The sequence below is a fragment of the Magallana gigas genome, chromosome 8 (assembly GCF_963853765.1).
Source record: "Magallana gigas chromosome 8, xbMagGiga1.1, whole genome shotgun sequence".
In the NCBI taxonomy this organism is placed as follows: Eukaryota; Metazoa; Mollusca; class Bivalvia; order Ostreida; family Ostreidae; genus Magallana; species Magallana gigas.
This window is the reverse complement of record NC_088860.1, coordinates 33,930,760-34,219,117: the sequence shown is the minus strand read 5'-3', so window position 1 is coordinate 34,219,117 and position 288,358 is coordinate 33,930,760. Positions and strand designations below refer to the sequence as shown.

Below are 288,358 nucleotides of genomic sequence, written 5' to 3'. Positions count from 1 at the left end.
CTCTCTCTCTCTCTCTCTCTCTCTCTCTCTCTCTCTCTCTCTCTCTCTCTCTCTCTCATATCGACAATGGCATTGCCATACCCTACAATACACTATTCGTATCTGGATTTTTGTCTTTGAGGTTGTAAATCATTATATCTTCTATGGTTTAAAACTTTATCATAACCTATATTTTGATATGTCGATTATTTTTTTGAGTTTCGTTTCATAGCTAAAACATTTAGATTAAACAGATCTTTCTTCGCGAGCCGATTTTTACACAGTTGGGGCGAATACACTTCGGGTTAAAATTGTTCGGGGGGAATACATACAGGGCAAACAAAACCACTTAGATTCGCAAAGCCAACAGTGTTATTTCTAATTTAATTGGTTATACTGTGTGGGGTTAATTCATCAATGTTAATTTAACCATTTTATAACCACTATATAAGAGCTATTAAGACATTTATTTGTAGGAAAGAGCATGTACGAATGATCTTTATTTAGAACAGTTTGATGTTGCTAGGATACAGGTTTCAGATCCATGATTTGATTGGTTAATTTAGATATTGAATCTCGAATTTCGAATCTCGAATCTCGTATTTTGAATCTCGTATTTCGAATTTCGAATCTCGAATGATCCTTCTCGGCTTTCGTAGAAACGTCCTCTTGATACAATGGAAACAGGTGAAAACTCCGGTGAGTCAAAAGGGGAACACGAGAAAGTACACGATTTTCAGATCAGGGACATTATGAATAGCACGCTAACATTCAAAATACCTTAGCTAATTTTATGTTACGATTAGATAGCCAGGGACGACACATAGATGAAATAACGAAAGAAATAAGATCAAAAGATGGAATAAATGACAGATTAGAGTGTGTACAAGAACAAGCAAATGACACTTTATACACAATTACAGAGGTTGAACAAAAAAAAAAAAAAAAAGGAAACGAGAGATGGCAATGTTAAGAGACTATGTCGTTCGACTAGAATCCCAAGTAAATACCCAAAATTCTCAGATTCTAGAACTGCAATTTCGATCGATGGAAAACAATGTTATAGTTAACGGTGTAGAAGAAAAGGCTCCCGAAAAAACAAATCCTGAGAAATTACCATTGATTTTGAAAAATGTGTTTATACAAGATAAGGGAATGGACGAAACGGTGGTAAATAATCTGCGCATCGATAAACTGCACAGAATGGGAAGCTTTGATTCCCGCAGAAAATTCCCCAGACCTATACTTCTCCAGTTTGCCGACAAACAAAGTAAAGATACAGTTATGAAAAACATAAAAGTTCTGAAGGAAAACAAATCAAGTGTCCGCGTTGCATAGCAACTTCCTTAAGAAATGGGCGAAAAAAGGAAACAGCTTTATAATATACAGCAAAAGTATGCAGAGCGCAACATAGACACCAGAATAAAAGGAGACAAATTAGTATTCACCAAGAGTAACTCGGTATATAGGGACAAACTTGGACCCAGACCCACCGCCGATGAAGTTATTTCAGGGGAAGAGGTAAAAACCGTGTTCAGTGCTGGCAACTCTGTTAAATTAAGATAACGGGAACCGCTTACCCGGTCACGCCACCTACGCCTCATCGTATAAACAGGTCAGACGATCATTAGTCGAAGTCATGACACTGGAAGGAGTTCCGAGTGCTACCCAAAGCGTGTACGCCTACCGATTCGAAGGACAAGACGGCGATGAGCAGGTAGAAAACTAATACGAACACTTGTCGATAACGAAATAAAAAACGCGCTAGTGGTCGTATCGAGATTGTACAGTGGAAACAAACTGGGACTCCGTCGTTTCACCCACATATGCGATGTTGGACTCAGTGCTGTGAAAAACTTGCTCAACAAAGGCTGAATATAAACCCGAACGTGACATGCTCACTGTTTTTGTGTTAAACCATTCACCAGTTAAACGGTTAATTTATCTTATAAACGCTATAATGTTGTATCTGTTTATAGGAAGATGTAGGTAATTACTAAGTGCACGGAAACTGAAGCTTTTTTCTACATATGAAATATGAAGAACCTTATATGTGTTCCTTTTTTCTCATCTTTTTTTTTTTTTTTTTAATAAATTTATTTATGTATTTATTCTATATATCACCCCAATTTTTCGTCTTTACCTACTTACTCTCCAGGAGATTTACAATTCCAGGGTTCATCAGTATATGTACTTCGTTTTTACTATGTGCCCGAAAAGTTCGGCTTTTTTCCAATATACGATGCACGAATATTTCAATCATAATATTGTTTTATTTTTTTTGTTTTTTTTCCTATTTTGTTATTAATGATCTTTTTGTAAACCATTTCATTTTTTTTCCTTCATTTATTTTGAATAAGATATACAATATTCCGGAATTTATTTATCCACTACGCTGGAGCATTAAGTTTTGATGTTACGTAGCATGTGTTTATATCCGGTTACGAATATTCATGGAAATGGTTTCTGTAGAAGGTAGTAATGTTTCCTTATTCCTTGTCTTTTTTCCCAAACAAAACACAGTAGGGGGCTAAACGTACTCTCTTTAATGTCAAAATTTTCTCGTTGTCCTGTATCTTATCCAAGAAAATTCAATTTACTGTTGTAAATATCCATACATGTTAACCTACAGTGATGAAAAATAGGTAGATTTTAAACCGAAAAGCGGTAGCATCGCCCCCGGCCTTTTTCGCGTATATTTTAAAGCCCAGATTTTTATGTACTACATATGTAATAAGGGTTTCTGATTAGTAATTAACGATATCAACTAAAATATAAAAGACTTTTGAAATTAAGTAATATTAACACTAGCAATAAAAATGTTCGTATGCATTTACCATTATAATGATTACCGGTAAGCTATTTTTTAGGAAAAATATTTGAGTGCAGAGCCCTTAACAATTACCTTTGTTCAGAAAAATAGGTTAAGTTGCCAAAATTGATCATATAAGAGAAGTAAGAACTAGTAAGAATTCATATGTTCTTTTTCAAAATCAAAACGATGTTTACATGCTTATTTATTACAAATGCAGCATTCAATAAATTGCAAGTCAAGTTTACTGTTATGGCCAAGTTAAAAGATATATTCAATCCTCGTTAAAGCCACGTGTGGAATTGCAAAGCTTCTTTTTTCATTGCGAGGATAATATCAACATGTCTTGTAACTAATTTAATCACGGGAAGTGGCTTCTTTCATCGTTCAATGTAAAACACATGCTTGAAAACTTGTCATCCAAGCGTCTGAATAAAGCCTGTGTGTGCCTCCGATTCAAAGTCACGCGCTAATTTCAAACCCGACGAGAATTTTTGACCACAATGGCTTCCAAAATGGCTATCTATCAAAACAAGGAACGTATTTTGAAGAGAAGCGGTAAAATAAAAGCGGTAGGCGGGAGACAGAGCATAAAAGCGGTAGACTTCCGCGTAAATCGGTAGAGTTAACATGTTTGAAATATCCCGAGTTAAGCTATACACGAAAGAAGCACTTTTAAAAAGGGGTCATACAGCAAATTAAATAATAAATCTTTTTTATTTTAAACATATGAGCGTGCATATGGCATCATCTACACCCGAACTGAATCTAGTTGTTATGTAACGATATTTTATTTCAAATTGATTACTATGATCAATACAGTGGTTTTTAGCTCACCTGAGCTGAAAGCTCAAGTGAGCTATTCTGATCACATTTTGTCCGTCGTCCGTCTGTCCGTCCGTCTGTCTGTCCGTCTGTCCGTCTGTCCGTCTGTAAACTTTTTACATTTTGAACTTCTTCTCTAAAACCGCTTATCCAATTTCAACCAAATTTGGCACAAAGCATCCTTATGGGAGAGCGAATATAAATTGCAGAAATAAAAGTCCGATCTGTATTCAAAGCGGAGAAAACCTTGAAACTGTAAAAAAAAGGGGGGTGCATTTTTAAAAATCTTCTTCTCAAGAACTAATTAGTTCAATTCAACGTAGTTTTGCATAAATTATCCTTATGGGAAGGAAAATATAAATTGCAAAAATTAAGTGCTAATTCTGATTCAAATCTGAGTTATTACGAAATTAATAATAAAGGAAATGCGTGTTTCAATCAGTTTAATAGCTTCGGGCTCGGCATACGGTAAGAATTACCTACGGTAAAATGGGTAGGCAAGTCTTGGTCTGAGCAAAACAAAAGATTGGCAGGTATTAATCTGCCAATCTCATTAAAATTTCGGGATATTTGATGGACCAGTATATTTGTATTCGCTGTAAATATTGCTGCAAAATAATGCGTATTTGGAATTGACGATTGCCGATCTGCCCCGGCTTTTATTTTGCCACGGCCCGGGTTTGCATACCCATTTTACCAAGACTAGTATTCCATTCTTCTAAAACGAGATTCTTTGTTTAAAGCAGCCATGACATTATACGAAAAAGGGTCGATCTGACTATGATGAATTTACTTGCTATGCAACCGTTCGCGTATGAAAGGAAATTTTTGAAACATGCAAAATATATTGGTGCCGATTTTGTGAAGTGAATTAAGGCTAAATATTTCAATGCGTTGACAGTTTTCACACATGACGGTGGTGTTAGCTTGTTCTGATTTTCGTTTCGTTTTCATTATTTATGCTTTGTAACCTGGGAACTATCGTCTGTATTTCGTGATTTTTACGTATCAAATAAAACAGAGACTACGGTAAATCAAACAGTTTACCTGCGCAAATTAAGCAAAATCTGATGTAGGGGTACTGAAGTACAATTCATTCTATCGGTAATTCGGCATTATCTTTGGCGTAATGGTAGATTAATGCAATAGGTTTTATTGAGATGCTCGGCATTTTCTCGAGTTTATTCAGTTTAAATAGAGTTTGATATCGCTGACGGAAATATGTAGGTATATACATGTATATATATGATTCATTTCGAAAAAATAAATTGTGTTCTTTATTTGTTATACATGTAGTGCATGTTTCTTGTGTTTAATTGTTACCCTACAATTTCTATTTACTAACCATATTTGAGTGTTAAGCATCGAATTATAAGCAAGATACAGAGATTTGCTCACAATTCTATGTTTGTACACAGATCTTAAAAGCTAAAGATTATAAAAGTAAAAAAATTGTCAATATTTATTACGAAAATTTTCAAAGTCTGTTCTTCCAGAAACCAACTTATTGAATTGTAAACTTAACCTTTTTAGCTCACCTGAGGGTGGGGCCACAACGGGGGGGGGGGGGGGGTCGAAGTTTAACAAATGAATATATAGAGTAAATCTTTAAAAATCTTCTTCTCAGAAACTAATCGGCCAGGAAAGCTGAGACGTGTGTGGAAGCATCCTCAGGTAGTGTAGATTCAAAGATGTGAAAATCATGACCCCTGGGGGTAGGGTGGGGCCACAATGGGGGATCGAAGTTTAAAATAGGAATATATACAGTAAATCTTTAAAAATCTTCTTCTCAGAAACTAATCCGCCGGCAAAGCTCGAACTTGTGTGGAAGCATCCTCAGGTAGTGTAGATTCAAAGTTGTGAAAATAATAACCCCTGGGGGTAGGTTGGGGCCACAATGGGGGGTCGAAGTTTAACATATGATTATATAGAGTAAATCTTTAAAAATCTTCTTCTCAGAAACCAGCCAGGAAAACTGAAACTTGTGTGGAAGCATCCTCAGGTAGTGTAGATTCAAATTTGTGAAAATCATGACCCCTGGGGGTAGGTTTGGGCCACAATGGGAGGTCGATGTTTTACATAGGAATAAACAGAGAAAATCTTTAAAAATCTTCTTCTCAGAAACTAATCAGCCAGGAAAGCTGAAACTTGTGTGAAAGCATCCTCAGGTAGTGTAGATTCAGAGTTGTGAAAATAATGATCCCCAGGGGTAGGGTGGGGCCACAATGGGGGGGGGTCAAAGTTTAACAAAGGAATATATAGGGTAAATCTTTAAAAATCTTCTCAGAAACTAATCAGCCAGATGATTCTTTATAATTGTGAAGACTTTGGCCCCAGGACAATTTTTTGGCCTCACGAGAAGGTTCAGAGTTTGATGTACGTTTATGTCCCATATATAAACTATTGTTAGAGATCTTTTTGAGAACTGCAATACTCAACATATGATATGACTATAAAATCATCCTGTTAGAAAAGGGACTAATGATTATAAACATAAGAATATCCAGGGGAAAATGGATTTTATTTATACAGGATCTATATGTATTATTGTACATTGTCCAGATAGTTTGTATTATGACTCCATTGAGCTGATTTTATCATAACTATTGTTCCTCAGGTGAGCGATGTGGCCCATGGGCCTCTTGTTTGGGGGTTAATCTCGACGCCAATTTCACCAAGACATGCCTGTACATTTCTTTCCATATTACTTTTCATTAGTTGATATCTTTCTCTTCCTCTTCCACACTGAGGCAATGATTATAGTTAAATCCAATGGACAGCAAGGTACTTGAGGAAAATAAGTTAAAGGTGTTAACTTTAAACTGCCAAGGGCTCAATGATTTTAATAAGAGAAAAACCTTAAGATGTGTTCAAAAATCTTAGAATGAAAAACTACAATATTTTTTTTTTTTTTACAAGATACACATTTTAATGAAAAAGAGGAAATATTAATACAATCACAATGGGGATCTAAAGCTTTTTTTTTTAATAGTAAATGAGTTATAAAACAAATTCAAGAGGGGTAGCAATTCTTTTAAATAATGATTTTGAATATAAGGTACACAATGTACATAAAGACAACAGTGGTAATTATCTGATACTAGATACCACTTTTGAAAATATGAACCTTTTATTAGTAAATATATAGGGTCCAAATTTAGATACACCCAATTTGTATTCGGAAATAATAGGTAAAATTGACTCGTGTCTAAATACCCAGCATATTATAATGCGGGGGGGGGGGGGGTGATTTTAATCTAGTAATGAATAAAGATTCAGATTCTATGAACTATTTGCACTTGAACAACCCAAAAGCTAGAATGGAAGTATTGAAATTAATAGCGACATTTAATCTGGTAGACATATTTAGGGAAACTAACCCAAATGTAACGAGATATACATGGAGGAGAAAAAACCCATAAAACAAGCTAGACTAGATTTTTTTTCTAATATCTGAAACACTTACAAACCGAGTAACACAAATTAAATATGAAAAAAAGTTATCCATCAGACCATTCAAAATAAAATAAATGAATTCATAAACGGGAAAGGTTTCTGGAAATTTAATTATTCCCTTTTAGTTGATATGACATATATTAAAGCTATACACGCTATAATTTGCGTCAAATTTGAATAAAGGGGAAAATGTATGTGTTTGATTACTAATACAAGTTACCTTTATGCTGTTAATTATAATGCTCAATTCGGTCACGTAACAAATAAATCAAATATTAAACAATAAAAAATATTTATTTTCCTGCCAGGAAAGTAATGCCTCCTCGTGAATATCAATCTATCACGTGATATCGACAGCTAAATTTAGTCTACCATACCAAAAACTGGTGAAGGGTCAACATCTTCATAATTGTGATAGTTTCACAAAGGAAAGGATATTTTCAGTAAATCATAGATTTGTCCGATATACGAGTATAAACAAAAGAAAAAACACAAGCCTGTGAGTAGATATGAATACTTCCTTTAAAAAAGAATGACGTAGACCTGTGTGTTTTCCCTATGTGCTATTTATAGATTCTATAAGTAAGGGTATCGTGAATGACAAACGTATTTTACTCATTATACATGTATGTATATCAAATTAACAACTGTTAAGCATATTAAAAATCAAGTTGGATATTTAATTAGGCAAACAATAACGACGACCTAGTTCTCCGCGGACATGCGCAATGAGGTCGGTTTCGCTCTTTCTTCATCAATATTCATGAAAAGGTATATTTTCCTGGCAGGAAAATAAACAATTAAAAATCTATATCTTTGTAACGAGATGGAATTCACCATTGTAATTAACAGATTAAGGATAAATTTTATAAGTAGACAAACACACGCGTTTTCACTGTCATTCAAAATTGATGTAAATATAGCGTGCATAGCTTTAATTCTATAAAAAATAATTAGGGAAGTCAAAAGTCAATATGTTTGCCCCATATACAACTTAGAAAACTTAGATAATATTAAAAATGACGAGATACAATTCATTATTGATGATCAACTTTTTTGGACATTCTGCTATCTGAAATAAGAGGCAAATCCATCTCATATTCTGCCTATAAGAAAAAAAATTAAATGAAAGAGAAAAAAACTAGAAAAAGATATTGTTTCTTTAGAGCAGAATCTAACAGAAAACTCTTTAAATTCACTTTCAGACAAACAAGATGAGTTACTCAACATAAGAAAAAATAGATTAAAAGGTCATTGTATAAGGTCAAAGTCTAAATGGATTGATGAGGGGGAAAAGCCTACTAGATATTTTATTAATCTTGAGACTCGGAACTTTATTGACAAACAAATTCCAAATATAGAAAAAGAAGACGGGTCATTCATTCTTGATCAAACAGAAATATTAAAAGAAACAAAGGCCTTTTATGAAAAGTTGTATAAGAAAAGAAAAATCATAGATGAATAAAGTCTTTATGATAAGTTGAAAACAATAAATAGCCCTAAACTTAATAATGAAGAATTAAACACCCTTGAAGGTCCTTTAACGAATACAGAGGTATTGAATTTCCTTAAAAAAACAAAAAATGACAAAAGTCCTGGCCCAGATGGTTTCACAAGTGAGTTTTTTAAAAATTTTTTTGGAAAGACTAAGGTTCATTCATTACAAGAGCAATAAATCAATCCTTTGAAATAGGAAGTTTTTCAGAAATTATTAAACTTGGTGTAATAATGTGCATTCCAAAAGCAGGAAAACCCAAAAAGTTTTTGAAAAATTGGCGCCCTTTAACCTTATTAAGTGTAATTTACAAGTTAGCATCAGGAAGTATAGCTGAACGTATGAAACAGTTCTAGATAAATTGATAAATAAGGACCAGACTAGATTTCTAAAAGGAAGATTTATTGGGGAAAATATAAGACTTATTTATGACCTCATGTACTATACAGAACAAAATGATATACATGTACCAGGCCTATTAATGTTAATTGACTTTGAAAAAGGTTTTGATACTATCTGGAAAGCACTGGATCTTTTTAATTTTGGACCCTCCTTTAAAAATTGGATTAAAACCTTTTATAATGGAATAAAAGCCTGTGTAATTCAAAACGGTGTAATTTCAGAATATTTTTACCCAGAGAGAGGCTGTAGACAAGGCGACCCAATATCGCCATACCTATTTTTACTTTGTGCTGAAATTTTAGGAATACTAATAAGAAACGATAAAGATATTAAAGGCATAATCATAGACGGGGAAGAATACAAAATATCTCAATACGCAGACGACACCTCAATAATAATGGATGGTACACCTCAATTATATGATGGCATCCTCAGGGTTTTAGACTCTTTCGCACAGGTTTCAGGCTTAAAAATAAAATTCAAAAATCAAAAATGGTTTGGATCGGTAGTAAAAAAATTTCAAGAGATGTATTTCATCACTCACGATGGAAACTGAGTTGGAACAATTTAACTTTTGAGCTCCTAGGTATTAAATTCTCAGTAACACTTGATGAAAAGGAAGACTTAAACTATTTACCAAAACTCTCAGAAATAAGAAAATTAATAAATCAATGGAAATCAAGAAAATTAACCCCTATTGGGCGAATCACAGTCATTAAGACATTAATAAAATAAATACCAAAATTAAATCACTTAATACTAACATTACCCAACCCAAGTACTGATTACTTGAAAAACTTCGAAAATGATATTTTTTCAATTTTTATGGGGTAATAAAGTGAATATAGTAAAGAAGAGTATAATTATACAAGATTACTGCCATGGGGGTCTCAAAATGATTGATTATGGGGATTTTATTACTGCACTCAAATCTACTTGGATAAAAAGACTTATTAGGGCTGATACAAAATGGGTAAAGCTTCTAGAATCCATTCTGAAAATTAAAATCCTAGAAATATGGAGGAATGGCACAGATTATTCATATAGTTTATGTAAAACTTTGGGAAATTCATTCTGGAAAGAGGTGTTCATTAGCTGGTTAAGATACAGGAGCAAAATGTATTAATAAGTAAACCTCAGGTTATAAATGATAATATATGGTACAATCCGAAAATCACAGTAGATAATAAATCAGTATTTTTTAAAAGCTTTGCTAATACAAGATTTATTTTTGTTGGTGATTTACTTAATATTAATGAAACATTTATAAGCTTTGAAAAATTGAAACAAATAAATCCAATGACAAACTTTATTGAATATGCAAGTTTAAGAACAGCTGTAAAGACCAGACTGCATACACAAGATTTAAACATACCAAACTTACAAATATTAAAAGAATATGGACCTGTTATCCCTAATCATATCCTAATGTTTAATAATAATCATAAAGGCTGCAAACTTATGTACAACTTATTATTAGATAAAAAGAGAGAAACATGTACATCTATACCAAAATGGAGAGAAAAGGGTCATAACTATGCACAAGAAACCTGGCACAAAATTTTTGAACTCCCCTTTAAATCTGCACAAGAACCAAAACTACATTGGTTACAGTTCCAAATTCTTCATAGGATTGTTCCGACAAATAAATATCTTTTCAAAATAAAAAAGCAGAGTCTCCTGTATGTACTTTCTGTAAAAGAGATGAAGAGAGTATTTGTCATTTATTCTATGAATGTACTATTGTAAAAGAATTATGGTCTGCTGTTGAAGACTGGATTTTGCGACAGTTTGATCTGTTAAATACCATTTGATAAACAATCAGTTCTCTTTGGAAAATATAAAAATAGAGATATCTATAGATTCTTTAACTTGTTGGTTCTTATTGTGAAGCAATATATTTTTTCTTGTAAATACAAAAGTAATACAAATCCAAATATACATGGATTAAAAAATGTTGTAATAGAAAGGCTCTTGACTGAAAAATATATGCTAATGAAAAATTGTAGATATAAGGAGTATGAAAGCCATTGGCAAAAAATATGTGATAAGCTATAGCACTGTATATATAGTTAAATTGTCTCTTTATTGTCTCTTTATTGTGTCTCATCCTAGTCTTGTTTTGAACTGTGATGTCCTTTTTTGTGTTTTATCCTTTTTTCCTCCCTTAAGTATCCCTGTAAAACAGGGATCTATCACATGATCATGGTTTAAGTTTTATATCCATACGTGAACAATGCCCCAAACCTTTCCTTGCGCCCCTCCCTTTATTTACTCTCTATCTCTCTCTCTCTATCTCTCTCTCTCTGAAAATTTACCTTCACTACATAAGAACTGTATAATATAGAATAATCATATACTTAGAAGCTTTTCAAGATGATTTTATAAATACATGTACAAGATAAGTCATTTATGTATGTATATATGTTGTGAAAGTGAAAAACTCAATAGAAAAAAAAAAATGAAAAAAACTTTTAATAAGTGACTACGGGTAAGACCTTTTCTTATAGGGGAAAGTCGGACCCTAAATGTTAACATTAAAGGTCCGGCCGGACCATTTTACAGGGCGGACCTTATATTATACGACACCGACCAGCACTGTCGATATTTCAGAGTCAGCGTGATTTTACAAGCGGATAAGAGTTTTGCGCTAGAAAAAAGTGTAAACACATTAGACAGAATTTTTTAAAGTGAACTACGGGGGTTTTCAGGTGAAAATATTTATATATAATGCAAACAATAACCATCATATCATTAAAACTTGTATGATTAATATATAGTTGACTAAGCTGCAAATTCAAAATAAATATAAAAATTCCTGGTTACATTAAGTCAGCAGTGTTGGTCCAGATGTTTTTATTTTTAATGTGAAAAGCCTCATTTGCCAATAAAGAAAAATCAAGCATAAAATAATACTAATATTTGTCCTCTGGACACAACGTTGTTTTAACAACACAAGCTGTGTAAATTTCAAACAAGCTAGCAGTCATTTAAACACGAATTTAATTAAATTAAATTAAAACTGAATGCAATAAGTTTTATTATTTTATTATAAGTTTTTCTCCTAATTCTTGAGTAATTCCTTTTTAAAACACAGTTTGATAAAAGAATAGAAAACGTGCATGTACATGTATTGAAAAATTGCATCATTTCATCGCAATAATTAGCTCGCAGTTGCCTGTTAGAGTTTTTCATCCGGAATTCAGTTTATATCGTAAGTTTTAAAATTTAATTTTCACCTTGTTGTTTTGAATGACAGCAATTGTCAGTGGAATAAGAGGTATATACTGGTTTACATTGACCAATTTTATAAAAATCAACAAGCAGTAAACACAATGTTAATGACGTCCTACACTTGGTATGACCTCAAAACGTTATGTAAAATGACGCACTTGAAAAAAGAAAACGCTCGGCGTATCTATATCTCGATGTTAAAAATAATCCTGGAACAAAGTGATAATTTTCTCCGAAATGGTGCCCTCGTCTACCAGTACTTTCAATACTTTGATTTGTTATGATTTTATTTTTTAGTTTGGACATGAACTCGCTTACCAGCGTCCGGCCACTGAAAAAACTGTCACCAGACTTGGTACACCGATGGTCAATTATTTATTTATTTTTAAACTGAAGGGCAAACCATACGTCCTACACAGAGAGTGTAAATGCACTTATCAATCACATCTTAATTTCATTCTGTCAGTGCATTTAGGACGTGAAGTAGATATTGAAGCCGGATCGTATCTAGATTGAAGTGTTGTGGTAAACTATAATACGATCTCCAAAGGTTAACAAAATAATAATTATATATACAAACAAACAGAGTTTTAACTTTCTTCGTAGTTGAGAAATTGTAATTTTATGAATTAAATAGTCTAAAAAGCAAAATGGCGCCTACGCGTCGTCGTTTTTCTGTATTTTAAACTATGCATAAAGAAAAAGAAAAAAGTGTAATTAGCTCATTTACAGAAACATATTAGTATTTTAGATTGATAGTGATTCTTTAAAAAATAATTCTTTAAGCCAAAATATACCGTAATATCTTTGGACCAAAAAAACCCAGGTAAACATTTTTTTTACTTCTTTATTTTGTGATTTTCTACAATACAGAAGTTTTCATATATTTGAAAGAAAAATAAACTCCTTGTGTAAGAAACCAAAACTAGATTACATTATTTTATGAAATAAGACGAAATATGAAATGGGTCAATTACGTCATTTAATTATCTACCCTCTACAACTTCGGCAGAGTATATCAATTTGCATTACAAGATAGCAGCATCGCAGTTATCGTTTAAGGGTCAATTAAAAAAAATGGATGTCTTTTTTTTCTTACAGTGTCATCGAACTTGCACAAAAGACAAAACTTAAGGTCAGTACATATCTACCCGACAGGCCACATAAAATTAATATTCTGATTTTACTCCTGATTTCCAAATAATTTGGGGCGGGTAGGTGGATTTTTTTTATTCTAAAAATATCAATTTCACGGTCATGTTCTTTAAATAAAAACTTTTTAAATAGATTTTGTAATGCGATTATGAGTACACAAAGCAATTTGTGTACAAACCAAATAAATTCCATTTGATTTCAACTTACTGTTGATGGATGAAGACATGTGTATCCATATGATAACAAACATGACTGAAATCAAACGACTATCCACATGTCAAGCAGCCATTAAATATTGTGAAATTTCGGTATACCGAGCCTCATTTTTTTTTCCAGAAAATAAAAACTAAAATATTTCGGAGCGGGAGAGGTTGAGAATCTTTAAATTAATTTTATGTGGCCTCATAGGCAATTTTTCTGTCAAAATGTAAATTCTAATCATTTCCATTTATACAAGATATGACACAGACAGGAATTAAGCATTATTAAACAATGACCTTGAACTTACACAACTGTCTCTGGGTAAAGTTCATTACATATCCACGGGTCATAAGTAATCTTTATATAAAATAGAAACTTCCAATACAAACTTTTGATCTTATCAAAATGATCCTGGGTAAAGGTAATGGCACACACCCTCAGTCTTTGTGGGAAGAAATAGCTTATGTTTCTTAATAAAAAGTCATGGACCTAACACAAAATTTGCATTTCCCTGTCAGTGACTTTTACCTTGCCCAAAACGAATTTTGCACAGACGACGGACAGCGTGATTAACTTTTATGACGACCCCCTAGGAAATTGGGATGGTAAGTTAATAATTTTTTATCTAAAAATAATTTTAACTATAGTTAAATTATTTGCAACAAATGTCATCAAAATATCTAGCGTAGAAATAATTAGACTCGGCCTCGTTAAGGTGGCTTTATACACCCACAGTTAATTCCAATTTTCAATAGAAGACCACAAAACATATATTTATCAAATATTAAAATAATGATAGGGATACTATAGGTATTTCTAAAGAATTTTAAAATGTTTTTTCGTGTTTTTGTGAGATAACTTCTAAAATGTTAACTATCAACAAAATAAAACTATTTTTTTTTTGCCATGCCATATGATGGAAATGTCCTTCAGATATATTAAAAATATATGACTTCATTACGTTCAAAAGTTTTTTTTTTCCCCAAAACATAATTTTTTTATATATTTTGTCTCTGTTAACAAAGTATCTGAAAAAGCTGCTTGATGTTATGAAAAAATGTATTTTAATAAAAGTGACATGAAGAATGAAACTCAATGCAAATAAACACAAAACAATTTTTTATTTGGTATGAAAGTTCCTCAGGTAAGAGTTATTGTTTCTAATTTCCAAGGCCCAAACACCTTGGGGCTTTTTCAATTATTGAGTTGAAAAAAACTCCTAAATATTTTGTTGGAATGATAAATACATACATATTTTTTTATAGGCCTATATAAGTAAATAAATTTGCTTTAATGCAAAACTAAGTCAAATAAATACAGGGGGAAATCAACTTATAGGATTTATGTATCCCTACCTGAGATAAATTTAAAGACACCCTCGCATTCCCTTAAGGTGGTATAGAACATCTTTCGATATCAATGTGGAATAAAGTACGTCATAAATGAAATACTCTCACCGATTAAGAATTTTCTTACACAATATTTGACCCCAAAATACGTTTTAGAAAATTTTGAAAAGGTAAAAATTCAGAATCCCCAGTGGGATTCGAACTCATGACTTACAGGTCCATAATGATAGTGAATCCTCTAACCCACTGCGCTACGCTGTACGTAAATATTAACATGCTTTTTAAAACTCATTTCAGGGGACTAATAGTACCTCAATGGTACCTTTTATCCCTTCTGAAAACATTTTGTTTCCAGATTTTCCTTTTTAATTAACACAATAACATAACACTTATCTTTTGGAATATGAATTGTAGCGTACTGTAATTGGGCAATAAGGTTTATGAAATTTAAATTTCATTCAAGGTCAATCAGTTTGGATCGATTTTTTGAAAAATAATTGATTAAATGAGTGATTTCTGATTACTCACCACTACTTAAAAACCTATAATCAATTTGTTTACATAATTCCTTTTAGAATTTACACAGCAGTCAAGCAACTTTTGAAATATGTTAGGAGTAGATACACGATAAGGTCCAAGATTTTTTATTACCATTTATTTTTTTTTAATTAGGACCAATATGCCAGTAAAAAAGGCTCAGAAAAGATTTCCGGAGTTTATTTGTTTACGTTAATTAATTTATACCTTATTGAGAATAAATAGGAGTTTATTTTTTAAAAAAAGGGGACTCGTACCAATCCTTTGGGTATAACCTACGTATCAGTTGATGCGCCATGACACAAGAAAAAAAATATGACTGGTTTAAAGCTAGTATTTCAAAGGTGTTCAATATATTTGAATATTTCTTGTGCCAGAGGATCGGGACCACTCCTATGGGTGGAGATGCGCCATAACACAAGTAACAATATGGTAATGGGGTTGCATCTCAAGATTATTTCCTATCTGAAAGTATTTAGACCTTCCCGTTTCAAGGGGGAATGGGTGGGTCAGAAATACCCTCATTCAAGACCTGTATACCATTTGATAGCAGAAGGAACAAGGACTTATCAGGGGCGGATACGGGATTTGTAGTTAGGGGGGGGGGGGCGTGGATAAAATTATTGAGGCAGGGGGTCTGGGCTCCTGTGTTTTCGTGTATTTTGAAGGTAAAACCAGGCTCAAAATAGTGGTATTTTTTTAGTTATGTACACTTTACACAAAAGCCTATAACATATATATACATGTAACAATTTCACACATATTTTTACTTATAACTTATACATGTATTGGATTAAAACCAAAATATTTTAGGTATTTATGAACTCCCAAAATTAACCAGGTTATCAAAGTTACAACATTCTAATGACGTTACGGTATCCGACCCCCTATTAGCTGTTAGAAATATCTGATGCATCAAATCTTCAAAATTCTTATAATAAAATAGTCTATTTACCTAGAAAAAATTTCAACAAAATAAACAGTTATTCAGACATTTCTGCTTGCATCGCAATAGGGAAATGACAGCACAGTCTACACTCTGCTGGGGTTTCCAGTCGATTCTTGGTCGAAGCCCCTGGTCCAGGGCCCTGAGGAATTTGATGCAGCCACCATAATGAAATGACCAACACTGCTTGTTTTAAACACAGTTTAATTGGTTTGTTATCAGAACCTGTCAACATGCATTAGGTTCAGATGTTTATAGATGTTTATAGAGCAGCAGAATTACAGTCAGCATAGCTCAGCTATGAGGTGTAACATTGAGTCAGGCATATTTATAAATTAAGTGAAACACAAAATGCTAACTTTTCTATGTAAAATTTATCAAATCATCTACAGTAATGCATACTTTGAAAATTTTAGGGGGGGGGGGGCGTGCGCCCTCCACGCCCCCCCCCTTAAATCCGCCAGAGCTTATATGGTTTAATGGTAAAAATATCAATGGTTTTCAAAAAAGTTTGTCATCTTTAGGTCCAAGGGGTTAGGATGACCCCAGGGGTCATGTTTAATGTATCTTGCCATATACATGAAGTATATCTATGGTTAAGGGGTAGGGATTTTAACTAGATAGTTCACAACTTACAACGTGTTAGAAAATTAGGTCAATGGGAATGATTCCAGAGCATTTGCCCAATTAACATTGTTAAACTATATGTAAATGTAGTGAAGGTAAATCCGGTCAACAAGATATCGGAAACTGCAAATGTCAATCGTTTAAGAAAACAAAGAGTTTTTTTTAAAGATAGATACAAACTTATTTTATTGTCGAAAATTTTAAAAGAAAAAATATTAATTAACTTGGCTCATTCTGTCATATACAATTAGTCATATAGACCAGTAAGTTCAACATTGGAATAATCGATCTCCAAAACGAGACAGTAAGAACATCAGCTATGTTGATATGATTGATATTAAAGCTTTTAGAAAAAAAAATGTGAATGTCAATCTGTACGTGTGGTTTTTAACCCATTTTCTAATATATATTTTTAAAATTTTTGATTCCATCACTTTTTGGCGATTTTTAATAAATAAAAATACACATACATGTACCTGGAAAAAATACAATTGAAGTCGATCAAAGGGAAAAATCTTAGATATCTTTATTGACACATTATCATTGTTTCTCGGAAAACTTCATCTGGTTAAAAACGAATTTCTGACGTGGATTTATGATGGTAAATGTTACATATTAATTTGTGGTTTATGTGAATCGTGTTTATGTTAGTACCATGGATGAATTGATTATCAGGGTTTTTATTTTTGTTCATCGCCACCTATTTGAAAATAGGATACGACAACCGAGTAGACCAAGCAAGCCTAGGTATTATTAAACACTTTCCATTTTGTTTGAATTGTGTGAGAATTTTTTTGCCTGTGGTGATTAATGTTATTATTCTAATCTAGTAAAAAAAAATAACTTTTGAGTTGTGTTTTGCTTTCATAACTTGGTTTGTCTTACCCTTTTCTATTCCACTAGATGGAATACATTCATCCAATTTATGGCAACCATTATTAGAATGATTTTGATCACCGAGTAATGGTTCAATCTCATCCTCTTCATGCATTTGCAAATTATTTTTTCTTCGACGGACTGTAATTAAACAAAATAAATTAATGTTTTATTTTTCATAGAACGGTATGGGCGGTATTGTCATTTGATGTAAACTCAAAAAATTGTTTGGTTTTGTGTAGTTTTATAGTTTTAAAAATGATACCAACACTTAAAAAATATTGTTTAAATTTTTTCCGTCCGTCCGTCTGACGGTCAGTTACGGTTTTCATTCCAATATTACGATTTAGATTGTTATGTTGATTCGTAACTAGGTTTTGAAATCTCGTTTTCATAGGGGGTATATAGCTGCAAAATTAAGTTTTCAATGTCACAGCAAACCGGGTTTCATTTTGTATGAACAGAACCCATAATCTCCTTTATGATATGTAAAAATGTATTGAGGTAAGATGCTTATCTCTATGGTTTATACATTTACAAATGAAATGCAAATACCCTTTTTGGAAGTTGTAGGAGTTATATTGACAAATGAAGCACTAACTATGCAATATAATGGAAAGCAGTTTATGATACTAATATATAGAAAAAAAAATTAAAATTCATTCGCATATTTATGTTTATCTCAGTTTAAAAATTAGGATGGATCTATATATTTAAAGAAATACTTATAGGAAACTTGTATTTTAACTAATCATTAAATCATTTGATAAATGCATTAAAAAAAGTTTTAAAAGTGTATTTAACATGTAAATTACAATGTCAGCCACCACATTTACAAAAAGTGTCTATTTATGATGGTGTATAACAACATATGGTCATGTCTTCATATTTTTGAGGAAATCAAAATGTTTGACATAAACGGGCGAAAACAGTTTGGAATAGTTGTTTCTTAGTCTGTTTCTTTTCCGACACAGGTAAAACTGAATGTTTTTATTTGAATTTTTTTTTTGGGGGGGGGGGTTGGTTAAATGATAGTAAAATTAGTCCAATGTATCACAAGACGAAAAAAATAAACTTACTTCTTATCATATAGTAGGCAGACAGCAGTGAGAGAATACAGAGAAGTATGAATATTCCAAATAATATTGCAGCAAACAGAGCGCCATCATTATCGTTGTTTGTACTCCTATTCCATTCGTTGATTGAGCCATTTTTAAATTGCTGTGTTGTACTCTGAATATGAGGTGGCGTTATACTGTTTGATGAAAATGTTTTGAAGCAACATTTAAAATACTTTTATTTTCAGTCTTTGTACAACAATTTTACAGAACAGGTGGGGTCAAGACTTTAAAGTAAGTATTTGCTCACGTTATATAATTTCAAAACTGAATCCGCATCTGTTAATATTAACAAACCTTTGCCAAATATATCTGGTAGCGTAAAAAAAATTCAAAACATATTTGACAATACTTAATTAAGAATTGAAAATACGTTTTTCTATATCTTTTTTGTTTTCTCTATGCTTAACATAAAAAACCTAAGTGCAGTTGTCTTGGCTTTAAATAACATAACATAAAAAAATCAAAACATATTTGATAATATTTAAAAAAAATGAAAAATACGTTACCTTTTACAAGATGGTTCGGCAAGAAAACAACCATTTCCAAGTGAAATGCAAGCCGGGTCTGTAAGGCATTAAAATAATCTTGTTTGTTTCCAGAATGTCTATATAATATTTCTGATTTTAAAAGTTTATCGTTACAAATATATTTACTTATACTACAAAAAACTCACAACTTACGTAAACTGTAAACTAGTAACATTTTATAGTACTTGTTGCTGTCTTGGAATTGGTAACCAAATTATCATTATCTCACTATTCAATAAGTAAGCGGATAGGTGTAATATTAATCACACAAACTCAATTCTTTAGAGTGTCTGTACTTACAGTTATAGATTTCATTGCTGAAGAAAGAGTGATTATGACATCCTTGTGTAAAGTTTCTGCAGCTGTATGAATAAGTTCGTGAAGCGCGTTTTACTAAATATAAACAAAAACCTGAAAAAAAATCAAAGCGTAAAACGGTTACTCAGTTCTCGATAAATAATACCGTATATTGACAAAACGTTTCAATTTATTTAAAAATTAATGCACTCAATTTAAATGTGACAAAAAGTTTGACAGAAAATCAATAAAAACTGGTCTGAGAGAAATCGGTTTTGTTTACAGGTCATATGGGAAAATGCCAATTACAAAATGTGCACTTAGTTTAAAATTACTTTTTTTACCTTTCTGAATCCTTTCAACAGGTACTATGTAACAGTACTCTAAGAGCTGGTCAAAGTTTTCGTTCGGTAAACACGTGTAACCGTTACTTTTGTTACAGTTGAGAGCTGACGACCTCTCAATCCATTCTGTTTCATTTCTTGGACAAAACGTTGTAGCGTACACTGGAAACTTGTATCCGTTAAGCTTTCTCTGAAAGTTTTGAGGATTATTTTTATCAACTATATATTCTTACAAAAGCGTAGTGTGTATTTTTATCATTAAATTGATATAAGAAATGAAAGAATATTTTATTTTTATTCATATTAAAGAAAACACTAGTCCTTATAAGTCGTAAAATGTTTAGAAAAGAGAAACTGTCATTATAAAAAAAAGTGAGATAGTTATAGTCCATTATTGTACGAGATTTGCATTTGTTTGCTTTCTATCATGAAAGCCTATCAAGTCTGAAAATATATATATTTTTTAAATATTTTATTAAGAAAGTTCTCAGTTTTTGATAATTTTTGATTCAAATTAAACTCAATCTAAAACATCTAACTAATATAATGAAGTAAAAACCAATAAATAATTCAGAACACATAAATACAGCAATTACCTACATTTATACAAGCACGCAAGGTCAGCCTCACACTTGCTAACTAATTGAGCCTACTCGTTGCCTTTTTCTTGTCTTCATGAATAAATCTATCTCTTGAATTTATTTAGCCCATCACATGTAAGTGCTAGTCATTTGATTACGTGTAACTAATAGGGTGTTGGGAATGCTTAAAAAATATCGCTGGTTACGATGTGCAATATTAAGCTTTTATACCTGTTAAAGAAGGCGTAATTTAAGACTTTTTTTGTTGGTGAACATTGTGCCTAAATTGTGCAATGCTTTGTAAAAATAGTATATTTTAACCAATTTATTTTAAACCTCGTTCTAGACCGTGAATATTGTACCATCGGTGGAATTTACCCCCCCCCCCCCTACCCATTGGTAATAATGAATTATTCTATTACTGTGTTTCCTATAGCATTATTTATTTCGTTTTACTTTCTAATAAAATGTAAATGTTTCTTGGTTCTTAGTTCTGCGCTCTAAATGTCGTAAACTACAAAATGCATAAAAAGATTCTTCATTGTTTGACATTTGAAACAATTCTACAATTTAAATTTCTATCCATAAACTTAGCAATAGTGGACGATGATTTTGTTAAATATATGTGTTTTAATTCATTTTGTACATTTTTGTTGAGTTTCATACAAGATTGTATATGTTTGTAGTATTGTGACTTAATTTTATTTTAGTCTTATATAGGTATTATTATTATATTGGTATTTTTAGTTTTACATAGGTATTAGATATAGGTACATGTATTTTTATTCAAATATCATTCATTCATTCATATAATCAATCTCTCACTCTTTGAGCTGCACTGCAATACTAACTGTATGCATTGTGTGTAAGTGAACCTCAACACCCCTATTAACAATAATGGTTCAGTCTGTAAATAAATAAATAGATAAGTTGTTTTGGAATGTTCCATTTCTATTAAGTTAAGGGTGTTCGTATTATTCTATGTTTTGATTGGTTAGTATTGGTCACTGCTGACAGTGCAAAAGAGTTTTTCTTTTGTGATCTGGTTTTGTAATTAAATTTGCAAAACTTGATGAAGAGTGAAGACGGGTGTGACATGTCAACTTCATGACTTTCGATAATTTCCACTCTTAGATCTGCAAATAATTTTCTTTAAAAGTAATATGTTTTACGGTGCTACCGTTTTGGCGAGCGCAGCAAGAATTACGCATACCTTGCATCATTGTCAACCTAGTGTTGTTTAGGTATCAACGAACGTCAAAGAATTTTTTAGAGAGTATTGCTCTCAATAAGTATGCCAAATGTACTAATTTTAATGGTTATGATACATACAGAGCAACTTTCTACCCCAATAGAGAGAGAGAGAGAGAGGGAGAGAGAGAGAGAGAGAGAAGAGAGAGAGAGAGAGAGAGAGAGAGAGAGAGAGAGCCCGGTCCCTGTTCGTGGGTGTGTAATTTCCCACTTTTAAATTTAATGGTTTGACTATATGCAATATCTACATAAATTTGTTGGCTGTTTATTTTTTCATTTTAATCCTTTTTATTTAGTTCAAAATGTCCTATTGTTTATTTCCTCCCTACTCATATACTTAATTGCCTACTGTACATGCATGCACAGTTAGCTAAAAATGAATCAATATGACACTAAAGTATGGCTCTTGCTAGTATATATTCAAATAATCTCTATGTAAAAAAATTTAAAAACAAATCATATGTCAATGAGGCAGGTATCGCAGTTTATAATGAAATAGCCAGTACACTCATAATACACAGATATTTGATCCACCTCTAAATTTATCGCGGGAAATATAGCGCGATGGCACTGTGACGTCATCCATGACTTTGTTCGTCTTTGTTTACGTATCTCGACTCAAAACGAAGGTATGGAAGCATGTCACGAATCGTTTGAATCGCTCTAAAGCATATACGGTACATAAAACGTGTCTTTAAACTTAAGACACCGTAAATTACGAGTTAAAAGTCGGCCATGTTTGGCATAGCACCACGGGTGAAAACATTAGAGAGCATTATGGGACGTATACAAAAAAATTGTTTAATGAACTGTAGGTTTAGCTCGTTCTATTCCCCGCGCACTGGTTCTTAGAGCTCGCTTCCCTCGCCGGCGCTGCGCTATAATTAGTAATTGAAAAAGTATAGGTTAGGATATAAATAAATGATCAATAAATCTGTTTAACTAGTACAAGTGTTGACAGTGACAAAGTATATATGTGTAACTGTGAAATGATTGCAACAAGTAAATGTGATGTTCATTAAATTGCCCAGACTGTAAATTTAAATATAAAAAATACAATATTGATTGCATAAAGGTCATATTTGGTGATTAATTCATGATATGTAATACAGAAAACTGGTAAATAAGGACCAACACTCAGTTCCATAAATTGGTTACTTTATGTTTCTGTCATTGCTGTTAATAGTATTAATGATATTTATTACGTAACGGTAAATATTTGTGATTCTTTAAATGTTATTTGCTTATAATAGTATAAATAGGTGACCTAAGTAAATACATGTACAATGTACATGTTATATGTACATGCCAGTGCAATGTTTGTGTTTGTATTGTCTCTCATGTGCTTATATGTTCTATGTATGTGTTGTTCTAGAGAGTTTCCTGACATTTTCATTGTCCTATAATTTCCAAACGAATGTAATATTAAGGAATCGAACCCTTACAGTAATATTTACACTTTTTTCTGTAAAATTCACACTTCTATCTGCAAAATTTACACTCTGGAGAGTAAAATTAACACTTTTAAGTATAAAATTCACAATTTAATCTGTAATTTTTACACTTTAATCTGTAAAATGCACATTTTAATCTGCCAAATGTACACTCTAAAGTGTAAAAGTTACACCTTAATCTGTAAATTTTACACTTTATCTGTAAATTTCACACTTAAAAGTATACAATTCACACTCTTTTCTGTAAAATTCAAACTTTAGTCAGTAGATTTTACACTTTAATCTGTAAAACTCAGACTTTAAACTGTAAATTTTACAATTAAAAGAGTAAAATTCACACTTCATTCTGTAAAATTCACACTTTAATTTGTAAATTTTACACTTTAATCTGTAAATTTGCAGACCCCCTGTAAAATTCAATTTTTTAAAATAACATCATCATATTACCAAACTGTGCGTGGGACCCCAGTGGAAAACTCAAATAACCGTCGGACCCACCTTCCCCGGAAAAAATGTCTGGATTTGTGCATGCTTCTACAGTCTAAAATTATACTCTTCCTACGTCTCCTGAGTCAATTAGATTACATGTAACTATTGCAATCGGTCTTCCTTTTTCGTCGTGCGACGTTCGTTAACAATTTAACATTTTGTGTCTTTTTGAAAACCACAAGGTCAATTGTTACCTTTTTAGTGTAAAGCATCTCTAGGATAAGAGGAATTTTAAATGAGTAGTTGATGACCCTACCATCCTTGGGCCTCATTGGCGGCCCTAAAAAAACCTTCTTTTCTACTTCCACTCCTATGGGGAAAAAAAACTAAATGCAGGATAATAAAACTCTATAACGCTCTCCACCAAAATTATGAAATGCATGGCCCTGGGTCAGGATTTAGGTTCTCCTAGGCTGCGGCCAATATGGCCATATAGGGAAAAATGTATTAAAATGTACCAAATCTTCTTCTCAATATATAAATATATATTTGAGAGAAACTAATTGCCTGGGTTTGATGTCCATGAAGCCCTCTGTGAAATTTGTGCCCCGTGTGTCAGGGGTTCTTATGAAATCCTTTTTACGATCACAAACTCACAATCGTGGGAGATAAACGAAATGCATGGTTATGAAGCCTTCTACATCAATAGTGGCCCTCCGGTCCTAGGGCGGGAACAATATGCCCACATAGTGAAAATGAATTGATTTAATATTTTTTCTGTGCTATAACAGTCGTTGGAGATAAATTAATTGCACTGTTATTCCTAAATTGTGGAATTCACTCCCCGTGATGGGTCAGAAGTTAAGACTTCTTATGTTGTAATTAGGGATGACAATTATATATCATTGCGGTCTAGTTTCTTCTTTAATCTACTATACCTTTTACAATTTTATGCTATGGTATGGTATGGGATTTTAATGATATGCAATGAAATTTCAATGCAATGCTATGAGAACTGTATGCTATGCTATAAGAAATCGAAATGAAGGGCTTAATGATATGGTATGCTATGCGATGGTATGCCACGGTTTTGAACGAAATCGCCTTCGTTCACAAAAGAGTTCTAAACGTATCGCAGTAAAATTTTGAAAAGCCAAGGTTTACCACTAACTTGCAATGTGAACATTTATTCTTTTAAATAAAGCATTTAAAACCGACTTAAAATGATGTTGTATGCTATGCTATAGTATGCTATGGTATGATATGACGAAAATGAGGATCTATGAGATTGTATGCTACGGTAAGCTATTCTAATGCTATGGTACATTTATGATATTCCAATTATATGGAATTATATATTCCAATACTATGGAACAAGATTTCAATGCTATGCTATGAGATTTCGACGCTATGCTATGCTATGCTATGGTGTATGCTGTAAAATATATGCTTAAAACAACTGAATGTAGCTCTTTTGTTCACTCAATTCCTGTGCAGTAGTCTATAGAAGTTTTTGTGCCTGCAGAACTTTCAGGTGGCGAGTTGCACTCGCTATTATATGTTCATGGACGTAAAAATACCTAAAGCTACTTGTATATTTGCCTTTCAGAATTTTCTTTAAATTGTAATTAACATCTTAAAAATATCTTTTAAAACAATTTAGGTCATAAAAAATATCAAACCAGGGATAACTTTTCTTCATTTGTCGTTGTAATGATTTCTGATTTTAAAAATAGTATGTTCTTGACCAAACTGACTTAGTAAATACTTACACAATTATTTCGTAGGAAAAACGAGATAACAAATGTTCCTAATATCACAAGATGAACTGTTGTGCTAAACTTCATGTCTCTTTTTATAAAATCCTCAGTTGTGTTTATCGATATAAATAAAATGCAGATCCGTAGTATGACTAGATACGATAAAACTGCAAAATAACTGAGATAAGAGCCCGTGTAACACCTCTTTTAAGCAAAATTGGTATCCGAGGAGAGGCACATTTAAAAATGTATCCGATCAACGTTGGTATAATTTGGTACATTGATATGCTTTTATTACATGTTCTTTTTGGGTACATTTCGATGGAAAAATAATACAATAATATACAATATAAATTGATTTTTTATTAAGTTACCAATACACATTAAAATCACCCTATGAACCCCTACGCATTGCAACGGCCTTGGTATAGGCAATCGATCGTGGTTTATCAAGAAAATCACGCTTTCGATCGATGTTTTAAAAAAAGAAGTAAATTAGATAACATGTACTGGACCGTCTACAATAACAAGTTGGCATTAACAAAAATTTAAATGAATGTATTTTCAAAACTACATTAACAAAATACATTATACTCTGCAAGTCATTAATATGAATCAAAGGCTTGTCAGGACTTGTAACGACGATCGTCCAGATAAGACTTTTTAAGTGTTGAAAGAAGGTAGATATCATATGGCGCTAGATCTGAAGAGTATGAAATTGTCTATGATTGCATTTGAGAGGTAATTAGCAATTGCTTCGCGCTTTATACCTGTTCCCGTTCTTTGGTCATCTGCCAATATTTGCGGTATCCATCTGGCAAAAATCTTTCACACTTTCAAAGCACGCTTTTAAATAAAATACACCGCAATAGTAATTCGACAATATGGCGATATCTGACAACATCATTTTATGATTTCACTGACTTTAGAAATATTTGTCCTGTCTGTTGCAGTTATGGACTGGCCATTTTTTGCTGCATCTATAGCTAAGACGGACTGTCTGCAATTCAGAAATGTCTTTCTTTACCTTTGAGCTGTCTCAAACATGTGCACATGTACCTTATCAGACGCAAAAACTTCACCAAATTAAGTAAATATCTGTACTACCGAATGACTGGGATTATAATCGCAAACTCTGACATTAGCTCTAATTTCTTCATTATTCTTATCACGTTTCCCGCGCACTCATACAATAGTGTTCAACGATTGACTTTTTTGAAATGACTTTATGATTAAAACTATATGAAGCCGAAGGCTCGTTGTGATAACGTTTGAATTGTATTTGAAAGAGCTATTCTAGAGGAGATATTATACTCGGAAAACCTTCGTAACCCTTTGGAAGCAAATAAGTTCTTATCAAACGTTCCTTTTTTATCGACCGCCTCCTGGCAACAGACAAACAGGAACATTCATTGCTGGTATAAACAGATGACCGGCTATTCTTAGCATTGTTTAGTGTCCTGGCATATACTGGCAAATTCTGCACATGTTATTTATCGTTTCATAAATCGTTATAAAGCACATTACTAGACATCACTTGTGTGTATACATAAAAGTTGCTGTTATCGATTTAACATAGTTTGTTGTCGTTTTAAACATTGAAATATACACAGAATAGATAATAAAATTCATTTTTAAGATTTAGTGATAAGTTTCAATTCAAAAACATTGTTTCTGTATTTGCAATGACGACTCATTAATAGCCTTTTTTAGATAGATGTACATGTAACCAATTTGGATCGTTATTCTTGTTAGATGCAACTCTTAAGAGACATTTAAATTTAAAGTGACAATGCTCTTTCTCTTTTATATGATTTGATGAAAGATTTAATTAACACGAAACAATAAGAATCGAAGTTTCATTTAGCTACACAACTTTTTTACATTTATACAACTAGCTTTTTAAGACCAAATGTTTTAACTTTTTTACATTTATACAACTAGCTTTTTAAGACCAAATGTTTTAAATTAAACAGAATATTAAAAGAATTCTTTTCCTGTAGAAAATAGAGCATCTAATTGATGCATTTTGTTTCCAAACAAATAAAGCTTGTGCATGGATTTGACTATTAGGTTAATACAGTAAAGATTATCACAGCATACTGCCTGTGATATTAAGATGCTATAAACACTTAAACACGTTATTTGAAGTAAATGCGTTTTAGAATATTTAATACGACTCTGTTGTCATGAATCCTCTTTTAGAATACTTTTATTGTCGCATTCGAAAACGAAAACAAAATTGATTGTCTGATCTTTGTTTGCATTACCTACTATCATACTCATCATTGCCATGGAAAAACGTTTATAATGAATTTTGTTTCTTTTATAAAGATGTAAACGCTTAACATTTAGATTCCTTATAAAGTACATATGATTATTTAAACTATGCAGGCACATTATGTCTTATCACAATAAATAAAAGCGACCATTTGTATGACCTCATGCTGTTTTCTAAGAACTGTCAACTTTCAGTGAAATCACTGATCAGGTAAAAGGAAACAGCCTACTTACGTGCAATATTAAATGCGCCGTACAGTTTTAAGATAACAGCCAAGGTCAATGATGATTTCGAACGTGTCTTTTACGAAGATAAATTCGACTTATGTGGTAACAATCAATGGAATTCACACTAAATGATAACAATATTTTAACAATATAGTCAAATTCTTAACTTTTTTTCAGGCAAATAATGAGTAATTCATGGTGGTATGTAACGTTATATATTATAAAAACCTCTTTTGTCACTACAAAAAAAAAACCATGAACATGAAACATGGATTATAGAGGGAGGAGCTTTACGAACCATTTTAATTAGACCTTGGACTTTCAGTAAGACTTAGATATCTATTTCTTGCGTCAAAACAAGTAAAAAATGACGAGGTTTCAAGCAAAAATTGTACCGAATGCGTAGTCTTAGCTCAAAAGCCAAACAAATTTTGTGATTTCAAATAGCCATGGCTGAGTGGCTTGTAATGAAATAAACAGGCTTACGTCACATTGCTGTTTGACACAACTACCCAAAGTCCAAGCTCTTTTTAATCGGTTCTATTATTAAAATTGGAGTAAATAACATGAGTTTTACGCTATGTTATGATTGATTATATGTAGCTAAATACATGTATTATATTTCAATATTTACATTCAGTGTATATTATCTCTTATGTGCGCATTGAATATCTCTGACTTTTATTTTTCTATAACGCACCAAACCTGATCGAATACTAGTCAACCGGGCACCGGGAAACTCGGCACCTGTTGAAATATTAATACGGAAACATATAATGTCATTGTTTTTTATTTTAACATATGTATTTTTTCATGGTTTCATTCGTTTGTGTATTTCTAATTAAAGTTTATTGTTTGTTCAACTTTTTGAATTATTATATGTAGATTGTTACGGCGCTGTAGGAGACTCTATGGCGCTTACCTAGGCGTTTTACATTATTTAAGGACGCAGCGGGATCGCCGTGAGGACGCTGCTCCGGTGTAACAGGGTTTTAAGTCGAGAAAAAAAAAGGACGAACGATGTTCCGATTGTAAACTGATGTAAGATATAAATGAATATTTTATGTTTATTTACCTCATACTTCTATTTACACAAGTCTTAATTGTCCCAAAATGTTAAGAAAAGAGAAAATTTAATGATAGAATATATACATGTATAAATAATAATTATGTTTAAGATTAACATTGAGTTTGCTTTTTTTTTATCAAAACTTCTCATGTAGATGGGTAGGGGGTCAATTGGGAGGGGAAGGGGGTGAAGACCCCCTGTTGAATTCAAATTTCTTAAAATAACATCATAATATTACAAAAACTGTGCGTGGGACCCCACTGGAATATCAAATAACTGTCAGACCACCTCTCCCGGAAAAATTTCCTGGATATGCGGATGCTTCTCCAGTCTAAAATAATACTGTTTCTATACGTCTCCTGAGCCAATTAGATTACATGTACCTATTGCAATCGGTCTTCCTTGTCGTGCGACGTTCGTTAACAATTTAACATTTTTTGTCTTCTTGAAAACCACAAGACCAATTGTTGCCATTTTAGTGTAAAGCATCTCTAGGATAAGAGGAATTTTTAATGAGAAGTTGATGACCCTACCACCCTTGGGCCTCATGGGCGGCCAAAAAAACCTTCTCTAGGTCCAAACCTGTGAGAGAAAAACTGCTGGATAGTAATAATCTGTCTACTAGACCTCTTCACTAAAATTATGAAATGCATGGCCCCTGGGTCAGGATTTAGGTCCTCCTCGGCTGCGGCCAATATGGCCAAATAGGGAAAATGTATTAAAATGTAGCAAATCTTCTTCTCTACTCAGATATATATTTGAGAGGAACTAATTGCCTGGGTTTGATGTCAGTGAAGCCCTCTACAAAAATATTGAAATTCGTGCCCCATGTGTCAGGGGTTCATAGGAAATCTTTTCTACTATCACAAATTGACAATCGCGGGAGGAAAACGAAATGCATGGTTATGATGTTCCTGAGGCATTCTACATCAATTGTGAAATTTCTGACCCTCGGGACAAGGGTTCAGGTCCTAGGGCGGGGACAATATGACCAGATAGTGAAAATGAATTGATTTCATTTTTTTTTCAGTACTATCACAGTCGTTGGAGATAAACTAATTGCATTGTTGTTCCTAAATTGTGGAATTCACTTCCCGCGATGGGACAGAATTTTGTAATGGGGGATGGCAATTATATATCATGGCGGTCTAGTTTCTACTTTAATCTACTATATCTTTTACAATTTGCTATTGTATGCGATTTTAATGAGATGCTATGAAATTCCAATGCAACTCTATGAGAATTGCTTGTTATGCTATTAGAAATTGAATTGAAGGGCTAAAAGCTGCATGGTCCGATTTTTTTTTGTAATTACAGTATCAAAATTTTTTTCATACAAATTATTTATCTTAGAAAGTTATGGACTTTCTCCTATTTACACCAGCAGAATCAGTCTCCTTTCAAAGTTAAAAATATTCAAAGTAAATAAAAATATTTTCTTTTTGGGCAAACGAAAAAACAAACCATAATGCATCCCGGGAATGTTTAGAAAAGGAAACCGCTTGGTTTCCTCCCTCGAATGATTTGGAATATTCAACCCGCATGATATGCATCGATTGTAAAGAAAGCCGCCTTTAAAAATAAAAAATAAAAAGTTTATTTGTAATTTGTCTGATCATTTCGACCTTTATTTAAAGCGATGTCAAATTCGTAATACAACCATACCCGTCTCGTCGTCAGGGGTGAAGTTTAACATGAGGCGAAATAACGTGGTACCTTTCAATGTCGTTTGTTTTGTTAGCAAATTTTGTACGTATTTTTCTTCATTGAAATTTAGCACAATTGACGGGTAAAATTACTGCATTGTCTATTATTATACATATACTAAGCATAGCCATCGTTTAAAAGCGTGCATAAAATTTGATATAAAATCGGACCAAGTAGCTTTAATGATATGGTATGCTATGCTAAGGTATGCTATGAGATTTAAACGAAATTGCATTCGTTCACAAAAGAGTTCTAAACGTTTCAAAGTAAAAGTATGAAAAGCCAAAGTTTACCACTAACTTGCAATGTCAACATTTATTATTTCCAAAAAAAAAAACATTTAAAAACGACTAAAAATAATGTTGTATGCTATGGAATGATATGACGAATGAGGATCTTTGCTACGGTATGATATTCTAATGCTGTGGCATGCATGTATGAGATTCCAATTATATGGAATTAGATTCTAATACTATGGAACAAGATTTCAATGCTTTGCTATGAGATGCCGATGCTATGCTATGCTAGTGTGTATGTTGTAAAAGATATTCTTAAACGGACTGTATGTACCTCTCTTGCTCACTCGATTCCTGTGCAGTAGTCTATAGAACTTTTTGTGCCTGCAGAGCTTTCAGGTAGCGAGTTGCACTCGCTATTATATGTACATGGACGTAAAAATACCTAAACCTACTTGTGTATTTGCTTTTTAGAATTTTTTAAAGATTTTAATTAACATCTTTAAAATATCTTGAAAAACAATTTAGGTCATGAAATAATATCAAACGAGAGATAACTTTTTTCTTCATTTGTCGTTGTAATGATTTCAGGTTTTGAAAAAAGTATGTTCTTGACCAAACTGACTTAGTAAATAATATACTTACACAATCATTTCGTAGGAAAAACGAGATCACAAATGTTCCTAATATCCCAAGATGAACTGCTGTGCTAAACATCATGTCCCTTTTTATAAAATTCTCAGTAACTGTTGTGTTTAACGATATAAATTAAATGCAGATCCGTAGAATGACTAGATACGATAAAACTGCAAAATAACTGAGATAAGAGCCCGTGTTACACCTCTTTTAAGCAAATCTGGTATCCGAGGAGAGGCACATTTAAAATTGTATCTGATCAACTTTGATATAATTTAGTTCATTGATATGCTTTTATTGCATGTTCTTTTCGGGTACATTTCGATGGAAAAATAATACAATAATGTACAATATAAACTGAACTTTAAGTTACCAATTCACATTAAAATCCCCCTATGAACCCCTATACATTGCAAAGGCCTCTGTATATGCAATCGATCGTGGTTTACCAAGAAAATCACGCCTTCTGATCGTTGTTTCAAAAAGAAGTAAATTAAATAACATTTTTTGGACCGTCTTCAATAACGAGTTGGCATAAATAAACTTCTAATGAAATAAGAAACCGTTTTTTTTGTTTGTTTTTTTGTTGTTGTTTTTTTTTTTGGGGGGGGGGGGGTATTTTCACAACTGCATTTACAATATATTCTGCAAGTCATTAATATGAACCAAAGGCTTGTCAGGACTTGTAACGACGATCGACCAGATAAGACTTTTTTAGTGTTGAAAGAAGGTAGATATCATATGGCGCTAGATCTTGAGAGTATGGTATAAAATTGTCTATGATTGCATTTGAGAGGCATTTTTAGCAATTGCTTCGCGCTTTATATCTGTTCCCGTTCTTTGGTCATCTGCCAATATTTGCGGTAGCCATCTGGCAAAAATCTTTCATAATTTCAAAGTATGCTTTTAAATAAAATACACCGCAATAGTGATACGACAATATGGCGATATCTGGCAATATCATTTTATGATTCCCCTGACTTTTGAAATATTTGCTTTGTCTGTTGCAGTCATGGACTGCCCATTTTTTGCTGCATCTATAGGTAAGACGGACTCTCTGCAATTCAGAAATGTCTTTGTTTACCTTTGAGCTGTCTCAAACATGTGTACATGTATCTTATCAGACACAACAACTTCACTCAATTAAGTAAATATCTGTACTACCGAATGACTGGGAATATAATCGCAAACTCTAACATTAGCTCTAATTTCTTCATTATTCTTATCGCGTTTGCCGCGCACTCATTCAATAGTGTTCAACGATTGACTTTTTTGAAATGACTTTATGATTAAAACTATATGAAGCCGAAGGCTCGTTGTGATAACGTTTGTATGGTATTTGAAAGTGCTATTTTAGAGGAAACGTTATACTCGGAAAACCTTCGTAACCCTTCAGAAGCAAATAATTTCTTATCAAACGTTCCTTGTTTAACGACCGCCTCCTGGCAACAGACAAACAGGAACATTCATTGCTGGTATAAACAGATGACCGGCTATTCTTAGCATTGTTTTGTGTCCTGGCATATGCTGGCAAATTCTGCGAACGTTATTTATCGTTTCATAAATCGTCATAAAGCACATTACTAGACATCACTTGTGTGTATACATTAAAGTCGCTATTATCGATTCAACATATTTTGTTGTCGTTTTAAACAATGAAATATACACAGAATAGATAATAAAATTCATTTTTAAGATTTAGTGATAAGTTCCAATTCAAAAACATTGTTTCTGTATTTGCAATTACGACTCATTAATAGCCTTTTTAAGATAGATGTACATGTATCCAATTTGGATCATTATTCTTGTTAGATGCCATTCTTAAAAGACATTTAAATTTAAAGTGACAATGCTCTTTCTCTTTTATATGTTTTGATTAAAGATTTAACACGAAACAACATGAATCACAGTTCCACGAAGGTACACAACTTTTTCACATTTATACAACTAGCTTTTTAAGACCATACGTTTTAAATTAAACAGAATATTAAAAGAATAATTTTCCTGTAGGAAAATAGAGCATCTAGTGGATGCATTTTGTTTCCAAGCAAATAAAGCTTGTGCATGGATTTGACTATAAGGTTAATACGATAAAGATTATCACAGCATACTGCCTGTGATATTAAGATGCTGTAAACACTTTAAAACGTTATTTGAAGTAAATACGTTTTAAAATACTTAATACGACTCTGTTGTCATGAAGCCTCTTTTAAATACTTTTATTGTCTCATTCGCAAATGAAAGCATCGGATTAAAATTCAAAATTGTCCGATCTTTGTTTGCATTACCTGCTATCATACTCTTCATTGCCATGGAAAAACGTTTATAATGATTTTTGTTTCTTTTTAAAAAGATGTAAACGTTTAATATTTAGATTCCTTATAAAGTACAAATGCTTATTTACACTATATTTACACTATGCAGTCATATTATAGCTTATCACAATAAATAAAATGCGACCATTTGTCTGACCTCATGTTTTCTAAGAACTGTCAACTTTCAGTGAAATCACCGTTCAGGTAAAAGGAAACAGCCTATTTACGTGCATTATTTAATGCGCCGTATAGTTTTAAGATAACAGCCAAGGTCAATGATGTTTTGGAACGTGTATTTTACGAAGATAAATTTGACATTTGTGGTAACAATCAATGGAATTCACACTAAATGATAACAATATTTTAACAATATGGCCAAATACTTTTTTTTTTCAAGCAAATAAGGAATAATTCATTGTGGTATGTAACGTTTTAAATTATAGAAACCTCTTTTGTTACTATAAAAAAAACCATGAACATGAAACATAAATTATAGAGGTAGAAGCTTTTAGAACCATTTTAACCAGACCTTGGACCTTCAGTAGGACTTAGCTATCTATTTCGTGCGTCCAAACAAGTAAAAATGACGCGGTTTCAAGCAAAGTATGCACCGATTGCGTAGTCTTACTGAAACAAGATGATCGGATACATTTTAAATGTGCCTCTCCTCGGATACCAGATTTGCTTAAAAGAGGTGTAACACGGGCTCTTATCTCAGTTATTTTGCAGTTTTATCGTATCTAGTCATACTACGGATCTGCATTTAATTTATATCGATAAACACAACAGTTACTGAGAATTTTATAAAAAGGGACATGAGGTTTAGCACAACAGGTGCATCAGTATCATAGGACGCACCATCCATGTAAGTTTGGATTAGTTAGGACCAGTTATAACTAAGATATAATCATCAGAGTGTGCTTCAAATACGTCAACCAGCTCTTAAAATCTTAACCTACTCAGCATCCGGATCTTTTGGCTCAGATTCAGCATTCAAGCCTGTCAGGTGCATCAGTATCATAAAACGCAACATCCATGCAAGTTTAGTGAAGTTAAAACCAGTAGTAACTTAGTAATGGCTATCAAAGAGAACCTGCACCAAAAACTTGAACCTGCTCCAAAAACCTTAACCACCTCCAGCATCTGAAAAACATGGCCCAGATTCAGCATCCAAGTCTTTCAAGTCCATAAGTTGGTCCAGATGCATCATCCATGTACGTTTGGTGAAGATAGGACAAATAGTAACTTAGATACAGAACCTGCAACAAAAACCGTAACCAGTCCCAGACGCCGACATCGGGGTATAACATATGCTCCCCAGACTTCGTCTTGGTGACCTATAAAGTAGGTGGTATGATAATACTTCGTGAAAACCCTAAACATACATGTACCATAAGCGTAACCATGATGAGATATGAGATAAATTCCATTATTTATTTCATAGTTCAGAAATGCAATGAAAGATAAGTAAAGATAAAGGAGTTTTAGACATACCTTTATATTAATACACACAACCAACTTTTTAATACTAATTTGAAAAAAATGTTGATTTATCTGTGTAATTAATGAATAAGAATTATAATTTAGAAAGAAAGCTCTCTATGTTAGTTGACAATTTTACTTTTTCTTTTCTTTCTTTTTAAATATTTGTTTAATCAGCCTTTAACGCTATAATGTAAAATACTTATTACCCCGTATATGATTTATGAATTCCTAACTCTCTGATTGGCTCATAACAAACTATCTAAAAACAATATAACGTTTTATGCATGTGACCTAAATGGAAGTAAATATAACATTTGATTTTCTCTACATTGGAGTAAACAATGCCAGATCAATGAAATATCGCCTCGTTCAATTTGTTTGGTTATTGAGCCACAACCTCTGACTCGGTGAATATTATACTTCTCTGGTTGCTAAATCGTATTGACCTGAACAATAGCAATGATTGTATACTATTTTATTCTTAACGCTGTAAATTATTAAGAAATTAAAAGAATTAAGAAATTGTCAATTGTACTTGAGACATTGTCACGAATCCTGAAACAACTACCACAGAATATACAAGATAATACAGATATACACAAGTAATAGGTGTGTTAGTTGTGCCCATGTGCACATCAGGTTTAATTATTGTTCCAAAATAAGAATAAATCTTCACGATGCCGGTTACTTACTTAAAAACAAATGAAAGTTTAATTGCCTAATTACACGTAAACGTAAAGCAATTTTAAAAGTAGTATATTATTTTTAATTGGCACTTAATTTCAGGTGTAGAAATTTAAATAATAATATGCTTTTGAATGAACATCGTTTGATCCTTAAGGTATTTATGTTTATCGAATATTCTAGCAAAATGTGAATCGGGGATAACTTGGGACCGAGTATATTTTATACATTCTAACATCAATGGCGCTGACTATTGAATGAAGTTTTTGTACTTACGCTTTTAGTATCCTTCGAAACATTAAAAAAAACTGCCTGGGTAATTCAAGAAGTATGACATGTCTTTTAATCAAATGGTTAACCTCATTTATACTTAGATAACACATGGCCAGTCAGGATTTCTCGGAAAAAAATCACTTTTGAAAATTAAAACTTTTTGGTTATTTTCTATCGTACATATTTCTATTTTTTTTCGAATTGCATTTTAAACCTATCATATTTGCTCTTGCAATTTTATCATCAATCTTTTAAGTTGGGAAAACAGCATATTCTCAGTAAAATAGTATATTTCTGCATGGGTTTTGGTCTAAATATCATTCAGGACCGGCCTCCCCGTAAAAGAATCTAAGATATTTTAATAGGTTTTGACACAAAATAGGCAAATTCCTTTACGAAGGATGCAGCTGTTAATACGGAAAAGAGTTCAGTTGAATGTACAGTGAATGATGATATGTTTGAACGCCTCGTAAAATGTTTCTACATCTACAAACACCATTCTTCCTGTTACTTCTGTTGAAATAACTAAGGCGACGTGCATTATTTTTAGCAAAGAGTCAAAGGGTTTGCGACCTTTGATATCGAGTCACGCGAGACTTTTGATAGTTGCTAACTTGTCCCTGGATGTAAATAAACGCATATAAAGAACATGTATCGTATTATAAAAAGTAAACTAAAAATCAAATTGAAAGATAATCAAGTAAAAAAGCGACCATAACTTTTAACGCTCGGACAACGACTTTGAATTTTTTTTCAATCACATAATGAGTACTAGAACCAAAGAGTTTACTTTGTATGTGGAATGGAAATCGATATGTTTTTTTTTTTTTTGAAAAGACAGAAACCAATACCGGTGTTATATAGTGCCTTTTCCCCCTAGCCATCTTTCCCCCCGGAAAAAATGGCTATATAGCAGTTCTTCCCCCCGGAAAAATGGCTATATAGCAGTTTTTCCCCCACGGAAAGCTGACTATATAGTGGGCTTTCCCCCTTTTTATAGCCAGATTACCCCAACGGAAAACCTACTATATAGTGGATTTCCCCCCATTTTTACTTTCCGGCCATGTTTATTGCGGACCATTCGTGACAATTATTTGCAATAACTGATATGATATTAATTTCTCACAACAAAAAATAATCATGGGATTTATTAGTACAAAGAATAAAATACATGGTTTTTCAACCCCAAATATGAACTAAGGCATGCGCCTTTATAACATGCATGTGTCATCATCGTTTATTTCACCTGTTCTCACATCGTTTTGGAACGCCTTTTACACGGATTTCGGAATACCTCGAATCTTTTTCATCTAATCGATGCTTATCTACAGTTTTGACTTCGTCGTTATGAACACGTGAGAACACATTTGAGTGAAAATACGCCGGTTTGGAAATTTAATTTTCCAATGTATTACCATCAATGTATAAGCTTCTCCCAGGGAACTAACTGACCAATCTTGACTTAATTTTGTAGAGGAAGGGAATAAAAAGTGGAAATGTATTAGCCTACTCCCTTCGTCCAAAAGGCTATCAATTTTAAATTAATACCGTTAGAATTGACGATCTTAAAAACAATTATATATTTCTTCTTCTAAATATCAAACGGGAGACAAGATGCAATAATATGACGAGAAACTGAAATGTTTTAGTTTTACTTTGATTGATGGGGTTCTAAATCATGGTTAAGGGGTATTTTAATTATGTATTGAAAGCATGTGTAAAGTTAGTGTTTACCATTTCGTTTTAAAGTTACGCATATTCATATTTTAACGAGGCCGGGTCTAATTTTTTCTACCCTAGATTTTTGAATAAATTTTTTTACAAGAATTTCTACTGATATAATTATTATTTTAAGATTAAAAAATAAGACATTTACCACACCGTTTGTTTAAGGGGTCATCTCAAAGTTTGTTAATTTTTAACATAGGTCCCTATGGGATTTTGCTTGAAATGTACCAAAATTGCACATTTTTTAAACTTCTGCCCTAGGGATTTCTTTTTTTGTTCTACATATTAAAGTTATTGCTAAAAGGCATCAAATTGTCAAATAAAAAAAACCTTTTACCTCCTGGTTTGTTCCAGGGGTCTTATCAAAGTTATTTTTTGTACGCCCAATTTCAAAGTTTGTCAGATAATGGCTATTTTTTATTTGACAAAGACGGAAATTGTGATCTTTATTGTGTTATTAAAACATTACGACATATTTAAGTAATAAATAAATATATAACATCACATATTAATTGGGTAATTAATATAAAATACATTGTTAATGTCTTGAAATAAATGAATTAAGCGATATTTAGGCGGGTTAAGAAAACGTGACAGAGGGTTAGGCTTGCTGAACCCCCTTCACGTTTCGACCCGAGCCCAAATATATAGCTTATACTTCGAGACATTTATGTTTATTCCACAATATAATATCAATTTTACACATCAAACGAGCTATTTTCAACAAATTTCGCTGAATATCTGCAGTTGAAACTATCACGCCATGGCGTCAACAAAGCAAAAAGATGACGTCACAATACAAATGAAACGCTGCGCGAAAGCGTGCGTACTCGTTCTGTACTCGGCCTCGTTAAGCACATTTCTACGAAACACGAGATATTATGATGTAAACATTTAAAGAAACAATGAAATATCTTCACAACCAGAACAATGTCGGTATCTTTGCTGGTTACTTCGGAAAATGTGAAATGGAGCCTTAACTAACTTTATGTTATATTGTCACTCACTATTTGCTAATTTTTCCACTTTTAAGTTTGCAACGTGATTTATAAATATACAATTTTGAAAACGATGCTATATAAATCAAGATATACGATTCAATTACCTAAAAAAATTATACTATTTGTTTCATATTTTTGCAATAAAGATTTACTTGTGTACCATATTATTTCTTCGAACAATTAAACAAGTCTTTAGGGTAATTAAAAAAACAAAACAAAAACAACAAACACATGTACATATATTGTGATGAGCTGACTTTGTTTTAAATATAAGCTTCTTCTTCTAATCAACTAACAAGTAAAAAAGTCGTATATGCACTGAGGTTGGTTATTTATTTTTGATTTTCGGTTTCTCCTTTTATGGACAAAAGTTCATTGATTTAGTTATCTAATTATTTATTATATCATTAGTCATCTTATGAATTGATTAAATGTTTTGAGGAATAATGAATTTTACCCGCGTATCTTTTTAAAAAGTTTTGTTCGTAAATTAAAAAAAAAAGCAGCAGAATTAAACGTTTTGATAAAGAAATATATGAGTGATTGTGTATTTTTAAATGATGTTTTTACTTTTAAATGTCCGTAAAAATATGTTCATGTGGTCATCTATAGTTTTTGAGATATGGGGCCCTAAAAATACATATTCTTTATAATTGGATTTCAAACATCGGGCTCGAAAACAACAAGGGTTCCTACCCTGCATGGGGGCTTAAATTTTCGGTGTCATCTACTAGTGGTATACCACTATCACTGTAAAAATATGGTTCATTGGTCATCTCTTGAATTTGATATCCGGGTCCCCACTTATAGAACACTATTCAATCATTATAATGGTGTTTTAATCATCGGGCCCTGAAACATCAAGGGCCCCTACCCTGACGGCTGAAATTTGCAGAGTCATCTTCACGTGGTAAACCACTGCCACTATAAAAATATGGTGATATGGTCATCTTTAGTTTATTAGACATTGGACCCTAAAGAATATAATTATTATAATAGGATTTTATAAATCGGGCTCTGAAACATCGGAAACAAAATTTCTCTAAAACAGAGGTTTAGCCTGGATGAAATTTTCACAAAAAGACAAACAGTCTGATAAATTTATCAAGAAATTCTTAAAACATTCTCGTTTAATACAATTTCAAAACACTTGTATAACTCTTTTCATAAATTACCTAAATTAAGTTCTATGTGTAATTCCACAATTACACACATGTTCAACTTTTAGCATTGTCTATAAAAAAATAAATCGGCAAAAATGAAACTTAACCTGTACAGATGAATGCAGATATACATGTATGTAACCTGGGAGTGTAGAAACATTGATTTTAATCCTTACTGGATTTCCATAAATATTTTTTATAAAATCTGAACCAAAAACGTGAGGGAGAAACCCTACTATGGGGGAAAAGCTACTATATAGTAGCTTTTCCCCTGGGGGGGAAAGGCTACTATATAGTAGGTTTTCCGGGGGGAAAAGCTACTATGGGGGAAAACTGCTATACAACACCGGTCCTGTATGTCAATAATTCAGTTGTTTAGATCACAGGGGCCAATCCCGTTTTAACATTAATTTCAATGTAATCATAAAAAAAGAAAGGGGTCGAACTCTGACCCAGATAAAAAACTACCAGCTCGCTTCAAATGCCTAATAAATCAATTAATTTTCACTCGCAATATGCATGTATTTTTGAAAAAGTAATGTTCGAGATACACTCATGCCAAATTTCAAGTTGATGGGTCTTAAAATAGCGGAGATATACGTCATTATTCTCTCGAAGTCGCCAGTTTATTTTAACTCGGACTTTCAGAGTTCGACCCCTTTCTTTATTTATGGTTACATTGAAATTAATGTTAAAACGGGCTTGGCCCCTGTGGTTTAGATCCTTTCAATGAAACCGAGAAAAAATTGAGTGCATAGGATGACGGTCAGATAGCCTAAAACACATGACGTTATATATTTTTCTTATATTAATAAAACAAGAGACCAACAGACCTTAACGGTCACTTGAATACCATAGCCCATACACAAACCTGTCGAGGATTCTCATGTATGCATTTAATTAAGTTTCATTCTGGAGTAAAAGAACAAATCTAAAAAATGGTAATGATCACCATCTTCCTACCTGAAACTATGAAACCTACAATCCTGGTGCATAGCTTTAAACTCATATAATAGAGTGCACGACCGAATACTGAAAAGTTGCAAGACTCTGATGAGAAATATTCAAATAATTTTCCGATATTCATTTAATTTTCCTATTTTTTTTTTAACTTTCAAGATAGCTTTTACGTGTACATGTCTTCATACAGTGGATAAACTAAAGATGGCTAGTAACATGTTTTATTTTTAACAATTTAACCCCAAACCCCTATGCCCAGGGCCAGACACCGCCAGCACCACCACCACCGGGTATTTAAACGAAGAAAACATATTTACTTTCTTTGGTCACTTCTCATGCTTCCTTGTTCACTTTATGCAAAGACATAATCTGGCATTTATCCAAAATATTCATTACTGTACACATACCACACACCAGTATTTTTGGCTATCCAGTTTTTACTTTAATATTTACAAGTCTACATTGTTTAATTTTATAGACACTTCATGAAAGCTATTTTAGTTCATATAACATCATTATTCACGAATATCCATAGAATTTGACAAAATGGTAATGAAGTGGGGACAGGGATATGTCCCTGAAGGGGATCTTTTACGTTCGTTAAAAAGGGGGTGATTAATTGCATGACTTCCCTATATAGATGTCCATGAAAATATTTAGATAATAGACATGGTTCAGGCTTTCCAAATAGATTATATTCACAAAGTATGTCTTGATGTTATGAAAAAGCTGCTTATAACATTGATGCGGGGTCCGAGAGCACATTACCAACTTTCCAGTAGCCAGATAAAACAGATAACAGAGAAACCTGTAAGTCTGACACCCTACGTACCCAGAGAATTTGCTGGAAAACCAATAAGTCTTGAAGAAGTTGACCGATGGAAGGCCACATAGTTCCGTCACTGTTTACTTTATACAGGATCATTAGTTTATTAGGTGGTGTTTTACTGAATAATTTATACAAATATTTTCTATGCCTTAGCGTTGCAATAACAATTCTTGTCAATGAACAATTTGTTGTACACTGTTCGAAGTATGCCAGTCAATTGTTGTAGAGGAGCTTTTGGTGTATTATCTACACAGTCTTTTACACTTAAAAGTAATATTGATGCATCCAGTTCACTAAATAACTGTGCTGCCTGGCCTTTCGAAAATTATAAACAGAAGCTAAAAAGAAAGGTAAAAGGAAGACATAATTCTGTGGCACGGAATATGCCATCTCTAGAAAATATAAAAGATTATATGTAAAAAAAAAAAACTAATAATGTTCACCAAACAAACAGGGTAAGTTTTGTGAGGTGATCCAGCCTTTTAATAGGGGAATAAAACATTTCTTTGTAGAATGAATCATTTTTCAGAATACTTATTCATTTATTCCTGTAATTCTTCAATTATTGACCATGCACACTTTACAAAGCAAGATTACACAATTAGGAATATTGGGATTAAAGAACTTATAACAAGGTGATGAAATTTCTTTCTTACCATGCCAACAGAATTGTGTGTATTCCTCTGCAACACAACTATCATATGTAGCAATATTTCCTCGTCCCCAGGTACGTGTCCCATGCATTGATTTATATCTAATATCTTTTATGTATTTAGCCTTTTAATAAAGCCGTAAAATAATGAAACTCTTCATTTGTTGGTAGAAAAGGAATGCATGTATTTGTATTTATCTTTCATTTTTTGAAGGTAAAAAGATCACATCTCCCCCGAAATCAAGAGATATGGACAAACAGTCCCATGGATGTTCAAGTCTTGTTTAAAAAACCTGAAACAGCAACATCATTAGACACGTCTGAACCATTCTTGCCATCCCCCCGACTACTCTCAAACCAGTTCGGTTAAAGACAGTGACTAGCTATTACAGTACGCAATATGTCAACTATAAATGAGGACAAAACGCCTAGAAGTCATAGCGGTACTGTATCAAAATGTCTTCGGATCCAAGGAATATGGTGTATCCTCTAAACCATGCACATGATAAAACTATGTCATTTAGTTACCTGAAATGTGACTGAATTGTAACTGAAACGTGACCGAATGGCATAGTTGTGCCATTCAGTCATCTTTCCAGATCTTTCCGTCAACATTCAATTGACTGAATGGCAGAGTTTTATCCTGTGATGATACTCTGCTTTTTAACACATATAACATTGTTAATATGTTGTAATGTTAAATATACCAGTTTACACTAACAAACATATATAAATGCACGATACTTACGTTATATGATATATAAAAAAGTCCGCCAGAATTCTAGGAAACAGACAGAAACATTCCATTTTTATTATGCCCGCCTTCAAAGAAGGGACGGCACATTGCTTTGCTGCTGTCCGTCTGTCTCTCTGTCTGTCGGTCGGTTGGTCCACCAATATTATCCGTTTATTTTCTTGGCAAAGGTAGCATGTTCTGAATTAAAATTATGTATACAGGTTTATCATAATAACATCTATGTCAAATGCAAATTTGAGTATAATGGAGCAATTTGCAACAGAATTATGCCCCTTGGACTAAGAAAAATTCGAATATTTTGCGGTTTCCGTTAATTTTCTTTGCAAAGTTTGCACATGCTGAATTAAAATTTGGTAAACAGTTTTATCATCATAATATCTTGGTCAAGTTCAATTTTGGGTATGATTAAGTAATTTTCAAAAGAATTATGTCCTTTGACTTAAAAAACTTCCATTAGTTGCAGTTATCGTTTATTTTCTTCGCTGAGGTCTGCAAGGGACGGGGGCATAACATCACATCTCCTCCAAACTCAAGTGACAATCGATTCTGTTATCAATGTTCATTCAACACCGGAAAAGGAAAGTGAAACAGCATCAATAGTCACTGAAACCCTCTAACCACCCCCCCCCCCCCACTCGAGTACTCACAAAAGCAACGTTCAAATATATCTATGGAAAGACCACCAGATCGGTGAACAAACAATTACTTGCTATTCTAGTACGCAGATCAACTTCGTCTAAAACTCCTTGGATGTCAACTACATGTATAAACAAGGACAATATACCTCGCAGTCATAGCATAGTACTTTCATTACATTAACTCTTTGTCAAAGCAACTCCTTTAGACCATTTGACAGAATTTTAAGAAAGTTTGTAATCTATAAGGACACAATCTGTGCATATCACTTTAAAATTTAAATTCCATGATTTGGTTCTTAGAAAGGAAGTTTAAGGTTAGCCAGTTTTAAATAAACATATAGCATAATGAAACAATTTATCAGAGCAAATCCTCTTAATCCCCTGAAATTAAAAAAAGAAACAAAATTCTGTGTAGTTATTTAGGACATAATTTGTAGGGGCCCATTAATTACAAGGATATTGCAATTCCATGTCTTTTTGCTAATGTTGACCTCTTTGTGTTAAAATGTGAATATTTGCATAAGTGTGATAATTATGCATGAGTTTTCCCCCTTAATTCTATTATTTTTATCCTTTGGCTTTCCATAGAAATTGCTCCTGGTATAACAATTACATTGCTAAAACCCCTGTCACACCGGAGCTGCGTCCTCACGGCGATCCCGCTGCGTTCTTAAATAGTGTAAAACTCCGAGGTAAACGCAGTAGAGTCTTCTACAGCGCCGTAAGAACGCAACGGCATCTTCGTTCGTCGCGTATGGATCGCCTTGAATATTGAAGAACGCCATGCGACGGCGCGCACCTTGAACATGCACAAAGTACGCGCCGTGGCTCGGCGTTCTGATAAACACGCCGTAGAAGCGTAGTGAGGTCGTCGTGACAGCGCCGTAAGATCTCCAACAGCGCTACGAAAGCTCCGTCGGCGCGCTCAAGGACCGCAGCTAATCGCAGTGTAGATGCAGTGATAAGTCAATTGCGCTTGCACGGAGACCTCACGGAGTCCTTTGGGATCTCACTGCGTCTCTATCGCGCTCTCACTGCGCTTCCACAGCGTTTGAGCAAGTTGTTTTCCATTAGGCAGCGTTCATTCAGCGACTCCAAAGAGCTGTTGCTGCTCATCGCGCTATCGTGACGTTTCTTCTGCGTTTATGCCGCGCTCCCACGGCGTTGCTACTGTGTTGTCATCAAGACCACGAAAACTCGAAAAAATGGCTGTTGTACAATAGCAAGCGATGTAATAATTATCAAACTGGATGTAGATGACTATGTAAAAAGAAGAATTTGCTAAGACCTATCAATGGACGCAGATGGAATTCATACCATTTAGTTCTGATGTTTTCAAATCTGTGCTATGTTTTCTAACAACTAATAACGGATCTTTTTTGTAGACCTGACTACTAAGAGTTTAATCCTAGTCCTTCACAAATTGTTTAGAAGTATATATGTGACAATTACGATGTCCCTTTTCATAAAATCACAACAACTTTTTAATCATTTGTTTACTAGTTCTAAATTCTTGTTTGTTTCCCATACAATTGTACAAATTTAAATTAACCTACCAGGTAGTAAAGAACGTCTTGTGGACGCAGTTAGCGCGCAGAGCACGCCGTGAAAGCGCGGTAAAATCTCCTAGCACCTATGAGCGCGCGGCGGAGACTCAGCGAGAGCACAGTTAATCGCCAAGTAGAACTCGTTACACGCCGTATGAGCTCCGTGAGAACGCCTCGGTCGCCGTCAGGACGCCGTGACGACTCCACTTCTAAAGAATTTCAAATAAAAAATGTACATTTTTTCTTAATTTTCTTTGCGATCCTACGGCGATTCCATGAATTTTACAACGGCGTGAACACGCCGTGGGGACGCAGCTTGGTGTGACAGGGCCTTAAACGCCATGCATAAATTTATATTTATAAGAATAGGGGCATCCAGAAATACGCTAATTCAAACCACGCTAAATTGTTTAACAAACACTTTTCGGCAAATATCGTACATGTACACGCAAAATGTAATGCGTTTCAAGTACAGGTTCACGTAAGAATCAGGCAATATCGAATGTTTGCGATAAGAGCTCAAACATAATGTAACGTGACGGACTTGTCAATGAAATTAAAACAATAGTTCTATTTACAGTTTATTTACATATTTACACATAAACACTACAAGAGCAAAACACATCACTTATATCTGTCCTCTTCAAATCTTACTCTCCGACTCCCCCTCTCTCGTTATAATTTTTACTCCCCCCTCCTAGGGTTTCCCAGCAATAAATCACCCATCATAGCACTCCCTTGCTAGAGAGAAAATAAACAATTAAACCAATGATCCCACAGGTCTGATAATACATCAGAGACCCACCAGCTGCACAGACGGATGACATATTAATTAAGTGCCAGCCGGACATTTAACGGTTCACTCAAATTAAACTAACAAGATCTCTAATAAACATTAATATAAATTTGCCAATTTATCACAATAAAATCAAATGAAATGTTACCCTGTAAACAACTGGAATTTACAGGAATGTGTGTACAGATTCCGTCTCGGTGTCGAATACGGACCCAATATATAGACACGGCGCACCAGTTTGACGACATGCAAAGCTTACAAAAACTGCAGAAAATTATTAATCAATTAAAAAAACCCAGCAAGCCTTATTTGTAAATTTGATTATAACTAGTTACTTAACTCACTCAGCACAATAGTTACCAATTTTAAAAAGTATTCATTCACTCATACTTTATTTCCCTCATATGAGGATTATTTCAGAACATACAATTATACATACATGCAACACATATAATTATAAGACAAAGCATAAGCATTTACATATATACAAAACGGGGGGGGGGGGGGGGGGGGTCCTACACGGGGGAGGGGGCACACACATACACAGGTAATGCTGCTAACATTCGGTTAGGTTGAGCTTTGAGAGTCTGATTGTAGCGTGCAGCAGTGTCTCGGATGTAACGAAAGTTAAATTACGAACTGCACGTAGGTCTTTTTCTGACAACCATGTGAAATATTTCCCACCTAGAAGGAAGAAAAATGTATCATACTCAGTCATGGCACACAGGTCCGCTGAGAGGTGAATATCAAAGGAGTTCTGATCCCACCAGTATGTACGTAAGTTTTTAGTAGAGGGGTAGGAAAAAGCGATATGTTGAAAAATGTCTACAAACATAATGTTGCATAGTCCGCAGATAAAGGGAGTCTGTTCTTGAGGGCAAGCTATAAGCTTGCAGATAAATTTACAAAGAGAGATTTCGTACGAGTTGGATGGAATAGACTAGATTAAACTTGGGTTTTGGTTTTGGATATTGGATTTGAAACGGTAAAAATCATTGTCATTTATCATTCTAATGTTACGGTTTGTTTGGTGTAGCTTAGATACAGCAGATCTCATTATCCTTTTGCAAGTCTGTTGCGGTGGAAATGAGCAATCAAGGAGCCACGTTTGTAGGTATTCAGTAACTTAAAGACTGTAAGTGGACAAAATATTGATGACATCCGGGATAAATCCTCGCTCTTTATTGGAAATGTTCTCCAGGAATGAAAATAGGCGTGTTGAAAATATCTTCTTTGAAAGAGACTGGTGATCCATGAGATCCATGAGACAGAGTCGGCGTAGAAATAAGAGTTTGCGGATATCTATTTCCGATTTGATAGGTAGAACGTTGAAAACAGTTTCACAGATATTGGATCTTGTTTTGGTCAGAAGATTTTGTGCATTTTTGCAAACAAAATGTTGAAAAACATTTAGGCGTTGAAGATCGTTGGTAGATAGATTGCTCCATAATTCACAACCGTAGAGGGCATTGGGAAGAACGATCGTCTTATAGATGTTTGACAAAGTAAGCGGGTTAAGATAGTTGGAGCCTATATCGTTGAAAGCATATTATTTTTGTCCTTTTCAACAAGCTGTTATAATCCTTTCTGAAAGAGTAAGTTTGTTGTTGATAATAATGCCTGGGTGATAATAGTTGTAATCACAATATAATCGCTAGATGGGCCTCGTTGCTACGTACGCTAGTGCGCGAAAATGGAAGTTCGAGAAGAAGACACGGTTTTGGGACATTACGCAAACAGTTTCTCCAGTCTGTATTAAGCCTATCAAGAATAAACAGCTCCAGTGACCCTTTGTAATTGTGGCAGAGATATAACAAGACATCTGCAAGGTTTAAAACTTAGTGATGGCCGACAAACAACCAGTCAACCAGCAACCGGTGTACCAGGGAATACTGTCGCTAGTGAATATGGTCGCTCTAAAAATAGATTTAGAAAACGGTAGCCATGCAATTCGACCCTTCCATAATTCGACACCAATACATTTGATGTACTTCTGTACTAGATATAGCCATACAGTGAGGTTGCCTTTAACGAATCGTATCCGTTAACGAATCACTTTCAGATAAACAATTCTGTATTTTTCTATTAAAGGTTCAATACTTAACTTAACATATCCTGTCATGTAGAGTTATTCTTGTTTTAATTATTAATCATGAAATTATCAAATTTTATCTCGTTTTATGTCGTAATTTCTAAACAAACATGAACAAGCTTTTTGAAGACGCAGACAAAAAGCATGCGTGCAGCTGACTACTTTCACTTTTCGGTTGAGCTCTGATGTGAACGGCTCATTGTATGTAAGCATATTTGGTACAGATGTTTGATAAAATTATCTGTCTACAAGCACTGAAAGCGTCAAACATTTTCTTAATCAGAGAATAATTATATTAGCTATAATGTTGTGGGTAGTCAGGGTTCCAATAACGAATCACCGAGATGCGGGGATCATGGAGGGATTATGTCAAAATTAATTGATACCGCTACGATTATTTGCAAATCTGCTTCAATTAAAAAAACCCAGAAACAACAATAAAAGATTTTAAAAACACACCTCATTCCCATTTTCTAGAACATTTTTCCATTCGATTACGATTTCAACCATATTTTGGTTTCCCCGAATATTTATTGATTTAAAAACCCATGCCTTACAAATTAAAGTTATTCGTATTCGATGACATTAAGTAGTTTATTTCCTACAAATATTATTTTCCTTGAACATGGATCCAGTTTGCAGATTCACTATACTTTTTTATTTTTGTTTTAAAAATATTTCATAAGTACAGACGATCGCTGATTCCATACATGTACAGGTCATGGAAAATATTTATTTTCCTTGAACACCTATCCAGTTTGCACATTCAGTCATTCACTATACATATCTAGATTTGTTTTACAATATTTCATACTACAAATGATCGCCGATTCAAAACGTCTGTCTTCCCGGTATTTGTTCTTCCATTTCTATCGGTAGAGGTTTCTATTTTTTTTTTTTTTTGCTGGATGTCAATACTGGGTCCTGTTTTTGTGTTTTGGTTGCTTAACTATACAAATCACTAACCACATTTCTAGCCAATTTTGTGTATTTTATTTTGTTTACTTTAAAATCGCCCTAGGATATGCTTCTAGATCTTTTAAAACCTTTTTTATAACTAGTTACCATGTGTATTCAAACTTTAACTTTTCTAACGTACTTGCTAAAAAATCTTTAAAAAATTCGGAATGGCTAAATTTTTTTAATAAAAAAAAAATGCAGAAATTCAAATTCATTTTTTTTTCTTTCTTTTTTTCTTTTTTATTCCATGAGTTATTTTCCTCGCGATATTATTCAAGTTTCTTTGTTTGTAAATAAATGTTTTTTTTTTTTTTAAGTATCGTTGCGCCGCATGAAAAATTTATGATGTAGTACACATATGTTATAAAAACCCAATCTGATACAGTATTTAATCAATATCGACACATAATTTCAATGCAAATAACTTGAACCCGTTGCGACACAAACTTCACCATTCTGTGAGTTCTATGAACTGAATAACGGCACTTGTCTATGCAATTATGGGAAAACCCTCGTATGTCGTATGTCGGTTTTTTCTCGATCCATTTACATGCCATTTTTTATTTCTTTGTAATTTCATGAAAAGATGTTCATATACACGTATCTCATAAAATTAACAATATTGATGACTAAAAACTGAATGATTTTTAATAAATTGGTGGATCTAAGTTTACAAAGCATGCAGTCATTTTTTTTTACCATTGCATTCATTGTTATTTTTTCAAGAATTGTCGGTTTCAATAGAATGAACACTTCACTCAAAATGAAAAAAAATATTAGCCTTTCCAATGTTCTTAGTCATGCTTTAAAGCATATTAAAACTTAAAAAAAAAATATTTCGACACTGTCCCTAACAAAAAATAAGCAGCTGTATATCACGTGATTCGGTAATGGAGAAAATGATCCGCTAAAGGAGAAAACATCGTTTATCAAAGTACAGCGATAATTTTTGTTTAATCATTGGTTGTTGGGAAAGAAATGTATGATGTTATGAGTCAAGTATGGTACAATAAAACAATATTGTATTATGAATTTAACTCGGGCTTGGTTACGTAATATCAACGCGAATTTACTTAGTGATTCGTTAAATGCGACCTCACTGTATCAGATTGTAAAAAATAAATATTTTTATGAATGAGTGAAGAATCTTTAAAAAGGAAACGCAAAAAAAACCAAAACAATAGAATTTCTAAAACGTTGGCTTAATTTAACATCGAGATCGGTATACACTCGGATGTCGTGATCGTAGAAAGAGTTAGGCCTATAGTCTGTCCCAAGATATTTATGCTGCATATTTGAACGATTTTTAATAAAAATACACAAACCTGTGACTTAAGTGCAATTAAAATCGATGAAAGGGAAAATTCCCAAGATAACTTCATTCACACATTATCATTTTTCCCTCGTAAAAATTCACAGGAACGAAAACAGATTTCCTACGGAGATTTATAATGGGGAATGTTGACATCTTTTCTCCATTCGGAAATACTCGGGACCCCTCGCGCCATTTTCAACGTTATCATCCGGGCGTCTTTATCTCCTTGGCAATGGAAAAACCTCGTAGACTTTTTATTTTTAGCCGTGTACTGATACCCGACAAGCTAGAGGGGGCGTTTCAAAGGGGTAATCTTGGGATTTTTTTCATACTATTGAATGAATCCTAATCCTACTCCAGTTCAAACTGCATTCACTGGGCACACCCGACTGGCGGGGGAGGAATGAGCCTGAAAATTAACCTTACTCTAAATCCTAATCCTACTCCGGTTCAAACTGCATTCACTGGGCACACCCGACTGGCGGAGGAGGAATGAGCCTGAAAATTAACCTTACTCTACATCCTAATCCTACTCCGGTTCAAACTGCATTCACTGGGCACACCCGACTGGCGGAGGAGGAATGAGCCTGAAAATTAACCTTACTCTAAATCCTAATCCTACTCCGGTTCAAACTGCATTCACTGGGCACACCCGACTGGCGGGGGAGGAATGCATCTGACTAATTGTGTCAGCATGTTAGCAGTCAACATTATTTTAATCTTAGTTGCTCAGTGGATTTTGAAAATGTTGGTAATCACGGAAATGCACATAGGACTCCAGCCACCTGTTGTAGGCCTGCACCTGTTCTTTTGTTAGAATAACAATGTTTCCAATGCGCTTCATCGGGGTCCTGGTTTTGATGTGCCACGTGTATAGATAATCTGAAATCAAATGATTTTGTGACCTGTTGGAAATTCTTCAATTGCTGAAAAGTTGGAAAAATGATTCTGCCATCAGTAAAAATGATCTGGACTGAACACACTGCACATGTATGCCAACCTTAGATAAAATGAATGCAAACGTTTTTGTTAAATCGTCTAGAAAAACTGGTGTTGTGTTAGGTAAAGGATCTACTGGGTAAGAGGAGTGGTCATCAAAAACACATGTGGCTTTACATAACATTGTTAGTGTATGGCCAAATATCCTACCAGATGCAACTCTTCTGGACAGAGTTTTTAACTTTATTGCATATATTATGATGAAATTTCTTTTTCCAAATAAGGACATAGAGGGTGTTGCAGTTCCTATGCTTTTTTTACCTAAAGGAGTTGCAGATAAAATGGATAAAACAAAGATACAGAATTCGATGCTAATTATTTTTGGCATGTAAGGTTGTAATAAAGCAGAGTAGAATTTTATATGGAAAGTTTGTACTTACTTTTATAAGACCATAAAAATTTTGAAAATGGTTATAAGACAAATGTGGCAGAGAACACGCTTTATAAAAGGGGATCCTCATTGTTGTGACAAACTGCTTCCTTCAAAGAAAATTAATTTAATCTTAACGTTTAGAGTCCGACAATTCCTTGAAATCTGCCATTTCCGATTTCTGTTTCAAAGAGTCATACTTTCAAAAAATCCAATTTTTGGAAAAAAAATCATTAATACCTTTAAACTCTATTACTTTTAGTTATTATGTACAATTAAACACGTCTACAATAGGCCCCGTCAGGAACTCTTTAATAGGGAGCGACCGAAAACACTGATCGTTATACTTCAAATACCCCCGTTCGTATTTGATTTTATGAATTAAACTCTATTACTATCAGTTATTATGTACATTTGACAAGGAAAACCGGCTTGAATTTGGCACTCCCTAAGCGACACAGCCTCCTTGAACAAGTCTACAATAGGCCCCGTCAGGAACTCTTAAATAGGGAGCTACCGAAAACACTGATCGTTATACTTCAAATACCCACGTTCGTATTTGATTTCATGAATTAAACTCTATTACTATCAGTTATTATGTACAATTGACAAAGAAAACCGGCTTGAATTTGGCACTCCCTAAGCGACACAGCCCCCTTAAACAAGTCTACAATAGGCCCCGTCAGGAACTCTTAAATAGGGAGCGACCGAAATCCCTGATCGTTAAAATTCGAATACTCTCGTTCGTATTTGATTTTATGAATATCATAAGTAGCAAAGTAAAACACGTTTTTTTGTTTGTTTTTTTTAGTTTTTTTGGGGGGTGCAGACCTAGAGCCTTTAAGATATTCCTTTCACGAAATGTCTTTTTTATCATTTTATACATACATGTAAAATGACAGCTATTACAATGTATATGTTTCTCAAAAACTACAATGTAAATGGTTTAAAAAATAACTTTTTTTCAATAATGTTTAAAAAAAATCCGTTTAAGACATTTGGCCCGTTTTAAGTACACAAGATTCATGTACTTTTAATTTTTGAAAAGGGCTTTACTTTACCCCCAAAATTGCCGTGTATCGACTTGTAGTACAATAAAGTCTAAGCGCAATTAACTATAATAGACTTATGATAGACTTTACCTTCATTTTAATTGTTTTATTTCAGCAAAAGTATAAACAAAAAACAAATTACATCAAAAGAATAGTTTTTTAATGATACTTTAAGAGTTCACACACTTCAATGTTGACACCCAATATATTTTCAGGGGTTTCTCAGGGGTTTCACACCTGCCATTTCCTGTGTATAGGTACCGAATTTTAATTGTTGTAAAAACAAGGTGGTAACACATTGAAGCCTTGAACTTAAACACAGGGGTTCTTCTAGATCGTTTCAAAATGTCACCATTCTGGACTACACGTGCACCGTGTTCTAGGACAATTAAGACGCAATCTGCAGATTATCTTAGGGTGTGAATCTCCGGCTTGTAATTGATAGTAAACAATTAAATGATGAAACAGTAATTGTATCTAAAATGTTGAGAAATCTAACCGATGCACAAACACAAGGAATTCTTATAAAATCTTTGATTTCATTTGTAGATACTATCTTAATAAATCTCAATCTGATACCTTTACTAAATTAATAAAATGACCTAAAATAAAATGCCATAATAAATCTTCGGAAACAAAAATATGCACCCATTGATCTCTTGGTGAATGTACATTATATATGCCCGTTTGATTTATTACATACACCTGGGAAGCGAATGTTCGTTGGATACTGGATTTGAATAAAGAACATATAGAGGTGTTACACCTGTGGACCTCTGATCTGGTACCTAAGTTACTGCTTTACAAGTCTACACCTACACAGTTGTTATGGTAAATTGTTATTTTTTAACATTACGGGTTTAGATTTTAAATTTCGTGTGTGTAATATATATATATATATAATTTAAAAATAATAAATATCCAGAATAAAATCACAAATTGATCCTATTAACCGCAAACGTTTTCGCCATTCCTGGCTCTTCAGGCAGTTATGTACAGGTACATAACTGCCTGAAGAGCCAGGAATGGCGAAAACGTTTGCGGTTAATAGGATCAATTTGTGATTTTATTCTGGATATTTATTATTTTTAAATTATTTAAAACTGTGCCGATTTATTTTTTGTTGTATTGGGAAATTATATATATATATATATATATATATATATATATATATATATATATATATATATATATATATATATATATATATATATATATATATATCCCCGAGTACCCAAACTCCGTCACCATGAGCAGAAAACCTCCTGCGTTTCTCTGTAAATTATTTTTTGTGGTTTTTATCATTTGCAATCACTAAATATAATCTGAAACAATATAATTTATAAAATTATTAACAAAAATATTTTTATTTTTATTCAAATAAGCCCTCTGAATACGACGTTTATCACACGTGCTATCATAACTTATGAACCTAACTCCGTCACCCACATGCTCTATGATTTGGCAGGGAATGAAGACACATTAACAATTTAGTTAAAACTCAATTTGTATCTAGGCCAAGTTATAATAAGTAAAAATGGGGCATACAATTTAAATTGTATTTAATTTCATCGAAATGAAATGATCGCCAGCATAAAAAATGGGTCCATGTAACAACAACCACAATGGCCTTTTCAGAATTTATGGATGCCGTTTGATTTATGTCCTTATATATTTCAAATATTTATATCATTAATTAATATATTACTTATTAAGTTATTTATTCATTAAATTTTTAGAAATGTATCATATTCTAAATAGCGATATACCGGATATGTCTATACCCTGTATAAGGCAAAAGTATCGGCATGAGCGATTTGACGTTATCATCAAGAGTAGTGCATAAAGGCTATTGCAGTCTGAAAAAATGTATTAATTACCTTAATCAAAAATGTATTACATATGAAATGTTTCATCTTGACCTCTCTAAAAATGGCTGACCACCGTAAATGATCGAATGGGCCCGCATGTCAGAAATATCGATATTTTAGTGCACCCGTGAAAAAGTTTTAGCTGATTTCACACAATTAATGGTGCATAAAATGAATAAGGTTTAATTCTGATATTTTTTGACATATTCTTAAATTTAACCGTTGCAAATTGTTGACATTTGATTAAAGATTTTCGACATGTAAAAAATGACGTCATAATCGTACTTAATTTCAAACGGCGAGGAGTTTCCCGAAAGTGACGGAGTTAGAGTAGTGACGGAGTTAGGGGGCTATGCGATATATATATATATATATATATATATATATATATATATATATATATATATATATATATATATATATATATATATATATATATATATATATATATATATATATATATTATGCCCCAAAAATTATAATACCGACATTTATCAGATTATAACATAATTCATAATTCATAATCATAATTCAAATAAATCCATTTTGACTCTACACTTTGCCTACTTAATGTTTTTGCCGGACAGGACTCAAATATATTGGGTTTAAAATCAACTGGAGCCCGTCACATATTCACGCGACAATATTCCCTACGCATGCGCATAAGCCAGGGAATACAGTCGCTCTTTTCACTATATGTTTTATTGTAGAGCGACCGATTTCACTGAGCGACAGTTTTCACGGTTACACCGGACAGCGAAGGAAGTCATACCCTAAAGAACCACATTATTTAGGTATATTATTGCATATCCACGCTATACATGTTGAATACAATAAGTTTATTAAACAGTGATGTAATTTAACTGCAGTGAATTTATCGTTTTATTGGTAAATTTTTCACTCATATGTCGGTGATCATACTGGTTTTCCCCGAATCTATTTTTAGAACATCGAAGCGATTGATGCAATTATCCAGACACTTAGATATAATTGCATACGTTACGAAAGTGTATGCGAGACTGGCCGTGGGTTTCCGACGATGACTTTACGAATGTATAGTTTCATTTACAGTTCTAATTATAAAAGGTGCGTTGTTATAACTTATATTCAAAATTATCACATCTTGATTTGAATAAATGTACTGCAGTTGCCTTTCACTGTCCTTTGTTTTCAGATTCATTAAAGCTGCTTGGTCCGATTTTTTGTTATTACAGTATCAAAATTGTTTCCATACAAACCATTTATCTTAGAAAGTTATTGACTTTCTCCTATTTACACGAGCAGAATCAGTCCCCTTCAAAGTTAGAAATATTTAAAATAAACAGTCTGGGCGGACTCCGAAAAAGGAGTTAACTCCGAAAACGGAGTCTTTGGCACCGTCATGCATTGCGATTTTCTCAACTTCCGTTTTGTAGCTAATGTAAATAATGGAGAGTTGCCTCCCTTTCCCGTAAAAACGTGATTGAAAAATAGATTAAAATCCTTCAGAAGCGTGGAAAAAAAATGGAAACGACTCAGAAATGATTAATCTTAAAATTATACCTTAAAAGAAATATGGAAATGTTTGGGTAAACAACAGGAAAAATACATACAAATATCAAAACCCACACGTGGGCGACCAGGACTTATAAGATAAGAAAATTAGACTTCAAATTAAAACTTGGAAGTATGGAGATTGGAATTTAAATGTTGCACTCATGTAAGTATTCAAGCCTTTAATATAGGGCCTAGGTGATGTTTTATTTTAAAAAATACGACTAATTACGATGTATACAAGGTTTTAAGAAGTGCCGACTGGGCGAGTCAACGCGTGATCAAAAGAACGGTGTAATGACCACAAACGGGGTAAAAAAACTCACAGTAATAGTTTATTTCACACGCTAGCACATAAATAATCTTTAATCATAGTGAAATTATGGAAAAAAACATTAATTTATTCACTTTTATTGACTTCATCATCGGAAACAGAATTGACCAACTTTGACAGCAAATGAAATTTGATTTGCCCAACGAACATACATTTTTGTCAAATACATTCTGTTGAAACATGTCTTATAAAGCATTTAAACGTATTTTCAGACCTGCATATGAATAATCCGCTTTGCACGATCAATTTTCCTGAGTGCCCTGTTTTCACGTAAAAATGTGATATTTTGATTAAATGCGCATGCGCCGAACTCCTTTTTCGGAGTATTTTTGCTTTTGAGAAATCACTTCCGTTCACTCCGTTTTCGGAGTCCGCCCAGACTGATAAATAAAAATAATTTTTTTTGGGCAAACGAAAAAACAAACCAAAGTGCATCACGGGAATTTTTAGAAAAGGAAACCGTTTAATTTCGTCCCCCAAATAATTGGGGTAACTAGTATTCAATCCGCATGCTATGCATTGATTGTAAAGAAAGAATTTCAGAAATATTAGCGAATAAAACGCACACATGTTTATTTGTAATTTGTCTGATTATTTTGACCTTTATTTAATACGATGTCAAAGTCGTAATACAACCATGATACCCGTCTCGTCGTCAGGGGTGAAATTTAACAGCAGCTTTAAAAAATGATTTTTCTCTACAAGTATATTAGAAACTGTAATTCATGTTAATGCTACAATCAACAATTTAATCAGTCAATACTGAATGAAAAGTTCCACGGTGCATTTTTTTTCACGGCTGCTTTTAATTGTGAGATAGGTGGGTTTTTTTTTCCTTCACTAAACTTACACATTATTCCATTATCTATGGTAAAAAAAAATACTTCTAGGAGTAACTTAAGGGGGTATAGAATACCTGTCGATATTGATGTAGATTAAATCATATTATAATCAAAACACTTTCACTATTTTAGAAATTTCTACTTTTACAATATTTGACCAATATTATAATTAAGGTCTTCCGTTTCCAACGGAAGACCTTATTGTTATTGCTCTATTATTAAGGTCTTCCGTTTCCAACGGAAGACCTTATTGTTTTCGTTCGGTTTCTTTTTCCCTATTATTAAGGTCTTCCGTTTCCAACGGAAGACCTTATTGTTTTCGTTCGGTTTCTTTTTCCCTATTATTATTATTTTTCTTTTTTTTTCTTACAAATTTTGTGCACGCGATTTCTCAAAAACGGCTAGACCGAATTTCATGAAACTTTCAGATCTGATAGATAATGATCTAAACCTTATAGGTATTTTATTATATTGATGACGTCACTTCCGTTTTTGAGAAATTGACGTTTTAGCGATTTTTAAAGGGGTCGTTTGTTCCTCTACGTTCTCCTAAACTATAAAAGATATTGAGTTCAAACTTTCAGGGATAGTAGACAAAAGATTGTAGATTTGCAATTTTATTTTCATTTTGATCTGTCTTGAAAGGCGCCGAAGCTCGCCTGGACCCGAAAATTGAGATGGAAAAAACGTCGTATTTTTTTCTGGTTTTCTTTGATTATCTCTTTTCTGAAAAATATTTTGTTAAGACATATAATGTAAAAAAAGTTTCTATTTACAGGACCTTTTCTTTAAAATCAAGAAAAAAGGGCTGGCCCCTCAATTTAGGGGTCCAAAGGGCTCCAAAGTCTCTAATCTGCAGCCCTTTACTGAGAGATATTTTTTAAAAAGTTATAGAAGCAAATATGTTTATCTGACAGTTATGTATCCAAGCAATGTAATGATTTTATTATGTGTTACGTAATTAAGGGTTTTTAGGGGCCAACAGTCCAAAATTTGATCACCCATATCTCAGAAAGTAAAAATAATTTTTAATGCAATACAGAAGAAAAGTTGTTCAAAATGATGTTTTTAACAAAATGCAACTTTCAAAATTTCGTCAAACGGCCCCTATAAGGAGATAAGGGATCGGCCCCTAAAACCTTCTTTCTCATATATCTCCAGAACGGTAACGAATTTCTAAACACTTGTAGAACAAAACATGTTTAGAATTAAAAAACCGTTCATTTGATATCAAGGAAAAGGGGCTGGCCCCATAAATTAGGGGACCAAAGGGCTCTAAATCCTTTTATCTGTAGCCCTTTACTGAGAGATATTTTGTGAAATGTTATAGAAGCAAATATGTTTATCTTACAGTTATGTATCCAAGCAATGTAATGATTTTATCATATGTTTTGTAATTAAGGGTTTTTAGGGGCCAAAAGTCTAAAATTTTGATCACCCATATCTCAGAAAGGAAAAATATTTTGTAATGCAGTTCAGAAAGAAAGTTGTTCAAAATGATGTACTGAACAAAATGCAACCTTCAAAATTTCGTCAAACGGCCCCTATAAGGAGATAAGGGATCGGCCCCTAAAACCTTCTTTCTCAGATATCTCCAGAACGGTAACGAATTTTTAAACACTTGTTTAACAAAATTTGTTTAGAATAAAATGACCGTTTATTTGATACCAAGAAAAAGGGGCTGACCCCTCAAATTAGGAGACCAAAGGGCTCTAAAGTCTTTAATCTGTAGCCCTTTACTGAGAGATATTTTGTGAAATGTTATAGAAGCAAACATGTTTATCTTAGAGTTATGTATCCAAGCAATGTAATTATTTCATCATGTGTTATGTAATTAGGGGTTTTTAGGGGCCAAAAATCCAAAAATTCTATCACCCATATTTCAGAAAGGAGAAATGTTTTGAAATGCAGCATAGAACAAAAGATGTTCAGAATGATGTACTTACATGTAACAATGTGCAATCTATAAAATTTCGTTTAACAGAGATAAGGGATCGGCCCCGAAAACGTTCTTTCCCGTATATCTCAAGAAGGGTAACGAATTTTTAAACAGTTAACCCCTAATAAGGGTTTTGGGGGGTCAGAAGTCCAAAAGTCTGATCACCCATAGCTCAGCAAGGAAAATTATTTTGAAATGCAATATAGAAGAGAAGATGCTCAAAATGATGTAATAAACCATGTGCAACTTTCATAATTCTGTTAAAATGGTCCCGATAAGTAGATAAGGGATCGGTCCCTAAAATGTTCTTTCAAAGATAAGTCAAATACGGTAAAATAATTTAAACACTTCTTGAGAACAAAATGCACTTGAAATATATAATGACCTTTCATATGATATGAAGAAAAAGGGGCTGATCCCTCAAAATACGGTCCCAGATGTGTCTAGAGTCAATATCTATAGCTCGTTACTTGGCCGGAAATATTTTGTGGCAGGTTATATAAGCCAATATTTTCATCTAACAGTTGTATACCCAAGCAATACAATGATCTTCTCGTGTGTTACGTATTTAAGGGTTTTAAGGGGTCAAAAGTATATAAGGGGTCTCCTCGAAAACCCCCGCTTCGCCTCTGTTGACAATGGCTTTCTCAGGGTGTCAGTTTTAAATACTGCCTCTGAAACGGGCAGTAGTTATATAATTTACTCTAATTTTGACATTTAAAATTGGTAGCCAGGGTTTCTTTGTTTTGTTTATTTAGTGAAAGGTTTATTATCAACACAAGTTGATGCTATACACACATCCACTGGATTTCAATTAGCAAACCGACGATCAAACACGGATCCAGAAGAATGGGGGTAGTCCCTTTGAATATTTGCGGTTTCCCGGGGGTTGGGGGTATTTTCGGTAATTTTACAATGCGAATTTAATAGATTTGAATTCTCTTGAAAGTATTATTTACTTAAATTATTTATTAAAGACCCAGGAAATAAGTAGCGCCTTACAATTTACCTGGTCTGAACAAGGAATACGTTGCTACAGACTTGCATATTATTTTAATAGACCTAGGCTCAATTTAAGCCTTTGAACGCAGGTATTACATCAGTAACAGCCGATCTGTAAAATTATGCGTTCCCATTTTGATGTTTGCGTTGTGCAAATATTGGAGGGATATGAAGATTTTTTTTAATTTACACATATATCTAAATAATTAATCAAATTTAAGGTGAGTATCCCTCTGATAAGAGAGATAACTTCTGTAGAAAATAATCTCACTTCGTTTCTATTGACTCACAATTATTAAGGCATGTAGCAACAAGGGAGGCGGTGCTGAGCCCCAATTCATTTTAGAAGGCTTCATTTATTTATATTCAAATTTAGAAAAGGAATATTTGAACGGAGTGAACTGAACATCGACTTTTAGCAGGGGGACAAAAAGTAAAGAAAACGTTTGCAAAAAATTGATGAGGCAATATCTGCATGAATATCCCCCCTCCCCCATATGGAATAATTTTAAAAAATAAAATAAAAATAAATTTTATGTACTAGTAAACTTATAACATTTCAAATGTTTAAAATTGAATAAGGGTTTTCTATTCTGAGAGAACAGATATGGGACAACAAAAATTGAAGATAAAAAAATATAACATTTTATTCAAGACAATGTATCCCTATATTATAGAGAACATATCAATTACTGGAAGATCATTTATTTGATCCCCTTTTTGTGTTTTAATAAAATATTCTGGTTTACATTTAAAGCATTTCTTATACCTACATGTATGGATCCTTTTACTATTATCTTATCCAAATTAAAAAACAGAAAACCTTATCTGAAAAATTAGAAACTGTGGCAACTTACCATGCACTGTATGTAAAACATGCATATAAAACCTTCAATAGTCTATAATAAAGAAAGATAACTCTTGCTGAATGAAGCAATTTTTGTTACAAAGCGCTATTCTGAACTAAAAAGCAGCGGTTAATTATCTTTTAATATGAATTGGCAATGTATATAACTATATATTATTTTCATGTACAGTTAATATTTTAAATTTTATAATGCGATGGTAAAAGTTAGCTTTTTCCAATCACTATGTCTAGTTTTCTAATATTATGATTAGACACATTATCAATTTTTGAAAAATCTAGCAGCGTTTCATCACTTCAACTTTGTTTCATTTAAATCTATTAATCTTGACTTTGATGAAGATCAATATGAATATTTTTGAAAAATATATGGTAATATTAATAGCAGAAGGATAAATACATTGTAGCTACCTAATGTAAAACATACATCGAAAATTTATCGTGCGAGTTAATATGTTATATCAGTACATTCGGCAAACATCGGCCGATTCCCTTACAGAAGATGATTTACGAATCAGTCGAGGTGTGCCGAGTGAAAAATGATGTCATTGTCTTTAATTTAGAAAAGATAGAACTACGCAGCTACTTTACACTTTTGGGCATCGTAGAATTGAGAAGTCAAGAAGAAGCGTATCCGAATCAATATTAAGCAGAAGAGATAGAGGCAAGATTGAGCAACATTAATCAGCAGAAATACACGTCTCGATTCCAGTGTATATTTAGGTCGTGACCTTTTTGATCAGTAAAATTAAAAACATGAAAGTTCCATGGGTCTGATTTCATAGGCTAATGACACTGACATGATAACAAAATAGCCTTCTTGGTCTTTTAAGAGGCAAATGGATACGTATATGCTAGAAGTGATTGTTGATGTCTCGAATATTGGTTTATGCGTGTAAATATAGAATGCATTGCATAAAGTTGGCCTATTTGTTGATCAAATGGTGTGTAGGATGCCAGTTCCGATTTTTATGCTGAAGTTTGAATCATGCTTAATGATAAGGTCAAGCATAATCTCTTGATTAAGATATAAAACTTTAAAATGCTTTATAGGCAATAATAATGCCATTTAGAATAGTTAATTTCACTTATTTTTTCATAGATGATTTATTTCAGCATGCAAATAAAAATCAACATTAAGCAGTTTAGTGCACTTAAATTTGTATAGATTTTGGGTTATTGATTCATGATCACACAATTACTTCAGGCATGTAGCATCGGGGGGAGGGGGGGGGGGGGGGTTCTGGCCTCCCCACTTTTTCTCACAGCAACAATTTTTTAAAAATTTACATATAAAAAATTGAATTATCATTGAGTTGCCCCCCCCCCCTCCCACTTTTTTGGGAGTATGTAAAAAATGATATAAAATAAGGAAATGAGGTGTGAAATTGTATACTACACCAAAGCCCTACCTGTGAAGAGACAATGGATATAGAGTACTCAAATTGATAGGTAATTTTTATTTGATAAGATTGTACATTTAAAGTTGATTTCCAACAGCAAAATTAGATTATTGAAATGATGTAAATGGCGGGCAGGCGACTATCAAAAGGGTACCCCTATGGTACAGATAACTTAAATTATTGGTAATTTATGAAAAAAGCACTAGCTTTTGAACTTGGCCATTTATAATTCATATACATGTTGGGTACCCCTTTTTACAGATAATTCCCCCAAAATTTTAAAGATAAGAAGTTGATGCTTTGCAGATCAATTGTACATCTATTGGAAATGTGCATATTACTTGGATTTTGATTTTTAATAATAAATGAAAAAAATGTTACCTGCTGAACTCAGTTAGGCTAAAGGAAATTAATAGTGCGTTTCCTTTTCCAGCTTTTAAAAAAACAGGGTATGTAGGTAGGAAAAATATTTTATTTCAACATTTTACTGTTTTATTTTCAACTTTGACAAAAACGGTATTGAGAAAAACCAGGGTTTACAGGGCTCGACATTAACGCTTCTGTGGTACCAGTTAAAAAAATATACGGACAAGTGAATTTTGCTGGCCACTTGTCCGACTGGACAAGTGCAATTTTATGTAAAGAAATCTCCAACATTTTAAAAAGAAAAATAAGTTTTGTGATAAGTTTATTGTTATAAGTTTATCGTTTAGTTATTTTGAATTTGGATCCTGACATCAAATTGCAATGCAATTGAGTTACTCTTGATCGGGATTGTACAAATTAAAACTCTAGGGTATGATAAGCCGGCATATGTAGTTGTACACCCTGGTTTAATTTTTCTCATTTAAGGTTGGCCAACCACTTTCAAGGGGGGGGGGGGGGGTCAAAAGGGTGTTGGGTCTGATATAGAACCTTATGGGAAAAATTGTAGACTTTATTGTAAATGATTATAACTTGAAAACGGACAGAGATAATTACTTAGGGTTTTCAGAATCAAATATTGACTGTTATAGGCAATATATGGAGTTTATTAGATCTTGCTCCTGGGGTCATCCCAACCCCCAGGAATTAGAAATGCCAAAATATCTTGAAAACGGTTGGGATCCCCACCCCTTTACCATATATATTCTTGTTCTTTGTGATAAGGGGCATCAAATGGTATGTAGGTCATGGGCTCCAGGGGTAGTCCTGACCCCCTCAAACAGGAAGTGCCCAAATATTTTGAAAACGGTTGAGATCCCCACCCCTAAACCATATATATTATTGTTCTTTGTGTTAAGGGGCATCAAATGGTATGTTGGTCATAGGCCTCGGGGGTAGTCCTGACCCCCCTTAAACAGGAAGTGCCCAAATATTTTGAAAAAGGTTGAGATCCCCACCCCTAAACCATATATATTCTTAGTCCTAGTGTTAAGAGGCATCAAATGGTATCTAGGTCGTGGGCCCGGGGGTAGTCCTGACACCTGTTGAACAGACAATTTCCAAATATCTTGAAAACATTTGAGATCCGCACCCTTAAACCATGTTTATTCTTGTTCCTTTGGTCATGTCAGTTCACGTGATATACAGTGACAGACTCCTTTGGAACCTCATAAAGTTTCTCAAATGAAAATATTTAAGTATTACTCTTTTTGAGGCGCATCGCTATCAGCGATATAACCTCATTGCTGTCAGCTCACTTCTCTCGGCTTATATACAAGCGGCATCATAGAACTCAAGTATCAATGTGCCAATAAATATATAGTGTTGTTCTCATTGTTACGTATTTTCAACCAGGAACATATTTTCGGTATTCGTTTTAAAAATATCAACAAATCATTACAACAGATATCTCCTTTACACATTGAAAAACATCAACATCAATGAAAGAACAAACAAAGATTAATACACAGATGAGATAGACAGGCAATCCCTGCAATGCGATATACGTACGATGGGGACAGATGACCAGTCTACCGATGTGATAATTTGCATAAGAACAGTTGTACGAACTGTTCTTATGCAAATTATCTCATGGGTTGACTGGTCCTCTGTCCCTATCGTATGTATATCGCATTTAAAATTTAAAAGCGGCGACGTTAATTGTTCGAATATCGGAGGTTAAAAAAGTAATAATTTCGTATATAAAATATTTATATTAAAATGAGAGTAAGTGGCTGTCTTCCTATAGCTAGGAACAGATTTCATATTTTATCACTTAATAAAACGAATAAGACGATGTCAGACTGAATGAGGAAAAGCACCCCACCTTCCCCATGTAGAATGGCGATATTTAACAACTTGTACTGATGTTTTAGCTATCTTCAATGCGATGCGCCCTTCAGGCCTTTGATTTTCTGTAAAGTTTGACCCATGTTGGTGCTCCCTACCCCCAATGATGGCTTGTTTGTTTGGGAGACTTTACAATTGCCTTGATTATAATTACACCTTGTTCATTAAATGAATTTTTAACATGTATCCAAGTCATGCTTATCTAGATTTTGGGACTAGCAAAGATATTGAAATGAAATTTAGAGGCAAGTAAATTGACATAAACTTCTATACCAATAAGTTCCTTACAAAATTATTATGAAATGAGGAGATTGGCAATCACCACACCATTTTCTCCATGGAAAATCACAGTTCAGAAATTATTCCATATTTGGCCGTATTAAATACACTAGTCTATAAAATGCACACATGCATAAATAACATTTCAACTTATTTTAAGAGTACTTTGATTATGATAAGTAATTTGTGATGTTGACTTGGAGGTCTTAATCATGCTACATCTATTAATAGCGTCTGTAATGGTGGATTAAATGGAGACGATAAATACAAATGCAGCTGATTTGGGAAAAACTAAACAGTTAAAATTGATGTTACATTGCCATTTTATAATTGTTTTTAAATGACTCGACACCCCAACTTCTACTTTTCATGACAATACATCAACATACCAATTTTAGCACATTGTGAAAAAGTTTATATCGCTAATTTTTAGCACACCTGAGCTGAAAGCTCAAGTGAGCTATTCTGATCACATTTTGTCTGTCGTCCGTCTGTCTGTCTGTCCGTCTGTAAACTTTTCACATTTTGAAATTCTTCTCTAAAACCAGTTAACCAAATTCAACCAAATTAGGCTCAAAGCATTCTTATGGAAAGATGAATATTAATTGCAGAAATAAAAGAAAAATTTTCATTGAAAGCGGAGAAAACCTCAAAACTGTAGTAAAAAAAAGGGGGGGGGTGCATTTTAAAAAATCTTCTTCTCAAGAACTACTGAGGCAAATTCAACGTGATTTAGCATGAATAATCCTTATGGGAAGGAAAATATAAATTGCAAAAATTATGGGTTAATTCTGTTTCAAAACTGAGTTATTACGAAAATAATAAGAAAGAAAAGGCATGTTTCAAGCAATTTATAGCATCCATGAGTCTTGGTAAAATTGGTAGGCATGACCAGGCCAGGGAAAAACAAAAGATTGATAGTTATTAATCTGCCAATCTCATTAAAATTTCAAAATATTTACTGACCAGTATATTTGTACTCACTGTAAATATTGCTGCAAAATAATGCATAATTGGAATTGACGATTGCCAATCTGCCCCGGCTTTTATTTTGCCCCGGCCCGGGTTTGCTTACCCATTTTACCAAGACTCGTATTCCATAATTAAAAAAAAACAAAAAAAAACCTGAACTTTATTTATTTTACAACGATTGATAAACAAGTTCTACAACTTATATTAATATCTCTCGTTGGCACGGATGTTAGCGCGAGGTGGTCATTGGTGTGGGAAGAAGCCGGAGTACCCGGAGAGAACCCACGTGTCCAAGCGGGCGACCGCCATACCCTATCACATACTACCTCTGTCGATCACGGGGATCGAACTCAGGTCGCAGCAGTGAAAAGCGAGTGCATTGTCCACTACGCTACCTGGACACCTTGCATTCCATAATTCTAAAACGAGGTTCTTTGTTTAAAGCAGCCATGACACTATCTGATAAACGGGTCGATCTGACAATGATGAATTTGTTTGTTGTGCAACAGTTCGTGTATGAAGGGAATCTTTGAAACATGCAAAATACATTGGTGCCGATTTTATGAAGTAAATTGAGGCTAAATATTTCAATGCGTTGACAGTTTTCACATATGACCGTGGTGTTAGCTTGTTGTGATTTTCGTTTCGTTTTCATTTATGCTTTGCGTTAACCTGGGAACTGTCGCTTGTATTTCCTGATTTTTACGTATCAAATCAAACAGAGACTTCGGTAAATCAAACAGTTTACTGTTTACCTGCGCAAATTAAGCAATATCTGATGTTTTAAGAAAGAACTAAAATGCAATTTAATCAGGCTATCGGTAATTCGGTATCATCTTTTGCGTAATGGTAGAATAATGCAATATGTTTTGTTGAGATGCTCAGCGTTTTCTCGAGTTTATTCAGTTTAAATAGAGTTTAATATCGCTGACGGAAATATGTAGGTATATACATGTATATGATTCATTTTGAAAAATAAATTGTGTTTTTTATTTGTTATAGTGCATGTTTCTTGTGTTTAATTGTTTACAATTTCTATTTACTTACCATATTTGAGTGTTAAGCTTCGAATTATAAGCAAGATACAGAGATTTGCTCACAATTCCAGTCTTCATGACAATTTTTTTTCAGCACATGCCCTTCGGGCATGTAAACTCATCATTTTATCTCAGCCCATTCAAATTTTTACATGCCCAACTCAAAATTCTTATATTGACCGGTACATGTTTGGTGCAACCAAAATAAATAAATAGCTAAAGATGTACGTCTGTATATACATGTAACTACTCTCTGGAGCCCCCTCTTTATACAGGGAATAATGTGAAGTGTGAGTAAATAAAAACGACATCGTTAAAACAGTTTCCATAGTTTTTGAATAAAAATGAAAATAATGGGTGGGCCAAAGTAAATTTGAGTGATGTGCCTGTCAATACGGTAACATTGATTTTTATAGCTCTTTAACATGTCACATGACAACATTTTTCATTCCAGTGTATTCATCAATCAAGTGTGAGTAAAGTTATAAAAGTCACGAGTTTACACGAGGTAAACAACATTCATTTAATTATAATGGAGTAGACAAATTAATAGTTGAATATTTTTAATTTGACAAATTGAGTGCATTGAGGTGCAATTTTCTTCTTCATATGTAGGATTTTTTTAATAAAATACAAAAGCTATTATATTTTTAAAAAAATACAATAACTAGTAAGTAGTTGAGGAAAAAAATGTACCTTTATGCTCTCATATATTTTGATCGCTTTATTAAGTGGAGGAGGGGGGCAGAACGAAAATACAGGGAATTAGAAGTTATATATAACAGTGTACCCCTACCAAATATTTAGTTCTATATCTTGCATAGGATTTTCTTATTCTGTGTAAAAACTGTATTTCATGAAGGTACAATGTCAAAGATTGCGTGTATGCAAAAATAAGTGTAAAATTCGAATACTTTACAATATTTATTTTTCTGTTATTTTACCGAGGGCCATATGGCACAGTATTTTTGAACACCCATTGTTGCTCAGGTGAGCTGTTTTATATATCTGTGGCGCAGTGGGTATTGCATCGGTCTACCAACCTGCAGGTCCCGAGTTCAAATACTGCAGGGACTTTTATTTTCATGAACAGGGGTAAAATGTTAAAAAGTAGATTTTTTCCCCAAAATTTGAATTGTTTCAGTCATTTTCAAGTCGATCGCATGCTAGAAATCCATATCTTTAAGTAATGTAGAAGAACAAAATATTATTTTAGTTTATCGCTTACATTTTAATTGCAGACTATGATTGATGGAGAAAAAAAATTGATATGTTAATTTATTTGTTATCAGGTACAGTTTCCAAAATAAATGTAAGTGATAAAGGTACCTAGTGACTTTTTTGCCATAAATAAACATGATAATGCAGTTGGTTTGGTCGAGCATTTTAGTTCGCACATGGATTGAATTTATTTGTAAACAACTATACCATAAGTAATCTTGTTTCAAACAGGAATTGAAATGAATAAAAGTATTATTTATTATTATAATCAAGGACACCAGGGGAAGGGGGGGGGCACAATGGGGAATGAATTATTACTTAGGAATATAAAGAGAAAGTGTTTAAAAATCTTCTTTTCAAAAACCAGGGATAAAGGTGGGGGGGGGGGGGTTATATAGGAATAGAGAAAAATCTTCTTACGGGTACAACAACAAAAGGGGCTTGGTATATACCATAAAAATCCATGGATTTTTAATTTTTTTAGCAAGATCTACTGTACTTGATTGTCAAGATAATTTGATTTTGATTTTATAATGCTAATTTGATTACTGATAAGGCTATTGTTGCTCAGGTGAGTGATGTGGCTCTGAGCCTCTTGTTGTACCAATAGAACCTCTTAATTTTTTTAATGACTTGACTGGATGAATTTAATTCTAAAATTCCAACAAATCTGCTTAAAAATTTATATTTCATTAATTTGTAGTATTTATCATATTAAAACCACAAATTACATTATCTCCATTTATAAAGCTTACATATTTGTGCCATAAAGAATTGCTATAATACTTAAGCAGTATTGTTTCAATATCTCTTTCGCTGTAAGATACTGCCTTTGAAACTTTGCCAATAAAATACAAAAAACAACATAACAATCTTTAAGACAAGAATTAAAAAAAACTTAAATAATGCCAAAAAGTTTGTAAAAAGTTGAAATCCAAAGCCCAAGTTAATCCCATTAAACAGAAATAGGCATGATAACTTAAAAATGTTATCGATGAATTTTAAAGGTGAATTTAGGGTATATAAATCAATTATTTTTACCTGGAATTGTTAACTTTATCATATGCAATGAAATAATAATCGACTATTTAAATTTCTTATTAAAATGTTAATGATACCTATCAGACAGGGTGATCATTTTAACACTAAAATGTTTTCTTTGATGATTCATGCAGAATATGAATCTGGCGACATTGCAATACTGGATTATGTAATTTTTTTCTGCAAATGATCACTAACTTAATAACCAGCATGAATCATCAAAGAAAGCAATTTATTGTTTATATTTACATATTTGTTTTAAGAAATTAATAAATCGATTGTGAAAAGTAAGTAAAATTTACTACATTACTGATAATATACATCAGGACGTTAGCAAAAATAAACATATTTTGTGATGCATATATTGTATGAGAATCACTCAATGGAAGCCTGAGTATTGCCAGCTACCACATAATACAATAGATACCACAATATATTAATGTGATACCTCGTGTATTACAACATAGTAGTAAACTATAAATAAACTGGTATCTATATAGATTCAAGTTTCCTCAAATCATGACCACTAGGGGGTAGGGTGGGGACACATGGGGGGGGGGGTCAAACTCTTACATAGAGATATATATAGAGTAAATCTCTAGAAGTCTTTTTCTCTGAGAGCAGTATCCATAGGTAATGCTCATTCAAGATTTCTCAAATCATAATCCCCAATAGATTGGAAGGGTGAAACAATGTCGGGGGGGGGGGGGTGTCAAATGTTTAGGGAAAAATCTTTATCTAAAACTCAATTTGCCTACAAAATTTGTAACTTTTAAATAAAGAAATTGAATTTGTTCAAATCAAAATCTTGAAGAGTAGAATGGGGCCATATTGGGGATCCAATTTTACAATCAAAGTACTGAAGTACTGATTGTCGGGCTCTTTTGGTGTGTGTTTATGCATATTTTGTAGTAAAGACTGAAAATATCTCTCTCTCTCTCTCTCTCTCTCTCTCTCTCTCTCTCTCTCTCTGTCTTTCTCTCTCTCTCTCGCTTTTTAATGTCGACAAAGCATCAGAGAGCGACCACATTTTGTAAGCGGCTAAAAACAAAAAATATGCCCGTCAAGTTCAAGAGTTGCTGCCTTGAATTTTGCAACAAGCATTATATATTCAGTCCCCGTTTCTTTATCGCGCAGCAAAGTAGTTCATGGAAATTCATGCGCATTGTATGTGTCCAAAATGCATAGTAATGTTTTAAAAACAAGTTATTAATAAGAAAACTAAAAAAGATAGACAATTTATTCGAAATTCAAAAAAAAAGAAACAAAATGCCAACACTTTTGACAAAACGTGGCTCTTTGTGTAACTATTTGGTATAGCGGAAGCTTTACCTTGACGCTGTTTGGTTTTTTGTTTACTTGTGCTATTTATAGTAACATTGCTGATTTGCCTGCCTATAGCCAGGACTCTGCTTTCAGCAGAGCCCGGCTAAAAAAGCATTTTAAATATTCACAAAAGCTGAAATGTTAAGATATGTATTTTTACTTTCATCCTAGCATTATGACTTATTGCTGATTCTTTAAGATATATAGAGTTTGCTGCCTGGACTATTATTTGGCCTTTGAACGGGTTCACATTTTGATGTAGGAAAAGGTAGTAATGATAATTAACCTAATATCCAAGAGGAAATTATACAAGATATGCATGTATTATACTACATTGTCCAGATGGTCTGTATTATGACTTTATTAAGTTAATTTAATGATACCTATTGTTACTTAGGTGAGCAATATGGCCCATGGGCCTCTTGTTTATGACATTCCATTTTCACTTAAAATGTTTATATTGCTTCACATGAACATATAATCTGTTAATCAGTTAGAGCTCTGCGCTTCCTTGCAGATTTTAACACTTGTTTCAAGCTACCTACTGATTGACCATAAGAGAGAGGGAGAGGGTTTATATTTTCTGTCTGTCTGAAAGAGACCGAAGTGTGTTTAAGTGTCACTAATAGTGTTTGCCTTTTCAGTTCATAAATCCACAATGCAGTTAATGATGTTTGACCACCCTTATGTTTGGATAGTAATTGAAATAGTTTTAATAAGGACCAATTAAATTGGAAAATTTACAAGCTCCAAACACATTTCATTCAAATACTGAAGCAATGTTCCATCAAAGTTTGTTTATTGCGGATAATATTTTAATTAAAGTATTTGATAAAATTAATTCAAATTTCATTTTTCAAAAAATCAGTAAAAACAAAATAATTATAATGGTTAAAGGCGCAAAGTCAAGATTTTACTCTTAAATCCTCCACACCCCCCCCCCCAAAAAAAAACCCCTCTTTACATAGATTTTTAAAAATTGAGCTTTCTATGTTGGTTTAGATTTGTATAATGAATAAGCACTAAAAATTCTAAAATGTTATTTTATTAAGATTGAAATATGAAGTCTAAATTTTTTATATCATTCATAATGAAAATAGCCCATTAATTCTAAAAGCAAATCGATTTGAAGAATTCATACAATATGTTCAAAAGAGGTTTACATTCACATTTTAATGAAAAAATAATTTAATAAACAAAGAAAATACTATTATAAACCGGGTTTTCCAACGGAAAAATCCGGTTATTAAAATGGTGAAAATGGCGGGCGGGCGGCTGCCAAATGGGTATCCTCATTGTACGGATAACTCCTCCTACAGTTCTCAAGATAGGAAGTTGTTCTTTTGCAGATCAATTGTACATATATCAGAGGTGTGCATATTGCTAGGAATTTGATTTCCGATAATTTATCGAAAAAATACCTGCTTTTGAACTTAGTCATTTTTTGGCAAAATATTGCATATAGGGTACCCTCATTGTACGGATAACTCCTCCTACAGTTTTCAAGATAGGAAGTTGTTCTTTTGTAGATCAATTGTACATACATGTATATCAGAGGTGTGCATATTGCTAGGATTTTGATATCCTATAATTTAACGAAAAAATACCAGCTTTTGAACTTAGTCATTTTTTGGCAAAATATTGCATATAGGGAACCCTCATTGTACGGATAACTCCTCCTACAGTTCTCAAGATAGGAAGTTGTTCTTTTGCAGATCAATTGTACATATATCAGAGGTGTGCGTATTGCTAGGATTTTGATTTCCGATAAATTATCAAAAAAATACCTGCTTTTGAACTTAGTTATTTTTTGGCAAAATATTGCATAAAGGGTACCCTCATTGTACGGATAACTCCTCCTACAGTTCTCAAGATAGGAAGTTGTTCTTTTGCAGATCAATTGTACATATATCAGAGGTGTGCATATTGCTAGGATTTTGATTTTCGATAATTTATGAAAAAAATACCAGCTTTTGAACTTAGTCATTTTTGGCAAAATATTGCATATAGGGTATCCTCATTGTACGGATAACTCCTCCTACAGTTCTCAAGATAGGAAGTTGAACTTAGTCATTTTTTGGCAAAATGTTGCATATACATGTAGGGTACTCCATTTCACTGGATAAGGGTTGACATGGATTATGGATACAGTTTACATAAAAGAAAACCCGGTTTGCTGTCACATTGACAGCTTTTCACTTGTTATTGATTTTCATGAAAAGAAAATTGATTAAAATTTTGCCATTAAATTACTATCAACAATATATAAAGAAGTTCATGGTAATCTCCCTTCATGATTTTTATGAATTGTTTAAAATGTAGAGCTTGCTATTGTTTTAATTTTGTAGATCCTTATTTGGACTATTTTTAATCGTTATCGAAACATAAGGCTTGTCATACCCCAGTAGCTGCTTTTATGGATTATTTTTAAAAACGACAATGATAAACTCAGTGACACATACACATCCTTTTGTGTTTTCCTCTTGAAAGATAAACATAAAATGCGGGTATATGTCTTTCAATTTCTCTCATTTGTGGTCAACCATAAGTTAGCTCTACTGATTTATAAAAACATGTTAGGTTAGATAATTAAAAAGTCTGCACAGAAGTATGAAACACAGAATAAATATCTAATCATATTCACAGTTGAATAATTATTTACATTTTAAGAAGGCTCAATGGTCAACATGAGCAATCAGATCTAAAAAAAAAAAATGAAAGACGTGAATTTTTTATTTATGAATTATTATAAAATAAAAAACACCATAAACTTTGACGATAAGATATGAGTATTTCTATATGAATATTTCATAATAAAGATGTTTTAAAAGAGACCAATACCGTATAAAAATGGTCACGACCATCCAGTCCTCTAAAGTGTAAGTGGCAAATCGTAAAAAATGGAGATATCAATTTTGTTTTATGAATTATATTATTAACAACACTAAAAGATTCAAAACTAAAAAAAGTAATTAGATTGATATTGTCGGCTGTAATCGATGACATTACAATTTCTAGTACTGTCGAAGCATTTATATTCGTGGGGTTCAATGTTCGTGGGTAGCTCAAAATTTTCCTGCTTCATGTGGACGCAATTTTGTTGGTAGTGGATCATTTTAATAAATATTAAACAAATGATTGTATACATGTTCATTGGGATGTAAATTCGTGGGGCAAGGGTTACAAATGTACCATTGGTCCCCACAAACAATGATGATTCCACAGTATTCGACTCGACTACAGATTATTGTCAATTCCACAGTATATTAAAATTGCTTTGACTACAGATTTTTGTCAACTAATTATAGTCAACTTACCGTTACAGTACATTATGATTAGTTAATACAATTATCTCATGCCTAAATTTTAATTAGAAAGAAAGTCAATAATGTAGAAGTTGTTTTGAAAACTTTAAATTTTAGGATATTTTTTCAGATGCCAAAGAGAAAAGCTGTTAACACTCGACAAAAGCGAGAAAGAAAAAGGGAGAGAATGAGACAGAAGAGACGCAAATCTGTTTATGAAGATGCCCAAGACGATCAGACCTTGACAAAGTCCTCTGTTCCTTGCGGGACAGAGGAGGAAGCTGAGGCAGCTTCTCCCGGTAATTTTCCGGGGCACGGTTCTATGGGGTTTCCGCCTAAAGAGGAAAAACCCCTGGCCAGGGTGCAGGCCTCGCCTCGAGTGAAAATGCATTCACCTGCCCCGAGGTTGCCATCTCCTCGGGGAAGTCGTCTGTTTGTCCACGAACAGGACAAGGCACCGTCCCCTGACTCCCTAGAAAGGGTTTGTGCTCCACCGAGGGCACCTGGACCGGACACCGTGCACGTGTCTGGACCAGCAGGTCAGGCGCAGCTGGAAACCTCTATGTATGGAGGGACCAGCAGGAAATCAAAAGATGAGGGCAACTTGAGGGTAAACAAAAAGGAAACTAAAAGGAAAACAAATAGAAATCAGAATGAGAACTATCAGAAAAATGTTATTTCAGATAAAGATATTGACGAAAACAAGAGAGAAAGAAAAACTGGTCAGTTATTGCAGAAATCATGTAAAACAGGTAACTATGAATCAACTTATTCAGTACAGGGGTCATTTCATCAAGCTAATCCATTGTTTGAAGACAATGCTGGAACTCAATGCGTTGCAAATTGTTTAGCAGGATTGGCCTTTCACAAATTTAAAAATGCAAAGAATTGGACTACACAAGATATGGATAGAGTGTTAATGACAGGGAATGAGTTGTATTCGTATTTGCAAAAGAGCTCATTAATTACTGAAAGATATTTGCTTGTGGAAGAATTACCAGAACTGTTTGAGTGTTTTAATCGATCGTACCAATTTCATGCAAAAGAATCACTCGCAAGTGTTGTTATGGCTGATGATGAATTGAACTATGCAGAATTTAATGCATTACCTCTAGATGAAGCTTTGCAGGTTGCTCTTGCGGATACTGATGGTTGCTTTGTTTGCTTTGGTGGTAACACCTTTTTAATAGGTAAAACAGAAAGTGGATTTTTTGCTTTTGATTCTCATTCAAGGTCATCTAATGGGATGTTAAGTATGTTTGGAAAAAGTACAAGGGTTTTACTTCAAAATGTAGGTGAAGTATATTCACACATACAAAATCTTGCTCTTTCAATGAGATATTCAAACAGCGTTGAATGTAATTTGACTGGTGTGTCCTGCAAAATGAACTCTATTGAACATGACAATATCAAGCTAGAGAACGGACACTATTCTGGTGAACAATTTGAAAGCCCTATGTTATTAGAAACAACGAGTGTTGAAACATATGATCAAAATGATGATGTTGTGTTCATTAGTCAAGAACAGTTTCAGTTCAGTTTTTCCCCATTGAATTTAGGCAGCAAACAACATCTTTGTCAAAAATTGAATGTCCCTTACATATCAAGCAGAGATTTAATTGATATCCAATGCTCCAGAACAAACATTACTACACCAAGGCTAGAAAAAGAAATCTTAGGAGATGGAAACTGCTTTTTTAGAGCTGTTTCATTCAGTCTAACAAACTCTGAGGGTTTTCACAATGTAATGCGCAGCGCTGTCTGTAAGCATATGATGGAAAACAAACAGTTATTTCAACCATTTGTAGATGATGAAGAATCTGTTGAAAGTCACATTTCTTCTTCACAAATGACACAGGAAAGTACATGGGCTACTGAGGTTGAAATATTTGCTACAGCTCACTTACTGAACAGCGATATATACACATTCTCTGGAGGGAGATGGATAAGATTTGCAGTGAATGATGTAGAACCCGGTGACCAAAATAGAACAGGGGCACTTTACTTTAATCATCACCAACAAAACCATTATAATGTTGTGCTCTCGGTTAATGAAGAAGAGTTGAACTTGACCCAAATGCCAATACTTAAAAGTTCACTTGAGTATGAAAAGCGATATCGAAACCGGACACGAATGCAAAAAGTTAGACAACAATCGTCAGAAGTACAAAAAAATCATAGTTATGCAGAGGTACGGAAAATCTCTTTGAGAAAAAAGTACCAGAATGACATGAATTTTAGAGAAAAAAAACTCAAAATAGCTGCTCAAAGATATTTGGATGATGAAGAATTTCAAGAAAATATTAGAAAGGTTAGCAAACAAAAGTATCATTCTGAAATTGACTGCAATATCAAAACAAAAGAAAGAAGCAGGGAAAAAAGCAAAATCAAATATCAAAAAGATCCTAACCATAGACAAAGAGTGAAAACGAGAATGGTTAAGGCATATGCAACAGATCAAGAATATAAGAATGCTTCCAAAAAGAGAAGCACTGACAAATATAGAAATGATGAAGAACATAAACAAAAATTAAAAAACAGAAGCATTGAAAGGTATTTAACTGACAAACAGCACAGAGATGACGTCAAAAGGAAAAGTATTCAGAAATACGAATCAAACGCTGAACACAGAGAACGAGTCAAAACAAACAGTAAACTGAAGTACAAGTTAGATGAAGTGCACAGGATTCACGTCAATACTGCAAGTACATTGAAGTACAGGGAAAATGAAAACTTCCGGGAAACAAAACTTCATGCAGCAGCTATGAAGTATGAAGAAGATGATTTATTCAGGTCAAAAAGGAAGGCTTCAAGTAAAAATCGATACGATTCCAGTCCAACGACAAAAGCACAAATTAAAGAGAGAATAAAGAAACAGAGAAATGTTCAACGAGCTAGATTGGAAAATCAGGAAGAAACTGTTAAAGTCTTTAAAGAAAAAGCTAAACAAGGGATAGATTATTCCTGCTGTTGCTGTGATCGGCTCTTATTTAAAAATCAAGTTCAAAAGTGTGAACGACACACATATACAAAAAACGAACAGACAGCAAATGTTGCAGAGGTTTGCATTCAAGAAAAGTATTGCCACCAATGTACAGAGACGTGTGAAGAAAATTGTATAAAATCCAATTTATGGATTTGTTTTACATGTCACAGGAAAATTTTGAGTGGAAATATTCCAGCAGAATCCGCAGCTAATAAAATGGCCATTGAAGATATTCCGAAGGAATTTGAAGAACTTAACAGTCTTGAAAAACACTTAATTGCGATACACATTCCGTTTATGAAAATTATGGCTCTTCCACACGGAGGTCAACAAAATATTCATGGACCAGTTGTATGTGTTCCATCAGATCTGAAGAAAGTAACAAGTTTACCAATGAAACCTGAGGAAGACCTGTTACTAAGAGTGAAGTTAAAGAGAAAACTAAATTATAAAGGATACATCGAATACCAGTTCGTTAATCCAAAACACGTATTCGAGGCATTGCAGTATTTGAAAAGAAACAATCAATGGTATGAAGATGTAGCAATAGATACAAGCTGGAATGGAACTGTCGAGAGTTGTCTTACAACTGCTGAAACTGAGGAACAGTTATTAAACGATGAACACCAGCAACTTGCGACAGATTCTTGTTTACAACCAGTTGATATTGGTCAGGTGGTTCTGGATCATTACTTTGATGATATTTATGATATTGCTCCAGGTGAAGGAAATAATCCGATTAGAATGTTGCAGGAACCAGGTAATGAGGCAAAAACATTTCCGTACCTCTTTCCTACTGGAAAATTTTCATGGAATGACAAAAGAGAAATACGAATTACACTGTCAAGATACTTCAACAATCGTCTTATGAATACTGATGATAGATTCGCAAAAGACAGCAGCTACATCTTTTTCTGCCAGTTTATGTCCGACTTAAATCAAGTTATAGAAAAAACACAAATATCAATCAGAAAATCTGTTAGGAGACTTGAATGTGACCAAAATATGACAGCTAATATGGTACAAAACCCCGAAATTCTATCAAAGCTAATGAGAAATGACGAGGCTTTAAGGTTTATGCAACCCATACGTGGAACGCCAGCATATTGGTCAGCCTCACAAAAAGATCTGTTTGCTATGCTTCGTCAGCTAGGAATCCCAACGTGGTTTTGCTCATTTTCTGCTGCAGAACATAGATGGAATGATGCAATTTCAACGATATTGAGACAGCAAAATGATCCAAGAGATCCAAGAATGTTGGACTGGAGTAAAAAAAATGAAGTTCTGAGAAGTAATCCTGTAACAGTTGCTAGAATGTTCGAGCATAGATTTCATGTTTTTCAAACAGAAGTGATATTTTCACCATCACAACCAATTGGAAATGTTAGTGATTATTTCCAGAGAGTTGAATTCCAGCAAAGAGGGTCACCCCACATGCATTGCTTATATTGGGTAGAAAATGCTCCAAACCTTGATGAAAACGGAGAGGAAGAAGTATGCACTTTCATCGACAAATATGTGAGTTGTGCAATACCATCTGACAATGAAGATGTAGAGCTCAAGGATATTGTTTTGTCTGTACAACAACACAGCAAAAAACATTCCAAGTCGTGTAGAAAAAAGGGCACAGAATGTAGGTTTAATTTTCCTAGACCTCCATCTGAATATACATTCATCAATTCTCCTTATGAGGAAGACAACATCGAAAATGATACGGATACAATTCATTTAAAAGAGGAAGAGTCAAAGGCTAAACAAATCCTTTTACAAGTTTGGAATGAAATCCAAGATGATGCAAACGGATTGGAAAACACAGAACAGGTTTTCGAAAAGTTGGGATTGACACAAGCACAGTACATGGAAGCACACAAACGATTAGCAAAGAAGACGTTTTGAAAAGAAACCCATCTGAATTATGGACCAATCAGTATAATCCGTGCCTTTTGAAATGCTGGGATGCTAATATGGATATTCAGTTTGTTTTGGATCCATTCAGTTGTATCGTCTACATTATTTCTTACATTTCAAAGTCTGAAAGAGAAATGGGAATGGTGTTAAGACAAACCAAAATAGAGGCAGAAGAAGGAAATGAAAGTGCCCGATCAACCTTAAAGAAAATTGGCTCTGCGTATTTAACTCACAGAGAAGTTAGTGCACAGGAAGCTGTTTATCGGGTATGTAACTTGAAAATGAAGGAATGTTCGAGAAAGGTTGTTTTTATACCAGTTGGGGAGAATCCAACGAGACTGACAAAACCATTGTCTCAAATCAAAAGAATACAAAAATCAAGAAAAACCGATGAAATTGAGGAAGACGACGATGAAGACATATGGATGACAAACATTGTAGACAGATATGAAAGTCGGCCAAATGAACCGTTGTTTCAAAACATGTGCCTGGCAGAATTTTGCTCAGAATTCAGAGTCCTTGCCAAATCACAGGTTCCAAAGACTAAAAATGAAAATGTGTTTGAACTGCAAAATTCAAAAGGATTTATTCAGAAGCGAACACGTGCTAAGCCGGCAATAGTACGATACCCAAGATTCGATGCTAAAAAAATGCCGGAAAAGTATTACCAGTGCCAATTACAACTGTTCTTGCCTTACTGGGGAATTAATCAACTAAAACCACCAGGCTATGATCAATATGAGGCATTTTACGAAAACGGGCACGTGCGAATATTAGGAAAACAGAAATTGCAATCTGTCAAATCCATTGTTGACACAAACAGAGCAAGGTATGCCCAAAATGAAGATGTAATCACAGAAGCACAAGAACACTTCGAACAGATAGGGGAGCCAGAAGATGCTTGGGCAAATCTTTGTCCAGAGACAGAAGTAATGAGACATGAATGCTCCAGAAATAGAAATGTTGATCTAGACTTAAATGCTACAGAAGAATTGCCAGACATGCAACCACAACATAATTCTGATGTTCTTTACAAGGTAAAGCAAAATACACAGTCAAGAGAACAGATAACGCATGTTCTACAAAATTTGAATGAGACTCAAATGAAAGTATTTTACTTGGTGAGAGATTGGTGTTTAAAGAATACCTTCGGCGAAAAAGTTGAATCGCTGCACATTTTCATAACTGGCGGAGCAGGAACAGGCAAGAGTCACCTAATTAAAGCCATACATTATGAAGCATCACGCTTACTGGAAAAAAACTTGACAACTCCAGATAGTGTTTCAGTTCTTCTTACAGCTTTCACAGGAACAGCTGCATTTAACATCGGAGGAAATACTATTCACCATTTGTTTTCACTGCCAAAACATATGCCATTGCCTTATGAACCATTGAGAGAACAGAGTCTCAGTGAAATGCGAGTTCAACTTTCAGATCTTCAAATTCTGGTCATTGATGAAATTTCAATTGTGTATAAAAGATTATTATACTATATTCATGAAAGACTAGTTCAAATTAAGAAATGCAAGGAACCATTTGGGGGAGTGTCAGTAATTGCCGTTGGAGATTTCTATCAGCTTCCGCCTGTGAAACAGCGCAAAGATGAACGTCTCTATAAGGATAGTGCTCTTTATCCTTTCGATTTTTGGCTAGACCTTTTCAAAGTAGTAGAATTGACAGATATTATGAGGCAACGACAAGACATTCCATTTGCAGAGGCACTGAATACACTTCGAACAAGAGAAATAAATCAACCATTAGAAGAGCAAACTAACGCTATCTTAAACGAATGTGTACGAGAGGGCCCAGACGATGTCCTTCATGTCTATGCAACAAATAATGAGGTTAATGCTTATAACTTGACAATGCTTAGAAAAAAATGTGACGACTTTGTTGAGATTGACGCTCAAGACTCCACAAAAGATAGAACTACAGGAAAACTGATCGTAAGAGATAAGCCATTGACAAGCTCTAAAACAGACAGTCTTCCAAGCACATTGTTATTAGGACTCGGTGCAAGAGTGATGCTCACAAGAAACTGCAACGTAGATGATGGCCTTGTAAATGGAGTTATGGGAATTGTATCAACATTTGTCTACGGTCAGAGACATGCACAAAACACAGTTGCTGCAATAGGAGTAACCTTTGATAATGTAAATGTCGGGAAGAAACATGGAAAAGGAAATAAAAATGGAAATATCGTTTTAATTGAAAGGATTCATGAGGATATTATGTCCCAGAAAACAAAAAATGTTGTTCGGCATCAGTTTCCGTTACGATTGTCATGGGCCTGTACAGCGCACAAAGTGCAAGGATTGACAGTTGATAAAGTAGTAGTTAATTTAGACCGGACATTTTCACCCGGACAAGGTTATGTTGCGTTGAGCAGGGTTACGTCTAAACAAGGATTATTCATTGAATCAAATAAACCTGAAATGGTACAGAAAAGAATTTATGCTGATCCAGAAGTCAATGCAGCTCTCGAGAAAATGCCGACATTAACACTCCCAAAAGCTGAAACATCAGATAATGACTTAAAGATTTATCTTCACAATATTCAAAGCCTTAGCAAACATTTCAGTGATCTTCAGATGGATTTTCGATGTAAAAATGCAGACATAATCTGCCTAACGGAGACTTGGCTGAGATCTGGACAAAACATGAATGATTTTGAAATAAATGGTTTCAGATTTCACCAAACGAATAGAGCGGATTCATATGATTGCACAAATGCACAAGTTTCTCAATTGCATGCCTCAAAAGGTGGTGGTGTGGGTGTTTACATAAAAGAAGCCACTTGTAATAAAATAGTTAGTTCACTTCCTGTGAAAAATATTGAAGGAATCTGTGTAAAATGTATGCCAGAAGATATTGTCGTTGTCACTGTATATCGCCCCAACTCCTTGGATGTTACAAAGTTTTTGATGCAACTCGAAAAGGTGATTACATATTACAAATCTCAGAGTAAATTCTTTGCATGTCTTGGAGACTTCAATGAAGACGCATCTTCTGCAGGCCCTATTCAGACTTTTATGATTAAACATGGTTGTAGGCAAATCGTACATTTCAAAACAACAGAAGGAGCTACTATTTTAGACCATGTTTATTTGTCAAATTCTTTAATGGCAAAAGTCGAAAGAGTATCAACTTACTACAGTTACCACGATGCGTTAATTTTGACCATCACACCAAGCAAATAGATATTTGCGGAAATTTAATTCTTGCTCCCTGCTAAAACTGGTTACAATTTTTTTTTCAGATTTCAATTTCAACTTTTGCAGATTTTATCAAAAATTTCAAAATCAATTTTATTCTTCATTTTTTGCACTTTAAATTTATATCCTATTCTGGCTATTATGTCTCAAACGGGTTAGTATATCCAATTTAGGCGATTGGTCCCAACCTGTATAATGTCTTAAAATTTTCTGACAAAATGATTAAAGTTTTCTGACAAAAGTATTAAAGTTACAAAAGAATTCATTTCATATTGATTATATAACGACAGACACTTCAAATTAGTGACCAAGATTTCGTTGAACGGCCCTTTAAGGAGATATGGGATCAAACCATAAATGTTCTTTCCCATATATCTCATCAACGGTAAAAAAATTTCTAAACATCGTTAATTAAATGTGTTTAAAATCAAATGACATTGCATTAGATATCAAGAAAAAGAGACTGACCCCTCAAATAAGTGGTCCAGATTGGTCTGAAGTCTTTTGTCTATGACTGTTTACTGAGAGATATTCTTTGAAATATCTTAGAAGCAAATAAATTTACCTTACAGTTATGTATCAGAGCAATGTAATGGTTTCCCCATTTGTTGCGTAGTAAGGGGTTCTTTGGGTCAAAAGTCCAAAATTTTCATCACCCATATCTCAAAATAAAAATATATATTGACATGCAGTAGAGAAGAAAACATGCTCAAAATAATGTACTAAACAAAATACAACCTTCAATGTTCGGTAAACGGCCCTCATACGGAGATAAAGGATCATTCTCTCAAACGTTCTTTCTGGGATAACTCAAGAAAGGTAATGTCTTGGAAACACTTGTTGAACAAAATGTGTTTGTAATTAAATGACCTTTCATTTGATGTTAACAAAAAGGGGCTAACCTCTCAAATTTGGGATCCAAATAAATAAAACGTGTTTATAATCAAATGACATTGCATTCGATATCAAGAAAAAGAGACTGACCCCTCAAATAAGTGGCCAAGATGGGTCTGAAGTCTTTTGTCTATGACTGATTACTCAGAGATATTCTTTGAAATGTCTTAGAAGCAAATAAAATTTATCTAACAGTTATGTATCAGAGCAATGTAATGGTTTTCCCATTTGTACGTAATAAGGGGCTCTTTGGGTCAAAAGTCCAAAATTTTCATCACCCATATCTCAGAAAATAAAAATATATATTCACATGCAGTAGAGAAGAAAACATGCTTAAAAAATATACTTCCTGGGATAAATCAAAAACGGTAATGCCTTGGAAACACTTGTTGAACAAAATGCGTTTGAAATTAAATGAACTTTCATTTGATGTTAACAAAAAGTGCCTAACCTCTCAAATTTGGGATCCAAATAAGTCTTTTAACTATAGCCGTTTACTGACAGATATTGTGTAAAAGGTTAAAGAATCAAAAATGATTTTAATACAGTTATTGTAACGATTTTTCATGTGTTACAAAAAAACATTTTTTAGGGGTCAAAAGTCCAAAATTTAAATCACCCATATCTCAGAAAGGAAAACTATATTGAATGCTGTATAAACGAAAATGTACCCAATTATTATGTAACAATAAATTATCTTCAAAATTTCTTTAAAAGGCCCCCATAAGGAGATTACGGATCAACCTCTTTAACCCTCTTTCCGATATATCTTAAGAACGGTGACGAATTTCTTAATACTTGTTGAACACAATTTGTTTAAAACTAAATGACCTTTCATTTGATATCAAAAATGGACTAGCCCTTAAAATAAGGGCCCTATATGGGCCTTAACTCTTTGATCTATAGCCCTTTACTGAAAAATATTTTGTAAAAGGTTATGAAAGAAAAATTAATTATAATACGTTTACATATCCAAACATTATAATAATGATATTCACATGCGTTACGTAATTAGATGTTTTAGGGACCAGATTTAAAAATCTTTAAAGGATGTGAACATGAACAAATTAATTGTTGCTTAATAAATTTTAAAAGCCTTTTGAAACTTAAAAATGAGGTATGTAACCTTTTTGTTTATTTCTATCAAGAGATTTTATCAATTTAACACTCTCATTGAAAGGTTTATGGAGGTAATCCATTTTTCCCTAGCATGCATCTATTCTCTGACATCGATCACCCACATCGCTGCTAGTGACTGGGTCAATGTTGGAACTAGGCCAGTGTTTATGCACAGAGTTGATAAAAGTTACGAAAAAAAATGCCTGGATGTGAAGAAAATTTTTTTACTGTCATATGAGGACAAAATTTTAGTACATTTCTACAGATGAACCTCCGATAACTATACATGATTTGTGCAAAAAATGAATAGATAAATTAATTTGTGAAATATGAGACCATGTTTGTATGGAGATCTGGCAGTCAGTGTTTAAATAAATAAAATGCTGTTTGTAGATATCAATTTAAATTAATATAAAAATGTAATTTCATGTTCTTTGTGGGGTTTCTTACCGTTACTTTTTATTTAAATGCCCTGGAAATTTTTCTGATTTGTTTTTATCTTTTTTGATAGATAAGATCTTGATGATACGTACGCAGGTTCTGTTTATGCTGTCAGAAGAATAACAAAACTTAGACACTTTTTAAAAATCAGGATGCTGAGCAATGCACATTGTGTGCTCATTTATGAAGCACAAATAATGTTCAAACTCATAAACAAGAAATTCCCGAGTGCAAGAAAAAATAGGTCACAATACCACTGATCCACGGACATTCCATTCTAGTTACATGTCCTATTAACTGCTGGGGGGAATGCATCATTCTGAGATCCAAAATCTTCCTCCATAAACACTGTTTCAAAATAACAACTCTTTACATCCATTTCAAGTTCCAATCCACATTTCGATGATGGCATTTTATCTCTATTCGGCCTACTAAACGTGTGTAAAAATGCAATGTGTTGCCCTCTCTTAGATGCTTAGAGATAACCCAACAGTGAGGTAATGATTTTAACAATATGGCAGCTCTCATGGATTGCAAGAATTAGTTACTCTAAGTGGTATATATTCTTACTGATGAAAGCTGCTCTGTCCAAACGTTTTTCAGATATCATTATACACACCTAACAGACAAATTTGAGCCCTTGATAATTTTTTCATGTTCACTTCCTTTAATCTCTTCTTTCTCAATAGAAAGAAATACAAGTATTTGAAAAAACAACGTTAGTACTTCACTCATATTTATCATGATTCGTTGTCGAAAATCAAAGTCGAGATAACATATTACCATCTAAAAGTCGGACGGAAGACCTACTCGTTGCTCGCAACGAGATCGTGTCTAGTTAAGGTCTTCCGTTGGAAACGGAAGACCTTATTGTTTTTGCTTTGTTTCTTTTCCTCTATTATTAAGGTCTTCCGTTTCCAACGGAAGACCTTCTTGTTATTGCTTTGTTTCTTTTTCACTATTATTTTTATTGTTTTTTTTTTTCTGTCACGTTTTCTCAAAAATGCTTCAGCCAATTTTCATGAAATTTTCAGATCTTATTCATGACAAAATTTGTAAGAAAAGTACACGGGCTTTTTTTGGTCGTGACTTCCGGTACCGAGATATTAAAGATTTTACGTTTTTGCTTGTTCACGATTTTTCTCAAAAAGTATTTACGATAGAACCTTCAAATTTTCAGAGAAGGTAGAGAGTGAACGGCCGCAGTGCCCTTCGCATATCCGAATGTCCGCCGTCACTTCCGGTCGTCACCGGAAGGAAATGAAAAACCTAAATTTTTCAAATTTTTAGATTTGAATTTTATTTATGTTTTTATTCGATAGAGACGCTTAAAACACTTCAGAATATGAAATTCGTGTTAAAATCGATCCAGGCATTCCCGAGATTTTGAGTTCAAAAGTTTTGAAGCGAGAGTCCGCGTAGCTCAGTCGTTAGAGTGTTGGAATTGTGCCCAGGCGACCCGGGTTCCATCCCCGAGTGCCGATTATTTTTTCTTCCCTAATTTTGTTTTCTTTAACGATTTTACCTTTAAAATGATGGTTTTTATTGTTTTCCATTTAATTTTTATCATAAATGAAAATAATAACAGCTTTTTTAGTACAAATATAGAGCTCGTTTTTGTCAGCAGTTCGCATCGCCGCCATCAAAGACATGCCGCCGAAGCGCCCCTGCAGTACGACCGCATTAGAGTTCACTGGGTCGCTTTGCCGGCATCAAAGAAATGCCGCAATCTCCATGATTGTAAGCACACAACATTTAGCAATACACCAACGATATTCTACATGGCTTTAAAAGGAGGACTGATTAGTATTTATTCACATAACTATATAGATACACGCATGCATGTATACATGCGTTTTTTGACATATGTTGCTTATATATTGATTTCCTGAACACTATAAAACACTATTAAATCTCTCTCTCTCTCTCTCTCTCTCTCTCTCTCTCTCTCTCTCTCTCTCTCTCTCTCTCTCTCTCTCTCGCCCTGACAACCGGGTGACTGCGATACGGTGTGAAAACTGACCACCCTTGTATCTGTGTTTGGGGCTATGTATTAACAGATGTAAACACTGATCGTTGATATACACTGTTGAAACAAAGAGTCTGATTATTCACTTTTGATTTATGAAAATCATTACGGCAGGGTGGATTGGGATTATAATCATTTACAATCAGTCTTATAAAGTTTAGATTTATTTACAAAAGTCTATAAACATGTACATGTTCGCCCAAAAGCGGGATTAGTGAGTAAGCAGCGGGGTCATTAATTCTCTCTCTCTCTCTCTCTCTCTCTCTCTCTCTCTCTCTCTCTCTCTCTCTCTCTCTCTCTCTCTCTCATTATAGCTAAATAAACAATGAATGTGCATATCCGTATAATTTAGCCTAGCGAACATTTTTATATGGGTATAATATATGTATTAATTTATTAAATCTGAATTTGAATTAATTATTCTCCCCTGGGAATAAACCCCGTTTCAAAATCGCCCTCACTTGGTTTCAGACTTTTGACGAGTCATCGGACAATATGCTTTGCCCTGCGTATAATCTCTCTCGGATGGGGATCCGATTACTATTGATGAAATAAAATCACTATTATTGATGAAATAAAATGTTTTTCTATTAACTTATATAGCAAATTAAAAATGCTGAGGTGGATTGAAAATACGCTTCATATATCAGACGTCCGCGTCAATTTGTTCCCGCCCATTTCAAACGTTTTGACCTGTTGCATTCATCTCCATGTACCTAATGTTAATGCTATTCATATATTAGAATAAAAGTAAATATCAAAGAAAAAATCATAATTAAGATTTTGAGATTTTTAAATTTCAAATCAATGGTACAGTGGCTTATACAGTTCTAACATATGTATTTTGTTTAGAAATTGTGTAATATGTGTAATATATGATATTTAGAATTTAATATTCTACGTTTAATATAGAAGTCACCGGCCAACCCCCCCCCCCCCCCCAATTCATAAAATCATTTAGTTTTTCTGGTCCGATTTTACTTGATCTTTGATCTTGGGCCTTTAATTTCAACTAAGTACCATTCTAGATTACTGTACTAAGTATAATTAATTATAGTACAAATTATACTAATTATAGTACAAGTTGAAAAACACTCTTCAATTAAGATTTAGACAAAAACAGTCTTTTATTATTAGGGTCTTCCGTCTTCAGCGGATTACCCTTCTATTCCTATTGTTATTAGGGTCTTCCGTTGACAAAGGAAGACCCTCATTTTTTCTTCGGTTTCTTTTTATTACAGGTTATTAGACCTGTTATTAAGTCAAAAGACCTCTTATTTAATATGAAATAAAATGGGACTGGTCCTTAAAATTAAGGATCCTACAGGGTGGATAAACCTTCATCCATCGCTCTTTTAGATCACATCTGCATTTCCTGATATGTTTCGTTGATGAAAATAAAAGGCAAGGTCATTTCCTCTTCTTCATAATTAAAAATAATAGCGGCTTTTTTCAGTACAAATATGGAGCTCTTTTCTGTCAGCAGCTCTCTAAATAGACGCTCGTCGCATTGCCGGTATCAAAGACATTTTCTTAATTTTGTTTTGTTTAACGATTTTATCTTTAAAATGATGGATTTTAATGTTTTCCGTTTTATATTTATTATATATAGAAATATTAGCGGCTTTTTTTAATTACAAAAAGATAGCTTGTTTCTGTCAGCAGTTCGCTAAATTCAAACGCTCGTCGCATCGCAGGCATCAAAGACGTGCCGCCAAAGTACCCCTGCAGTACGCTGGGTCGCTTTGCCAGCATCAAAGAAATGCCGCCATCTCAATGACACACACAATATTTAGCAATGCACCTACGTTTAAGTAAGTATTCTACATGACCTTAAAAGGAGGACTGATTAGTATTTATTCACATATATAGATACCCGCATGCATGTATATAAATGTGTTTATTGACATACGTTGCTAATATACTGATTCCCTAAACACTATATAAAAAAATAGAAAATCTCTCTCTCTCTCTCTCTCTCTCTCTCTCTCTCTCTCTCTCTCTCTCTCTCTCTCTCTCTAAAGTACAATGTTTTAGCATTTAAATAAGAACTAGTACAGGTAACATGCAGTAAATTGGATAGAGGCTAAATGTACATTAGCGTCCAAAAATTATACATATATTTATTTCAAGTTACGGAATAATGTCTATGGATTCAAATGATTTGAAATTCGTTGTTTAATGATTGTCTTCATACTGATTGGAAGTCAACGCTAAAAAGTCATTTTTATTAAAGATGGTGGTCTTTTCCCTTTTTTTGCATGTCTTTATACTGATACAAATCTGTTACCTGTCTGGGATTAAGAAAAACCTCCAAAGTTTATACGCGTAACTATACAAACGAACGGGTGACTGCGACAAGGTTTGAAAACTGACCAGCCGTTTATGAATGTTTGAGCCTAAGATAAACAGATGTTAAAAAATCAATAGTTACATCTTTCAAACAACGCTTATATATTGTTCTAACATATGTATTTTATTTAGAAATTGTGTAATATGTGATATTCAGAATTTAATATTCTAGGTATAATATAGCAGTCAACGACCGACCCCCCCCCTCCCAATTCATAAATCATTTAGTTTTTCTGGCCCGATTTTACTTGATCTTTGATCTTGGGCCTTTAATTTTAACTAATTACCATTCTAGATTATTGTACTAATTACCAGACCAATTTGTTCATTAATAACAGAGTTATGAAGTTTTTGGCATTTGAGTTTCAATTGTCGTGTTTGACATGTACTATAAAAAAAATTCTAACTCCCAAGCCCTTCACTCAATCCTAATGAAAATTTGTGAAAATGAACCTCGGACCCCATTCTTATTGTCTGTGAAATATGCAGCGGGTTAAACAATTAAGACATAATTCCTAAAATTAAACGGCGCTTATTGCCTATACCTGGAAATTAAATTTACACAGTACATGCACCGACACCCCCCCCCCCCCCGCGTCTTCCTATTCACAAAATCATTTAGTTTTCCTGGCCTGATTTTACGAGATATGTCATCTTGAACCTTTATTTTCAACCTAGTTCAAGTCTAGATTACTATACTAATGACCAGACCTGTTCGTTGATTTTTTAGAGAGATATGAATTTTTGGGCATTCGAGTTTCGATTGGCGTGCTTGACATGTACTGTAGAAAAAAAATTCTAACTCCCGAGCCCTTCACTCAATCCAAATGAAATTTTGTGTAAATGTACCTCGGACCCCATTCTTATTGTCTGTGAAATATGCAGCGGATTGAACAATTAGGAAGAAATTCCTGAGATCAAACGGCGAGTATAGCCTGTACGGGGACTTAAACTTTACACAGTACAAGGGATGTAAGCAGCCGCGTAATATTTCTGTTGCATGTATATGTCTTGTTTTCCGTTTAGTCTGTATGTACGATAGCGTGTGAACTACTTATGAATGTTAGAACTGTGGAAATTACTGTCATCAAATGTTTACCGAATAAATTTACGTGTTACTGATTTCGTTATTTCTACATTTATAAAGATTTTATCAATCCTGCTGAAATAAAACAGTCAAACATATTAGTAAACGACACGAAAAAACATTCTCAACACTGAAATACATGGGTAAAATGCATCAGTCATTGTTTTAGGACTTCCCCTAATTGTTGTTAACCGAATCCGAGATCCACACCTCAAAATTCTATTTTCGATTTATTTACGACGAAAATCTTTTCACCCCCCCCCCCTCCAGACACAAACACGCATCAATATTTCAAATGACCTCGCACTGTTACCTAACCTGAATTGTCAGACATCTTACACGTTGTTTTTCATCTCATACAAAAACTCAGCTCTTCTCCCGGGCGGAAACTCCCAAAATTCAAAGACAAATTCGGGAATTATTTCGCGTCAGCCATGTTTTAAGACACCTGCAAAGACTGTGTGTTCTAATCTCGCCGGAGCCAAGATTTGTTCTTTCTCTCTATTTCTTTCTCTCCTTTTTATTTAATTTTCTAACTAAAATATTCAACATAAAAGGGTTGTTGGACTAAAGTTCAAGTTGAAAAACACTCTTCAATTAAGATTTAGATAAAAACAGTCTTTTATTATTAGGGTCTTCCGTCTTCAGCGGAAGACCCTTAAATTTTTATTGTTATTAGGGTCTTCCGTTTACAAAGGAAGACCCTCTTTTTTTTCTTCGGTTTCTTTTTATAACAGGTTATTAGACGTGTTATTAAGTCAAAAGATCTCTTATTTAATATGAAATAAAATGGGGCTGGCCCTTCAAATTAGGGATCCCACGGGGTGTATAATTCTTCATCCATCGCTCTTTAAGATCACATCTGCATTTCCTGATATGTTTCGTTGATGAAGATAAAAGGCAAGGTCATTTCCTCTTCTAAAAATAGGACGGAAGACCTCTTCGTTGCTCGCAACGAGATCGTGTCTAGTTATTATTTTTTTTTTTTCTCCCACGTTTTCTCGAAAACGCTTCAGCCGATTTTGATAAAACTTTCAGATCTTGTTAATGACAACATTTGTAAGAAAAGTACGTGGGATTTTTTTGGTCGTCACTTCCGGTCCCGAGATATTAAAGATTTTAAGTTTTTGCTTGTTCACGAGTTTTCTCCAAAAGTATTTAAGATAGAACTTTTAAATGTTCAGAGATCGTAGAGAGTGAACGGCCGCAGTGTACTACGCATATCCAAACGTCCGCCGTCACTTCCGGTCGTCAGCGGAAGGAAATGAAAAACCTTAATTTTTCAATTTTTTGAACTTGAATTTTTTTTATGTTACTATTCGATAGAGACACTCTAAAAACCTCTGAATATGAAATTTGTTTTAAAATCGATCCATGCATTCTCGAGATTTTGGGCTCCAAAGTTCTGAAGCGAGAGTCCGCGTAGCTCAGTCGTTAGAGTGGTGGACTTGTGTCCAGGCGACCCGGGTTCAGTCCCCGAGTGCCGATTATTTTTTCTTGCTTAACTGTGTTTTGTTTAACGATTTTATCTTTATAATGATGGATTTGAATGTTTACGTTTTCTTTTTGTCATAAATAAAAATAATAGCGGCTTTTTTCAGTACAAATATAGAGCTCTTTTCTGTCAACTGCTCGCTAAATTCGGACGATTGTCGCATTGCCGGCATCAAAGACATGCCGCCGAAGCACCCCTGCAGTTCGACCGCATTAGAGTTCACTGGATCGCTTTGCCGGCATCAAAGAAATGCCACCATGTCAATGATTGTATACACACAACATTTAGCAATGCACCAACGTTTTAGTATTTCACATGGCTTAAAAAGAAAGGTTGTTTTGTATTTATTCAAACATTTAGATATGTACATGTATGCATGTATACATGCGTTTATTGACAAATGTTGCGTTTATATTGAATTCCTGAACACTAAAATCAATTTCTCTCTCTCTCTCTCTCTCTCTCTCTCTCTCTCTCTCTCCCTCTCTCTCTCTCTCTCTCTCTCTCTCTCTCTCTCTCTCTCTCTCTCTCTAAAAGATCTACTACAGGTAACATGGAGTAATGAGGCTAGAGGCTAATGTACATTTGACGTCAAAAAAGTAAATACGTATTTTTTTCTAGTTACGGGATATTGTCTACGGATGTTATTTTTTGAAATTCACTGTTCAATGATTTAATAACAAATCTATTGACTGTCTGGGATTAAAAAAACGATTTTTATTATCAACTGAATGCTTAACATTGGTCATTTAGACATAACACTTGGGTATCGTTTGGATTCGGGAAAATGGGGAATAAATAATCATACTATATTTCTAATGATGTAGGTTATTTTATTTGCTGACTTACCAGAATTTTTTATTATGCAGTTATTGTCGGCAAAGAAAAACTTGAGACAAAAAGAAATATAATAGATATGAAAAAGCAGATAAACCAATTATAAATTTCTTTGTCAAATCAGAGACATAAATGTTATTTATGTCTCTGATCAAATCGATTTCTGATTAATCTCTCTCTCTCTCTCTCTCTCTCTCTCTCTCTCTCTCTCTCTCTCTCTCTCTCTCATCATACATATGTAGTGTTTAGCATGTAAATGTTATGGCATTTTATATATCTTATTTCTGAAAACTTTAAAAGTAAAAAGTAAATCCATAAATTGTGTATGATGTAAGATTTTAAAAGATTATTGCAAATGTTTCTCGACTTGTTGCAATACTGCTGTTGTCATAGGCAAAATCCCATCGTGAGCTCTGGACCGGTAAATGTCAGAGTAAAAATAAACTGGCGACTTCGAGAGAATAATTGCGTATATCTCCGCTATTGTAAGACCCATCAACTTAAAATTCGGCAGGAGTGTATCTCAGACATTACTTTTATGAAAAATACATGCACGTTGCGAGTGTTTTAAAGATTAATTGATTTTTTAGGATTTTGAAGCGAGCTGGTAGTTTTCTATCTGGGTCAGAGTTCGACCTCTTTCTTTATTTATGGTTTCATTGAAATTAATGTTGAAATGGGCTTGGCCCCTGTGCAGCCGCATAATATTTCTGTTGCATGTATATTTCTTTTTTTCCGTTTAGTCTGAATCTACGATAGCGTGTGAACTACTTATGAATGTAAGAACTGTGGAAATTACTGCATCAAATTTTTACCGAATAAATTTACGTGTTACTGATTTCGTTATTTCTACATTTATAAAGATTTTATCAATCCTGCTGAAATAAAACAGTCAAACATAATAGTAAACGACACGAACAAAAATTCTCAACACTGAAATACATGGGTAAACTGCATCAGTCATTGTTTTAGGACTTCCCCTAATTGTTGTTACCCGAATCCGAGATCCACACCTCAAAATTCTATTTTCGATTTATTTACGACGAAAATCAAGCTCGGGTCTTTTCACCCCCCTCCAGACAAAAACACGCGTCAATATTTCAAATGACCTCGCACTGTTACCAAACCTAAATAGTCAGACATCTTACACTTTGTTTTTCATCTCATACAAAAACTCAGCTCTTCTCCCGGGCGGAAACGCCCCAAATTCAAACACAAATTCGGGAATTATTTCGCGTCAGCCATGTTTTGAGACACCTGTAAAGGCTGTGTGTTCTAATCTCGCCGGAGCCAAGATTTGTTCTTTCTCTCTATTTCTTTTTCTCCTTTTTATTTAATTTTCTAACTTAAATAATCAACATAAAAGGGTTGTTGGACTGTAGTACAAGTTGAAAAACTCTCTTCAATTAAGATTTAGACAAAAACAGTCTTTTATTATTAGGGTCTTCCGTCTTCAGCGGAAGACCCTTCTATTCTTATTGTTATTAGGGTCTTCCGTTTACAAAGGAAGGCTCTCTTTTTTTCTTCGGTTTCTTTTTATTACAGGTTATTAGACCTGTTATTAAGTCAAAAGACCTCTTATTTAATATGAAATAAAATGGGACTGGTCCTTAAAATTAAGGATCCTACAGGGTGGATAATCCTTCATCCATCGCTCTTTTAGATCACATCTGCATTTCCTGATATGTTTCGTTGATGAAGATAAAAGGCAAGGTCATTTCCTGTTCTAAAAATCGGACGGAAGACCTCCTCGTTGCTCGCAACGAGATCGTGTCTAGTTAAGGTCTTCCGTTGGAAACGGAAGACCTTATTGTTTTTGCTTTGTTTCTTTTCCTCTATTATTATTATTATTATTATTTTTTTTTTCTGTCACGTTTTCTCAAAAACGCTTCAGCCGATTTTCGTGAAACTTTCAGATCTTATTTATGACAAAATTTGTAAGAAAATTACACGAGATTTTTTTGGTCGTCACTTCCGGTACCGAGATATTAAAGATTTTATGTTTTTGCTTGTTCACAATTTTTCTCAAAAAGTATTCAAGATAGGACTTTTAAATTTTCAGAGAAGGTAGAGAGTGAACGGCCGCAGTGCCCTTCGCATATCCGAACGTCCGCCGTCACTTCCGGTCGTCACTGGAAGGAAATGAAAAACCTTAATTTTTTAATTTTTTGGATTTGAATTTTTTTTAGTTTTTCATTCGATAGAGACGCTCTCAAAACTTCAGAATATGAAATTCGTTTTAAAATCAATCCATGCATTCTTGAGATTTTGGACTCCAAAGTTCTGAAGCGAGGGTCCGCGTAGCTCAGTCGTTAGAGTGGTGGACTTGTGTCCAGGCGACCCGGGTTCAGTCCCCGAGTGCCGATTATTTTTTCTTGCTTAACTGTGTTTTGTTTAACGATTTTATCTTTATAATGATGGATTTGAATGTTTACGTTTTCTTTTTGTCATAAATAAAAATAATAGCGGCTTTTTTCAGTACAAATATAGAGCTCTTTTCTGTCAACTGCTCGCTAAATTCGGACGATTGTCGCATTGCCGGCATCAAAGACATGCCGCCGAAGCACCCCTGCAGTTCGACCGCATTAGAGTTCACTGGATCGCTTTGCCGGCATCAAAGAAATGCCACCATGTCAATGATTGTATACACACAACATTTAGCAATGCACCAACGTTTTAGTATTTCACATGGCTTAAAAAGAAAGGTTGTTTTGTATTTATTCAAACATTTAGATATGTACATGTATGCATGTATACATGCGTTTATTGACAAATGTTGCGTTTATATTGAATTCCTGAACACTAAAATCAATTTCTCTCTCTCTCTCTCTCTCTCTCTCTCTCTCTCTCTCTCTCTCTCTCTCTCTCTCTCTCTCTCTCTCTCTAAAAGATCTACTACAGGTAACATGGAGTAATGAGGCTAGAGGCTAATGTACATTTGACGTCAAAAAAGTAAATACGTATTTTTTTCTAGTTACGGGATATTGTCTACGGATGTTATTTTTTGAAATTCACTGTTCAATGATTTAATAACAAATCTATTGACTGTCTGGGATTAAAAAAACGATTTTTATTATCAACTGAATGCTTAACATTGGTCATTTAGACATAACACTTGGGTATCGTTTGGATTCGGGAAAATGGGGAATAAATAATCATACTATATTTCTAATGATGTAGGTTATTTTATTTGCTGACTTACCAGAATTTTTTATTATGCAGTTATTGTCGGCAAAGAAAAACTTGAGACAAAAAGAAATATAATAGATATATGAAAAAGCAGATAAACCAATTATAAATTTCTTTGTCAAATCAGAGACATAAATGTTATTTATGTCTCTGATCAAATCGATTTCTGATTAATCTCTCTCTCTCTCTCTCTCTCTCTCTCTCTCTCTCTCTCTCTCTCTCTCTCTCTCTCTCATCATACATATGTAGTGTTTAGCATGTAAATGTTATGGCATTTTATATATCTTATTTCTGAAAACTTTAAAAGTAAAAAGTAAATCCATAAATTGTGTATGATGTAAGATTTTAAAAGATTATTGCAAATGTTTCTCGACTTGTTGCAATACTGCTGTTGTCATAGGCAAAATCCCATCGTGAGCTCTGGACCGGTAAATGTCAGAGTAAAAATAAACTGGCGACTTCGAGAGAATAATTGCGTATATCTCCGCTATTGTAAGACCCATCAACTTAAAATTCGGCAGGAGTGTATCTCAGACATTACTTTTATGAAAAATACATGCACGTTGCGAGTGTTTTAAAGATTAATTGATTTTTTAGGATTTTGAAGCGAGCTGGTAGTTTTCTATCTGGGTCAGAGTTCGACCTCTTTCTTTATTTATGGTTTCATTGAAATTAATGTTGAAATGGGCTTGGCCCCTGTGCAGCCGCATAATATTTCTGTTGCATGTATATTTCTTTTTTTCCGTTTAGTCTGAATCTACGATAGCGTGTGAACTACTTATGAATGTAAGAACTGTGGAAATTACTGCATCAAATTTTTACCGAATAAATTTACGTGTTACTGATTTCGTTATTTCTACATTTATAAAGATTTTATCAATCCTGCTGAAATAAAACAGTCAAACATAATAGTAAACGACACGAACAAAAATTCTCAACACTGAAATACATGGGTAAACTGCATCAGTCATTGTTTTAGGACTTCCCCTAATTGTTGTTACCCGAATCCGAGATCCACACCTCAAAATTCTATTTTCGATTTATTTACGACGAAAATCAAGCTCGGGTCTTTTCACCCCCCTCCAGACAAAAACACGCGTCAATATTTCAAATGACCTCGCACTGTTACCAAACCTAAATAGTCAGACATCTTACACTTTGTTTTTCATCTCATACAAAAACTCAGCTCTTCTCCCGGGCGGAAACGCCCCAAATTCAAACACAAATTCGGGAATTATTTCGCGTCAGCCATGTTTTGAGACACCTGTAAAGGCTGTGTGTTCTAATCTCGCCGGAGCCAAGATTTGTTCTTTCTCTCTATTTCTTTTTCTCCTTTTTATTTAATTTTCTAACTTAAATAATCAACATAAAAGGGTTGTTGGACTGTAGTACAAGTTGAAAAACTCTCTTCAATTAAGATTTAGACAAAAACAGTCTTTTATTATTAGGGTCTTCCGTCTTCAGCGGAAGACCCTTCTATTCTTATTGTTATTAGGGTCTTCCGTTTACAAAGGAAGGCTCTCTTTTTTTCTTCGGTTTCTTTTTATTACAGGTTATTAGACCTGTTATTAAGTCAAAAGACCTCTTATTTAATATGAAATAAAATGGGACTGGTCCTTAAAATTAAGGATCCTACAGGGTGGATAATCCTTCATCCATCGCTCTTTTAGATCACATCTGCATTTCCTGATATGTTTCGTTGATGAAGATAAAAGGCAAGGTCATTTCCTGTTCTAAAAATCGGACGGAAGACCTCCTCGTTGCTCGCAACGAGATCGTGTCTAGTTAAGGTCTTCCGTTGGAAACGGAAGACCTTATTGTTTTTGCTTTGTTTCTTTTCCTCTATTATTATTAAGGTCTTCCGTTTCCAACGGAAGACCTTATTGTTATTGCTTTGATTCTTTTCCTCTATTATTATTATTATTCTTTTTTTTTTCTCCCACGTTTTCTCAAAAATGCTTCAGCCGATTTTCATGAAATTTTCAGATCTTATTCATGACAAAATTTGTAAGAAAATTACACGAGCTTTTTTTGTCGTCACTTCCGGTACCGAGATATTAAAGATTTTAAGTTTTTGCTTGTTCACGATTTTTCTCAAAAAGTATTTAAGATAGAACCTTCAAATTTTCAGAGATGGTAGAGAGTGAACGGCCGCAGTGCCCTTCGCATATCCGAACGTCCGCCGTCACTTCCGGTCGTCACCGGAAGGAAATGAAAAACCTTAATTTTTCAGATTTTTAAACTTGAATTTTTTTTTTTTTTTTATTCGATAGAGACACTTAAAACACTTCAGAATATGAAATTCGTTTTTAAATCGATCCATGCATTCCCGAGATTTTGAGCTCAAAAGTTCTGAAGCGAGGGTCTGCGTAGCTCAGTCGTTAGAGTGGTGGACTTGTGCCCAGGCGACCCGGGTTCCGTCCCCAAGTGCCGATTATATTTCTTCCCTAATTTTGTTTTGTTTAATGATTTTATCTTTAAGATGATGGTTTTTATTGTTTTCCGTTTTATTTTTATAATAAATAAAGATAATAACAGCTTTTTTAGTACAAATATAGAGCTCGTTTCTGTCAGCAGTTGGCTTAATTCAGACGCTCGTCGCATCGCCAGCATCAAAGACATGCCGCCGAAGCTCCCTTGCAGTACGACTGCATTAGAGTTCACTGGGTCGCTTTGCCGGCATCAAAGAAATGCCGCCATCTCCTTGACTGTATGCACACAACATTTACTTAGCAATGCACAAACGTTATTCTACATGGCGTTAAAATGAGGACTGATTAGTATTTAATTACATAATTATATAGATAAACGCATGCATGAATACATGCGTTTATTGACATAGGTTGCTTATATATTGATTTCCTGAACACTATAAAACACTATGAAATAGCTCTCTCTCTCTCTCTCTCTCTCTCTCTCTCAAGTACAACTGTTTTAGCATTTGAATAAGAACTAATACAAGTAACATGCAGTAAATTGTATAGAGGCTAAATGTACATTGCGTACAAAAATTATACGTGTATTTATTTTAAGTTACGGGATAATGTCTATGGATTTAAATAATTTGAAATTCATTGTTTAATGATTGTCTTCTTACTAATTGGAAGTCAACGCTAAAAAGTCATTTTTATTACAGATGGTGTACTTTTTTCTTTTCTTTTTGTGCATGTCTATATACTGAAACAAATCTGTTGCCTGTCTGGGATTAAGAAAAACCTCCGAAGTTTATACACGTAACTATACAAACGAACGGGTGACTGCGACAAGGTTTGAAAATTGACCACCCGTTTATGAGTGTTTGAGCCTAAGAATAAACAGATGTAAAAAAAAATCAATAGTTACATCTTTCAAACCTCGGACCACATTCTTATCGTCTGTTAAATATGCAGCGGATTGAAGAATTAAGACGAAATTCCTGATTAAACGACGCTTATTGCCTATACGTGGAAATTAAATTTACACAGTACACGCACCGACCCCCCCCCCTCCTTCCTATTCACAAATTCATTTAGTTTTACTGGCCTGATTTTACAGGATCTTTCATCTTGAACCTTTATTTTCAACCTAGTTCAATTCTAGATTACTGTTCTAATGACCAGACCAATTCGTTCATTTTTAGCTCACCTGAGCTGAAAGCTCAAGTGAGCTATTCTGATCACATTTTGTCCGTCGTCCGTCCGTCCGTCCGTCTGTCCGTCCGTCTGTCCGTCTGTCCGTCTGTAAACTTTTACATTTTGAACTTCTTCTCTAAAACCGCTTATCCAATTTCAACCAAATTTGGCACAAAGCATCCTTATGGAAGGGCGAATATAAATTGCAGAAATAAAAGTCCGATCTGTATTCAAAGCGGAGAAAACCGTGAAACTGTAGAAAAAGGGGGGTACATTTTAAAAAATCTTCTTCTCAAGAACTACCGAGTTAATCTTAACGTAATTTAGCATATATCATCCTTAGGGAAAGGAAAATATAAATTGCAAAAATTATAGGCGATTTCTGTTCCAAATTTGAGATAATTGCGAAAATACTAATAAAGAATGGCTCGTTATTCCATGTATCGTAGACTGGCAATTCATTGCGATAGACTGGTCTTATGACAGGCATCGCCAGTCTACCGCATCTCGAAAACGAGGTTCTTTGTTTGAAGCTGGCAGTTTGTTGTGCAACAGTTCACGTGCGAATATAATCTATGAAACATGGAAATAACATTGGTGCCGATTATTGTGAAGTAAATTGAGGTTAAATATTTCAACGCATTGTCATTTTCACTTGTGAGGGTGGTTTTAGCTTGTTTTGATTTTTTCGTTTCATTTTGCTTTTAACATGGGAAAACAATCGCCTTGTATTTGGAACATAGACTTCGGTAAATGTTTACCTGCGAAAATGATAAAATCTGATGCATTAACAACGTACTAAAGTGCATTTCCCTCTGTTTTTATTGTTTATTAATTAATTTTCTAATTGTGCCAACAAGGATCAAACAAGGGTGTTGGTGTAAGCTTGTTCGGATTTTCGTTTCGTTTTCATTATTTACGCTTTGTAACCTGGAAACTATCGTCTGTATTTCGTGATTTTTACGTATCAAATCAAACAGATACTTCGGTAAATCAAACAGTTAACTGTTTACCTGCGCAAATTAAGCAAAATCTGATGTAGGGGTACTGAAATACAATTCATTCTATCGGTAATTCGGCATTATCTTTTGCGTAATGGTAGATTAATGCAATAGGTTTTGTTGAGATGCTCGACATTTTCTCGAGTTTATTCAGTTTAAATAGAGTTTGATATCGCTGACGGAAATATGTAGGTATATACATGTATATATATGATTCATTTCGAAAAAATAAATTGTGTTCTTTATTTATTATACATGTAGTGCATGTTTCTTGTGTTTAATTGTTTACAATTTCTATTTACTAACCACATTTGAGTGTTAAGCTTCGAATTATAAGCAAGATACAAAGATTTGCTCACAATTCTATGTTTGTACACAGATCTTAAAAACTAAAGATTAAAAAAGTAAGAAATTTGTCAATATTTATTAAGAAAATTTTCAAAGTCTGTTCTTCCAGAAACCAACTTTAACAACTTATTGTATTGTAAACTTAATCTTTTTAGCTCACCTGAGGGTGGGGCCACAATGGGGGGTCGCAGTTTAACAAATGAATATATAGAGTAAATCTTTAAAAATCTTCTTCTCAGAAACTAATTAGCCAGGAAAGCTGAAACTTTTGTGAAAGCATCATCAGGTAATGTTCATTCAAATTTGTGAAAATCATGAACCCCGGGGGTAGGGTGGGGCCACAATGGGAGATTGAAGTTTTACATAGGAGTATATAGAGTAAATCTTTAAAAATGTTCTTCTCAGAAACTAATCGGCCAGGAAAGCTGACACTTGTGTGGAAGCATCCTCAGGTAGTGTAGATTCAAAGTTGTGAAAATCATGACCCCCGGGGGTAGGGTGGGGCCCCAATGGGGGTCGAAGTTTAACATATGAATATATAAAGCAAATCTTTAGAAATCTTCTTCTCAGAAACTAATCGGCCAGGAAAGCTGACACTTGTGTGGATTACTCAGGTAGTGTAAATTCAAAGTTGTGAAAATCATGACCCCCGGGGGTAGGGTGGGGCCACAATGGGGGGTCGAAGTTTAACAAATGATTATATAGAGTAAATCTTTAAAAATCTTCTTCTCAGAAACTAATTAGCCAGGAAAGCTGAAAATGTGTGGAAGCATCCTCAGATAGTGTAGATTCAAAGTTGTGAAAATCATGACCCCTGGGGGTAAGTTTTGGCCACAATGGGAGGTCGATGTTTTACATAGGAATAAATAGAGTAAATATTTAAAAATCTTCTTCTCAGAAACTAATCAGCCAGGAAAGCTGAAACTTGTGTGAAAGCATCCTCAGGTAGTGTAGATTCAAGGTTGTGAAAATCATGATCTTCAGGGGTAGGGTGGGGCCACAATGGGGGGGGGGGTCAAAGTTTAACAAAGGAATATATAGGGTAAATCTTTAAAAATCTTCTCAGAAACTAATCAGCCAGATAATTCTTTATAATTGTTAAGACTTAAGCCCGAGGACATTTCGTTGGCCTCACGAGAAGGTTCAGAGTTTGATGTACGTTTATATCCCATATATAAACTATTGTTAAGGATCTTTTTGAGAACTGCAATACTCAACATATGATATGACTATAAAATCATCCTGTTAGAAAAGGGACTAATGATTATAAACTTAAGAATATTCAGGGGAAAATGGATTTTATTTATACAGGATCTACATGTATTATTGTACATTGTCCAGATAGTTTGTATTATGACTCCATTAAACTGATTTTATTATACCTATTGTTCCTCAGGTGAGCGATGTGGCCCATGGGCCTCTTGTTAAGAGAGTTATGGTTTTTTGGCATTTGAGTTTCGATTGGCGTGCTTGACATGTACTGTAGAAAAAAATTCTAACTCCCGAGCCCCTTACTCAATCCTAATGAAATTTTGCGTAAATGTATCTCGGACCCCATTCCTATTGTCTGCCAAATGTGCAGTGGATTGAACAATTAAGAAGAAATTCCTGAGACCAAACGGCGAGTATAGCCTGTACGGGGACTTAAAATTTACATAGTACATGGGATGTAAGCAGCCGCGTAATATTTCTGTTGCATGTATATTTCTTGTTTTCCATTTTGTCTGTATCTACGATAGCGTGTGAACTACCTATGAATGTTAGAACTGTGGAAATTACTGTCATCAAATTTTTACCGAATAAATTTACGTGTTACTGATTTCGTTATTTCTACATTTATAAAGATTTTATCAATCCTGTTGAAATAAAACAGTCAAATATAATAGTAAACGACACAAAAAAAAAATTCTCAATACTGAAATACATGGGTAAAATGCATCAGTCATTGGTTTAGGATTTGCCCTAATTATTGATAACCAAATCCGAGATTCACACCCTAAATTCTATTTCCGATTTATTTACGACGAAAATCAAGCTCGGGTCTTTTCACTCCCCTCCAGACACAAACAAGCATCACTATTTCAAATGACCTCGCACTGTTACCAAACCTGAATAGTCAGACATCTTACACGTTTTTATTCATCTCATACAAAAACTCAGCTCCTCTCCCGGGCGGAAACGCCCCAAATTCAAAGACAAATTCGGGAATTATTTCGCGTCAGCCATGTTTAAATTGAGACGTGTTCTAATCGCGCCGGAGCCAAGATTTGTTCTTTCTCTCTATTTCTTTCTCTCCTTTTTATTTAATTTTCTAACTAAAATATTCAACATAAAAGGGTTGTTGGACTGTAGTACAAGTTGAAAAACACTCTTCAATTAAGATCTAGAAAACAGTTTTTTATCATTAGGGTCTTCCGTCTTCAGCGGAAGACCCTTCTGTTCTTATTGTTATTAGGGTCTTCCGCTCACAAAGGCAGACCCTATTTTTTTTCTTCGATATCTTTTTATCACAGGTCATTAGACCTGTTATTAGGTCAAAAGACCTCTTATTTAATATGAAATATGGGGCTGGTCCTTTAAATTAGGGATCCAACGGGGTGTATAATCCTTCATCCATCCCTCTTTTAAATCACATCTGCATTTCCTGATATGTTTCGTTGAGTAAGATAAAAGGCAAGGTCATTTCCTCTTCTAAAAATCGGACGGAAGACCTCCTCGTTGCTCGCAACGAGATCGTGTCTAGTTATTATTATTATTTTTTTTTTTTTCTGTCACGTTTTCTCAAAAACACTTCAGCCGATTTTCGTGAAACTTTCAGATCTTATTTATGACAAAATTTGTAAGAAAATTACACGAGATTTTTTTGGTCGTCACTTCCGGTACCGAGATATTAAAGATTTTATGTTTTTGCTTGTTCACAATTTTTCTCAAAAAGTATTCAAGATAGGACTTTTAAATTTTCAGAGAAGGTAGAGAGTGAACGGCCGCAGTGCCCTTCGCATATCCGAACGTCCGCCGTCACTTCCGGTCGTCACTGGAAGGAAATGAAAAACCTTAATTTTTTAATTTTTTGGATTTGAATTTTTTTTAGTTTTTCATTCGATAGAGACGCTCTCAAAACTTCAGAATATGAAATTCGTTTTAAAATCAATCCATGCATTCTTGAGATTTTGGACTCCAAAGTTCTGAAGCGAGGGTCCGCGTAGCTCAGTCGTTAGAGTGGTGGACTTGTGCCCAGGCGACCCGGGTTCAGTCCCTGAGTGCCGAATCTTTTTTCTCTCTCATTTGTGTTTTGATTAATGGGTTTATCTTTAAAATGATGGATTTGAATGTTTGCCGTTATATTTTTGTCATAAATAAAAAAAGATAGCGGCTTTTTTTAGTACAAATATAGAGCTCTTTTCTGTCAGCAGCTCTCTAAATTACGACGCTCGTCGCATCGCCGACATAAAAGACATGCCGCCGAAGTGCCCCTGCAGTTCGACAGCATTAGAGTTCGCTGGATCGCTTTGCCGGCATCAAAGAAATGCCGCCATCTCAATGACTGTATGCACACAACATTTAGCAATGCGCCCACGTTATTCTACTCGGCTTAAAAAGGAGGACTGTTTAGTATTTAATCCCATATATAGATACACACATGCATGTATACATGCGTTTATTGACAAAGGTTGCTTATATATTGATTTCCTGAACATTATAAAACGCTATGTAAATAATCTCTCTCTCTCTCTCTCTCTCTCTCTCTCTCTCTCTCTCTCTCTCTCAAGTACAAATGTTTTAGCATTTGAATAAGAACTAGTACAGGTAACGTGGAGTAAATTGGATAGAAGCTAAATGTACATTGGCGTCCAAAAATTATACATATTTTGTATCAAGTTAGGGGATAATGTCTATGGATTCAAATAATTTGAAATTCATTGTTAAATAATTGTCTTCTTACTGATTGGAAGTCAACGCTTAAAAGTCATTTTTATTAAAGATGGTGTACTTTTTCCTTTTTTGTGCATGTCTATATACTGATACAAATCTGTTGCTTGTCGGGATTAAGAAAAGCCTTCGAAGTTTATACAACCAACTATACAAACGAACGGGTGACTGCGACAACCCGTTTATGAGTGTTTGAGCCTAAGAATAAATAGATGTAAAAAAATCAATAGTTACATCTTTCAAACAACGCTTATATATTGTTCTAACATATGTATTTTATTTAGAAATTGTGTAATATGTGATATTTAGAATTTAATATTCTACGTTTAATAAAGCAGTCAACGAACGACCCCCCCCTCCCAATTCATAAAATTATTTAGTTTTTCTGGCCCGATTTTACTTGATCTTTGATCTTGGTCCTTTAATTTTAACTATTTACCATTCTAGATAACTGTACTAATTACCAGACCAATTCGTTCATTAATAACAGAGTTATGAAGTTTTTGGCATTCGAGTTTCAATTGTCGTGTTTGACATGTACTATAAAAAAATTCTAACTTCCAAGCCCTTCACTCAATCCTAATGAAAATTTGTGAAAATGAACCTCGGACCCTATTCTTATTGTCTGTGAAATATGCAGCGGATTGAACAATTAAGACAAAATTCCTTAAATTAAACGGTGCTTATTGCCTATACCTGGAAATTAAATTTACACAGTACACGCATCGACCCCCCCCCCCGCCCCTTCCTATTCACAAAATCGTTTAGTTTTCATGGCCTGATTTTACTGGATCTGTCATTTTGAACCTTTATTTTCAACCTAGTTCAAGTCTAGATTACTGTACTAATGACCTGACCTATTCGTTCATTTTTAAGAGAGATATGAATTTTTGGGCATTCGAGTTTCGATTGGCGCGCTTGACATGTACTGTAGAAAAAAATTCTAACTCCCGAGCCCCTTACTCAATCCTAATGAAATTTTGTGTAAATGTACCTCGGACCCCATTCTTATTGTCTGTGAAATATGCAGCGGATTGAACAATTAAGAAGAAATTCCTGAGATCAAACGTCGAGTATAGCCTGTACGGGGACTTAAAATTTACACAGTACAAGGGATGTAAGCAGCCGCGTAATATTTCTGTTGCATGTATATTTCTTGTTTTCCGTTTAGTCTGTATCTACGATAGCGTGTGAACTACTTATGAATGTTAGAACTGTGGAAATTACTGTCATCAAATTTTTATCGAATAAATTTACGTGTTACTGATTTCGTTATTTCTACATTTATAAAGATTTTATCAATCCTGCTGAAATAAAACAGTCAAACATAATAGTAAGCGACACGAAAAAACATTCTCAACACTGAAATACATGGGTAAAATGCATCAGTCATTGTTTTAGGACTTCCCCTAATTGTTGTTAACCGAATCCGAGATCCACACCTCAAAATTTTATTTTCGATTTATTTAAGACGAAAATCAAGCTCGGGTCTTTTCACCCTTCCCCCCCTTCCAGACACAAACACCAATCAATATTTCAAATGACATCGCACTGTTACAAAACCTGAATAGTCAGACATCATACACGTTGTTTTTCATCTCATACAAAAACTAAGCTCCTCTCCCGGGCGGAAACTCCCAAAATTCAAAGACAAATTCGGAAATTATTTCGCGTCAGCCATGTTTTGAGACACCTACAAAGGCTATGTGTTCTAATCTCGCCGGAGCCAAGATTTGTTCTTTCTCTCTATTTCTTTCTCTCCTTTTTGTCTAATTTTCTAACTAAAATATTCAACATAAAAGGGTGTTTGACTGTAGTACAAGTTGAAAAACACTCTTTAATTAAGATTTAGACAAAAACAGTGTTATATTATTAGGGTCTTCCGTCTTCAGCGGACGGAAGACCTCCTCGTTGCTCGCAACGAGATCGTGTCTAGTTATTATTATTATTTTTTTTTTCTTACAAATTTTGTGCACGCGATTTCTCAGAAACGGCTCGACCGATTTTCATGAAACTTTTAGATATGATAGATAATGATCGAAACCTTATAGGTTTTTAATTATATTGATGACGTCACTTCCGTTTTTGAGATATTGACGTTTTAGCGATTTTTAGAGGGGTGGCTTGTTACTCTAACTTCTCCTAAACTATAACAGATATTGAGTTCAAACTTTCATGGAATGGTAGACGAAAGATTGTAGATTTGCAATTTTATTTTCATTTTGAACTGGATTGAAAGGCGCCGAAGCTCGCCTGGACCCGAAAATTAAGTTTTAAAAAATGTCGTATTTTTTTCTTGTTTTCTTTGTTTATCTCTTTTCTGAAAAATATTTTGTTAAGACATGTAATTTAAGAAAGGTTAATATTTACAGGGCCTTTCATTTGATATCAAGAAAAAGGGGCTGGCCCCTCAAATTAGGGGACCAAAGGGCTTTAAAGTCTTTTATCTGTAGCCCTTTACTTAGAAATTTTTTGTGAAATGTTATAGAAGCAAATATGTTTATCTTACAGTAATGTATCCAAGTAATGTAATGATTTTATCATATGTTACGTAATTAAGGGTTTTGAAGGGCCAAAAGTCCAAAATTTTGATCACCCATATCTCAGAAAGAAAAAATATTTTGTAATGCAGACCAGAAGAAAAGTTGTTCAAAATGATGTTCTCAGCAAAATGCAGCCGTCAAAATTTCGTTAAACGGCCCCTAAAAGGAGTTAAGGGACCGGCCCCAAAAACATTCTTTCTCATATATCTCCAAAACGGTAACGATAATTTAAACACTTGTTGAACAACATTTGGGTAGAATTAAAAGACCTTTTATTTGATACCAAGAAAAAGGGGCTGACCCCTTAAATTAGGGGACCAAAGGCCTCTAAAGTCTTTAATCTGTAGCCCTTTACTGAGGGATATTTTGTGAACGGTTATAGAAGCAAATATGTTTATCTTACAGTTATGTATCCAAGCAATGTAATGATTTTATCATGTGTTACATAATAAGAGTTTTTAGGGGCCAAAAGTCAAATATTTTGATCACCTATATCTCAGAAAGGAAATATATTTTGAAATGCAGTACAGAAGAAAAGTTGTTCAAAATGATGTTCTCAACAAAATGCAACCGTCAAAATTTCGTTAAACGGCCCCTAAAAGGAGTTAAGGGACCGGCCCCTAAAACCTTCTTTCTCATATATCTCCAAAACGGTAACGATATTTTAAACACTTGTTGAACAAAATATGTGTAGAATTAAATGACCTTTTATTTGATACTAAGAAAAAGGGGCTGGCCCCTTAAATTAGGGGACCAAAGGCCTCTAAAGTCTTTAATCTGTAGCCCTTTACTGAGGGATATTTTGTGAACGGTTATAGAAGCAAATATGTTTATCTTACAGTTATGTATCCATGCAATGTAATGATTTTATCATGTGTTACATAATAAGAGTTTTTAGGGGCTAAAAGTCAAATATTTTGATCACCTATATCTCAGAAAGGAAATATATTTTGAGATGCAGTACAGAAGAAAAGTTGTTCAAAATGATGTTCTCAACAAAATGCAACCGTCAAAATTTCGTTAAACGGCCCCTAAAAGCAGTTAAGGGACCGGCCCCTAAAACCTTCTTTCTCATATATCTCCAAAACGGTAACGATATTTTAAACACTTGTTGAACAAAATATGTGTAGAATTAAATGACCTTTTATTTGAACCCAGAAAAAGGGGCTGGCCCCTTAAATTAGGGCACCAAAGACCTCTAAAGTCTTTCATCTGTAGCCCTTAACTGAGTGATATTTTGTGAACGGTTATAGAAGCAAATATGTTTATCTTACAGTTATGTATCCAAGCAATGTAATGATTTTATCATGTGTTACATAATAAGGGTTTTTTAGGGGCCAAAATTATAGAATTTTGATCACCAATATCTCAGAATGGAAAAATATTTTGAAATGCAGTAAAGAAGAAAAGATACTCAGAAAGATGTACTTAATAAGATGCAATTTTCAAAATTTCGTTAAATGGCCCCTATAAGGAGTTAAGGGATCAGCCCCTTAAACGTTCTTTCCCATATATTTCAAGAACGGTAACGAATTTCTAAACAGTTGTTGAACAAAATGTGTTCAGATTCAATTGACCTTTTATTTGATATCAAAAAAAGGGCTGGCCCCTAAAATTAGGAAACTAAAGGGCTCTTAAATGTTTCATCTCTAGCTCTTTACTGAGGGAAATTTAATGAAAGGCTATAGAAGCAAATATGTTTATCTTACAGTTCTGTATCCAAGTAATGTGATGATTTTTTCATGTGTTATGGAATAAGGATTTTTTAGGGGTCAAGGTTCCATAAACTGTGACCAGCTATATCTCAAAAAGGAAAATGTTTTGAAATGCAGTGTAGAAGAAAAGATACTCAAAATGATGTACTTTACAAAATGCAACCTTCAAAATTTGGTTCAGCGGCTCCAAGAAGGATGTAAGGGACTGGCCCCTAAAATTTCTTTTGCTCAGATATCTCAAGAACGGTGACGAATGTCTAAACACTTGTTGAATAAAGCTCTTATCCCTTAAACAAAATAGTATCTGGCCCTTAGAATGTAGACCCCGTTTTTCTATTCTAAATCATGTTTAGCAAAATCAAGATCTAACATATATCTCAAATTCTAAAATCAGACGGAAGACCTCCTCGTTGCTCGCAACGAGATCGTATCTAGTTATTATTATTTTTTTTTTCTCCCACGTTTTCTCAAAAACGCTTCTGCCGATTTTGATAAAACTTTCAGATCTTGTTTTTGACAAAATTTGTAAGAAAAGTACGAGGGATTTTTTTGGTCGTCACTTCCGGTCCCGAGATATTAAAGATTTTATGTTTTTGCTTGTTCACGAGTTTTCTCCAAAAGTATTTAAGATAGAACTTTCAAATTTTCAGGGATGGTAGAAAGTGTCCAGCCGCAGTGTACTACGCATATTTGAACGTCCGCCGTCACTTCCGGTCGTCACCGGAAGGAAACAAAAAAAGTCATTTTTTAACTTTTTTGTTTTGAAAATTTTTTTCTGTTACTTTTCGATAGAGGCACATAAATCACTTCAGAATATGAAATCCGTTTTAAAATCGATTAACGCATTCTCGAGATTTTAGGCTTCAAAGTTTTGAAGCGAGAGTCCGCGTAGCTCAGTCGCTTAAGTGGTGGACTTGTGCCCAGGCGACCCGGGTTCAGTTCCCGAGTGTCGAACGTTTTTTCTTTCTTAATTGTGGTTTGTTTTACGATTTTATCTTGAAAATGATGGTTTAAAATGTTTTCCGTTTAAATTTTATCATAAATTTAAATAATATCGGGGTTTTTTTTCACTACAAATATAGAGCCCGGTTAGAAATACCGTTAATTTCCTGCTTTGTGACAGTCTTTTTTTTATCAGCAGGTATCTAAATTCAGGCGCTCGTAGCATAGCCGGTGTAATGAAGAATAATGACCCCCGTAGAATAATGACCGGGGGTCATTTTTCGACGTAGAATAATGACCCCCCGGTCATTATTCTACGCAGAAAAATGACCCCCCCGGTCATTATTCTACGTAGAAAAATGACCCCTTTGCCTGAAGAATAAGTGTCATTTTCATAAAAATGAGCACACTCCACATGAAGAAAAGTGACCCCTGTAGAATAATGACCCCCCTGTAGATTAAAGTTTTTCAGTATATTTTTAGTATTTGTGAAATAGTCTTTACACTATTGTAATTTTCACTGCTGCAGTTTACAGAAAGAAACAGAAATTATAATTCATATTCAAATAAACTTAAAGTGAAAGAAGGGGTATTGCTTAGAAAATAAAAATCCTTCCATTATAACAAGACATTGACGTATTGCATCAGGGTATGGTTGTCATCTTAAAGGGGCATGGTCACGATTTTAGTCCAAAAAAAATTTCCGATCTTAATGCTTTAGTAAGGCATCTTTAATAGGCAACCACAATTTGAGTGTTATTCGTTGAGTTATTAGCAAGTAAAAGAGCTTGCAATTCTTTGCTATGTAAACAAAGCCTTTGTTTACATTTTGAATGCTGAAGTGAACATTCTAATTTTAGACATAATGAATGTGTTAAACGTAAGGAACTGTTTATTTATGCTTAAATGAATAAGAAGACCGACAAATCAGCTTGAAAAAGAACTGGTATATTGAACCTATGTAAACAACAACAGGGCACGAGCCTTGTTTACATGACAAAGAATTGTGAGCCCTGTATCTTGCTCATAACTTTACAACTAATCCTCAAATTTTATTTGATCAGTAGAAATGCTTTCCTTAAGCATTGAAAATAATGAAAACAGAAAAATAGAATTTGACCAAAATCGTGGCCATTCCCCTTTAACAATTACATTTACATATATCTATGGTGTTCCGATAGGGCCACTCCGACCATAGGGCGAAGATGCGAAGTTGCAAAGGCGATAGTGCGAAGGCAAAGGAGCAAAAGTGCGAAGATGCGACGACGAAGCGCGAAGATGTGATGCCTAAAGTGCGAAGGCTTAGGAGCGATACTACTATCGCTCCTTCCCAACTTCGCACTCTTGCCTTCGCATCTTCGCACTTTCGCCTTCGCCTTTTTTGATTGCATTCAGCAAGTCTCGGTCGATTACATAGAATTTAATGCAGGCACCGTACTCGCCAAGGTTTTTCGATTAATCCAGGCTATTATTGGTACGCATGTGCTAGGCCATCGAGCTTACTATGAATGTTTAAAAATATTTTAATGTGTACATGTGACATATATGTTTACCAGTGCTGGCTATGCCTAATCATTATATACTCCACATAAAATTTAATGTCCACCATAATGTGTACATATGCATTTCCAGACTCCTGTCACTTACCAGCCGTCTGTTAACCGTTGACCGAGCACAGTAACATTCTAATTTCATTATGTGACACTTCTTGCTCATGCATGGATCTAGAGGGGGGAGAGGGGGTCCGTCCCCTGGGAAAATTCAATATTGATAATTTCAAGCAGTAAAAGGGGAGAGGGGGGTCCGGACCCCATCCCCCTGGATAATTTTATTTTATTAATTTTATAAAAATAAAATTTCCAAAATATGCCTCGGAACACTTAAACGATAGAGAGCTCCGTAATTATAAAACATAGGTAATCACAGATTACAAAGCTCACCGAGACGAGGGATCACCTTTATAAGGCATCACCTTTATGAGACCACCTTTATCATATTATATGAAAACCATCCTTTATGATCTTGGATATTCATGGATTCTGTTTTGACACATTATCGTATATCATCTGTTAAAAATTGTATGATAATCATATGATCATATGTAAATCAATACAATAATATAAAATTAAAAATTGCATCCTATCATACTTACAATATATATCATATAATTCCATAAAATACCGTACAAAAATTGTGAGATATCATATTGTAACGTATAATACAATATCATTAAACATAATACAATATAGTATTATATGAAACAATATCATATTGCAATAATACATCATAACATTGACACATGTGTTATTATATTGTATAATATAGTATGATATTGTATTGTATGATACTCTATCATATTTGATAAATAATATGATATTGTAATATATGATACAATATAATTTGATACAACATTGTATTATATCAAATGATACAATATTATTGGATAAAATAAAATATTATACAATACAGTTATATTATACATATTGTATCATATGATACAATAATATATATAACAACATCATAAAATACAATTTCATGTGATATGATAATATATCCTATAAACCAATATTATATTATACAATATCGTATGATACGATATGTCATAATATTACAATATCATATATACAATTTCATTTTATATAACTCTATATTACAAAAACCAATATCATATCATACAATACTGTATAATACAATATCATAGAATATACAATATTATATCATAGGTAGCAATATTATAAATTGCAATATCATATGTAATAGCACATGTGATTAAATAATTGATTAGTAAAACAATACAATATTATACAATATTGTATCATAATATACAATACTATACAGAACAATATCATGATATATCATATCATAAAATAAAATAAAATGATACAATATTATATCGAATCATATAATGTTTTACAATATAACATATAGTATTATATTGTATCCTATTAAACAATAGTGTTTCATAGCATACAATACTATATCACAGGAATCATGTTATATCATTTAACAACAACCACATCTATCTATCAAGCAGGTTTGAGTAAGGATGGAGATTTCTTTAGCATCCTTGATAATGGAGATCAGGCTCTGCAGCTGAAGCAACATCTGCGTTTCATTCATAATATAGTTAAATCAACTATGCAAGCTTTCATCTATAAAACATGTGACCTGTTCCGAAAAACTAAACCTCATCAAGCATCAAAAACCTATGGCTCTGATTCAGCATCCATGCCTATCAGGTGCATCTGTATCATAAGACTCATCACACATTCAGGTTAGGTGAAGTTAGCAAGTTTGGTGAAGATAGGACAAGTAAATGCTTAGATACAGGACCTGCACCAAAAACTTTAACCAGCTCCGGACGCCGACGCCGGGAGTATAGCATAAGCTCCCCTTGACTTCGTCTCGGTGAGCTAAAAAGGCGAAAGCGCGAGGATTAAGAGTGTTAAGTTGCAAAGGCGAAGAAGCGATAGTAGATAATAAGAAATAATTTAATGAATATTTCAAAGTACTGAGAGTACTCGTACAGAAAATATATTTTACTTTATCGTCGGCATACTTTAGTAAGTTTAGTTAATATCAAGATGAATAATGCATCAATAGTTTGTATGAGCATTAATAACTTTGGATACAATAAAGATCGTGTGATCAAAATCAAGGGGGGTATAAACCCCTAACATGGGCCCTAACCTCTTATCAACGCTTTTAGAAACAATCTTTTCTTATTATAATCGATCAGTGTTTATTACCTATTAAGATTTGCTATAGTCAGGTACTCTTCACACATTTGATATAATAAAGTCTATTCATGATCACAAATACAACATTACAACAAATGTTTAGAATATTGATGTTCATGTATAACGTAGAAGAAAAATAAACTAACGCAAAATGATTTTTTTTAAATCACTTTCCTCAAGAAATGTAAATTTGAAGAATTCATATTCCTACGTTACCTGTCCCCTTAGTCTTTTTCCATAAAGATATATACATGTATCATGACAATTCATTCACCAATGAATATTGCTAATATTATTACAACAATTATTTTTTCATGATTATTGTTTGTTAATTATAACACAATATCCTCATTCTGTATGAATCTTTCTTTATTTGCGTCATTTCCCGCCGTATGTTAATGAGAGAAGTGACGTAACTATTAAGAGACAATGTCAGTAAGCATCGAGCTTCGCATGGAAAGTGAAAATTTTAAAAATCATTTAAAACCATACTAAGTTATCAAAGGAGAAGCAAATAACAAATTTTTAGCAAACTTTGAGTGATATTTTTTTTTGCTTGGTTTCCATGACAACAAAACAAATGTTTTGTTCCATATTGTCTATTAGTGAACAAAATCCTTGAAAAATAGGGATCTAAATATACAAAATGGGCCACTTCAGAGTTAAAAATATACCTTTTTAATAGTTTACCTAAAAAGACAGTCATTTGTATAATATAATTTGGATGGAATTATTATTCAATGAAATGACATCATAGTTGCTATGACAACCAGAAGAAGATATGTTTTACTAGATACAGTATTGTCATAAAACAAAGCCATTTTAAACCCTTTTTTTTTTAAAAAGCAACGACCTCTGCAAAAATAAATTATATCAGCATAATGACAGTGGTCAATATTATGTACATAATCAATAAATTTGGGTAGTTGGTTTTCCTAATTTTTTTGGCAGAATGATGAATATTTGCAATTTTCCACCATTTTTATTTCAGTTGGCCCGATCTACATAGCCTATAAAAATTATGTATTAGTAAAAGTAAATATGAACTAAACATTCAATATGACTTGATTGTTAAGTTTTTACTTTTTAATGCTTTTTCTTTGTGCTTTAGGTCCATAGCAACGCAATTTTGTCCATAGCAACATCTTTTTGACACATCAAGTCATTAATTTATTTACGTTTATTTAACTGCATGTATGTAGATTATTTATATATATATATATATATTTTAAATATTATGAGAAGAACATTTTATTATCATATTTTTCTTTTTATTCAATTAAATAATTCCCATAGCAACATAATTTTAACCATAGCAACACATTTTTTGACACAGAAATCAGACCTAGAATATGTTTTTAATGACTGTATGTAGCTATATTTGATATTTTAAAAACATCATTATTTCTTTCCAATCACTTCCATTTTCTTTAGTTTTTCTAAATCATGTCCATAGCAACATTATGTTCTCCCTAGCAACACATTTTTGCCATACAAATCAGACTCGAGATAGGTTTTATAAGCCTTCACACACTTTATAAGTTACAATTATGAAATGTTTAAATTTTAAAACTCATAAAAACTTTACCAAAATAATAAAAAAAACATTATGAAAAGGATTTGTATGGCAACACTTATCTTTGTGTGTGTATATATATATAGAGAGAGAGAGAGAGAGAGAGAGAGAGAAGGACACACCTTGACGGAGATACAAACTTTATAATTTGATAAATTTAATCAGTGTTTTTAACAGAAAAAACCCATTATACATAGCGGTAATTTTTCAATTGTTTGAATTTGTTTTCTTGTTAAGCAAAATTAACAGCAGAATATACTCTACCTTACTAATTTAATTGAAATGCAATTTTAACCATACAAATTTGTTTAAGGTAAAGTTTTGACTTGGTTACATAAAAAGTTATTTAAATATTTCTTGCTTCTAACAGAAGGACATCATACATGTATATAAAAATTGTTCATTGCCTAAATTTGTTTTTCCTAATTTTTTTTAACAAAATTATCACCCCCGTTTATGACATCTACAATGACTAACCTCAACAGTTCAAAGTGAAGAGTTTCAGTTGCAAATATACATGATGCGTTCACATAGCACACAAACAATACTACATTTTACAAGTGGCCCATGGTTCTTATCAGTCACCTGAGTACCTGCAGTGTGGCTCTTTCAATGTATATTCATGTGCATTATAATTATAGGGCTATTATGAAATCATTTTTATTATTCCGGGATAGTTTAATCCAATAAACTTTCAAAATTCTAAAAAAAATTATTAAAACGTCATAACATAACATACAGTGACATAATTGAACAAATCTTAAGAACAAAAAAATAAATGGGCAAAAATTACACCACCCTACCCAATACATAATTATTAGAGACCTGTCCTTACAAGAAAACTCCTGATCCAGGGGCCATGAAATTCATAACTTCGAAAGAGGCATTCTTCCTTATCATAACTATATACTTATTTCATCGGATTAATACCCAGGAGCATAGGAGAACTACTGCATTTAGAGCCCCACCCTAACACCAGAACACCTCACCCAGGGCCATGAACTTCCCAATTTTGGAAGAGGCACTCTTCCTCATCATAAATATATACCTGGTATGTACTTCAGTACATATATTAACTTTGGTTTAAATTGGTTCAGTGGTTTCAAAAAAGAAGCTAAAAATGTTCAAAAGTTTACAACCAATGTACAACGAATGATGACGGACAAATACAGATAGCTGCAGCAATAGGTCACCTGAGTGACTCGGGTGGTCTAAAAATAGTGAATCAGAAGTTCTAATAAAATGCTAAAGTGGCCAAGCTTCTAAAATTGTCCAAATCATTTTCAGCTTCTAGGTCCTTTTCTTCAACCATCTGATCACAACAGAAATCCTCCTCCTTTTTAAGTCCAATCTGCAGAAATAGCTGGAAACTTGATTTCCTGAAAGGAACTCATCAATTCTGAAAATGCGCTTTCCTTCTGCATTTCTCACTCTTCTCATCTCGGAGGCTACATCTTCTGGGTCAAGTTTATGACCACTGCTTTCTACAACCTCAAACTTTCAAGAAAGATTTTTGAGATTCAGTGAATCACTTAAACTCGCATTAATATTTTGACTTCAAAGCCCATCCTTTGTGAAGAACTTCAGCAGAACCAACTGGATATGTGTCTACTTCATTTTCCCCTTGTGTATTCTCCTTATCTGATTCCATCCTTTTTATAAGATGTTTTCTACAATTGGAACACACTCCTGTAAAAGTTGAAAAACTATTACAGTAAATGATGGAGATATCATCTAACAAATTCAAACAAGAGGCCCAGAAGCCACATCACTAATCTGAGCAACAATAGCTCATCAAATTAACTTCATGGTATCAGAACAAAATATCTAAAATAACAATTAAGAGTATACCTTGTTTAAAAAAATCTTTAAAATTTACTGCACATATTCCTATGTTAAACATCAAATCCCTTTTTAAAAGACTTTTCAAAAGATTTTTTCTACTTATATTCCTTGGTTAAAACTGACCCAGTGGTTCTGGAGAGAAGTCAAAAATGCAAAAAGTTTACAGATGGATGGAAAGACAGACAGACATGTGGATGTAATCAGAAAGTAATCAGAAATGCTCACTTGAGCTTTCAGCTCAGGTGAGATAATAAAAAGCAAATCAATTATTTGATTACCTACGTTTAATTTTGTGTAACTGTTTGAAGAGCCAACATGGCTGAAAGCGCTCGCAGTAAAGAATTTATTTAATTTGGACTGTAACATCAGTCATTACAAAAACTCAGTGGTCCGAAGACTGCGGCCAGAAATTTTTTTTATTCCTGCCAGTGAAATTAAAAAATTGACAAGTATGATGGACTTGTAAATATTTTAAAAGCCAAATGTCTTAAACAATTTGTAATCAATTTTGAATGTTACACATATGGATATATGGGGGCAAGTAAAATTTTTTGCAGGCCAATATATTTTGACAGACTACTGGTCCTAGGCTTTATTTATCAACACACAGAGAGAGAGAGAGAGAGAGAGAGAGAGAGAGAGATAATATAGAAATAAAGATTCTGTGTTTTTAATCTCAATGCCATAATAATCAAAATAATTGACAAACCTGAACCAATTCTAATAAGACAATCATAATACTTCTTCAGGAAGAATGACTGCTCTTTTGTTATGGTTCCTTTTGAATTGCTCTTGCTTTGATGATTACATGTCCATCCAAGGGAACACATCATACTTGACCTCCATCCAACACCAAGAACATATCTAAATAAGATGTTAAAATTCATTTGTAAATGTGTTTTCATTACTTAACTAATTTTTTTCACAAATGCCCACTGCATGGTCAAGTAATGATGCAATCAAAAGTTTTTACACATACTTTTGATATAATCAATCTGGCAGGCATATTTTTTTTTAATTCTACATTCCCAGTTATGTCTACTAATGCTTAATTTTTGTTCCACTGACAGTTTTACAATTGTCACTCAATGTAAAAAAAATATGGTCAAAATCTTAAAATTTACTTTGCAATTTCTTATTTCACATTTTTTGACTTAGTATGCATCTGTAGACTTAATGCTGGTAGATTTAGTTTCTTGTGTATGCCAAACTTTTTGATGATCTGAAAGAATCTACCTCTATCTGCATTGTAATAATTGATTGATTCACAGTAATGCACAGAATATATCTTGCAATTAACATCAATATTAAAGAAGAGAAAGATAAGTGAGGAAAGACAGAGAGATGGTTACATAAGGAAATGCTCTTAGTTAAATTAACAAGTACAAGTATTTATGTACACTTCAGTCCATTTATACCTGTACTTATTTTTCCTGATTCAAAACATTAAAAACAAAACAAAGCAAACAACATATGAATTTGTCATTTGCAAGCTAGTGTCTGTCATTGTCAAACTGAAGGCACAGTTACTACAATTAAATTAGATGCTTTGAGATAGAGAGAAAATGATAGAGAGAAAATTCTAATTCACTATTAAGCAAAGGAAATTTCTATGGGTCATTTTTTCTGTTAATTCAGAGATTTACAAGCAACTCTTTCAAAACTAATCACATGTTCTTATTGATAAAGGTGTTTAATTTAAATTCTGCAAGTCTTTGAATTTAATTGTCTGATATTCATAACCATACTATGAAACATGATACATTCATAAGACATGTCACATACCTGTGTTTTGGACAGATGGTAAGTATTTCATCATCTTCACTGAAGAAACCTCCCCTTATTTTCAATAATTCTGATTCTGATTTTATACTTCTTCAAATTGAAAACTGTCGGAGGTGTGCATCTATGGAAAGATTACAACATGTCATAGGAATAATATGTCTTGGCCAGGTCTTTTTGTATATCCACAGGTATCCCAGCGGGCATTTCAACGTTGAAACAACGTTGTTTCAACGTCAGGCATCAACGTTGAATCAACGTTGAAATAAGGTTGCATATGAAAGTTGAGGCAACGTTGAAAATGTAACGTTGTTTCAACGTCAAAATTCAACGTTGATTCAACGTAGAAATTATGTTGAAATCTGGTTTAAAATATATACATCTGTAGATATGACAATGAAAAAAAGTTAAAATTAAGTTATTTTTGTAAAATGTTGTTTATAAACATATCGTCTTTTATTACGATGTGCTGTTTTATATGTTTTGACACTTTATTAAAAAAATCCAAATGTATAAAGTCGGCCTTTATTTAAATCCTAGTAGTATTTGAGTACATCCTTTGCTAAACAACTTGTGTATTAGGTCCTCGTTAAAAGGTTGAACTTGGCATTTCAAAATGTTTTAAATAAGGCTGTAGTAATACGATCATAAAGAAACCACGTACATTCCGCCAAAAGGTAGCCATGCTTGTTTTCCATGACATGAAACAAAGAATGTCAACACAAAAACGTAGAATCCACAGTAGTCAGTTCATCATTTGCATTCTGCAGACTGTTTTAAAAAATATCTCCCAATATACTCCAGTGTAAAATGTAAAATAGTCACAAATTAATCCTCCAAAAGCTAAAATCCCGGCATTTTACTGTACATAAAATCTATGTAGTGACTGCACGAGGTGTACCTAAGAACTGACTTTCTTTGTTCACCAATAGCGTCTTTAGCGGTCAAGCTGACATAGAGCAGCCTGGTAAATTGCATAACTCCCTTGATCAGCAGTGCTTGCAGTAGTGATGGGTCCGCGCATCCCCTTCTCTCTGACCCAGTTAAAATGCAATTAGCCACTTGCTGTACGCACATCTCAATCTCAAATTTCTTGTATGGAAACAATCTATTTTAAAAAATGCAATGTGAAAAATTAATTTAAATTTTCATTTAAAAGAAAATTGATATTTTAATTGGATAAGACAATAATATATTAATTTTATTGGAACATATGTATATATGATAAAATTGTATTCAAATTAACATTTAATATTTGTAAAAACACGTCATTAAATCTTCCATTTTACAAAATATAAGTAAAACCTAAATTAAACAAATGATAAGGAAGTTTAAATTTGAAAATATGTGTTCAGTTTCATAAATATATTAAAATGTTGTTTCAACGTTGAAAAGTTGTTTATTTTTTTCAACGTTAAAAATAAGTTGGGTCTTCAACGTGGAATCAACGTTGAGTTATGGTTTGGGTTTCAACGTTTAAACCTCAACGTTGATTCAACGTTGAATTATGTTTGATCAACGTTGCAACTTGATTTCAACCATTTCTAAACGTTGAAACAACGTTGCGTGCCCACTGGGTATCATTCGGTGTGAAAAAGCTAAGCTACAGACAAACTGATTTCCATCTAAAAGAGAACAAGATATCTTATTAATATAAAAGCTTGTTAATGAGCTGATATTGAGCATTCATGTATTTCCAAAACAAACATACATGTACTACATCTGAGAATCTAACTATGATAGTGTAATCTTATCATCATGGAGGCTTGATTTGGAATTAAAAATTGAAAATTAAAATTGCCCATTAAAAGAGAATGTATAATAAACATTAAGTCTTTTCATATGTTTAGTGGGGGGGGGGGGGGGGGGAGAGAGAGAGAGATAGGGGTGGGGGTATTTTTCATATAAATTTGCATTAATTTATGAATGCTTTACATCATTACTGGTAACTTATTTGAAATCCATCCAACATACTGACAAAAATACACATATTTTCAAAAGATGCTGTCATATCTCCGCAACTTCAAGCGGATGACAATTAAAACAATTAAGACAAAGTTCATGAGTCATTACAATTCTTTCTAAAAATCTATGTAAAATTGGCAAAGAGTGTATTTTTATTTTAGAAATTAACAATTTAATTGAAATTATTCTAAACTCATCACATATGTTGACGGAACAACACTTACATTTACAAGTTGAATCGGATGTCATTCCTCTGCAATTTTAAACAAACATCAAGCAACCACAACTCCCTGTAAAATCAATCAAAAAGTCACAAATTTTTTATCCGTTTATGAAGCAATATAGATGTTTTACATTAAATATTTTTGGCATAGATCAGACATATTTATAAAATATCACCTACCATTACAAGTTGCTGTAAGTCCTCTGCAAATTCAAGCAGACTACAACCAACTGAGCAGACAGCATGTTTGGTTTCCACTTCCTGTTAGTTTAATTAAACCTCCGCCGCAGAAGAGTTCCATAAAGGGGGGTAATATTACATATTCAAAATCAAAGTTTGGCTACTTTGCTTTTAATGTTATTTCTTTTATACACATTGACTACCGTTTTTCACTGATAAATCTTATAAACCAATGTAAGAATTTTTTATCTAATATAGAATCAAAACAAATTCAGGTTGCTTTTTAGAGAAATTAATTTTTAAAAATACTTTAAATTTTACAATGAAAAATGTTAAAAAAGCAATTTGGGAAATAATACTTTGACATTCTGATTTCCAAATAAATGCAAAATTTAGTGTTATCAATTTTTTTCAAATTTAACAAAATTTTATGTTGATATGCATTGTTATTTTTACAAATTTGATGATTTGTTGGTATTTTAGTGTTTTTGTCTATTTTTGGTTGTTGCCATGGAAACAATGACCATGTGGCCAAAAATACCACATTTCTAAAATACCGCTTACCTGTATTAATCAACATAACAATATCAAGGAAAAATAATTTTTTACACTTTCCACTTATAATATGGACAAAGCTCAATGATTACTGACATTGTCTCTTAACAATCAATTTGTGGCAATGTAAGAGTGTTTTGTGTGTGCCTGCTACGGATATGAAAAACTATATACAGCGATGTATTTACAAATTTGGTGTTATAACTTCAAAATCAGTTGAACAGAGTGAAAAATTAAGTAATTCAAAGTCATATCTCGGATACGGTGTAACCAATTTCTATTTATGGGAGGGGGGGGGGTCATTTTTCTATGGGGGTCATTTTTCTTCATGTTTAACATGAAGAAAAATAACCCCTGGGTCTTTTTTCTTCAGAAAAATCCAATTATTCTTCAGCTAGGGGGGTCATTATTCTACGTCGAAAAATGACCCCCGGTCATTATTCTACGGGGGTCATTATTCTTCATTACACCGGCATCAAAGTCATGCCGTCGAAGCACCCCTGTAATACGACCGCATTAGAGCTCGCCGGGTCGCTTTGCCGGCATCAAAGAAATGCCGCCATCTCAGTGACAATATGCTTATGTTTCAATTATTATACATGACTTAAAACTGAGGGTTGTTAAATGTTTCTCCACATACGTGGATACATATATTATTTGATTTGGAATTCATTTAAACGTACTTAGTCTATAGTCCTACTGTCCTACCTAATTGAAAATATATCACAAATTAATAATTATTATAATAAAATAGTCTACATACAATTGTGTATGGAATACAGATACATATTAGGGGCCTTAATATAACGTGTCTGTATCAATACTAACGTATTGCTTTGAGCAAGGGATTGTGTATTTATAATTTATTTCTGTACCTTCAAATAAATGTATACCCTTGCATGCGTATGACAACTTTGTATGTGTAATATCAGATGTTCCTTCCATTGTAACTTACTATGCTTACTTAACAGTACAATACCTTTATATTTCATCCATTATTTGTTATATTCATGTTGTTTTATTGTTTTAATGCATAGCCCCCCTCCCCCTCCCCGAAGGCCTTTGATTGGTGAATAAACACACACTGCAGAGACTTTAATGAATTCACACGGAAGATTTCGACACTTGCATAATATGTAGACGACAACATGCGCGGATCAAGAGGGGTTGGGAGGGGCAGTCCCCCCCCCCTAAAAAATGAAAATTTATAAATTTACATATAGTAAAATTATCGCAAATATGCCTCGGACACCCACCCACCCGGCAAACTCAATTATCCTGCGAACACCCCCCCCCCCCCTTCCTGGAAAAATTTTCTGGATCCGCGCGTGGACATTCACACCTTACCTGATCAAACTGTCTTATAAGTTGCCACCTTGTTAGTTTTCATGCAAGAGGCAAAAAAAAAAAATCTCCTGTATTTTAAAATTCTATAAGGTAGTTAATATGAAAACAATTATTCTTCATCATTTAAGTTTGTTCTTTTAAAAGATTTTAATGTGTAATTTTTTTCGTAACATTTGTCTGATAATTGGATGTACGTGTGCCAAGTTACATATCAAACGATTTATTTTTTTGTTCCAAAGCTGGTTGCGGAGGGGGTGAGGCAGAAACGTCCACATTTGTCATAGGAACTATGATGCACGTCGTCGGCGGTGAATCCGCTTTTAAAGCATGTAAACATATGTACACCCCCCTCTTAACTTTACCGATCTATGATATGCAGTGTTTCTAAATTTATTCAATTTGTCGTCTTTTTTTACGAAGGAAATTATTCTTTTAATTTGAAACACAGGCGATGAAATTCATATGCGTCATCCGAAACACTTTTAGTACGCGTTACTAAAAATGATGTGTGACGTCAGCTTGTTTACATAAGATCGAGTCTACGCAGTTTCAGAGTTCTGCAAAACGTTCATAACTGTTTGCTGTTGTAAGAATTACCAAACTTTTAGGACGTGTTCCCAGCTCAAGAAATCACTGTAAGTATGTGTTGCACATCGAAGTCGATGTTTTAATGTTATACCTATGAGCTTTGCGAGCGAGTGTACTGTGACCTACCTTTAAATAATGGCAATAAATTGTTGAAACTGTTGAGTACAGTTTGTGTTTATTTTCAAAATAACTTTTTCATAAATTTAAACAATATTGTTTCGATTGTAACAGGGACATATAAACTTTATGGATTATGCATCTCCGATTGAAAGGAAGCTGGTGCTGATTGTCTAATCAAATGCTGGAAAACTAGTCTAATTAAATTGTTTGCCATGTTAGTTATAGCAGGTCCAGTACAATCTCTTGATTTAGCTATATAGCTTGAATAAGCTATATAGCTTTATATTGCTATTCAGAGTAGCTTTATTTAGCTATATTGTCATACATTTTTCATAAATTCATATTTTTTTCAGCATGTATAAAAAATCGCACTCTAGTGCAGTGATAGTTTTTAACTTTGAACTGTTCTGTAAACAATGCATGTAAAGATTACTCATCAAATTGTGTCTCCTTAGGAGACTTTACACTCTAAGTTCTAAAAGTTTTAGGGCAATTGTGGTGGACAGTTATTAAAACAATGGAAATGGGTTTTTTTTTGCTTGATATTGTTTAAAAGCTGCAACTTTAAAACTATCTTTAAATAGAATTACTTTACTAATGGTCAATAATGTAAATATGAGTAGATAGTTTATTGCGATTTTTTGTTTATTTCTTATAATTAACATTTTGGTGAATAACTGCATTTTCAAGCTATTCTGAATAGCTAAAAAAAGCTATATAGCTTTTTCATGCTATATAGCTAAATATAGAGATTGTACTGGACCTGTATAGTTTGTCTCACATTATTGCTTCCATCACTTTTTGATGATTTTTAATAAAAATACACAAACCTGTGAAAGAAATACGGTTGAAAACGATAAAAAGGAAAATATCCAAGATATCTTTATTTGACACATTTTGATTTTTCACTCATTACTGTTCTAAAGTAAAACAAATTTCTTACGGATTTTTGTAATGGGAAATGTTTACTTCTTTTTGCCATTCGGAACTCACTCAGAAAACCTCACAGTTTTTCAACGTTATTATCTGGGCTATTTCATAGCTTATGCAATGCAAAATCCCTGGACTTTCTATTTTGGTTTGAGTATTAAAGCCTCAAGCGATAGAGGGGTCATTTCAAAACAGATAAACTGGACATTTTTCATATTAGTGGATGAACTCAGTTTGAGCTAAAAGGTATTTGTGATTATCGAAATATTAAGCAAAAAGTGGTAGAAGCAAAAACTCAAGACACAGTTTAGTTGAGTAATAACAGCATTATGTGCATTTTGGTTTCCAATAACATTGATTTCTGTTGTATATATAGTTCTTAGATATGAAATCAAAGAGGGGGAGGTGGGGATAATTAGTTATTGAAGCTGCTTTTGTCAAAATGGAGTTATGGAGCATAGTGTAAATACTTTTATTATATACCCATCAATTTTCCCTTCTTGATACAAAGTGTGTGATGGGAATGGGTTTCTGATTCCGTATTACAACTCTCTGAAACTGGTGACGTAGTACACATTAAATACTCATTATTGTCTTTATTTTAGCGCATTTTAAAAGAGTTTTTAGTATTAAAATAGCTTTGTTGTATAATTAAACGTCTTATAGATAGTTTTTGTAATAAAAACATTGAAATTGACATATATTTATCATCGTAACAGTAACTTATCCAAATAGCCGAATCACGTCTCAGCTATGTGTGGATCATCAGATCAAACTCGATGCTTTGTGTCTCGTTTGATCTGATAATATGCACTTGGCAACTCAACGTGATCCAACCCTTTGGATCAAGTTACTGTTATAATAATATTTATGATTTAATTCTGAAATAAAGATTCCTAATTGTTACATGTATACAGTGGCAGCAACTTTATTGTTGACAAAAGACACGCAAGATTCTGATACACGAACGATCACGCACGATACACGAACGATCACGCACGATACACGGACGATCACTAACTTACTGAATTTTTACGATAAACGAACCAAAACGATAAAACACGCAACCGAACGATTCTACACCAATAAACACGCAAAATCAAAATTAATTTTTAAGATTAGAATTAAGGAAACATATTGCTTTAATTTGTATTGTTTTTTGTTTGCGTTTTATTGAAAAGCGGCATGTACTTAAGTCAAGCACTCAGTCTGTTTTATATTTTATGAGTAAACAATTTTACACATTCATACACAAATATATAGGTTTCACACACAAATTAATTTTTTTGTCTCCATAACAAATATTAACTTCTGTCATAAGTAAAAGAAAATTAAGTGTAAAAGAAATGAAGATAATACATAAACTATACTAAATGTTTTCCAAACAAGTTGACTGTTTATGTAATCCAATTTCCTTGCGTACAATTTAATTATTCGGAATACTGGTAAATTTGTTACCTTGTTTCATAGAATTTCGATTTTTCGCGTCCAATATTTTCATAATTTACTAACAGTATATAATTGATTTATTTCTATATATTCTAAATTTTAAAGCATCTAAATAGATCTTATTTCAAATGTTTATACAATGTGTCAGATAGGAATGGGCATTTAAAAGAAAAATGTTGAGAATATTTGTTTAGTTTAAAACGGGGAATGTGTAAGCTTGAGCGCTTTCATTCAACGAGTCGCTCTTGCTAATATGTTTAAAATTATGTGTCAAGACACATGGATGCTTGATAAAGGCTGATTATAAAATTATGCAAAAGTAACTCGACCGAACGAAGGATCGAATGAGCTATGGAAATACTTACTAAATGTATTTAAAGACGAAAGAGAGAATGACTGTTAACAACTGTCAATGTTCTTCTATAAAAAAAAAGTTAAGAATTCACATTGTTTTACAAAAATTACTTGTCGTTGTTTTAAGAATAAATCCTGGCATTCCGTAAAAAAGTAACAAAACAAAAAAAACGCAAAATCACGCACGGTAAATAACGCAAACCAATTTTCCTGATACACACACGATCCCACACATTACAGGAACGATCACCAACGTTACACGAACTATTTAACACGATTGGCTTGTCAACAATAATGTTGTTACCACTGTATGCCTGTCTATAACACATCATATAGATTGATGATCATCTCTTCCCAAGTCAAAGCTTTCTGATCTAGATCTGCTCCGGTTCTCACAGTTCTTGAAAATATGCAATCATATCCATCTTATCTTTTTTGTGTCCGACTGATATTTTCATAGCGGTAATAAGGTCGAGAGTCTCCAAACTGTGTCAGTTTTTGCTTCTTACAGGGAAGGTGTATCTGGTTTATATCTTTAATGACCAAATTCCTTACACAAACCATTTTTAGGTGAAGGAGATTCAAGTTTGTTAAAATAAAGAAACACACCCTCATTCAAGGGGAGATAATTAATATTCATTCAAAAATTATGGGCATTTTTAGGTCACCTGGTCTCTCGGATGACCTATTGCAAATGGTCTTTCTGCATCACCGTGCGTAATGTGTCGTCCGTTAACAATTTAACATTTTTAACTTTTTTAAACTACAAGGTCAATTGTTACCATTTATAGAAGCATCTCTATGGTAACTGGAGTCTAAATTCATGGCTTTGACCACCCTCAGGGCCTTATGGGGGGAATTATACAAAAAAGCCAAATTTTAAAAAAAAATTCCTCTCTACTCCCACAATGTGGGAAACAAAATAATTGCATTGTTATAATACTTGAAACCTTCTACGAAGTTGTGAAATTCATGGCCCCTGGGTCAGTGGTTCAGACCCTAGGTTGGGGCCAATATGGCCGTATAGTAAAAATGTATTAAATTTTAGAAAATCTTCTTCTCTACTCCCATACATATCATTCTGAGAAAAACTAAAATGCATGGATATGATGTCCACAAAGTCATCTATCTAAATTTTAAAATTATTCACCCCTGGGTTAGGGGGTAAGACCCTAGTGTAAGGTTAATATGGCCACATAGTGAAAATGTATTGATTTAATAAAATTTATAGTTCACTTCAACAGAATGTTCAAAATGAGCTTTTCTGATCACCTGTTGACTGTCGTCTATCTGTCTGTCTCTCCATCTATGTCTGTAAACTTTTAACATTTTTGACTTCTTCTCTAGAACCACTGGATCGAATTGAACCAAACTTGGTACAAAGGATTCTTATGGAAATGGAATTCTAAATTGTTAAAATATAGGGCGTGATCCTTTTTTAAAGGGAAATAAAAATGAAATAGTGAAAAAAGGGTTTGTGTCTTAAAAAATCTTCTCAAGAACCACTGCACCAGAAATGCCATTATTTACAACAAAGTTTAAGTATATAATTGAAGATTCTAAATCGTTAAAATCATAACCCCAAGACCAATATTGGTTCAAATTTTAACATAGAAATATATTAGGAAAAATGGTTAAAAATTTTCTTATTAAGAACTACAATGCAACAATTTATAATATTACTATACAAGCATTTTCAGATAGTGTAGATTCTAAATTGTTAAAATTGTGACCCTGGGACCAATACCGAGACCCCTAGAGGGGTTCAAACTTTAACATAGAAATATAAAGGGAAAGTGTTTTAAAATCATCTTCTCTAGAACTTCAATGCTACAATCTTTGAGATTACTATACAAGCATCCTCAGATAGTGTAAATTCTAAGTAATCAAAATCTGGACCCCTGGACCAATACTGGGGCCCCAAAAGGGGTTGAAATTTACATAGAAATATACAGTACAGGACTGGCAGACCCAACCTAGCACCACAGCAGACCCAACTAAACCTTGGGTTTACTGTCAGGTTTTACTTGGGGTTTAGTTGGAGTCTGCTTTAAATTAAAACTTTGCATTCACTCAGGGTTTACTTTGGGTCTACTCGGGGTTTACTTTGGGTTTATTTGGGATTTGCTTTTGTGGTCCACTTTATGCACTGAAGTGTGAAGCAGACCCGTCTTTTATCTTGCCACTTTACCGTTTGCATATTCCAAATACATATGTAGCATCTGCTTTCAGGAGTTTACTTCTGTTCACTCTGGGTCTACTCTGTGTCAGAGATGGGGTCAATTACATTGGAAAGTAATTAATAAAATTACAATTACTTGCTTAAAACCTTCAATTAAACTACCATTACCATTACAAGGATTTTCAAATATAATTAATTAAATTACAATTACTTTGCAAATGTAATTAGTTAAATTACACATTACATTTGAGAAAAATACATTTATTGAATTTAAGCAGATATTATTGACCTGTACAAATTTTGTCATGAAAATTTACTAATGATTTAGCTACAACACCTACACGTTTACAGTTTCATTTAATGATTATTTATTGTTCAGTATCCATGTCCCTTATTCACACCGATTTCTTTTTATTTCACATATACTGCAGACATACAATGCATAATTATGATGTTTCAAATATAAAAATTCGGAAGTGTTTATTTTATTTTAGAGATTTTGGGAAGAGAGAGAGAGAGAGAGAGAGAGAGAGAGAGAGAGAGAGAGAGAGAGAGGAGAGAGAGAGAGAATGTCAAGTAAAATGTCAAGTAAAAATTGGATTCCAAATGTTCCAGTGAGTATTAAAAATATCAAACCTACACCTATTATGTTTAAAAGTCTTTTCTGGGATACAAAAAGTAAACATTTATCTCCCCTAATTTTTTTTTATAATTTGGAAATACAGGCTAGATAAATCTTAGGTACATGTAATTGTTATCAAAACGCATTTCACACCTATTGGTCATTAAGGGAACCCAAGATTTGGCAACAAAAACTTTAAAAACTCTTCTGAAGCCATAGCTCTATATAGGCAAAGTGGCATTTAAAAAGCATGATTTAAAAGTTTATACAATTCAAATAACATTAATTTTATTTGTAAAATAAACAGATTTTTTTTTTATTCAAACTTAATACATGTACTTGGAAAAATTAATTATTCCAATAAGATAAAAAAAATTTAAGGTAAAAGAGATTGAGCATAACATCAAAATTATTTGGTCCCAAAGAAACTCCCAAAGATAAATTATATTAGAAATATTGATATTTGGCATAAATTTAGGAACCTCATGGTATGTTAAAAAGTTTATATAAGAAAAAGTACAAGTATATTAAGTCAAATGCATTTAAGTACTCTTCCTAATTTGATCTTCTATTTGTATTGTTTTATACTTTTGTACTATTGGAAGTATGGGGAACAAAGGATAGTGGACAGCTTTCTTATTTATATACACAATCATCAGAGTGTAATTGAAAAGTAATTTGAATTACAAGCCTTTTTTTAAGTAATTAATTAAATTACCATTACATGTAATTGAAAAATAGATCAATTACACATTAAATTCAATTACTTCAAAATTTGTAATCAATTACACTCAATTATTGTACAAATTACCATTACCCCATCCCTGCTCTGTGTTTACTTTGGGTTTACTCTGGGTCTGCTCGTGTAAACATGGAGTAAACCTTGAGCAGACCCTGAAAGAGGTCTACTATCTGATAGGTGGCTGAGTCTGGTCAGTACTGTATAGGGAAAATGTTTAAAAATCTTATTCTCAAGAACTACAATGCTACAATCTGTTAGTTATTATTGATTCAATTTTTAATGAATTTGAATAGATGATGCAACTTGTGTTCTGATGCACTCCACAAGCATGGATGCTGAATCAGAGCCATGGTTCAAAAACCATTTGGCTAGAAAAGCTTAATTGAACTTTGTGTTGAAGCATCCTCAGATACACTACGCAGCTAAGGTCAATGCGGTTTGCCAATTTACAGTGAGTCCTTGTGGTGTGAAATTGATTGTGGTTTATCATAGATAACTCCAGTAAAACTGTGCATCGTTCAGATGCCTACTCATGCATCCACGCCGTCGTGGTTTTCTGAATTCAAATTCAAGTGAATACTGTTTGTCTTTAAGGTACCTCACTCTTTCAAGACTTATACTTGTTAAGTCACTATATCATGCAATTTAAATGAATATATTAATAAATTACAAACATATTTCTGAATTATGAAGTTAAATTAAAGTCAACAACAAGATTTTCAAATGTATGAACAAACAATGGAACCCGAAAGTGAAAGTATATATAGCAATGCACATGCACATATAATGCACACTTGATTTAAATAGCTTAACTGGGCCATGTGCACGGGTGTCAACATTTTGTATTGTATATGAAGAACACTTAAATGTGATGTGTACAGGGTGTAGGTAAAATAAGAATAAATATGATAAAAGATTTGCAATTTTTAACAGAAAATCTGATGTTCAGCGACAATCGGAGGTTTTTACAGAAATAATACAGTATAAAATAAACCCATTTGACATTGCAATTTAATGGATTAAAACCAAACAAAAGACAACTTATAAGTGACTTCTTTTATATTACTTAAAATTATATGTTAAGTTTCCAATCATAACATTTATAATTGTCCACCATATTTGTTTTGTGCTACACCCAACAACACATGCACCTGACTCGGTGTAGAAAATTGTACACTAGGCGTACACCAAAATACTACACCACTGCCCTTGATTTACAAAAGTGTACACTGTGTACACCATTTTGAAAAATCAAGTGCATCCATATTTATTGCATTCATTTTAGTTTGACTCACTTTAATTATTTTATTTGTGGACTTAAGGGAAGGAAAATTTTAATCAAGTTGCTTCTTTATAGCTACACAATTTCAGGCAATATTATATTGAGGGGAAATCTTTACAAAGGAAATATGTGAAAATTATCTGCTATAGTGTTGATACTTAATTTATCAAACTGATTCCATAAAATTATGGGACGCCAAAGTTTCAAACTTTGGTATAATAAATAATATGGAAACTTGACATTTTGTCAACAACTCCAATGCTAGAATATTGTGATGCTTACACCTAATTGATCTGTTTATCAACCTAAGGCAAATCAAATGTTGTCCTGTGCCTAATCAACAACTAATGTTTAATGATTATTAAAACAAATTCCTTCAGATAATTATTGATATGATTACATTTTTAATTATATATAAAACATATAATCCAATAATTAACTGAATTGATGTTGATCAGTAATATAAATCAAATTGGTCTTTTTAATTACATGTATGCCTAAAAAGTTTTATTCCAAAAAAACAATAATTTGATCTACACAATCAAATGATCTTGAATATTTATATATTAGCTGCTTAAGATGGAATAACACACCTGGAAAAAGTCATTGAAATTAACAGTGAATTGTTTGATTATGAAAGATATAATGATAATTAAACTAATCATGTCAAATAAGGGAAAACTTTGCAGTTTGGGAATAAAAAATGAATTTCTAAAAATTTCAATTCAGTAAGTAACAACAAAAGCCACTGCAGGATTCAAACTCGGGATGTACGCATTACAAGTCTGACACTTTATCCACTCTGCTATGGAGTATGTTACATGTTGCTGTCGATAAAATCCTTTAAATAAAACAAAATGTCGTTTCAATCAGAAGTCAGCCATTTTGTGATGATGTCTTATTTCACTTTTAAAAAATACACCAGGGACCAATAGAACAGACTGTAAAGAATAAAAAATGCTGCGAAAATTGAAAAAAAATTGTTAGGAAAAAAAATTTATCTGTTTTGATTTTTCCCCACATTATAACAAGTTATCAACTAATAAAATTTTAAAACAAGTAATTAACTAAGAAAATTTAAGTCAACGATTGTCGTGACAGAGTAATTATCAAGTTCTTGAAAACTTGTTGACATCCCTATTAAAAAGATTAAGAACTGAATTGCTACAAGTTGGAATATTATTATGTATGAAAGCATCATAATTCTTTTTGACACAACAACTAATGAAACAACACTGATTGAAATATTTGTATTGACTTTATAAAGCTGCTTTGATTAGAGTTCGCTGCTTTGATTAGAGTTCGCTGCTTTGATTAGAGGTACAACTATTGTAATCAGGTGAACAATATGGCCAAAGGGCTTCTTGCTGAAAAGATGATAATAGTGTATAATTAAGAACTTAAGTTTATACACACGTTTAAGATACTATATATCTATTTGAATGAGAATTAAACAATCTTTGAATTTTAGGGCTTTAATATTGAAATAAACTTTTGTTGTTTTTTTTTGTGTTTTGTTTTGTTGTTGTTGTTGGTTTTTTTTTTTTTTTGGGGGGGGGGGGGACAAGCCCAGCCTTGTGCTTTGATTTCTTTTGAACTTGTATATTAAAAAAAACTTGTGATTTATTGATGGACATGCATTTGGAATTAGAAGGGATTGAAGTTTGTTCATTTTAAAACGCCATTGTTTTAAATTGAAAAGAATTTTAGAAAAAAAAAAGAAAATGTTCTAATGTATATGTATGAAAGAATTCTCATGGTCTAACTTTACAGTATTTTTTCTTTTATTTTGATTTAATTTGGTAAGAGTACATTGAGAAAAAATAACGCTAAGTCTTTAAATCACTTTTAGCCTGTAAATGGCATTGGGGAACATATGCTGCTTCAGAATAAAGAACCTTGCATTTTATCACAAAGGTTTTTTTTTTGGTCATTTTGTAGATGCCAAGACGTAAAACACTTGAAGGCAGGAAGCAGAGGGAGAAACAAAAAATGAGAATGAGGCAGAAGAGACAGCAGTCTCAGGGCCCAGACACTCCTCCCAATGAGCTGGTTTTAGAGTCCAGTGTTCCTGTTGGACCAGTGGATGGAGCAATCTCAGCTCCCCCGAGTAATTTTCTCGGGCAGGTTCCAATGGGGTTTCCTCAAAGTAAAAAACCCCTGGCCAGAGTGCAGGCCTCTCTTCGCGAGAGAATGCACTCACCTGCCCCGAGGTTGCCATCTCCTCGGGGAAGTCGTCTGTTTGTCCGTGAACAGGACGAAAAACAAAACGTATTCTGAACGAACACAAGATGCTAGAAACTATATATGAGAACCAGAACAATGATATTTCAGAGGAAATATATAATAACAAACACAATGAGATAGCAAAGAATATGTATACTGATCAGGACATTGAGATAACAAATAATATGATAGAGAACCAATGCATAAACGTTTCAGAGAATATGTATGATAGCCATGATCAGAGATCAATTGATCTCTGATCAAAGAATCTGTATGAGAATGAGAGAATATGAATGGGAAACAAGTGAATGCCATATATGTTAATCTGTATCAGAATCAACAGACGAGTACAATGAAGGATATAAATGATAAAACAGAAAACGAGAATTGTCTCAAAAGAAATAAAAATGATGGAAGAGGGATAAAGAGGCAAAGGAATTTTATTTCAATACAAAGGAGTTACTTGGAAGGAAAGCCCAATGACGATGAATTTGCTTGTGGGAAAAAATTGAAAGTGTCCTCTAAATTTCCAAGTGATGAACACTTTCGTTTTGTTTCCAATAAAGTTATTCAAGGTTCATTCCATCAGGGAGACGTAATGTTTGGAGAAAATGCAGGTACTCAGTGTGTTGCAAATTGTCTGGCAAGTATTTCTTATCACAAAATGAAAAACGTAATGTATTGGACATCAGAAGACTTGGACAAAATACTTATAACAGGCAATGAACTGTACACTTTTCTGCAAAGAAGTTCATCAATAAGTAATAGATACTTGTTGGTAGAGGAACTACCACAACTCTTTGAATGTTTCGGTATGACATATGTTTTCAAAGCAGATGAGCCTCTGACCAGTGTGATTTTGCCTAGTAAGGAAGTGAATTATGCAGATTTTCATGCCTTGCCACTGAATGAAGCATTAGAAATATCTCTTGGAGAGACGGATGGTTGTTTTGTTTGTTATGGAGGAAACTCTTATGTAATTGGCAAATTTGAACATGGTTTTTTTCTGTTTGATTCCCACTCAAGGTCTATTGATGGAATAGTAAATGAAAATGGGAAAAGCACAAGAATTCTTTTAGCTGATCTGGGGCAGGTCTATATGCATCTTCATTCCTTAGCTTTTTCAATGGGATACTCACAGAACGTGCTTTGTAATTTAACTGGGGTGTATTGCAAAACTACTGATTTGACGAACACACAGAGAGAATTTGAATCGTTTAGTTTGACTGTTGGTGGAGAAAAAAAATCAGAAGGGAACAATGAAGAGTTTCAGAATGATGATTTCATAATTTTATCCCATGAAATCGAACGCTTTACGTTTTTGCCTCTAAATGAAGATGTCAAAAGGAATCTGTGTAAAGACCTGAATGTTCCTTTAATACGCATTGAAAATGTGAATATCGCTCAAGATATAGAAAAAGAATTAACTTCACCCGAAACAGTAAAAAATTTTATTGGAGATGGGAATTGCTTCTTTAGAGCAGTATCTTTCAGTGTGTCAAACTCAGATGATTTCCATAGTACCATTCGGAGTGCTCTTTGCGCACACATGATGGCAAATCAAGAGTTATTTAAAACATTTTTACGTAATGGAGAGGAGTCTATTGAGAATCATCTTTCTGCTTCTTCTATGACACAAGAAGGAACATGGGCAACTGAGGTAGAGATTTTGGCAATGGCACACTTCTTAAGAGTTGATATCTTTACGTATTCTGGAGGTAGATGGGTGAAGTTTTCGGGGGACATGGTTACCAAGTGTCTGAACAAGAGACGTGGAGCAATTTATTTACATCATTTACATCAAAACCATTACAATGTCGTGGTTTCTATGCATGTCAACTCGGATAGTAATGAAACAGGACTTGTGCATGGAAAAATAGGAGAACATGTTATACAAAAGAGGAATATTAAAAGATCTTCATCAAGATTGACCTCTTATGAAAAGCAAAAAGACATAAAGAGAGAAAAATATAATCACAACACAGAATTTCGAAGCAAGAAATTAGCTGCAGCAGCCCTCAAGTATAGAGAACACAAGAGTTACCAATCATCTGTGAAGGAAAAATACAGAGAAAAGTATAGGTCTGATAACAAAGTCAGAGAAAGAAGCAAGAAGTTGTATGACAAAGATAGATATGTTAAGAGAGAGATAAGCAAAAAAAAGTACAAGTATAATGATGCCCATAGAGATGACCTTAAAGCAAGGAGCACAGAGAAATACAGGAGAAACACCTCGCATAGAGAAGATGTAAAAATGAGAAGTAAAGAGAAATATAGGACAGATCCTTTACACAAAGAGGAGATGAAGAAGAGAAGTATAACCAAATACCAATCAGATGATAAACACAGAGAAAATGTTAAGAATAGGAGTAAGCAGATCTACAAAAGTGATGAAGCTCACAGAAAGCGTGTGAATTCTGCAAGTACTTGGAGATATAATACCGATGAATCATACAGGAAAAGAAATCTAAGGAAAAGGTCTGTGAAGTATGAAGCAGATGAAGCCTTCAGGTCAAAAGCGAAAGTCTATAGTAAGGAAATGTATGCATCAAGTACTTCTGTCAGACTAAAGAAAAAAGATGCAGTAATACAGCAAAGAAGAGCAAAAAGTCAAAAACTAGAGAACGAAGAGGAAGTAGCAAACTTATTTAAGTGTAAAGTAAAGGAAGGCATTGATTACATATGTTGTTCTTGCAATCGACTCTTATTTCAAAATCAAGTCCAAAGATGCAATCCAAATACTTATGAGAAGAACACAGAAGCAGCATTAGCAGCCGAGGTCAGCATTCAGGAAAAGTATTTCCATCAGTGTTCAGAGGTTTGCCTTCCAAATTGTACAAAATCATCATTGTGGATTTGCTTTACCTGTCATAGGAAGATTCTTAATGGGAAAATTCCAGCAGAGGCGACAGTGAACAATTTTTTTTTAGAAGATATTCCGAAGGAACTCTCTGATTTGAATTGCCTCGAAAGACACCTAATTGCATTGCAGATACCTTTTATGAAGGTAATGGGGCTTCCTCATGGTGGTCAAAGGAATGTTCATGGACCAGTTGTGTGTGTGCCATCAGACATGAAAAAGGTAACAAGTCTACCACTTAAGGAAGATGAAAATTTGTTGTTGCGTGTTAAATTGAAAAGGAAATTGAATTACAAAGGATATTTTGAATATCAGTTTGTAGACCCAAAGCATGTTTTTGCTGCCTTAGATTATTTGAAACAGAATAACAAATGGTATACAAATGTAACAATAGACAAGAATTGGAAAGAAAATGATTATGATGAAGTTGCAGACATCACTGAGGAAATACAACTAGATGATGAAGAAAATCAGGTAGCTACTGATACTTGTTTACAGCCATTAGATGTTGCACAGGAAGTTTTGGATCATTATTTTGATGACATATACAATATTGCACCTGGTGAAGGTAAGAATCCAGTACGTATGTTGCAAGAACCAGGAAACGAAGCTAAATCCTTCCCATATCTTTTCCCAAGCGGAAAGTTTTCGTGGAATGACGAGAGGTCGGAAAGGATAACGTTATCTAGATATTTCAACAACCGGTTAATGAATGCAGATAACCGATTTGCTAAAGATACAAGTTACATTTTCTTCAGCCAGTATTTATCAGAACTGAATCAAGTTATTGAAAAAACTCAAATCTCAATTCGAAAATCTGTCACAAAGATTGGTAGTGAGAAATTAGTTACACCAGACATGTTACAAGACCCTGACGCCCTTTCAAAGCTATTAAGAAATGACGAGGCATTACGGTTTATGCAACCTATTCGTGGAACACCAGCATATTGGTCAGCAGCCCAAAAAGATCTCTTCGCAATGCTTCGGCAGTTGGGAATACCTACGTGGTTTTGTTCTTTCTCTGCTGCAGAACATAGATGGAATGATGCTATTAGAACAATTTTACGACAACAGAATGACCACAGAGATCCAGATTTGTTGGATTGGTCTGAAAAAAATGAAGTACTGAGAAGTAATCCAGTTACTGTTGCGAGGATGTTTGAGCACAGGTTCCACATGTTTCAGAGAGATGTCATTTTATCACCATCGGAACCGATTGGAAAAGTTGTAGACTTTTTTCAGAGAGTTGAGTTTCAACAAAGAGGATCACCTCACATGCATTGCTTATATTGGGTTGAAAACTCTCCTAAAATTGATCAAGATGGCGAAAAGGCAGTTTGTAATTTCATTGATAAATATGTAACCTGCGCAGTTCCTTCAGAGGAAGAAGACGCTGAGTTAAGAAACATTGTGCTAGCCGTTCAACAACACAGTAAAAAACACTCAAAGTCATGCAGAAAGAAAGGCTCAGAATGCAGGTTTAATTTTCCTAGACCGCCTTCCGTGCGCACATTCATCACTTCACCTGAAACTGATGAAATTGATAAAAATATTGAAGCAGAAACAAAAAGCGAGGCACAGAAAACCGTTGCTAAAGATATGCTTATGCGTGTTTGGGATCAAATGCAACTCGACAACAATTCTTCAAGGACAGTAGAGGATATTTTCAATGCATTGGGATTGACGCAAGAACAATACGAAACAGCATATAACATGATTACGAAAAAGAAGGCAATTGTTCTAAAAAGAGAACCATGTGAGCTTTGGACCAATCAGTACAACTCGTGTCTTTTAAGGTGCTGGGATGCAAACATGGATATTCAATTTGTTTTGGATCCATTTAGCTGCATAGTTTATATCATTTCTTATATTTCAAAGTCCGAAAGAGAAATGGGGATGTTGCTTAAACAAACAAAGATTGAAGCTGAGGAAGGGAACTGTGAAGCACGCCAAACATTGGAGAAAATTGGCTCTGCGTACTTGAAACACCGGGAAGTGAGTGCACAAGAGGCTGTGTATCGTGTCTGTAATTTGAAAATGAAAGAGTGTTCAAGGAAGGTAGTTTTTGTACCAGTGGGAGAAAACCCAACCCGTTTAAGCAAACCGCTTTCTCAGATAAAACAAAAGACACATAAGAAGAAAGAAGAGACAAATCAGGAGGAAAATGAGGAGGAGGAGGATATATGGATGACAAACATTGTTGAAAGGTACGAACATCGACCGAACAAAACAATGTTTCATGACATGTGTTTGGCTGAATTCTGTTCAGAATACCGCGTTCTTGCAAAATCGCAGGTTCCGAAGACTCCAAATGAAAATGTATTCGAATTGCAGAATTCAAAGGGATTTATACAAAAGAGAACAAGAACAAAACCAGCTGTTATCAGATACCCAAGGTTTAGGGTTGACAAAATGTCTGAAAAATATTATCAGTGTCTCCTACAGCTCTTCCTGCCTCATGAGAGAGCAACTCAATTAAAACCACCAGCTTTTGATCTATATCAGACATTTTATGAGAATGGTCATGTTAAAACTAAAAATGATCAGAACTTACAGGCAGTCAAATTATTGGTCGATAGAAATCATGCAAAATTTGCGGAAAATGAAGAAATGATATCGAATGCACAAGAAACGTTTAAGACTATTGGGGAACCGCAGGATGCATGGGCAAGTTTATGTCCAGAAACTGAACTAATGCGAAAGGAATGTATGGAGGAAAGAAGTACTCTAAATGTGTTGGATGATCATGTCGATGAAATACCAGATATGGAAACCGAGGCAAATTCAGCTGATGTCATGTTCAAAGTGCAACAAAATAACCAATCCAGAGAAGAAGCCATGCATATTATTCAAAACCTTAATGAGACACAGAGAAATATATTTTATTATGTAAGAGACTGGTGTCTAGAGAAATCATCAGGACAAAACCCAGACCCCTTTCACGTATTTATAACAGGTGGTGCAGGTACCGGAAAAAGTCACGTTATCAAGGCTATTCATTACGAAGCTTCACGTTTGCTTGCAAAGAACATGTCGACGCCAGATAGTTTAGCAGTACTGCTGACTGCTTTCACGGGAACAGCTGCATTCAACATTGGTGGAAATACTATTCATCACCTGTTTTCAATGCCAAAGTTTATGCGTCTACCATATGAACCATTGAAAGAACAGACTCTCAGTGAATTAAGGATACATCTTCAAGATCTTAATGTACTGGTAATTGATGAAGTGTCAATGGTTTACAAGAGACTGCTGTATTATATTCATGAAAGGCTTGTACAAATAAAAAAGAGCAAAGAGCCGTTTGGAGGAGTAAGTGTCATTGCGGTAGGTGACTTTTACCAACTACCTCCTGTGAAACAACGTAAAGATGAAAGACTCTACAAAGACAATATTTCATATCCAGTTGATCATTGGCAAGAATTGTTCAAAGTTGTCGAGTTATCAGAAATCATGAGACAAAAACAGGATATACCATTTGCAGAAGTTCTAAATTCTCTTCGTACACGAGAATTGCAGGAACCACTTACTAATGAAACCTTGTCTATGCTTCATGAGTGTGTTAGGGAGGGACCAGATGATGTTTTACATGTATATGCTACAAACGATGAAGTAAACAATTACAATCTTAAAATGCTACGTAACAGTTGCGATAATTTTGTTGAGATTAATGCTCAGGATTTCGAGAAAGACACAGCAACAGGGAAACTGACTCTGAGAAAAAAGCCTATATCTAGATCAAAAACAGAAGGTTTGACCAGCTCCCTTTTGGTTGCGGTGAATGCACGGGTAATGCTGACTCGAAATTGTAATGTAGAGGACGGACTTGTAAACGGTGTCATGGGGAAAATTTTGCATTTTTTATTGAAAGATGGAAATGTTGATCATATTCTTGCAGTTGGTGTGTTATTCGATAATATGAATGTTGGACAAAGAACTGGGAGAAAAACCCCAGAAGGAAATGTTGTTTTAATCGAGAGGGTGCAAGAGGAAGTTATTGAAAAGAAATCACGATCATTTATCAGACACCAGTTTCCTCTACGACTATCATGGGCATGTACAGCTCACAAGGTTCAAGGAATGACGGTTGACAAAGTCGTTGTCAATTTAGACCGAACATTTTCTGCAGGTCAAGGATATGTTGCCTTAACAAGAGTGAAATGCAAAGACGGATTGTTCATCGAAACCAACGATGTCAGTACATTACATTAAAAGGTATACGCCGATGCTGAAGTAAAAAGTGCCCTCTTTGGTATGAATAAATTAAAGTTTCCAAATAGATTTGATAGGTCATCTCTGTGTACCAAAGTTATACTTCACAACATTCAGAGTCTTAAAGCACACTTTTCAGATCTGCAGCACGATTTGCGTTTTACAGAAGCAGATATAATCAGTTTGACTGAGACCTGGTTGAGACCAAATGAAAATCTCATCAACTTTTCTTTGGATGGATTTTCTTTCCACTCTCAAGCGAGAGGAAATGTATATGATGATCAGTCTATAGATTTGCATACCAAACGTGTTGCAAAGGGTGGTGGAGTTGCTGTGTACATTAAAGGTAATGAAAATGATAAAAAAGTTACCCTTCTTCCTGTGAACAATATTGAAGGTATTGCTGTCAATTTACAAAGCATTCAAACAGTAATTCTTACCTTATACCGCCCCGGCACAACCACTGCATGCAAGTTTCTACGGCGCCTTCAAATGTTACTTGAACATTATAGGAAAGACAACTGGAACATTGTTTGCATTGGGGACTTCAATGAGGATGCACACTTAACAGGACCAATTCAATCGTTCATGAAAAATCAGGGATTTAGACAGCTTGTTTCTTTCAATACAACAGAAGGGGCAACAATTCTTGACCACGTGTATGTTTCTGGATCTTTGCAAGTGGGCGTTAACAAAATGTCCACGTACTTTAGTTATCATGATGCTGTTGTTGCCACAATTTATCCAAATGATGATAATGCTTGAAATGTTCCATACTTGTTGCTGACAAGCAAATATCAATGAGTGCCAAATACCACAGAGCATCAAAAACACATGGTTATTATATTGTTAAGATAATGCATATACAGTTTAATATTGGTATCGTGAACAAGGGATACATGAATACTCTTAATAAGTCAAAGTCAATTGCCGGTCCCGACCGTTTTCTCCAAGTAAATGTTTTAAAACTCGAATACGGAAATCTAGAATACCCCGCTTATATCGATGTAAATTGAAGAGCCGCACCCTACTTTAACCCCGTTTATCTCAAAGTAGAGCTATTTTTTCCGATCGGGTGAACATAATTAGTGTCATTACTTCACATATTTCTGCCCAGGACATTATTCACATCTTTCAAACTAGTGTTACCTCAAACATGTAGAATGTATGTTAATTAGGAGCTCGAGTGTTTTGTACAGTTTACTATATATTTTTAAAATTAGGTTTAAAACACAGCCATGGTTACCGATAATGTGCTTAATTAAACACCATATCGATCTAAGAATGATAGTTGCCAAATTCATAAAATGATTAATTACGGAACCGAGTTTATTATTTCATGTACAATTATAAAAACAATGTAGCATGAATAGGATACGAAGATTAAATACCAATTCAAGTGTTTCAGAAACAGCTCATGTGTATTGAACATTTTAAACTAATCAGATTACCATCGCATAAATGAACGTCCACCGTCATTTCCGTTCGTCACCGGTAGGAACTATAAACATTAAATTTTCAACTTTTTTGTTCTTAAATATTTTTCTGTTATTTATCAATTAACGCGCTTTAATAAATGTCTATTGATATCTCTATAGAGGATTAAATGGAATTTAAAGAAGTGATAAGACATGAAGGAAAAGAAACACTATCCAAATAGTTTTTAAAGGTGAATTCAAACGGAAGACCTCTCGTTGCTCGCAACGAGATCGCGTCTAGTTTTATAAAATAATTGCAAAGGTAAAATAATGATTAAGTATTTTCCACCCCTCATTATATAACGGTAATTGACGGTATTCTGGTAGAGATCCCCACCCCTATATGCACATGTATATTCTTAGATGCAGCTCATAATAAGATGTGGTGATTACTTTGGTATGCAAATTAATGTATCTCCTAATTATTCCATGTTTTTAATTATAATTCATTAGTCAAAAAACTTTATAACAGTTTACATCCCTCCCTCAACCATTATTATTTTTTTTAATTGAATTTTTTACTTTTATAACCAACACATATATGTACCTACATATCTTGTACATAATGGTTAGAGAGAGATAGTAAATACAGGAGAGAGAGAGCGAGGGAAAGGATTGGGCCATTGTTCACAAATGTATATAAAATATAAACCATAATCATGTGATAGGTCATTGTTCTACAGGGATACTTGAAAGAGGAAAAAGGGATAAAACACAAAAAATCCAAAAAAGACATCACAGTTCAAAACAAGATTGAAATGAGACACACTAGAGAGACAATTTAACTATATATACTGCAGTGCTACAGCTTATCACGTATTGTTTGCCAATGGCTTTCATACTCCTTATATCTACACTTTTTCATTAGCATATCTTTCGGTCAAGAGCCTTTCTATTATAACATTTTTTTAACCCATGTATATTTGGATTTGCATTACTGTTGTAGTTACAAGAAAAAATATATTGCTTGACAATAAGAACTATCAAGTTAAAAAATCTATACATATCTCTATTTTTATATTTTCCAAAGAGAACTGATTGTTTATCAAATGTTATTTACAAATCAAACTAATGCAAGATCCAGTCTTCAACAGCAGACCATAACTCGGATACAATAGTACATTCATAAAATACATGCACCATTTTTTACTCTCTTCATTTTTTATGAAGAATTAGGAACTGTACCCAATGTAGTTTTTATTCTTGTGTAAATTTAAAAGGGAGTTCACAAGTTTTGTTCCAGGTTTCTTGTGCATAATTATGACCCTTTTCTCTCCATTTTAATATGATATAGATCGATGCACACGTTTCTCTTTTTTTATCTAATGATAAATTGTACATTAGTTTGCAGTCTTTAAAATTATTATTAAACAATAGGATATGATGAGGGATAACAGATCCATATTCTTTTATTATTTGTAAGTTTGATCTGTACATGTATAAATCTAACCATTATATTTGTTGCTGGTATTTGAAGATCTATTTAATTAATGTAATGTTGCTTTTCCCTATTTCCATGCAACCATTCATTATATAATAAAAGGACATAACGGCCGATATCCCATTGCAGAAGTTCAAATCCGATTTAATTAATTCATCTTAGTTTAAATTGGTTGAATAGTGTCTTAGGGTACCACAACTGGCCCTACCTTCAGTTTTACCTATCCACCCAACCGTTAACTTTCCCTACCGAGTGATTCTATCTTTTCAGACTGGAATAGGAATCAATGTTTTATCTAGGCTTTGTTGATATGACAGGTGTATTATTCTGTTTTCAATTACGTACATGTATAAAAAGTAGCATTATTTCTAGTCCTTCATTTTTTTCTATTTCAGGATTCAGAACTTTGATATCATGCACAGACCCTGTCACAGGCATTAAACTGGATTGATGAGGCAGAAGATATCTTACGGAATGTTTCAACAAGCGAAAAGTCGAGGAATGTGTTGACTCGGTGCTTAATCTGGGCAGTCTGAGAAATTAAAACAATTGATTATGTTAGGACCTAAAACAACTCCAAAAGATAATAACGAACATTGAACTTCACACTCAATTTTTTTTCAGTAATGTCAAAAAAACACCTATGTTATGTATAACAGTAACTATGTGTACATGTATCACTAATTTATGTAGAAGTTGAGTGCAATAAATATGCATGCCCCTTTCTTACTGATTTCCCATTATAACGAAAGAAGAAAGAAATCATATATCTCAATACTTTAACAAAAATTATGTGTTATTAACAAAGAAAGACAAATTTATTTGCATGGTTAATATCCAAGAAAGACAGAACAATTACTATTGATTAAGTTAATTGAATTTCTAATATAGAAAAAAAAGTATGTTATGAGATTTAAGTGATCTAGTGAAATACTTAATATGCACTTATCATGATTTCATCTTCATATTTCTATCTATGTAATTACCATGATGGTAGCTACATTATTTTGACATCATATTCATGTATATATAAATATTCTAATAGCATAAATGTGAATACACAGGATTTATCCAACTGCTGCTAACTTTTATAAATGTATGGACTAATGTTTATCCTCCCAACCCCATTTCAAAAAAGGGACGGTATATCACTTTGCTGCTGTCCGACTGTCTGTTTGTTGGTCAGTCGGCCGGTTCACCACCAGTTTCAATTCATTTACTTTGCAGGGGTTGCACAAATTGAAATGAAATTTGATATACGATATACATGTACAGATTAACTGATTAAAATCTAGGCCAAGTTATTTTTGAGTTATGATTGAGCAATTTTTGACACATTAATGTACCTTGGACTTGAAAAATTCCAATTATTTGCATTTTCTTCACAGTTCGAAGGAAGTGGGCATACGTGTTTCATAAACACGTTTGTGTGCTATCTTTTACTGAGGATTTTCTTTTTTTTAAATTGTAAACTTCTATGCCTTTCCTGGGTCCAAATTTTCGAAAATCCTGTCAAAACTTTATATCATAGTGTTTTCATTGTGTTTAAAGACTGTGACAGAGTGGATCTATTTTTAGTAACACAGCTTCGCAATTATGCACGAGTCACTTAAAATTTTATCATTTTGGGAGAACACTTGTTTATATTATTCTCAAAGTAAATTATCATTTCAATATTAAATATATGACTTATCACTGTTTGCCTGATTCTTACGTGAACCTAACATAAGTATTTTTACCAGGAATTTTTATAAAATAAAGTCTAATCATATGCCATAATTTGCCAAAAACACCATACATGTATCACTGTTCACATATACTGAAACTTCTGATACTCTGTTGTTTTCGTGGACTGCAGTGCTATACATATGAAAAGACCTACAATACCAACAACTCTTTCCAGTTCGATTGAGTGCTATCGATCGTTATATCTGCAACGGTTCTTATGCACGTTAGGTTCGTGAGAACTAACTTAATATTAAAGATTTGAGATGTCGAGGATCATTGCCATCTATCTCTTTTCGTAGTCCGTGACTTAATCAAGGATGCTAGGTCCCAATTTTTTTAGATATGCTTTCAGAATAACAAATTACATATATTTTGAAATGACAAAAATTCAATATACATAGTTACCACATCGTCTACCTTAACCTTAGACAGTTTGTATTCAATATTATTATTGAAAAGTGTCTATTCAAAGTAAATAGTTTGGTCATGTGATTATTCTAAACCCGTATAAGTGTTACTTTTATTAATACAATAAAACCACAACAATCCCAATAGTCTTATTTGGATTCCGTCTTTGAACAGTATTTTCGCCAGGCAGTGTCCTTTTTTCCTTCACCTCTAAATGAACGTCATTTCTAGATTTGACTATACATGTTTTCCAAAGGATCCGCTTTCTAAGTAAGATGCGCACAATTATAGCCTCCGGTGAGGAGGGCTTAACTGGTACATTATCTGTGTAAGGCGGTATCCTGTGGGCATTCTGGATAGGAATAGAATTCAATGTACTGGAGAAATTTTCAGTACATCACGATGTAACTCTTTAATTCCTGCACTATGGTTTTCATGGTCTTTTCTATCAATACCATAGATAAACAAATTGTACTTTCTTGACCTTTGCTCATAATAAGCTAGCTTCTAGTTTGTTTTCTAACTCATTAATTTTTTTTTTTACAGTTTCGTTTGCCTTGCCCTTTGTTCGGCTCAAGTTCTGTGATTCTGTCTTCGTAATTAAGCAACGTGTTTTATGTAATGGATAAATAACGAGATAGTGTTGAATAGTTTAGAGAAAACATTCCACTCCGAGGGCCGAAGGCCCGAGGAGGGAATGTTTTCTCTTAACTATTCAACACTATCGAGTTATTTATCTTACTTAAAAAAATTCCCCCATTGAACCTCAAAGAAGCATTGACCCATTCATATATCCAACTGTGCTGTAACACAAAAGGATCTAGCTCATTTATGATTCAAATAGTACCATACATAATAGCCTAACCAAACACACCCTTTATTCATGGACGAATGAACAGGTGCGCATGTTTAAGTAAACCATTCCGCTGTACTGAGCAGACTTAAATTTAGATGATGAATTTTTTAACGCATTAAATGTATTTAGAGGTCTACACTACCGGGAAAGACGCGGATACCATTTGAATGATATTTTAGACTTGCAAGGAGAAAGGACAAATCAGAAATTTGATGAAAATCAACAGACGATTATTCGTTAAAAATTTTGATAGGAGTCTTATGAAGTCGTAGTACGACAATATTCCTTAAATTGTTCAAACTAAGGAAAAGGAGTGATATGGTTCAAGGTTCAAAGAGGAAGTCTACAAGTGTTTATGGGAGTGATTTATATGTGATCCCAAATCTATCAAAATTAAGAAAAGGAGATATTTCTGCTGAAATTTCATTCGTGGCTTATCGGATTTACATTTATGGATGACAGGATTCTGTGTATGTTGGATTTATGTTGGAAATACACGTTTCAACATTTTGTCATTTTTATTTGTTTTATGCACTGTTGGATATTTTGAATATCCAACCGATGGGCGGTTGAATATTAAAAATATCCAACTCCCATCAGTTGGATACTTATATATCCAACGACTGTTGGTTGAATAGTAAAAATAAACGTTGACTAAATACAATGGGTGACGTCATAGAAGTTTTTTAAATCTCAATAAATACGCTCTAAATGTCTACCGTTGACATTTTCTGGTTGATATTACTATCAAATTTATCGAACAAAGATGCCATTAATTTTTTCAAATCCGAATTTGTTACCTCGACATCGAACGGGCTGGGTTTTTTTCAGGGTTTTTTTCTAGCGAAGCATCCCTTTCGCTGCTGCTTTGCTTTCCTTTTCCTTTCGTAGTTTAATACCGGGTTTTTAGTTGAAAAGGAGCAAAGTTGGGTCTCCTTTTTAAATCCGCGTGTCATGATGCACGTCACCAACCGGAAGTGCATTTTGTCTGGGTGGTTTAAATACCACGCTGAATCATCCTGCAGGGGGTGAGCTGGGGGATTGTGAATCAGCGACTAAACCTATGATCACTGAGCCATCTATTTACCCAGCTTAAATAAGCAAGCTTAGACCTTTCTCTCAGTAAATGGTTGTAGAGAGGACACCAATGAATCCCCTTCACATATTTTCAGATTTTTAAATATTCAAAATAAGTCTGTAGCTGCGCAGTTCGACAGCTGTTTTAAGTTTTTTAAAAGGCATTGTCCTGTTTCTGTATGCATAATTTGCATACAAAACAACATGTAGACTCTTATATTCATTGCTTTTATATCTTTTGGCAAAAGTTTTGGTCAGTTTCGGGCAGAAACAAGCCAGTTCAAGATGGTTGCACACGCCCCTGAATATAAATGGAACTGTATGAATTTTGTTTTCGTCTATTTTTATCTTTTTTAGGGGGTGTTCTTTTTTTTTGGGGGGGGGGTCTGTAGTGTGTTTTAATGACGTTCCCCTAGATTTATTCAATATTTGTCTTTATCGTTGGCCAATCACACTGAATGTGCAAAAATGCTTTAATTTATAGTGAGGATAATCTCCATCTTTAATGTATGTACATTGTACCATTCTGGTATAATCTTAAGGGGCTCTTTTCCAGGTAAGATAAACAAAATCCATCCATACTTTAAGTATGCATAATTACAAATTTACCCTTGTATTTGCCGTTTACTCACAGATGCTCGATGACAAGACCGATCTTACTCTATCCTAACCAACCCATACCCCAAAGTACAATGTACAAGGGTAGAATGGACTTATTTATTTCACTGTTTATACCTTCATATATGTGTGTGTGCGTGCGTGGAATTTATGTGGCCATATTGGCCCGCCCTTATGTCTGAGCCCCTGACCCGGGAGCCATGAATTTTACAATAGACATGTAGGTAGATGAGTTTGTGGACGTCATAACCATACATTCAATTTTATCCCGACATGAATGGGAGTAAAGAAGAACAATTTCTAAAAAAAAATAATTGGAATATATTCATTTCATTATTAACAATAAAAACCATTCTATGTTTCTGTTTATATTATTTGTAATGCGTTAGGGATGCATTTTGAATGATCAAATGACATTTGATAGTCAGTAATTAAGTTAGAAGCAATACACAGAGCTCACAATTCTTTGTCATGTAAACATGGCTCGTGTCCTGTTTTTGTTTACTTGGGTTCAATATACCATTAAAAATCTTTTTAAAGCTGATTCTCTATCTTCTTAGTCATTTTAAGCATATACAAATAGTTCCTAGCGTTTACTACATTCATTTTAGGTCTAAAGGATGGATTTTCACTTCAAATTCAAAAGGTAAACAAAGCTTTGTTTACATAGCAAATAATCATAAGTTCTGAAACTCGCTTATAACTCAACAAATGATACACAAATTTTGGTTGCCTATTTAACTGCCTTATTGAAGGATTGTAAACATTAAAATCGGAAAAATGATTTTTACCAAAATCGTGACCATGCCCCTTCAAAGATCGGTGCATGGTAACAATTGGTGTGAATTATTATAGAACCAGCATTTCATGACAACAAAATCCCGAAATCTCATCTAACATTCAATAGTTTCTATACCTTCAAAACAACATCACATTTAATCGATGTTAATCAAAGGAACTAGCCAACCCACATTTACTTTAATTTCATAATTTTATATTTCTAAATCATATCAATAACATAAACATCATACAAGTAATAACAGGAAGATTGAAGGCGTATTTAATTGTGTTTTGGCACCAAATTATACGATATGTTCGTCAGTTTTTGCTCAATCATGATTATTAATTGTAAACATGCGGAAACGCACGACTAATTAGCTGAATGTTTCTCGTTTCAACAGTATTAAATTTTACATCTCTCAATCCATCACATCATAGACAGGAATGCAAAAGTTATAAAATTAAACACTTCAATTTGGATGGAGAAGAAGCATTATTGCGATTGTTTAGATTTTCTTCAGAAGAGTGCAAAAGAGGAAATTAAAATATGAAAACGAAAAACATGTCAGCGCTTTTGCCTAGCAAGATCATTTGTGGGCTGCCGACATTGATGTCTCGTCTATCCCAATCTCAAATCAGTCGTAACTCCTTTTCAGTCAACGATAAATTCTGGTTTCCGCTTAAGAGGACTACAAAACATTAATTTCTGTTGCTATCCATACATTGAATTGATTGAAGGTGTGTGGCTACCCATACATTGAACTGATTCAAGGTGGGTGGCTATACATACGTTGAACAGATTCAAGGTGTGTGGCTCATTTCATCGATGATATACGTTATGATTATGAGTATCAGCGTCATTAAATCTTAAACGATGATCTAGTCAGGTTGTTTTGATTAATTGTTCTTTGTTGTTAGCAACAGATCAAGTTCGAGTTTTGCAGGAAATGTTCATTTGCCGCTATTTTAATTTTATCTAAGCATTTGCCTCATTTGGCAAGCCTTTTTCATCGTTAAAAAACAACATGGCACAAATATTTGAATCACAGTGAATATGTGTTTCTTCAACCGTTTAGGCTACATAATATGTTTGTGAAAATATTCAGACAATTGAGAAATTTATTCGAGAGAATATGAGATATAATGTTACTTTGAGAGAGATTTAAAAAATCATTTCTAAAACTCTATTGAGTATCGCTATAATTATAAAATACCACAGAATCTCAATATTCTTTACGAAATAAGTCTGGCCAAATATTTTAACATGTTTTAAATTCAACATGATATTTGATATAGTGTGACTCTAATTTTAAAGCTTTAATTTCGTATTTGTACTCGAAGGAATATCATTGAACAAAATGACAAACACCAAATTACAGCAGATGTTTATAGGAAGTGAAGACTTTTCGAAAGTGTTTGGCTCCTTTTGTAAAACTTGACATTTTTCAAATGTAAACAAATGAGTATAATTAAACAAAACAGAAAACCGTAATAGCGGCAGATGTTCACATAGTATGTATGCAGAGAAAACAAATATATATGGTTTGACTCTACATGTAAATCTAAACATTTCTCAAGTGTACTCAAATAAATTTCAATGAACGAAGTAAAAGGAAATCAAAATGCAGCAGATGTTTATATAGAGTGAAGAAAAAACTGATTTATGGGAGTTGTTTTTATTTAACTCTCCTATGCAGTCACTCTGGCAAACTGAAAGTGAAACAGTGTTTGGACCTAAGCACAAATCATCACCGCTGACAAGTCTTAGTTCTTAAATTTAATAGAAAAATTCGATGTAATGTATGCTGAAGCATTGTTTTTCAAGGAAACTTATCCATAAACACTTTGAAAATAGTAAAATATTATAAAATACGAACAATTTAGATATTAATGTAGTCTCATGTATTCCTATGCCAGTGTTTAATACAGTCTCGTTCAACCAAAAGCTCCGCTGTCTCCGTAAATCTCCGACAAACAGAGAGGCTCTCTTGCTTGTCGGAGATTAACGGAGACAGCTGACGTCTAGTTGAACGAGACTGGAGTTCAATATCAATAGTGCTTGGACCCATACAATTTTTAGAATTGTTTCGATTACTAATACATAGTTTAAAATATATCTTTAAATATTACACAACATGATTCATATGGGGTTTCTCTAAATTCTTGTCTGAAAAGTCTAATTAAAATTCATATCATAAAAAAGTGCGTAATTTAAATACAGACTAGAAACTAATTGCCACGCAAGATAAGTTGGTTTTAGAATAAATAATAATCGATAAAATCAACTTCCGTCAGTTCTATAGTACTTTGATTAAAAACTATTTTAACTCGATTTAAAACAAGTTAAGGACCCTCAGTGCTTCACAGCTTAAAAAAATGGCAAAACCGATACGGGACAGTAAATAGAGATGATCCACATTCAGTATAAAGGTTACTAAGCAGTCTCGCACATATTTTTAATATTCCAAATCTCCAAACCAAATTTTCTTGTGTTTGCTTAGTAGATAAAGGAGGCTCAAACAGTGAAATTATTATTTTGGAAGAAAAATTTCCATACAGTCTAGCTCTAAGATTTGAATATTTTCCCATTTCTTTCTGCATAGGTGTTCTTCTTAAAGATATCAATATATATATATATATATATATATATATATATATATATATATATATATATATATATATATATATATATATATATATATATATATATATATAAAACTTGTTAATAACGGTTTATAACAAGAACCAACTGGTGAGAGCACTTCAGAGTGAGTATGTGTTTTTGTTGTTGTCTTAAAGACGATATGAAAATAATATGCCACTGAGTTTTTAAATTTGTTCACAAAGAAATTACCGCTATATGATCTTTTCAAAATGTTACACGAGAGATAAGTTTATAATATACATGTAGGTCACGTAAAATTAAATGTACTTCTTTTGGTATTTCTTGACTTTTATTAGACGTCGGCGTCGTAACAATAAAAACAACCGGTATTTCTACACAATATGGTTGAAGTAAAATGTTTGAGAGTTAGAAAATAAATGTGATTTTTTTTATAATCAATCCTAGATTTAATTTGTAGAGTTGAAGAGAATGGATGGGAATCTTGAACTGAGTTTTTGATCAGATCATGGCGAGGTAAAATTTGAATGGCTTAAAAGTACAGAGACCAAATAAAAAAAAATAGGTTTTCTGTTTCGTTCATTGACACTCATATTTGATGCACCAAAATAAACAAAAGTAGTTTTCCGTGTACATCGTGATATTTAAAAAAACAGATGTTATTTCTGATGGAGCAACTAATAAACAGTGTAAGCCACTATATTGAACATGACTTTGGCTTAATGTTCTTCTCTCGTGTGTTTTTGCCGTAAGCAGTCTCTTAGTTATATATTGTTGTCTCTCTTTGCATGTTGGCTCTCTGTGTGACTGTTCAGTGCCGTTTTAATTTTCTTATCGCGCACTTAGATATTGATATCTGACCCTAAGATCGACACTGGGGATTTCTAGAAGCCTTGCTACTCTTTGCCTTGTGTCTTGACGTTTGCTATTAGTTTGATGAGGGAAATTTGATTAGTCTGGATATACATGTAGTTTGACAAAAAATTTACATCAATTGAAATCCACTACAATGATAAGCATTATGTTTTTTTTCTAGTTCGGATGAGCAATTTTCAAGCTGTTTCGTGCAAGAGTTTCCTTCGAATGATTTATTCGAACACTGCTGCTTTTAGAGGTCAATATCTGTGCCATTATTTGTATATAAATGCACAATCATCTCCAAAATGCAACACAACATATATCTACCACACTGTTAACAAAGATTTCACCGACATTTTAGCTTTTAGCGTTATCAAATAAAATATAATTAATCTCGCATTTGTAATAATTGTCGGATATTTGTTTTTTTCAATAAATCTGATTTAGTATAGTCTTGAATAAAAGCATACTGTTTAATACATGTAGCATGTTATAAAACATTTACAAAGATGAATCTGCTGATTGATCATTAACAAAAATTCTTAATTTTTTTCACAGCTTTGGTGTACTTTTTTTACATTTATCAATCACTTCTCACTAGTGCAAAGTGAGCAAATGCTCCATTAATCGCCAAATGCTAGAAATTTGCACCGAGATTCCTGGGTCTAGCAATTGTCTGTTTGTTTTTCAGCCATTTAATTAAGGTGGATCGTTAATAAGGGGCACTGCACCGATGAAATATAGGCACGGGATAGGCGGTCGTGTTTACAAAATGATAAGTCGTACAGTTTATATGAGATTCTGTAAAAAAAAAAAAAAAAGCATTTAGAATAGACTTTAACTGTAATATCCGATATTGACAGGAATTTGACTTCCTCATCAAAATCTCAAATTCTGACTAAGACAAAGATTTTCAAAGAAAATAAACCACACCAATTCTATGGATTTTATTAATAAATTTAAAAAAAACAATTATGAGAATCTGTATAATTTTGTTTATTTCCTATTTAAATAGAAACATGAATACATATAAAAACAATAAAATGTAATCACAATATACACCTTAATTCAAAACATTCAATGGACGCTTTTTGGGGGAGGATGGTCAGATATTAGGGGTGTTGATCGATAAGAGTGTAGGTTCTTTCATACAATTTGAGGTGCCCCCTGCAGCCTGGCACGTAAAGTTTAATTCATTAAATTATTCATCTGTATCTTCTCAATGTCATAATTTCTATTTAAATCGTAAAATTATAAACTTGATATTGCAACATGAAATGAAATTTCAAATTAAACTGAATTTATATAGCTTATATTTTTATGCGTTGTCTAATAACATTTTGTTTTTTCAATGATATGTTTACCCTTATGCAGAAAGGGACACTTGACACGGGCACTTGCAATTGTATGATTCTACTAATATATCTACAAGATATATTTTAATTTCATAAAGAATAAAACACATTTGTTCAATTGATGTTTCCTCCAGATTGCCAGCAAAAATTTGGATTGCGTCCTTTCAAAGTCGACTTAGCTAACTGACAACAAACTAACTGAAAAATATGACAAATGTTTAAATTGTTTAATATGTTTCATTCACACAAGTAAGCACCTTCATATTTTTTTTTCTTTCGAGGTATATACATTCTATGACAATGTACATATAAAGATTAAGTAAATATATGCGTTCGATCAACGATAAATCTGTGGCGTTATATATGATACAATGTACCTTTTTACGGCCTTTGATTTACTCAAAAATGTTTAAAAAACCTTTATCCATATATTACGTTTCCATTACCCAATTGATTTGTTCGGAAAGATTTGAAAGTTCAATATAGCATATATCTATGCTACTACATGTAAATTTAAAAAATAGACTCGAAATACCGATTACTTAAGCAAAGTACTGTCATTTGTTTTACATATTTTAAAAATCATTGGTGCATGAAGATTACCAATTTGTTTTTATTTTTTTCTCAATCAAGCTTCGCTAATTAATAATCAACGAAAATTCCTCAAAAATTCCTAAGAATCATCTGAATTTTTTTGGATTACATTGATTTCACGCTTAATCGCGAGAGGCTCTTTAGTTAATGTTTCCCCAATATCACATTTGGATAAACTCGGAAATGATAATACAAATCCGTGTAAAAATCCTATAGAAATTTGCTATATATTCTGTACATCAAAGAAAATACGGGAGATAACGCTGAACAGTGCATTAACTACGAAAAACCCCAAGAGTTCCTAATGTCAACATGGTCTGTAAACTTGAAACAAGTAAAAAAAAAAATGGTCAAAAAGTGTTGAAATTCTTCAATAATATGAATTAATTTTTTTTTATGAAAGGTATTTATAGCCTCAAATAGATTCGTTCGATAGGTGAAATTTGATTTGACTGTTATTTTCAATGCAACTTCATTTATTTTCTCCAAAATAGTTTCGGAGCGATTCTGCAATGTTCTGCTACATTACGGGTATACATATATGGGAGGCATTTTAACTGTAGTGAAGGCCTGTCCCGAAACACAGATTATTCTAAGCAGAGTTAGTGAAATTAATAGCATTATTGTAGGCTTAAAGCTTGGTTATGTAAATGTCAACAATACGGTGTCGATGTATCTGTTTCATAAATGTCCAATATCATATGCAATGTGAACCCGTGCATGCACGGGTCAAAGTCTTTAATAAATACTCTCATCTATAATACTCACGCATCATTACGTAATGTTTGAAAAGAAAAATATCTTCGATTGCCTGTGCTGCTTCTCGTTTTTATACCTTTTTAGCTCACCTGAGCCAAAAGGCTCAAGCGAACTTTTCTGATCACAGTTTTTCCGTTGTTTGTCGTCGTTGTCGTCGTCATCGTTGTAAACTTTTCACATTTTCATCTTCTCAAGAACCACTGGGCAGATTTCAACCAAATTTAACACAAACCACCACTAGGTGAAAGGGATTCAAGTTTGTTCAAATGAAGGGCCACGCCCTCTTTTAAAGGGGAGATAATTGAGAGTTCTTGAAAATTTGTTATTTTTCAAAAGTCTTCTTCTCAAAAAGGATTTGGCCTGAAAAGCTTAATCTTGTGTGGAGGAATCCTCAGGTAGTGTGCATTCAAATTTGTTCAAATCATGGTCCCCGGGGGTAGGGAGGGGCCACAAGAGGAGGATCAAGTTTTACATAGGAATATATAGAGAAAATCTATAAAAAAAAATCTTTTAAAAACCACTTGGCCAAGAAAGCTCAAATTGGCGTGTAACTATCCTCAGATAATGTAGATTCCAGTTTGTTCAAATCATGGTCCCTGGGGGTAGGGCGGGCCCACAATGGGGGATAAATTTTTATATATAGAGAAAATCTTTAAAAATCTTCTTCTCAAAACTATAAGGCCAGGAAAGCCCAAATTTGAGTGGAAGCATCCCCAGATCGTATAAATTCAAGTTTGTTTGAATAATAGTCCAGGGGTACGGTGAGGCCACAATTGGGGATGAATTTTTACATAGGAATATATAGAGAAAATCTTTAAAAATCTTCTGTTTAAAAACTATTTGGCCAGAAAAGCTTCCACTTGTGAAGAGGCATCCTCGGGTAGTGTAAAGTTTGCAAAATCACAGTCCCTAGTGGTTGGGCGGAGCCGTGATGGCGGTTTGAATTTTTACATAGGAATACATTGTATATAGAGAAAACCTTTAAAAATATTCTGGGAAAGTTTTCGGTCCAAAACTTAGTACTTAGTGTGAAAGCACAGGTTATGCAGATTTATGTTTGATGAAACCATGATTCCCTAGAGAAAAGTAGGGCCATAAAATGGGAGGGGGTATACAGGAATAGAGAAAAATCTTCTTACAGGTACAAGAACAAAAGGGGCTTGGTATTTACCAAAACAGGGAGGTGGATAAAAATTGGCCGATTTTCATTTGTTTTTTAGCAAGATCTACTGTACGTAATTGTTAAGATATTTTGATACTGTAATGCTAATTTGATCATAATTAAGGCAATTGTTGCTCAGGTGAGCGATGTGGCCCCTGGGCCTCTTGTTTTGATACCTTTCACTCACCATTGTGTAACAGCATGGATTGATCATTCATAGATATTGCAATCGAGATCCAAGAAAAGAATTTCCTTGTAAACATGTCGTGCACAGTTCTAGTGGTGTTACTCATCCCTAAATCCTCATTATAATTATACGTATCTTTTCCTAAAAGCGAACACAGTTTACCCACATTAATAGAACTTCAGAGATCCTAAGTTTATATCAATTTATATCGATTTCATAAATATCTCTAAACAGTAGAAGGTTTGAGGGGTTCATACTACTCACTGCAGGTCCTGAAATAAAGCTACACTTGTCGTCTTGCTGGCAATAAATAAAAAAAAATGAAGTCTGAGTCTTGACCAGCTTGTTAAGGATGTAAGAGATATATAATTATAGACTATTCTCGATGAAATTCTCTCAAGATCGTTAAGGGCCTAACTTCATTGTAGAAAAATCAAGTCTTGTAAAGAAGCGTCTTTATTATTTTTTACATTCTAAAGGCAATGCAATATACATTTTTCAATAGACATACAATTGATCATTAACAATCTTTTTTACTTCAGAGTTTTCAGGATAACAAAAAGCAAGACTAATTCATGTCTTAATCAAATATTAATAACAACTGAACCAAAATGCCTGATATTGGTGTTTGATCACGGATTGTTCTTCAAATCTCCTTCCTTTCCTACTCCGTCAATTGAAGGAGTATCGCGTATTAGGTCCATTTGTTTGATGGTTTTGATTAAGTAACCCGAAAACATCCTTTTTTGTTTTTCATTGGACACTGTCATTAATTTCCACTCTTTATCGGGATTAAAAATATTTCATCAGTAATGTAGTGTCAATAATGATGCCCCATCTCTTTCACAAACAATCGTGAAGTTTACGACTCTATTAACAGATGCTGAAACTTTTGGTACTCTTCATTGTTGTCCTTGTGGCCTGCAGTGCCCAGGGCTGTAGAAAATGCCAAATTAATGAAATGGCATACAATGGAAACTGTGATTTCCATTTTGATAGAGAATGCTACCGTTTTTCCTGTCGTTGCTATTGCGATGGATCTTTGAGCTGTCCTGCCAAGAAGAGCACAAGACTTTACTAACTTTTAATACTAAATAGTGAAAAATTATCTAAACATAAATTTGAACATTAAATTGACATTTACAATCCTTACTATTTGTTATATATTAATTTAGCAACATCCAATATTTAAGATGTGTGAGCAGATTGTAGAAATTGAAAATCTATTGATGATGAGAATCCTACTATAGTTCAGGTTCTACTGCAGCCCGACCTTTACCACCTATATCGGACTTTCTGTTAAAAATATTTCCGTTAGTCCCTTTGACTGTCTTCTATCTCACTGATAATTTTTTTTAAATTGCTTTATTTCCATATTTCAAGAACTTGAACACGAAGATTATGTGTTTTTACGTATTATTAAGTTCCACTTATGTTAATTGTGTCTTGTTTGCTGTATCATCATTAATCGTGGTGACTCAATGTTGTTGGGGTTCCAAAATATTACTAACCAAAGACTTTACTAATACATTGTACTGAATTTATATAGAAACGTTTCTTTCTTAAAAATGATGGCATTCACAAAATTTTGTCCCTAGGAACAAACAATATACAAGTACGAAAGTTTCCTACCACCGGGCACAGGAATATAGTATTAAAAAAAAATATCAAAAGATTGAAAATTATGGATATCAAAAGATTAAAAATCATGGATATCAAGATTGAAATTTTTAAAATCATCTAATTTTAAGACAAAGGCTGATAAAGAAAAAAAGGCTATATATGTACAATGCACTACTCAATGCCATCGCTTATCTTGCTGGAAATTGTCAGAATGAATTACTTGAAAAGTGAGCTCACTTGCATTTTTGCCATCCAAATACAGCTGCAACAGTTTGCCCAAGAAGTATATCTGCTTTTATGACGTTATGATAAAATGAAGCTTTGTAGGAAAACGTTCTAGGGCATAAGCTAAAAGAAAGAGTAACACAGAAGAATGCTATCCTAAGGGTTATTTTATTAAATTTCTGATGAATTTATTGTATTTGTATTAATTGCACATGCATAAGCAAAATGGTATAATCATTGATATTTTGAGATGAACCCCAATCCCCACTAAAAACCAGACGGTAGATTTAAGCACTCACTTAGCTTGACACGCGCTTCCCTCTTTCTCTCGGCTTTCTCTCATCAATTTTCATCTCTCTCTCTCTCTCACACTCACCCGTGTCTCTAATCCCTCCCTCCCCACATCCCGAAAGCTCGTTCTTCACTCATTCAACGCTCTCTCCCACTATTTCTCATCCTACTCTCTTATCCCAATTACCCATCTCTCTCACCCCTCCCTCCCAATCCCCATCCTCCTTTCATCCACACACAGTCTTTTCTCTCTCTTGCTCTCACCTCTCTATTCCCCACACCAATGTTTCTCTCATCCAGCATTCTCACCCCGCTTTCTCTCTCTAACGCAATTCTCTCACTCCACATCCATCCCCATCTCTCCCTCTCTCATTCACACTCTTTCACACACCTTTCTTCTTTAAACCCATTTTTCTCTCTTCTCACTGTCATCCTATACTCTCGCTTCCAATTTCTTCACTGCACTTCTTTCCCACACCCAGCCCTTTCACACACCCTTTCTTTCTCTCCGTACCCAACCTTCTCTCCCCTCTCTTATCTACACTCCCCAAAACTTCCACACCCCCCCTCTCTCTCTCTCTCTCACCACTCTCTCTCTCTCCTAGACCTAAACCCGTCTCACCTCACATTCACCCCCTATGTCCACTCTTCCCAACCTTGCGCTCTAACCCCACTGTGAAAGTATGGTGTGAGAGTGATTGAAAGAGGGAGAGTAGTAGTGGGGCCAAAGAAAGAAAGAGAGGTGAGAAAAGTGAGGATGAATGTTTCTTACGCACTATTTAATTCCCGGGGGCGGGGGGGGGGGGGGGGTAACGATGATTTTTTAATTTACACAGTACCCTACATGATCGGTCTTCAGAAATTCAGAATAAGCATAGTTATGAGTACAATGCATCAACTCCTTTGGCGCATTCCGAGCGGCAGATACTAGTATACCATTTAAGTACATCACTGGCTATATAGTTACCACAACGTTTACAAAAGTCGCTTATACATACTATTCTTTGTCGACATATCAACTATTTTCGTCCACGATAGCCTCTCCTTGGATGGTTATATCCAGTTGCATTTTCCACCGATCTCACATGAAAACTAGTTTTATTACGAATTTTTCTGCACAGTGAATAATATCACAAGCTATCGCATGTATTTTCCTTTCGTTTTCAATTCAGCCGGTTCAGATTTTAACTCACTATTTGTGTTTAATCTATTAAGTTCAGTTCTATAGCTCTGCATCAGCTGAAGGCGCATCCATTTTGAATATTGTTGCTGTTGTTGTTTTGTATTCATACGCGCCGCTTCATTTACATTATACATTTTTGATCAATGACACTTCACATTTTTTGATTTGAAAATGTTATATTAAATGATAAGAAATGAAGATAATAATTTTTCTATTGATCAACGTATCAAAGAAAAAATTGACCGGAAAACTTTTTCACCAATGCGCTACGCGCATTGATGAAGTTATCACCGTGCAAAATTCACTGTTCAATTATAACTTTATTTTGGACTTTACTTTTAAAATTCAACATCCGTTTCGTAATATTTTCTCACAGTTTATTTCTTACAAAGTTACTTATTTATTTAGTGAATGACACTTTTCGGACTCTACATGTGATTTCAAAGAGACAGGGTGCCACGTCTCAATCTCTTAAAACAACAATGTGCAATTATCAGTTTTACATGTCTTGGACATCAAAGACTCATTGAGTTTATTTAATTATTTTATATCTGTGAACCTTTCGCTCAGCTTACTTATGTCATCACCTGTCAATTTATACTTATTGTTCAGATTCTTATAAATAATTATGTACAATTGTTAATCGGCAGTCTGGAATACGGCGGCCAGCCTCGGCCACGTCCGACTCACCCAGAGTCTTGAGTCCGGAGGCCAGTACTGGCCATATCCGACTTGTTTGTAATATGTCTGCTTGTTAAATTGTTAAACTGTTGCCATCGTTGATTCGCGTCCAATACATTCGGAATCCTGCATCAATTGCCTGTTTAATTCTCTGGAACTGTATACTGGTGGACTTTCGGGAATACGGCAAACCTACCCTTTGGTTTTACCTTATGGCCCACAGCGCGTCTCAACCTTTTACCTTATACCCTTTACGCCAACATTCCCTCACCCCGTCCGTACTGCACACGGCGGATATACAGCACCAGACGAATTCCCTAGCACCGTAAAAACTACGCGGTCACAAAGTTTTCCGGTCAATTTTTTCTTTGATACGTCGATCAATAGAAAAAATATTATCTTCATTTCTTAAATGAAGTTTGCATGTATAGTATCAGGCATTCGGTGAATTCTACTATTTGCGCACACATTACGATTCGCACTACTTTGTTAACTATATGCAGTGATAGCTTTGTGTAAATTAAAAAAATCATATTTTGATGCATTTTTCTTGAGATTTAAACTTTATAGTGACACAATTATTCAATCATACTTAAATGCTTAAAAAATTTATTCGGGAAGTTTTCTAGCCTCGCCTACTACATGTATAAATGTAAAGTTAAGTTACATGTGTTTTCGGAAAACAAAAAAACATTGCAAATTATGCTATTTGATGCAGGTTGAAGTTTCGGCATTACATTATTTCAAAATGCTTATAGTTCATATCACATGCCAATCATTTCTTTAAAAGGAATACTTTGTTTTTGTACTGTTTACCGACAACTTTACAATTACAGCGCCTTTGAACTTGTGTGTGCATATGGCACGGAATCCTGATTCCGATTCAGATAAACGTGTGCTAGCCTGGTTCCCTGAGCTACCCATTACGAACAGGAACCAGGCTAGCTCATGCGCAGGCTGAATTTTTCCCATAGCATCCGGTTTAACCTCGCTTATATATTTTCTGCGTGGACCTCAGGGTCCACGCAACAATATGATCTTTAAGAACATTAGTGCGCGAAAAACAAAAAACCAAGCCAATTAATGCTTATTTTGAAGTTTATGATAATCTAATGTTTGTCAATGCACCTTCTTTTATAATGAAGTTATTTATTTAATTCGAATTTGAAAAAAAATGTTTATGTTGAAACACTGACAGATTCTTTAACATATCATTGTTTGGCCAGCTCGTTTTTACGATATCACTGTACTTAATTAACAGCAAAGTTTCTGAATATCATATGGCTTCGAAGGATAGATGACGGACAGGGGACCTTCTTTCAATAATCAGTTAAATGACCTGTATCATTATGGTGTGTTCTCGTTGGTTAATTCCCACTTAGCCAACATTCTGAAATTCTCAATTCCAACCAGGCCAACATTTTGATTTTCACATTTGTGTCTGTTTTCACATGTTAATGTAATTGTTATCGATTACCTGAGAATAATTTGTTGAGAACAAAAAATATAGGGTTTAATTTTGCTTATAACATGATAAACAGATTAATTAAATAAAAATAACCAATAAGTATTTTTCTGCAAGCTAAATATATAACTCATTTTATATGTATAAACCAATACGGGTATTTGCATGATTAAAACGTGTATGTAAATAATTTTAAACTGTTTAAATTGGATGTATATAATTTATATACATAAATGAGATCGATCAGCAGTTTTTTAAAGAAAAGACTCGAAAAATGTATTACTATGTTGTAATATAATACTTTATTTCATTAGATTCTTGACATTACAGTTTAACGCAAATAACACAATTTTGTACCTCATGTTCATGTGTATTTTAATGGGTTGAGAGAATGAACAAGTTGAAATTGAGAAGCATTATTATGGCAATTAATTTAGAGAATCAAAAGCCTTAACATTATGAGTTCATAATTGTCTCATGGACTGTTAATTAAAAGACATAAAAAAACAAAATGCCAAATCTTCAGGTGCATGTCAACTTTACAGAAAACGACAACTTCGTAACTAATGTTGTATCGATCATCATACAATGAATCTTTTTAAATGTGAAGAATACACCATTGAAAATATAAGCACTTTACTCTAGCGTCTTTGTGTTTTGCTAGTTTCATATTCTGTAGATTGGAATTAATCAATATAATAATAGAAACCAAAGAAAATTGTTTTTTTAAATATGACCCATATGATATATAGTTAAAATTTCAAACCTGATTCTTATAATTACAATATTTTTCAATGCCAAGTTTAAGTTAAATCAGCTTATAATAAATATCCCAGTTTATGATGAAAATAGACAAACCATGATATTTGTATCCTAATTAAGGGCATGAAATATAGGGGAATATGTACATGTAACAGTTCATTTTTAAAAGTTACATTTTCATCCGAATTAATTATCAAATAAACTTATGGGACAAAAGTTCAAATACTATGTATTATTCTGTAGGCTAACAAATATATATTATTTTTCCTACTTTCATCTGAAAACAGACTATAAATCTATCTTTATTTTACGTGTGTTTTTTCAAAATGTTGGCTAAGTGGGAAGACACCGTTGGGTAAAAATTGGGTATAGAACAATAGGTGTGACTTGTGTTGTGATAGCAATTATAGTCTGCTTTCAGTAATAGATTTTACCTGGATTTTTACCTGTGTTTTATCAGCGCCTTAACGATGAAACAATAGAATATAGATATTTTTGTTTTTTTTAGGTCTAATAACATATAAATAATATATTTATTTTTTTCATTAGATAAAATGAAGATGATAATATTTTAACTAATCTTATGTTTTTTTTAATCTTTTTAACAAATAAATATTACCATTTTTTCATTTGATAAAATAAAGATAGTGATATTTTAAGTCTTAAATGACTTAAATAAATTTATACGAAAAATAATGATAAGATGATTTGACTTTTACATTTTTGTCGATCTACCTTTAATCAAAACTAAATGAATAGATGAAATATTGGTGTTCTCAAGCCAATCGAAAGCTGATTCAATGGATAATTATATGATGAAGGGGGAAACTACATGTCATATCGGGTACTCAATGTCTCTTTTTACAACTGGGTTGCAAAATATGTAAAACGCATGTTTATAATTTTTTTTGGTATCAACAGAAAGAAAATTATGAAAGAAAACAGATCTTTATCATAAAGTATTTCTACTTTGACGTAGTGACTTTGAAAAAGGTTCTTATTACATCACTGCTTTAGTATATTACGGGTCACTTTCAGGTTTTCTAAAGAAGTAACCAAATACATGAAGCACAAAAAAATCCGACAAAAATACTAATTTTAATATTGATTGATATACTTCAAACTGAGACAGGTTTTGTGAAAATATCTTTACAGTTTTTGAAGCATATAAAATTGCCGATTAATCATCATACAGTTTTTCTTTTTTCTTCGAATGTTTAAGCCACAGCATAAATGAATGGTATCAAGCAGCGTTTTCACTGGACTCATTTCCTCCATTTATGTCAGCAAAAGCAATAATTGAATATTAAAATATATTATGAAAATTTATTTTCTCTTCAAACTTGTAATATATATGTACTTCCTACATACATCAAGTTAAACACTACATATGAAACATTTATGCAATAATCTTATTTCTTTAAAAAAAAAATTAATGAAATTGTTCACGAACAAACTGATGTTTGAAATGAAATTCAAGAACATGGATGTCAATTACATGTACTATGTAAAAGTGCTGTTATGCAATTTATATTGTAACATAAAATAAATGTAAATAACAATTGCAAGTACATATGTTTTATTTATTCTATTTTCAAATGCCCTCACAGGAACTGTAATATAGACTATAGCAATTAATCAATTCTTTCACCCGGTTAAATTCCCGTTTTGCTGACATTTTTTCGATACCTAATTTTCAAATGTGTGCCGAACATGAACGAACAATCTTCAGTTGATCCAAACCCCCGTTTTTCAAAGACGATAACTTGGAATCACTAGTGTTAACAAATCATCATACTATCAAATAATGAATTCAATTCCAATAATAAAATGTAGATGAACCTTTATAACCAACTTTAAAAAGATTTTCGTTGCCAAATCCGTCATTTTTTGTCTGAGCACAGGCGAGGGAAGAGAATAAGGTATTGCTTCTACTTTATAGAAGAATAATATAACATAAAAAAGGCAATATGAATAGAATATTTTTTTTATTAATAACGTTCAATTAATTTTGCAATTATAAATTTAATCAAGATAAAATTTGCTTTTAAAACATTTGAGAGGATTGACCTTTGCCCCCTCTACCCCTCCCTACCTGATGTTACGTGTCTCATTATAACTTCCCTCACAGATCATTGGTTGAATTAATCAGATTTCCCTGCTACGATTCGTTCTTTTTAGTTTCAGAACAGGCAGGGTAAGTGAGTTCTTTTTCTTAAAAAAGAAAGAAAGATGTGATGAAATATTAAAGAAATATAACGTCCACGAAAATTCGTTGCATTGATACCCTGAACTCCCATCTTCAATTATTTTGAAAACAATGAAAATCTTAGCTGAAACACATCTTTCTTCAGGTTCAACCATCCCAATATGCATGCTATTTAAAATTAATCAATAATGCAGTATATGCGTCTTTACAACCGATTTATAAAAATAGCGTTTTTCTACTGACTATTATTCTAAAACAATTAAAGAAAGGGGAGGGGGGTGTCCATGCCCCGAGTATCGGAGACAGTGTGAATAAAAAGATGTTTTTATCAAGTTATTGAAAAGCGCATTAATGGTCATCATACTATCTAGAAGCTATATGCTCAAATCTTGAGGAGGGTGTCAGCAGGATCCGCCCCGGGAAAAACACATTTAATTTACATAGTAAAGTAACCGAAAAGGCATTTGATCGTCCATTCCCCGTCAAACACAATAATCTTTCGGACCCCCCCCCCCTTTGCCACTGCTAGTAGTTATGGAAATTTGAAGAAAAAAAATTCGAAAATGGAAAAGATCACAGGATGAATCTCTGCCATTCAGGTAACTGAAATGTGACCAATCGGTAGCTAAAAGGTGACTGAATGGATAGCTGTGCCATTCAGACACTTTTCCAGATCTTTCAGTTTACATTCAGTTGACTAAATGGCAGAGGTTCATCCTGTGGATTTGATCAGAACATGAGCTATTGCATGAAAAATTTTGATGCATCATTTACTAATCTGTTTTATAAATTCCAAGAAAAATACCAATTCCAAGAATATCTTTTTGAAAATTATTTGTAACTATTGACAAAATGCGTTTGTTAACAAAACTGTTAAACGCAACAAAAATTCACCAAACGACACACAAAGCAAGCATATATAGTCTAAACGTATTTTTAATTTTTAAGTTTTACCAGTATTGTTATAACAGTTTTTTAGGCAGGAGCCTGTTCTTGTGACCCGTGCATGATTAATAAACATCTGCTGCCCTCAAAGAATGCTCAGAACAATGCATGGTCCTTGATCTTGGTCATGCGGCTAGTGAGGTCGAGCGTGTAGTGAGCGATCTTCATGTACACACTTTTTGAGCAATTAACAATTGACCATTGAGTCGACAGAACATAAATTGTTAATGATAATTGAAATACAGTTGCTACTGATCTTATATACAGCATGTTAATTATATGATATAAGTTAGATTATAAGAAATATACACGCCGTGTACATATTTCTGATTATCTAACGAAACCAATGGGTGTTGGGTGGGGGAGGGGGTTAGTACGTAATGCCAATTGAAATTTAAAACAAAAACGACAATTTTGCTCATTCGTGGACGCTGGAGATTGGGGATTTAAGTGTAGTAAAAAAAATTTCATTGTATTTTTATTTTCACAAGCCTTTTCTTTCATTTTCTTGTTTTAAAACGTTTATGTATTAGAGCATTCAGTGCTGAGTTGAAATTTTGTGACGTCAGCTGATGGCTATCGAGCCTTGTGACGCAATTCAAAGTCTGTATGAATTTTAGTTGATAACATTATCAATGCGTTGGATTTAAACTTTAGGACGAAATGTTTGGTGAGAAATATCACATTTGAACTCAATGTTACACGCAAACCGGTAGGCATATCAGATTGATGTGGCAAATTGAAGGCTGAATCGACGAGGGGGTCAAAATGGCGTTGCACACTTTGTGTATTTATATATAGTAAATGTAGAATTTTTCGATATATGACTTATTAAGCGACTGATTGATAAAAATTCAGGTGCCTGTGGTCTATTACATAAGGCAACCAGGAGCAAGGAACACTCTCCGATTTTGTGACTTGTAACCATTCCATCCACCCACCTATACACTTTTGTATTGATTTTCTTATACGTTATCCAGATGTTCTTACGGGTAAATTAATCTTTTATGTAATCTTATTAATAAGTGAAAATATATCTTATTTCGAGTCAATTTTAATTTCAATTAATTTTAAGTCATTTAAAGTCTAGTAATATCCCGTCAATTCCTTAACAACAAGCCTTGCAGTACGGTGACCAGAGCTGTAGAAACTGGCAATTGATCATAAATGGAATGACATACAAGTACATGTACATATGTATAGGAAACACAACAGCGCGGAATTCCATTGTGATAAATGATGCCATCGTTTTTCCTACAATGCAACGGCCAATGACATTGTCTTGCCAAAAAGACCGTAATACGCGTTTAATAAACAATAGATACTGGAAAATAAGTTTGATCAGGGACCCATAAATCACTAATTTTATTTTAATCTTTAAATTAAATGTTTAACGTTTCCTCACTAATTTGAATTTTATGTAATAGATAACGATTTTTTAAAGATCTAATGAATGTTGTGCTGAAAAAGAAATATGTTTGCCAAATGTCAGGCTAACTTATTACTCACAATATACACTGATAGACATCTTATTTCCAGTAGCAGAATTACTCCTCAATTTGAGTAAAATTTCCATTTCATGAAAGATTTGTACGTTCGAGAAATGCTTAACGGTAGATCAGCATCAGACTGAGATCAAATAAAACACAAACTAGAATTTAATCATTAAAAATCGAATTGACATAAAACAAACTGAAAATAAACCTCAAGTTAAATAAATTTGTATTAGGCCGACTTTGAATTATATCAAAGGACTTTGACACATGTAACGGATGTTGAGATTGCAATAATTTATACTGATATGCCCTACCACAAAAAACTTCATTATACATTCCATATTTTTATAATAAATTGAATACCAGACACTTTCCTAATTTACGGGGCACTTTACTACTTTAATAACCACACGAAATAAATACATGTAATTCAACTCAACAAAAATAGGTTTATTTCCATCAATTTATTTTCATAAATAAACAGGCTTAAACACAAGCTATACAAATTAAAAGAAATATAATCTGCTAAACGTACGCGGATATCATTTGTTACATGTAGGCTGATGGTTGTACAGCCTATATTCATACTCTCCCTTACACAATTATATACTTATCCAATATACGGTAGTATATTTCAACACTTATAGTCAATGATAGATATGCCGATCTTATACGTTTCTCTCATTGTATGTGAAAAAATAAAAAGTTAATCAAAAAATATATATTTTTCCTTCAAGACCACTTTGCTTATCTAAAGCAATTAAACAGACACTTTAGGGGTATCAAAACGTCCATTTTTAACATCAGGTGTGCTTCGATATCCTGAATTGCATACTCGTATTTAATATCTCAGTTCACCAAATCATATATATATATATATATATATATATATATATATATATATATATATATATATATATATATATATATATATATATATATATATATGTACATCCACAAGCCAGGCTAGAGTCTGCAGCGTTATTACTTAAAATATTAACAGTTTCGTAATGTATATTCATAAAAGCATAAATATGAGGGCTAATTCTGTCTTTCGTACATAGATTAATTTTTGCTCCATTACGCAGTAAAAGTTGTACAGTGCTATCACGTCCATTAAAACAAGCTATTAAAAGGGAACCGGTGTAACGAAAATTTGACCCGGGTTGAAAATTGACCCGGGGTTCATTTTTCCACGTTGAATATTGAGACCAAAGTTGTTGAATAAAGACCCTCATCCGTTGAAAATTGAGCCGCAACGTGGAATTTTGATCATGAAACCGGTTCAAAATTCAACAACAAAGAAGCACAAATTAAGGAATCAATGTTTATAACTTGAGTTTATTTAATTAAAAATTTACAGTTTTTACATATTTACTCTGTAGATTTACATGTTTACATCATTCAACTGGGGGGGGGGGGGTGTTAAAAATGAGACTTGAATGATAATTTTTTGAATTTACAATTAATCCTTTTAAATATTTATGGTAAATCCGTACTTGTGAAATTCTCTGATGAAAGTTGAAAAACAGAACTGATTTCAACTTAATAGACTTAAATTTCATCAATTATTAGAAAAAATATACATGTCATTACTCTTTTTGAGAAGTCAAATAAACATGAATTAGAGCATATTTTTGCATCAGAAAACCGTACTTTTTTGTTAAAAGTAAAATCTTTGTTGGCAGAAACTTTTTTATCTTCTTTAACTTCATTGTCAACTGTGTTAGAAAACTAAAACTACAAACACATTTTAAAATTGGTTGTTGGAATTAAGAAAAATTATATCATTTAGACATACAACTAAGAGAAAAGTCAGAAAAAAAATTATTTTCCCTTAGCATACATAAAATGTATAAAAAATTGAAAATTTAGGATAAAATTAAGCTGCAATCTTAAAAATATCTTGAACTTAACAGTATTTCTAATTACATCCATGATATTATATTCATAAGAAAGAAATGAAACTATTTTGCACAAATTTTTAAAGAATTCAAAGTTTTACAATAAAGTATGACGTCAAAGAACATTGGATCTACTTTAATAACTATTTTATTCATAATAAACTTTTCGCATATAATTGCTGTCTTGTGTGATATCTATATATTTTTAAAAAAAAAATATGTTTTTAAAAAATATTTGTATACATTGTTACACGGTAAACTAGTCAATTCAGAAAAAAACTTCTTTTTTTAAATTCACTGGAGAAGTGTATACATATAAAAAAAATTACAATACGTCATATTGTTTAATTTTGCTTTTACATTCACCCAATAAATTGTAACTTTTATATTGCTCATTGTATAGTTTTGGGTGGGTGAAAATACAAAATTAACAGTATATCAAATTTTGTATTCACACCCATCCAACCAATAACAGTTTACAAAATGATGATACGCTAACATGTACTCTTTCGTGAACAATGCTGTAGTAACTTTATGTTGGTAAATATCTTATACGACGTCAAGGTGCATGTGACGTTGTGAGACATTGCTATTATGACGTCATCGTAATATGACGTCATGGTAACGTTATGATAATATGTTTATGTTCAAATCAGTCTAGATAAACCAGTCAAAGTGTTCAGATGTGTTTTCGTTCTATCTGACTCAAAGACCACTATACAATCGCGACATTTTGGTGCCGTGACCAAACGGAGAGATGACTTCTAAACTTAGAGCAGTTCGTTCAGGACAAAGAAGTGCTGTAACAAGACTTTTGAGAAAATTGGAAGAATCATTTTTAGAGGAAAACAATTCAGAGGATATAGAGACTAAAGTATCAACACTAAAGGAGAAGCAAGAAATTCTAAGGAATCTAGATGAAAGTATTCTAGAAGATACAGTTGAAGAGGATGTGGAAAAGGAAATCCATGAGGCAGATGAGTACAAATTTAATATAGAGTCAACAATTAAGAAAACCAAAAAACATCTCTTAGTACAAGGATCAACTTTAAATGCAACTGCCAGCAGTTACCAGTATTCGGATCACAATGAACATCTTCATATCGAAGAGAATGCTCATTCGACGCATGATTTTTCTCAAAATTCATGTGTTCAGCAGACTGTTACAAGCCTCAATTTGAATCCAAACTCCAATAGTAGTGCTACTCACTCAGCATACTCCCATAAGTTACCGAAAGTCAATCTACCAATTTTTGAGGGAAATCTTGAATGGCAAACATTTTGGGATTGTTACAATACAAGTATCCATGGAAACAACACTTTATCTGATGTAGAAAAATTTAGCTACCCTCGGTCATTGTTATGTGGAGAAGCACTTCGTGTTATTTCAGGATTTAGTTTGACCAATACAAACTACAGACAGGCAGTAGATGTCTCATTTGAAAGATATGGCCAAAATCATAAAATCGTCAATGCGCACATACAGGCTCTTATCAACATACAACTACCAAAGTCTAATCCAGATTGTTTGAGAATTTTTTATGACAATATGGAGTGCTGTATTAGAGGTTTGGAGTCCTTGGGCACTGACGAAACCACGTATGGGACAATTCTAACACCCATGATTTACAACAAGCTCCCAGCAGACATTCGGAAGAACATTACTTGGGACTAAGGAGATGACAACTGGGATTTAAACTCATTGAGGAGAGCAATAAAGAAGGAACTTTGCGTTCAGGATGCTGGAAATGCTAGCAATACAAGATCTAACCAAGAATCACAGGAGTTCATCCCAACTGCTAACTTTGTTACAGTCCTGAGCAAACAATAAGAAAACCATCAAGCAAGGAACTGCGGTAAAGCAATGCTTGTTTTGTAATGGAAAACACTCGCCAGCGGCTTGCCATGTCATCACTGATTATGAAGAAAGGATATTAATCGTCAAACAGAAGAAAGTCTGCTTTAATTGCTTTGGAAAACACAAAGTAAGCGAATGTCAGTCGCTTTTCAAGTGTAGGAATTGCAAAAAGCTTCATCATACTAGTATTTGCCGCAATTCTCAATTCCAACGAAGTACTTCAGAGAGAGCTGTTAATTCCGAGAGCACACAATTCAAACAGCCACATCAACGAGAGCAGTCATTCCAGCTTCACTGTTCATCACATGTTAGAGCCAACACTGAAGTACTGCTAAAAACTGCTGTGACACCAATTTAATATAGAAATCAAGAAGTCAACTGCAATCTTTTGCTAGATGAAGGAGCTCAAAACTCATTTATAACTGAGGAGTTAGCACAGAAACTTGACATAAAATTAACGGGATCCATCACTCTAAAGATTTCAGCATTTGGAGACAAGAACAGTGAAGTTCGTAACCTCGAGAAAGCTACAGTTCAACTAGAAACACAAACCGTAGAGAAAATTCCAATGGAGGTCATCAACATTCCAACAATAGCAGCTCCAATCTTCAACAGAGCACGTGTCAATATCAGGGAACTCTCATATCTAAAGGGATTGAAATTGGCACACCCAGTCAGCTCAGATGAGCAGTTCCATATTTCAATGCTAATTGGTGCAGACTACTATTGGAGCATAGTAGGAGACAAAATCATCAGAGGAAATGGACCCACAGCGGTCGAATCAAAGGTTGGATATCTTATATCTGGACCTATCCACTCATCTGGAAAACAGCATTCAGGAATGTTCCATATTTTGGCAGATCATAAATTGGAAGAGGTTGACCTGGAAAAATTCTGGAAAATTGAATCCCTGGGAATTGATGATCACAGTGAAGAGATGAAAGGCAATGAGAAACTCTTGAATTATGCTGCTACATCAATCGATAAAGAGGATGGTCAGTATGTTGCTAAAGTTCCCTGGAAGGAAAACTCTCCCTGCTTACCTACAAACTATGATATTGTGAAAAGAAGAACAGAAAATGTTATTCAGAGATTAGCAAAGGATCAAAAAATGTTCAAGCTGTACAGTGATATAATAAAGGATCAAGCAAACAAAGGACTTATTGAGGAAGTTAAAGATCCAGAAAATTCAGAAAATATTGTCAATTATATCCCTCATCACCCTGTGAAAAAGGACAGCACTACAACCCCGATTAGAATTGTGTACGATTGTAGCTGCAAGGACAAAACTGGACATGTTAGTCTAAACGACTGCATTGAGCCATACTCCCCTATGATGAATGACATCACGTCAATATTGACCAGATTCAGACTGAATAAGTTTGCAGTAACAGCAGATATTGAAAAGGCCTTCCTATAAATTGAGCTTCACCAGAAAGACTATGATGCAACACGATTCCTTTGGCTTAGTGATCCCGGTAATGCATCGAGTCCATTGACAACTTACCGCTTTCGATCTGTCCTGTTTGGAGCAACTTGTTCACCTTTTATCCTCAGCGCTACTCTGATGAAACATTTTCAAGAAAATGTAAATGAAATTTCATCTCTTCTTGAACAAAATCACTATGTTGACAATGTTTTAGCCAGCTTCCAGAGTGAGGAAACAGCTATGAAATTCTACAAAGAATCAAGAACCTTACTTGCAGCAGGAGGTTTTAATCTTCGTTCCTGTAGCTCCAACAGTGAGATGCTACAATACTTATCAAAAGCAGAAAAAACAGCGGGTGAAGACTATGTCGTTAAAGTTCTTGGAATGAAATGGAATCCACAAGAAGATACTCTTCAATATGCAAAGAATGATACTGGACAAAAGAAGTATCGTGTGACCACAAAGCGAGAAGTATTGAGAGAAACATCAAAGGTGTTTGATCCACTTGGATTATTAAGTCCTATTTCTGTGAAGGCGAAGATTTTCATGCAAGAGTTAAGGAAAGCTAATTTGAAATGGGATAAAAAAAACTGCCTAAGTCTATGCAGACTACATGGAGAGAAATCTCATCAGAAATTTGTGATGCACTGGACATCAGAATAAACAGAAATAACAGTTCATCAATTGATTGTAGTTGTGATTCATTGCACGTTTTCTCCGATGCAAGTCAGCAAGCGTATGGTGCATGTGTCTGTTATCAAAGAACAAGATAACATTACTTATGGCCAAAAATCGAGTGACACCAATCAAGCAGATCACACTTCCAAGACTAGAACTCATGGGAGCACTTATTGGAGCAAGATTGGGAAAACATGTAAAAGAAATAACAGGAGTTAACAAAATGTACTTTTGGTGTGACAGTCAAATTGTACTTCACTTGATCATTTCACAGAAAACGCCAAACAGATTTGTAGCAAACCGAGTAAATGAAATTCGGGAAATCAGCGAATCTTCAACATGACAGTATTGTCCAACATACTGTAATCCTGCTGACTATCTCACACAAGGAATTGCCCTTTAGAAATTCAAAGAGGATACCCTCTGGTGGAATGGACCAGAATGGTTAATGGAACCCAATAAATGGCCTGTATGGGATGGACCAACAAAGGCAATACTATGTTCCACAAGCACAGAAGAAGAGAGTGATACGAATCATCAAACGAAGATTCAAGATACTGTAGACATCAAGACTGAAAATATACAGTCAATACTGAAACTTGAAGATAAGAGTTCACTCATGAAGTTAGTCAGAGTTTTTGCATACATAAGAGGATTCATTCACAACTGCAGACATTCTAGTGAAAAGACAGCAGGATTTCTCAGTAAACAAGAGTTAAGTGAAGTTACTAGACTGCTTATACAAGATGTACAGAGAACAGAGTTTACAAAAGAAATGGAATATCTTAAACATCCATCTGGAAGGAAACCAACATTAATCCAGCAACTGAAACTGTTCCTCGATAACGAGGGATTTTTAAGGTGTGGAGGAAGAATTCACAATGCGCCACTGATGGATAAAACAAAATTTCCATACCTTCTTCCAACATATCATCGATTGACGCATCTTATTATTGTTGATACACACAACAAACATGCCCATGCCAGTTTGAATTCAACAATTACCTTACTTCATGAACAATATTGGATACCGAGGATATCGATTCGACAACGTGTGAAAGGAATTCTTAGAGGATGTATCAGCTGTAGAAAAGTTATTGGAAAGTCTTATGAAGCTCCAGAACCCCCTCCGCTACCAAAGGACCGTCTACATATGAAATCTCCATTTACCGTGACAGGCATAGATTTTGCAGGACCCCTTTATGTCAAAGATAAATTGGGAGAAGACTCTAAAGCTTATATATGCCTTTTTACCTGTGCCTCAACTCGATCCTTACACCTAGAGTTAGTACCAAACCTAACACAGAGCTCATTTCTTCTTGCATTCAGAAGATTTATCAGTAGGAGATCAATGCCTAGTATCATGATCTCAGATAATGCAACAACCTTTCAATCTGCATCCAAGGAAATCATTAGATCATCGCATGCAGAAAACGTACATCAAAAACTTGCTGAATATGGAGTACAATGGAAATTCATTCCAAGTCGAGCTCCATGGTATGGTGGATGGTGGGAGAGACTCATCGGATTGACAAAGACTTCATTACTGAAAGTTCTTGGACGCTCAAAGATAAATATGGAGACTCTTTACACCGTAGTACAGTGCTGCTATCCTGAAAGTTGACAAGGATAGGATAGGATAGGATGCAGGATGCACGATACAGGATAGAAATATAAAAGTTAAGTTCTATCCTATCCTATCCTATCCTATCCTGCATCCTGTAGCCAATCAGATTCGAGTATAAATTTCAGAGTTATTTTGCGAAACGAAAATGGCTTAACAATGTATTTACAATGTCAATTTAATACGTTTAACAAGTTAAACCATTAAAGAATAATTATTCTATCCTGAACGCGGTGAATAACATTGATGCGTGCTAAAATGTAGGCGCTACATCTTTGTCAATTCGTACGCAAGTACGGAGTTACTACGAGGTTTCGATACAACATTTGACAATGTCATAAATAGATTTCTGTATTTACTTCATTTAAAGCCTGCAAAGTATAAAAGCTTAAATTTATCAACGACCAATTCGGCATTTTAAAAGATAAACATGTATACAAGAAACAGACATTGCTTCATGTTTCATGTAATTTCTTCGATGCCCAATAACAGGGACGCATACTTCTGTCAATTATTAACCTGGACATATCGATTTAATAAATGTTAGTTACATTATGTAGCTATAAATGCTTAATAATGTATACATTAAAAATAACTCCAAGTGTTTTAACTATAAACGATATAAACTTCCTAAAAGAAATATTTATTTCCAGATCGTGTTTACATTTATCGCCGAGCGAATCGCTCGAATAATGATAATTACGCTCAGTTATATGTAATAACAAAATAATTTGATAAAAATATGTGACTAAACAGTTCCTTAATGAGTGCATCGAAGTTATTTATCTGTTTTTTTATGAATACATATAGTAAAATCAAAAATCAAATCGCTTACCTGTTTGTTTACGTTATTGTGTCAATCCCGCGTACGATTTAATTTTACAATAGCACAGGTAAATAAGTTATCCCGCTCGAAGAATATTCGGTTTTAAGATTCAAATATTCATTTTGAGTACTACATTAATTGATAAAATCATTTAATTCTTAAATTTCGTTTCATTTAAATTGCATTCCTATATTTTGAAGGTATAGGATAGGATAGGATAGGATAGGATAGAGCTTATTTGCAGGATAGGATGCAGGATACAGGATATAGGATAGGATAGGATAGTTTTGTCAACTTTCACGATAGCAGCACTGTAACAGAAATAGAAGCGATGCTGAATGACAGACCAATGACTTATATTTCAACAGATCCGGAGGATTTGCAGCTTCTTACACCATATCAGCTGCTGTATGGAAGAAGATTGACATCTCTACCTTATTTTGATGAAGAGGATACCAACAATGATTCTCTATTAAATCACGAGAAAGCTAATCAATTTATGAAACAACAAATTCATCTCCTACAAAGCTTCTGGAACAGATGGAAGACGGAATATCTTACTTCTCTGAGACAATATCATCGCAGAACAGGAACAACATGTAATAAGATTAAGATTGGAGATGTCGTCCAAGTCCATGATGATTTCACAAAACTTAAAAAACTTCTATGACGTCACCCATTGTATTTAGTCAACGTTTATTTTCACTATTCAACCAGCAGGTGTTGGATATATAAATATCCAACTGATAGGAGTTGGATATTTTTAATATCCAACCGTCAATCAGTTGGATATTCAAATATCCAATAGGGCATTAAACAAAGAAAACTGAAAAAATGTTGAAAAGTGTATTTCCAATATAAATCCAAATTTATAAAACAGAATTTTGTCATCCATAAATGTATATCCGATAATCCACGAATAAATTTTTTGCAGAAATATCTCCTTTTCTTAATTTTGATAGATTCGGGATCGCATATGAATCACTTTCATAAACTTTTAGACTTCCTCTTTAAACCTTGAACCATATCACTCCTTCTAATTAGTTTAACAATATAGGAAATGTGCCGTTACACGGCTTATTTTGTGTGTTTATCCGTTTTTGTCCGTGTTGTGAAATTTGTGTATGTTCCGTTTATATCCGTGTGTTGTGATTTGTGGAATTCAGTGTGTCTCGTGCGGTTCGTGAGGAAACACAGTACAAGAAACATCAGTGACTGTCAATATTTTTCATGTTTTAGACCACAATGGAGTAAGTTAATTAACTTTAACAAATTTAATAGTAATGAAAATTCATAATTGTACATTCTGACTATTCTAAGCCTATAAATTTTGACTATTTTATTATCTTTAAAAGAAAACATTTGATGTCGTCATGTCATATGTGCTTATGTTCGTCTTTGTTTTGTTGTAGTTATTACCACTGTCTATCGTCTAAATAAAACTATAAAAAACGATGGTAGAAGCGTTACAGTAATAATCCATTCCCATATTTCAACATGGCGTCAGCAGATAAATCGAACCCACAAGAAACCGTCGTCGACGGAGATCACGAAGAAAAGGACCAAAATCAGACAGCTGAACAAACTGAACCTGAACCTGAACGTACGGAAGAAGAAAAACGTGTAAGAACTCTTACTAACAAAGGTAAAGAACTTTACGAGAATGAAGTACAGAAATATTCTGCAAAAATTGACAAAATATGGAATGATATAGAAAATATTCCAAGTGAAATTGAAAACATTGGTAACGATATCAAAGCACTACGTGCTCTGGCTTCCAATCTTGATGACATGGGAAAAAGATATGAAAAAGAAAATAAAATGTTTTTTGAATACCTTACTCGAACCAATACATCTGAAAGCCAAAAGGAGTTGGACTCCCAGAAGGCTACCTTTGACAAAGGAAAAGATATTATTCAGAATTTAAGAAAAAGAATCCGGGATTCTCGCATGGAAATCACTGAAAGTGTCTCAAAGAGTTCACAAGGAACTATGTCATCTAGTGTTAGTTCAATGTTATTCAAGAAGCGCATGGAAGCAGAATCACAACGTGCAAATGTTCAGTTCCGTGAAAAAGAACTATCCCTTTTAAAACAGAAAGCATCCCTCAGAGAAATGGAAGCTAAACGTCAAGCTGAAAATGAAAGGAAAAAAGCAGAACTAGAGGCCACTCATCAATTTTTAAAAGAGGAGCGTAAAGCTGCTGTGGCGGAAGCAGAAGTACGAGCATTACAGAATTTTGATACAGATAGTAAACAGAGGTCCATCATACCAAAACACATTGATACCCCAGTTAACCGTAATCAGTACACTGCTCGTTATATCAATGATCACAGTGATGACAAATTTGACATTGATCCCTTTTCAACCTGTGATTCAGAAAGTGTTTTTTCACAAACTAACCATGAAAAGTCAAACAACAAAGAGACTCCGACTATTCAAAAATCTATATTGAGAGAATTATCAAGTCAAAATGTAAAAACTCCTGAAAGTCCAACTGTTGTGAGTGATCTTACAAGATTTTTACTCAAGAAAGATTTGTTGTTCTCAAGATTCTCACATTTCAACGATAAACCAGAAACATTCACTACATGGAAAACTAGCTTCAAGAGCATTACTGAAGAATTACAAGTTACCCCATTTGAAGAGATGGATTTATTGGTGAAATTCCTGGGTCCTGAATCCTCCAAATTTGCAGCTAGTATCAGAACAGCAAATACAACATATCCAAAGAGAGGACTTGAAAGAATTTGGTCAAGACTTCAAGAACGTTATGGAAGCCCGGAGTTAGTTGAATCTGCATTGAAAACAAAACTCAGAGATTTTCCCAGAATTACCAATCGAGACAGTAAACGACTATACGAGTTAGTGGACATTTTAGCAGAAATTGAGGCTATCAAAGAAGATCCAAACTATTCCGCATTGTTGTCATACTTTGATTCATCGTCCGGAATCAACCCAATTGTAAATAAACTACCGTTCAACATTCAAGAAAAGTGGACAATGCGTGCCTCAAACTATAAAACCAAAAAGAGTGTTCCATACCCACCATTTTCATATTTTGTTGAATTTTTACAAGAAATGAGCAAGATCCGTAATGATCCGGGATTTCAGTACGAAGCATCCTCGAGTGCTCCTACACCAAACCAGTACAGAAAAACAAAAAATACTACAGTTCTATCATGCAAAACTGAAGTGGAACCCAACAGAAATTTAGACTACAGAGGGCAAAAGTGGTGTCCTATTCATAATGCTAACCATAGTCTTTAGGACTGTAAAACATTTCGCTATAAACCATTATCAGAAAGAAAAACAATCCTTAAAAATTCGGGTTTGTGTTTCCGATGCTTGGACTGGAATCACCTAGCTCGAGATTGCAGAACAGTCGTGAAATGCGAGTACTGTGATAGTGAAAATCATCACACTACACTTCATGATGACCGATTCAGTCGTCAAGACCAATATAAGGAGACAACTTACCAAAAGAAAGTTGATGTGCAGAACAAGTGTACTGTGGTATGTGGAATGAACTTTGAAGGCAAATCATGCTCGAAAACTATTCTTGTTAATGTTTATCCAACAGATAATCCATCCGACAAAAAATCTATGTACGCGATCATAGATGATCAGAGCAGTAGAACTCTTGCACGCTCAGATTTCTTCAATATGTTTGATATACCTACCGACTCTGTGACTTACACATTGTCATCGTGTAGTGGTTCTGTGACACTTAGTGGGAGATGTGCATCAAACTTTACCGTGGAACCAATTTCAGAAGGAAGTCCGGTCTATTTACATTCAGTGATAGAATTAATGTGATGACATTCCCAACTGCAGAGAAGAAATTCCCACACCAAACATAGCACGTGCTCATTCTCATCTAGCAGATTTAGCTACCGACTTACCAGAATTAAACGAAAATGCAGAAATTCTCTTACTAATTGGAAGAGATCATCCAGATGCTCATCACGTGTTGACGCAGAAAACTGGACCTTCTGGTACTCCTTTTGCACAAAAGTTGTCATTAGGGTGGACAATCATAGGAGAATGTTGTCTTGACAAGACACATATACCACATGTTGTGACTAACAAAACATATATCTTACCATCAGGAAGAAGTTCAACCTTTCTACCCTGTCCAGCCTACATGAAAGTGTCAGAAGTTAGAAATAATTTGTATGATACATCAAACGAGGAAATCATAACTTCTGATATCTTTGTGAGAACACCCGATGATGATCAACCTGGCCTATCAGTGAATGACAGAGAATTCATGAAGATCATGGATAGTGAATGTTACAGAGATGAAAATGGGTCCTGGACCGCACCTCTTCCATTTAAAACAGATCGAAAAAGACTTCCCAACAACCGTGAACTAGTTATGAAGAGAACTTTATCATTCTTAGCATCTTGTAAGAAGAACCCTTTGAAAATGGAACATTCAATTTCTTTTATGGAGAAAGTATTTTCCAAAGGACATGCAGAAATAGCACCAGTACTTAAAAACGAAGAAGAGTGTTGGTATCTTCCTATATTTGGAGTTTACAACCCCAAAAAACCAAACCAAATACGCATGGTTTTTGATTCGTCCGCAACATTCCAAGGACAATCCCTTAACTCCATTTTGTTAAGCGGTCCAGATTTAACTAACAGTCTTCATGGAGTACTGTTAAGATTCAGAAAAGAGAAAATAGGAGTGACAGGTGACATTGAACAAATGTTCCATTCATTCAAAATTCGAGAAGATCACAGGAACTTTGTTCGCTTTATTTGGTTTCAAGACAATGATCCCACACTACCACTAACGGAATACCGGATGTGTGTTCATCTCTTTGGTAATTCACCATCTCCGGCAGTAGCAACCTATTGTTTAAGACGATGTGTTCAAGAGAGAAGAGACTGTGACCCAAGAGTATATGAATTTGTAAACCGAAATTTCTATGTCGACGATGGTCTCGTATCTTATGCAGAAGAAGATGAAGCATTGGAAATCTTACAGAGTACACAAACTATACTTAAAGAGGAAGGGAACTTGAACTTTCATACATTTGCGTCTAACAGTCCACAAGTCATGGATAAACTTCCTCCAGAAGATAGGACGAAAGACTTCCAGGATGTGAATTTAGACTTTCATCAAATACCTTTACAGCGAAGTCTGGGACTCGCGTGGAATTTAAAGTCAGATATGTTTACATTTCAATTCGTACCAAAAGTCGAGGACTTTTCACCTACAAAGAGAGATATTCTTTCATGTTTGAACAGCCTATATGATCCACTTGGATTTATAGCACCTGTGATTTTGCAAGGCAGATTCATATTTCGGGAAGTGATCAATTTACCTATTTGTTGGGATGACATTGTTCCATTGAAAATTGCAAACAGATGGAGAACTTGGTGTAATTCCCTGTATCATTTGTCAAACATACAAATTTCGAGAACCATTGTTCCAACTACACTTAAAGATAGTGTTCGTACAGAGATGCACGTATTCTCAGACGCATCAGAGAAAGCAGTTTGTGCAGTAGCTTACCTGCGTGTGATCTCCAACAAAGGACAAACTTACCATGGACTATTAACAGGAAAGTCGAAATTATCACCTCAACACAGTAACACTATTCCCAGACTAGAGTTATGTGCAGCAGTTTTATCAACAGAAATTGCATCATTTGTGTTAAAAAATATCGACACAACCATTCATGAAGTGAAATTTTTTACAGATAGTCGCATAGTCCTTGGATACATCCATAATCAAACGAGGCGTTTCCATACTTACGTCGCCAATCGTGTCCAGCGTATCCGTCAACATTCAGATCCAGAACAATGGAATTATATTTCGACAGAAGACAATCCTGCAGATGTCGGAAGCAGAGGAGTCCTAGCAAACGAATTAACACAAAGCCTGTGGTTTCAAGGACCTAGTTATTTACAAATTGACAAAACAGAAAAAGAAGACTATTCTCTTGTCAACCCAGATAATGACAGTGAAATCAAAAATGTGAATGTCATCTCGCAAAAAATGTGTATAAAAACTTTTGAAGTGTACAAGAAAATAGAGAAATTTTCCTCCTGGACGTCTATGGTTAGAGCTTTTACTGTTCTTAGAAGAGCTGTTAGGAAGAAGCTTAACCTACCTCCCTTGGACACTGTGCACATGAACCGTGCTACCGAACTATTCCTAGTGAAATTATGTCAAAATACTACATTTGCTGCTGAAATCTCAAATCTTGCTGGTAACAAACCTGTACCCAAAGATAGCTGTTTACGATATCTGGATCCTTACCTTCATGATGGAATCATACGACTAGGAGGAAGAGTTCGTACTGGAGATGCTCTATCCAATGAACATGGTCCAATCATCATCCATGGGAAAACCCACCTAGCTCGCCTTCTTGTTCAACGATGTCATGAAACTATTAAACACCAGGGGAGACATTTGACGGAAGGAATTGTTCGTTCATCTGGATATTGCGTAATTGGAGGGAAAAGATTGATTTCATCAATCATACATTCGTGTGTAATCTGCAGAAAACTCAGACGTGAATTAGAACATCAGAAGATGGGAAATCTTCCGGAATGTCGTACAAGACCATCCCCTCCATTTACCTATGTAGGCGTTGACGCCTTTGGACCATGGGAGATTACTTCGCGCAAGACAAGGGGCGGATCAGTGAACAGTAAACGTTGGGGAATCTTATTCACATGTCTGACATGTCGTGCCGTGCATATTGAACTAGTAGAAGATATGGCATCACCTACTTTTATCAATGCTTTGAGAAGATTTGTAGCCATCCGGGGAAAAGTAGCAGAATTCCGTTCTGATAGAGGGACAAATTTTGTTGGTAGCACAGATGCTCTAGGGATCGCTGCAGTCAACGTAGAAAGTTTATCAATGAAAAATTTTCTTACCAACAATGGATGTACTTGGATCTTCAACCCTCCCCATTCTTCCCATATGGGAGGAGTGTGGGAGAGGATGATTGGAATGACCCGACGCATATTGGACTCTATGTTCCTTAAGGAATCAAAGAAAAATCTTAACCATGACGTATTGAACACCCTCATGTCGGAAGTTGCAGCAATCATAAACAGCCGACCTATAGTGCCTGTATCAACAGACCCATCTCAACCCTCTGTGTTATCTCCATACACTCTATTAACACAGAAGACCGAATTGGACGTTGGACCTTTTGAACATTTCGATATTAAGGACATGTATAAATCTCATTGGAAATATGTCCAGATCTTGGCTAACCAATTCTGGAAAAAGTGGCATTCCCAATATCTACAGTTGTTGCAATCTAGACGGAAATGGATAGACCCTCGAAACAACCTTGCTGAAGGCGACGTCATACTATTGAAAGACCAAGATTCTCCCAGAAATGAATGGCCGATGGGTATCGTACAGCGTGTGTTCCCGAGTGAAGACGGACGAGTGCGTAAAATCGAAATACGTGTCGTAAAAAATGGCCGTGTCGTTACATATGTGAGACCAGTTACAGAGACTGTTCTGCTGTTTGTACCGTAAGAATGTTTGCGATGTTGGACATCACAGGGGGGAGTGTGCCGTTACACGGCTTATTTTGTGTGTTTATCCGTTTTTGTCCGTGTTGTGAAATTTGTGTATGTTCCGTTTATATCCGTGTGTTGTGATTTGTGGAATTCAGTGTGTCTCGTGCGGTTCGTGAGGAAACACAGTACAAGAAACATCAGTGACTGTCAATATTTTTCATGTTTTAGACCACAATGGAGTAAGTTAATTAACTTTAACAAATTTAATAGTAATGAAAATTCATAATTGTACATTCCGACTATTCTAAGCCTATAAATTTTGACTATTTTATTATCTTTAAAAGAAAACATTTGATGTCGTCATGTCATATGTGCTTATGTTCGTCTTTGTTTTGTTGTAGTTATTACCACTGTCTATCGTCTAAATAAAACTATAAAAAACGATGGTAGAAGCGTTTTAGGAAATATTGTCGCACTATGACTTCATAAGACTCCTATCAATTTTTTAGATAAATCATCGTCTGTAAATTGAAGTCAAAATTTTGATTTTTCCTTTCTCCTTGCAAGTTTAAAATATCATTCAAACGGTATGCATGTCTTTCCAGGAACTGTGGATCTCTATATACATTGTACAAGTGTGTACTTTGCGTTAAAAAATCATCTTCTAAATCTATATCTGCTCAGTACAGCGGTATGGTTTTCTATAATATGTGCACCTGTTCACTCGTCCATGATAAAAAAGGTGTGTTTGGTGAGGCTATTGTGTATGGTATTGCTGGAATTATACTTTTGTATGACATCACAGTTGGATATATGAATGGGTCAATGCTTCTTAGAGGCTCAAATAGGGGAATTTTTTTAAGTAAGATAAATAACTCGATAGTGTTGAATAGTTTAGAGAAAACATTCCCTCCTTCGGCCCTCGGAGGGAATGTTTTCTCTTAACTATTCAACACCATCTCGTTATTTATCCATTACGTATCAACTGGTAGAGATGGACTCACAAGATCTGCACTTTTACGTCTTAGCAACGGAACCATAACAAACCATCCCATTACAAAGTTATATCCCTTGCAAGTTTACGATTCAGAGCCAGAGTTGAGGAGAAGTCAAAGACTTTCTAATTAATTTTTCAAACACAACGCGACCTATTATGAACCTTAATATTTTTTTTGAATTGTGATTTTGTACATTTTGCGGCCCGGAGTATGTTGGTAAATATCTTATACGACGTCAAGGTGCATATGACGTTGTGAGACATTGCTATTATGACGTCATCATAATATGACGTCATGGTAACGTTATGATAATATGTTTATGTTCAAATCAGTCTAGATAAACCAGTCAAGGTGTTCAGATGTGTTTTCGTTCTATCTGACTCAAACCACTATACAATCGCGACACTATATATCTTGGATGCCGATATGTTTAAGTGTTTTATTTGTTCCGTTAGGATAACTTCTGATGTAACTAAATATCATCAAATCGCTTATTTTTCTAGGCATAAACAATTCTGCTTCATGGAATCTGTTGCAAGATAGCAACCTAATTTTTGTACATGATGACAATAAAATAATTTTGCTTTAATTGTTTCTAAATTGCTTTGATCACAAATATTTGAAATAAATTTACTAACAGTAATTGTTTTCGTCAATGAATAAGTAAATTACATTTTTTAATAGAAATATTGTGTACAAGATCATACAACAGCGTTGGAGTAGATGGTTGGCCTTTCTATCACAGGCACCTACATTGTTAATTTAAACATGTTTTATTGAACGGAATGTTCAAATTATTGAAAGGATTGGATAACAGATAAGCCTATGTTAACCCTTAAGGGTTACTATGTTAACCCTTTCAAACACACAAAGTCAAGAAGAAATTATCTATGAGCATAAGAATATGGTATTACAAATTTAAAGAATATTATCAAAATTATGTGTATAAAAGACAGGGGATACTTGCTAAAAGCTAATTCGACCAAAGATTATTTGCATTCAATTAAATCTTACATATCTTAAATTGTGGCGCTAAACCATTTATAATCGTGTAGAATATAATTAGCTTATAATGTATAAGATTGTAAGGTTTTTAAATTAAGCTCACTATAGAAAATGATTTTAGAAGAATTAACTCTGATCCATGTCACTGTCCTGGTTGCTTTAATTTGTACATGTTTAAGCAAATTCGGATTTTTTTTATACAGCTGCTCAACACAACATCACCACATTCCAATCTAGGTCTGATAAAAGCCGAATTTTAACAAGTGTTTATCTATCAATTGTATTTTTGAGTAATCTTAATATATCCAACTTTTGCATGCCTTAACATATATACCATTACATGTAATATAATTTGATCAACCATCCTCCGACTGTATATATAGATGCAAACCTACTTTTTAAACTGTTAGAGGGTATACATTATTAATTTGAGAAAATATAATACGTCAGTTGCCCATGTTTCTAATTTAAAGGTAAATAATGGAATTAAAAACTCAAATTAATAGAAATTAATTGCTTTTTTCTAAAAGAAATATAACTCTGCATATGCAGAAAATTGGCGCTTCTATAAAGTTAATCTGGCAAGTTTATGGAAAATTATTGTTAAGTCGTAAAAAATTTTTTAAACACATGTGTAAATGTGTTTATGACATATATATATATATATATTATATATATTATATATATATATATATATATATATATATATATATATATATATATATATATATATATATATATATATATATATATATATATATATATATATCAAAACGAATAAGTCCTTGGTATAGGTAACGATATAGAAAAATGTTTTCAGTAGACGATAACACAATAATCCATTTCTTTCAAATTTAATCCAGAGCGCTTTCGCGAGGAAAGTGATCAGCTGCGACTTGCAAAAGAACAATATTTCATAAAAAAATTTAAACCTAAACTTAATCGATAATTGCATTATTTATTCTGCATTGACTTTATTTAGCTTTCATTTCAATAACCTCTTATTTTAAAACAATATTTTATTACGTTTACATGTGTTTGTAAAAAATATTTGCAAATCTCCAAATCTCCAAATATTGGGTGCTTTCCATTTAACCGGCATCGCCGGATTTGCCGGTTTTGCCTTCGACGCCGATTGCTGGAACGCGCGTCGCCGGCGAGCGATTGTGGCAACGCAATATACCGTTGCTGATTAGGAAACAATATGGCGTCGATGTTATCATATTCTACAAAACTAGTATTTCTAAAACTAAAATTTGTCGTACTACATTGAAATACATTAAAACTGCAAATAGCCAACATTTTTGGATCAAATTTTAAGATAGGTATCAGTTTTAAGCTGCAATCGTCATCGTTGGATCATTGTGACGTTGCCAACCGTTCCATTAACGTCGCCGTTTCCGATAACGTCGCCGGCGAGGCAACGTAAATGGAAAGCGCCCTTTGTTTACACTTTTCGTGACGTTGTCTACTTTATGACGTCATAATAACGACGTCAACGTTTGTTATTTCTGTTATAATTTGAAATCCACTGAAGAGCCGATCAGGCGAAAGCGCTCTGGATTAAATTTGAAAGAAATGGATTATTGTGTTTTCGTCTACTGAAAACATATATATATATATATATATATATATATATATATATATATATATATATATATATATATATATATATATATATATATATATATATATTAAAATGATAAAAAATCACATGTACCTGTTTTATATCTTAATAAGTTATATCTTAATAAAAATACATATATACTCTTTACCCATGGCCAATAAAACAGTATAGAGGTTAACAATTTTCAAGTATTAGAAAAATATGCAACGTCAGGTGCCTGTCAAATAGAGCTCTGATGAATTGCCTGAAAAGTAGCGATAAGGCCATCATTAAAAATATCTGTGTTTCCCCTAACCCGACCCTAAATTTTGGAAATGGGTAGGTAGGTATGAATATTATTTTTCTGCCACGGCACAATATAAAATACATTATTATTTAAAAATAAAAAAATAAATCAGTTTTTTAATTGATTACAAAACTAAAAAAATATGACCAGTTATAAAACAAATTGTTATACTTGTACTGATGGTATGTAAAACAAATTTAATGTCAAATTCACAATTAATTTGATATTGTTCATCTTAGATTTAAACATGTTTGATTCAATGACTACATGTGCATGAATACATTCATTATTATTTGTATGTTGATGTACATGTAAGCCTTTATTTAGATATCATTTTAATGATCATGATGTATCTACTTTAAAGTATCGATTCATTTTTTTCTTCAAAATTTGGTTTATAAAATGTCTAAAAGCATATTAAAACAATAATTTGATAAACTTAAAGTAGTGTAATAAATGTAAATATTTGTGAAGTCATATTTAATGATTCTACAATAATACGTTACAAATCACTTCACTTGCAGAGAATATCAAAAAGTATTCTTGCCCGACTCGCCTGTTTCATTCCGAAGCAAACGGTCATCTTTTTAGCTTTATTTACATAGTATTGTAATAATATATAGATATCATATTTTCAGTCTCAAAATTAAATGATTAATCGGACATATCAACCTAAAAAGAAATCAGCCACGTCCGAATACGTATCGGAGTGTATGAAAATTTTAAACCTGAAACTTTTTCGTTTTTCCGAACTGCCCGACTGGGTTAAGTAATAGACTCTTCCTGTAGAGTAAGTTACAGTTCAGATCAAAACTCTTAGGTTTGGGTCAATTCTCAACAGGATCAATTTTCAACGTGTCTTGGTCATCCGCGTTTAGAAAAATCTTTCTCATAACGTTGAAAAATGACCCCGGGTATAAATTTCACGATTATGGTCTCAATTTTCAACGTTGAAAAATGACCCCCCGGGTCAATATCCAACGTTGAAAAATGACCCACGGGTCAATTTTCAACCCGGGTAAATATTCTTCGTTACACCGGCTCCATTTTCTTCACATAAATTAATGTCTGCTTCATTACTGAGTAAAAGTTGTACAGTGCTATCCTGTCCGTTTTGACAAGCTTTATAGATAGGACTCCTTAAGTCCTCTATACATAAATTAATGTCTGCTCCATTACTCAGTAAAAGTTGTACAGTGCTATCACGTCCATTAAAACAAGCTATTAGGAGGGAACCAGCTCCATTTTCATCACATAAATTAATGACTGCTCCATTACTCATGGTGCTATCATGTCCGTTTTGACAAGCCATATAGAGAGAACTGGCTCCGTTTTTGTTGCATAAATTAATGTCTGCTCCATTACTCAGTAAAAATTACACGGTGCTATCATGTCTCTTTTGACAAGCTATAAAGAGAAGACCGGCTCCATTTTCCTCACATAAATTAATGTCTGCTTCATTACTGAGTAAAAGTTGTAAAGTGCTATCATGTCCGTTTTGACAAGCTATATAGAGAGGATTGGTTCCGTCCTCCATACATAAATTAATGTCTGCTCAATTACTCAGTAAAAGTTGTACAGTGCTATCGTGTCCGTTTTCACAAGCTATAGAGAGGGGACTGGTTCCGTCCTCCATACATAAATTAATGTCTGCTCCATTACTCAGTAAAAGTTGTACAGTGCTATCATGTCCGTTTTGACAAGCTATATAGAGAGGACTGGTTCCGTCCTGTATACATAAATTAATGTCTGCTTCATTACTCAGTAAAAGTTGTACAATGCTATCATATCCGTTAAAACAAGCTATAAAAAGAGGACTGGCTCTGTTTTTGTTGCATAAATTAATGTCTGCTCCATTACTCAGTAAAAGTTGTACGGTGCTATCATGTCCGTTTTGACAAGCTATAGAGAAAGGACTGGTTCTGTCCTCGTCACATAAATTAATGTCTGCTCCATTACTCAGTAAAAGTTGTACGATGGTATCATGTCCGTTTTGACAAGCTATAGACAGAGGACTAGTTCCGTACACGTTACATAAATTAATGTCTGCTCCATTACTCAGTAAAAGTTGTACAGTGCTATCATGTCCGTATTCACAAGCTATATAGAGAGGACTGGCTCCGTTTTCCTCACATAAATTAATGTCTGCTCCATTACTCAGTAAAAGTTGCACAGTGCTTTCATGTCCATTTAAACAAGCTATATAGAGAGGACTGACTCTGTTTTTGTTGCATAAATTAATGTCTGCTCCATTTCTCAGTAAAAGTTGTATAGTGCTATCGTGTCCGTTTTCACAAGCTATAGAGAGGGGACTGAATCTGTCATTATAACAAAAATTAATATTTAATCCGTTACTCAGTAAAAGTTGTATTGTGCCATCATGACCATCAAAACAAGCTATAGAGAGAGGACTGGTTCCGTCCTCTTTACATAAATTAATGTCTGCTCCATTACTCAGTAATAGTTGTACAGTGCTATCATGTCCGTTTTGACAAGCTATATAGAGAGGACTGACTCCATCCTTTAAACATAAATTAATGTCTGCTCCATTACTCAGTAATAGTTGTACAGTGCTATCGTGTCCCTTTTCACAAGCTAGATAGAGAGGACTGTTTCCGTCCTCATCACATAACTTAATGTCTGCTCCATTACTCAGTAAAAGTTGTACAGTGCTTTCATGTCCATATAAACAAGCTATATGGAGAGGACTGGTTCCGTCCTCTTTACATAAATTAATGTCTGCTCCATTACTCAGTAATAATTGTACAGTGCTATCATGTCCGTTTTGACAAGCTATATATAGAGGACTGACTCCATCCTTTAAACATAAATTAATGTCTGCTCCATTACTCAGTAATAGTTGTACAGTGCTATCGTGTCCATTTTCACAAGCTAGATAGAGAGGACTGTTTCCGTCCTCATCACATAACTTAATGTCTGCTCCATTACTCAGTAAAAGTTGTACAGTGCTATCATGTCCGTTTTGACAAGCTATATAGAGAGGACTGGTTCCGTCCTGTATACATAAATTAATGTCTGCTTCATTACGCAGTAAAAGTTGTACAATGTTATCATATCCGTTAAAACAAGCTATAAAAAGAGGACTGGCTCTGTTTTTGTTGCATAAATTAATGTCTGCTCCATTACTCAGTAAAAGTTGTACGGTGCTATCATGTCCGTTTTGACAAGCTATAGAGAAAGGACTGGTTTTGTCCTCGTCACATAAATTAATGTCTGCTCCATTACTCAGTAAAAGTTCTACAGTGGTATCATGTCCGTTTTGACAAGCTATAGACAGAGGACTAGTTCCGTACACGTTACATAAATTAATGTCTGCTCCATTACTCAGTAATAGTTGTACAGTGCTATCATGTCCGTATTCACAAGCTATATAGAGAGGACTGTTTCCGTCCTCATCACATAACTTAATGTCTGCTCCATTACTCAGTAAAAGTTGTACAGTGCTATCGTGTCCCTTTTCACAAGCTAGATAGAGAGGACTGTTTCCGTCCTCATCACATAACTTAATGTCTGCTCCATTACTCAGTAAAAGTTGTACAGTGCTATCATGTCCGTTTTGACAAGCTATATAGAGAGGACTGGTTCCGTCCTGTATACATAAATTAATGTCTGCTTCATTACTCAGTAAAAGTTGTACAATGTTATCATATCCGTTAAAACAAGCTATAAAAAGAGGACTGGCTCTGTTTTTGTTGCATAAATTAATGTCTGCTCCATTACTCAGTAAAAGTTGTACGGTGCTATCATGTCCGTTTTGACAAGCTATAGAGAAAGGACTGGTTTTGTCCTCGTCACATAAATTAATGTCTGCTCCATTACTCAGTAAAAATTGTACAGTGGTATCATGTCCGTTTTGACAAGCTATAGACAGAGGACTAGTTCCGTACACGTTACATAAATTAATGTCTGCTCCATTACTCAGTAATAGTTGTACAGTGCTATCATGTCCGTATTCACAAGCTATATAGAGAGGACTGGCTCCGTTTTCCTCACATAAATTAATGTCTGCTCCATTACTCAGTAAAAGTTGCACAGTGCTTTCATGTCCATTTAAACAAGCAATATGGAGAGGACTGAATCTGTTTTTGTTGCATAAATTAATGTCTGCTCCATTATTCAGTAAAAGTTGTACAGTGCTATCGTGTCCTTTTTCACAAGCTATATAGAGAGGACTGAATCTGTCATTATAACAAAAATTAATATCTAATCCGTTACTCAGTAAAAGTTGTATTGTGCCATCATGACCATTAAAACAAGCTATATAGAGAGGACTGGTTCCGTCCTCCATACATAAATTAATGTCTGCTCCATTACTCAGTAATAGTTGTACAGTGCTATCATGTCCGTTTTGACAAGCTATATAGAGAGGACTGACTCCATCCTTTAAACATAAATTAATGTCTGCTCCATTACCCAGTAAAAGTTGTACAGTTTTATCTCTTCCTTCTGCATCTGTTTCCCTATGGTTATAGTCTTCGTTTTCTCGGAAATCGTTACCAGCTGCCAACATAAGGGGCGTCCAACCACTGCTATTGTCAATCTTTTTATTGACATGAACACCTTTCTTAATGAGCTTATTAAGTAGGTCATAATTATGGAACAAGGATACAATGTGAATAGGGCTAAAATATCCCCATGTCTTTTTAAAAGATTCATTTGCGTGGTCTTTACAAACATAATTAAACAATTCTGTTGAACCATTGCAACACACTGCAGAAAAACAGCTGTTAAAGTCGAAATGCTTTTGCTCAAGAAACTTCAAGCAATATAGAGAAAGTTGTGTATGACAAAATACAATCAAAGCAAACAATGGCGATACCTCATTTTCTAATTCCAAAAATTCAAGTTTATTCATTAGTCCTGTTTTAGAAGTCCAATCAAGTTTTTGTTTATCAATTGTAAGTTTCTTTGTTTCTAGTAACAAATAGTGATTTTCGGGGTGACCTTCTATCTTTTTTTTCAGTACTTCAATTACTTTTTCATTCCTTAGACAAGGGTTGAGTACGACATCTACCAGGCGTTCTCCACACAGTTCAGTATAAAGCCTTTCTCCAAGTTCTTCAATGTATCTGTCACTTAAATAGATAGTGAAAGAATCGCCGTGTTCGTCACAATTTCCTAATTTTACTCTTTTTCTGAGGAAGCCGATATCAGCGTGCTTTATTGTTTCAGTGGGATAATCTGTTCCAAACACATAAGTGGTAACTTCCATCACAAAGTCATGATAAAAATGATACGTATCGCCATTTTTTTTTACAAAACAATCTTTTATGGAGGAAAAATAGTCCCCAATAGCTGAAGGTGGTGTTCTGTTTTGTAATCCACAAAGTTTTAACATTTGTTCAAATTTGTTTTCGTTGTCTTTATTTTTTAAGAGGTCACTTACGCAAAGATCATCGTTAAAAAGAACAAGGAGAGCCAACGCGCAATATTTACCCTTGTCTTTTTTTCTGAACTCTAGTATTTCCTCTTTTAGCACTGTTACGGGTTCTGTGAAAAATTCTATACCCTTATGTTTGTATTCCTCTTTGCTAGAATACAATTTACACAATAACGGGAAGTACCTTTCTACTTCAACAAGCTTATCACGATCTTCGTCGGATAGATTCATATCGGACGTGTATTTGTTTAAAATCTGCCGTTTTTCCTCAACAGATAATTTATATTTGTTATCATCGATGTTTAAAACATATGATTGATTCACGATATAACGTGTCACTCTGGTATCAGAAATTATGTGATTTCTACATGACATCAAGAGTTTTGCTGTTTTTAGGTACAACTTTATTTCGTCCTCATATGTTTGCAATGAATTATTCAAAATTTCATCGAAATATTCTTTTCCCAATGGATCATTAAAAACACAAATGGTTTTATTTTTTTGAAATCGATGTGAAGAATATTCATCCACGATGTCTTCTACCTTTTTTATTCGTCTTACGGTCCAGCCCTGTTCTCTGTATTGGAGTGCAATATGTTGAACGATGGATGACTTTCCGGATCCTGAGTGACCAGCAACAATAACCAGGTTCCTGCTTTTTATATTTTTTTCTACTCCCTTGCACGCCTTTGTTGAAATGAAATCAATGTCGTCCTGTTTCCATTGGTCAAATATGGCCTTTTCAATTAGTGATTCTACAGTAAAAACAAATTAAAAACCGTATACGTTTAAAATACACACAATTCTTAAGTAAAGACGTTAACGAAAATAGATTAAAAAAAATAATAAAAATAATGTATAACTTAACATACATGTATTTTCACGCTCAGGTTCTGAGGTTTATCGAGTAAGGGAAAAGACGTTAATAAAACTATTGCCGAAACCATGATTTAGTACAACCCTTTATCTTCAAAACACTTCTCCAATAGAAATTATAATTGGAGATCAGAGCATGAGAGCTCCACTGTCTTTGATTTAGTAATTTTCATTAAACATAATGTTATTATTTTATTCGGTGTTTTTAAAAAATGAATATTTCACTATTTTGCTGTGAATAAAAAAAATGCAGTTTCGTGTAGTGACCCCAAATCTAAAGCTTATGCGCGTTTATAAAGACAACTTCATTTTTATTTTTCGTGTGTGCTATCAAAACTCGCCTTTAAACATCAAAATTCTTTGTATCAATTTGAAACCATCTAATGTGGATCAGTTCTATTTACAAAAGTTCACATGAAGCAGAAACTCAGGTATTGGCAATTTTATGTAGTGATTCTTGAGCACTTTATATAGTATAACAGCTACACGTAGCTTTAAAACACACGTTGAGGGGAACATTTTGTCATCAATGAAAAAAATAAACTTATAAGAACAACGGTCACGTGCTTATTATAATATACATCTCAGACACAGTCAGGGGATGTTGAGAATACATGTACGTGCATGTAAAAGTATCACTCATCTTGAAAGTCATGCCCATTCCACTGACATGTAGATATTGAAAAACAAATGTTGGTACATTGATTTTATTAGCTCATAATAATATTAACTTGTGCACCAACCCCGAATTTTGTAATTCAATAAAATTCATTTCAGTCTAATTACAAAGTAAGCTAGCTGTTTTTATGAACACTGTTAATTCAAAAATGAAAAAAAAAAATATGAGACCCTCGAAACCATGAAAAGTAACCCAGTGACTGAAGTTGACACTTTTGCCAAGTGCAGTGCTTCTACAAGAAAGTGGGCAGTGATCCCGGAGTGTGCCTGAGCAGATCATAATCTCGGTGTTTAAAATTTTTAGACCAATCAGGTAAGGTACGTGAAGATTAACAAGACGACGTTGAATATGTCGAAGGTCGTAAAATATTTAAAGCAATGCATGAAAACAATGTAGAGAATGCGGCCGTCTTCGTGATCTAGAGTTTTCGCAAAGTACATTGGTTCTATCACGGAAGAAGCTACAATCAATGTACTTCGTAGTTTAAGCGTTAATCAGTTATTTTCAATTTGAAATTCGGTGTATAGTGGTACGAGTTACCTAATAATTTGTTATGATACAGAGAAATCGTCCTTGTGTGAAAGCGTGCACATGACAAAGTTTGCAGCAAATGAAAATAAACACATTTTATGTCTTTAGAGTCAGTCAGGCACCTTGATGTAAGTGTATTATGATTTACATTGTCAAGGTTATATATTTTTTTCATACAAATGCTAAGTTGAACTGTTTTTTTTAAGGATCTAATTTCTTAATCAATTCGATTTTTGCATGTTTTGGTATGTTTTGTGTAGTTTGTATTAAACTGCACTTCGCAATTTTGAGTATGTATGTTGATGAATGAGTGTCTGTTAGTATTATTTGTTCATTTTAGCTTTTACAGCGATCTACCGGCCATCACAGGTGCTTGTGGACTGGACCATGCGCTACCCCCCCCCCCCCCCCCACCCTCTTTCGATTTAATCGTTTGAATTTCCAAGGTGGTACCTCAATGTAAACAAACGGAAGTTGCTAACCTTCTCTCTTTTTATATATCGGGGAAACGAGTGTGAATATAAAATGCCAAAGAGTGGTGATATTTCTGTTATTTTTCGACTGGAGACAGACATATATAAGGGGTTGTTAACGATAATTAATAAAAGAAATTAAAAAAAAAATGAAAAAAAAAATAGAAAAGGGAGGGGGGTAGTGCACGGTCCAGTCTATAATCACCTGTGTCGGCCAACTAATGCTAATAAAGTCCGTAAATTAATTGCCTGTGTTTGACTGGTCAACACGGGAGAAAGAACACGGTGTATTTACCAATGAAATTTACAAACCAGGTATCATACCGTACCCGGTCACTACATGACTATGTGACTTATAATCTTCAACCCCTCACAGCATTGTCTAACTCGCAATTCGGAGAAAAGACTGTTGTGTAAACAACTAGAACACACGACTCTTTAGGTTGCATGACATTACATCATTTATATCGTTATTGTTATAAGTTTTGAAACATTTTCGCTTAATTTTGAAAACGATACTTTTTAACCCCTACTTCAAGAAAAGCTACGCTTTATTAGGGCTTTTCGACTTTCGGTTGAGAACCCCTAAAATTCTGATGTTTATTATTATTCTTATTCTCGACAAAGTTTCGTCAGCGATTTTTTGAAAACAGAGTGACATATACATTTTGTAAAAACAATTATGCAACAGTCTTAAAGAACTTTTAAGTAACACGCGTATGAAAGGTTTTGGACTTCCGGTTCTAGCATTTCCGGTATTGACAAGGGAAATACTAAAAAATCATTGAAGTACAATGTCTTTATTATTTTTTAGTTTTATTTAAAAAAATTTAATTTAAAAATTAGATGTATCATGTCTAGTTTTACAAAATCAGAAGCGTAGGCATTTCTCGAAATCTGACCGTTTTTGAGATATTAGGGCTAAAACTTGAGAAAAGTGGGGATGAAAAACAAAAACACCTTAGTAATTTTATTAGACGCCTAAACATTGTTTAGATAGAAGTATTTAACATATGTTTTAAGTTTAAATAAAAAATATTAAGTTCTTCCGGTTTTATGAGACTATAAAAATTGTCTATGAGAGTTTCAGTGTTAAACTAAAATCACGCGTCGATCGCTTTATCAAAAAGTTAACATTACAATATTTCAGTTGTATAATGATACACAAAAAGCGCAGACAGGAAAAGGTTTGGGGTAGACAATTCGAAAAAAAATTAGGGATATCCATGGGCCAACGTGCAAAACAGCCCTTTAGCTGTAACTTTTTTTACTTTTCATCAGATATTAAAAATCTTTTCAGTTTATTGTTAAGAGTAAAGAGTACAATATTAATATTATGGTCCAAGGGGCCACTTTTTGACTCCTTATAGGGAAAGGCCTACAGATCATAACTTGTTTAAATTTTAAGATTTTATTCAGAAAGAGTTATCTCGATTTGCTCTAAGAATGTAGAGCATAAATACTGTAGGCATACTAAATTTTGTGTCCCAGAAATAAATACTTACTTCAAAATTATTTTTTGAAAATATTCCTCTGGAAATTAGAAGTGTAGCTACAGTACCGTCAACGCGGATCCCGTATTTGACCGCGCTCCCCCCGCGGTTATTTAATCCTTTCTGCGTTACACCATCGCGGTTAATTCATCGCGGTCCTCGCTGCAGCCATGTTTAAACCGCGGCGGTGTGACCTACCGTTGAACAAGGTGATCGGAGATTTTTACCTGTATGTTATTAGACAATAAGACGGCCACCTAACACTGAATGTCATTCTATACTGGCCATGTCTGATGTATTGTTTCCATTTCACATATTAAAATGATTACGTATTTTTAATGCACGTTTTCAAAACTCCTTATCAATTATTTTAGAGATATTTTAATTAAAGAATCATCTGCACCCGTAATAATTTTCATGTAACTGTTGATATACCTAATATTTTTATCATTTTAATAATGTAATTTACATGACGGTGAGGGTTAGAACTATTTTTCGATTTTTTCATGATTTTAAACATTTCCGACAACAAAAATGTTTTAATCCATATCAGTTTTTAGCTCGTTTTACGGCACTCTCTCGATGCTCAAGACAATTAATCTAGTCCGTGACAGGCACATGCTACACGGAGAACGTTTACCTACGGTCAACGGCATGATATGAAAATTTTACTCAACCCGTAAAATACTAAATTATATTGACATAATTTTATGTGAGTTCAATATGAAGCTACAACACAAATGTACATGTAGTATCAGCTGCGAATACCGTTTTTCGTAACCGCCCCCTCCGCCTCTTCAACGTTTTAATGACTGTGAAAGTACATGTAAATTGTACTTGACTTTAGTCCCAATTGTTTAACACAAAGATGTGAAACCATCCCATTGACGGGAAATCACTCTACGCTTGAACGCACAGAATACACTGGTTCATGTATATGAGACAGGTGGATAATCTGTGTAACGAGTGACCATCATGAATTTCATCTGTTTTTCAAACAATTTTACTAACAGTATTAACAATAAATAGTTATTCATTTTACTGGTAGATGTTTAACTGTTAAAAGTGTTTAAGATGCACCGCCTTCGCAAAAAAACTAAAACCTTCAATATAGACTAAACCAGAGAGAGAGAGAGAGAGAGAGAGAGAGAGAGAGAGAGAGAGAGAGAGAGAGAGAGAGAGAGACTGCCATACTCAAGAGAATTGACCTAGTCCGTGACAAGCACACGCTACGAGATGTACGTATACCATACGATCAAAGGCAAAATATGAAAATTTTACTTTACCCTTAAAATATAAAAAGATATTGATATCATTTTATGTGTGTTGAATATGAAGCTACTACACATATGTCGTATCAGTAGCGAATTATAACGTTTTTTGTAACCCCCCCCCCATCCCCTTTCCAACGTTTTAATGACTGTCAAAGTTAACTGTATTTGTCCCAATTGTTTTATACAAAGGTGTGAAACCATCGCACTGACAGGAAATCACTCTTCGCTTGAACGCAGAGAATTCACGGGTATGAGGCAGGTGGATATTCATTGCAACAAGTGACAACCAGAAATTCTACCCGTATATCAAACAATTTATCTAACAGTAACAATATATTATTGTTTCATTTTACTGCCTTCTAAAACTGTAAAAGGTGTTTAACATGTCTCTTCCCCGAAAAGAAAGAGAGAGAGAGAATTAATTTTCTTTTTAAATAACGTTGTATACGAACTAAATTTCACAAACACAATGTCAAGCATTAAATTAAACATCATAAACAGTGTTAAATACTTTATTGTTAGACAAACTTGTTTTTTTCCTTTACCTGAAAATTAATAGAACGAAACTGTTTTCCTTTATCAAGGAAGGAGCACGTGGTGCAGCTCGCGGGCTTATTTGATTGACAGGTGAACAAAGCCGTACGCAATTTGGAGATTTTCTTTTGTCTTGAATAGGTGTGAAAACCCCTAGAGCATGTCGTTTTCTACCCTAGGTTTGTTAATCACTATACACAGGAAATGATCGCGACTTATAATTAATATACACACTAAAGGAAATGTGTACAAAAATAGTTTGCATTTGAATTTTTTAAAAGTAACTCGAGATGTATGCATTTAATAACATGTACAACTTCCCATGTTGTTTTGTGATGTAACAACCTCATTCCATTTTTTTTGTAAAGAAATGTCTATCTTCACGCACACCAGAACGATTAGCCATTGTTTTATGAAAATCACAGAATATACGTGTATATATCTTTTCAGGACAACACTTAGTTTAAAACTGAATAAAACCCGTGCGATGTGAAAAATCATACAATTTTAATTATGAGTTCCTTTTTCCTTTGTGTTTTAATTAAGAGAACTGATTTTCCTTTGAACATTTAAGTGTGAGCATGTGTTTTTATAAGGCTACAACTAGTCGGTCTACAGAGCTGGTTGAAATCAATTTTCCGAACAAATTATAATTGTTTTATCAAAACAATGACGCTTGTTACAGCAATTATAAGGACGTGATTTTCCGTAATATGAGCGATTAAACCACTTTTAAAATTTGAATTAAATTTTAACGGTTTGATAGGATAAAAAGATAAAATGATATTGAAAATAAAAATATACATTCCTCTCCATGTGAATTATCCAAATTGATAATATACACTTTGTTTTTCTTACTGTTTATTTAATATGTATATGTTCATATGTATAACCTATGAGACATTTGTCTCTTGGAATAAAGAACTTGAACTTGAACTTGAACTCCCTGAATATTTATAAAGTAAAATATTTAATTTAAGTAAATGTCTTATTAATTTTAATTTTTTTTGTTAGATTTTAAAATTTAATTTTATCGTATATCGATACATGTATTTCAATAAGTTAGTAAAGCATGATTTTTCAACCACCTGCGGGCATGGCTCATTTCACCTTGGATTGTGCAGATAACAGCTTTAAATAATTAGAATTCAAATATAACCCCAGTACTACCAAATAAACAGCGACTATTAAAAAAATATATTTACCTTCAAAATATGTGATTTTCTATAAAAGGATCATGATTATCTTTATGCATTTGTTAACTTACATTTATGTTTAATGAATGTTATATTTTTTTTAATCGAGGGAGATAACTCGTGTTCCTTTTCGATACTTTTTAACACCTGTAATCGATCGTTCAAACCGCGGGGTGTTGTCATTATGGGTGATTGAACCGCGGGGGCACGCGGTTTTTACCTGAGACAGGTGTTTAAACCGCGTTGCAATTTGGACCGCGGGGGTGCACGGAAAATACGGGATCCGCGTTGACGGTACTGTACTTGTAAAGTTCTGAAGTTCACTTTCTATTGACATTGCACTCCTCATAAGTTCCTCTTTAACCAACTGGTTATACAAAGGCGTTAAAAAATTTTGGAAATTTTTAAAAACGGAAAGAAATAATGAAACAATTATACAATAGTCTAATAATAATTGTAACTGACACTCGAGTGTAAGGTTTTGATTTTCCGGTTCCGGTACTTCCGGTTCTTACAAGATACTGAAAATATATTGAAGCGCAATATCATTCCTACTTTTTGAGTGAGAGCATTCAAATTTAAGAGTTAGATATATCTTGTCTTGATGTACAAAATCCTAAGTGTTTGCATTTTGCTATCTCGTAACGTTTTTGAGATACATGGGCTCATACTAAAAAAAAGGGTGGATGACAAACAAACAAAAAAATCAGAAAAGCTCAGGAATTTCATAAGAGGCATAGACATTGTTTAAATAGAAGTATATAACATATAGTCTAGTAAGTTTCATTTCAAATTATTGAGTCATCCCGGTTTTATGAGTCAATAAAATTCGTCTATGGGAGTTTCAATGTTAAATTTCACTTCTATAATGACACACACAATGCATACACAGGAAAAGCTTTTGGGTAGACAATTAAAAAAATAAGGGGTCTGCAGGGGCATACGTTCAAAACAACCATTTAGCTGTAATCTTTTAAAATCTTCTTTCGATTTTCTAAATTTTGTATCGTTTAGAGTAAAGGGATCAATCTAAAAATTATGGTCTGAGGGGGGAATTTATGACCCACTATAGGGATTTTAGAGGCGGAAATATAACAATCTTTTTTTTTTAATTTAAAAGTCTATTTAGAAAGATTTATCTCGTTTTGCTCAAAGAACGTAAGTAATAACTTTTCTGGGAATCTTTCAGATAAAAAAATACATATATGAAGGAAGCAATGCATTCTTTGAATTTGAAGGTTTTCGGGGTTTTTTGTTACGTTTTGTAAGACTCGTTATTTAAAAAAAAAAAGTTAAAAAACAATTAAGAAAAAAATCGGACACAAATGTATAGAAAAAAAAACAAAGCCCATTAATTTGTAAAATGTTATTTCCCGAGCTTGCTAGTTATCTATACTACTATTATATTAAAATAATAGACTCGAGTTCTTGGGCTTTAATACCGAGAAACCGGAAGAGAACTGTCTTTTGTTTTATATATTTTAAACATCATTCTGGTACTTGAAGATTACCAATTTGTTTTTATATCTTCCCAATCAAGCTTCGCTAATTGATAATCAACGAAAATTCCTTTTAAAAATCCGGAAATCATCTGGATTTTTTGGATTTTAAAAATCTTGCGCATGCTCATTACATTCACTCTAATTCATGGGAGAATCTTTACTTTATGTTTCCACAATATCACATTTGCATGGATAAACTCAAAGGATATTACAAAAACGTGTAAATTTTCAATGAAAATTTATCATATATTCTGTTCATCAAAGGAAATACTCAGTGCATTTAATATGAAAAAATCCCGAGAGTTCCGAATGTCAACATGGTGTGTGGATTCGAAGCGAGTAAAAAACGTTTGTGAAAAAGTGTTGAATTCTTCATTACTATAAATTAAAGTTTTAGATGAAAGGTATTTACAGCCTGAAAATGGTTTGTTATGAATAATTTGACTGTTATTTTCAATTCAGCTTCATTAATTTTCCTAAAAAATTGTTTAGGAGCGATTCTGCAATTTTTTGTATCATTACAGCTATATGGGAGGCGTTTGAACTATGGTGAAGGCCTGTCGCGAGACACATTTAGATTATTCTTACTAAGCAAAGTGTAGTGAAAATTAATAGTATTATTGTAGGCTTAAAGCCTAGTTATGTAAATGTCAACAATACGTCCGATATCATATGTCCGATATCATATGCAATGTAAACCCGTGCATGCACGGGTCAAAGTCTAGTTTTTATATTAAATGTTTTATATCAATTGCGTATACTGTAAGTATATTATATATAAAGAAGATGCATATTTGAAACATGGGAAATTTTGGCCAATAACTTTCCTTGTTCTTAGTGGCAGTTGGATCAATGTATTAAGTGTATTTTTTACTTGAAAAGATTTTGACATTAATTCAGTTTGTAACAATCAATATTTATATCTGATTTATAAATTACATGCATGAATGTATTTAGAATGAGATACGGAACTTGGTCTTCAGTGAAACAAATATAATACCTAAATGAAAACCGTTAGACCTAGTAGTACTTAGTTAATAAATTTAAACCGAGTATATATACGTTCATCTAATTCAAAGCTTAATGAAATGCAAGAAAGAAGATGAAACTATTTCTTTTATTAAATGCATTGAAACTCTTAGGGTATTAGTTCTACGCAAAAGTTGTGGACACGCTTTGGAGGATCAAAGACAGGGAAAGTTTGCATCAAAATATATAAATGTACTTGCGATGAAATGATATTGAATGATTACATAGCGAGTGAATACATTTACTGGAAACGTTTTTAGAGTATACATAAAAGTTGAGATTTGACAAATGTTGAATAAATAAAATCAGCCATTCTCTAAAACGCACGATTTTTTTATGGATAGAATTTTCCAGAACGAGGTAACCAAGAACGCGGGTTGACTAATTCATGTAAGGGTGGAAAGTATACGACGACGTTATCATGCATCGCGGGCAGATAACTTTGTTTATTGCAAAAGCAAAAAAGTTAATAAATGAAAAGAGCCAACTTGACCTCCTTACCCCATAATTTTCCCCCAAAAGGTTATTTGTGAAATTTGACCTAAAGAACAAAATCAGAAACTTCCTGGTTGAAATAAAATAAAAAAATGAATACATTTTAATTTTTTCAGTCAGCTGTAACAAAAATTTTAAGTTAAGATTTTTTAATCCCTGTCCGCTCGTTTAAACCCACGATGCTTTTGCATTTTAATTTCAAATTTAAAGATTAGGTGAAGAAGATAACGAAGAAAAAAATGGGACACAGTTTATACAAAACATATTAAGCAGCGTATTATATTATTGTGTAAAGCGCGGGATTTCATCTCGTCAGGTTTTTCAGATCCGTGATTTGATTGGTTAACCTAGATATTAAATCTTGGATTACGAATCTTGAAAATCGTATTTTGAACCTCGTATCTCAAATTTCGAATTTCGAATTAGCCTTGTAGGCTTTAGTAAAACTGTCACGGTTTTGAGATAAGAATCATGCGGGGCTCAATATTCTGAAGGAGAGGAACGTGAAGCGGTGGAAGGAGTTATCTTACCTTGCGTGTTCTTACTTACTTAATGAGTAATTAAAGTGAATTGTGTTATTAAGAAGTAAAATGATTAAAGGATTTAAACAAGTATTTTAATAAATAAAACTCTTATCTCATTTATCTATTTCTCTTCCCTCACCAAAATGTGAAAAAATAACTTTACTCTGTAAAGATTTACATGTATTTGAATTTATATGAAAATCAAAATATGATTATGAAAAAGAGTTGTTGTATCTCAAGATTACTTATCTGGGGGCTTAAAAATGGTTAATGTAAACTTTTTCATCAAGTCATTCAAATGCTCTTGGATTAAGAAATTAACCAAAAACAAAAAGCCATGGTTGGATATATTCTTAACAAATAATTGTAGAGACATTGTAAATGAAATATTTGAATTTGGTGATGCATTTATCTAAGATATTTTGATACCTAAAAATAATGATTTTTAGAATGATGTTTTTACCTCATGGCTATATGTCATGAAGAATACTGAAAATGAAATATATGCAAAAAAACAATTTTTTAAATGTTCCAGTATGGTTTAATTCCAATATAATGATTAATAACAAACAGTGTTTTCTACAAAAAAATGGTATTAAAATGGTGTTCAAAAGTTGGTGATTTTTTATCAAACGTAGGTAATTTTTGAACAAAAAACCTGTTTCAGCAAATGTTCAATATCTCAAGAATATGTATCATGCAATACAATAGTATTATTACTGCAATTTCCAGTTTTCTGAAATGCATGCCATTGAACAAAAATTTTGTTGAAAGTAGATGTGGTCCATATCTACCTTTTTATTTTGAAAATATTTTACTAAATGAGAAATGTACAAAAGTGATTTATAATTGTATAAACAAGAACAATATTGTTCCCACTTTAGTATACAAATGGAATGAAGAGTTGTCTCCACATGGACTTGATAATATATGTATACAAGATTTGTTTTAAATTTGTTTTAAATCCCCATTACAATGGTTACAATACATAATCCTTCATAGGATTCTTCTTATATGTTACTACCATAACAAATCAAAATTTAAACCGATGACTGTTGTAGATTTTGTGGCAATGAAATATAAACAATACAGCATATGTTTGTTATGTGTGCAAAAATATTACCTTTGTGGAGAAATTTTAGCTTGCATATCTACACAACAACCTCTAATAAAGTCCGTTTTAGCTCACCTGAGCTGAAAGCTCAAGTGAGCTATTCTGATCACATTTTGTCCGTCGTCCGTCTATCCGTCTGTCTGTCTGTCCGTCCGTCCGTCTGTAAACTTTTTACATTTTGAACTTCTCTAAAACCGCTTATCCAATTTCAACCAAATTTGGCACAAAGCATCCTTATGGGAGGGCAAATATAAATTGCAGAAATAAAAGTCCGATCTGTATTCAAAGCGGAGAAAACCATGAAACTGTAGAAAAAGGGGGTGCATTTTTTAAAAGCTTCTTCTCAAGAACTACCGAGGCAAATTCAACGTAGTTTAGCATAAATTATCCTTATGGGAAGGAAAATATAAATTGCAAAAGTTAAGTGCTAATTCTGTTTCAAGTCTGAGTTATTACGAAAATAATAATAAAGGAAAGGCGTGTTTCAGCTTCGCGTTCGGCATCCGGTAAAATGGGTGGGCAAGACTTGGTCTGGGCAAAACAAAAGATTGGCAGTTATAAATCTGCCAATCTCATTAAAATTTCAGGATATTTGATGGACCAGTATATTTGTATTCTCTGTAAATATTGTGCAAAATAATGCGTATTTAAAATTGACGATTGTCGATCTGCCCCGGCTTTTATTTTGCCACGGCCCGTGTTTGCATACTCATTTTACCAAGACTCGTATTCCATACTTCGAAAACGAGGTTCTTTGTTTAAAGCAGCCATGACATTATACGAAAAAGGTCGATCTAACTGATGAATTTGCTTGTTGTGCAACAGTTTGCGTATGAAATAGGGACATTTTTGAAACATGCAAAATATATTGATGCCGATTTTGTGAAGTAAATTGAGGCTAAATATTTTAATGCGTTGACAGTTTTCACACATGACGTTGGTGTTAGCTTGTTCTGATTTTCGTTTCGTTTTCATTATTTATGCTTTGTAACCTGGGAACTATCGTCTGTATTCCGTGATTTTTACGTATCAAATCAAACAGAGACTTCGGTAAATCAAACAGTTAACTGTTTACCTGCGCAAATTAGGAAAAATCTGATGTATAAAAAAAGTACTGAAATACAATTTATTCTATCGGTAATTCGGCAGTATCTTTTGCGTAATGGTAGATTAATGCAATAGGTTTTGTTGAGATGCTCGGCATTTTCTCGAGTTTATTCAGTTTAAATAGAGTTTGATATCGCTGACGTAAACAATATGTAGGTATATACATGTATACATGTATATATAATTCATTTCGAAAAAATAAATTGTGTTCCTTATTTATTAAAGTGCATGTTTCTTGTGTTTAATTGTTTACAATTTCTATTTACTAACCATATTTGAGTGTTAAGCTTCGAATTATAAGCAAGATACAGAGATTTGCTCACAATCCTATGTTTGTACACAGATCTTAAAAACTAAAGATTAAAAAAGTAAAAAGTTTGTCAATATTTATTAAGAACATTTTCATACTCTGTTCTTCCAGAAACCAACTTTAACAACTAATTGTATTGTAAACTTAACCTTTTTTCGTCATTATTACTCCTACTGTACATGTGATCCTGGACTGTGTTTATGTACATTTGTATAAACTGATTTTGAACCTCAAATACCAGTAAACCGGTCTTGAGTGAATAAAAAAAATTGAAAATCTTAGACAATTCTTTTTTCCCATTTTAAATGCTGAATAGGAAATACCAAGTTAAAAATCTTAAGCTGAATGTAATGAACTCATGTGAACAAAATATGACTCAAACTTAGGCGAACTGTGAGCTCTGTATCTTGCTTATAATTCTACGATTGACGCTGAAATTTTGGTTGAACATTAGAAATTCTATATGAATTAGAGTATGTTAAATACTTGTAAAAACAAAATAAAAGAATGATATTCTGTATATACCTACTCTCTGGAGCCCCCTCTTTATACAATAAATAATGTGAAATTTACATCAATTTTGATAGTTTTTCAAACACGAGTAAATAAAAAACGCCATCTTTAAAACAGTTTCCATAGTTCTGACACATTTCTGTTGCGGGGATAAGTAATCATCGCTATTCCTAAGAAAATATCACAGCGGAAAATTATCCTGGTTTGTACGCGAGGTAAATAACAGTCATTTTATTATAATGGAGAAGACAAATTAAATTTTTGAATGTTTTAAATTTGAGGAATTGAGCACATTGAAGTACAATTTTCTTCTTCACATCTATACATGTAGTATTTTTTAAATAAAATACAATTACTATTATATTTTTTAAAAAAATACAATAACTAGTAATTAGTTGATGAAAAAAATGTACCTATATGCTCTCATTTATTTTGATCGCTTTACAGGGGGGGGGGGGGGGGCGGCAGAACGAATATATATAGGGAATTGGAAGTTAACAACTTAACAGTGTACACCTACCAAATGTTTAGTTTTATATCTTGCGTAGGATTTTCTTATTCTGGTAAAAAATAAAAAAATAGTATCTCATGAAGGTGCAATGTCAAAGATTACGTGTATGCTAAATTAAGTGTAAAATTCGAATACTTGACAATATTTATTTTTTGTTATTCTACCGAGGGACCATATGGCACAATATCTTTTGAACGCCCATTGTTGCTCAGGTGAGCGATGTGGCCCCATGGGCCTCTTGTTTAATGTTCCTAATATTATTTTAGGAGAGACTCCATTAAATGTAAATAACAAGGTAATAAATTTTATTATTTTATGTTGCAAACAGTACATTTTTTCATGCTTGTTGCAAAGTAGAATTCCAAATTTATGTGGCCTTCTTATTCGCATTTAAGAATGAAATATTACATTGAAATGTTTGAAGCAATACACAATTCAAAACTGTTAATTTTTGATAACCAGTGGTCGCTCTAGAAAAATATTTTTGAACAAAACAAGTAGTGCTATATATATATATATATATATATATATATATATATATATATATATATATATATATATATATATATATATATATATATATATATATATAAATAGATATATAATCAAAAAAGAAAAAGAAAATGAACAGTTCCAAAGTTTCTATTCACTAGCGCTTTCTGGATTTACATCCTTCTTCAGGTGAATGTACATAAGTTATGAACTTGTTTTCCTACGTTTACTATGACGTCATGATGTAACGAGAGTCTTTTCAGGGAACTAGACCAAAAAATTAGTGAACACCTTAAACATTCCTGGAAACGATATTTAGACGACTGCTTCATTTTCTGGGAAGAATCCGAGGAAGATCTTCATGAATTTCACAGTCTTCTTAACTCTTTAAATCCAAATATTCAATTCACCATGGAATTCAGTGATTGCTCTATTTCATTTCTGGATATCATGGTTTTAAAAAACCAATCAAAAATTTCAACAGATGTTTATTACAAAACCACGGACACTCATCAGTATCTAAATTTTAAATCCTGTCACCCTACGCACACCAAAAGAAATATCCCGTACAATTTATCAAGAAGAATTTGCACTATTGTTAGTGAAGAAAAAACCAAAGATCGAAGATTGATGAAATTGAAAATGTATCTAAGTGCTCAAAATTATCCCGAAAAACTAATAGATTCGGCCATAGAAGAAGCAAAGAAAATACCACAGAATATACTCAGAACAACCAGAAAAAAGGAAAAAGATTCATTTTTAATTCCTTTTGTTACAACCTACAATCCCAAACATTTTAATATATTTCAAGAAGCAAAAAAGAATTTTTCTATCATTGAGCGGGATCAAGAACTTCAACAACTAATTAAAAAATCTGACCTACTCCATAGCCAAAGACAACCACCAAATCTGAAGAAAATATTGACAAGAGCAAAATTTCATTCAACACCAGAAAAATATGTTGTTTCCAAATGCGGAGATTCCAGGTGCGGCACGTGTCCTTTTCTAAAGACAGGAGATTCTATTTCTTTTAAATGTGGCAAGACTTTTTATGTTAATGAAAATATGTCGTGTAAATCCAAAAATCTGCTTTACTGTATTACATGTAACCACTGTGGCGAAAATTACATCGGCCAAACCGGAACACAACTTACCGCCCGCATGCGCGTCCATCGCCAACAGATCAATGATCCCAGTACCAGAAACACCCCATGCAGTGAACATTTTGACAGATGTGCTAAGGGAGATTATAAAGTATTCCCATTTTATAAACTTAAAACCGATTCAACCGCCATGAGACTTGTGAAAGAGAACTATTTTATTAAATTATTTTCCCCAAAACTCAACAAACATTAAATATCTGTATAATCATCTTTGTTCTAGCCAGTCTTTGTATTTGTAAATTTATTGATGTCGTTATTATTATATTTTGTTATATTCAGTAGTATATTCTCACTGTATAACTCTATATAGACAAATAGTCAATAACTGTAATATTAGCGCTTCCGAAAAATATTGACCGGTCAATATTTTTTTGATATTGACCGGCTAGGAATAATATCTAGAGAACATTCCCTCTATTTCAAATAATCGCCTCTGATTTGTTGATTCGTAAACGATGACGTAAATAACTCTTCGCGACTCCAAAACAAGGTGACGTCATAATAGACAGCCAGTCAAGGCAAGTAAACAACGGACGCGCAATGCGATGGTTTGCTATCATAACGGATATAAGGATTTGCGAATTACTGTGAAGTAAAATCAGGTAGAACATATGTATGTTAATTCACCATTGACCGTTTGATGCTGAGGATATTTTGGATATAAACTTTGCACAAAATTTAATTCGTGAACTATTTGTTGAACTGAGAAAATTACGGCGATCTGTTTTCAATTACTTTCTTAAATTTTGGTTTGTTTCTTCATATAACAAAACAAATGTTGACTGTGTTTTCGGGCAACATTGATTATATTAGACCCCTTGTGACGAAAATATTGCCCTCCGCTTCGCGTCGGGAAATATTTTGTCCCTCGGGGGCTAATATAATCAATGTTGCCCTCAACCCCAGTCAATATTTGTATAGTGTCTAATTCAGTTTTCCCGAACTTTAACGTTTTATATTGTATTATGACGTCATGGATTTATTCCTTCCCTGAAAAGACTCTCGTTACATCATGACGTCATAGTAAACGTTTCTAAGGAAAACAATTTCATAACTTATGTACATTCACCTGAAGAAGGATGTAAATCCAGAAAGCGCTAGTGAATAGAAACTTTGGAACTGTTCATTTTCTTTTTCTTTTTTGATTATTTATACGGTGTGATATCACCTTTCACTCATTTTGGATTATATATATATATATATATATATATATATATATATATATATATATATATATATATATATATATATATATATATATATGGGTGGGTGTGTGTGTGTGTGTGTGTGTGTGTGTAAATTTTAAAGAATATTCCTTTACTAATGTGAATGTGTGTACATGTATGAAAGGGTGGTGAAAGGAAAAAAATCAATGTAAAACCTGTATATATCTTAAGATTGTTTATGAAAATACAATGAATAAATGTTAATTAAAAAAAAAATAAATAAATAAAACAAAAACAAGATAGTTTTTGAAGTTTATAAATAGTCAGATGGACTTATAAATTGTAAAAGTATAAATATGTGACCTAAAACGCTGATGTGAGGCTAATGCAATTAATATAAAAGCCAAATGATGTCAAAAGCTTGTGGTTGTGTATCGTAAAGAAAAGACGGACGTTTATACAAGGTATTTCCAAGTGCAAATACAGTCTGAAAGAAACATAAGCTTATAGAATTTCACAGCAATGAATTGTGTAGATTTTGCTGTTTATTAGAATCTTTAGTCTGTACAAGTCGAGCATTGTAGTGCAATACTGTGTGAAACAAGTTGTTCGAACAAAGAGGCAAAGCTGGATTGAATAACCAAAAGCTAGAATACACGTTGCCTTGTCAGGCAGGGGGTAAACATTTAAATGAGAATGGTAACGATTTTGGTCGAATTTTATCGTTTTTTTTTTATTGTTTACGGTGCTTTAGTTATGCATTTCTAATGATCAACTAGAATGTGTGTATCATTCATTAAGTTATAAGCAAAATAAAGAGCTCATATTTCTTTGTTATGTTAACAAGGCTCGTGCCATGTTTTTGTTTGCATTGGTTCAATAATCCGGTAAAAGTTCTCTTTTAAGCTGATTTTTCTATCAGCTTATTCGTTTAAATTATAAATAACCAGTTCCTAGCGTTTGTCATTTTCATTTTGTCTTAACTTGAAGGTTTTTTTTTCAACATTCACAATGTAAACAAAAACATGAAATATGCTTTGTTTTTCAAATATAGAGTTGTGAGCTCTATATCTCGCTTGTTACTCTACAACTGACTTTCAAATGTTGGTTGACAATTAAAATTGCCTTACTGAAGCAATGTAGACAAAAAGTTCGGGGGAAAATGATCAAATTATAAATACAGAAACACACAGCATGAAAAAAAAAACTTGTTAAGGAGGCTCAATAATTAACATATTGTCCATCAGATATTTCTAAAAATTAAAAAAAAAATTGTTTAGTTATAATCTATAATGAAGTAAAGAAAATATCCATATGTGTTAGCTTTAAAACGTTGATATTTCCCTATTTATCCACATGAAGCCCTTCCATCACATTCCTTTACATGAAATCAATACGATCTTAAAGGGGCATGGTCACGATTTTGGTCAAAAATTATTTTTTCGATTTTAATGTTTATAATGCTTCAGTAAGGCATTTTTAACAGGCAACCAAAATTTGGGTGTCATTTGTTGAGATAAAAGCAAGTTACAGAGCTTATAATTCCTCTCCATGTAAACAAAGCTTTTGTTTACATTTTGAATGTTGAAGTGAAAATTCCAGTTTTAAACCTAAAATAAATGTGTTAATCGTTAGTAACTTTTTATTTATGCTAAAAATGAATAAGAATACATACAAATCATATTGAAAAAGATTTTTTATTGGTATATTGAACCTATGTAAACAAAAACAGGGCACGAGCCTTGTTTACATGACGAAGAATTGTGAGCCCTGTATCTTGCTTAAAACTCATCGACAGGCACCTAAATTTTATTTGATCATTAGAAATGCATTCATAAAGCATTGTCAATAATAAAAACAGAAAAATAAAATTTGACCAAAATCGTGACCATGCCCCTTTAAAATGGACACGACCAACGAGTCCCTTTAGATACACATGTAACCCCCAGGTAGTGGTTTATATAACAATACATTTTGCATTAAGTTTTTGCTTCTTTTATCTAAGGAGCACTTGGCAAGTGCCATCCCCCTCTTTTTGCATTCGCTGTAATTCTCGAGTGAACCAAATACGGACGAGACGCCTGCCTTTTATAAGCAAGTGAATTAATTTCAAAGTTGCAAGTCGTTCAGTGCGTCGTATGCGAACATTTATCGAACAAGAATTTAAAAAAAAAAAACCTATCCAGCATTCTATCATGATACTTATTTCTTAATTTTTTAGATCAAAATTAAATAATATTACATGTAAATCATATCTGTAAGCATTGAAAATAAAAATAAATAATGTAAACTATCGAAGTTCTTAGGAACAAGGTAACATTTACCTGTATATCGAATATATTATTTTTTTTTATAAATTGCACGCGGAGTGTATACCTGCGTAAACATTATACAAATATTGACTGGGGTTGAGGGCAACATTGATTATATTAGCCCCCGAGGGACGAAATATTGCCAGACGCGAAGCGGAGGGCAATATTTTCGTACCAAGGGGGCTAATATAATCAATGTTGCCCGAAAACACAGTCAACATTTGTTTTGTTATATGAAGAAACAAACCAAAATTTAAGAAAGTAATTGAAAACTGATCGCTGTAATTTTCTCAGCTCAACAAAGAATTCACGAATTCAATTTTGTCGAAGTTCATTTCCAAATATCCTCTGCATCAAACGGTCACTGGTGATATTCCGCCGACCGTAAGAATTAACATACAGATGTTCTACCTGATTTTACTTCACAGTAATTCGCAAATCCTTATATCCGTTATGATAGCAAACCGTCGCATTGCGCGTCCGTTATTTACTTGCCTTGACTGACTCTCTATTATGACGTCACCTTGTTTTGGAGTCGCGAAGAGTTATTTACGTCATCGTTTACGAATCCACAAATCAGAGGCGAATATTTGAAATAGAGGGAATGTTCTCTAGATATTATTCCTAACCGGTCAATATCAAAAAAATATTGACCGGTCAATATTTTTCGGACGAGCTAATATTACAATTAATGACTATTCGTCTATATAGAGTTATATAGTGAGAATATACTACTGAATATAACAATAACTTTTAAGCAAAATAATTTGTTTTTATGCATAATGTTTTACAGAAACAAAAGTATTTAAGACACAATTTATATTCAATTAAAACCAGAATTGTATTTGCGATATTTGATTTCGGGCTGAAATGTTCTCGGCAATCGGCTAGAATGTGTGGTAATGAAAACAATGTTCACAAATCGTAAGCAGAATTTCTATCTGAGTAAATATTTATTTAACTTGTATGTAATATAATTCATTTTTAATGCATCATTTTCTTGTACAGAAAGAAATGTAATCATGATAGTTTTTATTAATTATTTAATTTAAACAAGAGTTGAATCTTTATAATTGAACCCGCTATTTTCCGTGTTATTTGATCAGCTAAGGTGTTCGGTAATGAAAACAATGTTCAGAATACAAAAAAAATGTATTGATCATTTAAGTTCATAGCTTTACATGTAGTTTAAAAAATAAATCGTCATTTCTATTCATTCTATAAATGATGCAGCGATGATTAGCAAATCGGCAATTGTTTCTAAAAAGATATTCCACGTAAAGCTTTATTCGAATGTGTTATCAGTTTATTCGCGAATATCGTTTAAAGCAATTATACGTTTATAATAAACATCGTTTATCCTTTCATATCGTGTATCAATCCTATCATTTCGTGCGTGCATACTGTTCTATCGTGCGTCAATCCTATCCAAAGTGCGTGCATACTGTTCTATCGTGCGTCAATCCTATCCAAAGTGCGTGTATACTGTTCTATCGTGCGTTCATCCTATCATATCGTTTATCTTGTAAAAAATAACGTTGCGGGTACTGTACTAGCCTTTCCAGTTAGATATGGTTTATTATACCTGCACTTTCTAAAGAAAATTCGGGTATATTGTTGTTACTCTGTTCCGTCCTTCCGTCCGTCTGTCACGTTTTACTTTCTCAATCTGCTCTTACATCTTATAAACCAGCAAACTGAACTCTTGGAGTTTTATTTAGTGTATCATGTTGTTTTGTAAAAAGGTTTCAAAATTCTCTGTTAGTCCATGTGGTCAAATAATTAGTAAAAAATAACGTTTTTTCACAAAAAAATTCTTCCTCGAACTCCTCCTACAACAGTAGACAAATTATCTTTTGGAATATGTTTTAGGGTATCCTATAGATGCGCAATAAGGTTTCAGAATTTTCAATTTTGTCCTGGGGGTCATTTAATGGCTGAAAAATGACGATTTTTTTTTTTTTTTTTTTACAAAACATCTGGTTTCAAAAACGTCATTTATATTTGGCAGTAGACAAATGATCTTCTAGAATATAAATGTGGGTGTCATATTGAGGTGTGATCAGGTTCCAGAATTTTTTTTATTAAGGGGATCAGTGGGCAACAAAAAATGACTTTTTTTTTTTGGCAAAAAAAGTATGGTTCCCAGAACTCCTCTTACAACTTTTGGATTAGCTACGTCATCTCTTGGGATATAATTGGAGCTGTCCTATAGATGTGCAATAAGGTTTTAAAACTTTAAATTTCATTCAGGGAGTCAAATAGTAGCAGAAAATTGACGTGTATCACTAAAAAAAAAACATAGATCCAAGAGCTCCTCTTATGATTTAATGGATAGACACATCAGGCATGTATCTTGGGATATTATAGGGACTATTCTATAGATGTGCAATAAGGTTTTGAAAATTTAAATTTCATCCAGGGAGTCAAAAGTAGCAGAAAATTGACGTTTATCACTTAAAAAAAACATAGATCCTAGAACTCCGTTTATGATTTAATGGACACATCATATCTTGGGATATGATAAGAACTGTTCCATAGATGTGCATTACGGTTTTGAAAAAGTAAATTTAACCCTGAGGCCCATTACCTACACACCTTTTGATGCCCTTTAAGGATCAAGAATATATATGGTTAAGGGGTGGGGATCTCAACTGTTTTCGAGATATTCTTGCACTTCCTGTTCGAGGGGGGTCAGGACCACCCACAGGGCCCATGACCTACATAACATTTGATGCCTTTTGACATCAGAAACATGAATATATATGGTTTAGGGGTCATGATAATAACAGTTTCTGAGATATATGGCAATTTCAAATTCCTGGGGGATGGGGATGACCCCCAGGGGTCAGATCTAATAAGCCCTATATATTGCCAGTAACAGTCAATATATGATTATGAAAACCCTATATTATTGTCCGTTTTCAAGTTACCATTTACAATAGAGTCTACGATTCTTCCCATAAGGTTCAATGTTAGACCCCACACCCTTTTGAGACCCCCCCCCCCCCCGGAAAGTGGTCGTCTAACCCAAAATGAGAAAAATCAAACCAGCAGGGTGCACAACTAGATATGCAGGCCTATCATACCCTAGAGTTTTGTACAATTCTGTTCAGCCATATCTGAGAAACAAGTTCAGAGCGGGAAAGAAGAAAAAGAAGAAGACGAAGAATAATAATACATGTATTAAAAACAGTACAAAAACAGTCTCCAAATTTCATTCGGGAGACTTAATAATAAAGATTAAATAGAGATAGGATCATCAAACATCAATAATTTAAAGATAATTGACAATTTCTGATTCTAAGGGTCAGGATGATCCCTTAGGGTCATGACTTACATGCCATAATGATCTGATGCGCCATGACCTAAGGAGGAATAATATCTTTGAATTAAGGTGGGGATCTCAATGGTTTTAATGATATTTGATAATTTCAGAAAGATCACTTGGGATCATGACCCACATACCATCTGAAATGCCTTGAACAAAGAAACAATAATATAATATGTACATCATATATGATTCAATTTAAGAACCCAGATATAGATCAATCATCTATGTTTTGTAATAATTCCTATGTATATATACATGTATTAGTTTGTGTTTTGTTCTATACCATTCATGTTCATGACTGAAGTATGGCTTAGTCTTATTTTAAATAACATTAAAAAAATGTCAAATATATGACTTGGAACACCCACCCCCAAACAAACTCAAATATAACCCCCCCCCCCCCCCAGTTGTCGAATGATCTATCAATATCAAAATATAATTTGGGTGTCTAAAAACTTTTATAAACTGGTAAAAAATGTTATTTTAAAAAAAAATTACATTACACCTTGCATATTTGACAAATGATCTATTGAAATATGATTAGAGGTCATATTTCTACCTTGGGATCAATATAACTAGTATTCATTGACAAGTTAAAATTAATAACAATAAATGATTCAAATTATAAATGTTTATACTCCACATTCACCCCTCCCCCCCAATCTAACCGGTTCTAAAGATTCAGTCTTCTTAATACATTCTTACATGTGTACAAGAGCATCATTTCTTGATTGCTTTTTCTATCCTGATGCACATTGACATTTTGAAAATTGCTGAATTCAATTTTTAAGATTTATAAACAAAAGTTATATGTATGTGTATTCGCCTATTTGGGGAAATTGTAAAGTCTCCTAAACAAGGAAGTGACATCATTAGGCTAGGAATTACCCACATGGATCAAACACTACTGTAACATATGAATAAGATAAACTACGTTATCATTTCTAGTTCTAGAATGTCAGGGTGTCTCCAAGGGGGCATAATCTATATACAATTTTATGCGCAATGACACAAAGAGCAAAAATAAATTATATGGTTTAGGGATCGGGATCTCAGATCTCAGAAGTTAACAAAATATACAGTGTATCATCATTTCATATTTCATAAAGGCGGGGGGGGGGTTTAAAGACAACACCTGGGGGTGATAAGTGTACTTTACACCATTTGATGCATCATAATGACATTAAAAGATATTTTGTATTTTCCTGTTTCGTGGGGTCAGAACAGTCCCATAAGGGCATGACCTACATTGTATTTGATGCATTGTAATACATTAAGAAAGAAATACTCCTTCCTTCCTCATATAACTAATATAAAAATGATAAGTGTCTACACTTACTTACATGTAATACACAAATTTAATAAGAAATTGTTTATACAGTGTCAATATGGTGTCAACTCAATAGTGCAAGTCTGACAAATGAAAAAAATAACTTTTGCAACTAAAATGACGGAAACTTTACAAATGCGAGAGGATAAGTAACGATGATAAGCTTATTTAAATATTAAACGATGATGATACAGTATGCTAGCTGTCAAAGGGAGATCACATTAAGAAAGTGAAAGTAGAACTTATGTATGCTAGCATATCATTATATTGATCTACTGCTACTATACATGTATTATGCTTACCTATATTTAGCTGCAGGTCTGTAGCTCCCGGTCTGAAAAAATTCGGATGGACGACCTGGGAGCTACAGTGCCTCCCATAGTAAAAAACTGCAATTTACGGCGCACAAAAAATTGCGCTAGTTTTGGACTGATTAACCTTATTTTCACACAAATTCTGTGAAAACAATTAGTACCATTAAATTCTTCAGTCAATTTACTACTGATATTGTTACTTTATTTGCGTCAGATTTTCTTTGAAACATGCTAACCGACCTCGGAAATAAAGTATATTAATTCACGTCGAGATCGAGAGTCGCCATTTTTTACATGTAAACAAACTGCACCACTTCGCTTTACAGCGCTGGTGATCGTGTCTAAAAGAATATCAGGGGCAAGTAAAGTGACGATATCTGTAGTAAATTGTCCGACGAATTTTTTGGAATCAAATATTTGTACAGAATATGTTCGGAAATGATATTAATCAGTCCAAAACTACCGTAATTTTTTGTGCGCCGTAATTTGCAGTTTTTTACTATGGGAGGCACTGTAGCTCCCAGGTCGTCCATCCGAATTTTTTCAGACCGGGAGCTACAGACCTGCAGCTAACCTATATTGGTCAACATCATAATGATAATCCAATTAAAACACAATAATGAATTCCTTTAGCTGATCTTAACTAATCCTTTTCTGCATATAGAAAACACCGACACGTATGTCTACACGTGAACCGGGCGATCGTATCGAAGAGCTGGGTAAAACTAGTACCCGCTAATGAGACCTGCAGATCGACCTGTGTTGTGTACGCAACTTCAGACAAAGATCAGTTATTTGTAACATGCATGTATTTTTATGACATATTCTTCATATCCACTTACACTGTTTTGTTAGGTAAATAACAGCTAGCTTTAATATAAGGTGGTGCAGGACACCTGCATATTGTGATGTATACTTCCTATTGAGATAAACAATAAAGTATATTAAATATTAATTAAATAGTTACCACCCCCCCCCCCAAATAATGTTACCTAACATTGAAGCGCAATGGGTTAGAGCGTTTACATGTCCAAGGTGTATTTTTGGTAATTTTACAATTGATATAAATGAATTTTCATGAGGAGGGGGGGGGGGGTCTTGACCCCTCACCCCCACCCCTTCTCTAAATCTGTGCACACGATGATGTACATGTAGGCACACAGAAGCAAATCTCAAACCGGCATCCGCCACGGGGAGGGGGCATACTTTAATTTTTAATTTTGTTTGTAATAATTATATAGACCTTTATACTTTCTATGACATGAAATGTTAAGATTATTGATTAACTGAAAATTCACTGCAAACAGTTCAACCCCAAATTGCACATAAAGTGCTGCTCATGTGTATTATCATATGGAAAGGGATCTCATCCTTCATGCAGTTATGAAAATTATAATTTTTAAATGTATTACCGGAGCTTGCATGTGGCCTTCATTTTTAATTAAACTGGTACAAAACAGTGTTATTTAGGGGCAAACACTTGGTGCGGGTATTACTGTCTAATGACGGCATCTAGTTCAATTTTAATTCTTTATTTCTTTAAGCTTTACAGCTTATCAGTATAACATATGTATAACATGAGGTGGTAGTGTACTTGTGCAGGTACAAATAATAACATATACTATACTATATATACACAGGTTGAGAAAACAAAACAAAAGACGTCTAACAGCTGTCTCTTAATAGCATACTTTTAGAGATGAATTCGCCAAGATTACAGAGATCTTTAACAATTCCAGTATTAAAAAGTTGAGTTAATTTAAACATAGAAGGTTTTTTATAATAATGCTCTTTCATGTATAATATGTGCAATGTTCTGTATAAAGGACAAAGAAATAAAAAATAATATAATATTCTTTGTTTTACAAGTTGTAAAATATCATTGTTTATTTTATTTGGTTAGTCGATATATAATAGGAACCGAGGTCAATGAGAATTTTCTTCACATCGAAAACCCAGTTTTTATAACTGTGTTCTTCACAATTAATATACATATCTTCGTAGCAATGTCTTATTATACAATTGTCAATAATTAAGACATTTTTCCAAAAGTTAATAATGTTGAACATTCTATAATGTACAAGGGGTACACAGCCTAATTCAGCATATAAATAAGCAGCATTTGTACTTTTCTTAACTCCGAGAATATGTTTACAGACGTCTGTATGAAGTTTCGCAATATTGCAACCTATATCATTTCCCCATATTTCTGAAAAATAATTAACAATTTCGCCAATAAATCAATCAAAAAGCAACAATAAAGTTTCATTACTAAATGACATTACCCGTATAATTTTTCTAAGCGTAAACAATGCTTTTCTACCTTATCCGGATAATTGTTTTCCAGCTTTGGTAAATTTGTTTTTAAAGCATTCCTATGCAAGTGTATTGATTTACAATTTCCACAACATCATTACCAATGGGCCAACACTCACTTTCTTTTACAGTGCCAATGTTTCTGAAAGTCACAATTTCTTACTTATCCGCATTAAAATGCATTTTCCAAGTATTACAATAGCTATGTAGTTCATTCAAAAGACATTGTAAACCTTCCACAAATTCAGAGAACAGGACCATGTCATCAACATACATGAATAGAACAGATTAAGGGAAGATAACTCGTAAGACAAACAACCAGCATTTACAAAGCTATCAACAGAATCAAACGCTTTTTTGAAATCTTTGAAATTTTGAAATTGAATGCACAATATAACCTATTCTTTTTACATAGACTTTTACTAATAATAGAATGTAAAGCAACAAGCATTCTGAGAGTATTCCATAAGCAATATACGTCCCCTACCGATTTGTTGAAATTGTGAAAACAATGCACTGTTATGCAGAATATCGAACCCAAGCATTAAAAAATTGGAATATAAAAAATAAATTTTCTCGAAAATATGTCAACCAGACCCTACAAAAGTGTTAACTTGATCTGTAGTTTGACATTTTGAAGCTGTTCAGCAAATTTCATATTATTCCTCAAACGCAAAAAGAAAAAAAGTGTGGAAAACTGAAGTGGGACAGACAGACGGACGAACAGACAGACAGACGGACGGACGGACTGACAGACGGACAGACGGACAGACGAACGGACTAACGGACGCAGAGTAAAGCTATAGTCCCCTCCGGTGAAAAAAGGTAGGAGACTAAAAATAGCATCACGCGTTCCATAGCTTGGTTTAAAACAAATTTGTACATCAGTTATAACATCATTATATTTTGACCATTCGAATAACCTTTTATTTAAAATTAAAGTAAATAACTTACACATATTACTAACAAGACGTATACCTCTGTAGTTTTTAGGGTCTATAGAATCACCTTTTTGAAACACTGGAATAATAATTGATGAAGAACACGTACTGGGAAAAAACCAGTATTTAATATACAATTAAAAAGATAATGTAATATAGGTAAAAAATAGTCTTGAAATTCAACAAAATATTCGTTCAAAATTCCATCCTCGCCGTGGGATTTTCAGGCTTTAGATTACCGATAGCCTCTTTAATTTCATCAATACTTATATTTTTATCTAACTCTTCAAAAATACAATTAATATCTAAACTTTCATTTCCGCTTTCCATGTCACCATCAATCTGCGTGGTAGCAATTGATTTAAAATGCTCATAAAAATTTTCCAAAGACATTTTTGAATTAGTTTTAGACCTTTTCTTAAATTTGGCGAAAATTGTTTTGGGTTGTTTCGTTTTAACATGGGTCTAAGGTTAGGGAACTTTGATGCTTCCATCCAGAGTATATAATCCCATTATCTAAATAGTGTATTTTTAGTAGATCACATAGAGATGGAACAACACCTATTATTCATATTAATAGAGGTAAGCATAAATCCCTGACAATTTAAAAGTTCAAATGAAAAATGCAATTCAATTTTGAATAAATATTTGCAAACTGTGTTCGAAAATCCCATTGTTAAATATCATTGCATATGATCATGTGTCCCTTTTAAAATATTGATATTCAAAATGTTATCAAAAATACATAATAATAATAAAAACATAAAAATGCTTTTTTATATAACTATACCTTGAGAACTAGATTTTTCGTTTGCCTTTTTCATCTCTTCTACATTCTCTGCAAGAATAAAGATTAATTCTATTAATGTATGGATTTATTTTGGATCCGTTAATATATTTGCGTATTTAAAACTATGTTTGCCAGTCATATGAATACGTAACATTTATTAATTAATTTCTTGATCCTCAAACACCCAAATACCTTTTGAACAAGGGCACCACAAAGCGGAGAATCCCCTCCCGAAATGAAAATATTGTGTGGGGAAATGCATTATTCAGAAATAAACATGTAATTGAAGAGACCAAATATAAAACTTGTTAAAAACTATTTGAATTAAAATATTTCATTTATTCCTATCCCCATGCACGCTCTGTGTGCATCCATGGTGGATGGATGCATTTACGTGGTTGTACAATTGCTCCCATTACTAGGGAAACACACCACAAACGTGTTAAATTTTAGTAATATAGTTTAATAAATTATCTTTATCCAAAGACATACATTACGCATGTAGACAATTAGTGTAGGCAAATTAAAGTTTCATATTGAAATGGAAACGTAGCTAAGATCTAGCCTGCGTTCAGGATCGTAGCGGCTAGGTAGGGCTACATAGCGGCTACGTTGTTGAATGGTATGCTAGCCTGGCCGCTAGGTAGATATTCATAGCCTATATATTTTATGCTAAGTATCGAATTCAAGATGACCACGTTAGTTACCACTTGTAACAAACACATAATCTATTTACATAGTGATATTTTATTTATCCTTTAAGTTATAATGAATCTTAACATATATATTTCCGCTGGTAATTAACAAATAATTTCAATGTAATAAGTCTTTAGTTGAATATTTCTAACTTCAAATCTGAAACCTAGCGGCTAACCTAGCGGTCAGTTCAATACACCTAGATATCTATGATCTTGCGGCTAAGCTATCAGCTACGATCTTGAACGCAGCCCAGGCGATTTAAAGTCTGCTCTATGAGAAAATTCGAGTTAACATGTCGTAATTTTAATTTCAATATTTTAAAAAGAGTAACATACATACATATGTATGTATCTTCACCGATTAACATGAAAATAATTACCAGTTAATCATGTTGACGATATTTGTTAAAGTCTCTTCTGATTTTTGAATTATGAAACTGTTCTTTTCTAAGTAATTCGTGAAATATAGCCCGAAATTCGGCTCAGACGGCTGCTTGTTTCGATTAAATAAGGGTGAAATTAATCTATTCTCGCTTCAGTTTTTCACTTTAGAAATCCTTTCAACTCTCCATTTCTCAAAAATGTTTTTCTTCGTATCTTTACAGGGCTTATATCAAACAAAATATCAAGTTGTTGATTTGAAAGGTTACTTTCACGAACCAGAAGTCGTACATAAAATTTCTTAGTGTTGTAATTTAAACGATATCATAAAAAAAAATTAACGGAATTCCTTGAAAATAAATAGGGTTTGTCCTTTATACATGCTATTATATTATTATTAAATAGGGTTTGTCCTTTATACATGCTTATGAAGTAAACGAAGTTTGATATACATGCATGCGAGGATTTTCTTTAAATTTTGCTAAAAGGCTGAAATGGACACACACACACACACACACACACACACACAGAGCAGCGATGCTATATCCCCCTCGCAACAAGTTGCGCGAGGGAGAAAAACATGAGTCATGGTTCATTGTGATGTTAACATACCAAAACATGCAATGTTTCTATTACACATTTACATGTATTAAATCTTATTATCAATTTGTTAAACCAACGTGTTTGTTACCCTTTATATTTGTAAAACAACTCTGCAACTCCCCAAACCCCTTTGTAAGAATGAAGATAAAATCTTTAAATATCTAAAATTATTTTGATCTTTTTCGATACATTTGCGTACCAAAAACAGGTCTTGTCATTTACATGAATATGTAGCTTCACTTTATTCACATTTAAATTATCAAATACAAACATATCTTTTGAAACAAGAGGTCCATGGGCCACGTCACACATATCTTTTGAAACAAGAGGTCCATGGGCCACGTTGCTCATCTGATCATCAGTTCATTTTATCATTTGAATTTAGTTGTTAAATAGTTTCCCAATATATTTCAAAGTTAAACATTGAACCCCTCTTTGGGCCCAGATATTAGTCTAAGGTCACATTTTAGCCAGTTTACCATTTGTCCTTTTGAAGAACACTTGCATTCTGGTAACTGATCATTGCACTTCTTGAGAATCAGATTTTTAAACATTTTGTGTATATTTCGATGTTAAATTTTGAACCCCGTTGGGCATTAAGCATTAGTTTAGGGTTCACAATTTTAACAATTTAGAATCATAATTATATCAGGTTGCTTGCATTATTATTGTATTATCATAAATTGTGCTATTGTAGTTCTTGAGAAGAAGATATTTAAATATTTACATACACATTTTTATGTTAAACTTTGAGCCCTCTTGGGGTTCCAGTTTTAGTCTGGGGGTCACAATTTTAGAAATTCTAAATTTTCGTTATATGCCTGCATAGTAATCTCACAAATTGTAGCACTGTAGTTACATCTATTTAGAAAAAGGGTTTTAAACATTTCCTCATACATTCATATGTAAACTTTACAATGAAACCTCTTCATTATGCCCCAGTTTTAGTTTTGAAATGACAATTTTAACTATTTAGGATTTGCACTATATATACAAGCTTTGGTATAAATAGTGTTATTTCTGGTGCAGTGGTTCTTGAGAAGAAGATTTGTAAAGACATGCATTCTAAATTCACTGATTCGCAATTTTTTTTGTTTTAAACATGCTCTGTCGTTTATTTTAATAATTAAGAATCTCCTTCATATAAGGATGTTGTGTACCAAGATTGTTTAATATTGACCTAATGGTTTAGAGTAAAAGTCAAGAATAATGCAAGCTATGATGTAAATGTTGGCATTGCTGGTGGATTGGTTCTTGAGAAGAAGATTTTTTAGACACCTACCTTAGTTTTATTGTATCATAATTATCCCCCTTTAAAATAGGATTAGGCCTTTAACTTGAATGTTTGGAATCCGGTATTCATAAGAATACTTTGTACTAAGTTTGGTTAGATTTGGCACAGTGGTTAAAGAGAAGAAGCCAAAAAATGTGGAAAGTTGACAGACAACCGGTCGGACGACGGACAGCAAGCGATCAGAAAAGCTCAGTTGAACCTTCAATTAAGGTGAGCTAGAAAGATGAATCATTTTTCTTCGTGAAGCTAATTAATCAAAAGAATTAATGTTTCTACTTTATATTAATTTTATGATCCATTTGTTCAACAAACTTGTTTGTTACCTTTCAGATTTGTAACATCAGTCTGTAACTCTTCAAAACCCTCTGTAAGAAAATATGTTAAAATTTATTAAATTATTTTTGGATCCGTTTTGGTTACATTTGCTTTATAAAAACTGTTTGTCATTTACAAGAATATATAACTTCACAGACCAACATACTTTTTTGAAAAAAGGTGAGTCATGCTTTATTCAGGTGTTAGTTAACCAAAACAGTTAATGCTTCTATTCTAATCAATTCAATTTTATTATCCATTTATTAAACCAACTCTTCTGTTACCTTTCAGATTTGTAACATCAGTCTGCAACCCTTCCACAGCCAACAGTTTGTCTATGTAGTACTGTGTCGAGTCAGGGTCCATACAACAACTTTTTAATTTGATCAGAGTGTCATGGTACTTGGTTGCAGTCCCAAGATAACCTTCCAGCTCTTTCACAATTTGAGAAATATGATTCCATCTTTGTTCAAAATCTGAGTCCGAGAGAGAAAAATCCGTAGTATGTCCATACCATTCGTTTCGTAAGATACGAACCCGTTCTATGTTTGCCGACACACTTTTATCAGTAAGCTCTGGATTTTTTCCCCAGTTATTTTTATGTTGAGGAATTGAACATATGTTACGTAAGAGAAAATAGAGCAACGTAATGTCAAAGACAGAGTAGTTTTTGCCATACACGAGCCGTTTTTGTTGTTCACTGATAGAAGGTTTTTTGTTTTGATGTATGTAAGTTTTAACTTTCCTTTCCAAGTCAGGCGGAGATATCTCTTTTGCGAGAACTTCGCGCAGTACATCAATGCAGGGACCCAATAAAGCCCGGGCAATTCGAGCAACATGTGTAGTCCCCCGAGTTGACTCATATTTTGATAAAGACATCCTTCTCGTATGTTGCATTAACAAGATCTCCTACAAAAATATATATGAAAAGGATGTGGAAAAGTTTTCATTTATTTCAAGTAATATCAACAGGGTATTAGCCGTTAAAAATATTAATAGGGAGCGTGATCATCCTATATCAAGAAAATAGCTGACCTAATATTTAGAACTTACAATTCAATTAAAGGCTTTTGACTTGTGTTTTAATTGCTATTAAACAAGATTTGGTTAGAACCAAGAGTCAGAACTACATCACGCCTCCTTTACTCTGCATTTTTTTCAGAAACGTAAAGAAAGCAAAATATATGATTAATGAATGAAATTTATAATATAAAATGCGATAGTGTCATCGTTATTCATTACAATTTTCATTACGAGACTCGGGTGTTTAATTTGGCTCTTCTGCGCAGGGTGTTGCACATTTGATTAAAGATGTCGTAAAGCGCAAATGCGGTGTAAAAGGTTCAAAACGTTACATAAATAACTATAATTTTTTTTAATTCTAAACAAAATTACTTTTCATATATAAATATCTTTATTGAAATAAATCCTTTATGTAATGTTCGGAAGTCATTTCATCATTGTCATGGTAGAAATTGTCCCATTGGTTCTATGAAAGAAGACGAAAATGTGAAAAACTTTATTAAGCCGATGACAACAACGAAAACCACGACAGACAGCCTTACATGAGCCTTTGCCTCAGGTTAGCCAACAAAACTTTTATTCAACTTAAAATATCCCTTAAATTAATGAAACGAAAAAAACGAGCTTATTTATTGATATCTATACTACTATATTAAATTGATTGACTCCAATTTTAGGGCTTTAATACCGAGAATTCGGATGAGTACTGTCTTTTGTTTTATACATTTTAAAGATCATTGGTACTTGAAGGTTACCAATTTGTTTTTATTTTTTCTAAGTCAATCTTCGCTTATTAATAATTAACGAAAACTCGTTTAAAAATTCTGAAATCCTCTTAATTTTTTGGATTCTACAATCTTGCGCATGTACATTACATTCAGGCTAAATCACGGGAGGCTCTTAAGTTTATGTTTCCATAATATCACATTTGCGTGGATAAACTTAGAAACGATATTACAAATACATGTAAATTTTCATTGAAAATTTGTCATATATTCTGTTAATCAAGGGAAATGCGGGATATAACACTCAGTGCATTTAATATGAAAAATCCCGAGAGTTTCGAATGTCAACATGGTGTGTAAATTCGAAGCAAGTAAAAAACGCTGGTGAAAATTGTTGAATTCTTCATTAATATGAATTAAATTTTTAGATGAAAGATAATTACAGCCTCCCCAAAATCGTTTCGGAGCGATTCTACGTTTACGATCTAAGATACGTTAGTGAAACGGTCGTCAGCAATGTTTTGCTACATTGCGGGTATATGGGAGGCATTTCAACTGTGGCGATTACCTGACCCGAGACACAGTTAGATTATTCTATTACGCAGAGTGTATTGAAATTAAAATCATTATGTGAAGGAGAAAATCCGAAAACTGTCCATTCTGCGAGAGAAAGAACTGATCAAGGCCCGAAGGACCGAGAACAGTTTTTTTCTCTCACAGAATGGACAGTTTGAGGATTTTATCCTAATTAAAACATTTTCTTTATTGTTAACTTAAAGCTGACATGAATTCTTTAATACGCATTATTTCCGTTTTATCTCCGACTACCGCCATATTAGATCTGGATTTCTATTGTCCTGCTCATCGCTACACACCCCCTATATAAGGCCGAGAGTGTTATTCATGCTTCACCGCATTTAGGAATTTCATACACCCGAACACGTTACCTTGGACGAAATTAAAAGACGTGAAGAAATGCGTTTCGAACTAAAATAATATGACAACCACTTCACTGGCAAGATGTATCCAATAAACGACGAAATAAGACAGACTGAAATCCAGGCACAGATACTTCAAATATTCCTCGATAATTGTAAACCGTTTTCCTGTGTATGTTACACAACATCACACATGCGCAAACCACACACTGTGGCAGACCGAGCAATGTCAATTATCGCATGGATTTCAGAAACAGGGCGTTTTTGTAGGAAGGGATGGAAACGTTCTTACTTTCTTGGATTTGCTATCATTTAGCAACTGTGTTGGATGTAGTCCGCCAGGGTTTTCAAGAAGGTGCAGACATTATGCACTCTGTATGAACGACACACGTCACGTGTTCGATGTGGATGCGAAGTAAGGCAGCACGGTCTGTGCAAAATAATACGGGTACATTGGACATCTTTTCAAAGAATAAATATATATTTTGTATTTCATTGATTGTTGTTTTCTCTATTCTCTATTACTACATTTTACTACAATGTGTAGTTCATGCATTCAGAAGTCCGTGCAACGTGAATGCCTCGATCGGAAAGAAACCGACCATAACTTTCGCAACAGGTATATATACCCCAGTGGCAGTAGAGGAGGGATCAATACTAATACGGCGACCAAATGCTTTTATGAATTCATGTCAGCTTTAATAAACTGTCTCCGGTGATGGCTTGAATGATTTCTAAGATTACGTAACACTCTTGATTGTCCATTTAAAAACAACAACAAAAGTTGCGAAAATAATGTTGTATTGTTGAACTTAATGGGCAGTGCCAGGTATAAGTTTAAATTTAAATGATACCTAGGGTGACTTCTGACTACTTTCTGGTTAAAACTCAATGAGAAAAGATGTCTTCATTAGATGGAGAAAGTATATTTTTGATGCAATAAAAATTTAGGGATTTAGAAGAAAGTGTAAATACGGATGGCATTTTGAGGGACATTTTTGACATGGAAAAACAAAACAGCAAACCACTGACACGGTTTGATTTATAATTAAAACTGGATTTGTTCTTAGATATATCGGAAGAATAATTATTAGAAGCTAATGAGTGAAATAAATCATGGAAAAGGGGAAAAATTAAGTGACGGATAAGGGGGAAAGTTCAAGTGATGGAAAAGGGGGAATTCAAGTGATGGAAAAGGGGGAAATTTAAGTGATAGAAAATTAAAAGAGGGAATTCAAGTGATAGAAAAGGGGGGATTTCAAGTGATGGAAAAGGGGAGAATTCAAGTGATGGAAAAAAGGGAAATTCAAGTGATGGAAAAGGTGAAAATGTGCGATACCTGTGATTCCAATAGCAGTGCACCTAGTGAAATAAATATAACTTCTGGAAATATGTCTTTCTCATTTAAATTCTGATATGTTTCTTGAGTCACATTGAAATGGTCAGCGTATTTGTTGTGTATGTATGCCTGTTTTCGGAGATGATAAATTCATATTGTTGTAAAATAATATTTTAAATACTAATGTTGGCATTTATGTTTATATTTGAATTTAAGTAAATTTTCCTAACTGTTGAGGACCATGTGTGAGCATTGTATCAACATTTAAAACCTGTACATTAAGCTACCTGTAGCTGTACATTAAGTTGGAGAAGCTGTCGATTAAGTTAAGAATCGACAGTTTTTCAACTTAATATACAGCTACAGGTAACTTAATGTACAGGTTTTAAAAATCCAAATATATTACGGTATATAATGAACCAAAAACAAAGGATTACATATTAACAAAAATGTTTTAATGTAGGCTTAAAGCTTGGTTATTCTGCCCAAATTAAATCATCTGGTGCTCTCTTTACCTAACCCAGACTCTGATTTTACAAAAATTTTAAATAAGGAAATTTACCAATTTTTATGGGGAGGCAATATTCACAAAGTAAAAAGAAACACTATTATACAGGAATATGGATATGGTGGTTTAAAAATGATAGATTTTACAGATTTTAGCTCTGCTCTAAAGTCTAGTTGAATAAGAAGAATGATTTTCTCAGGCACAAAATGGATAAATCTCTTAGAGGCAGAATTACAAACAAAAATTAAAAACCTATGGGTTAAAGGTATGGACTTTACATCTAATTTATGTAAAAATACAGCAAATATTTTTTGGAGAGAAGTTTTTAACAGCTGGATTTTAATCGTAAAAGCAACTTGACAAGAAGTTATGAATGTTCCATTTGAAAACATCTGGCTCAACCCCCAAAAAAAGTTTAATAACCGTTCTTTTTTCCTAAAACACTATTTTAATGCTGAATTTTACACATATACAAGATCTTTTTGATAATGTGGGTGTTTTTCTCAGTCTAGAAACAATAGACAACCAAAATATAAAAATAAATTTTATTGAATATGCAAGCCTAAAGAGAGCAATATTTGAAAGATTAGATAAGACAATATCAATGAAATCAAATACAAGTCTGGCCCAAGAATACCCAGTCACATAAATATCTTCTTCACCAATAAAAAAGGTTGCAAAGACACGTATAACAAACTTATTAAGAAGAAAAGAGATCCAATTACATCTGTAAATAAATAGCTAGAAAGGGGCTTTTTTTTAACAACAAAGACTGGAACAAAATATTTGAAATTCCGATTAAAATTACTAAAGAGACAAAACTACAATGGCTACAATTTCAAATTTTACCCAGAATAATACCAACTAATGATAATCTTCACAAGATTAAGGTTAAAAAATCCCCAGTCTGCTCCTTTTGTAAAAGAGTTAATGAGACTATTGAACACTTATTTCTAGATTGCTATTGTGTAAAAGAATTAGGGAACTATGTGAGGAGTGGTTTTTAAGGAAATTGGAAATGCAAGTAACATTTGACAAAAACTCAATTTTATTTGGAAAATATAAAGAGAGAAATTTGTATAAAGTACATAATCTTTTAATTCTAGTAATAAAACAATACATATTTGTAAGTAGATATAAAGAAGTTCCAAAGCTGAATTTTGGTGCACTCGAAAATATTAGCATTTATTTTCTTCCATAGAAAATAGGTGCCTTTATTTCACAAGAAAATATTTGAATTACTGTATATTGTATGCAAAACATAAATTAAGTCGCACAGGATGAATGACCATCTTTAAGTCCTCCTTAAAGATAGCTTAAAGGTGTTTAAAGGTAGCTTAAAGACGATCTTTAAGCCACCTTTAAGCTATATGTGTTGCTTAAAGGTGGTTTAAAAAAAGCGTAAAGATGGCTTAAAGGCAGCTTAAAGACCATCTTTAAGCCACCTTTAAGCCATCTTTAAGGACAACTTATAGGTCCTTAATGTCCAAACTTCTTTAAGCCACCTTTAAGCCACTTTTAAGCTACCTTTAAGCCACCTTTAAGCCATCAAAAAAAAATTTAATTCAATATTGTGCTTAATTTCCAACAAAATGTATTAACTTTATGAAAGAAAAGGTATTTAAACGGTTTTTGTTCTAGAAAGAAAAATGAAAAAAAAACAAAAAAAAAATCCGGCCATGGCGAGAATTGAACCTGGGACCTTTAGTTTACTAGCATCACCACACTTCCTCTGCGCCACGGCAACTTACATATATATATGCGTTTTTATATCCTACATATCAGTGGATATTGAATCACTGTTTTGAATGTGTTTACTTGAAAAGATTTTGACAAACCATTCAGTTTGTAACAATCAATTATATCTAATTTATAAATTACATGCATGCATGTATTTAGAATGAAATACGGAACTTGGTCTTCAGTGAACAAAAATATATTATACCTAAATGGAAACCGTTAGGTTCACTATAGTAGGCTTTCTTAGTTAATAAATTTAAACCGAGTAGATATACGTTCATCTAATTTATAGCTATAAAAATGAAAGAAAGAAAATGGAATCCTTTCTTTTATTAAATGCATTGATAATATTAGGGTATTTGTTCAATTTCCCGGTTTTCATGATCGCGGCGCCGTTCCAATATGTTTAAATATTTACATGTAATTATATGTACATGATTTTTAAACTATCAATTCTATAACAAACAAAATTACCAATTATCGGTGACGTATTTACTGCATGTGGCAATTGCAAATGACTTGTACATACAATTGTATGATGTGCCAGGCCAGGTATATTTGACATATTTACCCTTATACATATATTTAAATAATCAACCCCTATTTATGATCACCGGTACATTAATTAATTAGCCTCAAGATTTTACTCTTACATACATGTATCGTTAATTTAAAGACGTAACATTTTTGAAACCCAGAGCTAGGAAATAATACTTTGAAAATGAATTACAAATGTAAATTAACTTTTATTCACTAGACTTATCGTATACTCGTATAAACTAAGATTCAACGCCTTTAGAAACCCTGACGTGCACCTGGGCACACGACACACCTGTTGTGTATATCTTGTATATTCTGTGTTAGTTCCAGGGTTTTTTTTTAAGTTGGACAAACAATAGACTTTAATTAGATATACACAATCATGCACCTGGGCACACGACACAACTGTTGTGTATATCTTGTATATTCTGTGTTAGTTCCAGGGGTTTTCTGAAGTTGGACAAACAATAGACTCTAATTAGATATACACAAACGAACAAAACTATGTCTAGACAAACAAAGCAGTAATATCCTGCCCGATATAACAAAGGCAGTTGAGAGTCTTTTCATCTTTAACATGTATCTAGCAAATCTAGAGTTAGAAATAATGAAAATTGAAAAAAAAATACAAACCTTAAACCAATTATCAAATTAAATCATGCATTTTTGGTTCATTATCTTTATTTTGTTTAATAACCGGATGAACTGAGAGAGAGAGAGAGAGAGAGAGAGAGAGAGAGAGAGAGAGAGAGAGAGAGAGAGAGAGAGAGAGAGAGAGAGAGATTTTTCACCGATTAATTTATAATAGGAAACAAACATACTTTAATTAGTTTTATGCACATATTAAGATACAGAGACTGCGCTCATCCCTACAATAATTTTGAAACCCCCAAAAATTTATAAAGAATATAAAACGGCAATCTGTGTCCATCGGAGCGGTGCTGATGATAGCGATCTGTGTTTAATGGAGCGACGATTAAAACCGCCTGGAACACCCCCCCCCCCTTCCTTGGAAATTATATTATCACTCGGATGACCCCCTCCCATCCTTATAAATTAAAGAGCTTTTACATTTAATATATGTATTTATTGTTCAGCTTGATCAATATTGACTTAAAGGCCACTTAAAGACAGTGTAAAGGCAGTGTAAAGAAAGCGTAAATGCCACTTAAAGATGCTTAAAGGTGGCTTAAAGGTGGCTTAAAGAAGTTTGGACATTAAGGACCTATAAGCACTTGCTTAAAGGTGACTTAAAGGCGGCTTAAAGGTTGTATAGCCTTTAAGCTCCTTTAAGTCGCATTTAAGCCACCTTTAAGGACTTGCTTAAAGATGGTTTTTCGCCCTGTGTCGGGATCGGTTGCCCCCCCCCCCCTTTACAACTTATTGGGATCGGGTTCGTCCTCTCGGTTTCAAATCATCACTCTGGGCTGAAAACATCTAAAAAAGGTGGGCAATGTATTTTCCAAAATATTAAGCTCATTTTATGCATCTGTAAAAATATAATGGTGTAACATCTTAAATTAACCTTATTTCTATACATATTTCATGAAAGTTTTATACGTAAAACAAATTGTTGATGAGGATGGTTCGGATTGTACAAATGTAGATTACAGTTCGTCTGCATGCTCATGACGGCACACAAAAAGTGACAAAATATTTAAAATTTTAGAAAATTATCAAATATTTTATAACTATAAAATATTTTAAAATCTGTTCATGAGCGAGAGATGGCACCTAAGAAAAAGAGGAACCAAGTGGGGCCGATAGGGTCACGGAGAACCGGAACCACGCGGCCCAAGAGGAAAAGGATGGTAGCGCAGCACGGACCATCCCAGGCTGCTGAGAACCGTGTACAACAACCTAGTCCCTCTCGCCAGGCGAGGCCATCCCAAAGTCACAATGTACCGGGGCCATCTCAAAGTTGCAACGTACCGGGGCTATCCCAAAGTCACAATGTACCTGGGCCATCCCAAAGTTACAACGTACCGGGGCCATCCCAAAGTTACAACGTACCGGGGCCATCCCAAAGTCACAATGTACCGGGGCCATCCCAAAGTCACAATAAACCAGGGACGCCGGCAGGACAAGAAACAAGTTATATGAATGCACGTGCTCTAAATGTTACTTTACAAAATTGTCCCTTGCCAATAGAGAGTTTTAATTCCAATCTATCTAGCAATGTTTCTCAAAATATCAAAGCTTAGATTATCAGTTCTGCCTATATTGACCTGGCCCTGCTTCTCGACAATACATCCCCCCATGAGGATGCTGAAAAACAAATATGTTTTAATGAAAAAGGGGAATCGATTACAAAAGGGTATTCCAAGGCTAATGCTAAGATCAACTCAATTAGCAAGTGGACAGATGCTTTTATTGTATACAGCTGTATATACACTACTGTCCACCCAAATTCTTTTCAAGGGCTACTTAAAAACATGCACGATGTCAGATTAGGGGCCTCGCGATGTAATGAGGGGGACAATGGTTGGAAAAAGTAGGATGAGCAGTTTAGGCTAAGGCGAAGTGTTGATACATCAATCTCATGGTCAAAAATAAATTATGAATTATGGTTGATGTTTATGCAACACAGTACTCAGCCCCGTACAATCACTAGTCTTACAACTGCCACCTACAATAAATGCTACAATTTTAATTTCAAAGGTAGCTGCGATAGGCTAGGCTGTCAATACATGCATCAGATGTGGGGAGGGTCATCCTCAATACTCTTGCCCCCTGTCAAGTTCTAGCTTTCACAGTTTAGACCTCCAGGACAGAGTCGACCCCGTTTCCAGCCTCCCCTCCCCATCTCTACCTCATTTCGGCAAACTTTTCGACCCCAAAGATTTATGGGCCTTAGGAAGAACACCCATTAGGGTTCAAAACCTTTCAAAGTACTTGGATGAGTACCCAGATGTTAGGGCAGCATGTTTTTTCCGGAATGGTTTTGCAAAAGGGTTTCAGTTAAATTACACTGGACCTCGGTTACATGTCACATCCAAAATTTTAAAGTCAGCTTTACAACATCATGATGAATTACTAGATAAGGTTTGTAAAGAAATAGAACTTGGTCGTATAATGGGTCCATTTGATAAATTACCTTTAGCCAATTTACACTTGTCACCAGTAGGAGTGGTTCCAAAATCAGATGTGGGTGGCGCATGGTTACTCATTTATCATACCCAGAGTCAAGTGGAATAAACTTTTTTATAGACCCTGAATTATGTACGGTCTAATATGCTTCATTTGATGGGGTTGTTGATATGATATCAAAATTGGGAAGTGGGGCCTAATTAGGAAAACTAGACGTCAAGAGAGCATTTCGTCTCATTCCTGTTGATCCAGCAGACTTTGACCTATTAGGTTTTTCAATTGATGGGCTTTATTATGTGGATAAATGTCTTCCTATGGGCTGCTCTATAAGTTGTAAAATATGGTAGACATTTGCAACTTTTCTGCATTGGCTAACACAGTATAAGACAGGATTAGACACTTTAGATCATTATTTAGATGATTTTATTTTTGCTGGTAAGGGAGGAAGTCAGGACTGTGCAATTCTAATGACACAGTTTACATCACTGACCAAAGAAATTGGAGTACCATTAGCTGAAGACAAAACTGCAGGCCCCACTACACAACTTACATTCTTGGGTTTTGAAATTGACACAGTGGATATGATTGTTAGTACCCCTGAAACAAAATTACACATTTTGATGGAGTTGGTTGAAATCTTTTAGGTAGGAGTAAAGTTACTCTGCAAGAAATGCAATCATTAGTAGGTACTTTGAATTTTTTCTGTAAGGCAATTAGGTCAAGTAGGGCTTTCATTAGAAGGATGTATGATTCTATGTGTGGTTGTTTAAAACCGCATCACCATATAAGGCTCTCAGCCAGAATCAAAAGTGACATCAAGATGTGGCTGAAGTTTTTAAATAGTTTTAATGGCATAACATATTTTCCAGGGCTACATTTTACAAAAGAACTTACATCAAAGTCGTAAATATTTACTGTCTTATAAGATGATCTTTAGAGAACAAAATTGACATAAAACCATTTGTTTACAAAAATTTCAATTCCCATAATTATATTTTTTAGCCATAAGAATAATTCATTGATTAGTTGGTGACTAATTAGCATTCAATAATTTGGTCGTAAGTCGTAAGTTCTTTTGTAAATCGCAGCCCTGAGTGAGATTGGTGTGATTTAAACATTTTAGATTTTTTACTGACAGTGCTGGATCAGTTGACATGGGATGTGGGGCATATTTCCAGGGTAGATGGTTTTTCTCCCTTGGCCTAACCATTGGAAAGATCAGGATATTATGAGGTACCTGACATTTTTAGAGCTTATCCCAGTGGTAATAGCAATAGAGTTATGGGGCCATGATTTACAGAATAAAAAAAATTCATTCAGGGTAGATAACCTTTCATTGGTTAGTGTTATTAATAAGCAGTCTTCAAGAAAATAAGTGGGTCATGGAATTGGTTAGACATTTCGTGTATAGACTAATGTTTCACAATGTCTTATTTAAAGCTAAACACATAGCTAGTATTGACAATAACATTGCAGACTCTCTCTCTCTCGCAAGCAGTGGCAGCAATTCAGGAAGTTAGCACCAATGGCAAACACTTTTCCGGAGCCAATACCAAGACCATTAGTCAGCATGATCTACAACTTCAAATAAACAATTTATTTGCGGCATCTATTTCAAAAAACACAAAGAAGTCATATGAAACTGGATTGAGAACTTTTGAAAATTTCCGCCTTGACATTGGGTACCAGCAAATCTGGCCTCCACCCCTTGATCATGTGGTGCAGTTTATTGCATATTTATCCTGTAACGATTACACTTATTCTACAGCCAGGGCCTATGTATTTGCTATTAGTTTTCAGAGTAAAATTCACAATATGGCAGACATTACAAAAAACTTTATAGTGAGTAAGCTTCTCGAGGGTATGAAAAGAATTAAGAAAAACGTTGATTCACTGCTACCAATTACATTGTCTTTGCTTACAAAAATTGTTCAGATTTTGCCAGCAATTTGTTATAATTCCTATGAAATAAGGTTATTTAGAGCTGCTTATGTATTAGCCTTCCATGGGTTTTTAAGGGTTGGAGAATTTTCTTTGTCAGTAGGCAACAGCGTGCATTCAATTCTTCAAGTATCCGATGTACAGTTTGAGTTAAATTTCTCTAGCGTCTGTATCATAATAAGAAGTTCAAAGTCTGATCAACATAGCAGAGGTGTAACAGTGGCAATAAATAAGATAGGTGGTATTTTATGTCCAGTTGGGTGTTTAAATGATTTCTTGTTAGTAAGAGGCAAAAGTGATGGCCCACTGTTCATCCATTTAGCATGTTCAGGAGGCAGGGCTTTAACTAGGTATCAGTTTTCTTCTGTGTTGGAAAAGGCGTTGAACACCCTTGGGATACAAGGGAGGTTTAAGGCTCACTCCTATAGAATTGGGGCAGCTACAGCTGCATTTGAGGCTGGTTGTTCTCTAGAAGCTATAATGGAAGCAGGTCGCTGGAAATCTAAGGTGTACAAATCATATATTCGTTGTTCAGTCTTAGGTTCATGTCAATAGCTGCTAAGTAGCATTGAGAGGGAATAGGATATCGCATTAGTAAGATTACATGTTTTCATTGCTGAAATATTTTTTTCCATATTAACTTTCTCAAAGTATTGCAGAAGTTGATGTTAAGGTCTGGTGTGTTGGCTCGTCAATCATCAAACATGCATTTACTGAAGCACTATGCAGAGCTGGTGGAACCAATTTGCGACTTGAGAGACTGGGCATAAGTATATGGTGGCAGGGTTATTCTGGATTAAAATTTCTACATCTTAAGAGCAAGCTGCATTTACTCAGAGAAATTGAAGCTGCTCCAGACTTCCTGGTAATGCATGCTGGGGATAACGATATTGGTCTTAAACGTATTCCATTAAACGAGTTGATTGAGATTGTTTGTGATCACGTAGAAATTATTAAGCAACGATTTCCTAATTCAGTATTGGTTTGGTCTCAGATACTTCCGTGTAAAACTTGGAGGTATTCGCAGGATGTTGTTTGCGCGCACCAAATCAACTGATGCCTATGTATTGTTGTGCTGACTTATTGCAAAACATTGTGACAATTGATTTGTGCATGTGAAGTTGCTGAACTGTTGAACCAGTGAATTGTGTAAAGTTGTACTTGTCTTATTATATAATTTTCATTTAACAATAATTCAACATATTATTAAATAAGTTTAAAGTACTTAAATATGTGACCATCCGCGGTAAACCCGGGGTGGTCAATTTCAAACTATAATATTGATGATGTGTTGATTGTTGATGAATATTTGTTGTGACTTTTGTTTCAGTGGGTTTGCCCAGATGTTGTCAATGGCATTCCACATTTCATTTATGCCACGGCCAATACTCGCCAAATAAATCTTTAAACATAATATGTTTTGGGGGTATTTTTTCTCTGTGTAAATAAAATGAAAAAAAACCAGAATATCCGTGGAGAAATATATTTTGCTTGTTTGATCAGGCTGACGATCCACTCTGCTACTCTTTTCTCTGAAAAGAGTAGCAGAGTGGATCGTCACCCTTGGCTAGCGAAGATGGAGTTCGATAGGCACTGGCAAAAAATATGTGACTTATTATTATGATATACTAGCTATATTTATTAGATTCAATAGGTTATATAATGTACTACCCCCCCCCCCCCCACACACACACACACACAAACACTTTTCTTTCATCTTATTCTCACTAACTTCCTTTTTCAAGTAGTATACAGGTACATTTGTAAAGAGATATATGCATAATATATAGACCTACATTATGTTCTTTCTCTTTAAGAGACAAGCTATTACATTGTGAGACATGTGTACTTGTATCCTTTGTATCTTTTTCTGCTGTCTTTGTCTTTGTCAAATAAATCTTTAAAATAAATAAATAAATAAAGCTTGGTTATGTAAATGTCAACAATACGGTGTGTTGATGTATCTATTTCGTAAAAATTAAAGTATTCTTATTTTCGATATTCCTCCAAGTAGTATAATTAGAATGTGAAAACAAATTGATACACAACTTTTTTTAGCTTGCCAATTACAATATATATATATATATATATATATATATATATATATATATATATATATATATATATACATGTATATATAAGAAGCACTAGCAAACAAACAACACTCGTTATCTAAAGTGTCGGATCAATATATATATATATATATATATATATATATATATATATATATATATATATATATATATATATATATATATATATATATATATATATATATATTGTACAAGTTTGTACCTTTTATCACGATATTCATTAGGGTTATGTATGACTGGATGAAGGGAGATTATCTTTGTAATAAATTGTTATCGTGTGCATATACAGAATAGGGCTGCTAGAGGGAAGGCTTTGGACGTCTAAGCAAAACACCTCATATGCGATTCTTCATTCGGAGAATTATGGAAATTTTTGTGATAAAATTTAAAGATGTAAGAAAATAGGAAAATACACATTTGGTCAAAATAAGCAAAAAAAAAAAAATATTTATATTAACTAATAATACAATATGATAATAAAAAAAAATTGAAATATTTACGTAACAAACATTATTAGTATTTCATATCTGACGTAACGTGTAAATTATAACGACTGTGTATGGGCAAAAAAAAATCTCACGTGATTTTTCGAGACTGAAAAAAATAATTGACATCTCCTCCGAGTCTCTTACCAGTGCCACACAACATTATTCAGAAAACTTTGCTTTCATTTGGACCGATTGTTACATTAGAAATAGGTTGAACTGAATCAACTCCGTATATACCCGCTTCAACTTTACATATAGTATGGACATTCTTTTAACTACCTCTGAACTTAAAACGTTAGTTTCCGACAGTTAAAAGGTTAGACCCCCTTTAAATACCAAATTAATTATTTACAAATCATTTTTATGTTCATTTAAAACTCCAGTGCTGAAGAGTAAGAGTTCCAGGAAAGGTCACATATATTTCACATAAAAGGGAGGGAGATCTCAGATAATCTAAAATCTAGCTCCAGTGGCCAGTGAAAGAAAAACACCCTGCTGGCCGTTCACGGTCATTTTTTTTTAAATATTCGGTTTCATTTACAATGCACATAACAGGCATACATTTTATTTCTACAAACAATCACGCATACAATGCAGGTCACAAATTAATTGAATATGACCAAGTGCCAATTAAACTAGTGATTTTGAAGATGTAGTTAAAAATTAAAAATTGTTAACAGACAACAATCGGCAATAGGTTAACTGAGTGACTGAAGGGACTTAAATAAGAAAAATGTTCATTGTACGGTCATACCCCCTTAGAAATAAAAAAAGCCTCCATCCCTTTCTAGTGGGCAGTATTCTCTCAAGACCGCGAAATTACAAAAGAAAATGTTATAAACTCCAATACATTTTTACTGCATTGCCATATTGGCTCTATTCATGGGTCATGAATTTCAAATTTAAGTAGAGGTATGGGACTTACGATTCCGTATCTACCGCGCAACTCCGAATGACGTAAACCAATTCGCATTCATTAAATCTGTTTGTTCAATTCTAAGGTATTAAACAATAAAATTTATAGTGGAAAGGATTTTATAGGTTTTTAAAAAAAAAATAAATCGTGAGTATAAATGATAATCTTATAAGAGTTAATTTAACCCAGAATTCATTTTTTACGACATAAATATCGGTTCAGTTTTCGGCAAAGCAGAGGAAACGTGGATATGATTTTGAACGCTGAGAAGACCAATCGCCACATAAAGGTTGCTAAAGATCAGAAAAAGGATGGTCTAGTGCGAACGTGGACGCTCTCTTGGGCAGATCAATCACATATTTTGATATTACAGCTGAAAAATTCTCATCAGAGATGGAGGAAGATGACTCGACGCCAGCAAAAGCGATCTGTCCAGGTTTGACCTACATTCATTGATAGAGTAAAAGTATTTGGTAATCTCAGCAGGATTAAGTTCGTCGAGACTGCAAGTTTTTGACAGACGTTTCCTCAGATTTTCAGTTTCGGCTAATCTTGCTGAGACTAGAGTAAAAGTAAAATTGGTATGGACATAATTGAATTTTTCTTATATAAATGCTATTGCTATGGCGTTGTAATGCACAAGCATTGGTATGTAAGTTAAAGATACCTATGACTATCAAAGTAGGCATCGTACATATTCGTTAGTAAAGCCCCAAGCACTTGAGATGTAATTTCATAATAAAAAAAATAATTATAATCATTTATACAAGTTTTTGACAGTGTGCCACTATGGTTCAATACACATATCAGAACACAGTAGCATTCTTTATGTCTCTCATTATTAATAGTTAAACTTAATTCTAACATATATCAGAATTTGTATCCTGTCGTCACATGTTTCAGATAATCAGATGTTTCCAGTAGTCGATTTTCAACGCATGATTCAAAATGATGTCATACCACACATACGAAATCTCATGTCGTCTCTATGCATATTCATTAGTCAAATTATGTGGCATTCAATTTATATTTATACTCTGTCCCAAGTTTTTGCTTCCACTACTTTTCGCTCGATACTTCGATAATCATAAATATCTTTGAGTTCAAACTACGTTCATCCACTATAATGAAAAATGTCCACATTATATGTTTTGAAACGCCCCCTATACCGCTTTGGGTTTCAATACACATTCCAAAATAAAACATCTACTGAGATATTGCGTTGCATCAGCTATTAATAATCCCGGATGATAACGTGGAAAAATTGTGCGAGATGTCCGGAGTACTACAAAATGAAAAGATGTAAACATTTCCGTAAGAAATTTGTTTTCGTTCCTGTGAACTTTTATGAGTGAAAAATGATTATTTGTCAATTAAGATATCTTGGATATTTTCCTTTTTATCGACTTCAACAGCATTTCTTTCACAGGTATGTGTTTTTTTTTTTTATTAAAAACAAGAGATGTTTGTAAAACACTGGAAAGATCCACAAACAAAAGAACATAAACTGCAAATATTTGGAATGTTTGTCTAAGTCCAAGGGGCATAACTCTGTCGAAAATTGCTCTATCACACCAAAATCAAACTAGACCTAAATATTATTTATATAAACCTGTATACCAAATTTCAAATCAATATGTGCACCCTCTGCGAAGAAAATGAGCGGAAACTGCAAATAACTGGAATTCTCCTACGTCCAAGACCCATAACTCTGTCGAAAATTGCTCGATCGTACCCAGTATCAAACCTGACCTAGATACATGTATCATCATGATAAACCTGTACACCAAATTTCATTTCAATATGTTCATCCACTGCAAATAAAATGAACGGAAACTGTTGGTGGACCGACAGACCGAACGACCGACCGACAGACAGCAGCAAAGCAATATGCCCTCCCGTGTTCGAAGGGTGGCATAATAATCAAAGTACTGAAGTACTGACGGGAGTTGATTTTATCAATTACCGTGGAATCATCAGATTTCGTGGGGGCCAATTTTCGTGGATTGCTGAAATTGTATAGGTTCGTGGGGACGTACACTGTAATTTCGTGTATTTTCGTATACCTACAAAACGAAATATGACTTTATAACCCTAATATATAATTCGTGGAGGATGTTAATTCGTGGATGAGAGGTACCCACGAATTCCACGAAATTTGAGCCACCACGAAATCTAATGATTCCACGGTATTATTTATCACAAAATCAAGGATACGTTATTTTGCTTGGCAAGTAGTTTATAATCTCTCTTTTAATTACGCACATATTCTTATGATATGGATTATCGGACTTTTTCTACAAGAATTTCGAGAAAACCTCTTATGAATCATGTTGTGTTATATCAAAAAATAGAATTGATTTCATCTAACTATGTAGCGGTATTCGAAATATTTCAAAAAGTGTATGGATCCAACCAATAATGAATTCTAGGCTCGTTTAACCAGATGCTCGACTGTCTCCGTTAATCTCCGATAAGTAAGAGATCAATCGCAACTTCTCGTGCCTTTCCGGCAGCCTCGGAAAAACACCTCGAATGTATTAGCATCATCGGATGTTACAAAATGGAGTCACTTTCCATTAAAATAAGTATCGGCTAGACAGTCTTGTATGTCGCCTCTGTGTTATATTTTAGTGTATATCGTTTACTTTAATGAAGTATAGCTCACATCTCAACAGATCATGCAATGTGTTGTATTTATATCAAGTTCTATAAAAAGGGGGGTTGTCATGGACGCCTAGGTAATACATTCGAGGTGTTTTTCCGAGCCTGCCGGAAATGTCCGAGAAGTTGCGATTGGTAAGAGATACCAGGTCACCTGATAGCTTGATGATGTGACCTCTAAATATAGACTGACTCTCTGCTAGTCAAAGATGTACGGAGTCAGCCGATGGTTGAACGAGACTATATTGAAATCTGGCGTAGGAATACATGTATACGACTGCAAAAAACTTCTAAATTGTTCGTGCTATTTAAAATCTGACTATTTCTTAGGTATTTATAAATAAGTTTCCTTTTTAAAAAAAATGCTTCAGCGTATATTACATCGAATTTATCGATTATTTTAAAGAATTAACTCTTGTCAGCGGTGATGATTTGTGCTAAGGTCCAAACACTGTTTCAGTTTCGGTTTGCCAGAGTAACTGCAAAGGAGAGTTGATTAAAATCAACTCCCAAAAGGTGATGGAAGCAATAACTCGGGACAGACTATAAGTTACAAGTAGAAACTGCAAATGATGATGACTTTGATTTTGTATCAGTAATTTCTGATGCTATATATGAGTGAGGTTAAAAATGATTTGGTTTAGATAGAAATTGTAAACTGACAGCCATTATGTGTGGCGTTAAGAGTTAGACTATTGGAAATCCATGACGTCAGGAGATGTATTGCGTGTACCCTGAGGTCCACACAGAAAATATATAAGCGAGGTTAAACCGGATGCTATGGGGAAAATTCAGTCTGCGCATGAGCTAGCCTGGTTCCTGTGCGTAATGGGTAGCTCAGGGAACCAAGCTAGCACACGTTTATCTGAATCGGGATCGGGATTCCGTGCCATATGTACACATAAGTTCGAAGGCGCTGTAATTGTAAAGTTGTCGGTAAACAGTACAGAAACAAAGTATTCCTTTTAAAAAATGATTGGCATGTAATATGAACTATCAGTATTATGAAATAAGTTAATGTTATGCCGAAACTACAACTTGCATCAACAAGCATAATTTGCAATGTTTTGTTGTTTTCCGAATACACAAGTAACTTAACTTTACTTTTATAGTAGGCGAGGCTAGAGAACTTCCCGATTAAATTTTTTTAAGCATTTAAGTATGATTGAATAATTATGTCACTGTATAAAAGTTTAAATCTCAAGAAAAATGCATCATATGAATATGAAATTTTTAATTTACACAAAGCTGTCACTGCATAGTTAACAAAGTAGTGCGAATCGTAATGTGTGCGCAAATAGTAGAATTATCCGAATGCCTGATACTGTACATGCAAACTTCATTCATAGATAGATCATAATTATTTTAGAAGTATGAATCCTCTAAATTCTGAGATAAAAAGTTAGGGCTATACATACATGTATACGTAATACAACGTACAAATTTAGTGGTTAAAAGCAGAGGGCTAGAGCCGGTGGAATTTCTGATAATCTTAAAGCTTTCACTTTTTGGAAACACATACAAATGGTCCACGTATTGTAGTCCTTTTTTAAAGGACAGCAACTTGTTTTAAAATAGAAACACAGATTGAACACTTTATGTAATGATATAAACTATGGTATACACGTTAACTCATAATTGACATATTGACAGCAAAATAAATTTCAAATAGGTGTGGAATAGATGTCAAGTACAATGTCAACCTCAGATGGTGTCTTTTTTCCCGTTAAAACAGTGTCTGGAGTTTTTGTGTGACTTTCAGTCTTTCACAATAATGCCCCCCCCCCCCAAAAAAAAAATTACTTTTCACAGCCCCATGCCCTTCTCCATGTTGAAATATTTGCATTTATCTGATTGGAGAACATCTATTTAAAAAGTAAAGCTTTCATAAGTCATTGTCTAATATTAACTGTCCCTCTCTTAGTAAATAGTATTATGTTTGTTAAATCTGAGTTAACCTCAGAGTCTGTTTATGCCTTTATAATATCAAGTACATATGCATTTTTTTTTTTTACTGATCAACTTTGCCACCAACTGGTGCTCGATTTAATATTTTCCCATGGTGCAAAAATTCCTGATTATGTACCTTAATATTACAGATGGTGACCATGAAGAAGTTGTCCAAATGTCTGATTGTGGTTGGAGACAGTGGAGGTGTTTGGTGGAATTAGAGATGGAAGCAGATACGCATTTAAGAGAGCTCGATGGTCGTGGCCATTTGTAGACTGTATTGATCTCCTAATGAAGAAGAGCTATATATAGAAATATGCTGGTTGGCAGAATAAATAGAGAGAGTGAAGTCATGACGGTTTATCAGGTATTTGATAAATTACTAGTACATAAACTACTAGGTAATTTCATTTGGTACAGTGTATCACTGTGATTGGTTTAATTTTCATGGAGTTCAAGGGTATACTCTTTCATATCAACAAATTAAAACCCCCGTACAGTAAGGTAAAAGTTAATGTATTATTCCATATATATTTTTACTGAATCCTTAGTTCCAGCGATTATCACTGTGCAATTTATTTGTTGTCATTTATTTTATTCTGTTTATATAAGCATGAGTGTGCCAATTGAAAGTCTTTCATTTTTTTTTTAAGTTTGTTTATTATATCAGTAAATTCTAAATTATATGATTTTGAATGCCATGGAAATCGAGCTACATGTCGTTGAATAAACCCTGAATTGTCCCAGCCCTAGTCTTTGTGAACCATAAATTGTACATCCTAAGAAAGCCTTGTGTTTGAATGTCACAACAGTTTTTAGATATTTCTCTATGTATAAGTATTTAAGTTGATGCTATTTCCCATGTTTCAGGTCATTCATCTATGATCGGGGCATTTTCTGGAAAAATAAAAAAAACTTTTCAACAAGATCGAAATCCTGTTGCACATGTACTTTGTCTTTCAATTCCAAATCAACACCTCCTCCACATGATTGCAGTATCAACTGGAAGGGAAAGTTCTATGAAGGCCAAGGAGAGCGACATGATAGAAGAGATGGTCAAGGATGTGAATTATGGGTCTGTTTGTATAAAGACAATAGTTGGTGATGAAGATAACACAATGATTTCCAAACTTCGGACAAACATTGACACAAATATTGGTAAAACATTGGATGCTCATCATGTGAAGGAAATCTAAAGGAACCATCTATACATGTACTTTGTGGAAAAATAACACACAGCTTTAACTTTCAAAGTCATACAGTATCTCAAAAGATGGTTATACTACATCTTTGCCCCAAAAAAGGCGGATGTTGCAAGGATAAACCAAGTATGTGCTCTTGTCCGCTTCAATATTTATGTTAGATATACATGTATAATAAAATTGTTGATAGCGTTCGTTCTGGAGCGGTAATTGCCAGCTTCATTATTTATGCTAGATTGGTAATACATGTAATAATGTTGAGAGGGCTTTTGATTTGGGTGCATTATTTGTATAAGTTTGTTGATTTATTACATTATATACATGTGAGGAGTTAAATGTCCAGTATAAACTTGATTAGTTTTAAAAAAGAAATTATACTATAATATATGGTTGTAACAATAATGGACGTTGTTCTGCCAAATGGCTTAAAATTATATTCGGCATTTGTACTGTGCATTTTGTACATGATGTAATGCTGATTTTAATCTTTTTTTATGTTTCAGAGTTGAAAAAAATAATTATGAGATACATATAGCAAATCATAAATTAAATATTTATTTGTTTATGCCTACTAGAATTATTTTGTTCCTACCTGGTTTATTGTTATAAGGTGCAAATGGTTTAAAAATTTGTATTTTAACAGAGGAATTTCAAGTTAAGCAGAGGAAATTTGGGATTTAAATGAATTTTTTTATACTTTTTTTGGTGAATTTTATAAAGTACTAGCATTGCAATAGATATTTTTTATTGACTCAATGTTTATTGACCAAAAGGTTCGTATTGATTATTTTATCTACACTAGAATAGTGATCAAGTGAAAATGGCGCGAAGTTGTAAAAACAGATCAGAGTAAATTTAGACTGCAATATCTTTTTATCTAAGTCATTGACATATGAGTTTCTCCTTTTTTCAGTGAAAGCAAAACATTTGTACATTTCGTTCAAGTTCATAAATAAAACTTCTAATTATATCAAAACAGATTTTTTTACCATTTTGCATTGAAGGTCAACACAAAAAGCAACAAATTTGAACCATGCAGAGGAAATACGGTCGCACATTGTATGATACTGAGGCGGTTTTCAGAATTTGTGTAATTAATTGTTCTTCTGTCAATGTATTATAAATAGCATGTAAGAAAAATGAAATAAAATGATTTTAAACAATGTAGCATTGTTTCATTTCTTTTGCAAGTGGTGTATTTTGAACGGAAGTATTTCCAACAAGGGTATGTTTGGATACCGTTACCATGGAAACAAATATATTAACCTATCAAAAAATTGTTAAATTCTGTTAGAAAAAATGCAATGCTATATGTTGAACAAATTTTTAAAAAAAAATTAATTACTTTGGTGTCAGTCCCATACTCCCTTAATACATATCAAAATCATGCATACAGTTTATTTTGAACTGTTGGGATATGGAGAAAAAAATTGTGAAGATAAAATACATTGTCACTCTTTGGCCATTCGCCCTGCCCAAAGACTCAACCCCTGATTCAGATCCATTCATCTCACAATTTATGTAGACGGCTTCAGGAACATCATAACTATTAAGTTTAATTCAAATCATAATAGGAGTAAAGAAAATCTTTAAGATTTAATACAATTTTACCGTATTATAGCCCCGATCGTTTAAAAACTCATTAATTAGATAGCAGGTCACGTGGTACAGTGACGTCACATGCGACCTTAGGTCACGTGGTACAGTGACGTCACATGTGACCTTCTTCGAACAGCTGATTGTAAACAAATTGTAGGATTAGCATTATCTTCTTTAAATTTTGACATGTATTCACCATGTACGTTGTTTTGTTTTTAAATGCTGACTAAATCAAAAGACTCTTATTATTCAGTCGTACATGTTTGAGCCACCAGTACAGATAAAAAACGATTTTACCGAAGACGCGACGTTGAAGTCGGCAAAAACGATCAAATTGTTCGACATGTAAACATTGTAAATACAACTTAATAAGTATTATAGCTCAAATAAATCAGTTTAAGGTGTTTATTTATCAAAATCTATAACAGCCTTGTTTTTTGGCGTTCCTTACTACTCAGAATGTTCATTTTTGTACAACTGTGGTGCACAAGAAGTTTGTTTCTTCGGCCGTTATTGGGCACAAATTTCTAAAGTTGTTCACTCCATTTTACACTGGATTACAAAAGCAGGCAAGAACGTTTTCCGTAATCATTGTTTTTTCTGTAAAATTGCATATCCGCATTTTTTTTATCCTTTTACGTATAAATGTATATCAACAAACTTTGTCTATTTCTCGCGTAAACATTCAATATCGTCACCTTGATCCTTGACTTCTCCCACAAAAAAATAAAACTCACAGAAATCTCACCTATACCGTACCGATTATGATTTCTGCAGAGGTGAGCTATGAATGAAGATTTTTGCAGAGGTGAGCTATGAATGAAGAAATCCTTTATACAAATACGACGCATGCATGAACGTATAGTTTAACAATAACAATAAGAAAACGGCTATTGAAGCAAGGTGGTATCCAAATGGCGTCCCTTTTTGTTATTTTTCTCCGATGATATTGCGTTATGTATACATTTATAAATCCTCTCGTCGACAGATAAATTCTTATTTGTCGCAAGATTTCCGCATACTTTTGTATGCTTAAAAACTTAAAAAACTTTTTTAAAAACCAAGTCCAAATCCCCATTTTTGACGGCTAGACCACCCGCTGGAGGCACAAAACACCATCATGTCCCGTTATCGGCAATTGAATAGGTGATAATTAGTTTAATTGTCGTTTAAATCCAATCCAATTACAAAGATGATTAACAACACCTTCTCGCTCGGGGTCGCATATGATGTCACACATCATGGCGGGTAGATCGAGAGAGAAAATATGCATATCGCGACATTTGAATTTCATCGCTTTCAAACTCATGAATTAGGCAGAATATTTTATGAAAACGATAATAAACTTCATTTATGATGAGTATAGAATGATTCAATTTAAAAACTTCCGAAAATTGAAAATAACATGCGATATGTCCTTTAAGTAATAGTAATTTATTGCCTTAATTCATGAAGTAATGGTAATGTAATGCATTATTTTACAATGTAATTCACCCCAAGCCTGATTTCAACTAAGCCGGAAAACATGAACATTAACAATTAACTTGATTCTTCAATCGATAAGATTGTATATAATTATTGATTGATGTATAAGATTTCCAAAATGTATAATCTATTGTAAATTTTGCTTACAATGCATTGTTTAAAATTTGAATTCAGTTTAATCAACTAAAGGGCCAACAAACGAGAAGGCAAACTTGTTTTTATTTTCTTTGAACAAAGTTCCTTTCGAGACAAACAGCAGTCATACTGCAAGTAGCCAATGAGACACCTATTTTATTTGTAAATCATCTGTGTATAACCCGTCCCGATTTTAACTTTGGCTTGCGCATGAAGTTTGGTTATATTAAGGTGAAAGATTGTCAAATTAAAATTCACAACTTATCAAAAATAGCACATTACGTTTGGGAAGTTTAATTTCGATTCCACCATCAACCTTTTCAATTGATTAATGATCTCGTACACCAACTGAATCGTCAACGGCGCTGTGCATTCAGTTACGTAACTCATTCCACATTTGAACCCGAGCAAGCATATTTTGATCAATAAAACTATTTGTTTATTTTCTAAATAGAATTTTGTTGATACACAGAGGACTTTTAAAAAAGATTTAATGCGCGTTTTTATAATACATATTTACTGAAATGCATGAAACTTTCTGCACTATTTTCTTCCGCGTAGACTCAATTCGTGTGTTCTACGCGTGCCTTCCGGTTTGAGACTTTGGCTGACAGTAAACCAATAGACGGGGTCACGTGACCCCGTCTTAAAATGAATATATTTTCTGCTTTTCTTTAAATAATTTTTTCACCCTCGATAGTCTTTTCAATGAAATTTTGAAACAAAATAATTAAAAGTTACCATAAATTTCCTTTTACAAAAAAGGTATACTTCTCTACATGGAATACAGAGAAGTCAAAATATTTTAATTTTAAGAACTTCCATTAAAACTGTACTGTAGACATAAGATCTAGAAAATTTTTAACATAATATGAATATGGACTAATTATCCCAAATCATATAATCAAAGAGCACACGACGGGTGTAACCGGTCAGCAGAGGATGCTCACTCCTCCATGGCACCTGATCCAACCTCAATTTTTTAAGAGGTCCGTGTTCGCTCGTTCGCTCTGCTCCTGTTTTGTAATATTCCCTTGGACCCTTGAATTTGAACACTGTTCGTTTCATTTTTAACTCCACATGTCATATTAATGTATGGTAGTAACTATTCTGTTTGCAAACTTATGTTCAATTTCTTATGAAATGAAAAAGTGAATTATGAGCATCTAAACCAAATTCAGAGAAGAATTTTGCAATTATTGTTAAGCATCACAGAACAAACTTTTTAAATACTCCTTAAAATCTACGCAGGAATCATAACTGCATTGGTTAAATTTCATTTTTATATAGGTGCGTCGACTTTTTTATTTTCAAAATAAATAGAAGTTGTCTCTCGTTGTTTAATCATTACTGAATAGAAATTGCTGTAAAAGTATCCAACTCGGTAGATCATATAAAGACAGGCATGAAAAATAAACATTTATTGCATCTTAATGTGTGCTACTTTTTTTTTTAGATAAGAGACATAAAAATCACAAATATATCAAGGATTCTCTTTTTTTGGAATAGCATACCAACTACTACTATATTATTTGATATTTTTGCTATAGTTTATTCCAGTGAAGAAAAAAGAGAAACATAGTTTTTCAAAAAGTTTGAACAATTGCTAATTGGATGGTGTTTAAAATTCAATCCAAAGTCATTGAACCAAACAATCATGCACTCTTTCGAATGTATGGGATTGAATGAAACAATTTTGTTATGTACCCAAACATTCTGCAATTGCGCTCAAATACAATTATTACCACTATGAAAACAATTCGTCCAACTTGAAAATATTCCAGTAAACATTAAAGGAATATCTAAGGTATCTGGTTATCAATCTGTCGCCAAGAGCCACATTCACTCTATATAAAGAATCCAACGCTCACGTGATCACTTCATCTCAGAAAATAGTCCTAAATTTTAAAAAGGTGTCTCTATTCTTACTGATTCAGGTTTGGGCAGGAAAAAAGAGATGATGATAGATAGTTCGTAGTGCGTTCATTTTTAGGATGAAACATTTGTAGTTAGTGACTGTGGATTCAAATGCCATCGCATACAAATTCCAATTATCTAAAGGGGAAAAATCAAACTTTTTTTTTCGTTTGGTTGTTTCTTTTTTTCTATTATTTGGCGTTTGTTTTCTCTTTGTGCCTTTTTCTTTTTTTCCAGAATGTAGCATATATATGCCAAACATGAATGATAATTTGTTTGTTTTACAAAAGGTATAACCAGCAGAACAATAGTGCGATTGCCGATATACTTCGCGTATACATTATGATAATGAGAAGTCGTTTGTTCATATGTCAAATTAATTTTTTTTTACCAATTAATTGCTGAAACTTGAAATTTCCGTAAAATATTAATATAATTTAACTTATAATAAATAGATATGTGCAGGCTGTATGAAACAGTTCAGTTGATTTAATGATATATCGCAGGTATTACGCAAATTACATTGTATAGTAAATAGTGAATGTTATATTATGTATAGTAAACTATTACATTTATATAGTTAATATTAAACAATTATAGCCGTTTTGATGAGGTCAATACCTGGTTTTACAGAGCTGATGAAAGTGTATCGACTTCAGGAGCATATACTTTTAACATGTCTCTAAAACTACGTAAAGACCGATATCAAAAGGCTATGATTTTTTATTATAATAAATCGAAAACTAATTCTCTTCAGTCTTCTTAAAGAGGTTCAATCCTCTGATTTTGGGTAGCCATTTTGTGTCACCTCTAGTCTAAAAATTATGTGTCATATATGAATTCTACCTGTAAATTCCTTTTTTACAATGCCAAATAATTTCAACATATTTCAACAATAATTCAATATTTCTATCGACATATATTGGCATGTTTAAGTGATATTTCATAAAAGTAAAGAAAAAATTTTGTTTTGAATTTTGGTTAAGATAAGTGTGTAGATATTAAAAAATACTTTAGAAAAAAACTGAGACTTTTGATCGCAGGATCCAACGTCCTTAAGAGAACAACAGTCAGATGTTTTGTTCATAAGTATAGACATTTATTTCGAAATTGTGACGGTACAATATCGCACAGCAAAAACCAGAGGCGTATTCAGCAGAGCGAGAGCTCGCGCACGCTTGCCATAATTTGTGTTGCAGGTATAGGGATTATTGGCAAACGCTCGCGAGCCCCTGTTCTGTTAAAAACGCATCCGTTTTTTGGTCTTTAAAACCTATTATTACTTTTGTGGGGATATAATTTTTTTTTATTTTTTGGTATAGCAAGGTTTATAAGAGAATGTATAGCACGATCATGTGACATCAATTGACCAATATGCTTAGGATAAAAACGATATTTTCATGTGACAGCAATTGACTAATCATATTCTTGCGATTAAAACAATATTGTAATAATGTATCATATAAAGTAAATAGTACATGCGTATTTATTAATATTATATAAAGAATAAAGTAAAAATGATATCATATAGAGTATATAATGATTATCTTTACTTATATCCTAGCATAGTGCTAAGATATATGTTCTTCAAAACAAAAGTGCATTTCCTTTTTTTTCTCTATGCAATCGTCTGTGTAGAAAGTGAATAGGACCTGTGTTCCCATTAGATAAATGAATCCGCAACATAAAAAGGTTTAGTAATGAGATAAGGTTTTGCTTACAGTGTACCATAATTTATTTTGAAAACATGATTAGAGAAGTTTAAACTATGATCAAATCAAGAATGTTACCTGAAATGAAAGAAATTGAAATGTTCAAACCAAGGCTAATAAGCGCAAGTAAGATACAACAAGAGGTCAACTGACCATGAAAGTCACGGATGAGTCATAGCCTGAGTTTAATGTTTGGAAAAAAAGTTTATAAAAGCGGGTGAGGAAGGGTGGGCAAAAATATGAGGAATCCCCTAGTTTTAGGGGCCAAAACTTGGTCTTTTGGTAACAAGAGACCCGCAGGGCTTTGAGGTGATCATCAATGAATAAAACTTGAAAAATTACAAATGAGAGTTTCAATTTAGAAACTAGAGAGATATATTATTTTGAAAAAAAACACTTTGATAAAGTTTACTTCTGAGATTGTAATCTAAGTTCATTTCAGTAGAAATTGGAATTCGTCTTCTACATGTATTTCGTCCTTTAGTAACAGAGTTTTCATGTGCACTCAGTTTAGAGAAGTTAACCCTGACATTGTGCAGTCTCTATTTTCAGGGGTAGTACCCCACACGGAAACTGTGTCATTGTTGATCTAGCTAACATGTTTAGGAATGTTCATTGAGATGTAATTTTCTAGGCAAAAATATTCCTTTGCTAGTACTGTTTGTATGTTCTTAATTTAGGAGCATTTAATCTGGATATCCATTTGCCATTTTCGTTCATGTTTTAACTGCTGTTTGCTGAAAAAATGAGTTATAGTACACGGGAGCAAATTTTCGTATAAGACTGTCAGTATATCTACATCATCTAGAATAGACATCATGCATTTATGCATAGTCCTTGTCACACTGCCACATGTACATATTAATATGTGTATTATCAAACAACAATAATCATGCACATGATTTACCGTATGACTGCCCAGAAAGACAACTGCAGTAAAAAATGAATAACATAAATACAAGGCTTTCAGTTACTAAAACATCTTGTCAACGAATAGAAAAAAGCAGATTTAATCAAGTACAAGGTTGCTGCAAGTTCAAAATCAGAATTAATCCTTTAGAGAATTAATCTTTTCAGAGACAGAGAGAAAGAGAGAGAGACGGGAGAGAAGAAAGAGAGAGCATACCCTGTGTATATGATCATGTTCATAATTAACTTTAAAACAAACCAAAATCATTCATTGAGAGAGAGAGGGAGAGAGAGAGAGAGAGAGAGAGAGCGAGAGTTGTTACATAAAATATGTATTCAGAGCTTTCACTGAGTAATTAGGAAACATTATGTAACTTATAACTATTTAATAAACTTAAAAGTGTTTACAGTATAATTTTACAATATTCATAAAAGTACCACTGAGACCAACATACTACAACTGCATAATAAATAAATCTTATTTAAGAAATTAATGAGTTCTAGCTTCTGATGCGCCATTCAGTAAATATTTTAAAACAATCTTGACTATTAAATGTCAATCATATAATTATGATTCCAATATAAGTCAGACGAGCATATCTAATATTTTGAAGCTGTATGAGCTATAATTTTTGAGAACCTTAGATTTTTAGGTACTATGCACAATTTATCACAATGATGGGACCTGGTTCATTTAACAGGCATGGGACAATGACTTTTTCCATAGGGAAAAGCATGGAATAAAAACCTCCTTACTATCAAGTACCCATGGGATGGAGACTTTTGTAAAAATGAGCTACAATTTTCAACTCAAGAGAAACAATTCTTTAAACATATTTTATTTTTAAACAAAGAAATAATCATTTAGGAGGGAGTTACTCCTCTTGTTATCCAGAACTGTCTCTTGCTCTCTTTAACTTAAGCATACACTAATATTGTATGAAAAGATGAAATAAGAAATAAGATGAAATAAGAAAGCTTATGCAATTCTGAGAAATAAATATGCGTCATATTGCCAATTCCATTGAGGTTTAAGAAAAATATAGCCGTTTAAGTGAACCTACCATTTCCACTTCCCCCTATTTAACACAGATTCATAGGGCTCTCTTTCAGTAATACATATTAACTTAATCTTTTAGACATCAATTGTTATTCAACCTCCTTGAATAAGAAACCTTATTCAGTACTACATACATCTACATAATATTTCCATGATAAAAGCATCAAATCACTTAGAAATACCCTTACATTTATTGTAATCCTCTCCGTATTATGATTTTCATAAAAAGGATTAGTTTGAAATATTTTACCTAATACTATAAAACTTGTAGCAATTATCTTGAGTCATTTCTCACACATATTTGAAATAGTCATCACTTATGCTAAGAAATTGCTCTTTTTTGGTTAATTGGATGATTTGTAGCATTTGTATTCACAATAAACATGCCGTCCTGCATGTGTTTTTCTTTTTAATTTCCATGAAAGAGGAAGTTAACAATCATTTTTAGTGAATATCTTATCTATTCTGGTTTCTAGTCTCGTTTTGAGTATGATGCCTGCCATTAGTTAAAATAGAATTCAAACACACAAGGGTAGCTGGAGATGGATAAGAATTTCATGAAATTTTTAAATGTGTTTCTACATTTTTGAAGCATTTATACAATAAAAAGGGTAAAAATATGTTGATTATTGTTCTTTTCAATAGTAGTAATTAAAGCAGATGTTATTTTAAGGTCAAGTGTACCTTTACATATCATACGTATACATGTATACGTAATAAAAGAAGGGGGTGATTTTTCAACTAATATAAATATATCTTAAATATCACTTTTGGACAGGAAGGAGCATATGCGTGAGTTTTTAAGATTGTGTATACTATGATAACTGCATTTGTTTACATGTAATTACTACATTTGAAAGAAAAATATATAAAAAATTGGGTTTATAATTAGTCAGGTTTCTCAATGTTATTTCATAAAACCAGACAACAAATTCACTGCAGGTTTATAAATTTAATGATAAAATTGAAAACAAAACTGTTTTATTACTGAATTATTTATTCTTATCTCAGTAATTAACTTAAGCCAGAATAAGACATTCCTACTTTCTGGAGAGGCCAAATTTTACTCAAGTGGTGGCCATTCTTCACATTTAAGAGGGAGTATTTATAAACTCTCCTTCTGTATGTATATAAAAACAATTGTTAACATTGTACTTTTTGTAATTAAGTCTCCCAAAAGAAGTTTGGAGACATTCTTTTTGTAAGCGGTTTAGGATTTTCATTAATTAAAATATGCAACGACAACATCATGTGGCATGTTATCTCATCTGAAAATTTCAAAACAATCGGTGAACAAACGAGCGAGATATTAAGGATCAAAGTTGGCGTCTAGAAGAAAAAAAAATTGAATTTTTTTTAGAATAATAGTAAGGTCTTCCGCTCCCAGAGGAAGACCTTAATTAGTGCAAATTAGCCATGGCCCGAGACCATCTGATGCTTACGGAAATTACTTTAAGTAGAAAAGTAGCCTTATTTTGGAATTATAAAACCATGAGAAGATCATATATTTATAACTAAACCCCACGCAAAAGTTGTGAGGGGTTATAATATGTTTTTGACTTGTCTGTAAGTCGATTTGTCCGTTAGGTTTTTTTTATGTAAAGCAACTCCTCTTAAACCGTCGCACAGAATTTCACTAAAGTTTGAAGGGAAGTAAATCTTAACATGTACATGTGCGTATAACCAGAATATTCCTGTTCTATTATTTTTCTAAGAATTTTGGCTCTTTTGCAATTATAGTCTCCTGGTCATTCATTGAATGTTCTCTAATGAACACTTTGAAACACAATTCCACTTGAACCACTGCGTAAAATTTGTTGACACTTTGAAGGGAATTAGTACATAATGTGAATTTAGAGTTTTGTTGTAAAGATGAAAGTATATACCAGGGCGGTATGTGAATATTTGCTGGAACTTGCAGCTTTGATATGTAATGATTTTATGGGATGCCCATTTATAAAATTATTTTGTGCTTTTAAAATGCATACTCAGCCATTTATTGTGTGTATCCCTGCAAGATGTTCATGAACAGTTCATGAGGATCACATGAACTCATTTATGATAAGTGTTGTTAAGTAATTGGGGAGTGTTGAATATGTTCCTTTGAACTACTTATTTTTTCCTTTAAATTGAACACTGTCTAAGGCCTATAATTAAGACAAAACACTTTTTCAGCTAATGCATGCATCTTTTAAAGAACATGTCAATGACATATTATACTAGTATGTTGAAAAGTACACTCTTGCTGTGGCCTTCTTAATGACATTTGTGAATATAAACATGTACCTGTGTTAATGTTATAGCACCAATGTAGATTTTACAAACAATTAGGTACAAATAATTTAAGATTCTAAATATGTATTTTTAGTCATCAAAATTTAAAACAAAAATGAGTCTCCTTGCAACAGTGAAAAGTAAGAAGGGAAATGTTTTATGGGTTAACATAAACAGAAATATTTTATTACTATTCAATAGAATTGGTTATTGTTGGTATTTATTTTCTCAAAATTTGTTCAACCTTATTGTTATAAGCTCTATTAAGTCATTCCAAAAAGAATATGTTATTGATGGTACATATAATAATAATATTTGACAAATTACCTAAAGATATACATGTTATTAGAATTGCTGTTTAAGGGGAAATTGTTTGAATGTGATCGATTGTTAGTACATGTAATTGATCATTAGATCGATATATTGACATCTAATAATTAATACATTGGTTGTTTCAACATTGCTTTTACTAGACTATATGATCGGACAATTGAATCATAAGTGTTTAGTTAACCCAAACATACAATCAGTTAAGATGATATATTTACAGAACTTTTTATCATCTGGGATAAAATATCCCAACATGGTGATTTATAGGATTATATTTACACAACGTATTATTCCCTCTATTTCTTACGAAAACTAATTGTTAATTCATAGTCTATAGAAACAGCCAGACTGAAATCTATATGCCCCGTTCATCGGTTGGTCAAAATCTACAGCGGCTGAAACTTGAGTAGAAATTGACAGGTCTGAAATTGACACACCCTGTTTATCGATTGGTCTAACCCTACAGCGACCTACAAAATATCACGGACTGCACGAAATAATCATGATGATGCCAGACTCTCAGTCTCACAGGAAACGATTAGGTTGTTCCTTTTAGCTAACCTACTTACGTACATTAACAGTAATTAAGCGAATTTTACTTACTTTTCATAATCAAATTATTGATTTATTAAAGAGAGATGTTAATATAAGCAATAAAATGCTTTCTTTGATGATCCATGCGGGTTATGAAGGTAACCATCATTGCAGAAAGAATTTACATAACCCGCTAAGTGGGTAATGTATTTTTTTCTGCAATGTCGCTACCTTCATATCCCGAATGAATCACCATAAAAAGCATTTTATTGTTTAACTAAATCCTATGAAAGCCTTTTAGAGGATTATTTATCCTATCAACACCAATGATGGAAGAAAAAATCCCACGGGAGTTTATATCCCACAAAGATTTTTTTCTCCCATGGGATTTGTGTGGGGTTTGAGATGGGATGAAAAATCCCACCAATCTCCCATTGGATTTTGATATTTGAGAGACAATTATGAGAAAACTTGAGCAATGTGTACATTCATGCTGACATGATAGGATCAGAGTAAAATGTCCCACCAAAATATATAAACAAAAGTAAGTTATGTATAACGGAAAGGGTAGCTAAAAGTCCGGACTGTGTCGTGTCCGGACTTAGATGTCGCACAGTTAAGTTTAAATCTTTAAATATAAGATGCTAATTTTGTTAAAATCTTTTCTCTCAAATCAATTGTCCAAATTTTTGTAGTTGTAACTTTTCAGTGAGACAGTCAAATCCGATTTTTTTCACCGGTTTTTTTAATATGAATTAAGTGTTGATAAAGTTTAAAAGAGAACAGAAATCAGGAAAATAATTTAACACCATATAACTTCCGAGTTTCAAAAACAGCTATTGATTTTAAACTTGCATCAGAACTATAAAGATACTTAAAAAGTAATGTCAGTAAACACGCGATAAAATGTCCGTGCAAAAGATTGACCAAAAAGAAAAAATAATTATCCTTTTGAAAATAAACTTGTGTATGTCATTTTAATAATGCCCTAAAATTAAGGAAACATAGGAATCTTTATTAATGCTTGTTATATGTTTGCTTATCTACCTCCCGGCAGTTTAAAAAGCGTTGATGTATTTAAAAGTTGTGGAGAGGTTTTATTTTTTCTTTAAACACCTTTATCTGTCTATCATATGTTCGGGGAGGGGGTTATTGCATGAAGATTCATCGGAAGTGGATCTGAATTAGCTGCAGAACTTTAACTAAATCTAGATATCTAAAACGTGTTGTTCTCTTTTGTTAAAATTGTAAGAAATCTAGAATTGTAGAAAATTATTAATTCTACTTCAAACAATAAAAGATAATAAAAGGAAGTATAGAAGAAAAAAAATGATGCACTTAGAAAATTTGATGTTCGTAACGTCGTGACGTTTTCGACCAGCTACGTCAAAGTCGTGTTAATATCTTTTATTAAAATTGTCATAAAATGCTTAAAACACACCAGATCATGGATATCTTAGTATATTTGTATTCAGAAAGAGTTGACTAACTGGAATTGACAAACAAGTGAGTTTGAGAATATTTTGACTTTAAGGGCCCTGTTCTCGTGACGGCAGTCATATTATGTTTTGTTTTTTTTACTCATTCATATGTTTGGATTGTTTCTATTGAAATTCGTTTCAGTACATTTCTTTTTCTTTTTTTTTTGGATCTACCATTACCGAAACTGAATGTGTGTATAAATGTTTTTATGTAAGTAGTTTACACGCAATAATTCATGGTCAAGTACCTTTGCAATGTGTTTTTTGTGTTATGATTTTAAATGCATATGTTAACACAACTTTAAAGTAAATTGACTCAAAACGTAGTAGTTTTTTTTTTTAATTGGGTATGATGACATCAAGGAGTTATTTTTTGTAGAAAAACATGACACCATGCTCTTCAGTGAAATCAAAAAGTAATCATAATTACAATTCTTTTCCCAAACATATGGATTTCTCGTATGCAAAATAAGAGTGATTTTCTGATTACTCTCCACTACGTATACTCAACAACCTGTAATCGATTTTAAAAAAGATAATAGTTTGTATAATGCCTTTTAGAATTTACACAGTAGCCAAAGCAAATTTTGAAATATGTTTTGGGTAGATACGCGATAAGGTTCAAGAAATTTTTATTATCATCGTTAGGATTAACAAGGTGGTAAAAATGTCTAAATAAAATTCCAAAGTTTAATTTTTTTCTGGAAATAAATAATTTTCTTAAGTTCATTACGTGTAATTAATAACCTATTGAAAGTAAGTAGGACGTTTCTTATTGATAAAAAGGGGACTGGTACCAATCTTTGTTGTATGATCTATGTATAAATATATATGATGCACCATGACACAGGGAACAAAAATATGAATGATTTAAAGTTGGTATTTCGAAGGTTTTCAAAATATGTGAACATTTCTTGTTTCAGAGGATCGGGACCACTCCTATGGGTCGTGTCCTATATGTCATTTAATGCGCCGTAACACAACAAACAATATGGTATGGGCTTGAATCTAAAAAATATCTCAACATATTTAGACTTTCCCGTCTCAGAGGGGTCAGAAAAACCCCCATACAGTCAAGACCTGTATACCATTTGATAGCAAAGGAACAAGGACATAAGGTTTAATGTTAAAAATATCAATGGTTTTCAAATAAGTTTGTAATCCTCAGTTCCAAGGGGTTAGGATGACCTGGGTTCTGGTTAATGTATCTTGCCATATGCAGGAAGTATATCTATGGTTAAGGGGTAGAGATTTTCACTAGATATTTCACAACTTAAGGACGTTGGATCCTGCGATCAAAAGTCTTTAAGTTCATTATAAAGTATTTTTTAAACATCTACACACATATTTAAACCAAAATTCAAAACTAAATTTTGGGGTCTATATGCTCCTTTCGGTGCTACGGTGTATTTAATATGACCTTTCTGCACTGAAAGTGCAAATTGCACATAGATCGCTTTTCCCTCTATAATTTTTTTTATCGAAATGAACCATGGTATAAAATAGAAATTTACATTATTTAGAATTAATAAAATTAAAATTATCGTAATGAAAAAGTTAGCAATTTCTTCACCTTATGGATATTTTGACCTTTTGGCACTAAAAAAAATACTATTTTTATTCATAAACGATTCAACATGCAATTAAATAATTTAAAAGTCTTAAACTTTTTCTCAAATTCTGACAGACTTGTCAAAAGAAACTTAAATATTCAGAAAATAAAACCAAAAGTATGGGTCTATAATGTAAATTTTGAGATATGTTGTGTAATAAGCTAGTTTAGGGGAAAATTGGAGTTTATTTTTTCTTTACTTTTATGAAATATCACTTTAACATGTCAATATATGTCGATAGAAACATTGAAATATTGTTGAAATATGTTTTTTGAAACAACACTAAGATATCCCAATGCATAAACTATCTGAAAATTTGGTCTGCACGGAAAAAAAGAAAGCCCAAATGACGGTACTCTAAAACAACTGAGTTATGAAAAATGTTCATTTTCTTCTTAAAAACCTTCCGCCACAAAATATAGTCCCCTACTACACTCTCTAAATATGGAATTTTTCCTTCACTATTTCATTCAATATAGTTTATTTAGCATTGTAAAAAAGGAATTTACAAGTAGAATTCATATATGACACAGAATTTTCAGACTGGAGGTGACACAAAATGGCTACCAAAAATCAGAGGATCGAACCTCTTTAAAACGTGTTAGAAAATTGTGTCGAGGGGAATGATTCCAGAGCACTTGCCCATTTAATTTTGTTACACTATATGTAAATGTAGTAATGTTAAATCCGGTCAACAAGATACGGGAAACTGCAAATGGCAATCGTTTATAAAAACAAAAAAGTGAGTTTTTTTTAGAGATGGATACAACTTTATTTCATTATCGAAAATTTTTAATGAAAACATATTACTTAACTTGGCTCATTCTGTGATATACGATTAGTCATATAGACCAGTAAGTTCATCATTGGAATAATCGATCTCCAAAACGAGATTGTAAGTACATCAGATATGTTGATATGTTTGATATTAAAGCTTTTTTGCGTAGTTTGCTTTTAGAACCAAAAAAAAATTAATGTAAATATCTATGTGTGGTTTTTAACCTATTTTCTTATATATTTGTTTTTAAGTTATTGCTTCCACCACTTTTTAATGATTTTAAATAATAAAAAAAATACACATACCTGTAAAAAAATACAATTAAAATCGATCAAAGGCAGAAAATCTTAGATATCATCATTTACACATTATCAATTTTTCTCGGAAAACTTCATCGGTTCAAACACGGATTTTTTATGGAGATTTTTAATGGGAAATGTTACATACTGTGGAATCATTAGATTTCGTGGTGGCTCAATTTTCATGGTTTTCTTCGGTACCTCTCATCCACGAAAAAACATCCTCCACGAATTGATAAATTAGGGTAATAAAGTCATATCCTTTTGTAGATTTGTAGATATATAAGAATACACGATATGACGTCCCCACGAACCTGTAAAATTTAAGCCATTCACGAAAATTGGCCCCCACGAAATTTAATGATTCCACAGTATTAGGTTGTGGTTTATGTGAAATGTGTTTATGTAAGTACCATGGGCGATTTGTTTCTCGGTTTATTTTTTCTCGTTCATTGAATCTATTTAAAAATAAGATAAGACACTTGTGGAGATCAAGGTATTATTAAACACTTTCCATTTTGTTTAAATTGTGTGAGAATTGCTTTTCTGGTGATTTAGTTGATATTTCTAATTTTTAGTTTTTGTTTTTGTTTTGCTTCCATACCTTGCTTTATCTTATTCTTTTCTTTTTCAATCGATGAAGTACATTATTCCTTTTCATGACTACAGTTTGTGTTATTATTAGAATGTTTTTTATCACCAAGTATTGGTCAAATATCCCCTTCTTCGTGCAATTCTACATCATCTTTTCTTCGACGGACTGTAATTAAAGAAAATAAAAGTATGTATTATTTTCATAGAACGGTATGGGTGTCATTTGATGTAAACTATGTATCACCTCAAAATTAGGTCAAAAATATTGTATTGTGTAGTTTTGAAAATGATACCCACACTTAAAAGAAATATCAAAAATATTGTTTTATCCTGTTTCGTTCGTCCGAACGTTTGTAGATCGGTATTTTATGTTTTTCATTCCAATACTGCTCTTGTATTTTATGCATTAGACTTATCATCTGCTAGAATATGATTTTAATTGTTATGTTGATTTGTAACTAGATTTTTATAATGCCAAAATAAGTTTACAATGTGACAGCAAACCGAGTTTCATTTTGTATTAACGGAGCTCATAATCCTTTCTTTGATATTTAAAAATACATCAAAGTACGATGCTTACATGTGCTAATGAAATGCCAAAAAACCTTCTCGAAAACTATTTGAGTAATTATATTCACAAATGATGCATTATGATAAAGATATATAGCAGAAAAGATAAAATTCATTCGCTTGTTATGTAAATCTTAGTTTAATGAATAAAATGAATTTAAATGATGAAATTCATTCGCATGTTTATGTAAAATCTTAATAATGAATCAAATGGATCTAAATATTTAAAGAAATACTTAAAGAGGAAACTTGTATTTTAATCAATAGTTTAATTTTTGGAACAATACATAAAATAAATTTTAAAAGTGTATTTAACATATAAATTACAATGCCAGCCTCTACATGTACCAAAACATGTCTATTTATGACGTTGCGTAACTACTGTCAGTTCAAGCATCTTTTACAACATACACCATAACATAGCATTGAATTCTCAAAACATAACATTGGAATCGGACACCATAGCATTGAAATCTCATATCATAGCAAACAATCTCATAGATTCTCATTCGTCATATCATACCATAGCGTACCATATTACATTATTTTAAATCGGTTTAAAATGCTTTTATTTTAAAAACAAATAAATGTTCAGATTGCAGATTAGTGGTAAATTTTGGCTTCTTGTCATTTTTCTCAAAATGTTTGGAACTCTTCTGTGTATGCATATGGGGGCGTTTTTGTTCAAATTTCATACCATACCATACCACAGCATAGCATAGCATACATGTACCATATCATTAAGCTCTTCATTTCAAATTCTCATAGCATATCCTACAAATCCCATAGCATATCATTAAAATCGCATATCATGGCATATTATAAAATTAAAGAAGATTTGCACGAAATGACTAGATTTATATTTATGTCAGACTCTGCATATTTTAGAGGAAAGCAACATGTTTGACATAAACGTTGCCTACCTAAGCAACAATAACTATAACTCTGATCAAATCAGCATTACAGAATCAAAATATCTTGACAATTAGGTATAGTAAACATGCATGGTGAATCTTCAACAAAATGTTGAAAAATAATCTACCGATTGTTATCCACGTATTCAAAACCCCCTCTATTGATTGAGTATTTGTGAAAGAGTTTGATCTATTCCTGTTTTTAAAACCCCTCTGTGGCCCCATTTTTTTCTAGGTAATCATGGTTTGATCAAACTTTAATCTGTACAACCTGTGCTGTCAGACAAGTTTCAGATGTTTTGGCTGGATGCTTTTTCAGAAGATTTTGATTTTTTTTTCTCTATTATCTTTATGTGTTCCTACATAAAAATTGGACTACCTCCTCCCTTTTTTATGTCCTACCCATACCCAAGGGATCATGATTTGAACAAAATGTAGCTGTTTACATTATCAATATTACTGTACATGCCCAATATGTTTAAATCTGCGATTGAATATATATCAGGACAGCAGACGATTCAAGTACCATTTAAATGCTTTTGACGACGGTTTTGAACGATAGACCTTACAGCAATGAGTTAAATTCCAAAGCCTTTTAACTCTATCGTTGGCCAACGATGAATATTTAGGATAGTTACAAAAGAATTAGCTTTGTTCTCCATACAGAAAACCGTACATATTTAGACTGATGTATGTGTACGATGTGCTAACTGTATTCAAAAACTTTAAATCTATATCTCTGAACTGGGAATTTCAGAAGAAAAAAGCCTTTTTTCATTACTCATTTATGTTTGAATTTCAATAGAAATTTCATATGATATCGATGATAACATTCAGGGCGTAAGTCATATTATATTACTGAAAAACAAATTGTTAAAAATAGAAAGGTAAAATAAATGATGACCATTGTTTTGTTCTTCTTTGAATCAATACTACTTCAGGTATATTTCTAATAAGAATAAGTAAATCTTCCGCTTCATATTCCTATATTCTATCCATTTCTTAATTGTTTATTATTAATAAAACGTTATTAGTGGAGTATGCTATAGATAAAAGAAAATGATGTGCTTACACTTTCGTTTTGAGCAAGCATTGAGGCAATGAAAGTTCCCACTACCACAAAACATACTTTGGTATGCATACTCATTTTTTTGTCTCCTTAAGAAGAGTTTGCAAGGACTCTAAAAAATGTTGTACAATGTTTCAAGTTTCTTTTCTAAGGGATATGAATTTAAAAAAAAATCTCCTTTGTTTTACATTTCTTCTGAGTACTTGTTTAGAATGCCACCTGCTGGGGCACAGACAGATTATAAAAGATAATATTTAAAAGTTAAATATTAATAAATATTCTCAAAGTTACCTGTTCCTGGTCCTATATGAAATACATTTACATTTCCTTACACGGTTCTCTGTCTCTAAGGTGCGTATATCACTCGGGCATATCACACAAACAGTCGGGTAGGATACCGTCACGTGATCTCTCAGAGCAAATAAAATGTCGTACTTTAACGCCACTGTTTACGGATTCTATAGACATTGATTACGTGGATCCTCAGGTCTACGCAGAAATATATAAGCAAGGTAAAACCGAAAGCGATGTGGAAGATTAAAGCTGCTTGGTCCGAGTTTTTGGTTTTTACGATATCAAATACTTTTCCAAAGAAACGAATCATCTAAGAAAGTTATGAACTTTCTCCTATTTACACCAGCAGCATCGGTCTCCTTTCATAGATAGAAATATTTAAACTAAATAAAATAATTTCTCTTTGGGCAAAAAAAAAAACAAAAAAAAAAAAAAATCAAAATGCACCACGGGAATGTTTAGAAAAGGGAACCATTTTGTTTCGTCCCCGAGCAAAAAACACCTTAAGAAATCTTAGCGAACAAAATGTACACGTTTTTTAAATTACCTTAATATTATGACCTTTATTTATAGCGATATCGAAGTTGTAAAACAACCATGCCGGTCTCTTCGTTAGGGGCGAATTTTAACATGAGGCGAAATAACGTAATTCCTTTTTTGTCGCTTGTTTTGTTAACAAATTTTGTCCATAATAATATTCCATTGAAAGTCGGCTTAATTGAACGTGAAAATTACTGCAATGTCTATCATGATGCACATTCTTAGCATAACCGTCGTTTAAAAGCTTATGCAATTTTTATATAAAATCGGACCAAGCTGTTTTAAACTTTAGCATGAGAACCAGGCTAAAACACTTTTTATCTGAATTGGGAATTTATGCCATGAGCACGTATTAGACTTAATTGTAAATTTGTCGGTAAATAGTACAGAAACAGAGTGTTTCTTTTAAGGTATTCGATGTATAACGACCACATTTTTTACCTTATAAAGGAATGGTCCGATATGATATCATTTTGAAGGTGTTATCAAAAAAAATACTCCACAATTTTCAAAATTTTGATTATGGTCCAACTAATTTCACATGAATTTTGCATTGAAGTCCATGGTCAACGTATGTTTTTTTAAGATATTGTAAAAAGTAACTTCGTAAAGCATTTCGTTGGTTAATACATGCATAAACTTTACTAAAATATGAAATGAAATTAATCATTTACCGCAGATATTTTGACAAAATTGAAATTTTCTTTTTTTTCATCAAGGGGAGATAACTCTTTAAAATTGTTTTAGGTGCAAAATGACCGGCTTCTTATATGTTATCAGTCATGTGAATTAGTTTCATGTCCCTTTCAATGTTACCAGCAATAAATATTTAACTAGTTTAAAATGTCATTGAATATCCCTTCCTTATACATTGAATACCTTAAAGAAATGATAGACATGTGATATCAATTGTCAGAAATTACAACATGCTTCAAATAGCATGAATTGCGATGTTTTGTTTGTTGTTACTATTCAGTATCAAATGAATCAAAGAGAAGATTTAAAAACATTAAATGCATCTAACACTATATGACGATTTTGTTCCCACCCTAGAGTCTGAACCCCTACTTCGGGAGACATAAAATTTGTAATTTTGGCAGAGGACTTTATATGCAATCAGTTTTTTCTCAGTATCAGCAGAAGTAAATAAGAAAAGTTAGAAACGTTATATGCATTAACACTTTATGTCCATTTCGGCCCCGCCCTAGAGTCAATAAATTTGCAATTTATGTTTCCTTTACGTCAAAGATGGATCATATTAAATTTGAAAAGAATTGGTCATGTTGTTTTTAAAAGGTAGTTAACAATGTTTCATTGTTAACACAAGATACACAACGCACGACAAATGACGACGGACGTAACCAATTGGTGACTTAGTTTACCTATTAATATTGAACCCTTTGGCTTTCTATAGAAATTGTTCCTGGTATAACAATTACATCGCTAAACGCCATGCATAAATTTATATTTATAAGAAGAGGGGTGTCCAGAAATAAGCTAATTCAAACCCATGCTAAATTGTTTAACAACCACTTTTCGACAAATATTCTACACGCCAAATGTAATACGTTTTAAGTATTTTTAGCAGGAATGTTTATAAAATTAAGTCTTATTATATGCCATTATTTGCCAAAAACACAATGCATGTAACACTGTTCACAAATGCTAAAACCTCTGATACTCTTCAATTTTCGTGGCCTGCAGTGCTTTGCTAGAGTGCTATTGTTATATCTGCAGTTGTAATTGCGATGGAACTTGGATTTGCCCAGCCTCTAAAGCGGTAAAGATATGCATAAGAGTCAGGAACCAAAGAGCAGGCGCTGCTGATCTAGATCCTGGGTCGTCAATGGCAAAACTTACTACTGACCCGTTTCTTTCATGTCGATGATGGTTGCTTCCGGTTAATCTGTAACTGCTTCTGCGACGGCTCTTATACATGCACGTGTCCTAGCGCTAGGTTCGTGAGAACTAACTTATTAAAGATTTGAGATGACAAGGATCATTGCGATCTGTGTTATTATGCAATTTATTATTAAACTTCTCTTTTTTCTCTGTTTCGCTCTCAGTAACTTAATTAAGGATGCTACATGTAGGTGGTCAATAAAGAACCTTAATTTTTTTAGATATACTTTCAGAATAACAAATTGCATGTATTATTAAAGACAAATTATCAATATAGTTTTCACACGTTCTGTATACCTTAACCTTAGACAGTTTGTATTCAATATTATTAATGAAAAGTGTATATATACCTAAAGTAAATATTTGGGTGATATGATTATTCTAAACCCGTTTAAGTGTTACTGTTATTAATACAATAAAGCCACAACCATCCCAATAGTCTTATTTGGATTCCGTCGTTGAACAGTATTTTTGCCAGGCAGTGTCCTTTCCCCCTTCCTCTACGTGTTTTCCAAAGGATCCGCTTTCTAAGTAAGAAGCGCACAATTATAGCTTTTGGTGCAAAGGGCTTAACCGGTACATTACCTGTGTTACGCGGTATCCTGTGGGCATTCTGAATAGGGATACAGTCCAATGTACTGGAGAAATTTTCAGTATATCACAAAGAAACTCTTTAATCACTGCATTGGGGTTTTCATGGTCTTTTCTATCAATACCATAGAACAACAAATAATTAATTGTACTTTCTTGACCTTTACTCATAATAAGCAAGCTGATTTTCTACCACTTCTAGTTTGTGTTTTAACTCATTAATTTTTTTTGTTTTACAGTTTAGTTTCCCTTGCCCTTTGTTCGACTCAAGTTCTGTGATGCTGTCATCGTAATTAAGCAACGTTTTTTATATCTCAATAAATACGCTCTATATGTCGCTCAGAGAATTTCCAATAGATGTTTCTACCGTTGACATTTTCTGGTTGATAGTACCCTCAAATTTCTCGAACCAAGACGCCATTAATTTTTTCAAATCCAAATTTGTTACCTCGACATCGGACGGGCTGTTTTTTTTTCAGGGTTTTTCCTAGCGAAGCATCCCCTTCACTGCTGCTTTGCTTTCCTTTCCCCTTAGGCGGCATGTTGTAATAGCTTTCGTATTTTTATACAGGGTTTTTAGTTGAAAAGGAGCAAAGACGGGTCTCCTTTTTAAATCCGCGTGCCATGATGTACGTCACCAACCGGGAGTGCATTTTGTCTGGGTGGTTCAAATACCAAGCTGAATCATCCTGCAGGGGGTGATCTTTGGGCTTGTCAGTGTGAATCAGCGACTAAACACATGATCACTGAGCCATCTTTTTACCCAGCTTAAATAAGCAAGCTTAGACCTTTCTCTCAACAAATGGTTGTAGAAAGGACAACAATGAATCCCCTTCACATAATTTCAGATTTTTAAATTTAAAATAAATCTGTATCTTCGCAGCTCGACAGCTGTGTTGAGTTTTTAAAAAGGCATTGTCCTGTCTGTTCTTGTATGCATGGTTTGCATACAAAACAACATGTAGAATCTTATAGTCATTGCTTTTATATGTTTTGGCAATATTTTGGTCAGTTTTGGGCAGAAACAAGTCAGTTCAAGATGGTCGCACATCCCCCTTTATGTACATGCAACTGTATGAATTATGTTTTCGTCTATCGTTTAATCTTTTTTAGGGTTTTTTTTTTGGGGGGGGGGGAGGGTTCTGTAGTGTGTTTTTATGACGTTCCCTTAGATTCAAAATTTGTCTTTATCGTTGGCCCATCACACTTAATGTTCATAAATGCTCTTATTTATAGTGAGGATATCTCCATCTTTATAGTATACATGTACATTCTACCATTCTGGAATAATCTTAAGTAGCTTTTTTCAAGAATTGATAAACAAAATCCATCCATACTTAAGTATGCATGATAACGAATTTACCCTTGTATTTGCCGTTAACTCACAGATGCTCAATGACAAGACCGATCCCACCCTATCCCAACCAACCCATACCCCCAAGTACAATGTACAAGGGTATAATGCGCTTATTTCACTGTTTATACCTTCATTTCTGTGTTTGTGCGTGCGTGGAATTTATGTGGCCATATTGGCCCGCCCTAATATCTGAGCCCCTGACCCGGGAGCCATGAATTTTACAATAGACATGTAGGTAGAGGAGTTTGTGGACGTCATAACCATGCATTCAATTTTATCCCGACATGAATGGGAGTAAAGAAGAACATTTTCTAAAAAAAAAAATTTGGAATTTATTCATTTCATTATTAACAATCAAAAAATATTCTATGTTTCTGTTTATATTATTTACAATGCGTTAGGGATGCATTTTTAATGATCAAATGAAATTTGAGTCAGTAGTTAAGTTAGAAGCAATATACAGAGCTCACAATTCTTTGTCATGTAAACATGGTTCGTGTCCTGTTTTTGTTTACTTGGGTTCAATATACCATTAAAAATCTTTTTAAAGCTGGTTTTTCTATCTTCTTAGTCATTTTAAGCATACACAAAGAGTTCCTAACGTTTACTACATTCATTTTGGATTTTCACTTCAAATTCAAAAGGTAAACAAAAGCTTTGTTTACATAGCAAAGAATCATAAATTCTGAAACTCGCTTATAACTCAACAAATGATACTCAAATTTTAGTTGCCTATTAAAACTGTCTTATTGAATCATTGTAAACATTTAAATCGGAAAAATATTTTTTTTTACCAAAATCGTGACCATGCCCCTTTAAAGATCGGGGCATGTTAACAATCAGTGTGAATAATTATAGAACCAGCATTTAATGACAACAAAATCTCATCTAACATAACATTCAATAATTTCTATACCTTCAAATCAACATGACATTAAATCGGTGTTGATCAAAGGAACTAACCAACCCACATTTACTTTAATTTCGTAATTTTATGTTTCTACATCATATCAATAACAAAAACATCATACAAGTAATAACAGGAAGATTGAAGGCGTATTTAATTGTGTTTTGGCACCAAATTATACGATATGCTCGTCAGTTTTCGCTCAATCATTATTATTAATTATAAACATGCGGAAATGCACGACTAATTAGCTGAATGTTTCTCGTTTCAACAATATTAAATTTTACATCTCTCAATCCATCACATCATAGGTAGGAATGCAAAAGTTAAAAAATAAAACACTTCAATTTGGATTGAGAGGAAGCATTATTGCGATTGTTTAGATTTTCTTCAGAAAAGTGCAAAAGAGGAAATAAAAATATAGAATTGAATTAAGCTATAATTATTAATGAAAACGAAAAACATGTCAGCGCTTTTGCCTAGCAAGATCATTTGTGGACTGCCGACATTGATGTCTCTGTATCCCAATCTTTAAAAAATCAGTCGTCGCTCCTTTTCAGTCAACCATAAATTCTGGTTTCTGTTTAAGAAGACTACACAACATAAATTTCTGTTGCTATCCATACATTGAATTGATTAAAGGTGTGTGGCTATCCATACGTTGAACGGATTCAAGGTGTGTGGCTATCCATAAATTGAACTGATTAAAGGTGTGTGGCTATCCATAAATTGAACTGATCAAAGGTGTGTGGCTTTCCATACATTGAACTGATTAAAGGTGTGTGGCTATCCATACGTTGACCGGATTGAAGGTGTGTGACTTTTTGAAAGTGTTTAGCTCTTAAGTTTGTATAACACTTCACATTTTTCAAATGAGTTTAATTAAACAAAACAAAAAACCCTAAGAGCGGCAGATGTATGTATGCAGAAAACAACAAATTGCTATGGTTTGACCCTACATGTAAAACTTAACATTTCTCAAGTGTACTCAAATAAATTTCAATGAACGAAGTAAAAGGAAATCAAAATGCTGCAGATGTTTATATAGAGTGAAGACAAAACTGATTTTTAAAAATTTTTTTTATGTGATTTAAAACAAGTTAAGGACTCTCAGTACTTCACAGCTTTAAAAATAAATGGCAAAACAGATACGGGACAGTAAATAGAGATGATCCACATCCAGTATAAAGGTTACTAAACAGTCTCGCACATATTTTTAATTTTCCAAATTTCCAAACCAAATTTTCTTGTGTTAGCTTAATAGTTAAAGGAGGCTCAAACAATGAAATTATTATTTAGGAAGAAAAAATTCCATACAGTCTAGCTCTAAGATTTAAATATTTTCCAATTTCTTTCTACATTGGTGTTTTTCTTAAGGAGATCAATACATATTATTTTATAAACTTGTTAATAACGGTTTATAACAAAAACAAACTGGTGATTACACTTCAGAGTGGATATGTATTTTAGTTGTGTTGAAGATAATAAAAAAATAATATGCCACTGAATTCACAGAGAGGTATCCAATTACAATTAATGGAATGGACCCAATTATCAATATTGAGGTCTAAGTAACTATAAAGCTGGATAATCGCTTGAGAACTAGGAAATTCTGACATATATGCGAGGTCTCTAAGATCGTTGAGACAGTTGTTATTGGTATTAGGTAAATCATTAAGGTCTGACAATTCTTTTTAATTTGTTCACAAAGAAATATGATCTTTTCAGAATGTTACCTGAGAGATAAGTTTATAATATACATGTAGGTCACGTAAAATTAAATGTACTTCTTTTGGTATTTTTTGCTCTTAATAGACGTCGGCGTCGTAACAATAAAAACTACCGGTATTTTTGCACAGTATGGTTGAAATAAAATGTTTGAGAGTTAGAAATCAAATGGGAATTTTTTTTTAATCAATCCTAGATTTAATTGGTAGAATTGAAGAGAATGGATGGGAATCTTGAACTGAGGTTTTGATCAGATCATGACGAGTTAAAATTTGAATGACTTAAAAGTACAGAGACCAAATATCAAACATTAGGTTTTCTGTTCCGTTCATAGACAGTTATATTTGATGCACCAAAATAAACTATAGTAGTTTTCCGTGTACATCGTGATATTTTATAAAAAACATATGTTATTTCTGAGGGAGCAACTAATAAACAGTGTAAGCCATTATATTGAACATGACTTTGGCTTAAGGTATATCACTCCTCATGTTTTGATTTCATTGCGCAGATGATCATTATATTTGAAATGAATATGATTTTATTTATTTAATCATCACAGATAGATTATTATTTCATAATTACACAACATTCATAAAGAAAATCCATTTGAATTCAAGAAACAAACAAGCTTTTTTGGGGAACTATTTTTTCGTGCGGAAGGTTTTTTAGACAAAAATGACAGAAACAAGCAATTTTATGAATTTTCATTATACTTTTCTTTTTATTATACTTTATTCATTATTCACATTTCTAACGTTTGATTGGTTTGTAACATATTTTATAGGTTCTGTGTGACATGTACAAAATCAAATCTTGAGATTGTGATAGCCGTTTAGCATAAAATCATGCAAATATATAGAACATGTCTGAATTTTTTTAAGCCAAATTTTGCGAGAATTTTACCTTTGAAGCCCTATATCTAAAATTTGACATCACTGACCCCCATGTTATATTATGTCAAAATGATACTGAATACATATCTAGGCAAACAGGATTAATCTTATAAAATTCTTGATATTCAAAAAGTTTTTATTTCAAATCAAATTGAAACTATTATAGAAATTGTCTATTTTAAGTGCAAAAAGGTCACAAAAAAGTTTATGCAGCTTCTTACAATTTTTAAATTTGCGTAATCCCTCTATTCAGTGTGACCATTGTGCATAATTAAAAACAATATTTGAAGAAATAAGTTTGCTTAATCAAAAATACTGACAACAAATCCTAATCAGGATGAAATTGCATTTTAGGTGCGAAAAGGTCAAATTAAATAGGCCATAACTCAGAGGGATGGATACTGACCCCCCATTATCTTTGTATTTTGTAAGTATGTTTTGTCTACAGATTTCAATGATATACTTCTCAAGAAAATATTGATACAACAACATTGAGGAGTGGGATACCTTAATATTCTTCTCTCGTGTGTTTTTGCCGTAAGCAGTCTATTAGTTATATATTGTTGTCTCTCTTTGCACGTTGGCTCTCTGAGTGACTGTTTAGTGCCGTTTAAATTTTCTTATTGCGCACTTGGATATTGATATCTGACCGTAAGATCGACACTGGGGATTTCTAGAAGCCTTGCTACTCGTTGCTTTGTGTCTTGACCTTTGCTATTAGTTTGATGAGAGAAATTTGATTAAGCTCCCTTGTTCGATTAGTCTGAATATAGCACAGGCACTTGTTTCTGAGAAAAAAATTTACCCTATAGTATAAATTAATAATAACACAAGGTATCTAACTCCGAATGAGGTAAACCACCCCCTATCGTGTGTTGCAGTCGTTGTCGCTTTAATACGGAATGCAATGCAACAGTGTTTAGTACCATTTTCTTCTACAATAAATTATCTAAACAACCATATACAACATGCTTACTTTTGTTGTATTCTAATATGCATAATCTGCGTCAAAACATGATAGACGCCAATTGAAATGTAGGCACTGACCTGATAGTATCGCAGAGAATAAAAAAAAATGAAATAACGTGATTTAAAAAACATTTTCAGTGTCTAAAATTTGCAAAAAAATAATGATGTTTAAATAAAGTAAAATATTGCAAAATAAACGTTTCGTTAATTAAATATGAATTGATGATCAACCACTGCTAGCTGCTGTCAGCCACTGCTAGCTGCTATTTTTAGGTACTGGTGAATTTCAAGGTTTTCGGTATACCTCGGAAATTTTCATTGCGTTGAAAGAAAGAAGCAGATAATCACCGGATAGTGGATTTTGAAAACATTTCAGGTGGTAGAATTTGAAAACGCCATGAATTTTGCAATAGAGCATAAAGAAGGATTTTGTTCATGGTATGAATTAAATACAACATTTAACTATGAATTAAATGAATAACTATATAATAGACAGTTTACACATATAAAGAAAAATACAAAAACATTTTTTTTCAATATAGTTAACGCTACGGTTCAATTGGAGTCTATCATGTTTTGACGCAGATTATGCACATTAGAATACAACAAAAGTAAGCATGAAATATATGGTTGTTTAGATAATTTATTGTAGAAGAAAATGGTACTAAACACTGTTGCATTGCATTTCGTATAAAAGCGAAAACGACTGCAACACACGGGATGGGGTGGTTTACCTCATTCGGAGTTAGATACATTGTGTTATTATTATACTATAGGGTAATTTTTTTTCTCAGAAACAAGTGCCTGTGGGATATAGTATGACATAAAAGAATCATATCAATTGAATTCCTCTACAATGATAAGCATTATATTTTTTCTAGTTTTGATGTGTTATTTTCAAGCTGTTTCGTGCAAGAGTTTCCTTCAATTGATTTATTCAAACACTGCTGCTTTTAGAGGTTAATATCTGTGCCATTATTTGTATATAAATGCACAATCATTACTAAGATGCAATACAACATATATCTACCACACTGTTAACAAAGATTTCACCGACATTTTAGCGTTTAGCGTTATCAAACAAAACATAATTAATCTCGCATTTGTAATAATTGTCGGATATTTGTTTTTTCAATAAATCTGATCTAATATAGTCTTGAATGAAAGCATACTGTTTAATACATGTAGCATGTTATAAAACATATACAAAGATGAATCTGTTGATTGATCAATAACAAAAAATTCTTTTCTTTTTTTTCACAGCTTAGGTATACTTTTCTTTTACATTTGTCAATCACTTCTCACTAGAGCAAAGTGAGCAAATGCTCCATTTATCGCCAAATGCTAGATATTTGCACAGAGATTCCTGGGTCTAACGATTGTCTGTTTGTATTTCAGCCATTTAATTAAGGTGGATCGTTAATAAGGGGCACAACACCGATGAAATATAGGCACGGGATAGACGGTCGTGTGTACTAAATGATAAGTCGTACAGTTTATATGAGATTCTGAAAAAAATTAAAATAAAAAAGCATTTAAAATAGACTTTAACTCAAAATCCGATATTAACAGGAATTTGACTTCCTCATCAAAATCTCAAATTTTGACAAAGACAAAGATTTTCAAAGAAAAAAACCCACACTAATTTTATGGATTTTGTTAATAAATTTAAAAAAAAAATTGAAAATCTGTAATTTTTTTTATTTCCTATTTAAATAGAAACGTGAATAAATATAAAAAAAACAACTAGATTCGATCTCGTTGCGAGCAACGAGTGGGTCTTCCGTCCGTTTTTTTTTAGTAAGACGATTTTTAGGGTGAAATTGTTAATTTACACAAAAATAGGGAAATAAAATTGGGCACTCGGGGCTTGATCCCGGGTGGCTTGGGTACTTTTCCATGATTTAACGACTGAGCTTCTCGGACTCTCGCCTTTAGCAGTAATTATCCTTTGAATTTCATTGATTTCACAAACACATTCGAAATACACCCTCCCCCTTTTTATGTGTGCCCTTAGACCTTGACCTTGGTCGTTTGATCTTGACCTCTTAGAACTGATATGTTATAAGTATCTGCAAGATATATATCAGATTCATTTATATGTTCAATTAGCTTTTTCGACCCCCTTTCTCCTTATTTTTAGGTTTGACCTTGACCTTTGACCTCTAAGAACTGGTGTATTATAAGTATATGCAACATATATATCAAATTCAGTTATATGTACAATTAGCACCCCCCCCCCCCCAAAGTTATCCCTTCTTTTGTACAAGAATTGATTTCTAATATGAAAATGACCCTCGATATTTGGACTGGAAATTGTATATTTCTATTTTTAAAAAATACCTAACAAAGTGTTATAACCGTTTGTCAGAATTTTTCAAAAGTTTGAAACCTTGTCTGCAATTTTACTCCAGACCACGTTTTAGACTACGCCTCCGAATAAAAATTGTAGCTCCAGTAAAACTCTGTAGAACTAGGCGAGCATTCATGGGATTGTTCCTTACACTTGAATCTAAGTGTTTGCCAAATTTAAAACGAAAGGAACCATATTGAAGAAAGTATTCCATCTCCAGCGGCATCACGCTATCATTCAGAGAAACGAAATTTCAACGCTTCGATATTTCTATCTAATAAATTCATGCTCATATTTCACTGAAAATTTGTGTTTACATTTTTATCAGCAGTCGTTGAAGATCCACGAAAGGTAACTCTTCCTTCCCAGACCCCGATTTTCTATGTAGTTAGTCGCGACAAGAGTTTGACCTGGGCTGTTGATTTCTTAGTCAACGCTATCCGGCGACATTGTTTACAAGCAGCACTGATTTTTATTAACAAATTGATAAGTATCTGAACCAATCGCTAAGCGCATATGTATTCATAATTCTTCTCAATTCTTTTTTAAAACATTTTCCGGAATGTAAACACGGCGGATCTAAACCATACGGGTGTGTATTGTTTTGCATCGCATCACATTCATTTAATTGACAGCCTATAGAATTTGAAACACGCACCTTTTAAGAGTGGTTCGTGACTGGAATACAAAGCTAATGGTCGCAGGTTCGATATCCGTCTCGGCCGACTTTTGATTCCTTTTTATATTGAATTGGAAATTGATATTTACTTATTTGAAAGGTGGAAAGGTCTCAGGCACGTAGCATCGTTTTTGAAAGTGGGGGGGGGGGGGGGGGGGGGCAGACTCATCCAAAGATTGTTCCGTGAGCAATTAGTCTACTAGTTATATATTTACATCTATTATGTATTATTTCTTTTATTTCGTACAGAAATTTATAGTTAATTCATAGCTCTATAGAAACAACCTGGTCCCGAGGTTATACAACTTTCTTGAGTACGATCTCGTACTCCAAATCGTACTCCGTGCTCCAAATCGTACTCCTACTCAAGATATCGAGGTTATAAAACTTTTACATACTCCTACTCGTACTCCGGCTGAGTACAAAAATGCGATTTTCTGAGTAAGCTTTGAAGCTTTCTCAAAGTCGTACTCAAGACATTTAATCTAAATAAAATGCAGTGCAAACATATAATATTGTTCATATTGTAACGTTGCTGTATTATACGCTCTAATTTAATCATATTTACATGTATATGAATTAAAATGGAAAGTTTTTACCATTTTATTAATGACATATCTAGATATAAAGGAGGTGGATTTAAGAGTAAGGGCGAACTGCAACCAAGATTATCAAAATAACTTTTAGATAGTTTGCTTCATTAATTAATGTACATATACATGTACAACTACGTACAAAAAACTACCGTTGACTAGCTCGACTTTTTAAGAATTCTGTTTTTTGTCAAATACGACCCATACACCCCATCATTTAAAACAAAGAAATCAATGTACATGTATCGTTATTAATCAATTTCAATCAGATGTACTTGCTGGGTCCATTTTTTGATTATAGTGAAAATGTAGGTTAGTTCTAAACATGACAAAGGATGGGTGATGCATAAAAGTCTAACGCTTTTATTACTTATTTATTAAGCAATTATCATAATGATTTATGTTGCATGCCACAAAACTTAGAAAGGGAAACATTTTATAGAATAAGCGGTAAATCAGTGGCGGAGTAAAGGGGGTCGCACCCGGCGTCCCCCCCCCCCCACCACACAGCCCTAAAAAAATTGTCCAAATAAAGTTAAATCATACTCCTTCTGGCAAAGAAAATGTACAACTTGCGAGTCTTAATTATCTTTTTGTTTTAACTTGGGGGATTTCTCTACATTAGACTGTTTCAATATGAAGAAAACGCGTGTGTTCAATGGTGTAACTAAAAAAACCCAGGAAAAAACATTTTGGTTACGCTGTCCTTGGGTTCAAATATGACCAGTCACCCATATACCCACCTTTAAGTAATTGGTTATACTAACTAGTGTTTTAACGACTCTTCCATTGTTATCATAATATAAGCTGGTATATATAGTTATCTTTTATTAAAACTTCATTAATTTACATTGTCCCATTGAACTTGATTTTTAAACTGATTAATTTACAGTCATTCGAAAGAAAAAAAATAAAAGGATATGTTTCTTGGATTTCTACAAGACAGAGGAATTTGATGACTGTAGGTCTTAAATCTACAAACCTTTAAAAATTGTAAATAATGTTATTACTTTAAGTATACCGGTAATCACGAGAAGAAATATCTTAAACGTCTATTTAAAGACTTCCTTTTTACCCTATAAAATCTCTAGAATCCTGGAGCTTCTGGGTCACCAACAGGACTTTGCCCTGGACCATCTGGAGGCAACAAAGCGGCCTCTCCAGACTCCCTGTCTTATACTGACGCCCCCTCTAACTTCACATTCTGGATCTACCCCTGGAACTAAATATTCTTAAGAGGAGTTGGTGTTGGTGTGTGTGAGTGGGGGGGGGGGGGCGAATCCTACTTCCAGTGGTTTATCTATACGATTGTTGTTGTTTTTTTAAATTTTCATAAAACAGTTACTATCTGCATGTGGAAAATATCGGCTTATAAATCGCCTTTCCTCTGTAGTGTCAAAAACGCTGTGAAAGAAAGTGGGCTTAAGATGTACATTCGGCAGGAATCTGGGCGCACAAGGAGAGTGAAAATTTCATCAATTAATTTTAAACATTTTTCGAATTATGACCGTTATTTGGTTTCTGTTGGATGTGGAAAGAGTGGAAAAATATTTGTAATGCAAAAGGTTTTATCATAATATGGGTCTAAATATAGCAACAGGATGCAATTTATGCAAAATCTTACTTATTTACAACTGTTTTTAAATGATTTTGTTGTCTCTGGGTCTTTTCTCCACAAATTTGAAACGGGTAAAGATAACACATTTCAACATTAAAAAAGTCGCTTTTTAAAAAGAAATGGAGAGATGACCCAGATATGACTAATTATGTACTTTTTAAAATTATTTTTTGAAAGATAAAAAACAAAGTCCATTGATATGACAGTGTTGTTTCAAACAGTACTTTACATCGCATATTGACAAGTCTCGCATGGCTCAGTGGTTTCGTACTGGATTAGTGAAAACAAACATGCAGTGTTTTGGGTTCAAATCCAACTGGTGGTCTTTTCTTTTTTTTAAATTAAAACTTTTTTTGTTTTAAATGTTTGTTATTATATCATAATGTTGAATTATAATATACCGGTATATTTTAATTTGTTGTTATTGATTTCTAGATCTGCTGTATTAATACTATTGTCTTTTCTTATTACTAGTTTTTTAGGATATACATAATATTACTTCATTAAAATATGTTTGAATTAACATTTCAAATATAACTAGTTATTGGTTTACCTCTCATTGTCATTTTTGAAAGCTTGTGAGTTTTTTTAATAACCGGAATAGCCATGTACTTCGACTCTCAACATAATATACTCAGTATTATGACATAGCCCTTCGAGGTTATAGACATTTAAATCACAATTGATTCGTGTCGACAATTCCTGCAAATTTACAATCTTGTGCGCTAACTTTCTTTAGAGTAATTTTGAACAAGGTTCATTTCTTTTTATCTCGAAATATCGATAATAAAAACCTATTTTGAAAGTTAACAAAAAGCAATCTTACTTGGAAATATAGAAAGTAATCAAGAATCAGCAGTAAGTAATTAAAACGCAGGTTAAAGGGCGTTAGATGTAAACATAAAGATAATATTTCGAATTTTTAAGTTTTGTATTGGCAATATTTTTAAAATTATGACGTACATATTTGGCTTCCTAGGTGACCATACATACTACATGTAGCTGCAGAGATCTAGATGTGTTCTTTGTCTAATATAGGCCGCAACTTCTTTTTAATTTTACTGCGGGAAGGTAGAGTATCCATTCCGAACCATCTACCAGTATTTGATTTTTATTTTCCAAATATTAAAGAAATTTTACCATGGAACATCACCTACCTTACGATCTTTATTATTTATTTCGAATTAAAACATCGAGAGCATAGACATGTCTAAGTATACGTAAGATGAAATGCATTGTTTGGTTTAACATTTGATTATAAACGCTCGAATATAAGGATGGTGGGTCCCGGTGACCCCATAGTCTTAAGTATTATATTAGTATCTTTCTACAAATAAAATTTGGTGTTATGACATCAAATTTTATTCTTAAATACACAGTTATGGAAAAACATTAACTATGATCGACGTATATATTCTGCTTGAGAATTCGGGTAATTTACAGTTAATTAAAAGCTTGTTTATGTAAAAAAAAAACACTTAAATTAATCATAACTCGCATGATCGAAGCTAGAATTTATGAGAGAGAGAGAGAGAGAGAGAGAGATATTTGAAGGGGATTTTTTTTATTCTATGCAATCGATTGAAAATACATGTACTACTTAAAATAGCTTCTTTGCATTTTCATGTGAGAGATTTTTCTCTATATAGCTTAGCTGTGGGAATATTCATCTCTTAAATTGTTTAATTTTATTAGCAAGTAACTATTTAGATAATTCATATAGCTATTCCTTTTTTATCTAAAGTAACCAAATATCTATATCAAATGCATCAAAATTAACACATGTATTTCGAATTTTAAAGATGAATAGGAAAAGGCTTGCTCAAAAATATCAATGGACGTTACTTAAGATTAAAAATGACACAGTATGTATGTATGAATTCTAAACACACATGTTCAAGCCTTGACTAAGTGAGAAAAATTGAACCATCAATAAAACCCCACAAAAAGGGGTACAGCAACTTTAGTACACAGTTTCCTTGAACACGTTGTTTCGGTTTAACGTGGTCCTCAAATTGGAAATTTCAAAAATATTTCAATTAGTGAATTTTCTTAAACTCTCGTGCACATTCCCAAAAATATTAAAATGAGAAACTTTACGTGTGTCCTTGGCTTTTGGCATATGTTCATTGATGCAATTCCAACACCCACCCCACCCCATCCCTTCAAGATATTAGATGTTTTTTTTCTCACAAGAATTTTAAAAGGCAAATATAGTACTAAGTATGTTGCAATTAAATTGGAATACCCATATAATTTCCTTAGTGTATACTATATGAGTGTGAAAATAAACGGATTTCTCAGTATTTTTATGATTTTCCCAAGTATATGTTTCTATTTTTGAATTAAACTCTTCCCTGTTTTCCCTAATACAGGGACTGCTCACTAAATATCTTAAAAGATATCCACTTGGGGGCAGTGACTTTCCAGTTTTGTATTGGCGTCGTTTCTGACCTTTTCCTGGCATGTAAAATATTAAAATCGTATAAAAGCCAGGAACATTTAAGATATATCGAACTTAATTCTATGTTGAAATACTCTCTTCATATCCGTGTCAATTCTTACTTCTTTCTTTTATATTCATATCGTTCCTTACAACATAATTATACTTAATCATCACATGCATGAATCACTATCTGAGTCTCATGAGAGAGAGAGAGAGAGAGAGAGAGAGAGAGAGAGAGAGAGAGAGAGAGAGAGAGAGAGAGAGAGAGAGATTTGACATAAATACAATTTGTTGATAATTTTACCAATTACACTGCATGGATTTATCGTCTCTGTTGCTCAAAAATTCATAAGTTATAGATGCAGACACATCTCCATGCTTGCAGATGTACATGTAAATAATGTGTTACATTTTGTTGATAAATAATTAATCTGAATACATGTACAGTTTGCCTACATGCCAGGACTATTTACATCAATTACCGTTCTCTGTCTTTCTTCAGAGACGTAAAATTTCATCGATCGCCTTTTGGAGCATACTCCAAATAGTACGCAGCGGAGAACGTACTCCAAAACTTTTATAACCTCGGTTTTTAAAGTCGTACTCAATGGAGCACATACTCGGAGTACGGAGTATGAGTATGAGTACGAGTATGAAAAAAGTTTTATAACCTCGGGGCCAGGCCCCGAGGTTATAAAACTTTTTTGAGTACGATCCCATACTCCAAATCGTACTCCGTGCTCCAAATCGTACTCGTACTCAAGGTATCGAGGTTATAAAACTTTTTCACACTCGTACTCATACTCCGGCTGAGTACAAAACAGCGATTTTCTGAGTAAGCTATGGAGCTTTCTCAAAATTGTACTCAAGACACTTAATCTAAATAAAATGTAGTGCAAACATATAATATTGCTACATATTGTAATGTTGCTGTATTATACGCTATAATTTAATCATAATTACATGTTTATAAATTAAAATGGAAAGTTTTTTTACCATTTTATCAATGAAATATCTAGATATAATGGAGGTGAATTTAAGAATAAGGGATAGTGGCAACCAAGATTATCAAAATAACTTTTAGATATTTTGCTTCATTAATTAATGTACATACACATGTACATATACATGTACATACAGAATTTTCAAAATTCTGTATTTAGTCAAATACGACTCATACTCCCCACATTTAAAACCAAGAAATCAATGTACATGTATCGTTATTAATCAATATTAATCAGATGCACTTGAGGGGTCCCTTTTTTTTATCATAGTGAGAATGTAGGTTAGTTCTGAACATTACAAAGGATGGCGGATGCATAAGTACAACACTTTCTATTACTTACTTATTATTTATTTATCATTTATATTACATGCCACAGACCTTTGAAAGCTTGGGAAAATTTTTATAGAATGAGCGGTAAATCAATGGCGGATTCAAGGAGGGCGCACCCGCCCGCCCCCTCTAGAATTGTCAAAATAAAGTTAAATCATACTCCTTCCAGCAAAAAAAATATGTACGAATTGCGAGTCTTAGTTATCTTTTTAGTGGAAACTCGTGTGATTTCTCTACATTGGTGTGGTATGAAGAAAACCCGTGCGTTCAGTGGTGTAACGTAGTAACGTACATAGAAAACCCATTTTGCATTGTGGTTACGCTGTCCTTGTGTTCAAATGTGACCAGATTTAACGAATCTTCCATGGCTTTTTTAATATTATCAGGCATATTTATCTTTTTTAAAAATTAATTTACATTGTCCCACCCATTAAACTTTATTTTTATAGTAATTCGAAAGAAAAACTATGAAAGGAAATGTTTCTTGTATTTCTACAAGGCACAGTGATTTGATAACTGCAGTTCTTAAATCTACAAACCATTAAAAATTGTAAATAATTTTATTACTTTAAGTATATCGGTGATCACGAGAAGATATATCACAAAAGTTAATTTGAAGACTTTATTTCTACCCTACAAAATCTGTAGAATCCAGGCGCTTCCGGGACCGCCTTTGCCCCCGGGTCACCAACAGGGCTTTGCCCTGGAACCACTGGGGGCCTCAAAGTGGCCCCCAGACCCCCTGCCTTATACTAACGCTCCCTCTTACTTCAAATTCTGGATCTTCCCCTGGTACTGAATATTTCAAAGAGGAGTTGGAGTGTGTGTATGTGTGTGTGTGGGGGGGGGGGGGTCGAATCCCCCTTTTTGTGGTTTATCTAATACGATTTCTCTTTTATTTTCATAAGCTACTGTCTGTGGAAAATATTGGCTTCTAAAAATCGCATTTTCTCTGTTATGTCAAAAACGCTATGAAATTTAGAGTAATTTTGTACAAGGTATATTTCTTTTTCGAAATATCGAGACCGTTAAAAATAAAAAAAAACCTATTCAGAAAAGTAATAAAAAGCAATCTTACTTGGAAATATAGAAAGTAATCAAGAATCAGCAGTAAGTAATTAAAGTGTTCAAGGGCATTAGATGAAACTCAAAATGATAAGATTTCAAATTTTCAAGTTTTGTATTGACAATATTTTTAAATTATGACGTACATATTTGCCGTCCTAGCCAGTAGGTGACCATACATACTACATGTAGCTGCAGAGATCTAGATGTGTTCTTTGTCTAATATAGGCCGCAACTTTTATTTAATTTTACTGACGAAGAGGCGGGTTCCATTCCAAACCATCTATTAGTTTTTGATTTTTATTTTCAAAATATCAAAGAAATTTTGACAACGGAACATAACCTACCTTATGATCTTTATCATTTATTTCACATTGAAACACCGAGAACATAGACATGTCTAAGTATACGTAACGTGAAATGCATTATCTGGTATAATAGTTGATTATAATCGCATGAAATAAGGACAATGGGTCCCGGTGACCCCATAGTCTTAGTCGTATATTAGTGTCTTTCTGCAAATAATATTTTTAAAAAAACTTTGGTGATATGACATCAAATTTTATTCTTAAAAAAAACATTTATGGAAAGACATTTAGTATGATCGATGTATATATTCTGCTTGAGAATTCGAGTAATTTACAGTTAATTAAAATTCAGCTCGTTTGTGTAAAAAAAAATGATAACACTGTAATTAATTATAATACGCATGATAGAAGCTAGAAGTTATGAGAGAGAGAGAGAGAGAGAGAGAGAGAGAGAGAGAGAGAGAGAATTCCAGACCGTTAATTATCTCGTTCTTTTCAAAGTTGTTTTTTAATCTATACTCCCTACCAACCTTTCCAAAAACGTTTGACATTAACACAATTTGTTGATAAGTTTCCCAATAACACTAGATTTATTGTCTTTGTTGCTCAAAAGTTCAAAAGGTTTAGATGCAGACACATCTCCATGCTTACAGATGAAAAAGGCATATGTACATGTAAATAATGTGTAACATTTTGCTGATAAATAATTTATCTGAATATATGTACAGTTTGCCTGCATGTCAGGACTATTTACATGAATTACTATACTCAGTCTTACTCAGGAAACTTAAAATTTCCTCCACCGGCTTTTGGAGCATACTCCAAATAGTACTCAGCGGAGAACGTACTCCAAAACTTTTATAACCTCGGTTTTTAGAGTCGTACTCAGTGGAGCACATACTCGGAGTACGGAGTACGGGTTGGAGAACGAGTATGGAAAAAGTTTTATAACCTCGGGGCCTGGCTGATATGTACACGACCCGTTAATCGATTGCGGCTGAAATTGTTAGATGTGAAATTGACACGCCCTGTTTATCGATTGGTCGAAACCTACAGCGACCTTACACAGTTACATGTAAATGGTCTCTTTAATTATTTATGCGGAATATGATGGAATATGATGCTAGGAGATGAAATTTACATAACCGGCTTACGCATGTTGTGTGTATATATATATATATATATATATATATATATATATATATATATATAAAAAAGCACTAAAAATAACCAACGACACGAACAATAAAGTAAAATATTGTCAAATTTTCGGGACAACCCGTCCCTTCTTCAGGACAACAAAATAAAAACTACATAAGAACTACATAAAAACTCATCTTATAACCTTGTATCTTTTGATCCGACACTTTAGATAACGAGTGTTGTTGGTTTGCTAGTGCTTCTTATATATATATATATATATATATATATATATATATATATATATATATATATATATATATATATATATATATATATATATATATACATATATATTTTTATGTCGGTAGCTTCATATCCCGAATAAATTACCAAAGAAAGTGTTTTATTGTTTATATATATATACATGTTTTCACAACCGTAGCATAAACATTATAGTTTGTCCAAAGATATTTATGCTGCACATTTGGACGATTTTCAATAAGAATACACATACCTCTGAAAGAAGTGCAACTGAAATCGATGAATGGAAAAATTTCCAAGATAACTTCATTTATAGATTATCGATCAGAGCACACCGCATCTATCAGCCAAGGCTTTTCGGTTCACTCCGCTCCCCTTAAATGGGAGCGGAGTGAACCAAAAACCCTTGGCTAGCGAAGATGACCGTAGAGTAAAGACTAATTAAAAGTTTTCAGATAAAAACGCTCCATGTGAACACATCACAGGCACGTAGCATCAGGATGGGGAGGGGGGAGGGGGCAGACACTTAATTTTACATATTAGAAATGGAATATCATAGATTTGCCCCCTTTCACTTTTGCCGCAGCATGTAATAAATGAAACTGAAAATAGGGAATTTTAATAAAATTGAATTAAAGTTAATATTAGGATTTTCTTTTATGGTTTTGAGAATTCATCCTCTTTTTAGTTGCTTGTCAAAATATTTTAGAAGAAGCTGCCCCGGGCCCACACACTTTCAAAACAATGATACATGCTTGAATAATTCTTTCTTATTCCATCCTTCGAATTTGCATCTTAACATGACACATACAATTTAATCAAAGTACTGAAGTACTGAAAGCCGGGCTCTTTTGGTGTGTCTTTACGCATATTGTGTAGTAAAGACTGAAAATCTCTCTCTCTCTCCCTCTCTCTCTCTCTCATGCTTTTAATGTCGACAAAGCATCAGAGAGCGACCAAATTTTGTAAGCGGCTATAAACAAAAAATATGGCTGTCTAGTAGAAGTTAAACAGTTTAACAGTTGCTGCCTTGAATTTTGCAACACTCAGTATATATTCAATCCCCGTTTCTTCATCGCGCAGCAAAGTAGTTCAAGGAAATTCATGCGCATTGTATGTGTCCAAAATGCATAGTAATGTTTTAAAAACACGTTATTAATAAGAAAACTACAAAAGATAGACAATTCATTCGAAATTTAAAAAAAAGTAAAAAAAAATGCCAACACTTTTGACAAAACGTGGCTCTTTGTGTAACTATTTGGTATAGCGGAAGCTTTACCTTGACGCTGTTTAGTTTTTTGTTTATTTGTGCTATTTATAGTAACATTGGCGATTTGCGCCTGCCTATAGCCAGGACTCTGCTTTCAGCAGAGCCCGGCTAAAAATTGACTGTTTAATCTTTACATGCAATTATTTGATACATGTACATTCGTAAAATAATTTTCATTTAATGGAATACTTTAGTTTCAAATGATATACATGTAAATGCACTTGATCGATGACAACACTGAAATTTCTTTTTAAATTTGCACTTTCCGTTTATGAATTTACGATCACCATTTAAATTGAAATTAATTTCCTATAAGATAAAATTGATCAACTAATTGATGCATGCTTTCAATGAACAATTTTATTCAGTCAGGCAAACTTTTTTAAAAGCTATTACTAGTTGATTTTACAGTATATAGGGTAGACATATTTAAATAGATATCTTTCGTCATTTATAAAATTAGCTTGGAAGCGCTTATGTTTAACACATATATTTCAGCGTTTATAATAATGGCGAAATCCTTCTGATTATAATATACTTTAATCTACATTAATATTTACATGTAGCCCATAACACCTTACATAATTATATTTTCTCAAGGTCCTGGAAGTCCTACAGTGAAAACCATTGCGTAATAACTGATATACATGCGCGGAGCCGGAACATTTTTCCAGGGGGGGGGGGGTTCCAAAGAATATATGTGTTTACCAGGGGAAAGGGTTCGAGACATAATTGCGAAAATGTTACTATGTAAATTTAATAAATTTTCATTTTCCACGGGGGGGGGGGGGGGGGGGGGGGGGGGGGGTCGACCCCATCCCCACTTGACCCTGCTCTAGATTCGCGCATGATTTATTTTCCAACAAAACGTTGGGATGCACGTTTCCGCACCTTCCGCACACTGGACGCTGACATGAAGTGAAGCTGACCTTCCTCCGTCTTCACTGCGGTTGAAAAGAATCTACATTAAATCGTCTTCATCATCTGTAAATTCTGAATCTATGGAAACTCCCTATT

The 288,358-nt window shown here is 33.4% G+C and overlaps 5 protein-coding genes and 4 long non-coding RNA genes across 11 annotated transcripts; 5 read left to right on the top strand and 4 right to left on the bottom strand.

Moving 5' to 3' along the window:
- Positions 1 to 115,779: 115,779 nt before the first annotated feature.
- On the bottom strand, positions 115,780 to 119,449 carry LOC136270575 (uncharacterized). Its single transcript, XR_010708369.1, has 3 exons — positions 119,263 to 119,449; positions 118,187 to 118,341; positions 115,780 to 117,321 (listed from the first exon to the last, which is right to left on the bottom strand). It is a non-coding gene; the product is annotated as an uncharacterized lncRNA (long non-coding RNA).
- A 1,385-nt stretch (positions 119,450 to 120,834) lies between these two features.
- On the bottom strand, positions 120,835 to 122,292 carry LOC136270576 (uncharacterized). The gene is made up of 3 exons (XR_010708370.1): positions 121,628 to 122,292; positions 121,449 to 121,514; positions 120,835 to 120,884 (listed from the first exon to the last, which is right to left on the bottom strand). It is a non-coding gene; the product is annotated as an uncharacterized lncRNA (long non-coding RNA).
- A 16,482-nt stretch (positions 122,293 to 138,774) lies between these two features.
- LOC136270981 (ATP-dependent DNA helicase PIF1-like) lies at positions 138,775 to 141,096 on the top strand. The gene has a single exon (XM_066070031.1). It carries the CDS (start codon positions 138,775 to 138,777, stop codon positions 141,094 to 141,096), a length of 2,322 nt encoding a protein of 773 aa, XP_065926103.1.
- Positions 141,097 to 157,531: 16,435 nt separating this feature from the next.
- Positions 157,532 to 165,731, bottom strand: LOC136270578 (uncharacterized). The gene is made up of 3 exons (XR_010708372.1): positions 165,346 to 165,731; positions 165,093 to 165,181; positions 157,532 to 158,072 (listed from the first exon to the last, which is right to left on the bottom strand). It is a non-coding gene; the product is annotated as an uncharacterized lncRNA (long non-coding RNA).
- Positions 165,732 to 170,561: 4,830 nt separating this feature from the next.
- LOC136270980 (uncharacterized) lies at positions 170,562 to 173,082 on the top strand. The gene is made up of 2 exons (XM_066070030.1): positions 170,562 to 170,785; positions 172,026 to 173,082. Exons 1-2 carry the CDS (start codon positions 170,562 to 170,564, stop codon positions 173,080 to 173,082), a joined length of 1,281 nt encoding a protein of 426 aa, XP_065926102.1.
- Positions 173,083 to 177,281: 4,199 nt separating this feature from the next.
- Positions 177,282 to 179,489, top strand: LOC136270979 (putative protein tag-278). The gene is made up of 2 exons (XM_066070029.1): positions 177,282 to 177,469; positions 177,632 to 179,489. Exon 2 carries the CDS (start codon positions 177,717 to 177,719, stop codon positions 179,487 to 179,489), a length of 1,773 nt encoding a protein of 590 aa, XP_065926101.1. The 5' UTR covers positions 177,282 to 177,469; positions 177,632 to 177,716.
- Positions 179,490 to 181,698: 2,209 nt separating this feature from the next.
- Positions 181,699 to 183,744, top strand: LOC136270978 (uncharacterized). Its single transcript, XM_066070028.1, has one exon. It carries the CDS (start codon positions 181,699 to 181,701, stop codon positions 183,742 to 183,744), a length of 2,046 nt encoding a protein of 681 aa, XP_065926100.1.
- Positions 183,745 to 187,783: 4,039 nt separating this feature from the next.
- Positions 187,784 to 265,564, bottom strand: LOC105339713 (serine/threonine-protein phosphatase 6 regulatory ankyrin repeat subunit B). 3 transcript variants are annotated; one of them, XM_066068563.1, is made up of 7 exons: positions 265,377 to 265,564; positions 262,543 to 262,698; positions 244,747 to 244,898; positions 224,940 to 225,564; positions 224,664 to 224,705; positions 221,365 to 221,412; positions 187,784 to 193,800 (listed from the first exon to the last, which is right to left on the bottom strand). In XM_066068563.1, the coding sequence occupies exons 3-7, from the start codon at positions 244,768 to 244,770 to the stop codon at positions 189,200 to 189,202; spliced, it is 5,340 nt and encodes a 1,779-aa protein (XP_065924635.1). In that variant the 5' UTR covers positions 244,771 to 244,898; positions 262,543 to 262,698; positions 265,377 to 265,564; the 3' UTR covers positions 187,784 to 189,199. The 3 variants fall into 3 exon arrangements, with proteins under 3 accessions (XP_065924635.1, XP_065924636.1, XP_034330267.2); XM_066068564.1 differs by lacking the exon at positions 244,747 to 244,898 and having other exon boundaries at positions 265,377 to 265,563; XM_034474376.2 differs by lacking the exons at positions 262,543 to 262,698; positions 265,377 to 265,564 and having other exon boundaries at positions 244,747 to 244,904.
- LOC136270577 (uncharacterized) lies at positions 240,214 to 245,862 on the top strand. Its single transcript, XR_010708371.1, has 3 exons — positions 240,214 to 240,432; positions 244,760 to 244,977; positions 245,481 to 245,862. It is a non-coding gene; the product is annotated as an uncharacterized lncRNA (long non-coding RNA).
- Positions 265,565 to 288,358: the final 22,794 nt, after the last annotated feature.

Excerpts from the sequence above, each read along its gene's own strand:
- LOC136270981 (XM_066070031.1), top strand. The coding sequence starts at position 138,775 with ATGGGGATGTTGCTTAAACAAACAAAGATTGAAGCTGAGGAAGGGAAC.
- LOC136270980 (XM_066070030.1), top strand. The coding sequence starts at position 170,562 with ATGACTTCTAAACTTAGAGCAGTTCGTTCAGGACAAAGAAGTGCTGTA. Across the intron at positions 170,786-172,025 it reads GAAATCCATGAGGCAGATGA|AAATCAAGAAGTCAACTGCA; the intron begins GTACAAATTTAA and ends AATTTAATATAG.
- LOC136270979 (XM_066070029.1), top strand. The coding sequence starts at position 177,717 with ATGGCGTCAGCAGATAAATCGAACCCACAAGAAACCGTCGTCGACGGA.
- LOC136270978 (XM_066070028.1), top strand. The coding sequence starts at position 181,699 with ATGCACGTATTCTCAGACGCATCAGAGAAAGCAGTTTGTGCAGTAGCT.
- LOC105339713 (XM_066068563.1), bottom strand. The coding sequence starts at position 244,770 with ATGGTCACCATCTGTAATATTAAG. Across the intron at positions 221,413-224,663 it reads TGATGTTACAAATCTGAAAG|AGAATGTAGAAGAGATGAAA; the intron begins GTAACAAACAAG and ends TTATTCTTGCAG. Across the intron at positions 193,801-221,364 it reads CGAAAAATCTAGTTCTCAAG|AATCACTAATTGAAAAGGCC; the intron begins GTATAGTTATAT and ends TTTTTACTGTAG.